General features: G+C 47.5%; 10 protein-coding genes, 1 non-coding gene and 1 pseudogene across 12 annotated transcripts; 9 read left to right on the plus strand and 3 right to left on the minus strand.

Moving 5' to 3' along the window:
* Window positions 1-34,327: 34,327 nt before the first annotated feature.
* On the plus strand, window positions 34,328-54,119 carry YWHAB (tyrosine 3-monooxygenase/tryptophan 5-monooxygenase activation protein beta). The gene is made up of 6 exons (XM_037164465.2): window positions 34,328-34,520; window positions 47,558-47,860; window positions 49,778-49,901; window positions 50,737-50,900; window positions 51,801-51,896; window positions 52,192-54,119. The coding sequence occupies exons 2-6, from the start codon at window positions 47,561-47,563 to the stop codon at window positions 52,246-52,248; spliced, it is 741 nt and encodes a 246-aa protein (XP_037020360.1). The 5' UTR covers window positions 34,328-34,520; window positions 47,558-47,560; the 3' UTR covers window positions 52,249-54,119.
* Window positions 54,120-56,647: 2,528 nt separating this feature from the next.
* PABPC1L (poly(A) binding protein cytoplasmic 1 like) lies at window positions 56,648-68,958 on the plus strand. The gene is made up of 5 exons (XM_053671268.1): window positions 56,648-56,683; window positions 57,677-57,867; window positions 61,644-61,782; window positions 61,945-62,033; window positions 68,535-68,958. Exons 2-5 carry the CDS (start codon window positions 57,694-57,696, stop codon window positions 68,619-68,621), a joined length of 489 nt encoding a protein of 162 aa, XP_053527243.1. The 5' UTR covers window positions 56,648-56,683; window positions 57,677-57,693; the 3' UTR covers window positions 68,622-68,958.
* Window positions 68,959-69,083: 125 nt separating this feature from the next.
* Window positions 69,084-77,434, plus strand: LOC128628307 (polyadenylate-binding protein 1-like). 2 transcript variants are annotated; one of them, XM_053671270.1, is made up of 4 exons: window positions 69,084-69,215; window positions 71,357-71,487; window positions 71,872-71,945; window positions 76,280-77,434. In XM_053671270.1, exons 1-4 carry the CDS (start codon window positions 69,149-69,151, stop codon window positions 76,323-76,325), a joined length of 318 nt encoding a protein of 105 aa, XP_053527245.1. In that variant the 5' UTR covers window positions 69,084-69,148; the 3' UTR covers window positions 76,326-77,434. The 2 variants fall into 2 exon arrangements, with proteins under 2 accessions (XP_053527245.1, XP_053527244.1); XM_053671269.1 differs by lacking the exon at window positions 76,280-77,434 and adding an exon at window positions 72,332-72,461.
* Window positions 73,784-89,040, minus strand: TOMM34 (translocase of outer mitochondrial membrane 34). Its single transcript, XM_037164504.2, has 7 exons — window positions 88,739-89,040; window positions 84,549-84,648; window positions 83,228-83,380; window positions 80,716-80,885; window positions 77,867-78,014; window positions 74,947-75,073; window positions 73,784-74,729 (listed from the first exon to the last, which is right to left on the minus strand). The coding sequence occupies exons 1-7, from the start codon at window positions 88,863-88,865 to the stop codon at window positions 74,625-74,627; spliced, it is 930 nt and encodes a 309-aa protein (XP_037020399.2). The 5' UTR covers window positions 88,866-89,040; the 3' UTR covers window positions 73,784-74,624.
* A 4,239-nt stretch (window positions 89,041-93,279) lies between these two features.
* STK4 (serine/threonine kinase 4) lies at window positions 93,280-182,974 on the plus strand. The gene is made up of 11 exons (XM_037164420.2): window positions 93,280-93,384; window positions 98,519-98,599; window positions 104,355-104,483; window positions 107,326-107,440; window positions 109,979-110,143; window positions 112,784-112,951; window positions 114,480-114,617; window positions 117,641-117,769; window positions 118,348-118,534; window positions 142,946-143,103; window positions 179,230-182,974. Exons 1-11 carry the CDS (start codon window positions 93,350-93,352, stop codon window positions 179,386-179,388), a joined length of 1,464 nt encoding a protein of 487 aa, XP_037020315.2. The 5' UTR covers window positions 93,280-93,349; the 3' UTR covers window positions 179,389-182,974.
* Window positions 111,218-111,320, plus strand: LOC119063379 (uncharacterized; annotated as a pseudogene).
* LOC119063385 (U6 spliceosomal RNA) lies at window positions 149,694-149,798 on the plus strand. The gene has a single exon (XR_005085157.2). It is a non-coding gene; the product is annotated as a U6 spliceosomal RNA (small nuclear RNA).
* A 6,068-nt stretch (window positions 182,975-189,042) lies between the features above and the next one.
* Window positions 189,043-192,879, minus strand: KCNS1 (potassium voltage-gated channel modifier subfamily S member 1). The gene is made up of 2 exons (XM_037164700.2): window positions 191,839-192,879; window positions 189,043-189,537 (listed from the first exon to the last, which is right to left on the minus strand). The coding sequence occupies exons 1-2, from the start codon at window positions 192,862-192,864 to the stop codon at window positions 189,043-189,045; spliced, it is 1,521 nt and encodes a 506-aa protein (XP_037020595.1). The 5' UTR covers window positions 192,865-192,879.
* Window positions 192,880-195,096: 2,217 nt separating this feature from the next.
* Window positions 195,097-201,961, minus strand: WFDC5 (WAP four-disulfide core domain 5). Its single transcript, XM_037164435.2, has 4 exons — window positions 201,883-201,961; window positions 198,524-198,664; window positions 198,276-198,422; window positions 195,097-195,266 (listed from the first exon to the last, which is right to left on the minus strand). The coding sequence occupies exons 1-4, from the start codon at window positions 201,959-201,961 to the stop codon at window positions 195,097-195,099; spliced, it is 537 nt and encodes a 178-aa protein (XP_037020330.2).
* Window positions 201,962-210,385: 8,424 nt separating this feature from the next.
* Window positions 210,386-211,937, plus strand: PI3 (peptidase inhibitor 3). The gene is made up of 3 exons (XM_037164684.2): window positions 210,386-210,465; window positions 211,315-211,607; window positions 211,795-211,937. Exons 1-2 carry the CDS (start codon window positions 210,387-210,389, stop codon window positions 211,581-211,583), a joined length of 348 nt encoding a protein of 115 aa, XP_037020579.2. The 5' UTR covers window position 210,386; the 3' UTR covers window positions 211,584-211,607; window positions 211,795-211,937.
* A 4,606-nt stretch (window positions 211,938-216,543) lies between these two features.
* Window positions 216,544-217,511, plus strand: WFDC12 (WAP four-disulfide core domain 12). The gene is made up of 3 exons (XM_053671046.1): window positions 216,544-216,631; window positions 216,783-216,931; window positions 217,494-217,511. Exons 1-3 carry the CDS (start codon window positions 216,544-216,546, stop codon window positions 217,509-217,511), a joined length of 255 nt encoding a protein of 84 aa, XP_053527021.1.
* A 3,911-nt stretch (window positions 217,512-221,422) lies between these two features.
* On the plus strand, window positions 221,423-222,830 carry SLPI (secretory leukocyte peptidase inhibitor). The gene is made up of 3 exons (XM_037164377.2): window positions 221,423-221,509; window positions 222,205-222,366; window positions 222,682-222,830. Exons 1-3 carry the CDS (start codon window positions 221,425-221,427, stop codon window positions 222,828-222,830), a joined length of 396 nt encoding a protein of 131 aa, XP_037020272.2. The 5' UTR covers window positions 221,423-221,424.
* The last annotated feature ends 18,501 nt before the right edge of the window (window positions 222,831-241,331 follow it).

Genomic DNA, 241,331 nt, shown 5'->3' on the forward strand with positions numbered 1-241,331 from the left:
CCACTGTGCTATATACCTGAAACGAATATAAATAATATTGACTATCAACTGTAATAGAAAAAGATTAAATTTTTAAATGAACATGATTAACCGTCACTTGGCAAAGGCCTAGTGAAGATGAGATGTCACTTAATAGGTACATTCACAGAATAAAAGTTTCGAGTACTGCCCTCTACTGGTCATTGTAGCCAGCACTATGAACACAGAGACCAATAAAACAGGCTTGGTCTTTGGCTTCACGGGCTCCGCAGTCTAGCAAAATTAAATAAAGAACTGTGCCAGTAATCGATGGCAACCTTGTATAATAGCTTCATTATAATAATAATTTTAATTATAATTGTGTTAACTGTCATGAAAGATTTATATCTGTGTACTTCATAATGCATGTGTGTGCACCTGCAAGTAACCCGCCCCCATGTAACCCAGCCTGAGGGGATCTAGCAAGGTTTCCCTGGAGAGGTGCCATTTAAGGAGAACACGGCACCCACAGTGTGCCTGGTGCTGTTCTTGGCCCCGAAGATCTCTTGGCACACACACAATAACGTCACTCCCTCCGCACGTGCGTTTTGAAATGATTGTCAGGGCTGTTCTGGGAGGAAGGCATCGGAGTGAATTCAGAGCTTGCCTTCCCTCTTCTCTCCAGCGAGTCCTGATTTGAACCAGGAAGCCACTGCTGGTTTTTGAAATGGAACAGGCAGCGGAGGCTGAGAAAGAATTCCCTGGGGAAAGGTGACGTGGAGGAGGTGGGGGACCGTGGGTCCCAAGGCCAGATGGAAGACGGTGGGTCTTGGGTGGGAGGTGACAAGCACCAAGGCTGAGGGGAAAGCAGGACGGGCTGAGCCCGGGAAAGTTCCCGAGCTGAGGTGAGCAGGATTAAGAGACAGAATGGGCAAGTGAGGATCAGGAAGGAAAAGAGGGGGACAGAGGCCCTGCCCAGCTGCGGCACTTTCAGAGAAAACAGCACAACTCGGGGAGACCCTTCCTCTTCAGCATCTCCCCTCTAAGATGAAGAAGCACTGAGGGAAGTGGCCCCTAAATGTTGCACATTTAGCAAGACCCAGGCAAGTGCATTTCCAGAGAAAGTGGGGCGTGGCTAGAATGTAGCTAAAGCTTCACAGGGCCCAGTTTGCTGCTGTGTTAAAGAGAGAAAGGTGGGCCCTTCCTTGTCTGTGTTCTGCCCGCTGGGGTAGGGGTGCGTGTGTGTGTGAATGTGTCCATGTCTCTGAACAGATGGGCATTCCTGAATATCAGTATCCTTGTCTGTGAACGACCTTGTCTCTAAGCATGTCCTTGCAAAGTATGTGTTCTTGTGTTAAATGAGCCCAGTCTGGCTTTAAATGCAGCATGCAGCCTGGACTTTGTATGTACTGGGGGTGTGAGAGAGAGAGAAGGGTGGGGGGACAGAGAGACGGAGACACAAAGAGTGTTGTCCCTTTTCTGTGCGCGTGACCCATGCATCCCAATCTCTGCGTGGGTCTGTATCCGCCTGAGTGGGTGCGCACTGGTGTCTTCTATTCATAGTGTGTTCTTCTCCACGTCTGCTTTACCTGTGAGTGTATTAGTGTCTGTGTGAGAGAGAGAGAGACTGAAATAGACTGGGTTGTGTTGGTTATATCTGTGTATCAATGTAAGCTTTCTGTTTTTAACCACCCTAGCCATTAATTCATTCTTCTGTCCATCCATTCATTCACCCACTCGCCCACTTATCTCAGATACACTGACATTTACTAGCTTGTAGTCATCTACCTTAGACAAATTGCCAAATCTCTCTGTGTCTCTGTTTTCTCATCTATGAAATGAAGATAGTGAGGTATCTATCTTATAGGGCAAGGAGTGGGCTAGAAGAGAATTAAGTGAGATATTGCATATAAAGCACTTAGCATGTTGCATAGCACATAGTAAGTACATACTATATTACCTATCATCATCATCACTGTGGTGGCCAGTATATTTCAGCAAATTCTCATCAACAACTTTACTTCCCGCCCCTGAGCTGGCAGCTGGGAAGGCTACAGCAGAGGCCACTAAGCGTTTCTGCTGCCACCTTCCTGTGTGACCTTGGATAAAGCCCCTGCCCTCTCTATACCCAGGAATGGATAGAGCACCCTTGCCCCACCTCCCCCATGGAGATCCTGAGTGCACCGGTACTTCAAAAACTGCATTTTGTAGCAGTTATGTGCATAGGTGCGTAGCAGGCCAGGGGACATCCCAAAGCTTCAGAATGGCAGGGTCTTGTCCTGTGTCAGCTGGACGGTCAGGCAGAGCTGAGACAAAGCCCTAACCCAGAGCTTAGTCCACTGCTTCCTGCCGCTTCCCTCCTATGACTTTCAGTCTCTGTTCTTCCTCTGGAAAAGCAACCAATGCACTCTCGTGGTGGGAGAAAGTGTGCGGAGGGGTCAGGAAGCAAAGAGGGCAGGAACACAGCTTCTCCACGAAGAGCATCTTCACTTACTGTTGGAGCAGCTCCTGGTGAAGGAAGGAGGGAAGGAAGGGAGGGAGGAAGGAAGGAAGGAAGAAAGAAAGAAAGAAAGAAAGAAAGAAAGAAAGAAAGAAAGAAAGAAAGAAAGAAAGAAAGAAAGAAAGAAAGAAAGAAAGAAAGAAAGAAAGAAAGAAGGAAAGAAAGAAAGAAAGAAGGAAAGGAAAAAAAGAACAGTATAGGGCCTGTGATTTCTGCCCCCCAAAACCACCACTTTGGACAAGAGACAGAGAAAGAAGGAAACGGATGTTAGAAAGAGACAGAGATCGGAACAGAAGCAGGTGACAGAGAGACATGAGACAGAAAACAGAGACAGAGATCGGAACAGAAGCAGGTGACAGAGAGACATGAGACAGAAAACAAGAGGCAGAGGCAGAAACGGGGGGGGGGGGCAGGTAACTGGAGACAGGAAGACAGAGGAAAGGAAGTCAGGCTTTATTGCAGACCTGGTTTGGGCTGCTCCCGTGAAAGGGTTTGCCTGTAGCAGCCCCTGCATCGAGGGCTGCCATTCTTCTTGGTCATCTTTGACACACGCGCACAAACACACAAACACACAGACCCAAACTGGACTGTGATGTAAGCAAGAAATAAAATGTTACTGTTCGAAGTCACTGAGATTTCCAACATGTTTGTTACAGCAACTAGCCTGCCCTGGCTAGCATATTCACTACACGGTGCGTGTGCGTGAACTGGGAGAAGTTAGGGTGGGGCTCAAGGGGCCTTGTCTGGGGCCCGGGCCAAACACGGCAGAGAAAGCCAGACTGTGCAGGAAAGCAGGAGAGTGAAAAGGGGCTCCGTAAAGATGAACAGAGAAAACCAGCCTTGGGGCTTGATATGTCAGCTCTCAGTTCCATTTCTTCTTCTTTTTTCCCCATTTCTTCTTGAAATCATCGGAAGCATACAGGGCAGGTCATCTCCCCAGATCCCTCTTCCAGCCCCTTCCTCTGTTTTTATTTTCGTAAGTCACCCTCCACTACAAAGCTACTCCCTTTGCATGCCTATGACTCAATTCTACCAGCGTGATGGGAGAGAAATTTGGGGGGCAAGCAGCTACCTGGGAAGATTTCCTCACTCTCGGAAAATAAACACTTACAAAGAAACATTAGCTTCTCCATTGCTGGACAGACACTCGTTGCAACCAGGAGCAAAGCTAAATTAGGGCACCGCTGAAACAGTTTGGCAGAGCTGGTGAAAGAACCCAGATCCTTCATGATGTCACTGAGCCACCGAATTAACCAACCTCGGAGCTGCCCTACTTAGTGTCTTAGTGTAACTGTAAGCATACACATTTCATTATTGTTTAATACATATCACTTCGGGCTTTTTTTGGTCACCGAAAGCATCCCAGTGATGCTATTCCCCGCTAAAGACCCCTTTGACATTCACCTGCCTCCTTCAATAACATCCCCCCTTGTTTTGTCTTTGGAAACCAAGTAACCCCACACCCAGCCAGACTCCCTTCAAGATACTTCTAAATGTGGATTTTAACGGCAGGTGTCTTTGTTTCTGATTCAGTGAAGAAAGGGGCAGACAGGAAGGTGAGTGCCCGCCTCCCGTTAATGCTATGGTGCTATGCATTTTATTCTATTGCCCCCTCTTTAAAATTCTCTGTATTTATTTATTATCTTCACCCAAGGACATTTTCTCACTGCCTTTAGAGAGAGAATGGTGGGAGAGAGAGAGAGAATCATCACTATTAAAAAGAAACGTCATTTGGTTTCCTCTTGTAGACTCCCCGACTGGGGAATCGAAAAAACGACCCAGGTGTGTGCCCTGACTGGGAATGGGACCCACAACCACTCAGTCTACGGGACAACCCTCCAACCCATGAGCCTCTCCGGCCGGGGCCTCTAGGCCCCTTTCTGTTCAGCCAGTACTGTTTGAAAGATCTGTGTTAATGTATGTAGCTCTAATATATTCATTTACACTAATGTTTCATTTTTGTCTCTCGTTTTAAAATTCACGTCCAGACCAAGTAACTGGTTGCCATCACTCTGCTATTACAGTGCTGGTGACCGCCTTCAATCCTGTCTCCAGGACTGGTTTCCTAGAGTTTTATGCAGAAGTGGGACTGCTAGGGGTCGGATTACCAGTGTCTTTCAAATTCACGTGACTGTGACCCACAATAGGAAATATATTTCCCATCATAATCCGGTAAGGCCCCCTCCATACACATGAGTAAAACAAAAGTTTCATGAAATAACACTTAACTTTTATTATAAGAAAATCACTCTGATAAGCTTTGCTCTGTTTAATTCGACTTCCTTATTACAACATTGCTCACAAATTACTAAAGCGATTTTATAACGTATGAATGGGGCATGACCCACAATTCAAAAAGTAATGGATTAAAATATATTCCGTTCGACTAAATGTTTTGAAATTTCTCTTGCGAGCAGCTACACTAATTTACAAGGCCAAGGCTCCCGTTTTTTTACATCCTGGCCTGCACTGGACGTTACATTGTTGCTGTCCTTGTTGCTCTGATGGATGCGGAGCAGTAGTCAGTGTTGCTTCCACTGTTCTTTCCCTGGTTAGTAATAAGTTGAGTTTCTCATCACCCGTTTATTCACTACTCGAGCTCCCCTGAGAGTGAGTTTGCCCATTTTTCTGTTAGGTCGCTGAGTTTCTTGTGTAATTTGACTTTTAATCCTTTATTGATCGTCGTGGCAAATATGCTGCAAATGCCTTTTCCCAACCAGTCAATCATTCATTAGTTTTTGTATGAGATCTCATTGAGTGAAGAGAAATCCTTCCATCCTTTTCTTTAGGGCTTGGGCTTTTTGTATCTTATTTAAGAAACAAATATCACAAAGCTAGCCCTAATTCAATATCATGAAGATTTGCCTTTCAATATTTTACAGCTTCTTAAACCACCTGAGGTTTATCTTTATACGGTGTGGATGGAATATACTTTTATTTTTTTATGCAGAGGGGAGCCATCCCCCCAACGCCTTTCAAACAATCCATCCTCTCAACACTGATTTGCATTGCCATGCCAAACAGCCGTATACATGGCTCTGTTTCTGGATTCTTCTCTTCTCTTCCACTGACCCATAGTTCTTACATTAATAGCATGCCATTGAATCAGAGTTTATAGTATGTCTCAGTGCCTATTTGGGTGACCTCCCACCTTTGCTTTTAATTTTGAGAATACTTGTTGTACGTACTTGTGGAAACTTGTTCTTCCATGCAAATTTGGGAATTGGTTTATCCAATTGCTCTCCCACAAATATTTAGTTAAAACTATGTGAATCGACATCATTACGATGCTATGCCTTACCTTCCACAAACACAGGATATTTCTTCCTTTATTCAGGACCCCTATTTATCCAGGAGATTAAAGAAATCCTTTAGTAGGTTTTTTTATGGCATGCCTGATAAATTTCTAGATAACTCATTTTCTATTCTTCTCTCTGTCTCCCTTTTTAAAAATATTCTCTAATTTAATAGGTGGGAATGGTGTCTTCTTCCAGGACAACCAGCTTTTCTACTCATTTCTGTCATGGGTTTTCCTCCTGGGTCACCTCTTTGGCAAAGGAAGCCCCCAAAGATCTGAGAAATCCAGGCAGAATCAGCAAGGCACTTGTCAGAGGAGGCAGTTACCAAGTATGCTAATCTATAGAAGGTGCTAAGCTCCTCTGAGCTCTAATTAACTTTGGAGATAAAATGAGATACAGAGAATTATATTGACCTGAATTCCCTTCAAGGATGTCACTATACTTATTCAAAGATGACACTTTAGAAAACTGTTTGGGGTACTGGGGAGGGGGGCAGATGATTTGGACTGTTAAACAGCCTTCCAAGGAAGACAGGTCTGCTTAACTGCAGGGCTCTGGTTTCATTCAGCCCGTCATGCAAGTTTGGGGCCGGAGCTGAACTGCTTGTTGCCACAGGAGTCCTTCTCAAGTGTACCTTCATGTATCACCCAGTCTCTCTTCTAAACAAATGTTGAACAAACATGCACTTAAAGGGCAAAAGAGACACTAAATTATTACAATCATTGTTCTAGGAACTTACACATCTCAGGCTGGCGAAGGGATGGTCTGATTACAAGAGGTCCTGGCGAGAATGAAGCAGAAGCCCAAACCGAGAGGAACTGGGAAATCAGGTAGACCACCACGCTGGGAACTTGGAAATGGGGCCCATGACCAAAGCCCTCTTGTCAGAACTGCCACCCACACAGGATAGAACAGGGCTTCTTGAACTGGGTACTAGTCCAGTTATTGAAACACCACCATATGTCCCAACAGGAAAAAAATAGCAAAAAACCTGACCAAGTAAATGTCCAAATGAAGAAAAACAAATGGCCAATATAAAAAAAAGAAAATGTTCAGCCTCACTAGGAAGCAAACCAAAAATAAGGGTCATTTTTTTTCTTGTGTGATCAGCAAGGTTTCTTTTTTCTTTTTCCTTCATCGTATTCTCTCTCTCTCCCCCACACCTCTCTGTCTCAATGAGACCCGCAGTTTAGAGAGTGGTGAGGGGGCACCATTGGTTGCTAATGTTTTTCTGGTCCTTTCCTTGCCCACAGCTGCTAGTTCTGGGAGTTGGCACTGCTTCTCCGGAGGACAATTTGGCAGGCTGGGTTCAAAAACCCTAAAGAGAAGCATTCTTTTTGATCCAGCAATTCTCCTTCTAGGAATTTTTTTTCCTAAAGAAATAATTAGAAGTGAACACAGAGATGAATAATGGTGGCTTAACATTTACTGGGTGTTCACTCTGGGCCAGGCCATATGCTAAGTACTTTACACTTATACCTCCCAGCAACACACAATGAGATGAATATTATTGTGTTTATTCTCCGGTGGGGAAACTGAGGCTCCAAGACATGTTATAAGTTGGGCAAGTTCAAGCAACTGGCAAGTGATGGGCTGGGGCTTGAACCCTGGCCTCTTTAACTCCAAACCCATGCTCTGAACCACCCTGCTATACTGTGTGAAAGAGGACACTCCAAATAGTACTGTTTAAAATAGCAAACTTTCAGGGGTCATTAAACAAATCACATAGAGTTCTATGATAAAATACATAGCCGTGAAAAATACCTTTTGAAAGAAAAATGAATGACATGGGGAAATAGTCACGATACATTGATTAGGAAAAAACATGATGTAAAACAGTTATGTCTGTTTAATTTTAAAAATGCAACTATGCCATTTTCATGAAGTTCAAAATTAGGAAAGACCAGACGATGATGATCAAGATTTAGTGGGGGATTCGCCTTGGCTGGGTGTGGCTCAGTGGATTGAGTACCAGCCTATGAACCAAAAGGTCCCTGGTTCGATTCCCAATCAGGGCACATGGCTGGGTTACCGGCCAGGGGGCACATGTGAGAGGTTAACCGATCAATTCTCTCGCATATCTATGACTCTCTCCTCCTTATTCCTCCCTTCTCTCTAAAAATAAATAAAATCTTAAAAAAAGGGACCATTAATGGGGACGCTTGCTGGGATACTAGAAATGTTCCAGATCTCGATCCAGGTTGTGGTCACATCCGTGTGTTCGTACATAATTCATCCACCTGTAATTAAAATCTCTGTGCTTTACTGTAAGTTTGTATAAGTCTATCTCACTAATAACATGCATAAATGTGCATAAAAAGTCCTGGAGGAAAAGATCAGAAGAATTTTAGAGGTGATTATTGCTAAATGTAATTTCCATTTTATTTTTCATAATATTCTGCATATTCTGCATATCTTTTTTTACCATGAGCTCATATTATCTTCGTAATTAGGAAAAATAACACCAAGTTTATTATTGGAGGGGGTGGGAGAGGGGAACGCACACGTGAGAGCTGGTTGGCATCCAGACCTGGAACTCCCACGGTGGGCAGAGCTTTTCAAGGGTCTGCAGCCCTGGGCGCCCACCTGAGTCTGGTCTCGCAGGCAGGACTCTCCAGTTCCTAGAGCAGAGAGAGTGGAGGAGGGAAGCCCATGCCCTGCCCTGTTTGGAAGGAAAAGCTGAGAGGCCCCGAGTTGCCTGGAGTGGACTAGAAGCAACGCCCTTAAGACAAATTCCTTCGACTTAAAAATCCTGCTGGTGGGTGTTACACAAACCCACCCTGGACAACTCACACTTTGGCTGCCAGTCAGGTGCCAGGCCCCCAGGGGGCACATTGGCTGTCAATCAGAAGCCATTTGTGACGGCAGTGAGTCACCGGTGCTGGTGCCAACAGTTTCTTTTAAAGAGACAGCTCCTGCCTGGGCAAGGGAAGCAGGTCTGGGCCACCTTGACTCTTTCCACTTAGAGTCTGATTCCAAGGCAATGGAGAAATTAGGGAGGTGCAAGGCGGGTTTCTGTGGGTGCCTCCTGAGATTCCAGCCTCAGCTCATCCCAACAATGAAATCCTGCAAACCAAGAATTGGATCAAAAGAAAAAAATTAAGTATGATGAAATTGTGGCATGTAAGATTACCTGTATTAAATACATTTAAAAACAAAAAAACTGAGAAATAGCATTTCTTCCTTTCTAAGAAATACCAGTTTTATTGGGGCCATCAAATGTGCCGAGTAATAAATTCCCAATTTCCTAGCCTCTGTTGCAGCCTGAGGTTGCCATAATACAGCTACGGGCAATGAGACACAGAATAAGAATTTCTGGAAAGCTTTTGTTTCTTGATAGAGTAATTCTCTCCATCTTCCTCAGTGGAACAAGAACATGATGGCTGGAGTAGCAGCAGCTGCTTTGCAACCATGAGGAAAACTACCAAAGAACTTCAGAGAACACAGAACTGACATCCTCGAAGTGCTGAGCCAGTGACAGCCATTGCCTAACTCTTGACTATTTGTTTATTTAGGTTACTGTTTGGTTAGGTTTCCTGTAACCCATGACTAAATACAATCTTTAACAAATTCACCCAACAATGTAAAAATATCGATATAACTACTATAAAACAAGAAGTTTGGGGAGATGTGGTCGGGAAAAGTATAACAGTTTTAATGTTTCATTGCAGGTAACCACCAGCTGAAATAGAAATACTGAAGGTCAAGTGTAATTGGAAAAAGGAAGAAGAAAGAGATGACATCTACGACCTCGTGATGTTTTCCAAAGGGACCTTTGAAGAGCTAATATCTCTTTGGTGGAAGGATACTTACCTAACATTCAGAAATTCTTTCATCCTTACTTTCATTTAAAATTTTTGTTGAATCAAAGTCAAACATCTTTCGAAAGGTAAAAAGAGTATTATAACATGAAATAATTAAAGTCATTTCTGATTATCTGTATACGTGCATTAAAGATGTTTGGCACAGTACTTATCTCATTTGAATTCTGTGAATTTCAAGGATTTTTCTGTTTGTTTTTAAACTTTTTTTTGAAAGATTTTATTCATTTACTTTTAGAGAGAGAGAGGAAGGGAAGGAGAAAGAGAGGGTAAGAAACATCAACGTGTGAGAGAAACATCGATTGGTTGCTAATTGTATACTGGCCTGCAATCCAGGCATGGGCCCTGAGCAGGAGTTGAACCAGTGACCTTTCGGTTCACAGACCAGTGCTCAATCCACTGAGCCACAGCAGCCAGGGCTTTTATTTATTTATTTATTTATTTATTTATTTATTTATTTATTTATTTATTTATTTTACTTTCTTACTTGTATTTTTCCACAGCGCTTTAATTCCTATGAGTACATGAAAATAAGGAATCTGGAAGTGCTTCTTAAACCAAAAAACCCCACAAATGTAAGAGTTAATTTTTTTTTATTTGAAAGGATTGATGTCCAAGTTTTGGCTGGAAGAGGGAGAAGATAAGTATAGCCACAACATCAATGTTTAATTGGCCTGGAGGCTGGCCAGGGGGGCAGGCGAAGATAGAGATGACTTTAGGATTTATGTCACTGCCAACAGAGCGAAGAACTAGGGCCTTATCCAGATATTTTTAAAATAATTGATTTCCCTTTACCCTATAGCCTGGGTGAGAGTGGAGGCCGCCTCATGGTCAAGTTGAAGATGGAGGGCTGATTCTACTGGAAAAGTGAGTGGATAGGGGAACTAACGTTGACTAAGCGTCCCCCCATGTCCCGGGTGCTTCCCATTCATTGAACCTCACGTCTCCGCTAAGTGTGCTGATCATTCCCATTTTACAGATGGAAAATTGAGGCTCCGAGAAGTGAGGCAACTTGCCCAAAGCCACACTGTCAGGTAACCATCACATGTGTCATCACGTATCTATTGGGGAGGCACAGGAGAGCCACTGTTTGAGCCTAGATCTCTGTGACATCAACCCTTTACTGTGTCTCTTTCAGTTCGCACCACCTGCTGCTCAGGAGGAGCCACGAGTGGGCACAGAAATTCCAGGCACGGAATTGAACGTGAGCTTTGGCGACGACCCTCCATTCCTGAGGCTCTTCACATTCATCATAATCTCTCTGTCTCCTCAATGACCGCAGAGTCACCCGGCATGACTCCCTGGGTCCATGGACAACTGCCCTCTGGGTGCCTTGGACAGCTGCCCTCCGCGATGAGATGGGGCTGGGGGCCCAGGGCAACTGGGGCAGCTTTCCCCTAACCTCTCCTTGGTGGAATGCCAAGGATGCAGAGAGAAACAGAGACGGAGAGAGTGGGAGATGGAGAGAAGAGGAGAGAGAGAACGAGAATGAGAGTTGCTGGGTGTTGGATTCTTCCAGCCGGTCCCAAGCCCAGCCCATTTTGCCCCACCTAAGGATGGATTTGAGCCAAAGAGGAACTCTTTTTTTTTTTTTTTAATCATTTGGTTCAAACCAGAGTACCCTGATGAGCACACTCTCCTTGGTCTAGTTTCTACTTTCATTGTGCCTGTGATGTTTGCCTGTCTGGGCCCCCAGATGCACTTCTTGAGTGGCTACGACTACAGGCTCTGGGGTCTGAAGGTGTTTTTCCACCAACAAGCAATGTGGCCTTGAGCAAGCACTTCACCTCCTTGAACTTGTTCATCCTGATGAAGGGAGTTAATATTCCTACAACAGGCATTATAAGAATGACACAAGTGCTTAGTATAACACAAATTTCGCTTAGCACCCAATAAATGGTAGCTATGATTATTATCATTATTCAACTCTCCTTGTCAACTGACCACAATTTATCGATTTCCCAATGCCATGAGACATCTGCTGGCCTAAGCCATTTTGTCTCACCAGGCCACATAACTCATGTACCCCTGGCAACTGGCAGATAAGTCTCCCCATGGGTAGGAGTCTATCTCAGACCCTTAAGTTTCAATTTTGGGCTGGAATTTCAACAAAGGTTTGGAATTGCCTGGCGGCCTGTGCCCAGGGATATGCCAGTAAATATTAACTACCAGCACACCAAAACAAACAAACAGCAGCAACAGATGTTTTGCCAATGTCCATGGTGTAAATATTCCCACCATGGCTGATTTCAGTGATGTCACTGAATGCAGAGCTGGGAAGAATGGGTGCGGTGGGCCCTGTACTGACTGTGCAGGTAGAATCTCTCCTAGAAGGAGTACAGCAGGGGATGCATTTCCAGACCTGCCTCCTAGAGCAGCGACTAAAGCGGCAGTAGTCTGTCTTAGGCCAGGTTCTCCAGAAGCAAAGTCTGAAATGGGATTCTTGAGTTCTCCAGGTGAAACCTGGGAAGGGATGAGGGGAGCAGAATAGGACAGAAGGAAAAGCTAGGCCAAAAAAACGTGCATTCCACTGAGGTCCAGCCTCGGCCTGGTCCCACGAGAGCTCTAGAGTGTGACTACTACCACAGACCTCTCCCAGCATGAGTGAGACAACAGATCCGGGGATTTATGCATCCGAGGGGGTCGGTCACTGGGTGCAGGTCGCCTGCAGGGGTGGGACATCCCAGGCATTTCCTGTCAGAGAAGTTCTGTTGGCTGAAGGGAAGTCTCAACAGAAGGGATCAGCTGTGACCTGTCAGTAACCGACTCTCCCAGCAACTAGGGGATGAGTGTACCAGCCTGGCTGGCGAAGGGCACCCCGATGGGGCCCCAGTATCGTTTACTGTGTAGTGATAACAACCCTGAAGGTACTTTTCACTGTGAAGATGATGGCGCTGGAGATGCTAAAAGTGGTAACAGTGGTAGTGGTGGTGGTGGTGGTGTTGATGTTGGTGGTGGTGGTGGTAATGGTGTTGTTGATGGTGGTGGTAATGGTGCTGTTGGTGCTGGTGGTAGTGGTGATGGTTTCTCCATTGGTAGCAACATCAGCTTGGTTGTGTTGGGGGCAGTGTTGATGGCAGTTGGTAACATGGTCGTGACAGTGGTCATAACGTTAGGTGGTGTGACAGTAGTGTGACAAATTGTGGTGGTGATGCTGGTGCTTCTGAGGTTGATGATGACTATGATGAAGATGCTGGTTATAGGGGGACCAAGGATGCCAAAACTCCCTACTTCTCCCAGGTTTGTCTCTTCATTGTGTGCTTTGTGTCTCTACAGTGGCCCAGGGGAATGAAACAACTTAGAATTTCATCTCGTGAGGACCGGTGGATGAAAACGTGGCTGACAGAGTGGGAAGACCTTCCTTTCACCGGTAACATCCTCCCCCCCCCCACACCACGTGTAACTTTTTAAACAATGCACACATTCCCCAGAGCTGTGATTTACTCTCTTTGCCGCCATATGTCACAGTTCACTGCAAAACGTAGGGACATGGTGACTTCAGCCTTCTTCACTCGTCAAACTGATGGGCAGAGTTTAATACCCCAGCATTAAGTGAGGAAGTCCTGGAGATTTCTGGACCAGAGCCATCCTGCACTTAACATGGGCTTCTTGTTCTCGGCTAAATAGCCTCGCCGAGGGGGTGAGGGCAGAGTGACTGATGTAAGTAAGCAGGTCGGCGTGCTGGTGGCGAGTGTCGGGGCAGAGCCTGCGGAGCAGGGCCTCGCCCTCCATCTCAGCGTCTGCCCAGATGTCTCCTGCTCCCACCTGCTCTCTCCCCAGAGTTGGGGGCGGGGGTGAGACAAGTGGGAATGTTCACTTTCTGCTCCAAGCACCTGTTTCATTATCTTTTCAACAGCATGTCCCCCTACCTAAGAAGCATTCTGGGACAAATGTAAGGTTTATCCACTCCTTCAATGAATATGTATTGAGCATTCACTCTGAGCCATGCCCTAGTCTAGGTACTGAGGTTATAATGGGGGGCGGGGGGAGATGAAAATCTCTGTCTTCAAGAGCTTCTGTTCTCCTGCTTTTAAACATGTCTCATGCTCATCACTCGTAGATGAGGAAATTGACTTGACCCGGGACCGATAGTAAAGGGAAGAGCCACAGCTTAAACTAAGGCCAGCCACTTCCCCCAAATCCAAGCCCTGACCAGTTCTACACTATCTGCAGTGAACATCTTTAGTTTGCTTGTTTTCACCACCCAACATCCTCCTACCGTTCTTCTGGCACTGAAACACCGGGGTTCCTTCAGGAAAAGCACTCTTCCCAATGCCATCTAGAAAGACCATCGGTGAAAGCGTCCTGTCCTGCTAACTGTGTAGTGGGCTCGTGACCTGAGCTATGTCATCCTGGTGCTCTGCTCGAGCCAGAGCTCTCGGAACTGTGGTTCCCTTTGTGTCCAAGCTGGTTTCTCGGGCTGGGCCACAATGCTGTGAGCCGTCTCGTATTCTTCCCCCATATTTCTTTCTCCGGTTATAGAGGCCACTTCTGTTACATGCACCCAAATAACAGGACTGACTCCTGGTCACTCCCCCCATTAACTAGGAGACATAACACCCACCTTGCAGGAAGCAGGAGGGAAGGCCGTGCCGAAATCTCTGGTTCCTAAGCACCTTCTCCAGACCCTGTGTCAACTCCCTTCTCCCAGGAGAAGCTTCCCCGTTCTTTCCTGGGGCTGCCAGACATACACATACTGCGCACTCAGCAAAAGCCGTGGAGGAGCCTGAGCTATATTTGAGCTTCCCTGAGAACGCAGGCGCAGCCTCCTGTGCTCTGGCTGCCGAGGAGAGTGTAATTAATGGTCCTCTTCTTCAGAGCATGGACAGAACAGGTGAAGGCTCAGCAAGTTCAGAATCACAGTCATGGCCAATCCCTCCTCCCCCCAGGTCTATTTTTGGATCACCACAGGTGCTTATCAAGGCCTCATGTCAGGGCTATAGGGCAGAGGAGAAACGTGTTTTGGAGAACTTCTCAGTTAGGATTGCGTGGAGAATCACATAACCAAATAAAGCTTTATTTCTCTCATTAAATGGGGAATTTAGGGCCCCACCTGGTGTGGCTCAGTGGGTTGAGCATCAGCCTATGAACTGAAATGTTGCTGGTTCGATTCCCAGTCCAGGCTCAGGCCTGGGTTGTAGGCCAGATCTCCAGTTGGGGGAGTGTGAGAGGCAACTGATCCACGTTTCTCTCACACATTGATGTTTCTCTCCTTCTCGTTCTCCCTCCCTTCCTTTTTCTTTAAATATAAAAAAAAATCTATAAAAAAAAAAAGAGAAGAGAAGTCTAGGAATAAGCCGTCCAGGCTGGTGCAGAGGCTCCAAGAATCATTAAGGAATGAAACTATTTCTATCTTCCTGCTCTGTTATGCTTAGCAGGTGGCTCATACCCTCGTAGTCACAAGACGGCTGCTCCACTTCCAGAAGTCTCACCTACTTCCCAGGCAGCAGTGAGAGCAAAGGCAATGAGATAAGGCATGTTTCTGCTGGGCTCCCCTACCCCTTTATGTGAGGGGACAATAGATTCTCAGGAAGCCCCACCCACATTTCCACTTACATCTCATTGGTCAGAACCAGGTCAGAGGACCACCACTGGCTGCAAGAGATGTGGAGGGGTATTTTTAACCGGGCACATTTTATCCAAACAAAATGGGGGTTTTGTTATTCAGAAGGGGAGAGTAGACACTGGTTAAGCAACTAGTGGTATCTGCTGCCAGAGGTGAGATACGCAACAGAAGCCTCTGAGGGGCTGAGTGAGAGGTTCTCAGAAACACAAGAGATGGACCAGTTTTGCCCTGGCCAGGTGGCTCAACTGATTGGAACATTGTCCCACACACCAAAAGTTTTGTGTTCGATCCCCGGTCCGGGCTGTCCAGGGACAGCCGATCCATGTTTCTCTCTCAGTTGATCTGAGGAGGAGTCTAGAAATCAGTATTTTTAACACTCTTTAAGTGAGGCTAATGTCTCCATGGCTGAAATTCACTGCCTTGAACCTCCTGAAACAACCTCTGGGACAGCAGGTCTCGACCCTGACGGTTTGGGAAAATACTGACGTTTCAGCTGTGCGCCCAGAGATTTTGATGTAATTAGACTGAGGTGAGGCCTTGCCATCAGATTTTTCATTCATTATCTTACTTTTCAGCTGCAGGATTTCTGTTCAGTTCTTTTCATCAGTTATGTCTCTTTCGATGGGATATTGATATTCTCGTTCTGTTCATACATGGTCTTCCTGATTTCTTTTCATTCTTTATCTATGGTACCCTTTGGTTTATTGAGAATATTTAAGAAAGTTGAGTTAAAGTTTTTGGCTAGTTAAGTCCCATGTCGAGTCTTCCTCGGGGACAGTATCGGTCCGTTTATTTTGTTCCTTTGACTGGACTACACTTTCTGTTTCTTTGGATGCCTTGTGATTTTTTTCTGAGAATTGCACTTTTGCATATTGCAAACTCTTCTTCCCCAGGGTTTGCTGATCTTGATTGCTGACAGCTGCGGTCATCCATTCATTTAGTGATTTTTCCAAACTATTTTACGAAGACTGCATTCCCGGTCATATGTGGTCACTGAAGTCCTTGTACCTCCAGCTCATATTCAACTAGTGCTTTGACAGAGCTCTCCTTGAACCCCAGGAACTAAAACCAAAGCAAACAGACAAACAAACACTTCTCCATGTTTGCAGATTAGCTTCAACACTTCAACACAGCCAGGCTTGTTTTTAAACTCTGCCTTAGGCTGCTTGCTCTGGGTTTTTTTAAGTTTGTTGGTTTTTTTTTCTTTTTTTCAGAGCTGAGTGTTCACTTGGTTGCTGTAAACCTTGACAGTTTTCCGTAGTTCTGGTAAAACTGGTTCTGGCAGTTCCTGCTGTCTTTCCCATGTTTCTGTGGAGGAGCTCGGAGCACCTGGCCTTGCCAGTGTTTGGGCTGCTTTATCGTAACGATCACAGACCAGGTGAACGACAGACACTTAGTTCTTACGTTCTGGAGGGTGGAAGTCCCGGATCAGGGTGCCAGCATGGTCAGGGCTGGGAAGAGCCCTCTTCCAGCCTGCAGACCACCATCTTCCTGTTGCATCCTCACCCGGTGGAGAGTGGGAAGACCAAGCAAGCTCTCTGGTGACTCTTACAAGGGAACTGATACTGTTCGTGAGTGTTCCACCCCAAGGACCTCGTCTGATTTTAATTACCCCCCAAACCTCATCCACTGATGTTATCACATGGGGAGGGGGAGCATTTCAACACATGAATTTTGGAAGAACATAGACATTCAGTCCGTAACACACATACTCGGTCATTTTATTTTTTAAAAGCTTCCCTGGTGTTATGAGTATATGTCTGTAACTGAAAGCAGGTCTAGCCACCTGTGTCTTTGAGAGCACTGAAGAGGCAGGGCTGATGTAGAGAAAAGTGGTTTGTTTTCAGGTGCCAGCCACCTGGAAGATGGAGGATTCTTCCTTCATCTCCTGGGAAGATGGGGCACTCCGGTCACAAAGCCCATCTCCGCCTCTCAGTGCAGGCAGAGGTTTTTATAAGGAGGGAGAGGGGGATAGACAAAGACATGAAGGAAGGGAGTTGAAAAGTTCTCTGCACGCAGACAAACACAGTCCATTCTGATTAGACAAGTGATGGTCCGGTGCACATCATTCAGGCTTCGCATCATCTCAGCTTCACATTATCCTGACTCCACGGTTGAAGGTCAGCAAATCTCCCATAGCCTGAAGGTCAGAGTCTGTATCTTTTCAAGTTGGTTCCTAGGATTCCTATACAAACATGCTGTTTATCTAAAAGCTAGCTATCAGTCAGCACTCACAGAAACAACATCAGGTGAATGGTGGGGTGGGATACAGCTTCCCACTGTTATGATTCCCCACTGTTACATGGCCACGGTCGGTACCCACTGCTCCGGGGGTGAAACTTTGGCATCACTGCTTCCACCAAGCTCCTCACATGGTTCTGATGTAGCCAATCCAAGCTTGGGGATCCTGCAGATTAAATGAACACTAGGATTGACCTTAGAAAGTCCACCTTCTCTCATCCGTCTCCAGTTCCTGGGAGCCAGAGATGAAGAGGTCAACGTCTGTGTGAATGGCTCTCCACCCACCCACTGCCGCACCCGGTGCCCATAGAGACACCTGGTGGTTCGTCACCGCGCTTGGAGTTAATGAGAGAAGTTGGCTCAAAGATCCCATTTGCTTCACAAAAGAATCAGAATGGACACAAGGCAACGAGCCAGGGTGGACCAGATTCCCCTCTTTGAGTGTGACATTTAAACTGAAGTTTTTCAGCAGTGAATCTCGGTTAAGACTTGGCACATGGGTCACCTGCCCCCAAGCTACAATCTCCTGAAATTGCTAAGACGTCCAGCTATGCTACAAGGTTATAAGCTTTCAGGTAAACGCAGTGGAAAAGAGGAAGCCTTTTCGGTCCAGCTGAGCTCCAGGATCTGCCCCTCGCCCCCAGAGAAGAGGTCCTTGAAGAGCACGTAAGTCTGGGACGACCAAGGGACTTCCTCCTCCCTCACCAGGCATGACCAGAGACGAGGCTTTAACCATCTCACTTCCTTACCTGTGTGGGGAAAACAATGACCTGCCTCATTCTTACTACAGCTTAGAAAAATAAATGCAGTGTGTTATTTAGTAAAAGAATAAAAAATAACATAATAACAAATGTGTACTTTGATCCTGTTTTGTTAAAAATCACATATCTTCATACATGTAACCATCGTTATGTAAGTTAGTGTGTGTCTGTGCAGACTGACATGTACGCCCACCAGTGCTGTCCAGAACAGCATTCACTGAACGGGTCCTGGAACCCAGGTGATCTTTGCTGTCCTCTCTGTACTTCTCTCACTTGTGTACGAGAGGCGTGTACCACTTTAACAAAAGGAAGCTGAACTTCCCGGTCAAGAGGGCTGGTGAAGCGCATCTGTCTCTTTCCTCCCTCCAAACAGCCCGTGGAAATGACAAAAGGTGAGTTGCCAAGTACTAATGAAAGACGTCAAGATGATAATTCTAATAATACCTACTCTTGGAATTAGGAGGTCTAAAATGCGGGGTGCTTGATGGTCATTCCTTCCAGCTCTCTTCCACGTGCAGCCCTAGTGAGAACATTAACCCTCGGGTTTGGCCGTGGATGCCTTCGCAGTCTGATGGAGTCTAGGGGCCTCTTCTAGTGCAATGCAGGGGTGAGCGAAAGTCGGTTCACAGTCATGAGTATGCAAAATGCAGGCTTTATTCTTGTATTATGATGTATGAATTACTGTATTACTTATGTGTATTAAAACTGTAAACCTATTTTTGCCCACCACTGTAGTTTTAAATGAATGAACTTCCATACATAGTATTTCAAAGGAAATTAGTTTTCTCGAAATGCAGTTATCAAAATATTTTTAAAAACAAATCTGTCACGTAGTAACATATGTGCTTCTATATTAGAAGATTTAGCAGCGTGCTAATAGCTACTCGGAATTCCAAGTCGTGATGAGCGTAAATGATATTTTGAGATCACTTCAACGATGACAGTGCGATGGGAAAATGTCTGGTTTCTATTGGTGACGAAGCCACAGGAGCTGCTCCTGCAACTGTGGTGCGTTGCTAATGTTTGTAAGTGAAGGAAATGCTGCATTTAAGGGGAACTTAGTGAAAATTGAGACCATTTTTCTCCTCCAACTTCATAGCTCTCCAAAGTTAATGAAGTATGTGTTCCCACAGATCTTTGCTTAAGTCTGTTAACCTGTTTGTTTGGACTCTTTCTCATCTCCCTCTTTGCTCAGAGGTTTGATTATCCCGGTCTGTCTGCTCAGAGCGAAGGGCGCGGCCCAGACTGAAGTGCAGGGGAAGCCGAGCGCTTGGGCGGAGCCGTTACTAACTGTGAACTTCGGTGGGACCCTCCATCAGGGAGCATCTTCAGGTTTTTCTTCCTGAGCTGGTCAAATGCTCCAGAGCAGGCTCTTCTGGCTTCTCTTTAGGAGAGTATAACCCTCCCTGCCAGCATCCTGGCATCTAGGCTGAGACAAAAGCCCGAGAGGAGGAGGCTGAGCAGAGCCTCTCGTCCTCCACTGGAAAGCTTTCACGCACCTCTCCGCTTTGAGGGTGATGCCCCATCTCCCACAACGCGTGGGGTCCCCCAGTCTGGACACCCTCCTGTCATTTCCACAGCTGCGTCATCCAGCACAGCAGCCTCTGCCACTTGCATTACTTAAACGCAATTATAATAAAATAAAGTACACTCAATGAATTAAACTCTCAGGTCCTTTGCCGCACTAGCCAAGCATCCCATAGCTGCAGGGAATCGTGGCCAGCTCCAGTGTAGGACAGCATGGACGTTTCCGTACTTACCAAAATTTCCACAGAACAGCACTGCTCAGAGCAGAGGTCGGCATATTGTTCTGTAGGGGGCCGGACAGTAAATATTTTTGGCTTTGCGTGCCATATGGTCACCACGGCACTGACTCAGCTATGTCATTGTCATGTGAGAGCAGCCACAGGCGGCAACACGTGGAGCACACATCAGAACACGTGGCCACGTTCCAAGGAAACTTCCTCCGACACGGAAATCTGAATTTCATGCCATTTTCACATGTCGCAAACACTACTTTTCTTTTGATTTTTTTCCAACCATGGGCACAAGTAAAACTATTCTTAGCTTATGGACCGTCCCTCAATAGGCAATAGGCAGCAGGCTAGACTTGGCCTTGGACTACAGTGCGCCTGCTGCTCTCCCGCTGCTTTGCCTTTTAACAACCCCGTTTGCGCTGTTACTTTCGTAGATTCTAGGGGAAGCAGAGGCTGAGGCGAGCAGTCTTTTTTTTTTTAACCTAGAAGTCTCATTATCATCTCAGGGCCTGTCTTCTCCCTGCCTCCTTAGCACGGGGCCCACGTCTTATTCCCGATTCTCCACCAAGCGCCCAGCTCAATGCCTTGACGTGTAAGAGGCTTTTAGTCAATAGCGCTGGATGATCAAATGCTCACCGAGCCGCCTCCTTTGTATAATTTGACTTTTCACTTAGTCCTTCAGGAGAGAATGCGCCGGTCGTGCTGATGAGAATGCCACAGCCGGCTTAACACTTGCATTTCTCTTTAGCTGTGAGTTCACGGCCGCGACAGTTTTCCACATCAGCCGCAGGAGCGTGGGAAATGTAACTCCAGCCCCGAGAGAGACCATCAGCTGCTAAGCCTGTGTAGAATCCAAAATATCTCAGTTACAGAAGTGTAAGTCCCCACTGCATTCGATAAGAAGGCTTGCAGAGAGAGGGGAAGTGGTCTGGCGGACCTAAGTACTCAGAGAATTTAGATGCTGCTCTGAAATTGCCTTCTCAGCAAGAGAAGGTTACAGAGTGTTCTCATTACCGTGAAAGAAGGAGGACAGTATGCCAAGGGCATTGGCCAATCGCAGGGGGGCAGAAGTCACAGGCTGGGATTGTACATGCCCTAAACCCCTGGCAGGTAACAGGAGAAAACCTCAGGTATGGTGATGACTTTTTAGTTCCAACGCCAAAGGCATGATCCATGAAAGAAATCGTCGGTAAGCTGGACTTCACTAAAATTAAAAATTCCTGGCCCTGGCTATGTAGCTCAGTTGGTCAGTGTTGTCCTGACATGCCAAGGTTGCCCATTCAATCTCCGGTCAGGGCACGCACAAGAAGCAAACAATGAACGCATAAATAAGTGGAACAACACATTGATGTTTCTCTCTCTGTGTCTCTCAAATCAATAAATTTCACAAAATTAAAAACTTCCCTTCTGCAAAAGACAGTGTGAGGAGAACGAGAAGATAAGCTGCAACCTGGAAAGGAAATATTTGCCAAAGACACATCTGATAAAGGACTTCTACTCAAAATACACAAGGACAAAGAACTCTTAAAACTCAACAATAAGAAAACAAATAATATGATTTTTTAAAAAATGGGTCAAAGACCTTAACAGACACCTCACCAAAGAAAATACCTAAATGGCAAATAAGTATGTGAAAAGATATTCCATATCGTATATCATCAGGGAGATGCAAATCCAATGGAATGAGATACCCTTAGAACAGCCGGACTCTGGAAACACAGACACCAAGCGCTGGTGAGGATGTGGAACAACAGGAATTCTCGTTTATTGTTAAATACGGTGATGAAAATGTTCCCCTCGTATTCAGTGGCTTTCCACCTCTGAGTCTCACTGTGGGCTCCCTGATGAATTATGTTGCCAGACGTAAGATAAATACATGGAAGTGATTTAAGATACAGTGAGCTATACATGGTATGACAAACACGTACTAAGCCCACTACAGTCAGGTCCAAGAGACCTGGTCTTATCCACCTATATATAAGGGGTCGGGCTACAGAACCAGGACAGGAACCGGCTCCTGACTTCCAGCCCAGGGCCCTGATGGCCAAACGCACCTCAGAACCGTAACTGCATTTGGCTCTGGACATAGAGGAGAGAGGGAGAGCCATTCGGGAAGAACTGAAACATTTCCTCTGTGTGCAAATTGTTTCTTTTTGTGCTGGCAAGTCCAAGGTGTCCTGACAAAGGTCAGGAGCATTTATTTACTTGACTACTCCAAGGCTAAGAGTGAGACAGAGATGAAGGGGAGTCAGAGTCAGGAGAGGAGAAAGAGAAAGGCTTGTTGCCAACTTTGATAGCTGCACAGGCTTGTTCACCACAGACAATGGTTGTTCGGGAGCAGAGACGGCCTCTGGTTTGCTATGAAAAACAACAAAAATTACAAGGAAAGAACATGAAGAAATCATTGAACAGACAGATGATGTGATAGAGGCCACTGTCCATCTGCCCTGCCCACCTCCCCGGCCCTCCCCACCCCTATGTGACGCTGGAGCTCGGCTGGTCTCTGGGCTCCTGACCCCTGAGCTCCCTGTGCTGTCCCCAGGACTGCCTGCTCCCTGTGTCATGGCCTGCTGAGTCCTCCTGCGGGGATCCGACCAGGTGTCGTCTGCTCCTCAAAGACCCCTCCTGCCCCCACCTCTGTTTCTGTGCACCCATCTTCACATTTCTTAAGCTGGGTCGAAATCTGCCGTGTGCCCATCTGTCTGTCCCACTGGGCTGGAGGCTATCTGCTGAGCAGTCAGGCTCAGGTCTGGCATTCAGACATACAGTAGGCTTTATTTGGGCCTGCACTGTTTGGGCCCATGTGGTATTTCTAAATGTTTTGCATTTATTACCAAAAATAAAAGATCAAGAGATTTCACATAAAAATCCAGATTTCTGGCTTCTCTTGGCAAATTGGAAATTCAACAACATGAGTGTGCTTCTCCATGCTGATGGCAGCAGTCCCCTTTGGAGAGAGCATGATTTCTCCATTTCTCCACAGTCCCCACCATGCCCTATTGTCTCAGCATTAAAAACTCACATCAGAGCCATTCGTCACAGCTTTTGCGATATTGTTTTTTCTTATAGTGGATTAATGAAGAATGTAAAATATTTATTTTAACCCTGTTCCTTCCTTACCCTGGTCTGTTTCCCTCATTTACATCACTAGACCAGACCCTGGGGCTACCCGGGCTTTCACCCTTGCACTAGGCTGGGAGCCCCTTAAAACCAGTCACAGTTGTGTATTCATCTCTGTGGCTCCACCAGCAAGCCCAGGGCCAGACTCAGAGTCAGTCCCCCATCAGTGCCTGTTGGAATCATGGATGTAACTCTTGCTTTCAGAAGAAAACCTCTTTTTAAAGTCTTCCATTCCTTCAGTCATCCATTTAACAAACATTTACTAAGTCATCTGAAATGTGTCAATTTCTCTGAATTGGTGTTCTCTTCATCTCTGAGTCCTGGATCCACTTGTGATCCTCAAACAACCAAAACCTCTTTCTAGATCACCAGCTAAGCTACCTCTTGTAAGACCTTGCTCTTAGCAATTACGTAAGGGAAGCTCATAAAGAACCACTGACCGGTAGTGGTAGTTACCATCTATTGAGAGTTTCCCATGTACCACGAACTCTACATGCAGTTCGTCATTCAAGCTTTTGTAGCAACTCTGTTCCATGTGTCATTGGTCTTCATGTTAGTTGGGACTATCAGTTGCAAGTAGAAAAACAAAGCAAACCAACCGACTCTCAAAATGACTTGAGCCAAAGATTTCATATAACTGAAAACTCAGATCTAACATTCATTAAGCCAAGATGTGGCTGACACAGTTCCAACAATTTTACACAAATGTGTTCATTCCTTGAATCTTCTAAACAACAATTTGAAAAAGGTCCTGATATTATTTCCAGGTCGCACATGGAGAAACTTGGGTACTGAGAGTTCAACAACTTTACTACAGTCATCAAACTAATAAAGCATTAATTTTTTCCCTTCCCAGCATCTGAACCACATGCTTGGGGACCCAGATTTCAGGTCCCACAGAGGAACCAGAAAATGCCAAAGGCTGGCTTCCCAGCATCCTTTGCATCTCAGACATGAGCTGCCCATAGCTTCTGGCCCAAGATAACCCATATTAACAACTGATGAGTATAGTTTCAGACTTTTCTCCACATCCATATAAGCTCTCTCTCTCTCACACACACACACACACACACACACACACACACACACACACACACACACTGCCTATACAGAAATCATGCTCTAAACTCCCCAAATATGCATGTTAAGGTTCAATGCATCCCAAAATGGCGGCATTTTAGTCACTAGAGATTGCTTGCTGAGGGAGAGGGATTTCACCCATGGAGGGAGCCCTTCTTGGCACCCTCAAAATTACACTGCTGAGGTGACCTTCAGGTGAGCTCATTCCGCCGCTGCTCTGGAGTGAGTGTGAGAAGGCTGAGGTGGGCACCCTTGATCCCCCCACAGAAATAGACCTCAGCCAGGCCGAGGCCCGTGGCTCCCAGGAATGCCTGCTGGCCTGCCTGCGGAGTCACTTCTGTCTGGAACTCCTGCATCCAGGCCAGCTCACTGTGCATCCCCCACAAGCCCTTCAACACTTGTTTGATGGATTTTCTTTCACCTACTCTGCAATTTTAATCGGTCCAGGGACCAAGGGCCCTGCCCTCGGATCAATAGCCCCGGGAAGGACTGCAGATGTTCCCTAGGGAAGCTCCTTGACTTTCTTCCTGACTCAGTTTCAGTCAAATTAAGCTTCTTCTGCTTTATGAAAGCAGCCTCCTTCAAGAACACAAGTTGGCACCAACCCAGAACCCGTGGCTAAAACTTATCATCTCATAATCAAGCTTTCAAACAGGGACTTGAAATTTTTCTCTCTCCTTCCCTTCCTCCCTCTTTCCCCACCTTCCTTCCTCTCTCCCTTTTTTGTTTTGTTCCTTAGCCACCATCATGTTTTAGAAGGGATTTAAAGCTGGAGTAAGTGCTCAGCAAGCATCTGTTGAGGAAGGGGTGAAAGAATAAATGATAGAATAGTTAGTGCTTGGTAAACAGTTTGGAGGAGGATCAAATGAAATGATGTGAGTGAAACTGATGTGAAATCTATAGTAAAAAAAAAAGTAACTGAACTAGACAGGGCTGCAGATTTATCCACTGGCGCCATCTGCTGGAAATAAGTTAACTCACCAAAGTCTGCGTTAGTGAGGCGCAAGGACATTGGCTTCTGGAAATGCCTGCAAGGAGCTGAGGAGAAAGGGGTGCTAAAGTGTCTTATGCATTCTTTCTCTTCAATCTCAATGCAACTACTAGAGAAAAATACTGTTATGATAGACCATCTGGACATTAAAACTCAGAAGCTTATTGAAACGTATAATGTCCTCAAACTGTTGGGAAACAGGGTGATAAAATCTGTGCAGCCCTGTAAAATGGGACACTAATGTCTATTAGACATGGCCACAAGCATACTGGATGAGGAAGAGTCTCATGGAGGTTAGAGGACAGGACTCTCCTCCTGGAAAGCAGAGCCAATGCACCTGTCAGATCAGGCTGTCTGTCCAATTCTGGACTTTGAATGGTATATACGGGTCATTTCCCTTGTGTCTAGGCAGATGGTTTCCCAAATCAGTGCTAATTTTCCCAGCCTCCCTTATAGCCAAGCACAGCCATGTAACTGAGTTCTATCCAACAGGATGAAAATCAGGTAAGTATATAGCAGATTCCAAAACATTTTGTTAGATAACTGGGTTGCACCATATACCTCCACCTCCCACCACCCCGCCTTCATGTCTTCTCCCTTCTTTCTGGCCTTGGATGCAGATGTAATGGCAGGAGTTGGAACAGCCACTTTGGATCATGAGGCAAGTTTGGAAGTCGCAGCTATGTAGAAAAAAGCAGCAAGATTAAAGGACCTAAGTCCCAGAAGATTTTATGGCACAAACCTCTAAATAAACTCCAAACATCCTATCTACAACTTTAGCAGAGAGAGGAAATAAAATAACTTTTAATTGGTTAAAGTCATCAATATTTGATATCTCTGTTATTCATAGATGAACTTAACCCTAACTGATATGGCATTCAACTATTGATAGTTCATTTAAGTAGGCGGAAAGAGGGAGATTTTTCTTTTGTTTTCGTTGTTAGTAGAAACCATAACACTCTGAAATTTTATTCTGGAAGTGGTGCTGGAGAAAAGACTTGACTGGAGTTAGAAAACCCAAGTTCTAGACTCAGTACTGTTGCTGATGAACTGTGTGACCCTTGCTATATTTCCCTCACTGGTAAAATGGGGGAGAGGGTTGGAAAAGGAAGCAGAGTCATCAATAAACATTTTTTAAAAACAAGGCTTACCTTTACTAGTAATTAGAGAAATGCAAATTAAAACAAGTGGACAAAATTTCACACCAATCAAATTGGCAGAATCAAAGGGGCAGGTACTGATGTGGATATGGAAGAAACAGAAGTGTTCACACAGTGCTGCTGGGAACGTAACTTGGCACAACCAATGTAAGTTAACCACCGGCAAAGGCTGAAAAGGTGCATATCTTGTGATCCAGCAATTGAACCTCTAAATACATACCCTGGAGACTGTCTCGATAGTGTGTCCCGTGAGATGCGCCAGGATGTTTATTGCAGTGTAGAGCAAACAGCTTATAATCTCCATGTGTGTTACAGAAATAAATTAGATATATTCATTGTGTTATATGCAGACAATGAAGCACAAAAGATCAGCGAAAATGAACCACATTTGTGACTATGAGCATGCTTAGGTCTCAAGAACCTGGTGTTGAGTGATAAAAGCAAAGTACACAGGGACACATACAACAGGGCAGCATGCTTATAAAATTTTTTAACCCACAAAGCAATTCCATGTACTGTTCATTGATATATACATGTGTGGTAAAAATATTAAAATATGGTAGGGAAAGCTATATAACCAATTCATGATGGTGGTTCTCCCTGGGAGAATGAACTAGGGAGGAATATAAAAGGGATTTCGACTTTATTCACAATGTTCTCTTTCTTTACCATTTAAAATTAATAGCAAAAATAGTAAAAGATTTGTTTTCGTATGTTTAAAGTTTTGAATACATAAATAAAAAATGAGAGTTGGACTAGAATAGTATCTAAGGTTTCACTCCACCCTAAATGTATATGTACAAAACATATATGATGCTTGGTATGAGATAAAGAATGGCATTCAAATCTGAGGCCAGTTGGAGTCCTTTCGGTTATGAGTAACCAACCCACACATACACACACACATCACCACCAACAACAAACTGTCTGTTGGCTCATGTCACTAAATAGTCATGTGCAGCTTCAGGTAAGGCTTGATCCAGGACTCAGAATATGCTTCCAGATCCATTTCTTGGCTCTGTCTTTCTCTCCTGGCCCCCAATATGACTACACAATGGCTGAAGCAGTACCTGGCTTTATGTCTTCTCACCACTGTGTCCCTGCATTATCAGCAGAAGTCCTCACTAATAATAAGGGTAATGCAAATTATTAAAATGCACTTACATACTATTTTTCACTTATGATATTGGCAAACAATTAAGTCATTTCTTGGACTGTGGGTGGAAAAGTGGTGTTCCTCCAGATTGGCTCTGTCCTCTCCGCCTCCTCTATGCCCCGGGAGGCAGGCTGCATGGGTCACATCAACAGACTCCTTGGCCCTCTGTCATCTGGTTGAGGTCAGCCCAGTAGGAGAGTGGAGAGAAGAGAGATTTGAGGCACTTATTCCCTTGGCTCCTTGCGGCGGGACCATATTGAGCTGGCTTCCCCCATCCCTTCCCACACAGTTCTTCTTCCCCGTGTCTGCTAACCGCTCTCTCTCCTCTTGCTCCTTCAGGCCCAAGGGGAGTGACAGGCCCCATCTCACCAGCCCTGGGGGACTGCACTGCTCTTTGTAAACAGTCCTGTTATTAAACTTCCTTTGAAATTCTCCTAACTAGTGTGCCACTTAGAATACGGAGAGGAAATTGGCACGATTCGTCTGGAGAGCTATTCATCAGCAATTCCACTTCTCTGTTCCCACCCTAGAGGAACACTTGCTCATATGCACAAGGGGCAAGTAAAGGATATTTGCTACACCCTTGTTTGCGATGATAAAAAATTAGAAGCAATTTAAATGCCTTCGAACAGGAAAATAGCTAAACTCTAGTACACCCATCCATGTTATGGCATGCTATGCAGCTGTTTAGAAAGGGGACGGATTTATTTGTGTAACATGGAAAAACTTCTAAGGCATTTTTTTGCAGGAAAAAAGTAAGGTTCAGTACCATAAGAAATTTTATAAAAACCATAACTATTTCTATAGTTTTATAGACTCTATAAAACTTTGGGAAAATGTTCACTGCCCATCTCTGTAGATGAATTCTAATTCATGTACAGAGACAAATTATACATCCCCACCCCACTAGAGTCAGGGTTGGCCATGATTTGCTTTGACCAAGGAAATGTGTGTAAGTGACATGAGACTTCCAAGGGGAAGCTTTAAGAGTTTCCGCCATTCTTTTCCCTCTGCTGTGAGATTAGTAAATCCCAGCTGCTTCTTTGACTTATGTCCAGAGATAATATCCCTGAAGCTCATGCATGGTGAACAGGCGAGAATCAAGAAATAAGCCTTTGGTGCTGTAAGGAACTGAGATCTGGAGGATGTCTGTTATTGCAGCCTAAGCTAACCCACCATGACTAAAGCATGTGACTACATAACTGATACTTGGTTACTTTCTGGGGAGGAGGAATGGCATTGGGGGAGGTGGTGATCACAGGGGACACTAGCTTTTATTGTTAATATTCTCATTCTCTTAACGATGCAAACGTATTCATGCACCACCCTGTAATACATTAGTTAAAAGGTGTTTTCCTATTTAAAATTGAATGTTAAAAAATATCATTCTTAAAATACACACCCAAACACCCAATAAAGTAATGGTTCTTTTGGCCCAGGGGGCACTCTGAAGAGAGAGACTGGAGGCGGATGGCTCTGTGAACTTTCCAAGGCCAGAGGAAGTCCTGGAGTGTGACATGCCTCGCCACGCTCTCTGCAGGTAGAAATCTGCAAAGCCTAGACATACTGTGCAACTGACTTCTGGTTCAGCCATCATGCGATAGAAATACAGACTGACAATCGTTATTTTTTTTACCTTGATGATGTCTACCTTTCTGGTGACCTCACTGATGTGAAAGCAAAGGTGGTTACATCAGCCAAATTTAATTCAGTGAGTTTGGAGAATTCTGGTCTCCTCGAGACAGCCTACCCTCATCTGGCAAAGTCAGTGAGAGCTTTGGAGGCCATTTCTGATTATAGCTACAGATACAGGTATAACCAGAGTCAGGATTTCAGCCTTTGTTGCATTAAGATGAAAAGCCAAAGTTGGCTGGATGGATATCAAACATCAACAATTGTAAACAACCCTGCAACTTCAACTTCGTATTCAAGCCAAACAACAGCCCTCTTGTCTTTGAACTTTACTCTTGAGCCAACTGTCAGTGGCCAGACTCCCAAGGCAGAGCCCAGGGCCCAGCTGTATGCGATCGGGAAGTTATGACAAGTTGTGATGGCAGTGGCAGGGGGAGCGGCGGCCACTCTCTCAGTCGTTGCTCCAGTGACTCCAAACACAAAGCCCCTTCCTGACTTGGAATGAGAAACGAAAGCTGGGTGAGGAGTATGAAGTTTACTGCACTATTCTGCTTTGGGGTTTGAAAATTGTCATCATAAAAAGTGAAAGAGAGCCTGGCTGGTGTAGCTCAGTGGATTGAGCGCGGGCCTGTGAAGCAAAGGGTAGCCGGTTCGATTCCCAGTCAGGGCACATGACTGGGTTGCAGGCCAGGTGCCCAGTGAGGGACACACGAGAGGCAACCACACACTGATATTTCTCTCCCACTCTTTCTCCTTCCCGTCCCCTCTCTCTAAAAATAAATAAAATATTTTTAAAAATTTTAAAAAGTGAAAGAGAGGAAGAAACAAGGGGGGGAGAAAAAAGAAAAAGGAATAAGGGGAATGAAAGAAAGGGGGAAAAAGAAAGAAGAAAAGGAAGGAAGGAAGGAAGGGAGGAAGGAAGGGGATGCGTTGCATGGCTCAAGGTCATTAATCATTAATTTCAGACTAAGAACAAAAAGAAACTTTTGGAGAGACAAACCAGGTTCTTACATCAAACGTCTATGTAAGATTGACTGAAACAAAACAAAGCAAACCGGTACCGACAGTAGCAAATGCAGGTACTCCTTTTCATTGCTGGAAGAAATGCAAAATGGCACAGCCGCTGCGGAAGACAGTTGGGCAGTTTCTTATAAAGCTAAACATAGTTTTCATGGGCAATCGAGCAACCATGCTCCTGGGTATTTACCCCGATGAGTTGAAAATGTACATCCGCACAAAAAACCTGCACGTAGTTGTTTACGGCAGCTTTATGCATAACTGTCAGAAGCTGACTCAACATATCCCTGAGTAGGTGTGCTGGTTCCCTGGGGTTCCTGTAACAAAGAACCTCAAACCAGATGGCTTCAAACAACCAAAAGTACTCTCTCGAAGTTCTGGAGGCTAGGAGTCTGAAATTAGAGTTTTAGCAGGGCCAGGCCCCTCGGAGACTGGCAGAATCGTTTCTTGCCTCTTCCTAGTTCCCGGTGTGCTGGGCCCTCAGCGTTCCTTGGCTTGTAGCTGCCCCATTTCACTCACCACCTCTTCATTCCATTGGCCTTTTCCCCGTGTCTCCATGTGGCATTGAAACATCAATGTGTGGTTGCCTCTCATGCATCCCCTGCTGGGAACTGGCCCGCAACCCAGGCATGTGCCCTGACTGGGAATCGAACCGCGATCCTCCGGTTCGCAGGCCCTCACTCAATCCACTGAGCTACACCAGCCAGGACCGGTTTCCTCTTTTCATAGGACATCAGTTGTGGTGGATTGGGGGCCACACCCCAGTGGCCTCATTTTACCTTGTTTACATCTGGAAAGGCTCTATTCCAAATAAGGTTACATTCACAGGTACCATGGACTGGGGCAATGGAGAAACTGGAGTGTTCGTACAGTGGAATAATATTCAGTGATAAGAAGCCATGAACTCTTCAGCCATGAAAAGATACAGAAGAATCACATTGCTGAATAAAAGAATTGTCAGCAGCCCTGTTACTGAGAGAGACCTGACTCTTTTTCCCAGTGCCGTAAAGAATTATACAGATCAGCAAATCTATTAGCATGCAAGCAGGGTTTATTGGAGATCTGTTCTTCCGGAAGAAAACGGGCCTAGTTAAGGTTGGAGCAGAGGCTGAAGCCCACAGGTTCAGGGTGAAGCAGGGTAAGGGCGGTGCAAGTAAGGGTGGCCCAAGGCCAGGGTGGCAAGTGCAGGGGTGGTGAGGGCCAGGGTGGCAAGCACACTCATGGCCAGAGGCCAGGTGGTCGGAGGCTGGTTGGCCTGGCCAGGCAGCCAAGAGCCAAGAACGCCAAGCGGGCTGAGCCCTTTGTCCTGAGGACTTACATCATTGGAAGGACAAGGGGTGAGGAGAAGGAAGTGACATATTGATTGATATGTAAGGGTGGTGCCAGCTTTGGGGGAACAGGTGAATACTCAAAGGTGTTAATGGGCTTCTCCCTTTGGGCACTATGGGCTCTTTCTGGCCTTTCAGGCCTTGGGATGAAAGCACAGTTTCAAATGCTTTCTTTCCCAGAGAGTGGAGATGATACCTAGAATTTCGAGGGCTTCCCTCCTTCCCATCTTTATTTCCCCTCTGGCCACTTATTCTACTGTAGCAGCCCTGGGCATTGTTCTGCAAAGTGCAAGGTCGCTGGATTCCTGGTCATTGCACACACCTGGGTTGTGGGTTTGGTCACAGGTCAGGGTGTGTACAGGAGGCGACCAATCCATGTTTCTCTCTCACATCAGTGTTTATCTCCCTCTGTCTAAAAATAAATAAAATCTTTGAAAGAATTGTCAGTAAAGGCTATGATTCCAACCATGGGACATCTGGAAAAGACAAAACTAAAGAGTGGAAGAGAAGTTATTGCCAAGGGTTGGGGTGAGAGGGTGAGGTTTGAACAGTTGAAGCAGAGATTTTTACAATGGTGAATCTGTTCTACATATGATACTGTAATGGTAAATGCCTTTGTCATTTGCCTTTGACAAATGCCTATGCATTTGTCAAAGTCATGGAACTGTACAACAAAAAGAATGAACCCTAATGTAAACTATGGACTTTATGAATAATAATATATCAATATTGATTCATCAACTATAACGACTATACTACATAATGTAAATTTTTAATAATAGGGGAAGCTAAGAATGTGAGAGATTGGGTATATGTACTCTGGTTAATTTTTCTGTAAACCTAAAACTGCTCTAAAAAATAAAGTCTAAATTTTTAAAAACTTCACTATGAAACCTAAGGTTCAAGTATCATTTGGCTCAGAAAGTCTCCTACTTTCCCACCACATTCCCAGGACGGGTTAGGTGCTTTTGTCCCTGGCTTCCTTAATACCCTGGGCATATATTCTGATGGTTGCATCTGCCAGATCGTATGTTCCTATCTCTTTATGTCTCTGTCATTTAAGAGCTATGGTTTGCTGACCCCTGGCCTAGAATGCAGAGATGGTGAAAGCAGCTAATCTATGCAACACGTTAGTGGGCACCCATGGATGCCTGGCAAAGGGCACTTGTGTTCCCTCGGTGCACCAATGGTGTCCTTTCTGGCGTAATCATGAGACCTGTGACCCACTCGGCTATTTTCTGGATGGGGGCATAAGGCATAGTCATCTCACATTAAGACTTAGTTCAACCTGAGCAGTCCCTGGATTACTGATCTTTGATTGGCCAGAGATGGATCCCCATGGAGTTTTTGCACTGAGAAACTTCTCAGGGTTCCAGTCCTGTGGTTTTGATGATATCCATGCTATTTACATTACACAACACTCTTTCAATCTTGCTCAAGTTAAAAGGTGGTATGGCACAGGGGTGACTGGCCACAAATGTCTTCATGACAGATAACATGGATGAGGAGGGTAGGCTCAGTCAGGAGGGGTCCCTGGCACTTTGAAAAGTTCATGCCCAATCTAGAGTGGGCAGCTACTCCGTGGCATCAGCCAACTGTTGCCACACAGAAATGTGGACACAGTGTCACCAGAGAAGGCAGAGATGCAGATTTCTGTGTGAATAGAATTTCACACAGAAATCTCTTAAGTCTTTAAAAAAACTGTTGGCAACGAACACAGATGGTTTAGAAATCCTGGAGCTAGCATGTTGGGAGAAGAAATCATCCAACTGAACTGAGGTTTATGATGGGGGGAGAAATGGCAGGGAAAGGCTACAGGTTAAGGACAGCTTCTGGAGAACCTTGGCACACTCAAGGTGTGCGTCCATTGTCTTCTAGCTCTGAGTAATCACCAAAGGATTTAAGCAAGAAAGGGGCTTGATAAGAATGGCTGAGGGTAAGGCGATCAGTTAGAAGTCTATCATCTAGTGAGTCAGGGTAAAGGAGAGATGACAAAGTCCTATTCACTTTGTTCTTTCTCCTACAGGGGACAGACAGGTGCGAGACAGCAGGCTCTCTTCCGTTTGTGTTCATGCCGTGTCTCCAAAGGGAAGCACAACGCCTGCTGGATACCTACTTGCAGAAAGATTGGATGAAAGGGAGTGGAGGCAAGAGGCTTTTTGAAGAACTGTGTTTAAGGGTCAACTGCCTTCACCTGAAACCTGTATAATTTTATTAACCAATGTCACCCTAATAAACTCAATTTAAAAAAAGAAGAGTCAACTGCGTTGGGAGGAACATAATGTTGACAATGGACAGAGCAGTCATGGGAGTGGGGGACCTGTTTCCTTTCCTTAAGTTTCCCCTGAGATCTTAGACACACTTCTTAAAAAGATCTTCATGGGTTCGATTCCTCAGCACCTCTTCAGACCATAAAAGGAGTACTGAAGCGAGGATTAAACGAAAATTCGGGGATAAGCAATTTCTGTCCTTCCTTAGGTCCAGTATTCCCAAAGGACGGAGCAAAAGGGGACAGACTTCAACCTCCGATCCCTAGGCGATTACGTTTTGGGTGGGGTGGGAACCGGTGACCTCGGAATTTCTCGTCCCGGCCCTGTGAGTTTTAGCTTAAGAAGAGAGGGCCTCAGGCCCGCCCAACATCAAAGCTCGTCCAGTCCTCCTTGTTCGTTCCCACACATCCCAGTTCTGGACCCTCCTCCGCGCCCTCCACTACCCCCTCTCCTCCACCTCCTCTTTCCGCTCTCCCGCCCCCATTTCCGTCCCCCTTCTACACGCTCCAGGACCAGGCCTCCACCCTCCGCCCTCCGCAGCGTGCCGGCCGCTGCTCTGCTTCCTTCTCCCTCCGTCGCGCCCCTCTAGGGCGGCCCAGGCAACCCCGTGCCCCGCTCGTCCAATGAGGAGACGGCGCAGGGGTGGGGGCGGGCCTGGGCCCTGAGCGGAAGTGGTGACCGGAGCGGAAGTGGAGCTGCCGCCACCGCCGCCGCCGATTCCGGAGCCGGGGTAGCTGCCGCGCCGCCACTGCAGCCGCTGTTGCCGCCGCTGCTGCTGCCTGAGGAGTAGGCCTAGGAAGGAAGCGGTCACCGCGCACGGAGCACCGTCCGCGAGCGTCTTTGTCTCCTGCAGACCTCCCACGGTGAGTGCGGCGCGGGGTCCGCCCGGGGCCCCGTGGGGCCAATCCCGGAACTCCCCCGGAGATGGTGGTGAAGGCGGCGACCAGGGCGACCCCCAGGTGGGCGCGAGGGTGGCGGCGCGCGCCCTCGTCGGCCCCGCGCGGGAGCCAGCCGCGCGGGCCCAGCCTCGCCACGGCCCCTCCCTGTTTCCGGGGCCGGCCCCACCGCTCCTGGGGAGGCCCGAGCTGCCCTCGCCGCTTGCGTCTCTGCCCGGCGGGCTGGGTGCGGCTCCGTACCCGGACAGAAGGGATGTCGAGGCGCGCACCCCGGGCCCAGCTTCACTGCCCAGTTTCGATCCCCGTGCGACCCCTCCCTGTGCCTTGGGCGTCGAGATCCGACCATTTCAGCCCTGTCACTCCTGCTGCTTGCTTTCCGGTTTCCAAAAATTAGAATTGAACCAGATGCGGGCGAGTTCTCGAGCCCCAGTGCCCCTGGCTCGCCTCCACTAGGATGGGTAAGGGGTTTAACCTTGGGAGAGAGCCGAGAGAAAACCCCCTCCCACTTTGCAGTAAAGCTATTTCATCATCGTTCGCTGGTTTTGGAGCCTGGCAGGACTCAAGATTCCCTGGGAAGCTCAGGCTTGGGGTTTGAATCAAGAAATTGCATTTATTGGAACCGGTTACTGAGTCAGGCTGGGTCCTCAGGAAAAAAAAGAGAGAGAGAGGCTGAGCACTGAATATTTCCGCACGATATTTATTGTCATTACCACCAGAGTCTTTTGTCCTCGCCCAAAATTTCCCCATACTGTATGTAACCGTGTTTCTAGAACTGAAATTTGCCTGATGGCCTCCCAGGTGGTAGGCAGGGGTGGGAGTGATTTGGGCCCGTTCTCATCATAAGATGAGTGCATCCTTGTCTATTGCAAATGGAGACTCGCATGTAATGGGGGTTTCAAAGGTGGCAGTATCGGTAAAATAATTTGCCAAGCTTTCTGTAGAAATTTATGTCATGGGTCCTTGCCTTCACTGCTTTTCTCTTTGGTAAGGCTAGGGTAGCATCAGGCTCTGATGTTACTCGCCCTGTGTGGGAGACGGAATTTGGCAAGATGTTAGGAACATATAAAATCAGGTGGCCCCGGGAACCCAAACAGAAAGATTAAACTTTTGTAAGAATATAAAAATTACATTTTTCACTTTCTCAATTGTTCATATGAAACCACACACAGGCAGTTTATAGAACAGGACACGTGGCTGCTCAGCTTTTTACATTTCCCTGTTAGAAATTTAAATGTATAAATAGTCCTTGGTTCTTAGTGATTCTTGTTGAACACTTCCAGTGCACGCCATTCCTTATTTAGGAGTATGTGTCTCAGTTGCCCGAGTCCTCGTTTTTCGTGAATCTGTGTCTTTAAGCAGCACATGGGATGATAAGGATATAAAACCTGTCAGTTTTTTAGATCCCAGTTAGAATTGTACATGTGGTCTTCAAAACAGAAGGCTAATAATTTCAGTAGCAACTGCTGAGTTATTTTCCTAGCCCCTCCTTTCAGTGAGATGAAAAACCATTCACCCATCTTACAGATGGAGTCTTTATGAGAAGTGAGGTGATTAGGCCCAGACCACACACCTGGGTTTCAGATTGAATGTCTTCATTCATCAGTAGTAAATATTTATGGACTGTCAGCCCCTGGGGTATGGCTCCTACCCTGTAATCATCTGTGCATTTCCCATCGTGCAGTGCTAATGTTGTGCTGAAGCCATTTTAGAATTGGAGCTCTGTAGATCCGGGAGGCAGCCTCCATAAAACCAGGCTGAGCCCATTCCCATGATGCCAGTTCCCAAGGCAGAGTCTCCAGATTTCCGGGCCACTGCTGAAAGTGTTTTGCCCATTTGGCTATGGATACAGAAGCAGAAAGAGCACTGGACTTGGAGTCAGATCAGTTTGATTCAGGTCTTGCCTGCAGCATTTTCTAACTGATTTTTCAGCGTGCTGAATTCTCTGGTCTTGGTTTCTGTGTCTCCAGAATTGTGAGGCCTTTTCCAAACTGTAGATTGTTAAATATAAGCTTTTGGTTTTGTATTCTAACGAGAGTTCACTGTTAACAGCATTCTGATGAGGCCCAACCTTTTTATACATGCTGCTTTCAAAAGTTGACACAGTATCATAGAACCTTATTTTATGTCTAATGTCGCCAGTTGCCAGTCTTTCGAGCACATTTTCTTGTCTCTATAATGCAAATGGTTACAGCCTTAAAGTGTTACTGTGACAAACTTCAGAATAAGGATCTGGGGTATAGCAGGTATTTAATCAGTTATTTTTCATGTAAATGAACACACATACATTGATTAGACATACGCGGATATGTTTGTATAGCATAGGCACGTAGAGAGTTCATTCATTATTTACTGATGAGGTACCGTCAAACAATGTATAATAATAGCTACCACTTATACTGATTATTTTGTTTTAAGCGCTTTACACATATTCACTAACCTTTATAACAACCAATAATGGGTAAGTACTGTTAGTCTCATTTTACAGATGAGGAAAGTGATGAACAGAGAGCTTAAAATAATTTCCTAGGGATATAAACACACACGCAAAGGTAGGTGTTGTAGCCTGGAATCAAACCCAGGCAGTCTGGCTGTAATGACGATTCTACTTGTAGTAGAGCAATACATATATCTTTCATGTGAACACTGTTTCTCCTTAATTTTTTTGTATAGGTGTTTCACTAAAGTAATTGTGTTTAAACAGGAATTATAGCTATTTTTGAAAATAGGTACAATGTAATTTATTGGGGGGAGGCTTGAGGGTGCTCGTGAAAGACTTTTCCTAGTATTTGCTTCATATGAGAGGGATGTCATCGGTTACTTGGAGTGCACTGATTTATCCAGTCCGGGGTTCTTCCTCTAATTGAATTCCATCAAAGCCACCTTCATGAGCTTTTTTTACATCGTACTAACCTTTTTTGTAGAGTTTTAGATTTTCTGTGTTTTGTTAGGGAGGCGATGAGGAGTGTATCTACATAAGTAGAGAGAAAATTCTAATCTGAATTCTAACATCTGCTATGCCGCCTATTCTTTCAGTGGCATCAGACTAAGCAGTTTTCCTTTAAATGAGGAAGGATACCCTAGAGAATGAACTAAAGTGTACTTATAAAGGAGCTTGAAGTTTCTGGTTTCTTACATTTTTATAGGTGACAATTCATTAGCTGGGGGCAAGACATTAATTGTATAATAGAAACTTTAAGATTTGGAACCATCTTGGTCTCAATACAAATGTGGTCCTATAGTCATCATGATGGAGAAACTAACAAAGTTGGATTCCGTGGGAATTTTTCTAAGAGAACTGCTTAGGAAGGAAATACAGACTGATGTACTTTCTGTTTTGTAATGTGTATGCTAAAATGCAGTCATCTTACTGCTTCTGCTGCTAAAAGAGCTAATGTGAGCATCATTATGTGTTTGTAATACTTATAATGGGCTGAAATTGATCGATGGACTCAAGAAAACAAGCCATTCCCAGCAGACTTTGAGTGAGATGACTTTTAAAAGAATCTGGCCATTCCTCTATTATGTAAGTTTCATTGTTTTCCCTAAGAGACCCAACAATAAAAGTTATTTTTGAATGGCCTTGACAAGGGCAGAGATGGAGGCTACAATAAAGGAGATGTGAGTGCTCAGCGCTGGCCATTGTTGGTGGTGCGCACACCTTGCCCTAAAGCTTGTTTAACAGTCTGGTGAGTTTCTGGCATATGCTGTTTTCAACTGCTTGATTTGATTTGGGGTTTTAAAGCTAGGTAAATTAAGGCCAGTTCTCACACCTCATTGTAATAACTTTTTAAGAATTTTTGAAGAATTGGCTATTCTGTCTTTTCCTTAAGTAGGTGGTGACAGTCATAATTGATCTTTAGAAATAGTGCCGTATAGAGGAAAGAGCAGGTGTCGGGTTTGCCTCTGGGACCCTGGGTGGGTAGCTCTTGGCATCTATAAATGGGACAGTGACACCTACCTCATAAGAGTCTCGGGATTAAATGAGCTGATACAAACCCTTAGTGCTTTGCACATTCCCACAGACCATAATTAATGAAATTTTTGTTTGTTTGTTTTTACTAAACCATTTAGCTGGTATGGCTTTTTTATAGCTAAGTGATTGGACTTTTGAATAGAGGGGATGAACAGAAAGTATTCCAAGGTCTTGTTGAAGCTCAGTTTCAGTCTGTAAATATAACAGTTGGTAGCTAAGAACCATTAAAAAAGTATATTGTCATCTCCTGATCGGAGCTGAAGTGGTTCTATTACAAATAAAAGGCAAGGAACAGACTCACAGACACAGATACCAGTATGGTGGCTACCAGAGAGGAAGGGGTCTGAATACATCGAGACTGAAGGAGGCTGGAGTTTGGGCGGTGAGCAACAATATAATATACGATGGCATAATATTGTATACCTGAAAATTATGTATAATGTTATTAACCAAGGTTACCTCATTTCATTTTTTAAAAGAATAAAAGTAATCCAACGGAGAGTTAGAAATACAGTCTGTATTTTATAGATGAGGTCTGCCTGCCTCTGTCCACATAGCAAATAGAACCTATTCATTTCTTTAAAAATAAAAAAAATGCTTCAATAGATGAAAGTTTTATATTCAGCGTGACAGGCATTGTGCTGTGTGTTGGGTACCCACAGATAAAAACCTGGGTTCCTACCTGAAGCTCAGTCCAGTGTGAGAGCCAACAACATTTACAGTAAAGTGTGATAACTGCTATTTTAGAACTAGGCATGGGTAAGTTGACATGTGCCTTTCTTTCATAAAAGTATTTGAAGAAAGCCACCTGAGTTGCAGAGAGGGGAGGTGTGTAGTAAGGGTCCCTTCGCCAGCTGACCATCTGTGAGATTTTTGTGTGGAGTATACTGTGGCTGACGTTTGAGTGCTTACAAGTGTGCAGAGACCCTGCTACATGGTTTGCATTGGGAACAGGTATACCCCTTAGGAGAACCCAGTTGAGTGGGTTTGCCTTTGTGATGCATGAGGACACAGACTCTCCCAGGTCCAGTGACCTGTGGATGTGGGGTGTGGCTCTGGTGGGTCAGACTAGGTCACTCCCGTTTTATTGGTGGGCCCAGAGCTTTTGAACCCTGTTTGTAAGGTTGACCGATTGAGCTGTCTTTATGGATCAGAATTAGCATATTGTCTTCTTAGATTGATCACTTAAAGCCAGGAGATTGATTTATTGTCCCAGTTGCTGTTGGTTCACATTGTGTGACCTTGGGCATATTGCTGACCCCCTCCATTGTTTCAGGTTCTATTTTGGCTAATTGGACATAATTACCAATGATATTCAGCAACTGATATGAGAGGGAAGGGATTTTCAAATAGAAATGCAGTTTCCCTCCACAATTCTATGTTCTTTGGACATTGCGCTAATGATTTTGTACTTGAGACATGCTGTGTTTCATTTTCTAACAAAGGGCCTGCAAATGTTTGAATGGAATTAAATTTATTACAGGACTGTGGATTTTGTGTGTAGAACAGCACTCAGACATTTTTAGAGTGGGTGTTTTGCAGTGAGTAGTTTTCTGGGGAACACCCACTAACCACCTGGTCCCACTGACTTCCTCAGTCCCTCCCATGGTCGCTTGGCGTCGGTTTTTCCTTCAGCAGAATGACTCCAGAGCTGTGACTGTTTTTGTGGTGTTCTGGGTGTCCTGTCTGCAGTGGCAGGTCTGTGAATCCTACTCAGAATTTATTGTCAATTCCTCTCTTGAGGCTCAATCTTGGAACTTACTGGAACATTCCTGGAGGTTTTCCTCTCTCCAGATTGGTAACTGTTCTCACCTCTGTATCTGTCTTGGCCTTTGATTTCTATGTCATCTAGAAAAACAGAATGTACTTTATTTAGACATGTATGTTTTTGGTCCCTGTGCAGAGTTGCCTTTTTCTCTCCTGTGGGGAACCCCACTCCCACCCACAAAACCAGGTGGGACCCAGTCACCTTTGAACCAGGCTGTCCCCTCTCATTCTAGCTGGTCCTTCTCTAGGAAGCAGCCGTGTAACCCTTAAGCATGTAGTGGCTTCTTGAGCTCCTACCGTGGAACTGCTCTCTCAGTGACTGGTCAAAACAGTTCTTGGAATCACTGGTCGTTTCTTCATTGTACTTGACGGGTTTTTTTGAAGTAGTTCAAGAATGTTTGCCTGTTGAGCCTTTCCTCCGACCAGCACCATCTGGGCATTTTGTGTACATTATCTTGCTTGTTAGCTATTAATGTCTCCTTTTACCATTTGAGGAAACTGAGATTTAGGAAGGTTATTTTTTTAAAATCATCTAGTTTCTGTGAGAAGCTCAGATTTGTTGTATGTAGGGCTTTCCTAACAACAGATCCCACTCACGTATGTTTCATGTTGGGGCTTCGGTAATCCTGACACATGAAAGTCTGTAGAGAATCCGCATTTTAAACTTCTAGCAAATTATTAAACTCAATTAAATTGAGGATATTCTTTGCCTTGGAAACAAAGCATAGGTGAAAGGTAAGACTCCCAAAAGCCACGACTGTCATTTTTAGCTCTTGTTTTTTGTGGTGCTACTTTTTTTTGTAAGAAAATATGAATTAACTATGGATAACCCTTTGTTTATTTATTTATTTACTTCTTATCCTTGAATTCTTGCTTCTGGCCACTGGGAAATAACCTCTCAGTGTTCTGACCTTGGCTAGAAAAATATTCCTTGGGCAGAGAATGGAGCTAGAGAAGCTAGGTTAGTTTGTAGGTGTGCTCTTGTTTCAGCACTTACTGTCCGACTTGGGGTTTCATTTACTTGAAGGAAATCCTGTGATTTCATGGGTAGTTGTAGAATTATTCTTCCTAATGTTTGTTAGGGGATATTTTACAAAGATGAAATATGGCAGTACAGCTTTACCCTCTTCTTTATATCTTTTAAACAGATTTTTATGACATTAAATCCCTTCTTTTGATGGTCATGTAAGCTTGTAACATTTCTCTCTTCTTTAACCACTCCCCTGTTAGAAATTTAGACTGTCCTTTGAAGTGCCCGACTCTAGTGCCTTGATCGGCCCTTGGCCGGCGTCATCCTGTGGCCCTGCTGGTGAACTCCTGCTGAAGCCCTCGGGCCTCTCCTGGTCTGTGCGGCGCGAGGAAGTCTCTTGGCCGCTGCAGGCTTAGACCTCTTTCAGCCTTGCATATGTTTTCTGTTCTGCTGTCTTGCCTCTGCTGTTAGTGGCAGGCCTGATGACAAGCTGCGGTCTTTTAAAGGCATTTTAGGAGGCAAATAAAGGTTACCCTGCCAATGTTGGTCTTGGTCTGGATCCTTCCTTCACAAGCCTCAGAAGAAAAGTAAGTCTTGATAACAAACCATCACCGCCTGACATCTAGGAAATTCAGTTAGGAATTGTTGAATAAAACTGTTACAGTTACCATTTGTGTCCGTTTTGAGAACACTGAAGGGTGGAGTCTTATCTAGGATGTTAACGTTATAACAAATTCACTTCCTATACAGTATTAATCTAGACTTGCTCTTCCTTCCCATGGGTTGTATATTTTTTTAAAAAAATCAGGCTCACCTTTTGTGGCTGAAAGAGTGAGGTAAGAGGGACCCTGGCTGGTGTAGCTCAGTGGATTGAGCGCGGGCCTGCGAACCAAACGACCGTGGTTTGATTCCCAGTCAGGGCACATGCCTGGGTTGCAGGCCAGTTCCCAGCAGAGGACACACGAGAGGCAACCATACATTGATGTTTCTCTCCCTCTCTCCTTCCTTTCCCCTCTAAAGATAAGTAAATGAATGAATGAATGAATGTTAAAAAATGTCTTAAAAAAGAAAGTAATGTAAAGGTGCTACGAGAGGAGTGGTGTGCACTGTGGGTTTTTTAAAAATTGGTTTGGATTTACTGTTCTTTGATTCTCTGCCCTCGTCTTAACAGCACCACACCCTCTGAGGTAGAAGACGATGCCTCCCATTCACAGGTGGGAGAGCTCCTGTGACTGTGTGGTGGCAGGCCCCGCCCACACGCACTGCCCTGTGTGCTGGCGGGCCCCGCCCACACGCTCCGTCCGCTGCCTTCTGCCGTGCCCATGCAGGCAGCCTGTGTTCTTTCTGCTCTCCTGGTAATGATTTGTTGAAAAACTTCACAGGTACTTATTTAGGCATTTGTTTTGTGAGTAGCCTGCTTTCGGCATTAAATGAGGAACAAATGGGAAGCTTTTCTTTGAGGATGTGCACACATGAAACTTACACAGCGTACTGCTCATCGTCTGTACCACAGAACACAGAATGTAGGTATAGAGAAGCCCTAGACTGTGTATTTGGACCCATCCTCGGGGTAGGCCAGTGGGGGTGGGGTAGTCGGGGAAGGCTTTCTGGCCTGAGATGGATGGATGGGGTTTGCATAGGCAGGAAGTGAGCAGCATTCTAGAGGAAAGGAACTGTAGTACTTCCCCTCTGAAACCACAGGTAGTGCCTAACCCTGTATGTGCTGTTTTTTCTGTGCATAACATACCTGTAATGAAGTTTAATTTGTAAATTAGACACAGTAAGAAATTAGCAACAGTAACTACTAATAAAATAGAACAATTACAACAATGTACTGTAATAAAAGTTCAGTGAATGTGGTGAGCCTCATCCCCCACCCCTTCTCTTTCTCATAACCGAGATGGCAACTGAGGAGCGGTTGCACTGTGGATACTCTGGACAAAGGGAGGATTTACGTCCTGGGTGGGCTAGAACCAGACAAGACAAGATTTCATCACAGTACTCATAAAACTTAAGAACTGCTCATTTCTGGAATTCCGAGAATGCATTTGACTGCAGGTAACGAGCTGGAAATGGAAATCACGGGTAAGACTCCTGTGCAGAAGCGATCTTGGACCTGTCTGGGCCTGCCCAAAGCGCAGTGGCATCCACCTGGGAGAACGGCACGCGTTGGAGAGTAGTGGACGAGGAAGTCTGGCAGGTCTGGGGGAGCTGTGTCCTGAAGGCCTTTGACGGCCAGGTAGTGTAGATTCTATGGAGTCGCCAAAAGAGTCATTGGAAGTTACTGAGTAAGGGCGGAGGCATGATGAGCCACATGTAGTTTAAATTTTCCTGGTAGTGACATTTAACAAGTAAAGAGCAACAAGTAAAATTAACTTTAATACTTTAAAAAATTTTTAATTCCATATTCCAAATATTATGATTTAAACATGTGGCACTAGCCACTCATGGCTGGTGGCTGTCATGTTAGACTGCTCAGGCTTGGCAACTTATGAAAAGGCTTCATGGAGGGGACGATATGTGAGCCGTGGCCGGAAAGAATTTTGTGTGCCGGATAGATGGGAAAGGACATTCCAGGTAGAGGAGCGGCTTGGTGAGCTATACACACGTTGTGTGAAAGAAACCCATATTGTGTGGAGGGCATGCTTCGGGGAAAAGGCCAGGGCAGAGAGTTTGGAAAGTGTTTTCTGATGGGAGGAAATCTGACTCTACTATTGGCAGTAGGGGCTTTAAGGAATTTTGGTCAGGAAGTGACTTGATAGGAACAGTTAAGAATGGGTCTGGTAGCAAAGACGTGAAGGGGCCCTACAGGTAATGATTGTTTGAAAGTAGTGGGGCTAGGGAAAGAAAGGTCCTGCATGGGGGGTTTATTGTAGATGTAGAAATAGGAACAATTTAATTTCTCTGTTGTCCGCCGCCTTTCTCCAAACTGCTGGGTGTTGTGTAACCCATTTCCTGTTGAAATTGGTCTAGCTGCCTCAGAATCCATGTTATATAAGTCAGAAGTTACGTTACATAAGCAGCAGGCATCCGGACATGTAGTCATGGCTTTTGCTTGTTGTAAGTTGTTTTTGTGTAATTCAGAATTTTTAAACAGATGCATTCTTTGTTTAAGCATATATATTCAGTCTTACCGTATCGTGATAGGTTCTTAATCTCCAACAGCTTTTGCAGCTATCCCAAAGAAGCTTGAAATAGTTGGCCCCAAACCAGAAAGATCAACATTTCATTTTGAGAAATAGGGCGTGTGCTTTGGGAGGTCCCAGGGAGTAGTCAGGATTGCTCAGAGAGGTATGATTTAACTTTTCATGTTTGAGAAGAGGGAGAGGAGGTGTGCATCTTAAGGGGTGAGGGGGAGCGTGGAACCTAGTAGGGCCAAAGAGTTCCCAGGTCTCCTTTAGCAGAGTTGACCCTTTGTGTGTCTCTCTTATTCGTGGATAACACTGCATGGGATGGCTTGGCTCTGCCTTGGCTTTCGGCCTGTACTTCATCTATTGGAACGTTTTCTAGGAAGCATTGCACAGGTGCTGTTTTATGAGCTTTGGGAGTGGCCCACTGAGTGGCTGCTGACTCTGAATTAGTTTGTAGACTGGGAAGTTTCTAAATTCATTTAAAGGTGTCGTCTTTCTGCTGCTCTCTTTTAGGAACAATGGAGTAGGGCTATTTAGTGATGGAGATGGTGTCCCATCCTCAAATACTTTATGGTCAAGAAAGTTAGACATAGTAGATCATTTTAAGATGATGAATTAAATATATTTTTGATGTGCTCGTATTAGAGAAGATGAAGTTGTTTTGTGGGAACAAACAGTCCCACCATCTCAGTGGTTGAATCCAACAAAAGTTTCTTTCTTTTCACATTGCATGTCCAGTACGGGTGTGCAGGAGTCCCTTCACCTCACAGACACAAGTCACAAAAAACTCCAGTTTTGTGACAGCACCATCCAGAACACATGGCCTTCTAGGTGGCTGCTGTAAGAAGAGAGCCTGGCGGACCACACGTAGGCTTTTCGCCATTTCAGACAGGAAGTAGTATCATTTCTGGTTGTGTTTCATTGGACAGAACTGATCATGTGACCCCTCTGAAGTGCAGAGGTTACTGGGAAATGTAGGAGGGTAAATGGAATATTTCATTAGGATTATTCTCTCTCCTACAGTCTTGCTGTAGTGATGTGGGTGAACTTGTCAAGCGGATCAAGGTGAGACTTTGCCACTGAGTGTGAGCTTAGAGGCAGCGAGCCGCACCTAGGACCTGCTCTGAGTGCAATGTAGGTGACAGGCAGGGGAAGGAGACGCCGTAGTTCTGAACCAGGGAACCAGCTCTTCTGCACTGTCTAGATTTGGGGCGTGTCTTGTCATCATGCTCCGTCTCGTACAGTGTTTCTTCCTGTGGTAGGGCCCTGTCTGTAGAATTTCTCCCTTGAAAATACTTGACTTCTGAGAGACAAAACCATTTTGTGAGTAGGGGCTGTATTTCCTTTGCTATTTTAAAATTACTAACCATTTTCAATCTTCAAATGTGATATGTGTATATGGTAATAAAAGAATTTGATTTAAAAATACTTATACTGGTGGATACTGCTACTATTTAAAGTGGGTGGTTTTGTACTTTAGTATATTAGTGCATTTTACATTGACACAGGTGGATATATTGAAATTTAACCCAACAGCACATAAAACTAATTCATATCGGTTAATAAATAATTTTTTAGCTGTACGTTATCCAAAACTTCCTGTATTCTCTATAAATAATGATGATTATAGTGGGGAATTGACTAAGTTGAGGCGAATAATTTAAGAGGTATTCACTGATTGGTGTATAAAGGGTTTGATAAAATGATAAACTGAAACAACTAAGAGTTTTGTCTATTTCAGAAAAACTTTTATTTATTTATTTTATTTATCTTTAGAGGGGAAGGGAAGGAGAGAGGGAAATATCAATGTGTGGTTGCCTCTTGTGCGTCCCCTGCTGGGAACTGGCCTGCAACCCAGGCATGTGCCCTGACTGGGAATTGAACTGCGATCCTTTGGTTCGCAGTCCCGCACTCAATCCACTGAGCTACACCAGCCAGGGCTCAAAAAAACTTTTAAATGAACTAAATTATTGTTTGAAGTTCTGTTGCTGCGCATATTGTTGAACGCACTTGTGTGTTTTGCGACATGTGCCGTGTACACAGTCAGTGTCTGATGCCGTGTGCAGCTGACGCTGTGGGCTTTTCAGAGCATCTTCCCGTGGGTGTGGCCGTCTGCTCCTGTGGCAGCGCGTGGAGGGCTGGTGGCCTTCTTGCTTGCCTCCGGGAACACTGGAGTGGAGAGGTGATGTGATGTGGCCCCAGTTTTGCCACTCGGGGAGCAGCAGGTCTGGTGCTGGGTGGGCCAGACCCGCCTGCACGTAGTTTACACCGCAGTGTGTGCCTGTGGCCAGTGGAGCAAACTGCAGAAGCTGTGATAGAAATGGCACGTGTTTTTAGGTACCTACTGTTTGATGGGCGTGGCCAAATAAAACATTTAAAGTTAGATCTTTTGCTTTAAGATTGAAAATTAAAGCAACCATCTCACTTAAGATGTTTTTTTCTGCCCTGGCTGGTATAGCTCAGTGGATTGAGTACCGGCCTGCAAGCCGAGGGGTCACCGGTTCAATTCTTGGTCAGGGCACATGCCTGAGATGTGGGTTGAGTCACCAGTTGGGGGTGCACGAGAGGCAGCCACACACTGATTTTTTTCTCTCCCTCTATTGCTTCTCCCTTCCCTCTCTAAAATTAAATAAATAAAATCTTCTTAAAACAATTTTTTTTCCTATGCTATAGGCGCAAACCCAGATTTGGTCAGAACCAGACAAGTCTTGAAAAAAGTAAAGGACTTTTATTTAGCATATGTTTCTAAAGAAATAATTGTGGCACGGTCTTGATGTGTCGAGGGGGCAGTTCAGGAAAGCAGAAGAAAACAAAAGCTCTTCAGACAGAGACTTGAATTTGAGTTCTGGCTTTCTCATCTCCAAGCAGTGTTACCTTCTCCGAACCCTCATTTCTTCACCTCAGAGAGGGGGCGTTGTCGTGAACATATCTGCCCTGTAGGACTGGGGGAAAGTTAACTGCCCAAAGGAATGGAAAGACTGCAGTGTACCGAAGTCTGTACGCACTTCCGGTCAGTGTTGGCAAGGGTATCTGGAGCAGGTGGTTCACTTGTAGGAGTGTTTCTTTCCAGGTGGGTGAGAAGAAGGTGCACACGTGAATTTCCTGAAGCCTGACATTTGTTTTCTCTCTCCCTCTCTCTGTTTCTCTTCTGCTCTTGTTCTAGGGAATGACCATGGATAAGAGTGAGCTGGTACAGAAAGCCAAACTCGCCGAGCAGGCTGAGCGCTACGATGACATGGCCGCAGCCATGAAGGCAGTCACGGAGCAGGGGCATGAACTCTCCAACGAAGAGAGAAACCTGCTGTCCGTCGCCTATAAGAATGTGGTGGGTGCCCGCCGGTCTTCCTGGCGCGTCATCTCCAGCATTGAACAGAAGACAGAGAGGAACGAGAAGAAGCAGCAGATGGGCAAAGAGTACCGTGAGAAGATAGAGGCTGAGCTGCAGGACATCTGCAACGATGTTCTGGTAAGGCCAGGGCTTCTGTTTTAAAGTGCTTTCTGAGTTGTATCGATTCAGTGTACAAGCGCAGACCCTCAGAACAACTCATGAGGCAGACGTGTCCGAATATACTGGAAAGCTGCAGACCATTGGCAACTAACTTTCAAGCATATGATGTGATTTTGCTCACCTCTGATTTGATCAGAGGTTGCTTATCACTTTGGGGGATTTTTCGTCTCCCTTCAAAAAGACCCGAGAAAAACAGGAACATTGCATCAGCATCCCTCCATCTTTTCTTTACTGATTCAGTCCAGATAGGCAGGATTAGAGATAGATGCAGCTACAGATAAGCTACTCCGTATATGAGGAGCAAAAAGCTAAGTTGCCTTTCAGCCTTCCCCCATTCATGCCTGCCCAGTGTAAAGTCCCGTTTTTGTCTGAAAGCTACCACATTGGTCAGGTCAGGCCTGTGTCGCAAAGCCAAATCACAGTGCTTTGGGGGTTCTCCTGTCCCATGTGTTATAGAAGCCTTAGGCAGATGGTTGATTCCTAACTGCTGTTGCTGTGACCACCATCTGGGGGTGGGGGGGTGCGAATCCTAGAGCACGTGGTAATCATACTGTCTTTCCCTCCCATCCTGAGCCCACTGGGAACTCTCTTTCTTCCAGGTGAAATCAGGTAAAAAATGAATGGTGAGGGCTGCTCTGAAGGGAGAAGGAACTCACACTTGTGGATCTACCCCCTCCCCTGTTGGCTGCCTCTCCGAATTACTGCCCATGACACCTCTCTTTTGAAAACCTGTAGAAAGTTTGTCAGCTGTCAAGCAGCTCTCACCCCTAACCCATAGGGAGTTACACCTTGCCTGTCTGCAAAGGATATTAAAATGACTCCTGCCCCTTGCACCTTCTCCCCTGGATTGATCCAGTCCCCTTATAACTAAGTCTGTGTTGAGCTGCTCTTTTTTTCCCACTCACAGCGTAAGACCGTCGTGACTAAATGTGTTGCCTGTCGGTACTGCGGGGGTTGTTAATGGTGCACTGCTTCCTGAATGTTAGGTGCATCTGATACTCAGATGAAGGATGGCATGTATTCCAAGGGCAAGGAAGTGCTATAATTCCTGAAATGTAGACCAGCTTATAAGAGCATCTGAAAGAATGTGAAGAAAGCATGGTACTTACTGCCTCTTAACCAGTTTTTCAGGATGCCACATTCTAAAACAACTCTTCGAAAATATTGCTCTGTTTACGAAGCTTGGACTCCTTCAGAACTGCTTTTGTTGTAAGCATAAATGTTTAAAGGAATTTATTACCAATACTAGTAGTGGCTACTTTTTAAGTGCTGACTCTGTGCCGGGCAGCCTGTGAAGCACTGTTCTGTGCATGAGCTCTTCTCGTAGCTTCCCTGGAAGGTGGCTCTTTGCTTCCCGGTAGAGAGTGGAGGAAACAGGCTCAGGGCAGTTCGGTCATTTGTCCAGGGTCATGCAGGTAGTTCTTGTCCCCTAGAGAACCATTGTTAACATTGAAAAGTATCCCTCCAGACTTTTTCTGTACATATTTCTGTGTGTGTATACACACATATATATTTTAATACTAAGATAGGATTCACGCGGTACTTATAATCTTTTTTCACTCGGACTTTTGAGAACCTTTTCATATTATCACTAGTTCTGCATCGGCATTTTTAAGGCCTACGTAGTGTTCCATTGCACGGCTCTACTTTAATCAGTCTACCCCTACGGATGCTCACAGTGGTTTCTAACAGAAGGACACAGACGTCTGCTGTTAGGGCCTGGGCTCAAAACCGTTTAAAAGCTTTGGATGGAAAATTTTTCTTTAATCTTCAAAAAAATATTTAGAAGTAGCAGTGTGTATCTCAAATCTCATAGTTTTAATATCTGGTGAATAATATTTCCAGATTCTTAACAACCTGTGCATCATTTTTTAGGAGCTGTTGGACAAATACCTTATTCCTAATGCCACACAACCAGAAAGTAAGGTGTTCTACTTGAAAATGAAAGGAGATTATTTTAGATACCTTTCTGAGGTGGCGTCTGGGGACAATAAGCAAAGTAAGTAACTTTTTTAAGAGAAATTTGACCAGTAGTGCAGCTAGTCTTCCTTCGTAGTAATTTTAACAGTTTTTTTCCTTGTTCATTCTCTGTAGACACTGACACTACAATACTCAGAATTCAAAAGACCACAGCTTCAGGTCGACCCGTGATAGACAGGGTCATGGGGGTTGACAGTTGAAAACATATCCGAAGGAAAGATGTGGAGGGCATTAAACGTCTGGCGCAGTAGTGCTTTTAAAGAGCATTTTATCTTGGGTTTACTTGGTAGCTCTTTTTAGAGGTGAAACTTGAAATCAAGTTTGATAACATGAAACTATCATACAGCGATACATTTCTGTTATCACATGTACTACTGTGATGGTGGTAATTATAGATGTGTTTTATTACGTGTCTACTGTGTGCCAAGTATTGTTGAGTTTCATTTATTTCTTATACCCCTGGGAGTTTAGGTGGGAGTCAGTTCATTTTTCTGATAAACCCAAGACTATGCGGATTCTCGCTTCAAGCCATGTACCTAGTGAATAAGAATTGGCGGTTCAAGTTTGGGTCCAAAGTCCTTGACCTTTCCACTGTAGAGCATTTTGTTCTTTGTGTTCTGCCTTGTTAAAGGTTATTTCTGGATTTCTTAACTGCTTTAGTGGGCTTCATCTTAGTTGTCCTTGTTTTCCTTCAAAGCATTTAATATAGTACATCAAATGGTGGAGACACTGATCCCTCATTTGATAGGGCATTTCATCCATCCCGGTTTGGTAAAATAATTTGATAGTGGTCCAGTATATGATGCAGCCTATGAAAGAACCCAAGAGTTTAATATTTTTTATCTTTCTTTTAGCCACTGTGTCAAACTCTCAGCAGGCTTACCAGGAAGCATTTGAAATTAGTAAGAAAGAAATGCAGCCTACACATCCGATTAGACTTGGCCTGGCACTGAATTTCTCGGTCTTCTACTACGAGATTCTGAACTCTCCTGAAAAGGCTTGCAGCCTGGCAAAAACGGTGAGAACGACCCTCTGTGTTTACCCATAATAGTAAAACAGTACTGTGCTTTTTAGTAACTTACTACCTGAACATAACTCATTATCCTGGATTTATTTGAAGACTTTGGTGGGGCGGGGGGTAGGAGTTAATGGAGTAAATTCAAACCTACTTTTTGATTTCTTAACATCTGCTGTTTTTGTTTTACTTTTGTTGTTTGATTACTACTTTAAGGGCGTGGTTGTGGAAAAATCAGGGTGAAGGTAGTTTCTTGCCAAGCTCTGGACTGCTGGGCTCTGGTCTATGTGTTACGTACCCCTGGTACTGAGGTTTGAAGTTACAGCCGTGGAAGTGAAAGAAATAGGGCCGTGGTGTTTCGTGTGTGTGCCTGGCTACCTCCCAATCTCTTGGTTACCCAGCTGCCTTTTCTACGTGTTTTTGTAGTCATTAACCATGCACACTGTTACTTAAATTTTTTTAATTTAGAAAAGGGATATGCAATGAATTCTCTAAGTTTCATTACTGAATCAAATCAGATTTAGTAGTGTGAATTTCTGTTCTCCCTTTTCCAGACCTTTTGAGGTTTTTATTTTTGTTTTTTAAGGATTGCTAGAAATGTCTTTGGTAAATAAGAAATTACATGAATTTGCCTAGAATGAATGCTCCTTTTAACAGTCATACTTGCCGACTTGCTGGGTACAGTAAAGTCCTTATCTAGGAAATTTGGTCCTTATTGGTTCGTGCTTCATAAACATGTATTATGTGTTTGCTGAGACAACTGTCAGTCAAAGTAGCAATGGCCTGGGCTCCCCAGAGTACTGGACAGGAAGAGAAATTGTATTTACTTGTTAGCAGGAAGAAATTGGGCTAAACTTGCTCCAGAGAACCTGTGGCTTCTTTGCTAACGTCTCTTTGTTGTAGGCATTTGATGAAGCAATTGCTGAATTGGACACACTGAATGAGGAGTCATACAAAGACAGCACGCTGATCATGCAGTTGCTTAGGGACAATCTCACTGTGAGTACTGCTGGCTTCAGTGACTGCTTTGGACGGTTGACGGTCTCTATTCACCCACCTCATGATTCACTATTGCCTAAGACTCAAGAGGGGTTTGGTATCTTCTGAGTATAGTTAACATTGTTAAACTGGTTAAATTCACATGTTTAAATGAGTGCCAGTTTTGACCTTTATGTGGCCATCACTGGTGGCAATTTTAAACCGCCCGGGGAGACCGGGGTCTGGGGACCCGCAAGCGGCCCTGAGTGAGTTTTAGTAGACATGCTCTGACCACAGCTCTGTTTTTCTCTTGCAGCTGTGGACGTCGGAAAACCAGGGAGATGAAGGAGATGCTGGGGAGGGAGAGAACTAATGTCTTTCGTGCTTCGTGATCTGTTCAGTGTCACTCTGTACCCTCCACATATATCCCTTTGTGCGATAAAAAAAGAAAAAGGAAAAAAAAGAATCGTACATCGACTTTTCGATTTTTCACAACCTCAGCCTAGCAAAAATGGTCCATGGGATAATTAGCTGGCGTTTGTATCTCAAACTCAGATTGGTCACATAAATGCCACGGCATTCTGAAGTTTCAATTTTTAACATTGACAGGATTACTGTGTGTTTAATTTGTTTTGAAACTGAACACTGTGATTATGGGGTTTTGTAACTAAGCAGAACTCTTACTGGTAGAAAAAAACTAGACCCAAATTCTCTGTAACTTAAGGGAAGTTTCATCTGGTACCAGAACAGTCACTGAAACACAGCCCCATTATAAAGTCGTGCAGAAAGTTACAGAGCTTGTGTCGTGATGCTGGGACTCAGAGTGAGACACCTGTCACTTACATTTGAGTTTGATGGCAGTTCACAGCAACTCTGCCTGCTGTTCAGGGCTCCTAAGACACTTGACCGGTTTGGGCTGCTGCCACTCAAAAGCTTATGGCCACAGATGTCCAGTGTCTTCCTCTGAGGAAGCTCAAAGCTCAGAATTGAAATTGATCGTGGCAGATAACTGGGTTGGAACACCATGAGAAGGTCCAGTGCTCAGAGTAACACACGTGGCTGAAACCCCTGTCCCATAACAGTGCCACTGATGTGTGGCCTGTGCTCCAGTTGTGGAATCTGTTTTCCCTGTAACCATGAGCTAAAGAATGAATGCCGTGTATCTGATGAATGGTCTTGTCTGTCTCCTGGGTGATATCTTTAAGAATACGTTCTGCAGAGATTGCCTTTCTGATGAGTAGTGCTAGGTCTTTGGGTTCTTCGTAGCTCCGGCTTCTAAATTTTCAAATCTAAACATTCTTTCCCACTTCCTGCCTGTTGACTTTCTTTTTCTCTTCCCTCTTTAAATTTCTGTCCTGCTTCTTTACCTGTTTTTCTTTTTGAAGTCTACTTTTGTTTACGGTTTAATTCTGTATGGGCAGGGATAGGGGGCCTGGAGGGGGTAAGACATGAAATTGGAGAGTGCTTCGGTGAGTGGGCCTTGTTTCAGAGTCTCGAAGAGCTTCCAGCACCATAGCTCTGTCTTCCTGTTCTCGGCACAGCTGCTGCTCGTAAGTCACACCAAGATCTGAATCAAAAAAAAAAAAGGATTTTTAAGTGTCCGTGACTTCTTCCTGTATTACAGCCAGCCCTGATAATGCTTGTTAGTGCCTGTCACCAGATCTCCCAACTCATCCAGCCAGGTTCACAGACATGTTTAAACAAGACCCTGTAATGCGGGGAAGTTGCATGAACACTTGCAGTGGGGAGAATCCAGAGTACCCGGCCTACCAGTCTCACAGTATCCCCCCCCTTCTGTCTGTAACATTCCACACAGCTGTAGTATCCATCTGTTTGTCCATCTGCTGAAATGAGAAAAGAAACATTCATGCACTGATGAAAACAAACCAAAAAAGAAAAAAAAAAATCCCTCCTTTCTAGCCGAATAAAAATGTGCAGTTAAATACCTGGCGCTTGAAAATGCAGTAGTGAATGTGGAACGAGCCTGTCTGTATATCTGGTAGCTCTTTCTTGCTTCGTTTTTTCTTACCAGTATTCTGCCTCACGTTTGCTTCTGTGATGGTTATATTGCCTAGCAAGCACACCTGTGGTTGTGAAAATAGTATAGAGCAAAAAAGAAAAATCCCTGGTTATTGATGTACTAGATTTGTGTATGTCTTTTAAACAGTTCTAGTTTCCACCTTACACGGAACAATTGGGAAACGTGTAAAAATTCAAAAGTGAAATAAAAAGTTTTATCAGTTAGTTGCCTGTGAATTGATGTGTGGAACTGTCTATCACTACCAGAATTAGCTAACTTTCTGGTCACCCTTATTTTGGGCTCCTTATAAAGTAGGCAACAGCTATGTCAAGGTGTTGACATACACCTTTGCAACCAGAGGTCAAGGTGTTGGGGGAAAGAAATTACCGTTCATTAACACAGGACCTGTCCACCTTCCCAAAACTGCCCCAGTGTTAGGTCTTCAGGGACTTCGAAGATTGGTGTAGCCAGTGGGTTTTGCATTATGTTCAAGTCTCCACTCTTAATATTTTTTTTAAAATATTCTGTTCTTATTTCTGACTTTTAGGGAGGGGAGGAGAGAAACATTAGTTCGTTGTTCCATGTATTTGTTCGAGTCTTGTGTGTGCCCGGATGGATTGAAGCTGCAGCCGTGGCTTTATCTGGCAACGTTCTGACCCACTGAGCTACCCAGTTAGCTCTGCTATTAAACCCTGAGATGTACCAAGACCATGAGAGGTGCTTGCTTAAGGCCTGGTCGTCTCCAAAGGAATACCAGCCTCTCTGTCATCTTCCCCAACTCTGGTTATGGTAGCTGGCAGCACTGGGTTTCCTCATGGGATTTGCCCCTTTCTAAAAATGTCTACAAGGAGAGAAGAAATAGGATAGAGGGATATTTTTTTAGTCCAAGATTAGAATTCGTGCGTTCTTGGCACTGTAGGCTGGGCAGCCAGACCACCTCCTGTCCTGTCGAAGCCACACCCAGTGAGGGTCAGTGGGAACCTACCCTCTGTGTTGCAGCAGGGAAATCAGGGGAGTACTGGCCCGCAATGGGGTGGAATTCTTCGGAAATGAACCCACGCTACAGGTCGAAGCTGCACAGTCAGATTGACGGGGATCTTCCCGCGCAGCTTGGGACCACCACCCTCATGTTCCATTAGGTCCCCAACTTTCCATAGAGGCCTTGGTGAACCTGCCTGGTGGCATGCACCTGCATGGAATGGAATCTGTGAGAAAGGTGGGCAGGGAATATCCTAGGCATACGAGCCAGCGTCAGGGAAGGCTTTAGTGGTTGGACTCCCACAGGAAGGGAAGGACCCAGAAAGGCAATGACGTTGAGAATTAGAACCCTGGTCTCAGCCCCTCCTAGAAGGCTCAGCTTCACCGCATCTGCGCAGCCGCACCCCAGGTCGAGGGAGAAGGGCTCTCCCCGCCTCTGGAGGCGGAGCCAGAGATGCGACCCACCTGAGGCTTCTAGAACGTTAAGGGGGTTCCAAGTGGGGAGCTAAGAAGGGAGGGGCCCGGAGGAATACCGATTGGCGCACGGGGCGCTGGGGATGGTAAAGGGAGGGGTGGCCAGCTCGGGGGGCGAGAGTCGCACTCCCTGTGCTCCAGCCGGCGCCGAGCCGAGGCTCCTGCCCGAGTGACGTACGCGCGTCGAGCGCCGGACCGCGCCGCCGGCCCTGAACGCCAGCCCCGCGGGTCTCCGGCTCGCCTCCCTCTACGTGGGCGACCTGCATCCAGTCGTGATCGAGGCCATGCTCTAGAAGAAGTTCTCGCCCGCGGGTCCCATCCTGTCCGTCCGCGTGTGTCGCGAGGTAACCACCCGCCGCTTGCTGGGCTATGCCAACGTCAACTTCCAGCAGCCGGCCGACGGCGAGCCCCGGGGGAGGGGGACACCGACAGACAGACGGCATCTCGGCCATCCGCTCTTTCATCTCTTCTGCAGCCAGGTAAATTGAGACCAGAGAGGCCCCTGAAGCAGGAACTAGCAGTTAGTGTGCGCCTACTGTTTGTTTTACTGGTGTTCCATTTTGCAGAAGGGAAGTATTAAGGCTGCTCAAAAACAGGCAAGGATTTGGGGACCAGGCCGACCTGGGACTTGAAAGCCAGCAGCTGTGTGACTTTGAGCAAATTATTTAACCGTTCTGAGCTTCTGTTGCCTGTCTGAAGAAGGGGATGGGACCTGCCTGATAGAGTGGCTGGGAAGAGGAGAAAATTCAAAGCACCTGGTGAGGAAAACGTGGAAGGCGACACAGGTGATGAGTAGGGAAGCCAGGGGAGCTGGGCTTGGGGCTCCACCTCTGCCAGCAGCGTAGCAGGAGGCCTGCACCAAGTGCCTCCCCCTTGGCAAGCCCTGAAAAGCCACCTCCACCTCCACTGTAGGCTTGGCAACCTGTTTCTCAGAGCTGATAGAATTGCCCAGAGCTTTCCAGATGGGTATGTCTACACTTCTGTTGAGAGTGTAAAGATTAAGAGCACCGGTTTTGCTCCAGCTCTACCACTAGGGTGCGAGCTTGAGCAAGAGTTCACACTCCGTACTTCATCTGTGAAATGGGGCTAACTTATTCCCCAGCAGCATGGAAGGAGAGCTGTGTTTATGAAGTATCTCTAGTACATTCGAAGGCCTCGATAAGTGGTAACTTAAGAAAAATAATAGTAACTGTATCGTTCAGGTGGAAGTCTCCAGAAACAACCAAAAGAGGCTTGCCTGGCCAACTCCAAAAGAGAGCGCCCTCAACCGTCTCCTGGGTGGATGGGGAGGCTCCCTGAACTGGGGGTTTGCTGGCGTGGTTCAGCCTGTTTCCCAGTGAGTAAGGGGTGACCGAGCTGGGTTCCAGGGGGACTTCCCCTTTGCTCTGCTTCCCCCACCCACTGCCCTTTCCATCTTCCTCCAAGCCTTGCACCACCTGACCTTTTGGCCAGACTTCCTAGATGGCGAAGCTGAGCTCCATAGAGGAGGGGTTTTGTCCCTGGGTGTTCATTGGCAGGGCTAGATGGAAAAACCAGACTTCTTGAAGTGTGCTCCACTGAGTTCTGCACAGTTCTCTCTGCCTGTGAAAGTGGAGGAATCCTTGAAGGAGAGGACAGCATATTACCTGGGAAGGGGACAGGCTGTCATAGTGGCAGGAGGATAGGCATAGGCTGCTGTTTTCAGATGCCTTGCCATTTGCCAGCCACCTGTTTTGTGCTGGGTGCAAAGGACAAGGCACCTTGCAGACCTCATTTAACTTTCAGCTGCCCAACAGCATGGAGGTAGATGGTATTATCTCCCTTCGTTGAGTTTGAGAGGATGGTTCATATTACCATCATCCCTATTTTACAGGGAGAAACCAGCTGAGAGAGGTGATGTTCTTCTCCCCTGGAACCCTACTACTTGGGATCGAACCTCAACTGCGCTGCTCAGCGCCCCTGAGCTTTAATTTCCTTGGAGTGCACCACCATGTGTCGTAGAGTCCTCCTTTACATCTTTATTTACTGCATGTGCCTTGGCAACCACAGTAGACCTGGCTCTGCCACCGATCTTTCCCCTTTCTGAGCCTCAGTTTTCCCTTCTATAAAGTGGGGGTAGGAATCTGTGCTCACATGGCCACAGTGAGGAGTTTGAACGAGATCCTAAAAAATGGGAGGAATGTCATACCCTTTCATTTTTATCCTTCCTGGGTGTCCAAGCTCTTTCTCCAGTGAGACCCAGAGACTGGCTTTCTTTTTTTCTTTCGGAGGGGGTTCCCAGTTAAGCACCTGAGGACCCAGGGAAAGAAAGTCCCCTTATCTTGCTCCTTTCTCTCCTCCTGTTCAGCAGAGCGGGCACTGGACACAATGAACTTTGAGGTGATCAAAGGCCAGCCCATCCGCATCATGTGGTCCCAGCGAGACCCAGGGCTTCGCAGGTCAGGTGTGGGTAACATCTTCATCAAGAACCTGGAGGAGTCCATTGACAACAAGGCCCTATACGACACCTCCTCCACCTTTGGGAACATCCTCTCTTGCAAGGTGGGTGTGCCTCTTGAGGGGGGATGTCTGCGTCAGGTACCTGTGTGGTAGAGGGGCTCCAATCAGCACCTCCCTTGACAGTATGTGAGGTCTTTTCACTTAAGCACCAGCTTCAGGAAGTCCCTGAATGGTAGGGGCCCTTCCAGTTCCATCTTCATAGGCCTGTCAGAGGCCACCTGTGTTTCGGTCCACTCTGGCTGTGTAACCACCCGAAAGCTAAGTTGCTGTCAACAACCGTTATTTAGCTTATAATTCTGCAGTTGGCGATTTGGGCGGAGTTCGGCTGGGCAGGTCTTTGGCCTTGGCTGAGAGCTCCTTCCTGTGCCCATGGAGAGCGGATTGGCTCTGCTTTGAGGCTGTGGCTGACTGTCGATTGGAGCACCTCAGCTTTCCTCCCTGTGGTCTTTCCTCCCCCAGCAGCCTAGCCCCGGCTGTCCCCACGGCAATGCTGGGGGCTCAGAGGCAGAGTGGAAGCTCACCGGGCCTCTTGAGATCTAAGCTTGGAACTGGCCCACCATCACTTCCGCTGCATTTTATTTGCTGAAGCAAGTCACAACACCAGGCTCAGTTCAGAGCGAGAGGACCGCAGAAACTATAGGACAAAAAGTGTGGTTACAACAAGGCCATTAATGGAGGCCACCATGGCAATCGATGGCCCGGCCTCGTTTTTATGATTTATAAGAGAATGGAAGTTTTATATGAGTAGTGAACCTGTTCTTATTCACCTTTGTGTCCCAGGACCTGGAATAAGATGTGACACATAGTAGATGCTCAATGGGAAATATTTATTCCCATTTCTCCCAATCAGGCAGCTGGGGCTTAGAGGTTAAGAAATGGCTGAAAGCGTTTTTATGGCAACTATTAGCAAGATAAGTATACCATGTGCTTAGCAAGTGCTTGTCCCAAAGCAGGAACCAAGTCAACACGACTGAATCTGAATGGAAAAGCTGGCACTTGAGCTGAAAGTGCAGGAACTCTGTTTGGGACTGGAAAGTGGAGGAGGGTGTGGTGGGCTTGAATTTGGAAGCAAGGCTAGTCCAGGGCCTGCAGTGCCAACCTGATCTAGTTCCGTGGAGGGTAGGAGCTACTGGGGGCGAGGTCCCAAGGGGACACAGTCATAGTTACATTTTAGAAGAAGCATACCAGTGGTCAGCATGGAAGCTGAGCTGGGAGGCAGGGTGGTTGCCTGGGCAGAAAACGCCACTTAGCTGAGCTGGGGCACTGGCTGCAGAGGTGGGTGGAGCCAGGGACACTTGAAATGGGCCTTCGTGGTTTCAGTGCAAGTTCAACCAGAGGGATGGGAACTACGTGACATGAAGACTTGTCCTGGTCGGTCTCAAGCTTTGTCCTTCTAATTTGAGCCAGGAGGCTTGCAAAATGGGGGTAGAACGTTCTCAGGTCTTTTACAAAATTAAAACAGGTTTGTTGTTGAAACAGTACATAAAATGGTAGACTTTAAACAGTGTAGAAAGGAACGAAGTGAAAAGAAGTTCCATCCTTTTCAATCCTAGTTCCCAGAAATAGTCATTGTGAACAGTTTTGTGTGTTTCTGTTTAGAATTTTCCCATGTGTAGACTCCCACTTTATTAACCCAGCAGGGCTTGATTTTTTTCCCCCTGAATGATATACCCTCCAAATCAGTCCGCGTCAGCCACATAACCTACAGGTTCCCTTCAGCCGCACATGTGGTCAGCCAGTATGATATACTGTAACTTAGTTCACCCTCTCCTTGATGGATACTCAGATTAGCTCTAATTTGCTTTTAGGAACAAGGATGTAGGGCCCTGGGCGGCTAGCCCAGTTGGTTAGAGCATCATCCTGATACACCAAGGTTGTGGGTTCGATCTCTGATCAGGGCAAGTAGGAGAAGCAACCAGCAAATGCATGAGTGAATGGAATGACAAATCAATGTTTCTTTCTCTGTGTGCTTCTTTCTTTTCTTCTCGCTCTAAAATAAATGAATAAATACAATTTAAAATATTTTTTAAAAGCAAGAAAAAACAAGGATGCAAGAATAGAGGTTTGAATCTGATCCTCTTGCCCATCACCTTAGCAAGATAATTAAAAGCGTGTCTGTGGTATAAAAGACCTGTGTTCAATTTGAGGACTCTGTTACTCCTTACTGTGTGATCTTAAGCAAGTGGATCAACCTCTCTGAGCTTTCGTTTCCCACGAAAATGGAGCTGTTGTGCACAAAGCAAGCCCTGTGTCATGAGCTGTTACCGTCCTGCTGTTCTTTTCTGCCTGAACCCTCGGTTGGGTGCTCTCCTTGTCCCTTTCCTGTATGGCCCAGGTGATGTGTGATGATCACAGCTTCCAAGGTTTTGGCTTTGTCCATTTCGAGACCTATGAGGCCATGCAGAAGGCCATCAGCAGCATAAATGGGATGCTGCTGAATGACTGTAAAGTGTGAGTGGCGGGCAGGGGGGCGGGCTAAAGCTGGAGGGACGGAATCGTGGCACCACCAGCTGGGGACCCACTGGACCCGCCACCATCTCATGGGCACCAGTCACCGAGCAGCCACCTGTGTTCTTCCTGGCAGTGTGACCTCAGGAGAGTGGCTCAGCCTCGCAGGGCCTCCCTTTCCTCAAAGAAAGGTGGGGCTGCTGATACACTCAGAGGCTTGTTCCGTTCAGTAGGTGAAGAGATGGTCCTGAAGTCCAGCAGGAACAGCTGACGGCCAGATCTTCGGTGGACTCAGCCTTCTCAGCGTGCTTGTGAATGTTTTCCTCAAGCCCTTTTGTGTCATTTCATGGGGGTTTCAGACGGTAGGCATGTGCTTAGCCGGCCTTTGTCACCCATTTCCGTTTGGCATCTTTCCCACTTCACAGATGGGAAAATTGGGATGCCCCTGCTGAAGAGAAGGTGCTCTGGCGGTGCCCCTCCCCCAGCTTTGCTTCAGCCCGTGTGGTGGCTAAGCCCCTGTCCCGTGCTGCGCAGGCTTTGAGCTGGGAGCTGCCGTCAGAGTCTTCTGTCCAGGGTTTCCCCGGGGAGGCTCCGGTCAATGAAACTGAACCACGGCGGGCTTTCCCCAGAAGGACGTTGTCTTTGGCAGCCACAGTCTGTCCAAGGTTACCTGTGCCACTCAGATTTTTCCAGTTTTTAGTGCTAGCTACAATTTGTTTGTGCTACATGTGCTATAGAAACCACGAGATTTTCTTATGCTTTTTTTCTTAATCTATGACACTGCCTTTGTTGTATTGACATGAACTTGGACATTACCATTTTTTAAATTACTGTTGATTTTAAGTGACTCCACTTCCCCCATAGCACCACTGGCGTGAATTGTGTCTCGCTGTCTCACCGCTGATCCCCCAGTGAGCCCAGTACACGGTAAATGAGTGAGCACATCCCTGTGGTGTGAGTTTGATCCCAGTTTTACCGGAATGAACATGGAGGCTCGGAAAGATCCCAGAACTTGCCACAGCTAGGCAACCGCAGAGCGAGAATTCAAATGTGACTTCCAAGTTCATGCTCTTATCTGCTGTGCACTTAGTTGCTTGGGGTATCTGGTAGGAGTTCCGTGGGCAATTGCCACGAGAATTAAGTCTTCTTAACCTTATGCTGGCACATATAATCTTGGCTGCAGAAGGTGGTTGGGCATCGGAAATATTCCATCTAAGAAGTGTTGCCCTGCCCAGTCTTCTGAGGAGGGAATCAGAGGCCTGGTGGCTGGTGGCAATGGACCCCAGTGACCCAGGCTTGCTGGATGGGCTGGGGTTGAGCTGGGGGTGGCTGATGGCTGGCCGTTGGCTACCCTGTCGGTGTGTCCACAGCTTCCTTGGCCACTTCAAGTCCTGACAGGAGCGGGAGGCCAAGCTGGGGGCCCGGCCTCGGAGTTCACCAACACCTACGTGAAGAACCTCCAGGTGGACGTGGACGAGCAGGGCCTGGGGCAGCTCTTCTTCCAGTTTGGTGGGTGTGTTTCCCAAGGGAGTTTGGGGTCACTTTCTGTTCTGCTCCCTGGTCAGACTGGGAGGAGGGACTCTCCTGGGGCTTCCCCAGGACTTGTGGGAGGAAAAGGGGAACACCTCGGACTCCCCAAACTCCCCTTTGAGCCAGATTGGGTCTTCCCAGGGAAGATGCTGAGTGTGAAGGTGATGAGGGATGACAGCGGCCACTCCCCAGACTTTGTCAACTTTGAGAAGCATGAGGAAGCCCAGAAGGTAGGAGCCTGCTTCCCCATGGCCCTGTTTCGTGGAGGAGGTGCTGAGCAGGACTAGGAATAAGGGAGATCAGGAGCAGATCCAGCTGCTTGTGGAAGGAACTGAAGTCCCTCCCCTCTCCCGGCCACTTGAATCAGGGCCCTTCCTGCCTGTGCCAAAGGCAGAAGGCTTAAGCCTCCTTCAGTGGCTTCCAAGGCATGAGGCTGGCTTATTTTCATACATTCTTGCTGGAAGGTGGAAGGGGCCTTCAAGACAGCCACTACCCTCTTCTTGAAATGATGGTGGGACGGAGGCCAGGGAGGGGAAGGGCTATGTTATTTCTTGCTTCCAGGTATTTGCAAATGCTGTTTACTCACATTACTTCCCTTTCCTATTCTTTTTTTAAAAAATGATTTTATTAATTTATTTTTAGGGAGAGAGGAAGGGAGAGAGAAAGGGAGAGAAACATCAATGCATGGTTGCCTCTCGCATGCCCCACACTGGGGAACCTGGCCTGCAACCAAGGCATGTGCCCTGCCTGGGAATCGAACCAGTGACCCTTTCGTTTGCAGTGTGGTGCTCAATCCCCTGAGCCACACCAGCCAGGACCCTTTCCTACTCTTAAAAAAAAAAAAGATTTGTTTATTAATTTTAGTGGTGGGGAGATAGAAACATCAGTTTATTGCTCTACTTATTTATGCATTCATTGTTGCATCTTGTATGTGCCCTGACCAGGCATCAAACCCACAACCTTGGTGCATTAGGACTCTGCTCCAGTCAACTGAGCCACTCGGCCAGGGCATTGCTTTCCCGACTCTTTGGACCAGTGCTTTCCAATAGAACAGTAACACGAGCCACGTGTGCAATTTAAATTTTTCCAATAGATAAAAAAATAAAATAAAAATTTCCAGTAGCCATATGAAAAGGGGTAAAAAAAGAAACTGTGAAGTTCATTTTAATAATACAGTTTATTTGGCATAACATTTAAATTAGATCACTTCAATGAATATTTCATATAAAAATTGAGATTTTTTTTTACATTCCCTTTTATCCTACTTAATTCTTTGAAATCCAGTACCGACAGCACAATTCAGACTACCCATATTTCCAGTGCTCAGTACCCGCAGTGGCTGCCATATTGGACAGCATAGCTTTAGACTGTTTAGCGCCTGCCCTTTGAGTCTCAGCTTATACTTTCCCTCCTTCAGGAGCTGCCTCTTCTGTCTTCCCTGACTTGTGATGCTGTCTGTCTCTCCGTCGTCAGCACAGATTTCCATGTGTAGAACTGCAGGTGGGGCCTAGGGCCCATTTTACTGTTAAGTCTCCAGGATTGTATCTGCCAGGAGAAACCAGACACATCTTTGCTGAACGAATGAACGGCACACGGTCACACAGTAATAATGCCGGAATAACAAATGTTGTGTCTGGCCTCTCACCATAAAGCTCTTTCCGTGTCTGCGGCCCCGGGAAGATCACTGGATGGGGAAGAGCCCAGCTCATGGTGGGTTCTGGCCGGACACCTGGATCCTGGTGCCATCTCGACAGTAGCCCCTTCTCACTGAGCACTGAGATGAGGCCAGGCACTGCGCTAAGGGTCTTACATACAGTTTCATCTCTACCCCCACGAATGTGGGCTCTGTGTTGTTAAGAGGTTCCATGGGTTGGAGCTGGTAAGAGTGATCACTGGGGTTGGAACCAGCTCTTTCCGACTCTGAAGTTTGTTCTTAAGTAAATGGCTCCATTGAAAGATAACTTCTTGTGAGTCCTTGGATGAGTCCTGCCCTCTCGCTAGGTTTTGCTTCCCCAAACTGTAAAATGATTAGAAGGAGTAGATGGAAGAAGCTGCAGGGGTCCATTAACTCCAAGCTCTTAAAGAGACTTTGGTAATGGCCTTTAAGACTGGTGTAGAACTGGCAGTTCATGGGTCCACAATGCATATTTACATATATTTGCATATATTTGTATATTTAGGTGGAAAAGCAAAAGTCATCATTACCTGAAAGTATTTAGTAATGAACCGACTACTTAAAAAGTCAGTTCCTGCCCTGGCTGGTGTGGCTCAGTAGATTGAGTGCCAGCCTGTGAACCGAAAGGTCATGGGTTTGATTCCCAGTCAGGGTACATGCCTGGGTTGGCAGCTGAGTCCCCATTTGAGGGTGAACAAGAGGCAACTACTCGATGTTTCTCTCCTTCTCTTTCTCCCTCCCTTCTCTTCTCTGAAAATAAGTAGATACAATTAAAGAAAAAAAGTCAGTTCGCTTCACCGTTTCTCTTTGCTAACACTGTTATCTGCTCCTGACCATTAAGTCAGGCACACGGGGCTGTGCCTTTCGCTGGTGTGGGGGGATAAGTAAGTCAAATCCAGTTTTGTGTAAGTGGGTAGCAGAGAGAAATTGCACATCTCACCAGAGATGTAGGATTTCATGCAAAGTCACAGACAAGTTAGGGTCTGGCAGGCTCAGGCCAGTTAACTGGAGAAAAGAAAAATCTAACAAGCATGAAGACACACACACGTTTCTGAAACTAAAGTCCTCGTAATTAGCAAAAGGATTCTTTGCGCCATGAAATCCATCATGAAGGAAAGGCTGTTGATTATGCTGTCGTGACATTTTGAAAGAATTATTCGGGCTATTTTGTTAAAGAAAAATCAGTGGGTAGTCAGAAACTAATGGTCAAATACAGGAAGCTTTGCAAATGTCAATTTCCCTTTTTACAATACAGTCAAAAGCAAGTTTTTTTTAAAAAAAAAACGATTGACTGTTCTACTCAGTAGCTCTGTGACCTTGAGCAGACCTTCTGAGCTCTATCTTCCAGATGAGGGAGCTGGGCTCGCTGGTTAGTTCTCAACTCTGACTTCTCACTAAAATCCCCTAGGGAGCGCTTAAGTACAGACACCTGAGTCAGAAATTGAATGTAGATCTCTGAGGGTAAGGACTATGTATTTTATTTTTAAAAGCTCCCCAGATGATTTTAAGATGGCCCCGTGTTCCTTCATTTCATACTTAAGCACCTGCTGTTTTACCAGGCCCTGTGGAAAGCATACAGAATCAAGTCCTTGTCCTTGAGTAGCGTATAGTGTAGTGGGGAAGTCAGAGGCATCACCAACTGAAATCTGTTATAAGGCAAGTATTGGAGGCAGAGCTACGGTAGGTAGCTCAGTGGAACAGGAAGGAGGGCTTCCTGTAAGAAGTGGTGGTGGCAGCAGGATTTGACGTGGCCGTGAGGAGGTAGGGAGCTGCAGATGGGAATGAGGAGCTTTCCAGTGAGATCCGTGTGGATAATGGGCTGGGGCCCGCACTTGTATAGCGATGGCTGTGTTCTCGGGAAGCGATGTAGAAGTTCTTTTGCCTGTTAAATGTCCTTTATGGATCCCAGTATATGGGAAAGAGGTTCTAACAGTTTTTGAGTTAAGGAGCTTTTAAAAAAACAAAACCGTGACAGAAAGCTGTGGGGCATGTAAATTAAGCAACAGGAAATTTGATTTCACACCAGAAGAAGTCATGGGCCCTCTTCTCCAGCAAGTGCACATGTGGTGTAGCATTGTGGTTGAAAGCTGGGCCGTTAAAGTGAATCAGAACTAGGTCTAAATCGCAGTCCTGCCATGAACTAGCTGTAGAACCGCAGGGAAGTGACTGCCTTTTGGACTCTGTTTGCCTGTCTGTAAAATGGGAGCAACATTCTCTGTCTCTAGGGGTTTCCTGAGAGCTTAAGAACCTGCATGCAGAGTGCCTGCCCATGATAAGCAGTGATACCGTGATCTAATTATTTATACACATTGTGTATAATTTCAGGAGATTCACCCACCTCCTTGAGGACTCCTTGAATGAAGGGAATTGTCAAACTCTGGATTTTTAGATTAGAGTTGAGGCACACCTATTTGTTAATTGATTTTATATGTTTATATATTTTTATAGAACTTAATATCATAAAATAGTGATTAGGAAGATTAAATGAGTCAATGTATATAAAGTATTTACATTAAGCATTGCTATTAAGTTCATTAGTAAGCTTTTCATAAGTGTTAGTTGTACTAATTTTCTTCTTCTTATTTTTTTATTATCGGTCCCAGTCCCCCCACCGGGCTCTAATGGATCACATTTAAAAATGATCTCAACTCTATTGCTCATGGTGTGGGTGAGCCAGGCCAGTGTCTTGACCCTAAAAAAGATGAAGAGCCCTAAATAAAATGTGGGTTGGATCCTGGAAGAGAAAAAGAAATACCAGCAGTAAAACGGGTGAAATCCAGAGGAAATGTACAGTTGAGTTAATAGCACTGTGCGCGCACGTTACTGCGGTAGTTTTGACAAATGGACCATATTAACACTGAGAGCTGGGTGGATGGCATCCAGCAACTCTGTGCTCTTTCTGAGAGTTTTCTGCACATCTAAAGTTATTCCAAAATAAAAAGATTATTTTAATGAAAAGTGGAAGCCTTTTCCCCAGACTCCGAAAGACCTGACTCAGGGCCGTGTGGAGGCGATGGGGGTTCATCAGGCTGCGCGTTGGGCTGCAGTCCTGGCTGATTGGTGATCCACTGGCTGGGTGACCCTGGACAGGCCACTCTTTAAAAAACGGTACAAAGAACTTTTATGTCTTTTTTAAAAGATGAAAATATTTTTCATCTATCTATTTATTTTTAGAGAGAGGGAAGGGAGAAAGAGAGGGACAGAAACATCAGTGTGTGGTTGCCTCCTGTGCGCCCTCCACCAGGGACCTGGCCCACAACCCAGGCATGTGCTCTGACTGGGCATTGAACCGGTGACCCTTTGGTTCTCAGGCTGGTGCTCAATCCGCTGAGCCACGCCAGCCAGGGCAGAACTTTTATTTCTAGCAAAAAGAAAATGAACAGATTAAAGCACCAAAAATAGAAATTCAAATTATTTTCTATTACCTACAAATCTAGCTCTTGACTGGCGTCTCCAGGAAAGGTAGCTGTCGGGAGCACCTTTCTTACATTCCTCGTTCCCAGGTGAAGCAGAGGACTGAGAGAGTAGTCTAATAAAACCCAAGAAGTGGTCGGAATGCAGATGGTTTCCATCATGGTGACCTCACCTGAAACAGTTCAGACGGTGGCCCTGGCTGAAGAGCCTGCCCTAGTCGTAGATTTTTAAACCCTACACGACATCTCACTTTGTGAAAGCCCCTCCGTGACAGCGTCCCTTTGCAGCCTGAGAAATCTTTTCAGAAAGAAAATGGAGAGATCAAACCATGTTCTGAAATGCAGCTGTTCCCCCCGACTCCGGGGAGCAGCAGTCTGTGAAACATGAGCAGCTCCCTGGTGGCCAGTGGCCTGGTCTCCGACCTGTCACTCTGGAGCCCCACGTTTCTCCCCTTTGAAGAGGGAGTTTGCAGTAACATGAGGAGTGTATCTGGCATCTGGCATGCGGTGGCCCTCAGTGAATGCGGGGGCGCCAGTACACCCCTGACGGCACATTTCTCCTGGGCCAGCTCCGGGCCAGGCCGGGCCCTAGGAGTCTACCTTCACCTTCCCAGCAGCCCTTGTCCTGCTTTTTAGGTGATGACAGAGGGTAGCCGCAGCAAAGGTTTGGCTTTGTGTGTTTTTCCTCTCCAGAAGAGGCAACAAAGGCCGTGATGGGGATGAACAGGTGCGTCCTTGGCAGCAAGCCGCTGTACGTGGTGCTGGCCCAGCGCAAAGAGGAGCGGGAGGCCGTCTTGACAGACCAGTGCATGCGGCAGCGCCTCTGCACGCGGGCCCTGGCGGCCCCCTTCATGGGCTCCTTCCAGCAGCCCACCAGCTGCCCACCGTGCCCCGGGTGAGGGCCTGCCTGCAACCCCAGGCGGAGTGGGAAGAGAGCTCATGGGCAGACATATGTTCCCAACCTGCCTCTGCCAGAAACAGCAGGTCGTTTTAACTCCATCTCTAACGGGGCTAATAGTGTCGCTGTCAAACAGCGATTCCCAGAAGGCGAGAGGGATTTGTGAATGTTATTCGGAAAAAGATTCTTTGGCCAATTTTAAGTTTGGGAAGTATTACAGTAAAGGAGGCCCAGGTTTCTTCAACACATACGTTGTTCCACTGCCTGTAGACAGTCTGAATTAGCAAAACCAGCAGAGTGGGTCGTAGTCCCCCAGCATAAACAGTCGTCTTTGTGGGGTGCTAACATCGCAGAGGGACGTGGTTTGGGAAAGGAGGTCTTGTGACCTAGAGGAAGTAGAAAGGTGTTAGCCATTAAAGGCTACGAGACTGGGACATTCCGTCTCCTTTCAGCAATTGCCTAAGGGGGCGTAAGTTTCAGTAGGACCTGTCTTCACTTTATCCAAGTTATTGGGTTAGTTGCTCCGATAATAAGGGACAACGGTTGAACCTGAGATCTTACCCTTAAAGGCTGAGGGATAATGGACACCCCGAACTGGGAAGCAGGCCTTCATCCCAGCTTTATGGGTCTTTCCTAACCAGTCCGCAGGGGGCCAGTGGAGTTCCTGCAGAGGTGTCCCCGAGGGGATGCAGTGTCTCACTTCCCCTGCCGCAACCCCCTCACCCTGGGCCATCTTCTCCCACAGCCTCCAGCCCCGGCTGTGTACTGCGGCTCTGGCCCCCGTCCAGCCTGCCCCCAGGTGGATGGCCCAGCCTCCTGGATCCTCCCGTGAGTGACGCCGCCCCTTCCACCCATGAGTGTGGGAGAAACATTGATGTGAGAGAAACATGGATCAGTTGCCTCTCCAATGTGCCCCAGCCAGGGACTGAACCTGCAACCCAGGCATGTGCCCTGACTGGGAATCGAACCTATGACCTTTCATTTTGCAGGACAACACCCAACCAACTGAGCCATGCTGGCCAGGGCCAGATTGGCTCCTCTTTAAAATGGGGATGAGAACAGTTTTCCCGTTTTGTTGTGTGGGTGAATGGGATCACACATGCAGGGACTTAGCGCTGGGTCTGAACTCAGTAGGTTCACAGCGGCAGCTGTGAACAGGGAGAAGACTGAGCCTGTAGGCAAGCACACGTGGCGGGTGTTTGTGCCTCTGTGTGCTGGCCCTGTACTCAGTGCTGGGGATTCTACGTGAATGCTCATCTCTAGGCTTTTACGGCCTCACGTTGGTGCCGGGCCGTAACATCCCTGCTCATTCCTTACAGCCAACATTGGTACCCAGACCACCGGGCCCGGTGAGGCAGGATGCTCTACACCAAGGAGGCCTCTCCTGACACACAGATGTTGCTTGGGAACGCCCAGCACCTATGGGGTGAGGCTGGCCAGCTGCCCTCTTAGTCCAGGGTCCCAGGGGCCTGCCGAGAACCTTAGCTAATGCATTGGCCCTTCCTGGGCCAATTTCTTCCTTTTCTTGGCTTGTAAAGTTTCATTTATTAATGTGTACAGTCAAGAAGAGATCACCCTTACTAACAGGAGGAGAGGGGCCAGGGTCAAATTTTGTTTATTAGTCACAATTTGGATTTTCTCAGTATTTGTGTGTTGAGAAGCAAAACTGTGGTTTATCTGCGGAACAGAACTGAAAATACCTACTCTCATTAAGTTTAAAGGCTGAGTATTTATCTCCCCGCTACCCTGCAAAAGTCTCAACCTCAGCATTTTCATCTCCTGTCTAGAATTTCGGTATGTGTACTTGGAACAATTTCTTACAAAAGGACCAAGAGTAGTCTTTAAACAGCAAAATGCTTTTAAAGTTACCAAGATGCGAAAGGGTCAGAAGTACGTTAGGAATATGGCCATAAACGCTACTTAGTCAAAAGTACTTTGTCTGGCACGAAGTGATTCGTAAGGAGTGTCTTCGCTGGGCAACGTGCATCGGGGGCCTTTAGAGGTTCCCAGTGCTGTGGAAAACACCTGCGTTGAAGTGGGACTCCATTGTCTAGTCCGCCGTGCCCTTGATGGGGACTCTGTCCCCCCCGATTGTCCATACCTTGGCCCCCGCTCCCCTCTTCCAGAGCCTTCCTGGAGGCCTGTGCTCACCTGGCAGGGTTAAGTGCTTCCAGGCTTTGCCTGTGCGTGTGGTGGTGAAGGGCCGTGTCCCCGGCACCATGTGCAGGTCCAGGAGCCTGCTGTGTGCCTTCCCGGACAGGAGCCCCTGACCGCATCCGTGCTGGCCGCAGCACCGATCCACAAACAAAAGCAGGTGATTGGTGAGTGGCTGGTTCTCCTGCTCTGGAGCAGGAGGAGGGGGGCTGGGAGCTCGCTAGCCTGGTGGGAAACACCCTGAGTGGGGGTCAGACGTGAGGACAAGGTCCAGCTTCGCCACTGACCAGCCTCCTGGGTGACCTTGCCCGAGCTACCTCTGTCATCTAGGCCCCATTCTCTCATCTTAAAATACTGGTCAGACCAGGTATGCCCAGTATTTCTTCAGCTCTGCTGTACTTGACTTTGATTAGGCTGGGAGAGACCCCAGCTGTGGGGAGGGTGGGGCCAGGAGGAGTCAGAGTATGAAGGGTGTGGTCTTGGGTTTCTGCTGAGACATGGCGGCGTAAGGTGGGAGCTGCGGCTCCTCACACCTCCCCCAGCTGGGGAGCAGCTCTCACCACATTGCAGCAGCCGCCAAGGAGCCCCCTGCAAGGGGAGGACACAAGTGTGCATTGGGAAGGCAGGCGTTGGTCCTCACTGGACCCCGAGTTCCCATGCAATTACTCCTGTGTCTGGGACCCTGTTCGAGGCGGCCGCGAACTGTTGAACGAACGAACAAGCCTGCTGGTGGTGGGCAGGTTCTTTTCTCCCAGGCCGCCGAGATCCCCTGGCCCTTCTCTGTAGCTCCCCACTGCTACTGCCCCACTGTTTCCTCAGCTCACTGGGGTTCTGCCGCTTCACTACTACACCCCAAAGGAGAAGTCTCAGTGCGCTTAATGGAGGCAGAAGGCTCTGCAAGCCGCGCCTTGAAAACATCTTCACTTTCATCCCGGGGAGAGCTCTCCTACTCAGGGCACCCAGCAGCGCAGCCTGGCTAGACCCTCCACACGTGGCTGAGATGGGCTGGCCAGCAACCCTGGGCCCTTCATTTTAAGTACCTGGTGGTGGAAAGTGCAATTATCTTGTGTATTTGGCTCCCCACCCCCACCCCCATAAAGTCAAGTTCAGCATTACTATATCCTGTCTAGAATCTGTGTGTATACTTGGAACTATTTCCTGCAAAATGAGCAAGCACCCTACGCGATGACTTCACATCTGATATCAGATTTGATCTGCAGACTGACCTCCAGAGGGGGGTTTTCATGCCCATTTCACAGTTGGGGAAGAAGCTTCTGGTCACCAGGTTAAGTGACCCAGCAGTACTGTGACAGCCACCCAGACGCCTCACTGCTCCATTCCACAGTAGCCCCTGGGATGCTGGGTTACCAGCCAGGTGTGTGTTCATAAGCCATCAGAGGCTGTTCCGTACAGGTGAGCGTCTCTACTCCCTTATCTACGATGTCCACACCCAGCTGGCTGGCAAGATCACGGGCGTGCTGCTGGAGATCGACAACTCGGCGCTGCTGCTCATGCTGGAGTCCCCGGAGTCCCTCGGTGCAAAGGTGGGCTGGGGCCAGGGTGGCAGGGAGCCCTGAGGGCAGGAGGGCTCAGGACCCTGGTGTCTCCTAGATGAGCAAGCAGACTGCTGCTTGGATGGATGAGGGTTATTGTCTTGCTAACACCTGCAGAACCCTGGAATGGGATAGGTGGCTCCCTGCAGCTCAGCAGGCAAGGTGTTGGCACAAGGAGCTGTGTCCTGACTCCAAGCTGGGATTTTCCCGGCTGTCCAGCAGTGAACACCTGTCTTATGGTGACCGTGGGTTTGTCAGGGGAGCGGGAGCCAGTCAGATGAGGGCTCTGCGGATGCTGTGGAGGACGGGGGAGGCGTTGGCTCTCCTGGGGCCTGGCTGGGGCAGCAGCACGAAGGCCCTCCCACCGCCCCACAGGTAGAAGAGGCCTTGGCAGTGTTGCAGGCTCACCAGGCAGCGGAGAGGACGAAAGTGAACGTCACTGAAACCAGGTGGGTGGCTGAGTGTGCGGAGGGGTGAGAGAAGTAGCTGAGCCCAGAAGTGGCAAAGAATGGGGCGGGGACTTTCACCAAGTCCCTGAAAGCCAGGTGGTGTCACTGCTTTCTCTGAGGTCCCAGAAACAAACGTGGGGAAACATGTGACTGGAATGGGTGTTAACCATCAAATAAAGCAAAGGCATTCTCTTGCCAGCTGTCCAGCCCCTCTCTTGCCAGCTGTCCAGCCCCTCTCACCCTGGGCAGGGCTTCCCCCGGGCTCTGCCTGCTCCATGCTGCCTGTTTGAAGGCCTGGCTTGGCCCAGTCTCTGTTCCTAGATGAAGACGGGGCATCTGCCATCCTTCAGAAACACCGATTTGACCCTTTTATCCCCGGAAAATAGAACCCGCACTCCCCTGGCTGACAAGAGAATGGTGTTTCCTGCTCCTGGCTCTAAGACCTGTGATCTGTAACGTAACTCCCAGTTGGGCTGTGTCTGTACCTGAGCTCCGTGTGTGGCGTCAAGGCCGGTCCCCCAGCCAGCCGTTAACTTTTTTGCTTTGTGCATTAAAGTGCTGCAAACTGCGGTTCGTCTCCCAGGAGGCCTTGTGTGAGGGAGGTGGGGCGGAGTGAAGGGCAGGCTTGGCTGGGTCGGGGCTTCGGCTGTAGGGAACAGAACCGCCACCACGCTGAGGCCACGGAGGGTGCGGACCAGGGCAGCACCGCCTGTGCGAGCCCCAGAGGAGCAGCTGCCACTCACCAGTGGTGCAGTGAGTGCCTGGACGTTTGTCATCACACCGCACTGAGAAACGAACTCAAGCCGCAGGCGCCCACGCCCGGACGCCTGGCGGGAGCACCTGCAGTGCAGGTGAACATGCGGGAGGTGGCAACTGCTTCTGGGCTCCGGGCCAGGGACTGAGTAACAAAGAACACGCGTGTAGACAGCAACCGCCCTAGGCTGCCTTCCCAGGTCACCGTTTTCCTCCCCTGCAGGGACGGGAAAGCCCCTTCAGGTTATACAGGCCTCAGCTTGGTTTCCTTATTAAATCAAGGTATTTGCTCTCTAGACCTCAGGACAAGACAGTTGTGACTGGATGTCACCATTAAACTGCCTCAAATCAGGTAAAAATCATGCCTTATGAGGGGGCAGTAAGAGGGGACAGCTCCCGCTTTGAGATGGTCGCCTGGTTACGGCGCGTCTGTGGACACAGCTCACAGGTGTGTGATTGCTCAGCAGACTCCTTCCAAGGACGGAAGCAGCGTGCTGGCCAATGTCCCGCACTGGGAGGGATGGGGGCAAAGGGACAGGAAAATACTGCTCCCCCCGACGGAGCCACCAAACCGCTGCTCCAGCGAGAGGCCACAGCCTGGGAACAGCAGGCAGCCCCCAGTCCTGGCCGGACGCTAAAGCCCTCTGCAGCCTTGTCCCGACCACGTTTTGTGAGCGAGGGGCATTTCTGGTCCCTGTGCTCACTCCGTCCTCTCCTCTTCACCAGCTGAACCTCAATTCCAGCTGACTACCCCAGGGGCCCCCTTCCCTCCAGGGGCCCACACCTCCCCAGGTAGGGAAGGAAGGCACTGTATGACGACTCCTTTAAAACAAATTGGTGGCAGTAGTGCACTTGTTCCGGAGACCATCTGACTAAGTTCCCACTGTCCCACGAACTGTCAGCCCCCTGGGAGCAGGGACGGTGCCTCTATCCACTGCGGTTCCCCAGCACTACACATGCGTGGTCCAAGCAGACATTGCAGTGAATTTGTACAACGAACAGATGAATGTTCAAAAGGCGGTTGCTTTTGTTATTGCAGAATTCCAGGCACTAAGCTGAAAAAGCATGAATGAAAGTACGCCACATTTATGTAGAAGAAAGACGTTTAATGTCATCACTTAAACACACAGTTCAACAAAAGCAGAGTCAGGCAGTTCAACTTAACTTCGGGGAACAAAGAACTACGAAACCTGGAGGGAGCCACAGTTGGGATCAAAAGGCAGGTCCCTGCCCAGAACAGAAGGACACTGACCTCAAGGAGGCCTGTCTTCCCACCCCACCACCTTCAAAAGAGGTCACACGGCTGGACTCCTGCAGCAGCGCAGATGCCTCCACGCAGGAGGCAGCCCGGAGCCCGTCAGAGCCACCCGAGGGTCAGAGCTCTGCGTCCCCACCAGAGCGAGGCCTGGCCCGAAGGGGCTGGAGCTCAGAGCCCAGGGTGCTACGCCAAGGACAGGGCAGGATGGCAGCCCTGGAGAACCAGCTCAACAGGCTGCTTGAGGTGTGGGTAGGACAGGGTTTTCTAGTCCTGTGGGCACCCCCACCCACTCAGGCTGCACAGATGAACCACAACGAGGTGAGGCTGGTGAGGTGAGTGAAAGGCAGCACTCAGCCTGAGGCATGCTTGGGGCGGGGACAGGGCCCCGTGCTTTGCCAAGGACCTGTCTTCTGATCTGCTAGCTACCCAAGGCAGGGGGAATGGCGAACAGGGCTTCAGCACAACGGGGGGACCTTTCCAAGAAAACAACATCAGGTTTTGACTACACTGACCTTCATTTGAACAAAACATCTTAAGGGGTGGGAGGCCATTACCTCTTTGAGGGGGAGAGGATGGTGCTTCAGAGTGCACTCTGGGGCATGCTGGGGCCCAGGAGCAGGCACAGAGGAAGGTGATCTGGCAGAGGTTCCTGCTGCCCCTTTGGGTTTTTAGTTTAAGCTCTGGTTGACTTCCTGCTGCAGCTTCTGGGCAGGGCCATTCCTGGGCTCAATTTTCAGGAGGCTGTTGATGTCTGCGAAGCTGGACTTATAGTCCTAATGGGGGAAAGAAGGGTGTGGGCACAGTGCCGCAACCGAGGTGAGACCCGCTGGGGGGTGGGGCAGCTGCTGCGATGGCAGAGGCTTTTCAAGCCCCAGCTGCGGGCCGCCCTGAGCTGCCCCAGGCCCTGGATGAGGCCCTTGACTACACTGTGGGAGTACCACTGCAGGCACACGTGTCTCCAGTTGGTACCTCTGGTCGGGGTCCTCTTACCTTGAGAGCCTTGTAGGCTTGAGCCCGTCTGTAAAAGGCTTTCACGTTCTTCCCATCCAGCCTGAGGGCTTCGGTGCAGTCCTTCACTGCCTCCTTGTACTGCTTCAGGACCAGGTGGCAGAGCGCCCTGCAGGGGAAAGGCCGACCCAGAGGTTTCGGTCACTTCTGAGGGGCCACCCAGAGCGTGGGGTAGTTTGAGAGTGATCTTGATTTCCTGAACACCTACTCTGTGCAGCTTACTTTATACCTTCATCAGTCTGCACAAGAACCCTAGCCCTTTTTACAGGTGAAAGTCAGCCTGGTGTGGGGGCAGTGGGGGGCAGCAACTTGCTCACGGTGCACCCACTGCTGAAGGGCAGGGCCTGACCTCACTGATCACAGAGTCCAGCACTCTGTCCGCCTCCCACCCCCACACTGCAATCTTTCAAGCAATGGAATGGCCTTCTGAGACCTTCCCCTTGACAGACTAAAAAGTCACCTGCCTTAAAAATCTAGCGAATATATAAATACTGGACTTAAATTCGTGACATGCGTGCTGATGTGTTAGGGACCAGGTGAAGGTGTCTGCCACTGAAACTCATCACAGATGAGATGAGTCAACAGACAGCTAAATGGTAATAAAGCAAAAACATGACAGAATGTTAAGGATGAAGTTAAATGGAAGGTATGTCCATGTTCAGTGAAAAATCTGTCAGCTTTTATTTTGAAAATTTTCAAAATGCTCGAAAAAAATTTCGGAAGTAAATGTTGGCAAAAGCAAGTCACGCGCACCCACAGAGCAGACCACGCTGTGTCTGTGGGGGGTGAGTCTACATGAGTCTTCCTCGCCAGTTCCCGCCCTCCCCCCAGAGATGGTCACGGAGACAGCCAGGCGTCCTGGGACTCAGCATGCAGGTCCAACCACTCCACCTCACCGCTTTGGGTTTTGCTTTTAAAGATTTTATTCTTACTCAGGGAGGGGGGGTACGGGGGGAGAAAGGGAGAGAAACATCAATGTGTGGGTGCCTCTCAAGTCCCCCTACTACTGGAGACCTGGCCTGCAACCCAGGCAGGCATGTGCCCTGACTGGGAATCGAACCGGTGACCCTTTGGTTCATAGGCCGGTACTTAATCCACTGAGCCACACCAGCCAGGGCCACCTCACTGTTTTGAATAGGGGCAGAGCAGTCACTTGGCTGGATGCACCTGATTGACTTTCCATTACAAAGCAGCCTGGGAGACAACAGGAGTGAGCGAAGAGGCACTGGAGCTTTGGAGTCACGAAGACCTGGCCGCAGTCACGGCTCTACCAGGTAGGGGTTAACTCTTCCTCACCTGCACCTGTTTCCCACAGGCAAACGGGACCACGACCGAACCTGAAGAGCTGCTGTGAGGACTGAATGAGTCTCTGGAGGTCCCCTGAGGGCATGGCATGCTGTAGGTGCGGGGGACCTGAGTGGTGGTGTCAGAACCGAGGTGAGCCAGGGACGGCGCACGGGCACACGCAGATGCACACGCACGTGAGGCGGGGCACCAAAATAGCATCCAGGATGCGGGAGACTTTTGGCCTCCATGTTTTGTGTAGTTACCAGTGCTCCAAGTTAAGTTTATAATTCAGTGTGATCACGACCAAAAGCCCAACAACATACTTCTTGAAATTTGTCAAAATGACCCTAAGGTTTAGCTGGAAGAGCTAATCTGGGAAAACAGCCAGAGATGCTCACTGAGCATGAGGAAAAGACCAGCCCTGTGAGATATTACACAGACGAGTAATGCCCTGGCTGGAGTGGCTCAGTGGGTTCAAACCACAGGGACCCCGGTTCCATTCCCAGTCAGCATAAGCCGAGGTTGCGGGCCGAGAGGTAACCCATCCATGCTTCTCTACCTCTCTCTCCCTTCCACTCTCTCTAAAGTAAATAAAATCTTTTAAAAAAGGAATGCAAACTGAAAAGCGGTTTTTAAATCGTCATCTCAAAGTGTGGTAACTATTCAGGAAAACGGGTTAACGGAGGTCTCCAGAAAGCGGGGCTGGCGAGGCCAGAGAGCCCAGCGACGGGGGTGTTAGAAGCCGGCGCTGCACTCACACGGAGCCAGTGGGCCACGGACTCTTAACCAAGTCAGCCCGGCGGACGGAGGCACCCCGGTCACTCAGCCAGTAAAGCCAGAGGTCCGGTACTTAAAACTGAGAGTTCTCTCTTTCACTCGGGCAGTACAGCCTGACCTGAACTGGCACGAGGCCGATCTCTTTCCATGCCACCCACGGGAAAGTGTCAGTTCCTTTTGCATCACCGCGGAAACGCTCCCAACCGACTTCACGAGCCGCCAGACCCTGAACGTCACGCGATTCAGGGTACGGACCGCGTTTCCCCACTGGACGGAAACACGGGTTTGGCTACAGCACGGTGAGCCTGTAACAGAGACCAGGTTTCTGAACTGAAGGTGCAGGTGCAGGCCCTGGTGCGGCGCCAGGAGCCTGGCCCCTCAGGCGAGACGGCACCTGTCCCTCGCTCCCAGGCTGGGCGATAAGTACCCCACACCCTGGCTTCTGCCCCGTGTTCTCAGAGCCAAACCTTCTAACAGGAAGATCTCGGAGCAGCCGTGGGGTGGGAGCAGGGAAGGTGGGGAGCCTACGAGACTTGCGATGGGGTGCTGTCTGTGTAGTAAGACATCTAATGTGGTGGTTAAAGAGAATTCTGGGAGGGGGGCTAACAAAGCCCAGACTTCCCTTTGGCACCCCTCAGTTTCTATCCCTTTAATAGAGTGGACGGCACTGGCAATGCCTGCCTCACCGTGACCAAAATGGGTGTGACTGCGTGTTCTGAGCTGTAACGTAGTGACTAAATGCTAGGGGAGAAGAGCCCACCACAGTCCACGAGAAGGCTGCGGAACGGGACAGCCGATGTCCTGAAACAGCCCTGGCCAGCAGCTGCGGGGAAGGTACCTGTTGCTGTATGTGGCAGATTCCAGGTTACAGAATGACAGGCTTTCGCTGTACTTCTCGATAGCTTTCTTGTGGTTTCCCTTCTTCACCAGCTCATTGCCTTCTTCCTTCAGAACTCTGGCTCTCTCCACATCCCCAGAGGAAGGCACTAGACACAAATCCAGAAGAGGAAAAAGTCACGGAGCAGATGCCTGGCTGAGATCAGTGAGCTATCTTCAGCATCGTCTCTTCCAGGTCACCCGCAACCCTCGCCCCAGGGTTTCCTACGCTGTTGTAAAGCATCCTCCCTTCCTGGTCAAGGATGACCTCGATCAATGGCTTGTGGGAAATACACACAGTTCTTTGTCCGGAAGAGGGTGGGGACTCCTGATGTAAACACACACACACGGAATAACATACAAATGATAGAAAGCAACCCCGGTCTCAGCCCTGGCACTGCCGCGGGGAGCTGGAAGATCCTGTGTGACCTACTGCTCTGCCGGACCTCAGTTCCCTCACCAATGGGGTGGAAGGTCGAGACTACCCACGGAAGTGCAAAACCCCTCTGAACTTAAAGCAGGAGAATAACTATTTAAATAAATAAGCATCTGGTAAAGAGAGGGCCATGCCCACCCCCGGGGCTTTCAGAAAAGGGGGATGAGTACTATTCCTCGCTGCTTTGGTCTGGGCCCACCCCCCTCGCCCCACGCACCTGCCCCTGCTTTCAAGGGGAAATGGGAGGAAGACGGTGAAATCCGAGCTGCTCAGCCTGGCCTTCAGGCCTAAGTTAACCGTTCCAGCCCCAGCTCCCATGTCACCTGCTTTTTTAATTTTTAAAAACTATAAAATACTAAATATTTATGAGAAGGGTAAGGTTTTACGAGTAAAGTAACACCCTCACGCTCATCCCTCACCTTCAGGAACAGGACATTTACCGGCACCTTCGCAGCCCTGGGGGCCCTTCCCCAAAATCAATCCACCCCTGCAGGAAATCAGTATCCTCAGTCCTAGGCATCCCCTCCCCTCTTTTTTTGGTTTTGGTAGTTTATTATACAGTAGTCTCAATAAAGCATTTGCTTTTGAACTTCATGGAAAGGAACCAGTAATTCTGTGCATTCTTTCAAGACCTTGTTTTCGCTCTCCCCTCAAAGCTCCGTTCCTGAGCCTGCCCTGTGCTGATGCCTTCAGTGGTTTGTCCATCCTCACTGCTGCAGTGCAGTCGGTATGGAGATGCGTCATTTCCAGTTTCGTTTCTTGCTACTATGAACATTTTGCTGTGAACACTCCTGTACGCATCCCTTTACGCACATGTGCATGAGTTTCTCTAAAAGCAGAGCCAGCAGGATGCAACGTACACGCAGCTTCGGCTTCCCCCACCCTGCAACGCACCCCGCAACGCACCATGCTTGCCGTCACGCCTACTCCTGCTGTCTGTCAGCAACACCCCAACATTCGCTGGCTCTCCACTGTCCCTGCCAGGGACTCCCGTCCCTCCTCCCTTTCCCACCTGATGAGATCACCCCGTAAGGCCCGGCTCAACCTACCATCTCCACTGTCACCTCCTCCGAGAGCCTTTTCCTGACTCCCCCCACACACGTCGATTCTGATTTTGAACTCCCCAAATACTAGACTCTTGAGCACTTGCTCTTATTCCCGCATCTTAAACTGCTGTGTGTGTGTCTCAGTCTCTCATCAGACTGAGAGATTCCAAGGGCCAAGACCACCCGTCCTGTCTCGGCACTGCAGTGCTCAGCGCGGGGCCTGCCTGGGGCACCCAGGGCTCAGTGTCTGACTGAGACAAAGAGGTAAGTGGTAGAGGCACCGAAGCCATATAGCTCATTAGCACCCCCGCTTTCATTCCAGGGGAGAGTGGGGAACAGTTACCAGGCTCCCACAAACCAGAGTGAATGAGACCTATGGCCAAGCAGGTTTCCTCCTGGGAAGGGGAGTAACCCCTGCCGTCCACGCCAGACTCCAGCCCCGACCCTTGTGCACTGCCCAGCCTCGATGCCTAGCTTCCAAGCTGGTGGTTCCCCTGCCCAAGGGGGCACAGGCGATCGAGGTGGACAGTCTCCTGTGCAGGGCTACCCGCCTTTGACCTCCCTCCTCTCATTCTTCCTGCCCAGGGCCTCACACAGGGCTCAGGTTCCTGGGGAAGCGCCGCCCCCTGGCCGTGGAGGTCAGGGCTAAGCAAACCACAAAATCGTAGGCCTTGGCCACAGGGGACTAGTTTGGGGGATGGCCTGTGACCAAACAGACAGAATCAACTGAGAAAATAAGTGAGTTAGGGATTTGGGGAAAAGAACTCTCAGAAAAAAAGTTTTTCCCTTCTCCTAGATCATGAGGCATGGTGTACAGATGTGGGCCCGGAACCCCAATAGCTCTTTTACGCTAAGAGGGGAGCCTGCCCTCAGAGACTGCCCTGACCACCCCAGAGAAGGGAGCTGAGCCTGAACCTGGAGGGGGCTGACGGGCAGACCCTGCCCAACCCTGAACTCTAGACTTCCCAATTATATGAGCCAATAAACCTTTATTATTTTCACCAGGGTGAGTTTTCTAATCTTGTAACCAGGGAGTCCAGTATCATACACCCCCAAGTGCTGCTGGGAAAGACAGGAACTGACACCAGACAGCTCTGTGCCGGGCTGGGGGTTCAACACGCCTCACACCACTTAACCCCTACAGTGGATGGGGGGTGGTTCCCTCACAGTCCTCACTGTGGAGCTGAGACAGTCCCTAAGAGGTAAAGACTCTTTCAGTTTTAATATTATTTTGGTAACTCGGATTAAACGAGGCCAATTTTTACAAGATTGCTCAAAACGAAGTGGCTATGGGGAAACTGTAAAACCGAGCAGGGAGACACAGCTTACCTCTGCCCTTGCCAACTGTGATCTGTTTGTATTTGCTTTTAGACGTCTCCTTGTGATTTTCCGAAGACGAGGGATTCCACTTCTTCTGGGCTGAAGCAGGCACCAAGGGCACAGAAGGCAGCTTCAGGCGCCACTCGGGCCCCAGTGAGTCCATGAGAGCTTTGGTCATTCTGCAAACAAAGGCAGGATTACAGGGAGGTCTCCAGCTGGGTCCTGATGTTTCTCCCCTCCTAACCCCAAGGGGAGTGTGTGAGAGACAGGTGAGCACCCTCCCCTGGTTTGAACCACCGCTTTAAATCTGCCTGACATGCAGCAGGAAGGGACCGGGGCTCTGCCACCCATAAAAGTCTTCTCCGTTCAGCCACGGGACGCTCCCTCCCTGCCTGGCCCTCATTTGGTCAGGCTATGTCAACTTCAAGGTGAAGAGCTACTGCTTGTTATGAGTACTTCAACCTTACCACCTTTACCCCAAAGGACCACACAGTCCCTCGGAAAGGACTATGTGTTTCATATTTTTATATTGGTTTTTAGAAAGAAAGGAAGGAAGAAAGAGAAACGTTGATTTGTTGTTTCATTTACTTATACATTATTGGTTGATTCGTGTATGTACCAGCCTGACTGGGACCAAACCTACAACCTTGATGTGTAGGGATGATGCCCCTACCCAACTGCCCTACCTGCCAGGGCCTGTGTGGTATTTCTTAACGGATCTATTGGGAAGCCATGCAAGCACCTGACATGTGATTAATGCTCAGATTTTTTTTTAAAGCAGATCTTTCACATCATTCTCACATTTTAAAACCCATCAGCGACTCCAATTCCCTAGGGCATGAGACGCGGTCCCCTCCCACCCGTCCATCTTTATCAGGTGCTGCTTTCCCTCTTGGTCCTTCGGTTCAAGTCTGCACACTGTTGCTCTCCTCCTGGGGAAATCTCCTCCTCTTCCCAGTCCCCCCTCCCACCTCCTCAGCCCAGCTAACTTGCTGGAAACCGTGTTCAATTGTCAACTGAACTCTTATCACCTGGCATATCATCACCTGGCGCCCACCAAGACCCAATACGTATGTGTAAAATGACTCGGTAAAACCAAGCGAACGCTTTCCCTGCTTCTGCACGCACATTCCTGCGATGCCAGACCAAAGACGCCACAACGACACCACTACAAATTCTTGGTCTCTGATTAAGCCCCCAAAGTTGGTTTTCTCATCGGCCCGGCCATTTCGAACCTCCACTCCCTCAACTCTGCCCCATCCGCCTTCCCCCAAATACAGACGTACCTGCACGGGCAGCCAACCCTTCCTATTTCTCGTCGCAGAACAGCTGGCAAGGCCAATCCCTCACCTAGGCTTTGGACCCCACCTCCTCCTGCCTCTCCCAAGGACCACCCTCAGCCAGCATCTCCCCCTCCCACCCTGCCGTATCATCATCATTCTCTCTGCCGACCCCAACTATCGGCATCAAACCCTCCTGGAAACCATCGCAGCCACACTGCTCTGCCTCCTCGCAGCCAACCACTGCCACCTGGCCTCTGACCCCGTTCAAACCACCCTCCCTCCCCCCCCCTCAGCATGACCAGTGACGTCACTCCTGAACCCTTTGTCTACTTAAGCTCATTGCAACTCGTGACCCCAGTGCCGGCTCCATCCTCCCGGAAACACTCCTCCCCTTGGAGACTAAAGGCTTCAAGTTTCCTCCGACTGTTCAGGCTGCCGTTCTTCTCTAAGTCCCTGAGGTACAAGAATTTCTGAGCTCCTCCTCCTCCCCCCCCCCTACACACTTGTGTGTGTTCTTTCCTCCCACGGCCTCGACCAGCTGTGCTGACAACCTTCAAACCTGTGTGACTGGCCTGTACTTCCCTCCTTTGCTACAAACCCACATAAACACAGGGACCTCGTGGAGGGGGTGTGACGCAACACGGAACCACACCCACAAACAACACCCCCGTGGCCGCCTTACTTTCCCCACCCCAGTTAACTCTTTGGGGCAAGTGGGGTCTGTGTCTCTTTTTGCTTGGGCGTCCCCACCGAACCCAGCACAACACCTTCAACAAATTCCCACTGTGCGAATGATTGTGAGCACCTAGGCAGAAACAAACAAAACAACTCAGTAACCCTGACCCCTTAAACGCCTACCAAATATGATAGCAAATTCTCTTTCCACACTTTCCCCACAAAGTTATTAGGAATTTTTAAAAAGATTTTATTTATTTATTTTTAGAGAGGGGAAGGGAAGGAGAGAGGGAAACATTAATATGTGGTTGCCTCTCGTGAGCCCCCTACTGGGACCCGGCCCACAACCCAAGCACATGTCCTGACTGGGAATCAAACTGGCAACTCTTTAGTTCACAGGCGGGCACTCAATCCACTGAGCTACACCAGCCAGGGCAAGGTCATCAGAAATTTCTAAGCTGATCCCAAAGGGATCCTGCCAGAAGATCTCAAAGTGACAATTCCAAGCCAATGCAGGAGGGCAAGGAGTTCCAGAGGGAATGACTGCCGAGACTCAGGCTCACCTGTTGACACCCTCCAAGGCCGACAGCACACTGCCATCAATCTGCAGCACAGTCTTGTAGTCCACATAGGCCAGGGAATACTTCTCCAGAGCCTCGTAGGCGGATGCTCGCCGCAACAAGGGCTTTATGCTGAAGGGCATTAACGACAGGGCTCTAGAATAGGAAGCAGAGATGTCATCTGGCTGCTAAGTCACCAGGGCTCTCCCCGACCCCCATCCCCAGAGTTCCGTCCAGGCAGGCTCATCTGCAGCACCCCATGTGTGGCGGGGTCGGGGCCAGAGACGCTACTAAAAATGTCAAAACTTAGAAGAGGGACTTCTCAACTCAAACTGAAGTGGAGAAAGGAACGAGGGCAGAGCCACTAACACTGTAAAATCTGTGCACATGTGCAACAATTTTCACAGCTGCAATCCCCCCCACCAAATCAAGAGCAAGTGCCTTGTAACTTTCATGCTTCTGCTGCCTCCAGAGTTGGGGCCCAGTGGGAGGACCATCGAGGCTGGGGACGCAGATGGAGCGATGTCTGAATTCCACCTGCACCAATGACCATGTGATCCCAGGCAAGTCACTGCACCACCTCGGTCCCCTGCAGCCCAGTTCCAGCCTGGGAAGGATGGTCAACTTAGCCCACAGAGGGGCCACGAGCACTCTACAGACACCTAGCACTGGACGTGGTACTAATCGACTTAGCTCAGACCGCAAGAGCATGCCCACCTCTCTGCCATCTACCACCAGGGCATGAGTCTAGGGCAACGTCACCGGATAGCAGGTCTAAGAGTACCTTAGGTACGCATGGTAGTTTAGCAACGGTGAAAGAAGGCAGTATCTGACTTGTTTGAAGAAGGAAGTATGGAAAGTTGTCTAATGCCTTTTGTACCTGGGCATCGATGTGCACCATCTCCTCCCAATTTCTTGCTTCTTTCCCAGTGATTAATCTCTCTCTTTCTCTCCCCACCTCCCTTCCTCTCTCACCCACATCCAGCCCAGAAAAAGCCTGGGCCAGCCACTCCCTGGCCTGCAACCCTACCCCATCCCCAGGTCCCTACTCTCACAAAGACTTTAAGGCCATCCTTGAAGTGCCCTCCCTCCTCCTTTCACAGCAGTAGAGCTAAGTCTCCAAAGACACAAGACAGGGGCCACAAAGGCCAAGTAGAGCCTCCTATTCTCAGTGACCTGGTGACACTCAGCAACACTTCCTAGTATTCGTCACAGACCTAACTGGTGGGATTGTTCCAAAGAGGGAAGAGGGGGAGGAGGCCAGGTGAACCCAGCTTTCTCGCCCGAGCCCCGCAGGCGCCCCGAGGTCCCCTTGACCACTTACGCAGTGCAGTCTTTGATGCAGTCCCTGCAGTTCCCATCCTTCAAGTGGCACGCTGCTCGGTTGGAGTAGAGAACACTCTCTTCCTTAGGGTCCGATGCACCTGCCCAGGTGGAAGCAGAGAGTGTGAGGCTGGCGGGTTGGGAAATGGATCCTGGGGATATGAATGAAGTGCACTGCACACTCTGAGCTCCCTGGGGTTCGGCAAAGGGAGCAGAGATGACTGTGACTTGATCAGGCCTGACTGGATTGACAGGCTGGCATCTGCCGTTAGTACACGGGAGTGAGAACACCAAGCATCTTACTCACTCACGCTGGCACTGAACTCAGTCCCAGGCAAAAGACAAACGTGAAATAGGTGGCTTCTACCACAAAGAAACCCATGCTGTAACTGCTTGGGAGGAAGAATGGAGGAGTTAATTTTATTACAAAAAGCATTTAAGCCAAATAAACAACAACAACAAAAAAGAAAAGGTAAGAGACTAATTCTAGTGGTCCAATCAGACAGGACTTTGCCAGGGAAAGACCCCCTGGGCCTGGCAGGACTACAGAGAACTTACTCGGAGGGAGGGAGGACTCAAGCTCCCCCACGGGGAGAACCATCAGGCACTTCTCTAAAAGCAGCCCTCCCCCTCAGGAATCTCAGGAGCTCATGCCCTCTGTTATGGCCACAATAATGTTCATTTTTTGTTTTTCTCCCTCTAAATTTTCAGAGGACATTTTTTCATTGCTTTTAGAGAGGGAGGGAAAGAAACACTGATGCAAGAGATACACATCCATCAGCTGCCTCCTCTAGGTACTGAACCAAGAATCGAACGTGCAACCCTTCCGTTATGAGCCACTCCGGCCAGGGCAATGCTTTTCACTTCTAAAAATAATTTTTCGACTACTGCATACCCACTAGCATGGGCCATAGTTTTTAAAAATAGAAAAGGAAAACTACTATGTGTTAAGCCAGTAATTCCACTCCTAGGTATATACCCCAAATAACTGAAAAGCAGTTCTCTTTTGAAAAATGTGCAACTTACAGAAGATGGCGTAACAGACACTCAGCATACATTGTGTCTGCTTCCAGCCTCTCATTTTCCACGTGGCTAAAGCTGCGCTCATGCCCGTCCTTCCCTCTCTGCTCAGTCCCCAGAGCCCTATGTCAGCACGATCCTGAAGTCGGGGTGTAACGTTCTCACACGTTTGTCTATCTTTATTATACATGTAACCACGGGTAAGATTCCACTTTATACCTTTGAAAGCTTTTCCTAGGTGGCACCCTATTGTCTGTCCTTCTGCAACTTGCTTTTTTCACTAAGCATCATGTTACCACATGGATGCGTATCTTTCACTCAATACCAATAACAAATAAAATGTAAATTTTTCTTATTTTGCCAGGCCCTGAATGAGACAGTGGTGTACAGACACGAGTAAAATATAGCCTTGCCTTAGGAACAAGTACAAGCACTCAAAACTTGTAACCCATCCCAAATCCCCAGAGAACAGGGGCTGGGAAACAGCAGTGTCCTGGTGGCAGGACATCAGAACCCTCCGGCCTGTGCCGCCACACGAGTCGCTCAGTCCCCCTGCCCCTGTGTGCTCACACATACACCCCTTCACGGAATGGCTGCAAGGGTTCATGTGTCAGGCTGCTCCCTGTTCTCCTTGCAAAGAGAGCTGATCAGAGAAATCAAGGGATCTGCCCACATATTATTTAGAAAAGGACGAGAACCAATCTCTAGTCCCCTCCTAACTCTTCTCTAAACCAGGCCAGCTCTTCTAGGGGCCCGGGATAAATCCATACAAAAGCACACACTTTTCCTTCCATGCAGGCTGGGGGCAGGACAAGAGAAAAAAACAGAAGTATCAGTATCTTAGATTCTTCAGTAACTTCAAGCGAGACTGAGGGGAACAGGGAGGGGGCGGAATGTTCTAGAAAAAAAGAAGGGAGCAAGATGGCTGAAACTACAAAACTTCAACAAAAAAAAGACTGCAATTTGGAGAAGATGTGGGGAGAAGTCTAGCAAAATGATTAAAAACTCGGACTTGAGAGTCAGACAGACCCATATTCGAATCCAGCCTATGACATGCCTTCGTTGTATAACCGTGGGACAGGCAATTTAGTCACGGGTTAGTATCAAGCCGTAAAGGGGTAATATTTAACGTCTAGCACACGGTAAAGCACTCTACAAATGCTACTCAAAAAAATGAGAAAGAGAAGGAAGGCAAAGGGAAATCGGTACACTACAAAAAAAGGTCCCAATGAGAGCTCCTTGGTAAAAGTCTATGGAGAAGAAGGTTTGGGCAAAGGGCTGTGGTTGGGCAAAATGAACCAGAGCCTGGGAGAACGAATAAAAATGTGCTTCTCCTGTTTAGAACTCTCCAGTAGCTTCCCATTGGGAAATAGAACCTAAACTCCTTGCCGTGGCCTAACATGTAAACCGTCTACACAATAAGGTTCTGCCTGTCTAACTGACCTCATCTTTCTTCTCCCTCCCCTGGCTCAAGATGCTTTGGCTCTTGGGACGTAGCAAGCTTATTCCATCTGGGTGCCTTTGTACAGGCACACCTCAGAGATTGTGGGTTCGGTCCCAGAGCCCTGCCATAAAGCAAGTAGTAATCTTTTTGCTGGGGTAGGATCTTGTCTTCCATTTGTACAAAGCACAGTATCTGTGAAGCGCAACAAAGAGAAGCACAATAAAACAACGTATGCCTCTACTTACAAGTCCTTCCATCTGAAATGCTCAGCACCCAAAACTGGGTGCACCTGGCTTCTTCACATCATTCAGACGTCACCTCAAATGTCACCTCTGCAAAGAAGTGGTCCTTGACCTCCCCATTCTAATGGAGCTCCCTAGTGAACTCTCCATTACGTCATCCTTTGTGTCTCCTACTGCCCCTAATCATTATCTTACAGATCTTGTTTACCAGCTTAAGATCCATCCCCTCCTTCCAAAACAACAACGTATATGATCATTGAGAGAAGGGACCTTCTCTGCCTGGTTAGATACTCAGGACATACAGGTACTCGACAAATACTAATTTGAGTAAATGGCTGAGGAGAAGGCTGAGCTATATATATCCTCAGGGATCAGACCGAGGCCAGAATAACACGAGGGGGCCAACAGCTAGGAAGCAGGCAGCTCATACCTATCAGGATGGCCACTATCAAAGGAACAGAAAACAACACCGGTCTGTGCTGGTGAGGATGCTAAGTAGTGGAACCATTGTGCATTGTGGGTGGGAATGTAAAATGGCGCAGCAACTACGGAAAATAGCATGGAGGTTCCCCCGAAGTTAAAAAATGAACTACCATACGATCCAGTACTCCCACTTCTGGGTATTTATCCAGACGGTTCAAAGCAGGATTTCAGAGATATCTGCACACCCCTATCCTCACAGCGTTAGCTAAGAGGTGGACACAATCCCAATGGCCATCAATGGATAAATGGATGAAAAACAACAGTATATCCATGTGATAAAACATACTGGTGCCTTAAAAAGAAGGAAATCCTGTCACATGCTACAACATGGATTATAACGTTCTCGAGAACACTATGCTAAAGGAAATAAGACAATCACAAAAGACAAAAACTGTATGATCTCACTCATTTCAAATATCTAAATTAATCAAAATCATACATACAAAAGGTAGAAAGGTGGACACTAAGGGCTGGAGGGAGGGGAGAATTAGTGTCAATGGCTACTGAGTTTCAGCGTTGCAGGAAGAGAAAGTTCCAGAAATCCGCTGCACAATATGAATAGCATGAATTTGCCACTGCACTTAAAAATGATTTAAGATAGTAAATTTAATGTTTTTTTACCACAACCAAAAAGAGATAAAAGATCTATTAACACGGAAATGTTTCTGACATGCCATTAAGTGAAAAAGAACCAGTAATAAAACCATACTGGTTTTTTTTTTAAGGCGGGAAGAAAGGGGCATGGAAGTTTCTCGTAGGATAACCACCGCGGGGAATGGACGGGAAGGTTAGTGGGAGCGCCCGGGGTGATGGGGGTTGTGGGGGGAGTGCCGGGGGGTTTCCGGGGGGGGCGGTTGTGGGGGGAGACAGTCGGCTCGCAGGGCAAGGAGGGCCCCCAAAACTGGGACAGGGTAGTTGGGGCGGGGGGGGGCGGGGGGAGACGGGGGAGAGAAGCAGCTCTGGCGGAGGAAACGGAGGCGGGTGGCGGGGGTAGGGTCGTACCTCGCTCCAGCATCATCCGCAGCGCGAGGCTGTAGTACGTGGCGGCCTCGCAGAACTGGCCGTTGCGAAAGCTCAGGTTGCCAGCGGTGCGGAGCTCCTCCACAGAGTTTGGGAGTTTGGGGGCCATCCTGGGGGTCCGGCCGGCAAATGGCGGCCGCCTCCGTTCCCGCCGAGTCTTACGGATCAGAGCCCGGGGATAAAGCCCAGGCGGAGAGGACGCTGCCGGACTGCTGAGCTGGCCAGGAGGGGGAGGGACACTGCGGGCCGGGGGTGGGGCCTGCCTGCCTCGGGGGTCTGCCGTGCCTGGCTCCCTGCGCACGGCGCATGCCCAGTTTGGAGCTGACGTCGCCAAACCAGCTGTCTGGAGCTACGAGGGCCTCCTACAGTTGCTGAAACGTTATGGATGAAACAGGGAAAGATTGCAGGTCCCAGCTCACATCGCGCTTACATTTAGTGAGAGCTGACAAGCAAGGACCCATGATCACATGAAAAGGATAATCTCATGTTATTAGTGCCGGAAGAAAAACAAAACACTAATGCACTAGAAAGGGACCACGTGTAAACTATTTTAGATAAGGTGTTGGGGAAGGCATCTCTGAGGGACTAATAATTGAGCTGAGACCCGAGAAGATGTAGGCAGAGGTATAGCAAGAGCAAAGGCACTGCCCTGAGGGGTGTGGCTGAGTTGCTTGGACCTGGTTCTGCCAAGCAAGAGGTTGCTGGTCGGGTGCCCAGTCAGGGCATGTGCCTGCGCTGCAGGTTTGGTCCCCAGTTGAAACCCATAGGAGGGGCAATCAATGGATGTTTCTCTCTCACGTGGAGTTTCTCTTCCCCTCTTTCTCCCTCCCTTCCCCTCTCTCTAAAAATAAATAAATGAAATCTTTAAAAAATAAAGAGCAAAAATGCTGAGGCTGTAAACTAGCACCTTGTGCTTTATAGATATTATATATACATGATAGCTGAATGTACTGACAAGCTGAGGGAAATCAACTTATCTTCAACCTCATCTGACTTTAATATTCCACTTAATACCCCATTTTTAAAAACTGCCTTTTGCTACTTACATACATTATGCTGTTTCTCTTGCTTCCTAACCTTTGCCTTTGCCTTTTCTCCCCTCTCCTGGAATTTTTTCCCAAATATGTTTTCTCTTGCCTTATCCAGACTCAACGTATAATCAACTTAAATATCATCTCCTATGAAAGCTCTGCCTATGAATGAATATCCTCCTGCCTCTGCTCCTATTGCTCCTCTGGTTTATCCCTAATTTAGCATTTATCACTCTGTGATTGTCAGTTTACAGTTTTTCTCAAAGACTTTGAGGGCTTTAAAGGCAGGAAGTGGGTCTATATCTATTCCTGCCCAAGACCTAATGGACCTGGCACCCAATAGGTACTTAGGAAATTTGCTGACAAAGACCTGGTCTCTGCCTTCAGGAATCTAATTAAAATTATTTGTTTAAACTCTTAGCCCACTAGACTATAAACTTTCTGAGGGCTAGGTGACCATTCTATCTGAAGCCTGTCAGCCCAGCTCAGGCCTCATAGAAGAGGAAAGAATGAACACTTCATGTGGCAGGAGAACCAGATGAGACTCGCTGCCAATCTAACACCAATATGGGGCACGGTAAAGGGGGGAACTTTGTTCACTGTCTAAAGCTCAACTGTGAAACAGTTCGGTGGTTAAGCAAACTGGACATGCCAGACGTGAAATACGTTCCCACCAAAGGAAACCAAAAAGTGAGCCCCAAGTAGACACAGAGGAACCTGGACTTATATTAAGAAGAGTGCCCGCCCCCTGCTACTGATTGGCCCATTTCTATGCAAATAAGGACTCCAAATCCTCAGACTATGATTGGTTTAAATAGCGCTACTAATCGGTCAAAATGGAGTCACTTTGATTGTTTGATAAAGATGAAAATGAGGATAGAGATGTGCAGTTCCAATGGCCATGGAAAAATCTCAATCCCATTGGTACAATTTAATCCCAGAAACTCTTTTTTTTTTTAAATAAAGGTTGGCTCAGCAGCCAGGAACACAGTACAATATGCTGTAGTTCAATGTGGCTTTTCTGTGAAGCATGGCATGAATGAGACACCCATGTTTAGCACCAGCTGCTAGGCTGTTTATAAATTTGAGCCCAGTTAGTCACCAGGAGCCCCTCTTAGCAGGTACATTCATTTCCGTGGTGGTGGGGGGGTTGACAGGTACCAACAATAATCTTACTCTCTTTTGCCAGTGATTGGTCAAGAGGTTAGAATGTAATCTGATCTGACCAAAGAGGTAAGATGTCTGCTAGGGGCTCATAGGAAAGTTTTTCTTCCCCGTAAGGAGGTACAGGACTTCAAAATAGCCTCTTTTGCTCTTTTTGATCTTTTAGCATTGGATTAAGGGCATGATACCTTGAGGTGTGGTACATTTTGTAAACAATAAATACACAATCATGAGAAGCCAACACGTTGAGTAGGAGAGAGCAGGATGCAATTGACATTGTTAAGCCAGTGAGTCAACCTCAAATTAATAAACAAGTGCCTCAGTGCCTTAGGTCACCATTTAGATGTTTGGTGTGTTGGATTTTTTTCCCCCCAGTTGCTTGCAACTGGATACATTCTAAGTGGTACACCACCCAAGTACACTTGTGGCAAACTGTATTTTCCAAAAATGGCCAAAACAATATTCCCACTCCCCCATCAAGAGATAGGATCTGTGTCTGCTCTCCTTGAAACTGGGTGGGCCTTCGGGGCCCCTCCTCCACCAGTGGAAAAAGCATTATGCACCTTCCAAAGCTAATGTCTATTTTCTAGAAAAATCCTGGGAAGGACACAAAGAAGGGACAATACCACTGTGTATTGATAAACTGACATTTATTTTTAAATGTTTATTGAGTACCTACTCATCTACAGGGATGAGCATGTGGGCACAATAGGAGGTCAGATCCTTCCAGGAGGAAAAAATTCAGTGGGCAGCAGGGCTTGAACATATGGAAAAAGTAAGGTCACGTAGGAAAAGTGCTTGGGATTTCAGAGGACAGAAAATTGACTTCTTGCAGGAGGGACCTGTGATGGCTTCCTGAACTTTGTAGAAACTCTCCTTGATCTTTAACTTCCTCAGGGCTCCCACTGCCATCTGTACAGATTCTTAATAGAGCAAAGTGGCAAATAAAACATGGGTTTTTGTGGAATTAGGAGAGTCTTGGGTTAAAACCTTTGCTCTCACTAGCCCTGCATAAGTGAGTCTTAGCTTCCTTACCTGTAAACTGGGGATAATTCTTACTTCATAGTGTTGTTTTAAAGATTAAGTGACAACATAGGGTTGTAACTGGTACACACTAGATCCTTAGTAAATATTTTCTTCCTGTGTCAGGGTCATGGCTCCACGATCGCATTTTTAGAATATGGGGTACCATCCACCAGGGTGGACCTCAGAGGTAGTTGCTCAGGTGTTAAATTTCATAGATGGCATAACTTTGGGAAAAGCAGGACAATTAAAAACAGTGAAAGTTGCTATGGGTAAGTCTTCCTCTGTAACTGTCTCCATGGTAAATTGAGTGGCATCTGCCTTTTTCCTAACACTCCCTGATGGCATTGGCAACTGAGGATTTACCAACGGCAGTAGTTGAAACCAGAGCTCTGAGAGGAAAGGAAGCTCTCTGACTCTCACGTCCAATTGGAGGGGACACATCAGTGATTGTACAGTCTGGTGGCACAGGCTCTTAAATCAGACTAACTTGACTTTAAACCCCTAAACCTATACTATGAGTTTGTGATCTTCACTTTTGTGGCCTTATGAGAGTAATAATCAGACTTACGTTATGAAGTTGATCGGAGCATTAAGTAAGTTCATACTACTAAAGCACTGAGGGCATAGTAAGACTGTGTATCAAATAATACGTAAAACTGGGAGTAACGTTACAGGCTTGATACAATGATTAAGTGAGATAATATGTAAAAGCAACTACATGGCAAGAGCTAAAAAAAATGTTAGCTATTTTTATGTCTGCAAAGTGACTCAAAGGTGAGGCAGTTAAGCAATAGGGTGGGGCAATCTGCAGGCCGATGCTCTGTGACATGCAAGGCTAGAGTATGCAGGGTCCAGCCTCCATCTGGAAGAATTCCACTGGGTAAGAAAGCCAGAAAACCACCAATACCTCCAGGAATCCCTGGAGCCGAGGTTCCCAGGAATCGCGTACAACTTGGCTTGTTAAGAATCCACTGCTCTTATCAAGCCAGCGCTTCGCACGTTGCCTCAGTATCTCCTCCTGAGAAATGAGAGCCCGGGACCGAGGCAGAGAAGGGTTCCGGGCCGGGGGGAAGACCAACAGTTTTCGGCAAACAGCGGCGCAACCAGACAACTCCAGACGACGTCCGGAGCCTGGCTGTGGACACTCTGGGCAGGAGACTTCCTGCCGCCACAGTTCCGGGTCCACCGCCCCACCCCCCCCCGCGCACCACGTGACCCGGGCCGCGTCCAAACGGCCGCGCCCAGCTCCCAGCGCGCTCCGCTTCCGGTATGGGCGGAAAGCGGAAGTGTGGGAGGGTCTGCGGGGCGGGCTCTGGGAGGTCCAAGGGGAGGATGGAGCAGTGAGCGGGTCTAGGCGGCTGCCGGCAGCGCCATGGAGACGGTGCAGCTGAGGAATCCGCCGCGCCGGTGAGGGGCCACTGGCTAAAACGAAGGGGATGAGGGGAGGAAAGGCGGGGGCTGGTGGAGGAGAGACATGCGTGTGCAAGCCCGCAGAGAGAAGGCACCTGCGGGGCGTGGCGACCCGGCTTGTAGGGCACCTGCTGAATGGGGACCTCTGGCGAGTGGGCGTCCTATAGAGAGGTGCACATGAAGAGGGGGGATAAATGTAGGGCTTGTTGGGGAGAGTACTTGCTGTGGGGTCATTCCAGGGCGCAGGAGGGCACCGCTAAAGGCAGTAGCAGCCGGGGAACGTGGGGACAAGTTTGGGAGAGCACCTGCTAAGGGTGCGGGGGGGGGGGTGGATACTGGGGGAGGGCGATCCTGGAAGGGATTCATTGAGATCGGGAGGGATACTGAAGCAAGATGAGATCCTGTAAGAGGTCTAAAGGATGGATCCGGACTAGCAGAGAGGAAGGCCGGGTGGATTTGGTAAGGGAGGGAGTCCCACCTGAGGGGTGCAGAGGCGGGGAGGATCTGATGAGGGTGAAAGCTTTGGTCCTAAAGCTGTAGGTGTACCAAGAAAGGGTAAAGGTCTAGCTAGGGAGGGCTTCGTGGAGCATCGCATTTAGGAAGATGATCTTGTCCTCACTCTAGAATAGTGATGGCATCTTTCATTCCTGATACCCACTGTCTTATTTCCCTCAACATCCTCCATGAACCTTAAAAACTCAATGCTGGGAGGTAGATAAGGAAATACGAGAATGCTTCCAAGGTGGGCAAATTGAGGCCTGGGAGAGTTGAAACACAGTCCTGTGAGTTTCCTTCTTTGCTCTGGGTCATTGCCTTTTTCAGGCCTCTATTGTTTTGCGAGTATCGGCCCCAGATCCTAGGCTACCTGGAATTGTTTTAAGTCAAGCTGAGCCTGCAAAGTCCGAACTCCTGGGTTGGTTGCGGTTGTATCATTGCTTTGCTCTGTGGACACCAGGGTCTTATGTCACTCGGCCACATCTGGAGAAAGTAGACAGTAGAGATTGGAGGAGTCATGCTTCTCTGGGGTGCAGAGTAGTTAGCTTCTGTTTCACGGAGACCTCTGACTTCCTGCAGCAGAATGAGCACCAAAGTAGGAAGTGTTCGGTGTGTGGGAGTGCGGGGCAATAAAGGGGTGAAGGGAAGGGATTGGCAGCCTGGGATGCGCACTCGGGGTTGGTTTGAAGTACACAAACTCTGCAGAGGGCAAATAGCTGGTTGGGACAGATACCCTCCTGGGGTGAGCTAAGACTGAAATAATAATGATTGTTACCCTCATACAGCACTTACCGAGTGCCAGACACTGTGCTCAGTGCTTTCCAGGTCTCTTGTTGAACCAAATGAAATTGCTGATATTTGACCATTTTTGACCTATAAAATCATAATGTCATATGATTCAACTTCTTTAAAAAAGGATTTTATTCATTTATTTTTAGAGAGAGGGGGAGGGAGGAAGAGAAACATCAATGTGTGGTTGCTTCTTGCATCCCCCCAACTGGTGACACTGCCCACAACCCAGGCATGTACCCTGGCTGGGAATCGAACCGATGACCCTTTGATTTGCAGGCCGACACTCAATCCACTGAGCCACACCTAGGGCTGATTCAACTTCTTATTGACTCATTTGGTCTCCACAACAATACTCTGAGGTGGTTATTTCTGTGTCTCTATCTTACAGGTGGTAAAACTGAGAGGCACGGAGAAGTTAGTGATTTGCTGGGGGTCCCATAGTTACTAAGTGGCAGAGCTGGGATTTTAATCCAGGCAGTGTGGTCCAAAGTCCGTGCTCTTAACAGCTTGACTCTGATACCTCTCTGGAAGTATCCTTATTTCCCAGGTGCTTTTGTATGTCAACAAAATTTGCTAAAGCACCATAGTGATCCAGTTATAAATGTACACTGGTTATATAGCTTTCTGAAACATGTTCATTCTTTTTCCGAGGCTTAGCTTTCACTGAAAAGAGGATCAGGCATCTGAATTTTGTTTCTACCTTTGCTTTGTGTTGTGTAATCTTGGGAAAAAGAGTAAATTTTTCCAGTTTTTTTGACACTCATTCCTTTGCCTTTTGGGTTTTAAAAGTGAATTCGATGTGCAAGAGAAGAGCATCGCAGGTGGAATTTTCGAGTGATTCACCCTTTCTTGCTCACATAACTAAGGGACCGCCTAGTTTGCAGCAGATTAATTTATTATCATTTGTACTGGTTGTTAGGACTGCAATTTGGTTTTGCAGACTGAGTGAGTTAAATAATAGAAATGTATTTTCTCACAGTTCTGGAGGCCGGAAGTCTGAGAATACAGTGTCTGCAGGATTGTTTCTTCTCAGGCCTCTCTCCTTGGCCCGTAGATGGCTGTCTCCTTTTTATGTCTTCATACCTCTTCCCTGTGTACCCGTCTGTGTCCTCATGTCCTCATGTCCTCCCTTAAGGACACCAGTCATATTGTATTCGGGCCCACACCATGTGGCCTAATTTTACCGTAATTAACTCTGTAAAGGCCCTGCCTCCAAATAGTCACATGCAGAGTTACTTCAGCCTATGAATTGAGGAGGTGGGAACACATTGCTTTTATTTTCATTAGAAAAGGCTTCATCAGTTTCCCTTCTGTTCTGTGTTGTAACCTACCTGTGTCAAATACTCTGTGGAAAGCCGGCTGCAGATGCAGACGTGAAATGAACCTCACCAGAGCCCTAAGATGGGAGAAGGAAGTTTGAGATTTAGCCAGACCCGTAACTACTTCACAACCAGCCTTATTTGTGTTTGGAAAGGTACATGTATCTTTTCAGGGATCTGGACAGTGTATGTGTTTCCAGCAAGGGACAGCAGTCCCAGTGCAGGAAATGCTCCTTGTGTTCACGAGTTTGACATTTGCGTGTGACTCAGTGAGTGATGCTAGATTAACGTCCATGGTCACGTAGGAGGTTGATTTTTTTAGTGGGTTGTTGTTAGGTAACAGTGTGGCGGAAGGGGTAGAGTGCATTTCTGGGATGCGAGCCATCCGTGTGGCCACCTGACTTAGCAGAAGAGTATCCGTTGGTGTCTGGTCCATGGAGGATGTGTCGGCCAGGCCTGTTCGCTTGTGAGCGAGCAGTGAAACTGTGTAGGCCCTGGGGAAGTCCTGGCCGAGAGAGCTGAATTGTCAGCTGGCTGTTACGTTCCAGCGCTTCTTTCGCAAAGAGTCACAGTATAAAATATCATCGCATCACTTATCAAACCATTTCCCATAGAAATCCTGTTTGGCGACAACCCCCTGGTACATCTTAGGGTGAAATTCCATTTTATTTTGAAAACTCACAAAGATTGCTGAGAAAAGTTTATGATTCCCCTCATTATATTCATTAACCCATTTAACAAATATTTGTGGACCACCTCCGGGTTATCAGGCACCAGTGATACAGAGCTCTCTTAAGACCAACCTAAAACAAACAAAAAAGCACTTAGATTGTGTTTAAAAAGTATCTGAGCAGTCCCATCAAATTTGACGTGCAAATATTATCAGAGGCTCACAGCTGTCTCTCTCTGGGCAGCGGCGGTTTCCTTGGTTGTGCCGCCATGGTCGCCGGGTAGTCCAAATCATGAGTTTTGCTGTCTGTAAGCCACAGAGTCAGCACTTCAGAAGAGCACATTTGATCTCCCTTTACGTAAACTGTTTATAAAACTTTTAATTATACTTGAGGAATAAGGTATTGTCTGTTGTTTATATAGTTATAAATACAGGGCTTCAAGAAAGCCCCTGATTTATGAGATGTCATTCTAACCTCGGAGTTCATCGAAATCTCACTGCTGAAGTTTGAGGAGGAGTTTCACTTCAGCCCTTTACATTGGGCAGCTGGGAGTTTTTTATGATGTCACTGGAATTTAATTTTTAGGACCTGTTGATTTTTCAAAGGTCAGTGTGGTCAATTTTTTTGCATTAATTTTTCAAGTTATGGCAGTTACTGACTTGGAACAAAACTGCATTTCTCGAGTACACAGTCTTTGGTGTTTAGAAAGTTCCATAAGATTGTCCTGTGTAGATCAGTATTTGTTGACACTGTTTAGAGTGTTGTTGTTTTCTTCTGATTTTGTTATTTTCTCTAGGAAGTTATACATTTGTGTGTGTGTTTTAAATTTCAGGGTTGTTTTTTTTTTTGTAAAAATTGGTATTGTTCAGCTAGTTCAAACCTTTTTCTGTACAAAGAAATCGCCAGTGTGACTACTTCATATTTCACCACTTCCTGAGCTCTCTTTTCTTTGTGGCCCTTTGTAGGTTCAGGAAGTCTCTGTGGGAAGATACACACTCACACAAATATTCCTTAGCAAGCTCCTTCAATAAGCCCACTGATAATTTTCAGAGGTCTCAGAGTTCCAAAAATATTGTTAATGTATAACCCCCAGTGTTTATTACCATTGTCTGGGGTAGTCAGAAAAATCTGGATTATCCAGAAGTTGTAGTAACCACCTGTATTTGATTTGGGGGCTAGTCAGAGGTGCAGGGCTACTCAGCGGGGAGTTCTCGTGATACGAACTGAAACTCTCAGCTGCCTGGCTGTCTTTCACTTTTGGTCACATCCAAGCATATATCTTCCATTACCTGCCCCAGTGATACCTGTAGAATCTCTGTTTCAAAAAGATTATCAACAACTTGCTAAGGGAGAGCCAGGGTCTTCTTTTCCAAAGAGAGAGTTAGACCGTTTTCATTCACGGAGTATTAAGATTTACATGAATTCTGAAGGTGGCATCTAATGCTTGAATCCACTCTACTAGCATTTCAGTCACATGACAATTTCTTTTCTGTTTCAAGTCTCCAGTGATGAGGACCTAGGGGCTCCTTAAGGCCCTCTGAACCACTTTAGAACCACCTGCATTGTTAAAAAAAAAAAACAAAAAAAAACAAAACTCTTAAACTTGTTGGACACTGAAGTTAGCTTCTCAGTAGCTCTCCACCATCCGGTCCTGATTTTGCTCATCAGAATGACCCATGGTATAACCGCCCTTCACTGTCCCTTAAAATTCTCTTAGTTAACCTTAGTTGTTGTTCACTCATGAAGACTCCGTAGAGAAATTCCTAAGACACTGCTTTTAAAATAAGCACTGTATTCATGTTCTACTTGCCAGCACATAAAATTTAATTTGTGTTCCTATCTCTTCATTCACAGGCAGCTGAAGAAGTTGGATGAAGATAGTCTCACCAAACAACCAGAAGAAGTGTTTGACGTCTTAGAGAAACTCGGAGAAGGGTGAGTGTACAGAGATAGGGGCAGCGATAGGCACCTTCCTTTTCTTCCCCCAACACCAGATCCCTTCCCGTGGCAAAGCTGCTGCAAAGCCAAGGAGGAGGAAGGGGAGTGATGCATCCTGGCCCTGCTCTGGGTGGGGTGGGAGGTGGATCTACAGCGTGGAGTGCTCTTCCCTCTTCTCCCAGTCACTGCTGTAGACGGGTGTAGTGATTCCTGGGGTTTTCAACACCAAGGACGTCTTTTTCTTTCTTTCTTAGTCTCGTAGAATTTATGATTTGCATGATTTTTATTTATTTAACAGGTGGCACTAATTAGTTGATACTTCCTTAAAAATTTTTATTAGACTTTTTTTTGTAGTTCATAGCTTCCGATTGATATGCAATAGTTTGTCTCCGTAAGACATGTAATTCAGCATTTTAGCTAGTGCAACATCGTGAAATATAGTAAATAAATCAAGGACTACCGCTAGTTTTTAGCTTCCTAAGAGATCCAGAACCCCAGGTTGGGAACTAGCAGACTTCTTGAAACACAGATTGGGGAATGAGTTTGTAGTATAACAGTAAAGCAATACTTAGTAATAGCCAGTGGCCATTATTGACTTTCATACTACATAAAGGTTACATCACAATTTTTTGTACATTTTCATTCTTGTGTGTTTATTCTCCTATGATTACTGGGACATTTAAAATATTAGGGATACCCTGTCTTAAGTGTTCGTTGTTAGTTCTTGAATAGGTAGTTCATATTCAAAGTTGGAACAGCATAAAAGTATGTACGGTGAAAAAGTCTGCCCCTTCTATCTCAGCCACCCAGATGCAACCAGTATCACAGTGTTTTATGAACCCTTCAGAAATAGTTTGTATAGATGAGCAGATAAGTGTGTGTGTGTGTGTGTGTGTGTCTGTGTGTGTCTTTAGGGAGGACTGTTTCATGGGAAGACCTGAAATATTAACTTTAAAAAATGTCTATTTACTGTATGTTCAGATTTCAAATGTCTGTTGTCTAATTGCTGTACGCTCATTAAAATCAGATCTTACACGTGTCATTAAATTATTTGGGGGGGTTAGTGTCATTTATGCCTAATACAGATCAATAATAATATTAAGCCTCCTCCTGGCTGATATGGAATAGGGGTTTTTTTCATGATTATCTCCCTGTGAAAAAATTAGTCGTCATCTTTTCGTAAGTTGAGAAAATAGTCTCTGGAGTCACACGAGAAATCCAGCCGAGGAGGGAAGTGAAAGAAGACACCATCTGTGCTGCCCAGAGACAAGTGCGAGATGAATCTGAAGCCTGCAGTGGACTCGGCAGCCTTTAAAGGTACGGGGAAGCCACTGTCCTCACCGCCCCACCTCCTGCCTGGCACTCTCAGCTTTAGCTTGGCGTCCTTGTCATTTCCTCAAAGAAGTGAGTCTGAGGCCCTTCCTCTAACAATGCTCACAGGTTTGAATAAGATGAGTTCAGGCATAACTGACCATGTAACTGACTTGTTTCTTTTACTTTTAAATAAAAGTGTGTGACAGTAGTAAGGGCATAGACTCTGAAGTTAGGTGGCCCTATGTTAAAACCCTTGTTCTACTGTTTATTGGTCACAATAAATGAGTGAGCCTGAGCAAACTGTTTGGGATCTTGAAGCTTTACAACCTCAGCTGTAAAATGGGGACATTAGTATCTCCCTCATAGGGCCATGTGTCAAGTATTAATTACCTAGTCCAGCGCTTGTCACATAGTAAGTGCTCAGTAAGTGGCAACTGTTCCTTTATTTTTAACTGTATCAGCTGCAGCATTTTTCAGGCCTTCTCATGTCAAATGAAGTTAACTCTCAAGTCTTCAAGCATATTTAGGTGTTGTTGAAGGGAGCTCTGTTTGCCTCCATTGGGTTTGGGGAATGTCAAAAGAAAACTGCAGACAGAACATACCAGGGATATACTGTAAGGAAAAATTGAGCTAATTATGATTTTTTAAAATTTTGTTTTAGATCTATGGATACCCTCATCAATGGAAACTTCCCTATGAAAATATTACCAGGGAGAAAACAAATAATGCTTCAAGTCTTTCTTTCCACGATGTTTTTTTTAAAAGACTCCACAAATACTTGGATTTCTGTCGTCATGGCCGAGTGGACCCCATCAAGCCTTATTTTACCAGCAAAACCCTGAAGGAAGATCTTAACCGCACTTACTTTCTCGACACAAACTGCCACGCCCTCCTTACACTGTTCCGGAAAATGAGTGGATTATGAGCTCTCACTGCCTTGTCCTTGTGGAACGAGCCGAAGGACCGTGTTGGGTTCAGAAGGCTGCAGTCAGTCTGCTCTTGGAGGAAGTTGCGTGGGTCCGTGGAACAGCGGAGCCAGAGCTCTGGACCAGAATGCCCGGGCAGCTCGTGGGAAGTGTGTTCAGTTAGAGCCTGGTGCCTTTTGCCTTCTGTTTTATGCAACAGTCTACACATTGACCCTTTTAGGTTGTTATCACAGGATGATAACGTCGTGCCTGTGGTTTCATAGCCAGTGAGTGGAATGTTAAGATTTGTATCTGGTTAATTTGCCCTCAAATATTTCTGTTTTTCTACATTGATTCTTGCCTTGTAGGGCTTATGGGAAACACCTACTTCCCGACCTTCTTTGCCAGTTAAAATGCAGTGAGCCACTTAGTTTTCGTTGCAGAGAATCGGGTCTTAAGAGACTTGCCTGTAAGTGAACATGATCGCTAAAGCCTGCTAAGTCCTCTTTGGGTTCCTGTAAATGCAGTGTGCAGAGTTTTGAATCTTAAATGCCCAAGTGAGCTATCAGAGTCTTCTTTGCTACCAACACAGCATCTGGAAGCATGGGGCTGTTCCGGACAGCATTGCTGAGTGGGTGTATGCCGAGACCCTTCCTTTCCATTTCAAATATATAAGAATGAGTGAAAATTATTTTTTAAATATTAGGACACACAGCCAGCTGTGTGGCAGTGATAGAAAAGATATCTGTAATAGTAAGATGGGGGCGAAAGCATGTCTGTCCTCGTCAGGAGATTGCAGGTGGGCTTCCTATGTGAAGCTGTGGGCAGGGCCACGGCTCTGCATCTGTGAACTAAAGGTTAAATAAATGTGTCTGATCGCCACTAGAAAGTACAGTACCATGTGCCTGTGGCCTGGGGAACCAGGAGAGGCACTGGTTTCACAATAGGAACTGGGCCTGACTGCATTCAGGTCTGATCTCTTGGCGGGGTAAAAGCCCCGAACTCCTAATACAAGATCTGGTGTGAATTGGACAGCCTGGAAGATTGGGCTGAGGGAACTCGGAAACCTTCGTGATGTCCTGGAGTACTCATGATGGTGAGCACTGAGTAGGGGAAAATCATTCAAGGTAAAAGGAGATGGATACAAGGAAGGTAATCCGCTGCCCTGAGATAATCGCCAGTCCTGACAAAGAGGTAGAAGCAGTGGAGCAATCTGGAATGGGATTCAACATGTTTGTTGATGATTTTCAAAAAGATAAAAGGAGGAAATAACATCTGTAACAGAACACAAGACCATGAACATGAACAGCCCCATGAATAATTGAAATTTTGGAATCTTGACAATGAAAACCACAATGATTGAAATTCTAGAGGCCTAATAAATTGGATAAATAGCAAACTAGAGAAGATAAAAAGAGAATGTGTGAATTGAAAGATAGAAGTGAGACCGATCACAAAATGTAGCACAGAGAAATACAGAGTTAGAAACCAGGAAGAAACATGGATTGAGGAGGTGCAATGCAGGTCCAAGAGGAATTCTAGACGGACCTGTTGGAAGAGAGAAGGAGGAAAGAGATGATGCGGAGGGTTCTCCAGACTTGCAGAAAGGCTTGTGCCTTCAGGTCAAAGAAGTTTCTGCAGTGCCAAATAAATCAACTCCCAGTTAAATTATAGTAAAATCGGAGAATGTTAAGGATGAAGAAGAAATCTTTAAAGCTACAGAAAGAAAACTCACCTACGAAATGTGAGATGATAGCTGGAAAACCGCAGTGAAAATGCTGAGGCAAAGCTATTGTCAGAGAAGAATTCTATATCCGGCAGAACTCATCCAGCATGGAAGTGAAATAAAGGCATTTTCACACATACGGGAGTTACAGTATCAAGCATAACTTTGGATGAGAGTGACAGAATACCCAGCTAACAGTGGCTAACCAATAAGGACATTTAACAACTGAATAATAATAAATCTGAGGGTGAAGGGTTCCAGAATGCTTAATTGGCTTGGTAATCGTTCAGTATTTGTGTCATTCTTGTAGTCTCGAGATGACCACAGCAGTTTCAAGCCTCAGGCCTCTCATCACAGAAACCGAAACTGGGAAAGAAGCGACAAGGAAAAAGGGGCCTTTTTGTGTGCTTCTCTCTTACCTGGGAAGAAAGTCTTTCCCAGAAACCCTTCAGCAGAATTCCCCTGACATTTCCTTGGCCAGAGCTGGGTCACTTGCTGATGGAAATAGGATTACTGTGGCTGCCTTGGACCACCTTGCTTAATCCCCTGGGACCAGGGTCTGCCACCCTGACAAATCAGAGGATTATCTTAGCAAGGAAGTAGGGTCTTCTCCGCATGGTCAGTGGCTGCTTTACTCTTGCAACAGAAAAAAGTTTTATGTAACATTTAAGGACCATTACACTAGTTTTCCAATGTATGGGATTTTGACAGAGTGGAAGTTTTTTATGTGCGTATAGGTTTTTAAAAACACCTTGAAACGATTCATGGGTACCATTTTGGCAGCTTAGAGCACTCAGCTACTTTGATATGTTAGGTTGCACTGTTACTCTGATTTTTGCTCACCAAGACAATAGGAAGAAACAGGTGTATTTGGGAACCATGAAAGCCAGTTTACTCGTTATTTCACTGACAGCCATCAGGATTTCAACGAAGATGCAGTCTGTTTCAGATGATGATGGCATGTCACTTGACCATCACAGTTGTCTCGTAGTTTGTGTTGTCATTTTAGATGAGAAAGTTGAGGCACAATAGGGTTCATACTACGTCTGTAAATGTAGTGGTGGGACTAAAACCCTGGGACTTCAGATTCTAAATCTGATACTCTTGTAGCCTCTAAATTGAATGGATACATATGCTTTTTATTTATTGGGTAATAAACTCTTTAAGGTAGAGTAGAAGGCAAAAAAATATGTATGTGCTCTGGTCACCTGATACTAGCCTTTGAAGAGGCTTAGATATTTAATTTGTTTCCATAGTGTTTTAAATTTTGTTGCAAGTAAGAGGCGCAAGGCATGCAAGACCTTTCTCAGTGTTGGAGTGAATGCAAGTAAACACAGGCATCTACTTTTATGACTCAGGATAGGGATCCAAATTCCGGACTGACCACTTACTTATCAATTAGGTGACCTTGGTCAAGTCATGTGATCCCTGAGCCTTTTCAAATGTACCTGTGAAATAGGGATCATAACCCTTTCTTCATTGTTTTTTGTAAGGATGAACTGAGATGGTGCACAGTTTCTGGCAGACATCAGGCATGCAGTAGTGGCTACTATAACAATTATTTCATACTAATACATTTAGTACAATTTAAATGTCAAGTTTTTAAAGATGCCACTTTGTGGTAGTTCTCTTAATGCCAATGCTTTCCCCCTAAGTGCTTTAGCTATCTCAGTTTTGCAAATGTAGCTAAGTATGTATGTATTAGCACTTAGGCATATGAATTAGAGCTGTAAGTTGCTTGTGTTTTACCACCTTTATCTCTTGGCTTGCTCCGACTTTATAAATGTTCTCCTTCCCCCAATTGCAGGTCCTATGGCAGCGTATACAAAGCTATTCATAAGGAGACCGGTCAGATTGTGGCTATTAAGCAAGTGCCTGTGGAGTCAGACCTGCAGGAGATCATCAAAGAAATCTCTATAATGCAGCAGTGTGACAGGTAAAGGCATGTGGTATGACTTCAGCGAGAACATGATCTTGAACTTGCTGTGATTATTGAAATAGAGTTCGATGCCTAGGGTTGTGTTTACTTAGTTGTTTTGCAGAAGGGAAAGTTTAATGGAATCACTATGCATGTTTTTTTTTGTTTGTTTTTCAGAAAAATGTGAGAAACCTTGTGTGTTTTAGTAGTTTATCTTTTATAGTTTCTATTTCTGCGTAGGTTTTTGTTTTGTTTTTTTCAGTAAGCCCTTTTTAAAACCAGGAAGAAGAGGCAAAGAGAGAGAAGATGTTGCTAGTTTTTTTTTTTTAATGATCTCTTACTTCCTATTGAGAAATCATTTCTACAGCAACAACTAAGAAGAGATCATTCTAATGCTTTAAGCTTTAGGAACCTTAGACTATACAGATAGGTCTGTAAAAAGAGAAGACTTATTTTTGTATTACTGTTAGTATTTCTGTATTACTGTTAATTTTTAAGAAATTATTCAAGCCAGGAGTAGCTAAATATTTTATCTTTGAGGAACTAAGATTTGCCAGAAGCCGTAGCAGGAAGTCAGGCCAACAGGCGACCGCAGAAAAGCACGTGGTCTCTGCCCTGAACTTCCGTGACAACATGCGTGGTCACAGTGATGGAGCGGACTTCCTCAGTACTGTTGAGACTGGAGAGAAGCACACACTTAGGGCAACACCAGCTCTGGGGAGTTGACAGGAGAGTGAGACAGGCCTGCCCTTGAGGTTGCATTAATTCTTCTGCAGCTTTTTTAGTTCGCAGGTGAACTTGGTACCTCCTATTTCGGGGTTTTTTCTGTACATAACCCTTCAACATTAGGGCAGGTGGCGATGTGCCAAGGAGCCCTTACGTCTCACAGACTCATGAATACAGTCATCTCTCTTCTCCCTCCCTCTCTCTTATGCTCTACACTTTGGTGGTTACTCAGTATGAGATTTTTAAAAACCTCGTATTTCTCCATTCGCTTGACCAGAGTAAGTTAGCAGTGTTGATTTTTCCACCCCCGTAAGATATAGTACAGGAGCTTTGTCCAGTTGGCTGATTGGGACTTCGCCCTTTTTTTAAAAAATAGCTTATTTTTATTGTTTTTTTTTTTCTATTAAGGGACTTTGCCACTTTTGAGCAACTATGCAAGAACTGTGTTGCAGACAGGGTGTACCAATGTCTGTCATTCTTTAAGAAGAGATATTCTGAAGATCCTACTCTGTGCTAAGTGCTATAAGAAACATCAAGAGAGACAGGGCTGAGTTCTCATTCTTGGGGAGTAGGCTGATTGGACGGGCCAGGCATCTGAATGCACAGGAAAGACCAGCTGAAATGCAAGACGGACTGGGCACGTTCCAACAGGAAGTACCTGACAGTGTTGCCTCGTAAAAGCCGTAGTACCACAGGGATTTAGGAGAGAGCAAGGGTGGTGATAATGTACCTTAAGAGATGTATTCATCCATTTCTTTGTTAATAGCCACTTAATGCGGTTTTATTCCTGCTGCCCTTGTCATTGGCATGTTTCCCAAAGACACAGGGACTTGAAATTCTGAGAGTTGATGAAGCTGAGTGGATTTTAACATCTTCAGTTACTATGCAGTGTTGTTTAGCCCTGGTGATGATGTAGCTGATTAGAGCTGGTTGCTCTCAAATGGCAAAGTATTTCCTTTTAATGGCATGTCTGACTTTTCTTTTTTTAAAGATTTTATTTGTTTATCTTTAGAGGGGAAGGTAAGGAGAGAGGGAGAGAAACATCAATGTATGGTTGCCTTCGTGCAATCCCTGCTGGGAACTGTCCTGCAGGGAACTGGCCTGCAACCCAGGCATGTGCCCTGACTGGGAATTGAACCGCGATTGTCTGGTTCGCAGGCCTGCGCTCAATCCACTGAGCTATACCAGCCAGGGCCTAACTTTCCTTTGAATTTCCTTATTTGGCATCTCTCTTCAGGCCTGAAACCCCTAATTTTTTCTTTATAGTACATCGTAGTGGATTTTCCCCCAAAGTACATGTGACTTTTGGAAAAATGCAAATAAAAAGAAGAAAATAAAATCACTTTTCCCTTTGGAGAAATAGTCATTGTTAAATGCTTCTTGGTGTCTGTATGCCTCCATATTTCTTTTTGGAGTTCCACTGTTACGTAACCTCCATTCTGTGTGTGTGTGTGTATGAATAGGGTATCTTCTCCTGTTATCAGTATTCTGTGACATTTTCCATGGATTCATGGCTATTTCATTTTATGGATAGCTCATTATTTTTTAACTAAACTTCCTAATGTCAGACACTTAAATATTTATTTACTTTTTTAGAGAGAGGGGAAGTGAGGGAGGAAGAGAGGGAGAGAAATGTCCATTGGTTGCCTCTCGCACACCCCCAACTGGGGACCTGGCCTGCAACCCAGGCATGTGCCCTGACAGGGAATCAAACCAGCGACCGGCCACCTTTTTCAGCTTTCAGGATGATGCTCAATCCACTGAGCCACTATAGCCAGGGCCCTAATGTTGGACATTTAGATGGCATCCTAAATTTTCATTTTTATGAACACTACTATAATAGCGATCATTTGTTTTCATTGAATAGCTATACTTTTTTTAGAATGAATTCTACACTTAAGAATGCTAGGTTAAAGCACCCATACATTTTTTCCCACTTTTGTTATATACTGTCCCCCAGAAAAATTATACTAGTTTACATTCTTATCAGGAGGGTGTCCATTTCAGCCATAAATATGACTACTTGATCTTTTGAGCAGAGACATTTTCAGGTATTTAACAGCACAAATTAATGGAGATGTGTGAAGGCTTTCCCACTAATTTGCATTGTCTCTCTCTCTCTCTCTCTCTCTAGCCCACATGTAGTCAAATACTATGGCAGCTATTTTAAGAACACAGACTTGTGGATTGTGATGGAGTACTGTGGGGCCGGTTCTGTGTCTGATATCATTCGATTACGAAATAAGACAGTAAGTTTGCCTTCTAGAATAATGCCACCGAGCCGGTCTCTTATGCTATCCTCTTTCCTCTGCCTTCTCCCATGTATCTCTCTTCATCGAATGTTCTCCTACCATCGAATGTTCCCCGTTCCATGGTCCGCCCCCTTCCATGTGCCCTTGGATGGCTCTTAAATGTGGCAGTTTTGACAACCCGTTACATGCTGTACTTACGTTGTATTGGGGAAGAAATGACTGTCCAGTCCTGGCTAAACAGTACATTTAAATGTTTGAGTTTGGATTTAGCTCTCTTCTCCTACCCACAGTGTTCACAGATTCACTTTATAGCCTGGCAGTCAGAGAACCCTTTCCGTGAAAGAGTGTTTGCTACACGGGGATTGCATGACAGTCTCCAGCCACATATGATTATTGGGGACTTGAAATATGGCTTGTCTGAATTGAGATATGCCGTAAGTTTAAAACACCAGATGGTGAAGAATTATTCCCCAAAAATGAATGTAAAAAATATTAAGTAATTTTACATTGAACTTATTTTGGAATGATAATATTTTGGATAAATATGGTTAAGTAAAATATATTATCAAAGTTAATTTTGCTTGTTATTTTTTTCTTTTTCAAGTGTGGGTACTACAAAATTGAAAGCTGTTACTTGTGGCTCCAGTAGATTTCTTTGGGGCTCCACTACTGTGACGATTAGCCCAGCTGTTTAGAATAAGGAGCCAGGAAGCCAGTGGTGAGCTCTGGCCTCTTTGGTCACAGAGGGTACCCCACACTTTTGTTCGATACCCTGCCGCTAGCGTCTGCCGGGACTTAGTGAAGGCGCTACCATTTATTAGCTCTGTAACCTTTGGCACAGATTACTTAATTTGGGCTTCAGCTTTGTCCTCTGTAAAATGGTGATGATAATTATATATATGTACCCCATTTGATTATTAAAGGAGTAAAGGAGATTATAAAAATAGTACCTAGTATAGATTAAAGGCCTAGTAATTGTTAGCTATTTTTAAGCATAGTACCCGGTTCATAATACATGCTTCTTAAATATGTGTTGATTGGTTGATAGTGTAGTAGTTCTTAAACTGTATATATTCTCTTATGCTTTGTATCATTTCATTTGCATGACACTCTTGAAGACAGGTGATATTTTTATTCTGTAGTTTGAGAAACTGAGACTAAGAGAAGTTGGATAACTGGGTTAAGTCACCCAGCTAGAAAGTAGAGCCCAGAGTGAAAGCTGGGTCTTTCTGTTTCCAAAGGGCATATATTTGGCACCACAGTGCACTCCCTTCTGAATGTGAGTTGTCTGTCATGAGGGCAGCTGGGCGGAAACCTGTGGATTGAGCGTGTTCAGGACTGGGACTGATCGGGTTTCTGTGTCTGTCTCCGGTGTGCTTTTGTGTGTTCATCATCACTCAACAGGGGTTTTTTCAGGACCCTGCTCCGTGTCAGCTGGCTTTCTTGGAGCTAGGGATTCAGTAGTAAGCAGATCAAAGACATTTTTTAAATGCAGCGTATGTTTCCAATAGGCAAGACATCCCATCAATAGGTACACAAATAATGTGTGATATGTCAAATGGTGGTGATGCTGCTTTGACCGATCAGATAGGATAAGGGGTAGAGAATGATGTCGGAGTGGAGGGAGCCAGGGAGGGCCACTGCTTTTCTGATGAGGTGACATTTGGACAGAAACAGTGAAGTGAGGGAGCAAGTCATACAGAAATCTGGATGAAGAGCACCACAGGCAGAGAGAACAGCAGGTGGAAGGGCGCAGACGCGGACGTGAACTTAGAGCGTTCGAGGAGCACGGAGGAAGCCTGCAGAGCTGGGACGAAGGAGCAAGGTGGGAATTGGTAGAAGGTGCAGGTAGCGGGGGCCAGGTCGTGTGAGCCCTTGGTCAGGACTGCCTTTTAACTTGGGGTGACTTAGGAAGCCTGTGGGGTTTTGAGCAGATCTGGCTTACATTTTAAAAGGGTTTTTATGGCTTCTGTGAGGAAAGTACATTGTAGAAGGTCAAGGGCAGAAGCAAAGAGACCAGTTAGGAAATTATTAGACTAGTTCAGGCAGGACATGATGGTAGCTTGGACCAGGGTGATTGCAGAGGATATATTTAGATATATTTTGAAGACGGAGAACAACCAAGAATGACCTCAAGATTTTTGGAGCAGCTGAAACAATGAAATTGCCTTTTACTGAGAGAGAGGATACGGAGAATAGCTTCGGGTGGGTGGGTGGTAAGAAGAAGGGTGGGGTGGTGGCAGAAATAAAGAATTTGAGTCGGACATGTTGTGCTTTTGACACTTGTTAGGTATTCGTTGGAGATGTTGTGTAGGCAGATACATGAATGTCGTGTTTGGGGAGCGATCTCGGCCGGGACACAACTTTGGGAGTGGTCCGCGCAGCAATGATATTACAAGTTGTCAAATGCTGCTTACACGTTGAATGAGATCTTGTGTTTATATTCTGGGAAAGGGGTTGGATCAATTTCTTTTTCCCTCTTTCAGTATACTGATGTGCACTGATAGAATTTTGATTTCTCGTGCTATTTTTCAGTTAACAGAAGATGAAATAGCTACGATATTACAATCAACACTTAAGGGACTGGAATACCTTCATTTTATGAGAAAAATACACCGAGATATCAAGGCTGGAAATATCTTGCTAAATACAGAAGGACATGCAAAACTTGCAGATTTCGGGGTAGCAGGGCAACTTACAGTGAGTATGGGTGTTGCCTTGTCCTGGTAGCTTTCCGCTGTGCCCTGAGAAGGAATTCGTTTTATTTATTTGTTTTTAAGATATAATATTTGATGCAATTTTATTAGTGGAGAAAAATCATAAAGGTACCAATAGCTTACCAAAGAGCTAATAGGTTATTTTCGATTCTTTCCTAGAGTTCAGGTCCCATAGTTTAAGTTTGGTTAACTTTGATAAAAAATAAACTCTAAAACAAGAAATGACAGAGTGTTAGTTTAAACTATATTGGGTGCCATCATTGTATTTATAAAAGGAAGGAAAATTAAATCCAGACTGCTTTCCTTGAGCAAGACATAGTGTCTTCTCACTGAACGTGCAGGCAGCAGTTGGCAGTTACTAAAAACACTGTCCTCACTCGGTGCCAGGATGCAGCCTCTCGATGCGCCTTCTGCCTCACCAGTGCGTAGCAACGAAAAGTTTTCAAAACAGGAAGTCTAGCATTAATTATCTGATTCTGTAAAACATGTAAGTGTGTATGAAATACATGTAGAAAAAATAAAAACAGTCTGGAGAGGTAGGTAGTAACAGTTGCAACGAAGTTATATCTCCAACACTTTTCTTAGGTGGTAGATTATATAGATATATTTTGTCTGTTTGCTGTTTTAGAGCTGGTATTATTTTTTTTAATTTGAAATCTACCTGGAACATGTTAGTCTGTTTCTGGACTTTAATATTTTCCATTGATCTAGTTGGTTTAGTATCTACTCATCACTTTTAATTTTCAAAGAATTTCTAGTTATTCAAATGCCCATTTCTAGTTATAATCCTTGAAAAACAACTTTGACTGCCACCGTTTGAAAATGCCCCTGCAGATTTCGAGTTTCAGAGCAAAGGAAATGACTAAGCAGCAAGGTAGTTCCTGTGTTAATTTTTTTACACAGGCCCACCACACTGAGATCGATTTAACACTGTTACCTGTCCTTTGCTCCTGACTGACATAACCTACCTTAAGCCAGAGGCACTGCAGAAGGAAGATGGGTGAAGATGACGGGAAGTTCTTTTGCATATTTAGTGGTTTAAAATCCTTCTTTTCCCATCGCGTCTAGGCCTTTTGGCTAAGGTCAAGGGTAGTATCTGTTCTTATCAGTTTAAAATCCTTCTTTTCCTAAAATACAGGAATTCTAGGAAGGCTCTCTTTCATTAGGGCATGCCACCCTGGGGAAGCCTGCAGGTGGTCATTTGCCTGTGTGTACTGTACGCATTTATTCCTCTTTAACCCCCAAACTAAGACTTTATATAGTCTTAGTTTGTATAATATGCATGCACACATTTGCCTGTGTGCACGCATATTATACAGAAATATATGTACATACTATATAAAATATACTATTAAATTATACATGTACGTATATGCATCTGCACATGCATATATAATTTTCTTTAATTTCCCATTTGTACATGTAATGCATGCTCATGTAAGCCATAGAGTGTTACAGAAAGATATGGGATGGAAAGAAGTCTTTAGTGATTTTAACTTCTGCCTACAATTGTTAATAGTTTAATCTATTTTTTTAAAGATTTTATTTATTATTTTTAGACAGGGGAAGGGTGGTAGAGAGGGAGAGAATCATCAGTGTGTGGTTACCTCTCACACACTCCCTACTGGGGACCTGGCCCACAACCAGGCCTGTGCCCTGACTGGGAATCAACTGGAGACCCTTTGGTTCGCAGGCTGGCGCTCAGTCCACTGAGCCACACCAGCCAGGGCAGTAGTTTGGTGTATGTTATTTGAGCTTTCTGGTTTTGTTTCTTTTTTTTGCTATCCATATAACAACAATATTTATTATTATTGGTTGTTGCTCCATTATTTTTCTTTTACAAAAACAGGTTATATTATATATAATTTCATGACCTATTTTTTTGCTTCACAATGTACCTTGTACATATTTTTTCCATGCCAGAAAAATGTATTTATCTTTTTTTTTACAATGTGGTATTTCATTGTATGGGTATTTATTGTTTTTAACTTCAGATGGTCATTTGGGTTATTTCCTTTCTCTTCCCTCTCCCTACCCATTACAACTATTTCTACAAAACTTGCACATACGGAACAAGGCCAGAGCTGGTGTGCAGTTGTCCATAGAAACGGTTATCTAACAGTAAACAATACTACAGGAATGAACTCTGGGTTTCACATATGCCCAACTGTGAACACCCTTTTGTCCCCTCTGTATATCTTGGGGTACCCACACATAAGATACAGGTCTAGAAATAAATTTGGACCGAAGGATATGGACATTAAGTTTAATAAATAGTGCCAAATCACCTACTAAAAGTTGTACCAGTTTATACTTGAATAACAGTGTAATATTGTTATAACAATATTGTAATAACAGTGGTACATTGTCAACACTAGTTATCAGTAATCTTTTTAATTTTTGTCTGTCTTATTTTAGTGTTTGGTGGATTGATTGTTATTTTTTTATGTGAGAATGTTTTATGTCTCTAGGTCATTTGAATTTCTTTTGTGACTTCCTCGGTCATGCCTGGGGTATGATTTCTGTATGTATGTCAAGTAGAAGACATTTCTTATTGTGGGAAAAGCCTCTTTCTCTTAACAGTTTTAATGCTTCGTGTTCACCTGTCTCCCTTCTGTGTCAGGATACCATGGCCAAGCGGAACACGGTCATAGGGACACCGTTCTGGATGGCTCCCGAAGTGATTCAGGAAATTGGGTACAACTGCGTGGCAGACATCTGGTCACTGGGCATCACTGCTATAGAAATGGCTGAAGGGAAGCCCCCGTACGCCGACATCCATCCGATGAGGGTGAGACACGGACGGGAAACCGTGGGCTGCTTAGTCACTGTCATCGTTAGAAAGTTAGTTAAATGACGTACTTGGTTAGGTGCCAAAGGTAAATGAATTGATTGTGTGTCACTGGTAAGTGTCAGTCTAGACTCCAGATGATACACCTCTGCTGCCTGTCGTCTCTAATTAATTCAAGGAAGATTTACCCCCCTTCATTCTGGAAGCTGTGTGTCTCTAGCTCCAGGCAGGCCACGGGCCCCAGAATGCTTGGTGGGACCTGTGCGGTGTCTGTTTTTTCAGTTTAGGTGCTCACATTTTAACATAACAATATTAACTGGAGCCGAGTAGCGGCCTCCTCCTTTATACAGGGCAGGGGGCTTCCTACTTGACCGGTCTCCACAATTCCATTGGCCAAGTGTCAGTTGTCACCTACTGCGGTGTTTTCTCCAACGTTTGTCTTACAGTAAGTAGTATTAAGAGGAGAGCAAACTATTCTTTTGAACTCATGCGGCTAACGCCCAGGCTGGTTCATGTGTTGTCTTTTTCCTGCCTGGCTCTCACACGTATTTAAATATCCAAGTTCTGGTTGGTAGCTCCCCAGACTCTCTTCAGCCGGAGGCTCTGTGCCCTCCCACCTGCGTCTCCTCCTAGAGTGTTCGGGGCCTGGAGATTTGCTCTCCACCGAAACACCATGAGGGGTTTGCAGGCTTTGAGCCCGCCCCCAGGACCCCTCACCACTGACCCCTCCTCAGGGGCTTTGTAGTTTTCCTACCTCCCAACCCAGCACCTTCTCTTCGCTGGTTAATTCGTTGTCATATTGAAAGACTTAATGGTTATATTTTAAAAAGTATTCATGGACCTAAAGGTAAACTTCTGTCTTTGTGGGGGGACAGAAGTGGGGAAGGTGGGATGCTTTGTGGTTATATTTTTAGATCTAAAGACCGTAATTTAAGCTGATTATTGCAAATAGGTTTTTTTAAACTGTGGCTCTTTTATTGAAAACTCAATAAGTAATAGTTTTATTTATTTTTTTTAACTAATTGCTGTGTTGTAGGCCATTTTTATTTTTTCGAGTACGTTGAACTGGCTTGCTTGGAAATTGATGAATCACTTACAGTTCAGGGACTCCTGGGCTGATGGTCTCCTTGGAGTCACTGCTTACATCCACGGGTGGCGGTGTCCTCTGGGGGAGGGGACTGTGACAGCTCTGGGGCTGAGGTTTTGTCTTCAGGATGCGGGTGCTCTCAGGTCTTGTCTTTTCACTTTGAAAGGCAATGTCCTGCGGTTAAGAAAAATCGAAAAGAGGTTGGTGGGTGTTGTGAGGTTTGGGCGACAGGAACACACATGTGGGAGGAGGAGAGGGCGGGGAAAGGCGAGTCGTACGTCTTACTTTGAAGACTCTGACTTTTGTTGGAATTTGGGTGGCCTCTTCAGTGGGTAAGAGAAAAACTTTATCATCAAATGTCAAATGTATTTCTAGTTCCATTTTTATTGGAGTGTCACTTTTATTTCACTAAACCTTTTTTTGTTTGTTTTATAAAACCAGGCAATCTTCATGATTCCTACCAACCCGCCTCCCACGTTCCGAAAGCCAGAGCTGTGGTCCGACGGCTTCATGGACTTCGTGAAGCAGTGTCTTGTAAAGAGCCCTGAGCAGCGGGCCACGGCCACGCAGCTGCTGCAGGTGAGTATTTGCTAACCCACCTCCGGGCACAGCAAAGGGGTACGGAACTTACCGCCTCTCGGGGGTTGGAGCTCAGCAGGAAAGACGTAGAAAAGAGTGTTAAATCATGGAAGAAGACGCTATGACGAGGAAAGAAGGGGCTCTCTGGGGTTGGAGAATAAGAGCTGACTGTGTGTGAGCACCTGCTGGGTGCTGGGTGCTTTTCATGTGCTCAGTCATTAAATGATGACACAGACCCTGGGAGGGGTGGGATCCTTCATTTTCATAGATGGGAAGTGGAAGCTTACACAGGTTAACTCTTCTGTGGACACTCAGCAGGCCAACAGCAGCGCAGAGATTCAAACCTAGGTCTTCTTGATTCCAAGGCAGGAGTGCTGTCAAATCGACCCCGTTCTGGCAAGAACGGAGAAGGGTGGTAGGTGGTACCGTAGCTTAGGGTGGAAGAGGGTGCTTTGGATTGGAGATTCTCGGAGCACTTTCCTGCCGGAGGTGGCCATTGTGCCTGGACCTGGAGGATGGGTGGCGTTTGGCAGGCAGCATGCTTAGTGCTTAGGAGCTTGGATTCTGGAGTTCGGACTGCCCAGGTTCAAATCCTGGCTCTCTATTTAGTAGCTTCATGACCTTAGGCAAGTAATATAATTTCTGCGTTACGTTAGTTCTTTTATTTATAAAGTGGAGATAAAGTATCTGTCTCACAGGTTATGAATATTAAGTGATGTATAACTTTGAATAATAATTTACACGTATTAAAGGTAGTATGATACGGATTTGACAAATATTCCCTGTTATTATTGAGCTGAGCCAATGGTTTTCAATCAGATCGGACCCCATATGTATGAGGTCTGTCCAGAAGGTATCCAGCCACGTAATATGAAAAATAGAGATGTTTATTGAAGAGGATACAAGGTACAAGAAGCCTTGTACACAGGACAGTGATGCCTCAGTCCCCTTCAAAGTAGGCACCTTGGGACCTCACGTAGTTCTCCCAGTCGCCATCAGCTGCCCCGTCATATTTTCCTGAATCTCATCGACAGTCTGAAATCTCTTCCTTTTCAAAGGTGATTTTAGTTTTTGGAACAGCCAGAAATTGCAGGGCACCAAATCTGGGCTGTAGGGGGGCTGAGTGACTTGGTGATTTGATGTTTCACAAAAACTCTGCACGAGACATGATGCATGAGCAGACGTGTTGTCGTGATGAAGCTGCCAGTCACCCGTTGCCCACAGCTGCGGCCTCTGAATCATATGTATAGATTTCGCAGAGGAATGTTCAAGTTTAACACAAAATATGATGCAGATTCATTGTTCTACTTGCTCAGTCATTCTCAGTTCGATGGCCACACAGTACACGTGCTCACTTTACAGTGTCTACTGCCCCCCACTGACTAGCACAGTGAAGTCATCAGTGCTCATGCATGCGCATCCCAGTCCACTCTCCTTGGCTGCCGGGTTACGTCAATGTCGTGCAAACCGTTCTCGTAATATTAACAACAGCTGGACTTTTTTCAGACAGACTTCGTCATATATATGCACGTATTTTTTAACACTCATTACTCTTCTGGAATGAAACTCACAGATGATAAATCTATTAGTGCCCATAAACTTCAAAGAATCAGTATAACATCTGTGGTACAACAGAGACATGTACAGATAATTTATAGTGAAATAATGTATTTGTCAGTACAGGAATGCTCCAGCTTTACTCAACTTGAGACACAATGAAGTAGAGGCCTGTGCCTCATCAGGAAGGAATTTAGATTTAAGAGCAGTAAAGAGAACAGAAAGCATTCCATGTACGAAATACGGGAATAGGAAGGGTGGGCACTTGCGTAAAACTCATATTAAATAATGGCAGACCAGACTTTTCGTATACGATAGGAGGAGGGAAATGATTGTGTAGGCTTTCCAAGTAGAACAGGAAATAGGATTTTCTTGCAAACAATTGGGTCTTATTTCCAAGTGCAGTGGCAAATTCCTTTCCTGCCTGGCTGGGGTATTGATAAAGTCTTACGGAAAAGAGATCGCCTGCATTGTGATCCCACCACCTGGTGAGGTGCGCTTTCGGTCCGTAGAGCATTTACCAAGAACCTGGAGACCGTGTCCTCGAATAGGTCGTGGGGAACAGAATGGAGTACAGAGAGAAACAGTGGGGACGGTATCAGAACAAGTTTGGAAAGCAACAAGCAACTGCCTCCCAACCCCGCCTGTGAGGAATTTCTATATGTAACTTTCACAGCGTAGATTTCTTATAGTTGTGCTACAAACAGCAAAAATGTAAGATGGTGTCAGTATTTAAAAACTTCACTTTTATAAATGAAACCCAGTAATATTTCTATGCTTCAAGTGTCTCTGCTGATTGAATATGTGAGCCCACATCTGTTACAGTGTTCATGGTACTTCTGCAGTAACTTCACTTTTACACTGAATACATATTTACCTAAATATGTAGTTGGAAATGCTGTAGCACATTGAATAGAAAGGATAAGCAGGGTGAGTAAGTTATTCATTGATTTCTAAACAATGTCTTTATTCCCTTTAAGCCCCCTGCTCCAAACTCACCTCCCAAATTCCTAGACAGCTTGCTTATCAGCATCATTTATCAAAGGGTGCGTGTCCTCTGAGACATTAAAAGGTGTGCGGAATCCGCTGCCCCTTGTTGCTGTGCCCGAGTGTGGTGTCCCTGCCTCTCCTCTCGTGCTGCTCCTGTTCTTCCAACATCGTAACTACAAGCTCCCAACACTACAGAGCTTCCTCCTGGGGTGATTCCATCCTGTTGAGAATCTCTAGATTTGGCAGAGAGAAAGGGGGGAGACAGTGCCAGCCAGGCCAGACAGGGTGGGCAAAGCCCGATTGTGCATCTGCTCACTTACAAAGTGAGTGTGGTTAGCTGTTGTCCAACGACAAACGAGAAAGATGAACTTCGCTGGCTGACTCGACAGTGGTTATCAAGTAGCTGCAGTGTGCCAGGCACCGTTAGGCACCGTCGCCCACGCACTGTCCCGGCATTTTTCCCTTTCTTGTTTAAGCACCCGTTTGTCAAGAGCGCCAAAGGAGTGTCGATCCTGCGGGACTTGATTAACGAAGCCATGGATGTGAAACTGAAACGCCAGGAAGCCCAGCAGCGGGAGGTGGACCAGGAGGATGAAGAAAACTCGGTGAGTGGCACACCTGGCTGTGGGCCTTGGGCATGAATGTCTCTTATTTCAGGATCACCAAGCCGGGCCAGACACATGGATATGGGGTCAGCCTGGAGCTGGAGACTCGTCTTGCATGACTGTCCTGTCCTCGCTTGCTCTTCTCATAACGCTTCCTGAGACACTTCCAATTTTTATTTTTTATTCAATGTAACTTGTTATTCGGGAAAGAGAATGCTGAGGCCTGAGACTTGGTTTTTCTGTGTCCTTTAGGGGAATCTAGGACTCCTAAGTGTGTACATCTGACACTGCCAGACTCCTTCACAACCCTGAGATTCAAGGGCATTGCATCTCAGCTCCTAAGATCTGTCTGTTGAGAAGGGGAGAGGGAGAAGGTCCTTTAGGGTTAGATACACTGCTCTCACGTGGGTAAATGTATGTTCTTTGGATAAATAAGAGTGCTCTCAGCTCTACCAAGTGGGTTTAGAACCTCAGTAAGCATCAAATCCAGAAATACTTGCCCCAAGATGAGTAATAGTGATTCAGAAAACTCGCTTCTGGTCAAGCCAGCCCCAATTTGAGATTTCGTCCTTTTACAGGAGGAGGATGAACTGGATTCTGGCACGATGGTCCGAGCAGCGGGTGACGAGATGGGCACTGTCCGAGTAGCCAGCACCATGAGCGACGGGGCCAATACCATGATTGAGCACGATGACACACTGGCGTCACAGCTGGGCACCATGGTGATCAACGCCGAGGATGAGGAAGAGGAAGGGACGATGAAAAGTAAGGCTCTGATTGAGTACACTGGCTTCTCAGGCGGACTGCGCACGTTCCGGAGAAGACAGGTCCACGCGGTCCACGCAGGCTTGATCTCCAGGCCTGCTCGATCTTCCACTGCTGCAGGCAAAGCAGTCAGAACACCGGAGGGAGGTGGGGAGGCTGCGGCTTTGGGGCGGGGTGGGCTGACCTGGAGTCAGAGGCAGGAAGCCTCCGCAATTAGAAGGGACTTGCTTTTGAACCCGGATGGCCGTTCTCTCGTTGCAGGATGTCATTTTCACCTCCTTGTCCTGGATCCATGCGGGCAGGCACATAGGTTGTTGGGACGCATAATTCTGAGCTATTGAAGTTCTGAGCTGTTGACTCTGCGTACCTCCAACCTGTTTTCATAATATACTGTGTGTCTCTCCCAGGTTTACCAATACTTAGTCTATTCAAAATGATTGTACAGATTTAAAAGTCCCATCAAATTCCTTCGTGTTTCAGCCCATCCCCACTCCTTATCCTGCGGGTCCTTTTTGGCCTGTGACTGAGGCCCGACACCCGTGTCCGGCTCTCGTCACGGTGCCACCCTGTCCTGCCTCCTTCAGTTGTTTCGCACAGCGGACCAGGTCACAGACTAAAGGGATTCGAGAGTACGAAGGGATAGTAGTTGAGTTGTATTAGTACAGCCTAAACTTCGCACAGGTTTAAACGTTTAAGTCTCTTATAGTCTTTTCATCATTATCTTTTTTTTCTCCCCTTTTTTAAAATGTAAAGTTTCTTCCTCTAAACCAGGCATTGGCAAACTATGATCCACATCCCAAATCTGGCCTGCCACCTGGCTTAGACAATAAAGTGTCATTGGAACATGGCCATGTCCATTCATTTACATATCGCCTATAGCTACTTCTGTGCTACAAAGCAGAGTTGAGTATTTGTGACTGAGACCACGTGGCTTCCAGAGCCAGGAGTTTTTGCTGTCTGGTCCTCTACAGACAGAAAAGTTCTCTCACCCCTGCCCTAGACACTCTGCTTTGTGAATGATAATTCAGTGAAGAAATTTTTCATCAGTGCGGATTGTATCACAGGAACTTGGGTAGGTGCTGAGAGTACTGCAGGGAATGAGGACACAGTTCTGGTCCTGGAGGAAGTCAGTGTCTAGTGTGAGGGACAGACCATTGATTATATTTGAAAGTATGAAATGAGCTTTAAAACAGAGGTAGTGCGGGGTGCTGTTGAAGCAGAGTGGAAGACTGTTTCACTTAGACTGGGGGTTGCTGCAAAAGCCCCGAAGGAAAAAGGCAGGCAGGTCGGCGAGCGAGTGGCGGGTTGGAGACGTTCCAGGGAACTGTGTTTCCTTACGTTCCCGGGGGTGAGAAAGGCTGGCGAGTTTGGGGAGCCGCTGCCGGTCTGCTGGGGCTGGGACAGGCAGCGTCCTCTCCTTTTTACCTCTCATGTTCATATTTGTGACCAGCCCTTTGTTTCTGAAGGGGGAAGGTTTTACTCTTGTTTTGTTTGGGGTCCAGGGCTCCTCATCGGTGGTTGGCCCCTGATCTTCTGATCCGGTCGGAGCCACAAAGATGGGGAAAGAGCAGTGATACTGTTGATGGAGATATAAATTGTGTAACTTTTCTGGAATGTAGTGTTGATTAGGAGTTTAAGGAGTTCAGACCTTTGACCCAGTAAATTCCACTTCTAGGAATCTGGCCCAAGAAAATAATTGAAGATATAAGCAAATTATATTCAAGAAGTTTTTCAAACATGTTACTTAAAATTGTAAAAAAAAAAACAAACCAAACAAACCTGGATTAAGTTCAGTGTTTAGTAGAGATGTTTGGTCAAATAAATTATGATCCGACCATAGGACCGACCATATGACCATAATACTACATTATGTAAAAATCCTGTTTGGAAAAAAATACTTAGGATACGTTGTTGAGTGAAAAAAGGGGGAGTCAAAATTTAGCAAGGGAAAAAATAAATTAACATATTTTAATATGTATATAGAAAAAAGACTGTCCTGGCTGGTGTGGCTCAGTGGATTGAGCACTGGCCTGCAAACCAGAGGGTCGCAGGTTTGATTCCCAGTCAGGGCACAGGCCTGGGTTGCAGGCCAGGCCCCCAGTACGGGACACGTGAGAGGCAACTACACATTGATGTTCTCTCCCACTCTTTATCCCTCCCTTCCCCTTGCTCTAAAAAATAAATAAATAAATAAATAAATAATAAAAGGACAGCAACAAAAGAGCTAGAGAGAAATAAACCAAATATCAGAAGTAGACTTCCGCCAAGATGGAGGCACAGGTGGATTTGCCGTACTTTCTCGCACAACCAAGTTTAGAAACAACTAAATATTAGCAACAGAAAACACAGCCAGAACACAGAAAATTGAACTTTTTGGAAGTCCGTTAACAACAAATTCTTCAGCCTGACCGGTAAGGGGCGAAACCAGCAGCTGGTGAAGCGGGGTTGCACGGGAGGACTCAGTCAGACGGACTCAGGCGCACGGAATCCAGGCGCGGGGTTGGACCTAGTGAGCGACCGAGCGAGCGACCAGGCGAGAGGCAGCGGGACAGCAGGGCTGCGTGTTGACTGTGGTCCCGCATTTGTGCGCGGTGGACAGGCAAGAGAGTGGGCGGTGGGACCGGGCCCAGCGGCTTAGCGGCAGTGAAGGGCGCCGCCATTTCCCTGCTCTGACCCCACCTCCACATACAGCGTCATAACCCAGCGACTCTGAGTGGCCCGGCCCAGGTGAACCACCTAAGCCTCTGCTCCTCATCCAGCAGTACGAAACAGCAGAGGGGGTCGCCATTTCCCCGCTCTGACCACGCCCCCACATATAGCGTCACAACCCAGCGACCTGAGAGTCCAAGGCGCCGCTTCTCACACTTAAAGGGCGCAAACAGACCAAAAATGGCTCAAGAAGATCTCAAAGCCCCAGAGCCTATAGATCTAAGCGATGAAGAAATAGCAAAACTCTTAGACGCACAGTTTAAAACATTGGTGATCAGGATCCTCACAGAACTGGTTGATTATAGCCACAAATTAGACAAATATATGAAGGTGAAACTAATTGAAATGAATGGAATTGCTCAGGACACCAATAGCGATGAAAAGGAAACTGGGACTCAAATCAATGGAGTGGACCAGAAGAAAGCAAATAATGGCCAAACAGAAAAGAGTGAAGAAGCAAGAATTCAAAGAAATGAGGAGAGTCTTAGGAACCTCCAGGACATCTTTAAATGCTCCAACATCCGAATTATAGGGGTACCAGAAGGGGGGAAAGGAACAGCCACCAGTGGAAAACTTATTTGAACAAATAATAAAGGAGAATTTCCCCAATCTGGCAAAGGAAATAGACTTCCAGGAAATCCAGGAAGCTCAGAGAGTCCCAAAGAAGTTGGACCCGAGAAGGAACACACCAAGGCACATCATAATTATATTAGCCAAAATTAAAATGAAGGAGAGAATCCTAGAAGCAGCAAGAGCTAAGGGGACAGTCTCCTACAAAGGAGTCCCCATCAGACTGTCAGCAGATTTCTCAAAAGAGACCTTACAGGCAAGAAGGGGCTGGAAAGAGGTATTCCAAGTCATGAAATCCAAAGACCAACAACCAAGATTGCTCTATCCAGCAAAACTTTCATTTAAAATGGAAGGACAGATAAAGTGCTTCTCAGATAAGATCAAATTCAAGGAGTTCATCATCACCAAGCCCTTATTGTATGAAACGTTAAAGGGACTTACCTAAGAAAAAGAAGTTAAAGAAACATGAACAGTGAAAGGACAACAAACTCACAGTTATTAACAACCACACCTAAAACAAAAGCAAACTAAAAGGACAGCTAGATCAGGAGTGGAAACCTAGAAATGAAGATCTCAAGGAGGGTTAGCAACAGGGGAGTGGGAGGAGGAGAAGGGGGGAGAAGGTATAGAAAATAAGTAGCATAGACAGTAGATAGAAAATAGATGGGGGGGAGGGTAAGAATAGTATGGGAAATATAGAATCTAAAGGACTTGAGACACATGGTCATAAACTAAAGGGGGAATAATGGTGGGGATGGGGGGGTAGGGTGGAGGGGAATGAAAGGGGGAATAGAACAACCGTAACAGCATAATCAATAAAAAAAATTAAATAAATAAATAAATAAATAGGAAAAAAAACAAATATCAGAAGTAGCTCTAATGGCTGACAGCATTATAGATATTTAAATTTATTTTCTAGCATTTATCAGAAAACAAAAATCCCACCAAAAACACTGCTGGTGTTATGGGGCATCCTGTAAATTAGGACTTTAAACTATGTGTTGCCTTAAGAATCCTTTTTTTCTTTCCTTCTCTCACTGCTTTTTGTGGCCTAAAAATGGATATTTACAAAGCGACATTTGTCACTCCCTGCTAGTCTCTTTAAGTTCATGTCTCACTGCGCTGTTTAGGACATGTTCCATCCCCTAAACTCAGGGCTGAAGCACCCTAGGTAAACTGTGCCTGGGGCTCTATAAACTACCAAGTGAATGCTTTGAACTAAATTTAGTTCTCTTGTTTTTTAAGTAGTTCATGTAATTTGTTAGGAAGGTTTGTTTTGCAGTAATTCTTTTCTTTTTTTTTTTAAGTCACCCATGTGATTTATTAGGAAGGTTTGTTATTCAGTAACAAGCTGCTGACCTCTAGTCTTTTGCTTCTGAGTGCCATATCTTTGTTTGAATGAATTATGCAGATGATTATAATCACCGTGCAATATATCGAGGCTGATCCATAAACGTGTGCCTCCACATGTCATGGAAAATCTGCCTTTTTTATTTAAAGAATTAATTTTGCTCCAAATGTAATTGTCGTATTTTAAGTGCTAATTAATTCAGTGGGTTGTTTGTTCAGCTTCTGAGCTTGGCTACTTTTAGCATACCTAATGAGAAACATGCATCCTTTATTATAGTCATGATGAAGAAACATTTAAAAACCTAACCAAGCCCTGGCTGGTGTAGCTCAGTGGATTGAGGGCAGGCTGTGAACCAAAGGGTTGCCGTTCAATTCCCAGTCGGGGCACATGCCTGGGTTGCAGGCCGGGTCCCTAGTGGGGGCCATGTGAGAGGCAACCACACATTGATGTTTCTCTCCCTCTCTTTCTCCTTCTCTTCCCCTCTAAAAATAAAAATAAGAAAAAAAAAAAAAAAAAAACAACCTCACCAGTCACAGCTGAGTGGTATTCAGTACATTCAGTTCACAAACAGTCTGCCTCAGGTCTCACAGTGTGCTTTTGGGGTCACAGGTTTGATAGGTTCACCACTCACTCGGAGACCTTCACCCCTTAGTGTTTTCAGGTTATTTAAACTTCTCACTGTGGAAAACTACAGCATGAACGTGTGCACAGAATAGAATCACGACTCCTGTGGACCTGTCTCCCAGTTCCAAAAATGGTGAACTCACTGCCCATCGTATTTCAGTTCCCCCTCTCCCTCCAAGGAAAGAAACAAGCTGAAACAACTTAGGGCAAACCTCAGGCATCGTATCCTTGCCTCAGAATTAATTTTTAAACATTTAAAGGAGACTCTTAGACTTAAGTCTGACTCAGATGCTATCTGTGTTGCATTGGATAATTCCCTTTCCTTGTAGGGCCTCTGTGCCCTAATCAGTAAAATTAAAGAATTATTTTTATTTAAAAAAATTTTTATGACTGCCGGGGACTTCCGCCAAGATGGAGGCATAGGTGGATAAGCCGTGCCTTCTCACACAACCAAGTTTAGAGACAACTAAATATTAGCAACAGAAAACACAGCCAGAACACAGAAAATTGAACTTTTCGGAAGTCCGTTAACAACAAATTCTTCAGCCTGACCGGTAAGGGGCAAAACCAGCAGCTGGTGAAGCGGGGTTGCACCGGAGGACTCGGTCAGACGGACTCAGGCGTGCAAAATCCAGACCCGCAGAATCCAGGTGCAGGGTTGGACCTAGGGAGCAACCGAGCAAGTGACCAAGCGAGCCACCAGGCGAGCCACCGCGGGGGAAACAGCGAGGGAGCAGTGCTGCGGGTTGGGGTTGACTGTGGTCACGCATTTGTGCGCGGTGGACAGGCGAGGGAGTGGGCAATTGCACCGGGACCCAGCGGGTCCCGCGGCAAGTGGCAGGGAGGGCGCCGCCATTTCCCTGCTCTGACCCCACCTCCACATACAGCGTCATAACCCAGCGACTCTGAGTGGCCTGGCCCAGGTGAACCACCTAAGGCACTGATCCTCACCCAGCTGTGAGAAACAGCAGAGGGGGCCGACATTTCCCCACTCTGACCACGCCCCCACATATAGCGTCACAACCAGCGACCTGGGAGTGCAAGGCTCCACTCCTCGCAGTTAAAGAGCGCCGAACAGACCAAAAATGGCTCAAGAAGATCTCAAAGCCCCAGAGCCTATAAATCTAAGCGATGAAGAAATAGCAAAACTCTCAGACGCACAGTTTAAAACATTGGTGATCAGGATCCTCACAGAACTGGTTGATTATAGCCACAAATTAGAGAAACATATGAAGGTGAAACTAATTGAAATGAATAGAATTGCACAGGAAACCAATAGTGATGAAAAGGAAACTGGGATTCAAATCAATGGAGTGGACCAGAAGAAAGCAAATAATGGCCAAACAGAAAAGAGTGAAGAAGCAAGAATTCAAAGAAATGAGGAGAGTCTTAGAAACTTCCAGGACATCTTTAAACGCTCCAACATCCAAATTATAGGGGTACCGGAAGGGGGAAAGGAACAGCCACCAGTGGAAAACTTATTTGAACAAATAATAAAGGAGAATTTCCCCAGTTTGGCAAAGGAAATAGACTTCCAGGAAATCCAGGAAGCTCAGAGAGTCCCAAAGAAGTTGGACCCGAGAAGGAACACACCAAGGCACATCATAATTACATTAGCCAAGATTAAAATAAAGGAGAGAATCCTAGAAGCAGCAAGAGCTAAGGGGACAGTCACCTACAAAGGAGTTCCCATCAGACTGTCAGCAGATTTCTCAAAAGAGACCTTACAGGCAAGAAGGGGCTGGAAAGAGGTATTCCAAGTCATGAAATCCAAAGACCTACAACCGAGATTACTCTATCCAGCAAAACTTTCATTTAGAATGGAAGGACAGATAAAGTGCTTCTCAGATAAGATCAAATTCAAGGAGTTCATCATCACCAAGCCCTTATTGTATGAAATGTTAAATGACTTATCTAAGAAAAAGAAGTTAAAGAAACATGAACAGTGAAAGGACAACAAACTCACAGTTATTAACAACCACACCTAAAACAAAAGCAAACTAAAAGGAAAGCTAGATCAGGAGTGGAAACCTAGAAATGAAGATCTCAAGGAGGGTTAGCAACAGGGGAGTGGGAGGAGGAGAAGGGGGGAGAAGGTACAGAAAATAAGTAGCATAGACAGTAGATAGAAAATAGATGGGGGGGGCAAGAATAGTATGGGAAATATAGAATCTAAAGGACTTGAGACACGTGGTCATAAACTAAAGGGGGGGTAATGGTGGGGATGGGGGGTAGGGTGGAGGGGAATGAAGGGGGGGAATAGAACAACTGTAATGGCATAATCAATAAAAAATAAATAAATTTAAAAAAAAGAATTTTCCTTGTCCCTTATAGCTGTAATAGTCCAAACATTTATAAAAAACCATATAACTCAAGACTAATACTATCCATGAAATTATTCAAATACTTCTGGAAATTTTTCCAGGGAATGCAAAAAGAAGGAACACTTTATATGTAGATGGTTCTTGCAGAGGTATTTATAATAGTGGAAAATTAGGAACAACCAAAATGCCCAGCAATGGATAAATGATTAAAAGACACTGTTAAGTGCGCTAAATATTAAAAAGGACTATACAACAACATGAAAAATGCATATGCTTATAGGTGTAAAATAGTCAGAAAACAGTATCTAGACATATTACTACAGTAGAGGAGCTATACAGACATAAAGTCAAGAATAGGAGTTCTTCATTGAAGTAAGGGAGAACTACTTTCTTTTTTTAACAGTACATTAATATTGGTATGATATTGTTGACATAATAATTTTTAATACAAGTGAGGGTAGAGGTAAATGAAATATCTTTAAATATTTATTTAAAGCTTTTATTTATTTATTTTTAGATAGAGTAGAAAGAAGAAAGAGAAATATCAGTGTATGGTTGCCTCTCACGTGCCCCCCACTGGGGACCTGGCCCTCAACCCAGGCATGTGCCCTGACTGGGAACTGAACCAGCAACCGTTTGGTTTGCAGGCTGGCACTCAGTCCACTGAACCACACCAGCCAGGGCAACAAATAAACTTTTTAAAAAATCTATAAAATATAGTCAGTTGTCAACATGTATCCAAAAATTCAGAGAAGTTCCTAAACAGAAATTACTAATGCAAGAATCTTTTTGTTTTCATGTTAAAGTTTCTTTAAAATTATAAACTAAAATTGCATTCTATGAAACCAATGCAAATGGCTGTCATGGTATGTGTGTCTTAAGTTTTATAAAGGATAGCAGTTATAATTTTAATTTTCAAGTATTAAACATTTCACAGAAGTTCAAAAAAGACACTAGTTGAAAGCTATTTTCACACATTTTAACTGATCAAAACTTCAGGTCTCTACAGGGTGGGGGAAAAGTAGGTTTACAACTGTGAGTGCATAAAATACAGAATTTATTCTTGTGTTATTATCTATGAATTATTGTATTACTTTTCATACGAACAACGGTAAATCTACTTCTGCTGAGCCCTGCATTGTACTGCCCCTCAGCCGAGCCCCCGTATTAAGTCGCTGAGGGACGGGACCGGGGCTGGTGTTGCAGGTCCCATGCGGGCGAGCCTCGGCCCACCTGAACACAGCTGTCCTTGCTGGTCATTTGAATAACTAGCTGCCGTACATGTTTCCCCAGGATTTCCAGAAGCCAAGGGTGGATGATTTCCAGAGGGGGCCTGCCTCTGTTGATAGGTCAGTGAAGTTGTTACATGAGGGAGCGTGTTTCTGTTGTGTGTATCTGGGTCTACAGTAGAGAATCATCAGATTGCAGTTGGAGGGAGGAGATTAGAGGAGGTGAGATTCCATTGCTTTGTGAGACACCTCCAGGACACTTGTAAGAACCGTAGAGTTAAATTGTGGTCCGCACCACTTGGAAAACACATGTCTGGGTAAAATATCAGTTCGGAAATGTTGAAAGGCTTCTGCTTTTTGTTTATGTAAGTGGGTTTTTTTGATACCAGCTGTAGAAGAACTTTCTTTAACCCCCAAGAACAGAAGGACTTATTCCTAAGGTGACAAGGAGAGGTTCTGTCAGTGTTACGATTGTTGTATTTCCTTTGGCCAGCAGAGGGAGCTCTGTCATAGGTTATGAGTTAACATTGTGTTCCCTAATCTCCCTTCTATGGTAGAATTGATTCAAGATTAAGACCATTATTTATTTTTAAATCTATTTTAAGTAAGCACAGCAACACTAAGGCAATATCTTTATTTTATTTAGGCAGGAGTTTTGATACCTCATACTTGGCCAAGTTCAAATAAAACTGAAGTCAGCCAAAACCTGTCAAATAAAATTTCCCAGATTTCTCAGAATTCTTAACCAGAATTGATATGCTCTTTCTACATTGTGGTACCATGCATATAGTTTTGAAACTATCATCAGCTAAAATGACCCTAACCACGTAATTAAATAAATTTTAAAAATGAAACTTTAGATTCTTGTGCAGAACTGACTTGGGGCAAGTTATTTTATATATCAAAATAAATATTAATAAAAACAGCTTATAGCTTTTGTTGCCTAGCCTCTTTGGTTTCCATCTGATTCTCCACATTTGCCTACACAAGAGTCTAATGTTTTCTTTGGAAATAGCCTCCCCCCGCTTTTTTTTTTTTACCAGTTTGTGGAAGTTCTTTATTTTTGTCAGTTATATGCATTATAAATATTTCCTCTCAGCTTGTGACTTGTACTTTTAATTTTGCAAGGTCTTTTCTCAGTAACTTTCATTTTCATGAAGTCACACTTGTGTCAATTTTCTTTTACAGTTTGCTTTCTGTGCCTTCTCTAAGAAATTCTTTGCTACCCAGATGTTTGAAAAAGTCTCAGATGTTTTTTCTATTAAGTTGTAAAGTTTTACTTTTGTCATTAAGACTTTATTTAATTAATATGTCAGAAACGTGTTTTTGTGCACGGTAGGAGCTGTAGTTACTTACTTTTATTCTCTCCATCTGAAACACTTTTCGCCCTCCATGTAGGCTCTTGGTCCTGCTGTCTCCTCAGGCCTCCTCCCACCTTCTGTCTAAAACAGATTTCCTTTCCCACGGTTCACTACTTGAAATTTAGATCATTATTCTTCCCCATAATTTTTAGCAACAGTGTATCAAATTTCATAAAATAGCACTGGGATTTTTGACTGAATTGCATTGACTACATAGATTAATTAGGTAGATTTGCTGTCTTTGTGATGTTAATCCTTTCTGCTCTTGAACATAGTTTATCTTTTCATCTGTTTGGCTTATTTCTTCTATCCTTAGAAAGCTTTGTGATTTTATCCACACAAACGTTTTAGCTTTGTTAAATTGATTTATTTTGGATTGTTTTATTCAGGGTTTTCTGGAGGTATTTTTTTAAGACAGTCTTACTGTGTGCGAATTATAATCTGAGATTTTCCTTTTCATCTTTGTACTCACACATTTTTCAGTGTTACCAAGACTTCCCACTGTGGTTTTAAATAGTAAAGGTGATGGTGGGAGTTCCTCACCTAAAAGAAAATTCTCCCAGTATTTTTACCATTAAGCCTGACTTTGCAGCAGGATTTGGTATAGATACCCACCCATGATCAGGTAAAGAAGCTCTTACTTATTTCTAGTTTAAGAGATTTCATTTTTCAATCAAAATTGATGTTAAATTTTATTGTTTTTTGAGTTGAACCCTTACCTGTTTAATTTCCCTTCTTACTAATGCACTCAGTTCCTCTAAGTTCTGTGTTAGCCGCACCCCGTAAGTTTTGTACATGGTACATTATAAATCTTTTTCCCAACTTACGGGGCTTTGTGCTTTTTTACATATTTACATTTCTTCTTTAACCCATGAATTATTCAGAAGTGCTTTTTAAAAACCACTTATTTTTGCATTTCAGTTTCAGAGAATTGCGGTTAGAGAATGTGGTCTGTGTGGCATCATTTCCCTGGTGTTTTGTTGGGACACTTGTGTCCCAACATGTCACTAGGACTGTTTCTGGTACTGGCATTACACATTATCAAGACACCGTGTGATGATGAACAGATGGGTTTTACAAGTTGGCTAGCCAATGTGTTGGAGGGACATTTTTAGAAATCTGTCTCAATTTGGGATAGTGTACAAATTGAAAGAGTTGCACTTAAGAGTTTCCTAATAAAATGATATTTTGAGGTGGTTGTTTTTACTAACTGATTCAGGTATTATTTCTTTCATTAATATTGATAGAAGTATGTGCTTCAAAAAATCAAGCATGTTTAGAAATGTGTTAGTATCTCTATATGTCATTCAGAGTATTATATTGGGTACAGAATACTATTAGTGCTGTAAAAAATAAGGAAATTTTATAGATATCATCTCCTGTGTGTTTTATGTTAAATTATATATGGGTTTTGTTGGCATGTCTTAATATGCAGAAAAATAGTTTTAAAAGAATTTCTCCTATGTTTTATTGATCATTATCAAACAGGTCATTGATATTTAGGAGCTAAAATGACAGCTTCTAGTTCTGGATCAGAAGGTATAGAAGGAATCCAGGCTTGAAGCATATCTTTTAGTTAAAGAGCATATGCTTTAATAATACTGTATGTATAAAGTATATCGGAAAGCCAAAAAAAAGATTTTTGTAGAGGCAGCAATAACAAAAAAGTCTTGAAGCATCTGGATAGCTCGATGCACGTAGATTTCTAGTTTAGCAGTTAAATGCCGTGGCCTCTGATGAGGAGATGTCAGGCCACAGGATGGCCGCTTAAAATCATGTGTACCCCGTCCACTAAAGATTGGACACATAGTTCTCCCTCCCAGGGCTCGTTGGCTATGTGATTACCTTCTTGTCCTTACCGCATTCCCAAGAGAGCGGTGCCTCGCAGTTAGTCTCCCTCCTGGCTCCGGGCCATGAGGCCAAGGGGTGACTGAATTAAAAGGTGGTTTCCAGGGACTCACAGCCTTTCAGTGAACTAAGGGGAGTGAATAGATGGTTTCCTTTAAAACTTGCACTTCGTCCATACATTTCTAGTTCTTATTCCAGAGCCATTGCTGCATGAATCTCTTTGAAATAGTATCTGAAAGCGTCGTGGTGTAATTAGGTTATCGCAGCTCGGAGCCTGTTTTAGGTGGGTCACTGGAAGGTGTTGTGCGGTAAAAACGCCCTACGTCGGCGGTCCCCCAGAAAGGCCCGGGCCCACAAAGACGCCTGTTGTTGCTGTGAGTTTCCTCGTGTGAAACCATAGTCCAGGCTGTGGTGGGAGCGCTTGCACTTCACCATTGTCCATCACACACTAGTGTCGGGGCTGCAGGGGATGGGGATTCTTGACTCCCGGCCTAGCTTCTTTCCGCCTGCAGTCGTCTGGAGGGGCCATCGGAACACTGCCTCCCGTGTGTGCTATCTGTCTCATTCTCTGAGCCTCAGACAATAGCATTTGCAAGGACCGTAAGTAGAACATAAAGGACTGCAGGTATCTTAACACCGCTTTTACCACAATAGTCCTACTGTCCGGGGTCTGACCCCCATGACCTTTAAAACTGTCATCAGAGAATATTAAGTGGTCGTATATCCTTGCCACTCACAGTCAGCAGCATCTGAGAGTTCCAGATAGTGCAGTTATGCCTACCAAAGCTAAAACTTAAAATTCCAGTTTTGTTAGAATCCCATCTCTGGGTAAGAGCAAGAGAAAGAAAAAAGAGGGACTGGAAAGAACAGTCATTTGTGGAATCAGTAATTTGATTTGAAACTTGGCTCAGAGTCTCAGGGGCTGAGTCAGATGCGGCCAGCTTCCTTTCTTTGAGTCCCAAGTTTTCTACCCTGAAAAAATGGGACATAAAAGACCCTCCTTTTCAGGATTGTGAGGACAGTATAAAATAGTCCATGGAAAATACTGAGTTAGCGGCGGCGTTTTCATTGGACCTAAAATCTCCTCGCACCAGGGCTGCTGCTTTCCAGCAGCCTGACTCCCTTTCCCGCACTAGTGAGCTGGTAGCTTTTACTCCTGGTGTCGGGGGCGTTCTGTCGGGCCCAGCTCTGCATCTGAGCACCGCCATGAGAGTGGTCCATCTAACGGCAGGTCACTCGTCGGCTTTAGTGATGTGTTTAAAGCAGAAACTGTGCTGAGGAGAGAGGGAAAGAGAGATTGTGTGTGCGTGTTTCACATTCCTCGTCAGTGAGATGGTAGACGTCCTAAGGATCTGTTAAACAGCTCAAAATACAAGATGGCGGACTTTAAAGACAGCTAGAGTTGGATCTTCAAGAGCCTGCCTTTGTAGTTTCAAACTCTTATCTTGATGCTGTGGAATGTGTGACCGCCCGGAATTTTTCCCATTCCTGAGAGATAGTCTCTGCGGCTCCCTGGGCACGTGCCAAAGCTCCCTCCTGGGTGAGACCGACAATGGAAGAGCAGGTCTCGTGGTTCTCAGACTTTTCTCACAGTCGCACAAATAGTTCAAGGCCGCCGTGCCAGAGTGCAGACTAGATCCTCATTTGTGCCCAGTTTTTCTAATTGTGTCCAGATGCAGAGCCCACTTTTATCTTTGGAAACCATTAACATTCTTGATTCTTTTGGGATGAGCCAAAAAGCGCAGACTCTTGGTGCCTGAAAATTCATTCAGAATGCCCTGCCAGACCACATGTTAGGGTATGGAAGTTCCAGATCTCGGTGCAACTGGAGTGAAAGGCCCCAGACCTGTATTCGGGGGGCAGTAATGGGCCCCGAGTCATTTAAAGGCGAGCCAAGAGAGGACAGTATATGATAGTAACGAAGGGCAAAGGAAAACGAGGCCCAAAAGATATGCTTGGGTCCTTATGCCTAAGAGGCAGGTAAATCTATTTCAGTCGGTCAGGGAAATGTACTTGTCTGTTGCTCCCAGGGGTGTCCAAGCCACAGCCCGCGGGCCACATGTGGCCCAGGATGGCTGTGAATGCGACCCAACACAAAATCGTAAATTTACTTAAAACCCTTTTTTTGCTCATCAGTTTCCGTTAGTGTTTGTGTATGTAGTATGTGGCCCAGAGACGCCACAAGGTCGGACACCCCTGTGAGCTGTTTTGACCTGCTTACTCCTCTTGTTCAGCTGGAAGTGGAGGTGCATTTTGATAAACTTAAATGTATGTATAAACAGAAAGTAGTTGATTATCTAAAGTGTTCTAAAAAATATTGCTTGACCCAGTATTTGTTAATAATAATAATGTCATACCAACCAAGAAGTACTTATTAGGTGGTCACCGTGTGCGGCTTCTAGGTGGTCATGAACGTGCTGGCTCACCAGGCTTAGAGAACGGGAGCACCGCTGCCTGGAAGTCAGGTCAGTTTACAGAGAGGCACGGACCCAAACTGGTTAACTGGTCATTTCAGTTGGGCTCCAGGGGTTTTATAACTTACAATTCCAGTCATTCTTAGTGGCTCCAAAGGAACAGTATAGCCACACACTGAAGCTCGAAGAATAACTTGGGTAATTAAGCGAGTTAATACGTGCAGGTTCCCAGTAACAACACCAAAACCAAAACCCACAGGCACATCATAAATGTTCTATGGAAAAACTAAAGAAAAGCAAGCTTACGATAAGGCATATTATCCCAAGGAAGAAGAAAGGTTTTGAGGGATTACTCAAGTTCTTCTCTGGCAGATATTCTTGTGTGGAACTGAGGAGGAAATGAAGGCTCTGGGCAGTGTTCTAGTTTAAACAGAATTAATTACTAGTAAGGCAGAAAAAGAGTTACTTTTGGAGCAGTTAAGGAGAGAGTGGGTTGGCCATTGCAGTTCACTTAGTGACAGTCCTAAAAATGAATGTTTGAAGGGGAAGGGCATAGAGTTCAATGCCTAAGAGATGGTCATTCGAAGGAAGAGATGGGCTTCAGACTTCGGCCAAGCCCCTTCCCAGTTATGGTGGCCTTGGCCTTATGTTACAGCTCGTATAAATCCAGAAATTAAAGAAATAGAAAAGAAATAAGGTCCTGCTATTTGTAAGTGAGTTATTGACATATAATTTGCATACCATAGAATTCACTCATTTTTGAGTGTGCAATTCTGTGATTTAGCACTCCAGAAGTTGTTACCGAGGACTGTTTTTACAGAACTGCCATTGTTTCTAACTTAGGATTTCGTCTAACATGAAGAGAATGTACTTCCACTCATTTCCCCCACTGTGCCAACAGGAAGTCTTAAGTAAACATACATCTTCACCATCATGAGGTTGCTGAAGTGGTGTCCAGAATTTTCTGTTAGGTCAGTGCATATATGGAGATACACGGCATTAAGAGGGTTTTAAATGGTTACTCGGTGAATTGCATGCAGAATGACTGCACCCAATCTTGACATCATGATATGGGCAAATAGGCACTGTAAAATAAACCAAAAACCACAGTCTATCTTATACTTTTGTAAACAGCGTTTCGTAGGTAACTTTTTAGTTTTCCCAAAAGGCTGATATGGTGCAATATTTTGATTTCACCCATGTTAATTTTGAGTTGGCAGAGGTAACCTAACCAACTACCATTATATTTGGTACTAAGGGATAGACACTTCAATAAACTTACTGAAATGCAAAAAAAACGCCCAAAAGTTAAAAAAATAAATACAATTCAGTGGTTTTTTAGTGTATTTATAGAGTTGCACAACCATCGCCATAATCCAGTTTTTAGAATTTTACTATTTTAAAATTGAGACACCATCCACACATCATGAAACTCCCCATGTTAAGTTACAGTTCTGTGGATTCCAGCATATTAACAGGGCTGCGCAACTCCAACCGCCGCCGAATGCCAGACATTCTAATCGCCCCCCGAAGAAACCACAGCCCCCGCGGCAGTCACCTCTGACTCCCCGCTGCCCTCTTTCCGAACAGCCGGTAATCGGCTTCCTGCCCCCCTGGGCTGGCCTGTTCTGAGCGTTTTATATAAAAGGGGTCGTGCAAAGCATGGCCTTTGTGTCTGGCTTCTTTCATCAGTTTAACGTTTTCCAGGTTTACCTGTTTTGTAGCGTACATACATCAGCGCATTGTTGCTTTTTGTGACCGAATAATATTCCACTGTCTGGATATAGCCTGTTTTGTTTGCAGTCTAATTTTTGGACATTTTGATCACTCCCCAAAGAAACCACATCCTATAGCAGTCACTCGCCATCCTGCCTACTCACCCAACCCTGTAGCCCCAGGCAACCACTAACCTGTCTCTACAGACCTGCTTATCTGAACGTTTCATAGAAATAGTTGTAGAAAACCGTTGGTGGTCTGTTGTGACTGGCTTCTTTCATTTAACACAATGTTTTTGAGGTTTGTCCATGCTGTACCATGAATTGGTATTTCATTCCATTTCATTGCTGAATGATACTCCACATACACTGTGTTTTATTTATTTATTCATCAGTTGATGGACACCTGGGTCCTTCTGCTCTTACCTAGCATTTTTTCAAAGGAAAGTAAATATAAGGTACAGTTGCTTATGAATTCACCCCATTGTCCGTGGACCGAGACAGATCGTCCATTTAGCCAGCCAGCCAGATGCTGTTTACAAAGAGAAAGGGGCCAGTCCTAGTACAGGAATTCATGCATTTCCTCTATCAGATAAAAGAATCAGAGCAAGACACTGCTGTTCTCAAAGTTTGACTTTTCTGCTCTGCCTATGGCTTCAGGTTTCTGGCATTGTCATTCAACTGAACGTCTTCATTTCTTGAGATACACCTGAAAAAAAAGGCCCCAGCTCACATTGGAACAAAAAGCCCATCAGGCCGCAGAAGCCCTGGGGAGCGCGTTGCCTTTAATCCACCTGGAATGATTCTCCTAGGCTTTCATCACCGACAGGCTGTGGTCCAGCACCCTGGAGCATCGAGCTCCAAAGTGCCGAAAGAACACTTCGGAGATGGGGTTACTGGGAAAATTCCATTCCCTGCTCTCTCTGCACTCAACTTAATGGCCGCTCTGACATGTGAAGAATTTTCATTCTGTTTTTAGAGAGTCTGCAATATGAGATGCAGCGAACCAGACTTAGCCTAATAGTCAGGGTTTGCGTTCCCTCCTTCATGGTAACTAGCCCTGAAATCTTTGGCAAATTTCTCACCTATAAGGTGCAAATAATAATATGGGGCCTCAAAGACTCAAGCATTTAATGAAATAGCCCCTTGTCTGGCACTTGGTAAGTGCACATGTTCTTCCCTCGTACTTATTTACATGGTGGTCGTGAAATTGGGATAAGAACGTCATGTGAAAGTACCTAGTAAAAAGCTGGAAACTTAGAAGGCATGCATTACACGTAAGTCGAATATGAACTTGGGTTCCCAAAGAATGGAACCCTTTTTGTGCACAGAGCCGTGTGTGTGAATGAGGGAAAGGTAGACCCTGTGAGTTAGTTTTTGCTGCATCACCTCAAAACCTAGAGGTCAGCTGGTGCATAGCAGCTGGTGCTGGCCGACCCAGGAAGACCTCCGCTGAGACATCTGTTGACCAAGGCTTCTTCTCCCCACATGGTATTTCAGCATCTGCCAGCCCCCCCCCCCGTTTATTTGCCTGGTAGTAGGACACAGCACTTTTCACATAGTTGCCATCTCAGTGGCCAAAGCAAGTCACCTTGGCCAGGCCCTGAGTCGTTGTGGGAGGGCACTACAAAGGGCAGAGACACCAGGAGGAAAGGATTGTGTCCACTTTTGCAAACAACATACCTTAGTACTGATTGTGACAGTAATGCGGATCTGTTTCCTGAGAATTATTATCAGTCTGTCAGAGTCAGACTGAAGCAGGTGGCACAATCTGACGGCGTTTTTAAAGATCTGTTAGTCACAGCGGGAGTAATCTCTCCTCCGTGGAAATTTAACCTATCAGTGAAGCACTCAGCTGAAAAAGACTGAGAATGGTTGGTGATCTAACTGCAAAAATATTGGAAGTCTCTAACTGAGTTGGGAAGGGCTGTTGTCCTTAAACAAGAGAACTCAGATGGGAAGGGGGCAAATGCCCTCATTTCCTCATGTAAACAGTGATAGAAATGAGACAAAAGGTTATACTTTGGCTTAACAGACATTCCTTTGCTTTTTATGCTGTTTTAGAATTAGACCACAGAAAAGGCACTTTTAGTGTTTCACCCCTGTTTTAGAGACTGGGTTTCTCAAACCCACCAGTTTTACGTCCTAAGGGAATGAATGAAGCACCATGGAAGTACATGGCACTAATTATACAGTTTGCATTGTTAGATATTGTGCTTTCTTAAAAAAAATGCCTATGGTTTTTGTAACATTTCCATAGGGAAACATATTTTAAATTGCCTATAATTTCTCTCCAGAAGTTGTCATTTTTATGGATGAACTCATAGCAGTCATTATTCTGTGCACATAGAAGGATGGGTGGATGAACAGACACGAGATGACAGAAGTCATGAGGAGAGGTTGGTGGATGATACACGCAACTTACTCTCCAACATTAAGTGCGTGTTTTCTAAGAAAGGAGACATTCTGTTTGTGTGTTTTCTAAGAAAGAAGATACTCTCTCTTGCTGCCATTGTACAGTTGTCAAGTAGTGATTCTTCTAAAGAAGAACTTTTCCCCTTCTCTCCCCGATGTTCTTTCAAATTATTTCTCTGAGCTCTTGGATTCTTTTTATGCAGAGTCCTGTTTTTGATGCTCAGTGTCCCAGAATGTACCAGTGGAGTCCCTCAAGGTGGCTCCTCTATCCTGTTGATAAGTCCCCATTAGGTTTTGAGTATTTGCTTGCCTTTTTTTTTTTTTCAATGTATGGTTGCCTTCTGTGCGTCCCCTGCTGGGAACTGGCCTGCAGGGAACCGGCCTGCAACCCAGGCATGTGCCCTGACTGGGAATCGAACCGCGATTGTGTGGTTCGCAGGCCCGGGCTCAATCCACTGAGCTACACCAGCCAAGGCCTGCTTGCCTTTTTTTTTTTTTTGCCATAAAAAGATGCGCAGGCCCACTTTGTACTTTTCGTGCCCTTGACCTGGAATTAGCTCTTTCTCTTAAGAAGCCTCAGTTCCTTTGATTGGGGAACAGTATTTAGAGACCCAGATCTGAGCCTTTGGTGTGCTCCTTGGTGACGGGGTGTTATTCCTTTAAAGCCTTTAATGAAAACAGCTCAGAATATATTTCTCCAGTACATTATGTACATGATAGTTCCTGTGAATCCTTACCTTTCGGTAGAACACAGAGTCTTCTGTACCTTCCCCTGTTCCATGTTTTGGTGTTTAGATATCGCCAGGACCTCCTCGGTAGCGCTCCTGCTCTCCCCCTGCCGCAGGGTGGGGCAGCGCATGTCCCCACACCCCAGCCAACAAACAGAGCGGTCAAGCTTTCGAATTTTTGCCCATCTGAAATGTAAACACTTGCATCTCTTAAGTAGTTTTGTTTCTTTGGTTACCTGTGAACCTAAGCTTTTTTTTTTCAGGTTTAAGGGCTAATTGGGTATCTGTGTACATACTGTCTTTTCATGTCTTCAGCCCTTTTTCTCTTCTCTTGGTCTTCTCTTCCTTGATTTTCAGGATTCTTTATGTATTTTAGGAGCTTATCTGCCTCATATATATAAAGAACTCCTAAATTTTCTTAAAAATAAAATTTTTAAAAATTACGGTATTTGCGGTAAATGTTTTCTTCCAGTTCACTATTTATCTTGGCTTATTGTGCGTGTGTGCTTATTAATTTTAAAAATGTGTGTTTTCTTCACACAAAAGGTTTTCATCCATCCCTTTTTTATTGCATCTGGGTCTTTGCCATAGTTTGAAAGCCTTTTCCACACCCAGGTCTTAAATGGATTCACACATGCTTTCTTCCAGTACTTATGGTTTTCATTTTGACAACGAGAGCTCCCTCCTTCTGGAGTTCTCCTAGTGTAAGGTATGAGGCGTGGCTCCAGTTTAATCTTTTTCCGAACAGCTCTCCAGTTGTTTGGGTGCCCATCCGGGCCTTCTCTATTGTTTCCAGACTTCCTGTTCTGTTCAGCTGATCGAGGCATCTAGTGTCTTGTGTCAAAGACACTGCATTCCTCACATGTCAGCAGTTGCTGGGCTCAGGGAGGCTCTCTAAACACACTCCCCGTCCCTGGGTCGGACCACGTGTAGGCCTGCTGCAGGGTCAGTGGGCCCGGGGAAGGGCGCCGATCGGAAGGACTCAGCTTCCTGGTTTGTTAGCAAGTCCCAAACACCCCCATTTTCCCAAGTTTTATTTTGCTGTGGTTCCTTCAGAACTATGCGATGAAATAATACCTTAAATTTAGCTTACACATTAAACCGTAAGCTCTGAAAGACAAAATGCCCATTCAATACAGTTGTCAACTGGTCTTAGCAACTCTTGTGTGTAATTCCTGATAATGGAGTAGGCAACCAACAGTGAAGTGAGCCACTGGCCACAGCTGGAAGTGGGCAAATCTGGGGTTGGCTGCTGTTAAATTTAGCAACGGAGATAGTACAATGACAAATGTCTGCGTGGCAGCTGGGCTGCTGGCGTGAAACTGGACAAGGCCGGGTCAGGAGATTAGATTGCAGGGATCGGGTGCCAGGGGACAGACCCTTGCTGTTCCTTATCTCCTAGTCCCTTCCCCATCTCCTGCCCCTTCTTTTTTATGTAAATGTGAATTTATTGAAATGCTATTTGGATATCACAGAACCATGCTCAGAAATAGGATGAAACCAAAGTAATCTTTTTTTTTAATTTCCTTTTTCAATTACAGTTTACATTCAGTATTATTTTGTATTAGTTTGAGGTTTACAGCATAGTGTTTAGTCATTTATATAACCGAAGAAGTTCTCTCCCCAAATATTTCTAGTACCCCCTGGCACCATGCGTAGCCCACCCATTTCTTAAGCCTCTGAACCGTCTGTCTTTTTCTCTGGTTTCTGGAAGAAGGGCCATACGGACCTACAGGGTCATGGAAAGCACCAAAAAAAGCTATACTTTCCAGTATTAGACCCCTGAGCACAAGCCAAAGCCACTTCAACCTGTGAAATAGGTCCGATGAGCTGGTTTTTCGGTCATGCCAGGTGAAATTACTCTTTTTGCTATATCGCTGCTAGTCGTAACTAGTAGCTGCCATCTCCTGCTCTCGTATGGTAACTGCTCGTTACCTACCCGCCCTGCTGCGTGACTGCTGATGCTTTTCTGGGGGACGGTTCGAGGTCCGGCCTGAGAGTGTCCTTCTGAGCTCTCCAGCTCAAAGAATTCTCCCATCTTCTGGGCCCACGCAACTTGTGTGATCACTGCTGTCTATTCCTACTTAACCTGTACTGTCTTTTTTTAAGAAATGTTTAAAAGACCTACGTACGGTGTCAGGTGGGCGCTAGATTTATCGAGGTACCACTTCGTATATTAAACAAATGTCTAATCACTGGGCGTGTACCTGAAACTAGTATAATATTTTATGTAACCTGTAATTGAAGAATTAAAAAGTTATTTAAAGTAAAAAGAAAAATGTTTAAAAGAAGCAATAAAATCACCTATGATCCTACTATCAGAGACAAATCCTATTAACATTTTTGTATATTTTTTCAGTCATTTTATTTTTTCTATGTATATTATTTTATAGAATTTATATCATACTGTGTATATAACATATTACATTTCCCCCCTTAACTTTATCCTAATGTCATTTGTAAATGGTATTTTATTTTTTTAATTGTATTTTATTGATTATGCTATCACAGTTGTCCACTTTTCCCCCCACGGCTCCCCTCCACCCACCACCCCACACTCCCTCAGCCAACCCCTGCACCATTGTTCACGTCCATGGGCCGTGTGTACAAGTTCTTTGCCTACTCCATTTCCTATACTGTACTTTACATCCAGGTGGCTGTTCTATAACTACCTGTTTGTACTTCTCAATCCCCTCACCTCTTCACCCATTCCTTCACATCCCCCTCCCATCTGACAACCATTAAAATGCTCTCCATATCCATGATTCTGTCTCTGTTGTTTGCTTAGTTTGTTTTCATAGATTCAGTTGTTGATAGATAAGTATTTATTACCATTTTATTGTTCATAGTTTTGATCTTTTTCTTAAGTCTCTAACGTGTAATAATGTAATAATGGTTTGGTGATGATGAGCTCCTTTAGTTTTTTCTTGTCTGAGAAGCTCTTTATCTGCCCTTTGGTTCTAAGTGATATCTTTGCTGGGTGATAATCTTGGCTATAGGTCCCTGCTTTTCATGATTTTTTAATATTTCTTGCTAATCCCTTCTTGCCTGCAAAGTTTCTTTTGAGGAATCAGCTGACAGTGCTATGGGAACTCCCCTGTAGGTAACTAACTGCTTTTTTCTTGCTGCTTTTAAGATTCTGTCTTTGTCTTTAACCTTTGGCATTTTAATTATGATGTGTCTTGGAATGGGCCTCTTTGCGACTGTCTTATTTGGAACTCTCTGAGCTATGTGGGCTTGGATGTCTATTTCCTTCACCAAATTAGGGAAGTTTTCTTTCATTATTTTTTCAAATAGATTTCTAACTTCTTGCTCTTTCTATTCTCCTTCTGACACCCCTATGATTCGAATGTTGGACCTCTTGAAGTTGTCCCAGAGTCTGCTTACACTATCCTGGCTTTTTTGGATTCTTTTTTTTTCCTTGTTGCTCTAATTGGTTGTTTTTTCCTTCAAATGTTCCAAATTATTGATTTGATTCTTGGCTTCATTCATTCTACTGTTGTTTCCCTATAAATTGTTCCTTATTTTAATTAGTGTATCCTTCATTTCTGACTGGATTTTTTTATGCTGTTGAGGTCCTCACTAAGTTCCTTGTGCATTCTTACAACTTGTGTTTTGAACTCTGTATCTGATAGATTGCTTATCTCCATTTTGTTCTTTTTCTGGAGTTTTGTTCTGTTCTATCATTTGGGCCATGTGTCTTTGTCTGCTCGTTTTGGCAGCCTCCCTGTGTTTGTTTCTATGTATTGGGTAGAGCTGCTGTGACTCCCTGTCCTGGTAGCATAGCCTAATGTAGTAGGTGTCCTATAGAGTCCAGTGGCACAGCCTCCCCTATCAACCAAGCTGGGTACTCGAGGTATACCCTTCATGTGGGCTAAGTACACCCTCCTCTTGTACTTGAGCCTTGGTTGCTATTAGCAGGTCAATGGGAGGGACTTACCCAGACCAGTCAGCTTCAAGGATTGGTTGTGATGTAAATGGTATTTTAAAATCGTATTACATTTCAGCCACTGTGGAAAGCAGTATGGAGATACCTCAAAAAATTCAAAATGGGTCTGCCTTTTGAACCAGCAATCCCACTTCTGGGAATATATCCAAAGAAACCCATAACACTAATTCAGAAGAACATAAGCAGCCCTACATTTATTGCAGTGTTACTTAAAATTGCCAAGATATGAAAGCAGCCCAAGTGTCCATCAGGAATTGAGTGGATAAAACAACTATGGGACATTTAAACAATGGAATACTACTCAGTTATAAAAAAGAAGAAAGTTTTACTCTTTGTGACATTGTGGATGGACCTGGAGAACACTATGCTAAGTGAAATAAGCCAGTCAGAGAATGACAAATACCATATGGTTGCATTCGTATGTGGAATCTAATGAACCAACTGAACCAACAAGGAAAATGGGGACAGACTCATAGATGGAGAACAGGATGACAGCTAGTGGCGGGGGAAGGGGAAGGGAGGGATTGAGCAAAAAGGGAAGAGAACTCATGGACATGGACAACAGTGTGGTAATTGCTTCGGTGAGGGGGTGTAAGGGGCTAAGTGGTAATGGAGTAAAATTCAATAAAGGTTAAAATTATATACTGTCTCATAGAGTAGATTTGATTTACTCATTTTATGCATATTTTCCCATTAATCCAGCTGAGATTATCGAGAGAAGTCACTCTACTGAATCATACTAAACACCCCTTCCCTACTGCAGTGACTGTAGAGAATATTGTGTATGTAAATGATTAGTAAATATTTTGTTTGCTCTTCTATTTGCAGTCTAATATTACAGGACCTGTTTGCTGTAGGAGATCCAAAAAGTACTCTTTGCCCCTTACTGGGAGTCACTGTATCACCCTAGTCTTTCCCCTTAGAGAAGGCTCCCTGAGGAAACCTTTGCATGTATTTTAGGTGGGCTGTGAATCCTCTGAAATTGTATGAGATGTATTTTCAGAGAGTATTTGTACCCTTTTTTATAGTTTTCATTAGATTTTTGAAGAAGTCCTCATCCAACAAAAGGCCACAGATCCAGAGGCTGTCCCCCACCTGGATGGAGATAGATCTATTTATTACACTTATCTGAAATCTAAGATGTATTTCACCTTTTATTTTTTCTGATTTTCAGGAAGGGATGAGACCATGCAGCCTGCAAAACCATCTTTCCTTGAATACTTTGAACAAAAAGAGAAGGAGAATCAGATCAACAGCTTTGGCAAGAGTGCCCCGGGCCCACTGAAGAACTCTTCAGACTGGAAAGTGCCCCAGGACGGAGACTATGAGTTTGTAAGTAGTGCCGCAACTAAATGGCCGTGTCTGCTGAGAAAGCTACTTGAAACATCCCACCTCCAGTCCTGTCCTCTCACAGAGAGTGCCTGGGTGTTTCCCGTGTGGTCCAGGTCTCCTTGAACCCCGCCCAGAAGCCGCTCCTGGGCCAAGGGCCTCATGGATTTGACACAGCATTTCGACTGACGCTTGAGCAGTTCTGGTTCTCCCAATGAATGGCATCTTTTTCACTTTAAAAATCCTTTATTCACTTGCCATTTTCCTTGTGTTGAGTTTGACGTGGTTAATGGAAAAAGAAATATTTGGTCATCAGCTGCAAACACACTGTAAGAGTTTGTTGGAGACTGTGAGTTTGCCCTTCAGAATTAGGCTGGAGGGTGTTGAAAGCTGTTCTGCAGTGTCGTTGTTGTTTTGCTCAGCATTATCCTAATTGCAGGGTCTCCGAGAGGGTCATTCTGAATTCTGGCGAGGATGAATATTCAGTTGTTCCACAGTTTCTAATGAAAAACTGGGCGTGTCGTTTCCTCTCTGCTGTGGAACATTCTCTCTCTGGGCCACAGACACTTGTTAGTGTTCACAGAGATTTAATGAGCAGAGGCAATAAAACATTTGGAAAGAAAAAGTAAGCTAAGGAATGTGCATTCCTTTTCTGAATAATTTTAGAGAAGGAGCTTCTGTTTAGGAGTATTTAATTTTTATATTCTTTTAAAAAATGTACATTCTTAAATTCTATTATAATTTTTTATTGATTATAACGCCTTAGTTCAGGCGTTATATTTGGATTCTGAGAGAGAGGCCTTTCCAGTTCTGGTTTTCCACTATCCTACTGACTGGCTTAGAGGAAGTGATGTCATTCTTCCATAACATAATTTCTGCTTTGTAGAGCGGGGCAATGTCATCGTTATACAGCTAATGATAGAGATCTTTTGAGGACCAGAAATAGCTCCCTTGGGGCTATTTAACTGGTTAGTCACTGAACCCATGTTAGAATTCAAGTTTAATTTGTTTTAGCATCTATTTGTTCATTCATTCGTTTATTCATCATCATCAGTTACTACTATCCATTTGTTCACTCATTTATTTATTAGTTTTCTGAGTGCCTGTGTGAGCTGGACACTTTTCTGGGAATTTAGTAATGACTAGAACAGCTGAAAATTCATCTCTCATGGAGGTTTCATTCGAGAAGAGGGACAATAAGGAATAAAATATTTACTGGGTCAGATAGTGGTAGAAACTATAAAACAGGAAAGGGAGAGTGGTCGGGTAGGGGCATAAGGAGAAAGAGAGAGAGAGAGAGAGAGGTGGGGAGGAAGCAGGTGTGGGGGAGAGAGAACGGAATAGCAACTTAAAATAACGAGTTAAGGAGTTTGTAGGGCCTCACCCCCAGCACAGTGGGTCGGAATCTCTGGACACAGATAGTGCTCAGTAATCTTTTCTAACCTGCTTATAATGATTCTAACCCACCACAGTCATGTAGGTTTCTTCTTTTCAATTAGGTGCTGTAGAAATCCAGAGATAAGGATGTATTTATGGTATATTAATGTTTGCATGATTTTAAAAGTTTCTTTTTACTCCCCCCTTGAGTCTCCTATACTCCTGTTGGAGGTATCAGATAAGGAGAATGCACATTTGTAAATGACATCTGGCAAAGCAAGAGCCAGTCCACTGAGTGAGGAAAGTACTCTGAGTGATCTCAGGAAGTATAAAGAAGGGTGTGCATCAGACCAGCCGACACGTTCCCCTTGGCGGTCTCTCACAGAGACTTCCTGCCTTCCCGATAGGCAGCATTTAATTACGGAAAAGATGTTCTCTTTCTTCCTGTGAAGGCAGTTGCTATTTTGAAATAGACTTTTTGCCCAAAATGGCAAATAGAGAGTAATTTAATCAGGAGTGCAGGATGTAATGCTAACAGAAATCTTTATATTTTCACATGAAACTCAATACTTGTTGCATTTCTAAAACAGAATTGCCTCACTTGCCAAGTTGAAAATGCAACATAGATTTCCTTTAATGTTTGGTATTTATAGTGATTAAAGGTAAATAAGAGGTGCTTGAGAACACAGTATTTTCTAAAACCAGTATTTTATATTCTATCAACAGATTGCATTCTTGGAAATGAGTGCTACTTTTGTGAGAATTTGGACCCTCCCATTTTGCCATTTCCAAAGCCACAAAAAGCTGTAAATTTGAATGTACTTTGACTCTTGTATGTTCCAAAAACACACTGTACGGTTTTAGCCTGCGGTGGTGGGGGGGCTGAGAGCGATAAGGCAGACAAACAAGCTTTGTGCTCTACGGAGCTGAAGCGTGGGGAGCGAAGCAGGCTTTGAGTCAGGTCACGTATCAGTTCGGGTAATAGTAACTTAAAGAAAAAAAGCACAGTGGAGAGAGAGCGTGAGAGAAGGCCTTGCAGAGGAATGAGAGTTTGGCTAAGACCTGAACGAAGAGGGAGCAAAGGCGCGGGAGGAAGGTGGAGGGACCAGCAAGCACAGCAAAGACTCTGAAGCCGGGCGTGTGGGTGCAGGTGAGGGACGTCCCTGTGGCCGCAGCAGAGCAGCGCACAGGGTAGCAGTTCACACGCAGACGCGTCGGCAATCACCGTCCATGTGAGTGCGTTAAAATCTCCTGGTGAAAGGCAGAGACTCTGGATGAAAATAGCTGTCAAAATCCAGCTAAATACTGTTCATAAGAGGAATAAAATACCACTGAATACTTACAACAGAGGAATGGGGAAGATACACTACGCAAATACTAAAAAAAGTAGGTGAAACAATCTTAATGTAAAATGAAATAGAATCCAGGAAAAACAAATATTGTGTTGGAAGAGAGGTATATATTGCTAAAAGGCATATTTGACCCAGTTTTTATCCAAAAACTGATGGAAATATGAAGAAATAGTAATGAGAAAACTGTCATAGTTGAAGACTTAAATATTCTTCTCAAAAAGTGAACTTTCAGTTAGACAAAAACAAGACTAATAGAATTAACAAGGTTGAACACTTTTCAAACATTCATGAATATTTTAAAATATGTGTCTTAAGGTTCTTAAGCAATCTCAACACAGAAATCATACAAACCACATTCACTGACAGTTATACAATAAAATTAGAAATTAGCAGTAATACAAAGTAGCCAGAGTTGCTTTATCCATCTAAATATCTCTAAGTATATCTCTAAATAATTCTTGCTTTAAAGATAAAATCAAAGTAGAAATTTTAAATCTATTTAGAAGTGAATTATAAAACTAAAATTCTGATCCCAATAATTCTGACCTGTGGGATGCAGCAAAAATGGTATTCAGAGGAAGATTTGTAGCCTTAAATGTACTCTATTTTTAGAATACAACAAAAGTCGTAATTAAGATAAAAGAGGATAGGGCCCTGGCTGGTGTAGCTCAGCGGATTGAGCTCGCGCCTGTGAACCAGAGGATTGTGGTTCGATTCCCAGTCAGGTCACATGCCTGGGTTGCAGGCCAGTTCCCAGCAGGGGACTCATGAGAGGCAACCATACATTGATATTTCTCTCCCTCTCTCCTTTCCTTCCCCTCTAAAGATAAATAAATAAAATCTTTTAAAAAAAGATAAAAGCAGAATTTAGTGAAATAGAAAACAAAAAATTAATCAATGGAACCAAAAGTTTGTTCTTTGAAAGGACTTGCCTGACATTTAGCAGATTTGATCACCTTCATAAAGGAAGGTACCAATAAACTCTCCTAGAGGAAAGAGGGAGAGAGTGTCCATTATAGACAGAAGAATGTTCAAATGAAAAAAAAATGTTATTATTTATAATTTTGTATCATCACATTTGTAAGCCTAGGTACATATATATGTAAACATTATGCCCTAATTTCTTCCTATATGGAAGTGTAAATGCTTAAAAATACCCAAGATATTTTTGAACAAGAAGAACAATGAGGTCGGGCTAATTTCCAGATGTCGAAACTCACAAAACTGCCTGGCCGGTGTGGCTCAGGTGGTTGGAGCACTGCCTGGTGAGCTGGTAGGTCCTGGTTCTCCATCCGGGGTCAAACCGGGTTACAGATTAGGTCCCTGGTTGGGGTGTGTGTGGGAGGCAGCCAATCAGTGTTTCTTTCACATCGATGTTTCTTTCTCTCTCTGGCATCCATGTATACGTGAAATTTAAAAACCTACAAAACCACAGTAGTGCAGGCATGGTGGTATTGGCACAAAAATACAACGCAGACCAACGGTACAAAAAATAGAGTCGAGAACAATATCCGTGTGCGTATAAGAATTTATTATATAATAGTGATAAAATAGTGCAGACAGTGTGATATCCTTTGTGTAAATTTTTAAAAAGCCACAAACCATGCTACACATTTCTGTGTGTAGCCACACATGTAACTGCATGGATTAAAAAAAGGATGTACAATAACTTAAGAGTCATTACCTTTGAGGACAGGAACTTTAGTTTTAGCTGTTTTTACAGTGAGAATGTATGACTATATTAATATATTACTTGCTTAAGTTTAAAAAAAAAACAGTTTTATAAAATACTCCTTAGATTGCCCTGGTTTCAGCCTAGGGTTAGCCAGAGCGTCTGCAGATCTAAGATGAAGCACCATACTTTTCAATGTTTCTAACTTCCCAAGTGTTGTTGGTTATTAGCTCTTGGTATCCTTAGGTTTTAGAGTAAGTTTCCTATTTATTCAGACGAAGCTGTTTCCAGATTTCTTATGACTCACTCTATAAAGAGAGTCGAGAGTAGCCGGCCCCCACATGCTAATTCAGTCTGTTCATCGAAGTCCTCGGTGTGCACTTTGTGTGAGCAGGGGGCCGGCAAGGTCCTTCACCGCTGGGACTTCCTGTCTCATGCTTGTGTCCCTGACACCTGGCAATTGCCCAACTTAAAGTTAGTACACTATTTTTCAGCTATACTCATAGTCTCTGAATTAATTCAACAAAGGCAGTCACTACCCAGAGAGAGTTCATAGCATAGCGGAAAAGACGATCAAATAATTTTGATGCATTGTGCTAATAATAATAGCTTACATTTATTGAGAATATACTGTGTGCTAGGCATTGGTCTAAGTCCTTTATGTATATTAGCTCAGTCCTCACAGTCATCCCACAAAGTAGGTAATGTTATTATTGCCATTTTATGGATGAGGAAACTGAGGGTTAAAGGGGCTAAATAATCGATTCAGATTATACAGAAAATAAGCGGCACAGCACGGATTTGAACCAAAGCAGTTGGCTCCAGCGCCCATCCTCTTAACCACCTACACTGCTACAGCCTCTCTCTAGGCTAGTTTGGTAAACTGTTTGTAAACTGCATGTAAAAAGCCCTGTAGAAGCCCAGGAGAGGGAGCAAGAACTTCAGGAAGAACCCCAGGGAAGGAGGCACCCAGAAGTCTCATTTGAAGGGTGTTTTGAAAGATGAAGAGGAATTCTCGAGCTAGAGAAGGAGGCAAAGGGCACGCTGGGCTGAGAGGGAAGTGTGTCCGTGGAGGTGCTGAGGAATGTGGGGCGCAGGGGGCTGCCGAGACGTGTGCTTGGAGCGTGGGTTTGGGTGGGTGGGTTTGGGTGGGCGCGTGAGGAAGGGGCAGCGGGCGGAAGGCGAGCCCTTCCTGCGAAGCCAGTGGGTGCCAGTGTGCCCTTGTTTTTCCTGGAAACATGCAGTGTTCTTTGGAGATTTTTCCTTTGCAAATCAGAGAAATGACTAATAGAATTCTAATGTAGCCCAAAGAGCTAATAACCTAATATCTCTCTGAAGTTGTGTTATAATGGGCCCATCAGGATATAATACCATTAGACTATTAATTTCAGAATTAAGTTGATACAAGTACATAACCTCAACAAGACTGATTGATTGGATTCCCTGGGTACTTACAGAATTATCAGCCATTCATAGCTTTGAGTGGTAAGGAAGGATAAATTTTAGCCCCAAGTTTTCCCCAGGAGGGTGATAGCCTCTGGTTTTATGTAACTTTGTCTTAATCATTCTTTCCTAGCTCAGGGCCCCAGATATGACTGCAAAGTCGAGATATCAGTGGGTTTTCGTGGAAAAGCTTTACTGAAATATTAGGACATAATCAGCTACTCATTTTTTCTTAGGTTGCCCCTTTTGCTTTTGGTTCTACACTTTAGAAATTAGACATTTGCTAGGAGATGAGAATTATTATTACCTTATTTATAATTTAGTATCGTTGTTGCTATGATAGCAGAGATGCTTTGTTTACACGTGTTTAACTTAATGCTCTCAAGGATTCAGCGTGATGTTTTGTGGGAACCTTGGTATCAACAGCCCGAAACTTGACCTGCCATCTTATAAAAACAAGAGAAATACCGTACCCCCAGAACGTTCTGTCTCTGAGTTTGTGGCCCTTTAGTTTCAAAACGAAATTTTAAAAATCAGTGTATGTTCTTTAGTATCCCAGCCCCCATTGGTTAAGATAGAATCTGAAAAAGTTTCCGTTGTTCAACTCGGACAACCAGCAACTCATAACCAGCCTCCCACTTCTGATGTTTCCACCACTCGATTATTCTGGAAAAAAATTCCCGGGCATGTTTTGTTTCTAAATATTTTCATTTGTACCTATAAAGATCCCTTTTAAAAACATAACCACAGTGCTCGCTTCGGCAGCACATGTACTAACACTGGAACGATACGGAGAAGAAGCATGGCCCCCATGCACGAACGACACGCAAATCCGTGAAGCGTCAACAAACCAAACAAACCACAGTGTCTTTATCATACCTTTACAAATTAATAATGATTCTTTAATGCCATAAAATGCCTGCCATGTCAGTGTTCAATTTTTCCCATCATCTCATACTTCATGGGTTATTTTGTGTTTGTTTGTTTACAGTTTGTTTGGATCAGCGCCGCACACTCTAACCAACTGAGCTAACAGGCCAGCCTACTTTGTTTGAATTAGGGTCCAAAGAAAATTCATACACCAGAGTTGTTTGATAGATCTCTTGAATTGCTTTTAATCTGTAGGTCCCCCCTTAATGCCCTGCACCCACACCTGATTTTTTTTATATTATTGAAGAAATCAATTATTGTCCCGTACAGTTTCCCACATTCTATTACTAATTGCATCTAAGTGATCTGTTTAATATGTGTTTTGAATTTCCTGTAGATTGGCAGTTTGATCTAGAATAGGAGATCTCAGACCCCTTCAGATTTTTAAATGTTATTGGGGACCTAGCAACTTTGGTATGGCAGGAGGGTTATAGCTGTTGATATTTACTGAATTTGAAATTGAAACAGAAAATTTTTTAATTTTATCAATTCACTTAAAAATAATAAACCCATTACACATTAATATAAGTAACATATTTTTAAGAAAAATAACCATATTTTGCCACACAAAAAAAAAGTGAGTGAGAAGACTGGCATTAATTACATTTTCTTCAAATTTGTAGTGTTTAACGTGTGATCATACCTGCTTCTGTCACCCAGGCCGTTGTAACACATTTTGGTTGAAGATAGGAGAAAGTCCGAGCTAAGAAATGTAGTTGGGTAAGAGAGAAGTGTTTTAACAGCCTGTTCAGATAACCGTTCTTCCTTGAGGCTGCACTGAAACCTGCTGGTTTCCTTAAAGTGTAGAGTTGGTATACAATATTGTATCAGTTGTATTATTTTCATGTGTACAATACAGCGATTTGACATTTTGATGCCTTAAAGTGTGGTCCCCTCACTAATTCTGGTGGTCATCTGCCCCCCTGCAGCAGCACCACAGTAAGATGAACTGCATCCCCTTCACCGTTTTCCCCACCCCCACTCCCTCCCTCCTGGTACCCAGCCCTTTGATCTCTGTTTCTGAGTCTTTGTTTTGTTTTGTTTTCATTTTCTCACATATAAGTGAAACAGTGTAATATTTGTCTTTCTCTGCCCAACTTCACTTAGTATAATACCCTCTAGATCCATCTGTGTTGTTGCAAATGGCAAGATTTTATTCTTTTTTGTTGCCGTGTAATGTTTCATTGTGTGTGTGTGTTATGTATATACACACACTACATCTTTGTCCATTCATCTATCAAGTTTGCTTCTGCATATCGGCTACTGTAAATAGTGCTGCAGTGAACACAGGGTGCATGTATCTTTTTGAACTTGTGTTTTCATTTTCTTCAGATAAGTACCCAGAAGTGGAATTGCTGTGTCCTATGGTATATCCGTTTTTGCTTTGCTGAGGGATCTCCGTACTGCTTGCTGTGGTGGTCCCACCAACAGTGCACAAGGGGTCCCTGCTCTTCGCCTCCTCACCGACATTTGTTACTTGTCTACTTTTCTGATAATAGCCCACCAGCCTAGTGTGAAGTAGTATCTCGCGGTGGTTTGGATTTGCGAGTCTTGCACTTTGAGTGAACTTTCACTCACACATGACTTTGGTCTTTTGGACAACATTGGTTCCCCGAGTTACATATGAGAGCGTAGATCTTCCAAATGTTGGCGTATTTCATTCTATGATATTAAAAACAATCACATTCCTTGAAGTTACCACCAGTCTCATCAGAAATATTTCTGAGCAAGGCTGTCCAGCTCACAGTGGTAGAATTCCAAAGTTCTCGTTTTTGTTTGAAAGTTTGAATCTCATCACTGGCAAATACTCTGTTGTTTTTCTTGAAGTGACAACCTCAACTCATTTTTGTGCAAATGCCTGCCAGGATTCAGGTCTGAATAACCGCAGTTTGTTAGTCCCTCTTTTAAGTAAAAATGGTGTTCCATGCAAACAGCAGCTAGGTTAGCGGGCAGCTCATTTGCACGAGTGCTTCTGCTGCAGGGCAGCCGCCGGACTTGGGTCTGCAGCAGAAGCACTTGGTGCCGTCACCGTTTATCACAGATGCTCTTGAAAAGATGTACATTCTGAAGGTCGAACTTGAATATAACTAATACTTTTTACTACTTCATCAAGGACATTCCTGAAGGAATTTTTGTTACTTTTTTTTTTTTCATGGAGTCCGTGCTCATGAAGAATGCAGTAGCTGCTAGTACCACTGCTAGTATATCTGGTGCCTCTTCTTGATTCATGCTAAGAGACTGGCAGTTTCGTGGGGGCTTTTTCTTCTTGTTTTTTCCCCAAGGGGCTAGCAGTTTTACCCACCATTGCTTTTGTGCTATTAGTACAAATGTAAGCACCATAGAAAAGGCAAATGATGTCTTAGTATTAATAGGAAAATGGTTGGGTCTCACAGGTTCTGTGAGAAGGAGGCAAGGATTTCCCCGGGGATTGCAGGTCCGAGCTAAGAAATGTAGTTGGGTAAGAGAGAAGTGTTTTAACAGCCCGTTCAGATAACTGTTCTTCCTTGAGGCTGCACTGAAACATGCTGGTTTCCTTAAAGTGTAGAGTTGGTATACAATATTGTATCAGTTGTATTATTTTCATATGTACAATACAGTGAATTGTACATATACAGTGAATTGTACATACACTCGGAGAATTGCCGCTTTGGAAGTTTGATCAGACTCCGCTTCACGTCTTTTTGGCAGGGATAGTTCATAGGTGGGATGTGTACTTTCACCAGTGGTTGTAAAATGTCTGCATACACGCTCATCTCTCTCTTTCTGTTACCGGCCCTGGGGGTCATTGCCTGGCTGGACGCATTATTTCGTCAGAGGTTGCAGACTGGTGAGGTTGGAATCATTCCTTCTCCACCTGCCAATCGAAATGCCTCTAGAGCGAAGCACGACATTAGTTATGTAGCTATCATGTAAAATTTATATAGGAAAAACAGAGTATATACTTAATTTCTCCCCCTTATGTACCAGTTTCCAAAATAATGAGTTGGTTCTCTAGCATCCTCCAAAGATAAGCACTGATTTTGTTTCTGTCATTATGAATTAATGGCTTTTAAAATACCTGATGCACTTCTATTCTTTTTGTTTTAAATTCTCACCCGAGGACATGCTTATTGATTTTAGAGGGAGGGGAAAGGAGGGAGAGAGAGGAGGAGAGAAACATCGATCGGTTGCCTCTCACATGCATCCCAACTGGGGACCGAAGCCACCACCTAGGCACGTGTGCTGACAGGGAATTGAACCCTCGACCATCAGTTTGATGCTCCAACTAACTGAGCCACACTGGCCAGGGCTGCATTTTGATTCTTGCAGTTATTACATGTTTACGTTCAAATTCTCCCCCGTCTTGAGAGGACCCCAGTAGTTTTGTCTTTGTTTTCCAGTCTGGTTTATTGAGGTACATGCCCTCCAGTATTTTTGGTAGTTTCCGTGCTTCCGAGTATGAGGAGATGCCCCGGGCTCACCGGGAGCATTTCCTTGGGGACAGCCGGGGGGGGGGGGGGCAGAGTAGCTTTAATGAGACAGAATTGACATATAACACATGTAAGTTTAAGGTGTGCAACGTGATGATTTGATATATGTATATGAGGTCTGTCCAGAAGGTGTCCAGCCATGTAATATGAAAAATAGAGATGTTTATTGAAGAGGATACAAGGTACAAGAAACCTTGTACACAGGACAGTGATGCCTCAGTCCCCTTCAAAGTAGGCACCTTGGGACCTCACGTAGTTCTCCCAGTCGCCATCAGCTGCCCCATCATATTTTCCTGAATCTCATCGACAGTCTGAAATCTCTTCCTTTTCAAAGGTGATTTTAGTTTTGGGAAGAGCCAGAAATTGCAGGGCACCAAATCTGGGCTGTAGGGGGGCTGAGTGACTTGGTGATTTGATGTTTCACAAAAACTCTGCACGAGACGTGATGCATGAGCAGACGTGTTGTCGTGATGAAGCTGCCAGTCACCCGTTGCCCACAGCTGCGGCCTTTTGGATCTTCTGACTAGTCTCCATGGAGGAACGTTCAAGCTTCACACAAAATTTGATGCAGATCCATTGCTCCACTTGCTCAGTCATTTTGAATGTGGTGACCACACAGTGCACGTGCTCACTCTAGGGCATCTACCGCCCCCACTGACTAGCACAGTGAAGTCGTCATTGTTCACACATGTGCACTCCAGCCTACTCTCCTTGGCTGCCGGGTTACATCGATGTCATGCAAACCGTTCTCATTATACTAACAATGGCTGGGCTTACTATAGTAAGGTTAGTTACCTCTTTCCCGTCACATGAATCACCTTTTTGTGAGTGTGTGGTGACAACTTTGAAGATCTGTTCTCAACAACTTTGAAATATTTCGTACGGTGCTGTTTGCTGCATTCGGTCCCCAGAACTTACTTTTCTCATAGCTGGAAGGGTGCGCCCTCTGTCCAACGCCTCTCCGCTTTTCCCAGCCTGGTCTGGCAACCACCATTTCTGCTCTCCATTGCTCTGAGTTTGTAGAAACAGCCATAATGTGAAGGAACTTGGGTTCTTTCAGTGGGAAATGGCATTTAGAGACCATAGTCTGGGTACAAGTTGTCCTCACAGCCGTCAGGTCATTTTCTTCTAGGCCTTTTCAGTGCATGTCTATTACAGAACGTATGTTTATTACAAACTGGTGAATTCCCCTGCTATTTGCAGTGCAGGTTGAACATCACAGGGCTTTTTACTGAACCCCATTGATCCTGCGTCCATAACTCCTCTCCCTCAAACAGCTCACTTCCCAGGAACACCAGTGCAATTACTCATTGGCCTTATATGTCACAATAAATATGTCAGCCCCAGAACACCAGCATCCCACCAACAGGAATTACTAAAAACAGTTAAGATTTGTATTGCAGTTCTCTTTGTCCTTAATATGCCAGCTGAGATGTACATTCCACTTTTACTGTTAAAGTCACGTGGAATAATTTCTGTGTGTGTGGTTATACCACAGATGTAATATGCAGACAGATTTTTTTGTTTCATTTACTTCATGGTTTTAGACATCACTTCTTCATTGTCTCACTTTGTAATTACACAAACTGCCCCGTTCCCAAGGCAGATGGTCACAGCAGAGTTACGCCGACTGAGCTTCTGTCCCCACCCCTCCTACTCGTTTCTCCTCCCTCTTTTTTTGTTATGTTTTGGTTTTATTCGCCTGCACACAAACACGTGTGTCTTCGTACTCCCATTTTAAATAAGCAACAGTGTGCTGTACACACTTCACTCCACAATTTTGATTTCCCTTAACCCTGTGTGTAAGAGGTCCCTCTGTAGCCGTTCCTAGAGCTGGTCCTCGTTCCATGTGTGGTCGTTGATGCAGCCATCCTCTGATGATGGGCAGGTTGTTTGTAGCGGTTCTAAAGCTGATCCATCATAAACTTAGACATATAAATAGAGAATGAAACTTTTTAGGATTACCTTTGTTTTTTAAAGTTCATGCTTTAGCCTTTTGGTTTCGGGAAGCAAGGCACATACTTGAAGCCTGTAGAACTTTCCTTTTTTTGTAGTGAAGGCCGGTGATGGTGATGATGGGGAACAGAGTAGATTTATTCAGAGGTGTGTCTCTGCCACAATCTGCTGCTGTTTGCATAAACTAAGGAGGCTGGTTTAGTCACAACACCTGTGCCACGGGGCTGTGAGTAATCGCTCTCCCTGTGTGTGGATGCCCCAGGTGTGAGGACGTTGCCAGGATAGTGAGGAATGAAGGAGTTCCCTGCAGGGCAGAATTCCTAATTGCTATAAGTAGAACCTGATTACGTAAGTTTGAATCGCGTTTCACCCAAGGTGAAATTTAGTCCAGTTGCTTTAATTTTGCTGAATTTGAAGTCCAGAAAATGACTTTAGGTTTTATATTATTTACTCTCTATCGACCAGATGGTCCTGAAGGCTAAACGATATTGTTAATGTAAATTAGTTGTTAACGTAAAGAGCAGTTTTAGCTTTTCAGCTGAGGTGAAAGGAAACTATGTTTCTCATTGCCGAATCCACAGCCATGACTTTGAGCTGTGACCCTGTTTACCTAGACATGTCTTTTCGCTCTTCTTCCTTTTCAGTGTCAAATGTTCTCCCTTCTCAGCTTCACCTCCCATTTTCCCCTCACACGGGCTCTTGACAGCTCAGTATTCCTGCAACGTGAAATGTTGAGAACACAGGAAAAAGATTTATGCCAGTTTTTTCCCCACCCCCAAAGAAAGAATCTTGATCCCATTTCTTAAAGTAGTAGCCTTTGCTTGTAGCCTCACGCCTTTGCAGCTTTTCTCTTTACCTGAGAGACATTCCTGCTGTCATTGCCCCCAAATCCTGATGCCTCACCACTGAAATGACATTCAGCAGAGTGAGCGTCTTATGTCCCCGACAGCAGTCGCTCCAAGCACCAGTTTTTCTGAGTGGGAGGCAGGTCTCTTGTCCTTCCTTCATGTCACTGCTGGGCTTTACTGAGGCCTGGAGCTGGCAGTGGAGGGTGTGAGGTGTCTGAAGACTCAGACGGGAGAAAGCTGATTGACGGTGGTTTGTTGTGTTGCTACCACTGATCGTGACTTGCTGTGAACAGCTCGGGGTGCGTTTGTTTTTGGACAAGAACGTGTTGGATTTCACATGCGTTGAGAAGCCCTTACAGAGTTGCAGCTGGGTCAGCTGGCGAGGGAGTGCGTCCTGCCTGGTTGTGCAGCCAAGTGGCTGCTCTCCCGGCTGAGGCAGAGCATGCCTGCGGTTAAGGTCACCGCAGTTGGGCTTTTAGGGTCCCGTCCCGAGTAGACGTGAGCCGATTTGTCCTCCTCTCTGTGCTTCAGCGTCCTCATCTGTAAAACGAAGGGAGTGCTGACAGCTCCAGGGTGGAGCGCGTGTGCGTGTGCGTGGCGGTGCGTGCACAGTGCCCTCAGCTCACCACGGGGCCTGTGGCCCGGGCCCTTCACAAGGCTCACCTCCTCCGCTTGCCCGCCGCCCTCCCTTGTCTTTCCTCAGACGTTGTTCTTTCGGAAGTTGCAGTAACCCAAACCGCTTTCCCCAGTGATTGCCACTCACTCCCATTATGAATGGGAGAGATCCGCTCCCAAAGAACACCTGCCCCCAGACACTGCTTTAAATAAAACTGTTCTTAAAAAAAAAAAGAATTATGGCTATTGCTAGCTGGGAATTGATCACCCAGAGTGCCCGTGGGTATCATTTTTAGACTTCCCAACGTTTGCCTGCTTTCCCTTACATCTCTGTTCCATAGAGCGTGTTCTTTCTACCCACCTCCAGTGTCATAAGCTTCATGTTCCTGGTATTTTTCAAAGGGAGGCTCACACACTCCCATTGCAGTGCACACTTTCTGCCAATAGATGTCACCCTCTCCCTTCTTTTGAGCAGTCTCCTGTGTGGACTTGCCCTCTGGTTAAGTAGGGTCACCTGCGTAAACTGAGTGATAAAATTCATCAGCCCGGAAGATGGACATCACGTGAAGTGAGTTTTCTTGACAATAGGAGTAACTCGTGACACTGAATTGTGTCAGAAGCAGGGTGAGTGGCTTTGCGTGAGCCACTGTCCTCTGAGTTTAGAACTATGGCAGAATTCTACTAGCCGGGAATTACAAGACTGCTTCTGTTTTTTTGATGTGGTTCCTGTGTATTAAGTATTATTACTTATTTTGTATTATTACTTATTATTTCACTCTTAATTTCACCTTTGTAAAAAAAATGATTAGTTAGACCTTTGAACAGTAACAAATAATCCAGAGGCAGGAGAAGGCCCAGGGGCAGTTCGGCCCCGAGGCCTGCTGTGCTCCTGTTACCGTCGTGCTGAGGGAGCGTGTGAGGCTGCTGAAGGCACACTCGTGTTTTGCTCCTTTACTCGACGATGCTTACAGTGTTCCTGTGAAGGAGGCAAAGTGAGACTTCTTATCCTCTTCATAGTTTGAGGATCTGAAATCCAGAGACATTAAAGGGCAACTTTTCTACCTTGGGCTAGAGTCAGGTCTGGAAGCCAAACAAAACGAACTGATGGTGAGCTCCAGGCACGTACTGGGTTAATTAATGTTACAAAGCAGCTAAAACAAGCATCTTTCATATAATGCTCATGGGGGCTCTAGGGCCAGGAAGAGTGGTTCCAGGTGTGTCGCCTTAATGGGGATTTTGTAATATTAAAGGAGTATTTATTATTAACTTGAATGATTTTTTTATACTTGGAACGTAAGGCACATTGTCGGGCTTTGCCTTTCATTAATTATTTACATGAATTGTTCTTTGGTTGGAACAATTGAATTTACACGTTGTTTTGATGTTCTTTGTTATTTACTTTGTAACCGAGGGTTTTACAGTTGCTGCGCTGTTGTTCAGGAAATGCCGTGCTAAATAACCAAAAGGCATTACTATCTCACCGGCTCTAACTTGTGTGGAAACTAAGGTGCCCATTGCAGAGGAGCCTTAAGGACATTCGACCCACCCGCAGGTGACGCCTCTGTCCCAGCGCGCCTGTCAGTCCCATCCAGGTGCTTATTCCCGAATTTTCCCCTTTCATACCCTGTTACCTATTCAACAGTAGCTTGTCTTTAAATGTACTTTCTTACCATTGTAACAGATATTGGATGCTTTTAGTAATCTTCATATTGGTTACTCCTCATCTCGTCTTCGCCCCATCTTTAGTTTTACTTACTTATTTATCTGATTAAAATGCCTAACATCGGGTCTGCCCTCTTGGCAGACTTTCGAGCACACGCTACAGGAAGGTTGCCTGTGGGCACCGCGCCACACAGCAGACCTCTGTCACTTGTCCCTCTCGTGCGCCTGGGACCTCGCACCCTTCCACCCACAGCACCCTGCTTCCCCTTTATCAAGTCTTAGTTTAGATCTTATTGGCAGGGACGCTTGCTCTCTTAAGGCTGCAGAATTTGAGAAGAAAATGGTGAACATAGATAGCAGTTACGGAAATGTGCTGTTTCATTACTTCGTTCGAACCCATTGTGCGTTCTTTGAAAACCTTTCCAAATGTTTTTGTTATTTTCTGGATTAGAGATTTTATTTATTTTCAGAGAGAAGAGAAGGGAGGGAGAAAAAGAGGAAGAGAAACATGGATTAGTTGCCTCTCCAGTGCCCCTAACTGAGGACCTGGCCCACAACTCAGGCACGTGCCCTGACTGGGAACCGAACTGGTGACCTTTCCGTTCATAGGCCAGCACTCAACTGACTGAGCCACACTAGCCAGGGGCTGTATTTCCCTTTTGTAATATCCATTCATCTGAGTGTTTGGGAGCATTTTCATTAGCTTACACATTTGGTAGATACAAAGTTTAAGTCTTCTTCCCCTTCTCGGGTAAAATGTTAGTATAACAGAAAACAGTGATTGGACCTGCAGTGGGGGGAGTCCCCTAGATCAAAGTGGGGTGCAGCGTGTAAAGCATTCGGCAAAGTGCCCGGCAGTCCTCCTCTGGTATGAATGGAGCAGTTCCTTTCAAAGTGACAGTTACAGAGAGTTAGGGAGCAGTGGACTGGGAAGTGGATCTCAGCTCTGACAGTGACGAGCTTTGTTGTCCTTGGGCCACTTAATCCTTCTGGGACTCTTGTTCCTTCATCTGCTAAGTAAACGTGAGATTAAAAAGTCTTCAAGAGCCCTCAGACTCGGTCTCTGTTTGCTAAACTTTAAAGTGGAGATAATACATCCCTGTCGTAGGGGCTCTTTGAGCCTGAAAGAGAAAGCTGGGCAAAGCATGTAAAAGAGGCTCAGTGTGTGTCAGGGTTTCCCCCTGCTCTTTTAAAAAGCAGGGAGATGCTCGGACACCCTGGACACCAACAGGGGCACAGGAGGCAGTGCAGCAGGCTGGCTCAGAGCCCGGTTGACCTGGCCTCGCCGTTCGTCAGATCTGAGACTGGACAAGCCACTTAACCTAGTGCCGCTGAGACTGTCGTTTTGAGCCAGGACCCATTGAAACCAGTGTCTGGTGTGAATTTGGGTCGATAAAATACCGCGTGCCCTGTGTCCCGTCGTCCGAGGCAGCTCTGCTCTGTGCGCCTTGATGAGTGAGGACAACAGCTGCTAGAAGTTTAATGTGTGCTCAGGAATGTGTTCGACACTGGAACTATGAATTCAGCACTTTGTGTGAGAATGTTAAGAAACTGTGCTTGAGCCCTGGCTGGTGTGGCTCAGTGGATTGAGTGCCGGCTTGCAAATTAAAGGGTCACCAGTTTGATTCCCAGTCAGGGCATGTACCTGGGTTGTGGGTCAGGTCTCCCCAGTGGGGGGCCTGTGAGAGAAGCAACCACACATGATGTTTTTCTCCCTCCTTTCCCCTCTCTCTAAAAATAAATAAATTTAAAAAAAAAGAAATGGTGTTTGAGCTCCTGATATGTAGTCAGTATGTGCAGTTTATGTACAATTATACAAAAGGTACATGATATGAAGGAGTTCTCCTTTTTTAAAAATCATACCATCTACCCTCCTATCTCAGCTTTGTTAGTGGGGAAAATGAAAAGCCCACAGGAAGCCTGCTTGTTCCCTGACCACTGGCCTTTGGCAGCATCCCTTTCCCTGCAGGTCCCCTCCCCCTCTCGGTGTTCTGTACCTGGGCCCAGAAAACAAGGCTGAATGACTGTAGCTGCAAGGGAAGCTCGGCGTGTTGGACTCAATGATGTCGACGGTTCTGTCCAATCCTGAGTCAGCGATGCTGCATCAGTGAACTCTGGTAGCTACTCACATGTGATAGATGAGCCTTCAGCAGTCACAGGAGGGGGGTGGTCTCAGGCTGGTCTCAGAGAGGCCGGGCAGCGGTACTTATTTCTTGGCTGTGGATTGTTCGTCTGACCCCCGAGAGGTGGGTAGGGAGGGAAGAGTCCGTTTGGCTGTGGCATGTACAATTTTTATAATTTGAATTACTGAAATGGTTGTTAGACATTGTTTTAATGACTATCTTTGCATGATCTGTATTAGAATTAATTTCTACAATAAGAATGCTTGGGTCAAACTTTACAGATTTGAAATTGTGATGGGTGTTATCACATTTCCCTATTGTTTTGGCATTTGACTTTCCAGTTTGTGTGATTTATCTAAAGCAAGGGAATTCTTATTTTCCTTACTGATTTCAAAGAGTTCTTTATATATCAAGTAAGGTTGCGACTGTGGCACCATGTATGGTAAATTTTCCCAGTTTCTTAAAACTTTATATATGGTGTCTAACTGTTCAGATATTTGAAATTTTTACATACTTCGATTTAGCAGCTTTTTCTTTGTGGTTTATGGAAATGTATGCCATGTTTAGAAGATTTTCCCATCCCAGAATTATAATAATATTAACCCTTTGTTTTAGGGTTTTTTTTGTATTCTGCCTATAATTTATCTTGGTTTAAAGAGTAAGGTTGTGATCCAGCTTCATATTTTTCTAAACAGCTAGCCAGTTTTCCTAGAAACCAACAATTTCTAGTGTACATGGTGGATTTGGAATTACCAAGTCTTGATGGCGTCTAGTGTCTACAAGCGGCTTGTTTTTATAGAAAGTTTCCACTTCGAATTCTGAGTTTCAGTGTTTTTCTGCTTTGAAAACCTCTAGAAAGGAGCTGTGAACAGGACACCAGATTGGTTTTGGCATTAACTGTAATGCATCTCAAGTAGGCTGATTCTACAGAATTTGATCCAAAGTACTTCTATGTCTGAATGCCTTTTTGCCAAGCAAAATTGATCATTTCTAACCAAAAGGCCTGCAGTGCTAGACTGAAAAAAGAGTCAGGGGTCCTCCTAGGCTGCCGGCCGTTTGTGTAATTTGGCATCAGGTACGATGCTTCCTGCTTCTCTTTTCAGTTCCTTTCCGTTCTCGAGCCTTCAGGGGTCAGTGCCTCTCATTGTTGCGTCGGGGGTCAGGGGACACATTCGGATCCTTTCTGCCCCAGTCCTAGCCTTGTAGCTTTAAAATGCTTTTATTTTTTCCTCGGCAGTGTAATGAATAGCTATTGGAAGGCTTTCTTTCACTGTTATTTCTAGCCTTCTCTGTACTGTAGAATTGAGCTGTATTATTGAACTTGTTGTGCTGGTATATTTTTACCTGTAGTGACATGTGATGATCACAGAGATTCTAACTTTTAGTGAAGGTGCTTTTAGTTCTTCTAGTTTGAAAAATTTACCTGACTACCCTAGTACCTTGGCAGATTCCACTTGTCATCATCTCCTAAATTATTATAGTATTTTTTTAAAGGTAGATTTTATGATCGATGCTTTTTTAAGTCAGTTTTGTGGATAGGAAGGCACACTCTGCCATTGTGTTTCAGAGGCCGTGTGCACGGTGGTTAAAAGCACCGGAGTCTTTCTGCTCACAGTCCTAACCCGCCTTCTCCACCCACTCTGTCGCCTGGCTAGCCCTCCATGTCCTTACGCAGGGCGACTGACAGGGGTGACGGTCCCACCCCCTCTCGGGGCTGCCGTAGATCCCGAGTGAGAGGATGCGTGTGCATCGACTACGTGCTGTTTTCCGTCCTCTCCTTTGGTGTTGGTTTGCTCTCCCAGGATGTTGCGGTGCCATTGTTTCCCTCTCAGTTGTAAAAAGAAGACGTGTCCCTCCTGGAAGGTTCCGAAGTGGAAGAAGAGCTTCGCAAAGAGCATTTCTCCTGCAGTTCCACCTCCCCAGCTGTAACCACAGTTCACGTTTTAACATGTTTCTTCCAGCTTTTTATACTTCTATATTAACACACATGTATATATCGTAATATATATTACCATGTGAGATCATTCTCTGTGTGTAACATGGTATCTTGATTTTTTTTACTTTAAACATTTTCTCATATTAAAAACATTTATACAGTCATCACTTTTGATGGTTACATAATAGTCTATCACATTATATTATTTTGATTGACTTAGTCCTCCTTTTTTTGGCATTTAGTAGCATTTGGAACCTTTTTCGTTGGAGTTAGGTTACTTTAAAATCATTCTAACTCATTAGAACAGGCGTCTTTTCTAGTCAACAGCAGGCTTGAAAGTTGAGGCTTGTGTTTGCTTTAGAGGTCGTTGTGTGTTTTGGTTGTGTGTGTGTGTGTGTGTCTGCTGAGTGTGTGAGTTGAGCTAGGATTTTAAACGGCAGACCCTCTATTCCTAGACTTTGGCCTTCTCCTCGGGCTGTCCCCATGCTTGTCTGCTCTTCAGTCTCTCTTTGATGAGCTTCTTTTCATAACCCGGCGCTGGAAGAAAGGCGAATGGAGACCATGATTAGTATTTCAGTCTCTGACCCCGCAGCGCCTGTGAACGCCCAGGAACCGACCCAAATAAACTCCAGATGCGTGTTGACGGGTCCTTGCTGAGGGGACCGTGCCGAGGAGTTTGTGGTGAGAAGACCGTCCTAAATTGTTCTTGACAAGGAATGCTGTTTTTGTTTCAAATTTCTTGTTTTCCCTGTAAAGCTGGGTTTAAAGTATGTTAAAGCTGAATTCATTTGTACTTGGGAATATAATGAGATCTTGTACTTTTTACTTGGAGAAAACCAGCCAAGAACAGCAGTCCGAAAAAGAAATACGTGTCCGGGATTGCCAGGGAGACCTGCCGTTTAGATGTGCTTTCTGAGAAACCACATGGCACATGAATGTCTTCTTTGTCTCAAGTCACAGTAGTCGCCTGGCTCTGCTGGCGAATCGCGCTCGCTGGTTTGAGCCTGGTTTTTAACTCAGTTACTGCAGTGGCACCATGAGCAAGACTGAAACGCCAGGGGCTTGTGAACCGGGAGGTCACTTAAAGTGGCACCGGTCTGTGTGAGCCCGACCCTGGTTTTCATTCCCTCTGTTTGGTTCTGGAACTGCTTGGCAGCTTTCTTCTTCCAAGTTCACTCCTCAGGGCCGCTTACTCCCTGCTGTCAGAATACGGGAGGGCTTTTATCTTAACCACTTGGTGAGCCAAAGAGCTGAGTCCAGATCTTGCATTTTCTAAATTTGGGTAGAGAGAATATGAATAGTGATAAGAAATCCTTTAGATCTAGATGGCTTAGAACCAAAGGTCAGGAAATGGATCCTAAGACCCGAAAAAAGTGCCTTGGCCCCTTGGGCCCTAGGAAGTGCTGTCCTGGGGTCATCGCCACGTGGCTCCACCGGAAGCACAGGTGCCAAGTGGCGTACATCTTCAATTCCTAGAAGCCCTCGTCTTGCTCAGTAAGCTGTTCCAACACTGTACCATTCAGAGAAACGTGGACTTACGAGAAGAAGGGGGATTCCACAGGTTGGGAAGTAACTCATATCATTGCTAAAAGCTCTGCCTGAAGATACTATGTGTTTTGATTTCAGCCCACATTGGTCCCCAGGGTACTTCTACCCCTATGTTTGGTTCTCTCTGACTGAAACCCTGCAGAAGGTTGGCTTTATCTGGCTTTTTCATTTTATAGATGGAGAGAGCCCATCTCTGGCCTTTAGCCGGTACCTGGTATTGTGGTGACTTGACTTGAGTAAACCTTGTCAGCCTTACGCTAAATAATACTCTTTGTCACTGAGGTGAGCGACTAAATCCTGGGTGCTCTCCTTAGTCAGACTCCTTGGTGGAGACGTGCTTCATTCTCTCTGTAGCTAAGCTAGTAAGTGTGAAAGCACCTGACCGGCAGCAGGTGTTGGGTGATGTTTCAGACTGAGCCAGGTTCCGCTTTGACCTCTGGGGACATGCCACCTCGGGCAGATTAATTCTGCAGACTTCAAACTTTCCATCTATAGAATCAGACTAATAATAATTATAGCTGTAAGAGTTATTGAGGATCCAATGAGATAATACATGACAGTGCTTAACACAGTGACCAACTAGTAATAGTTAATGCGTTTTTAAATGCCGGCTAATTGTTCTTGGTACTGTAATTATTTTACAGTGAGTCTGGAAATCCCGCCCTCACCACGGCAGCGCTGCTCACACTTCCGCCCTACCTTTCTGTGTGTCTTCCTGCGCTTCGGGCATAAGAAAGTTAGTATTACATAGAAACAACGTTTCAGGCTCCTGGAGATTCCCCCTCTTTCACTGGAGGAAGTTTCGGACGCTACATAATCTGTCTGTTGCTGGAGCTGGTAACCGGGAGTTAACTGGTCCTTTCCCTCCTGCTTACAGGAGAAGCACATCGGCTTGGTAATACCCTGCTTGTCTGTGTTCTCAAAGATCACTCGGTCCTCTGTGGCTCTGAGACTTAAGTGCATGTTTGTGATCATCCAGCGAATCCTGCTTTGTCCTTGTGTCCAGAATCCATAGTCCATGGTCTTTATGGTTTTATTCCAGGTAAATCTAGGGGGGTCACCCCCCTAGAAATCTTGATTTTACCTTAAGTGTTACTTTTTTTGGCATAAAATTTTGGATTTTTAAATTTGCAGCTTGCTTTTCATCCCTAATATTTTTTTCTTGATCAAATATATGAGTTTTCTCCTTTCTCCTCCCCACCCCCAGTCATTTGAAAGAACCAGCTTTTTGTTTTGTTGGTCCTTGCTTTTGCATTCATGAATTTATGTTCTACCTTTATCTGCTTTTTGTGAGTTTATTCTGGTTTTTTTCCTCCAACTGAACGATTAAACTTAATTGATTTTCAGCCATCTCTTTTCTAATATATGCACATAAAGCTGTTCCCTTTAAGTCTTACTTTACCATCTATAACTTTTGATGTGTACTTTTGGCTTTGTAAAGTCAGATATACTGAGGTTGGATTCATATATCATAAAATGTATTTTTAAGTGTATGGTTTGAGTTTTTTTAACTTTTTAAAATTTATTTTTAGAGGGGAAGGGAGGGAGAGAAACATCAGTGTGTGGTTGCTTCTTACACACCCCCTACTGGGAACTGGCCTGCAACCCAGGCATGCGCCCTGGCTGGGAATCAAACCAGCAACCCTTTGGTTCACAGGCTGGCGCTCAATCCACTGAGCCTCACCAGCCAGGGCCAGTTTGATAAGTTTTGACAAGTGTATACAGTTGTATAAATAACCACCGTAAACAAGATGTTGAACGTTCCCACCACCCCCAAGGGTTCCCCCATACCTTGTTTTTGTCCCTGTGATTTAGTGTCTCCCGTGATGCCGTGGGAGTGGAGTCAGGCAGCTTGCAGTCCTTTGTGTCTGGCTTCTTTCGTGTGCTGAGATGCCTCCATATTGTTCATTATCTGGAGCTGTTCCTTTCGTTTGCTGAGTAGTTTCAACTTTATGGATATACCACTACTTATTTATCTGTTCATCATTAATATAGTTGTCAGTGGGGTCCAAGGGAAGCATTTTCATTCTGCACTTGGGCTGCAAGTAAAGATACCAGCGTATCCCAGATTTGAAATCATTTGGGCATTTCTTATATTTAAGTGTTATCTGGGGTTTGGCATTTTGGAAGGTGTTCGGATCGTGGACAGTTGTGCCCCTGTGTCCTCACTGTGTCCCTCCTCCCTGTAGTCGTCTGGGTCCCATCAGGAGGCAGAAACCACACAATGGGTCAGACAGAAGTTTAATACAAGGAGTTACTACCTGTGACAAAGTGTCACTAAGATGGAGGGAACTGTGGTTCCCGAGGACTGGGGAAGCACACCCAGTGAAGGACGAACTGCCAGGGAGGGGTTCCAACTCAGTGGAGAAGGGGGCCCCTGACATCACAAAGGAGTCTGACCGGACCAGGGATGGCCCAGAGTCTCGGGGCGAGCCACAGGTTGCCCTCAGGGTGCAGGCAAGAAGCAGGCGATCAGCAGCCAGAGGTGTGGGTGTGCACTGGGGGGTCCAGGCACCAGAGAGGTCAGGAAGCCTCCAGAGACTGCAAGCTCTGGGGTCCGTGCTGACAGGGCTTGCCAGAGGTTGTGGCCACACCAGGGTTGCAGAAAGACCACATTCTGAGCCCTGCTGGGACAGTTCCACCAACTGTCCTCACACCCACACTGCCACCCCCATGCCGGACACTTGGGAGAGCCTCCCCCTCCCTGCCCTGTGCCTCGGCCCCTCTGCTGAGATAGATGTTAGCTTAACACCATGCCCACTTTAAAGACGTGCTTAAAGGGGTTCTGTGGTTTATTATAGACCACATATAGGAGGCTGCCTTTGGAGCAAAGAGACAGTGAATTGATAACTGATATACTCTCCTGGGTTTTTTTTCCAAAGAAATACCATGAACTCAAAAGCACCAGTAAGAGTATGCTTGTGCTATTAATCAGACAGTTCAAGAGAGGAAAAGAGTTTAAGAAAATGAGAACTTGCAAGGAATATGTTTATTGACAAATACAAACATCATATTAATGACGAAAGATACCTTCCCATTGTATTTGTCATATACGTGGTGATATTATCACTGTCCGCCTCTCTGCCCATCATTATAGATTCCACACTGTATGTCAGACTCCAAGTTGGAGACAATTTCTTTCTTCATGATGCCAGATCCTTACAGAAAATATTTAGGATACAAATTTTAAGAAGTTTTATACCAGAGAAGCTAAGTGTTTTTAACCCTGAGCTTAAATGATGAGCTTATTGCAAGTAATATGGTAGTCCTCCTTTCAGAACCAAAAAACTTGGAGTGTGGTCTCTGCAGAGAATTTTTTCTGCTGTGAACTTAGACTCATTTGAAAAGTATTACCATGCCCTATATTAAGTCACGTTTGTTGTTCATACCAATTAAACATTTGTTGAGAAGAATAAAGGACTGTCCCCAAGTATATGGGACATATACATATTAATACTTTTGCAGAATAGGAGTACTATTATTAGACTATCTTAAATCAGAAAAATTTTAAAGATTATAAAATTCCTTCTTGGGCAGTAGTGTGTTTTTGGCAGAATTGAACATCAGTCTGGCTTTCTCTCTGTCTCATACACACACACACACACACCCCTAATCTATACCCAATTTATGTTTTCGACAAGACTTGATAGCCATTGCAGAAAAATCCTGACATGCCTTGCGGATAGAACTTGTCTGCTTTTGTTTCAGAATTGTTTTTTCTCAAAGGCGATTGAGGGGATTTGGGGAGAGGGGAGTTCAGGTGGTAAGTCCCTGGCCCGTCATTATGTAGGTGGTCCCAGCAGTGGGACTGACTTACAGAGGTTTTTATATACATTCTAGAGATTGAATGCGATTCACTTACAAGTTTTCCTAGTTAAAAAAAAAAAGCCCAAATTGTAAAAATTCAGGCCTGCAAAATAGCTTACTCAGAGAACTGTATTTGCATTCTTAACTAGTTTTCAGTGCACATTTTGTTCTTTTCGTATATTTAAATTGGATCCTGTGTAGTCAAAGTATGCCTTTTAAGACCCCTTCTACTAAGTAAAGTGGGATCGGTTTGCATTTTAGCTTTCAGATTTGCTTGGGATTCTTTGGGCTTCTTCTGTTTGGCAGGGTGAGAGGGGAAAGCCTGGCCTTCTTGTTATCTCGGAAATTTCCAGCCCGGGGAAGTGTGCAGAGGCCAACTTTCGGGGATGCTCTGCGATCAGCCAGCTCCTCTCCTGAATTATTAAGCCACGCTGAGACAGCAGCGTGGTACAGCGGTGTTTAGGCGCAGCTATCTTCTGAAAGATTAATGTTGCTGCAGGAGTGGCAATAGTTTTGACATCACCCTTCAGTGCTTTCAGGTGTCGGGAACATTACATTCTGTTCCTGCGTTCTGCCTTCTTTACACACTCAGTCATTCTAGGGCGTTGACTTACTCTAAGCTGTGTGTTTGCTCACTCTCCGAAAGTTCTCCTCTCAGAGTTTGGCTTCCCAAAGTGTGAAATTTATAAACCAGTGTAGAGCGATCCTTAAAATAGAATTTTTCTTCAAAAGCAATCATGAGCAACCATGACTAGAGAGGATTTTATGTCCCTTTTTCCTTGTGACTTGACTGCGACCATGGGCCTGGAGGAGTGTTCGTTCTGACTTTGGCACGCACGGGTCAGTTTGGGCTAATTGACGTAGCCTTATTTAATGAACTTATAGTACACTCTTAGGCTTATTTATCGATTAGAGATTTCCAGAGCTTCTCAAAAGCCCATTGTCTTGCTAATAACTGAGGTAACCCAGTAAAAGGTCATTTTCAAGTAAGGATGTAAAGCTTAAGGATATATTTCTTTATTAAATATTTATTGAGGACTCTTTTCTGTTGGCCTGACTCTGAAAATATATTAGATGTCGTTCCCACTCTTAAATAGCTCCCACTTTATGAAAGGAAAAGATAGGGGGAAAGAGGAGCTGGAACTTGAGTTGGGCTCACAGGTGTGGTAGCCATTCCCTAAGCCAAAGACAGAGAGAGAGCATTCTGTTCACAGAAGCTTGGATATGTGGGCACTGTAGCAGGAACTGAAGGCATCTTGAGTAGCTTATTAACCTTGGCAAATGAACTCATACGTCCCTTCACTTACAGGGTGGGGTAAAAGTAGGTTTATAGTTGTTCATGTGGAAATCAATACAGTCGTTAATTAATAATAATAAAACAAGAATATATTCTGTGTTTTGCATACTCACACCTGTAAACCTACTTTTGCCCCACGCTGTATCTAACCAAATTTTGTTAGTTTCCTGTAGCTCAAGTATAATAATTATTTGGAATAAATTTGTGTTTCATTTTTTTTTAATTCCGTAATTCAGACATTTCTTCCCAGGTTAGAGTGAGCGTCCATTCTTTGCACTATAAATGTATAGACAGGCCCTGGCCGGGTGGCCCAGCCGGTTGGAGCATCGTCCTGTGCTCCAAAAGACTGCAGCTCTGATCGCCCCCCACCCCCACCCCGGGCACCTGCCAGGCTGCAGGTTCGATCCCCTGTCAAGGGCATGTACGGGGAGGCAACTGATGGATGCTTCTCTTTCTTTCTCTCATCCCCCCTCCCATCCCTCTCTGTCTAAAATCAATAACATATCCTTGGGTGAAGATTCTTTTTAAACATACAAAAAAAGAGACCAACCACAGAGGCGCTTCCTTCTCTCGGCTCCCGCAGCACACGCTGGCCTGGTACGGCATCAGCTCGGGCTTCGCAGCCGGACACACTAAGGGCTCACATCTAGCTCAGCCGCCCACACTTACTGGCTGCAGGACCAGCAGCAGATGTCTGCACCCCTAAGCCTCGGTTCCCACCTCCGTGAGATGGGGTGAGACTCCTCATTTTATACACTGTCCTGAGGACCACGCGAGATAATGCGTGCAAAGTGCTGAGTGCAGTGCCTCACGCTGGCGAGCCACGAGAATTTTCAAAGCACGGGACACCTGACTGGTCACGAGCACCGGCCTCTCTTCCCTTTGGGGGAAAGGAAGGGAAAAGAGGCCGGTGCTTGTGACCCTCTTTTCCCTTGTCAGAGAAAAGGACAGCGGCCAACGCAATTGTGGCCATTCCGTGTGAATGCGTCAAAACTGTACCTGCTTTTGGCAGATTGCCAAAAAATACTTTTTTTTGCAGTGCCACAGAATCGTAGTAATTAGTTTGTATGTGCCGTGGGACGAGAAAGGGTGGACGTCGCTGGCCCAGCACACAGTTAAAGGCAGCCGTCAGGACCGTTCGCAGTCGGTAATGCCGGGTTGCGGCTCATTCCCATGACTTACCTGCCTCGTTTATCTCCACTTCAGTGTGAAGGGATCCTGCCATAGACGTCTCTCCCGCACACACCTCCCTTAACTACACCCCTGTCATCCCGCCTCCTGCCCCGTCCGGCCGAGCACACGTGTCTGACACAGAAAAGCTACTCCCTTCGTCTTTGTAATTAAATACTCAGTGCTGGATAGTACCGATGCAGTGCCTTGTGGGAACCATCAGTCTCTCTGGTTTGGGTGTGAGTTCCTTGTGGGTTCTGGCTGTGCAGAGTCAGTCACGAGGGTAGGAAAAACCTGGGCTTGGTCAGAACCTGATTGCTTTTGGCCAAAGGCTCTAATAAAACTCGCAGAACAGAAACAGAACAATAACAAAAAGCAGGTGCACCCCGATGTTCCAGGTTGTGAAAGTTCGTGCCAGAGCAGAGGCGGAGCGAATTCTAAGCATGCAGAAGCGCTAGTTCAGAAATGAATTTTGTCCATGTACACTTGAGAATTATTTTCAATAAATCATAAATAAGTAACAGGATGTAAGCAATATACTTTTGATTATAGTAAAACCTCTGTGTTTAAAGAAGAAACCTTTTGCTTGTTATCTTTTTGTTTATGCCATTTCTCAAATCATGTTCTTTGCACACGCCCACACACACTCTGTATACGGAGCCCGTGCTGGGCGGAGGGTGTCTGGATTCCGCCTTCAGGGTGGTGGAGGCCAGTCAGCTGCCCCCGCCAGAGCCCTGGGCATGGTGTCACCAGGCCTGCCTGGAGACGCATTTCCTTGTTTCACCCAGGCTTGAGGTCCGAGTCTCATTCCTGGCTTCCTGGTACATGTTTTATGTACATGCAGTCATGTTTTCTCTGTTTGGAATTTTGGTAAACAATTCTGTGTATTGGTTAGAAGTCATCGTAAACTCAAAATGAAATGGAAGTCGTCTTTAATGGATATAGTTTTACAACTTTACTTCCTTATGGGGAAGCATTAGGAAGATTTTATAAGGGCCTGATAGAAGCAAAATTTGCATGACCCTAGTTTGAATCAGAGGAAATCACTCATTAAAAGTCTCACAAGGTTCATTTAAGGAGCAACATCTTTTGAAACTGAAGGGTCTGGTGCTTACTTAACCTACACGAGTCGTGATTTGTCAGCTTCCTTGTTTCTCTGCTTGATTATATCCCCACTCATCTGCTGCGAGATGACTGCATCTCCTGGGAATCTTAGCCTACTCAGTCACCTCTCCCCCGTCTAGAATCCACTCCTAGACAGAGAAGAGACGGCAAAGGGTAAGTGTCTCTGCTGAAACCGAATCAGTGCCCGAAATGCCGTTAGACCGACCTTTGTGCATTTTCTCTGTTGCACTTTTGCGAACTTTTAGGGCTGGTGTTGAAAGGATGAAATGGCATGTTGATGGCTTCATTCAGCTGTTTAGCTTCTATCAAGCTTCCTTGTCATCTTGCTAAATTCCAAAGGTGTGTTCTTTCCTAATTCTTGGCCTCAATAAAATATCACCTGTGACAGGGCATCAGCCTGACTCGCCTGTCCAGAAGGGATGATGTGTTTGAGAAACCCCGTCTGTGACATTGGATGCAGAATTGTCGGGGCTCGAGTACAGCCCCCATAGAACTGAAGCTTGTCCTTAAAGCCTTGGCAAGTCTCTCTTTGATGGCTTTTATAGGGCATCTCATGACACCGTTTGCGCCGTAGACTTCAAAGGTGAGAGCACCTGGTGTGAGGACCAGCCTGTTGGTTCCCAGGAGCCTGTGGCCGAGGCCGGTGATGTGCTGCTGTGCATCCCTTTGTGTTTTGTTCAGCTTGACTCCGCTGATTCATGATGGGCTAATGTCAGTGTAACTTCTATGAATTATCGCTTGTGATGAAATACAGCTGGATCTTCTCACTTGTTCCCTGGGCCAGTTGAGCAACCAGCAGTGTACCAACACTGGTACGGTGTAATTCAGAATTTCGCAGTTGCAAAGCTGCATGAGAAGAAATCAGTTCCCATCAGCCTTCCGTACTCACGGTAATGTGGGAATCTGAGCATCTCGCCGGGGCCTGGCCCCGAGGAAACAAGCCAGACTCATCTGACCAGGGTTTCCCACACGGTTCACTGGAGACCCCTCCGAGTATATGTCCTGCGTCCTGCACGGTGGAGCTCACCAGGCTCAGTTCGCACAGCAACAGCACTACTGCTTCTACTACTCACGAGTGTCCTCCATTTTCCAGAAAAGGCAAATTCTCCATTTAAGGAGGCAGCTCTCAGCACCACTGTCATTCTGGTGAGCACCAGGCACTGTGTGGTATACTTTCCCCGTGCCTCCAGGCCTCACAGCTTCCCTTGTGGGATAAATGCTGTTGTCCTGCACCGGAACATGGGGAAAGCGAGGCACAGAGTGGGTGTCTTGCCCAAGGGCTTCCAGCCACCAAGGGCAGAGCTCTCAAGGAACCCAGGTCTATCTGCCTCAAAGGCACTGCCCTTGCCCCTGACCCTGCCTGCCTCTCCAGCAGATGCTGCCTTCTGTTTTCACCTTTCCCAACAGTGTTCCCGGCCCCGTGGAGCTGCCGGCCAAGTCGGTGGATTAGATTGAACCACGTTGGTTAACTCTGAGCAGAGTCACCGCGCCTGAGCCCCGCGCTGTGCACTCGCTCGGCGCTGGTATTCTCACCGGAGGAAACGCAGTGAGGTGGGCAGCCCCGCTCATCCCTGTTTCACAGACCAGGAGACCCAGCCCCAGGGGCGCCACACAGTTTTCCTGAAGTCAGCCTCATTGCCAAGTGGTGGCATTTTTGAATGCGAGGGCCATCAAATGTCATTTGTGTCAGCTAAATTCTTTATCTTTCCAGTTTCCCCACGTTCATCACTGACGGGCCTGTTTCCAGAAACACTCCCAGTGGCAATTACAGTCTCTTCCTATTCTTCACTGTTGCCCTTTGGGGGAACTACTGGCCCGCTCTTACCCTCACTGCCCTCATCTGTAGAAGGAGAACAGTAACGGTACCTCCCTTACAGACGGGTTAAATGAAACCGTGCAGACAAAATGCATAGCTCCACGCTGAACACACGGCATGTGCTCGCGTGGTAACATACTTCTGCCACGGCGACGTGTAGAATAGGCAGTGAGACAGCATGGTATCCTGCTGAAACTGAGGGAGGCTGACTCTCAGATTGAGGAAATGCCTCCTTCAGATGGAGCACCTTTCCAGAGACCGCACCGTGTAAGAGAAGCCTCGCCTGCCCACACGCCGCTGCCCGCACTGGCTCAGACTCCCGGCAGACGTCCTCCGACAGGGTCAAAGGCAGTGGGGAGTGGGGCCTGGGTGTTCACCAGACGGCGGCAGCGAGTGAATGCGACCTCACAACATCGGCGCCTTTGGCCGCACTCGGAGCCCACCCCTCTCCATTTTCCAGGTGCCCCGGGGAATTCTGAATAACCGAGGGTGAGCCTTATTTTCCCTTCTCCATCTTTCTGTGGCTCTCCTGCGAAGAGTGCCAGAAGTCCCTGCGCTCTGTGTGCAGTCTTCAGCTCAGCCCCCGTCCCCCAGCAGTGAGCCTGCGGCTGGGGCTTGGCTTTCATTTCATCTTGTCCAGGAGGGTCATGTCTTGTCCCTTCGATTCTCTCATTCCTTCCAAAGTGTGTGTCTCGTAGAAGTTCTTTTTGGTCAGGAAAAGTAAAATAAAATGCTCTTGGATGTGCCCTTTTTTGCTGACTAAGCCCAGATTGGAGACCTGCTTCTTACCGCTCAGCATCAAACATTTTAATGAAGGAGCAGAGATTGCTTTCGACTTCAAAAGAAGGCTGAGGGGAAGACAAGCTCCTTGGGGGCAGAACTCCCTTCCTGTTCCTCGGCGAGTCCTCTCAGTCCCTCACCCAGAGCCCAGTCACATGCGGTGATGCTCAGGGGAAGCTGCGGCCGTGATGTCGGTGGCCGCCTTCACCGCAGGCTGGGAACGAGGGGCACTTTTCTGCTCCGTCACCAGGGTTACGCTCAGCATCGTGAACAAGACAAAGTCACTGCCTCCATGGGGCTTTTGTCCTGGGAAGAGAGACGAGTAAAGGAAAAATAAATGAGGGTGATGACAAGGTGTGTGACTGGTATGAAGGACATTAACTAGGGGCTGAGAGAGAGGGTGGTGGAGAGGAGGCGGCCTTTCCGGATCGGACGGCTGGAGAACCGGACACCTGGGGGACAAGGAAGAATGGCGATGGCCCTCGAGGAGAAGGATCACTTCCCCCCAGGCCGGAAAAGGCGTGGCCTGCTTGAGGATCTAAACTAAACTGTGGCGAGAGGGTCAGAGCGAAGGGCAGGAGGTCGGACATGATGAAGTTGGGCGGCCGGGGGGCCGAGGTGTGGGCCTTCGAAGCCCTCGTGAGCTACTGGGTTTCATTCTAAGTGTAGTAGGAAACAAGGGTGAAGTGATTAATTCATGTCTATATTTTTAACTATGTTCATTTGTGGAGGCGACTTTTCCCACAAGGCCCCCCCCTCCACCACGGGTGAAAGTAAACACTACCAAGACACGATCTGCTTGGGGAGGAGAGGTGGCCAGTTTCTCAGAGGAAAAAGGCCTGGAGCCCCGTCCTCCAGGGGCTTTTATTGGGTTGTAATAGGCAGGAATACAGGGCAGCAAGGATCAAACAGTACGGAACATTTCAGAGAAATCTGAGGGCTTAGTCTGAGTCAGAGTCTGTCAGGAAGGGAGTTTGCAGAAACTTTAGAGTTTCCTGCTCAGACCCTTAACGTATGAATGAAAGCACTGTTAGCAGAGCAGGTTTCACAGATTTTTTAAGAATTCTTTGTGATGCCAGATTTTTCCCCTGGGATCCGCTCCAGCCAGGCAAGGAGCTGCACCCCTCCCCATGAGGTATTCAGGCTTAAGTGGACTAGAGCCAGGAAGTGCTTTTCCCGGGGGACATGGGGACTTGGGCCATGTCACCACAGGAGGGCAAGGGTCCATTGCTCACTCTTTGTTGCAGCCCCCTGCCCCGGAGTCCTTCCATGAAGGCCTCCCAAGTGATGAGTCTGGCTTCGGTTGCCCCTCTCCGAGGGGTCTTACCTGTTATTGACTTCCAACCGTGCTTTGGGGGCAGGGAGGACACTGAGACAGCATTTGCTACCAGAGGCAAGCTTTGTCTCCTGTGGCTCACATTCCGGAGGTCACTTGCTCATCCTCAGCCATGGCAGGTAGTTACGACTCCTGAAGCCAGGCAGAGCGTCCACAACATTTGTTGCTATGAGAGAGTGGGGGCCTGAACGGAGGGGTTGGAGGTGGAGAGGAACTGGAGTCGTTGGATGTGGGTTACACTTGTATTTCAGAGATCCGATTGAAGGTGGACTTGGACAGGTGGGGCGTGAGGGCAGGGGAAGACCCAGGGATGACCTGGGCACCCTGAGGTGGGAAGACTGGGGTCTAAGGGAAGAGGCCGGGGGTGAGGAAGGGGCGGGACTCCAGAGCTTCACTCTAGCAGTGTTGAGTGGCAGACTAGCATCAGATTGGTGGACTGGCTGTCGGGGACTGAGCCATCCAGTGGGATCTGGTCCGGACGTGTGAGCCGAGCTCGGAGAATTCTGGTCTAGAGACATAACTGGGAGTCACAGCACAGGGGGGATGTTTAAATCCTAGGGGACGACGTACTAAATGGCGGCATTTCCTTTAACTTGTGACGACGTTCAAGCTGCCTACGTGGCTAGTCTGAGAATTTGCTCCTCCGGGGTGCTGGCTGTAGCAAAGCGGTAGAACCACAGTCATTTTACTGCAGACAGCCCCTGGGCACTTATTTATGCCTCCCACGGCCAGGAAGGTGAAATGCTATACTTGGCGCCAAAGAACCTTTCTCTGAGCTTGTTTTCAGAAAAATCCATATCTGGACGTTGTGACCGAGTCATTAGCAGTGACCGGCTGGCTGTTTCTAATAGGTCAGGTGTAACTTAAGCTGCAAAGGGCTTTGGGCAAGTCTGCTCTGAAGGCAGCTGAGATAGAGCAAGGGAGCTCGTTGTGGTCCCGTATTCGCATCAAGGGCAAAAAAGCCACGTAGAAATTGGAAACCTAGAAGAAGCGTTCCACCAGAGACAGGCCAGTTACTTTGTGAGAATTTTGCTACCAGGAAAACGGGGGAAGATGCAGAATCGTGCATACCAAGCCTGGATGGCTTCCTTAGCACACAAAGTGCTGAACCCCCACTGTGCCTCACCCCCTTTGGGGTGGGGGGAGTCTGATCAGTAGCTCTGGGTCGGGGGCTCGGGAGCCTGTCTTCTCACCAAGTGACTGGTGCAGGTGACCCATGATGACACTTTGAGGGACATCAAGTTTAACAAGACCTTTGGGGGTGGTCTAGGCAGCCCTCTCTTAAATGGGGAGACGGGCATACGGAGCAGGGGCCTGCCGTTGAGTCACAGAATGAGCCGGAAAGCCAGCGCAGTTCTGCTAACTCGCATTTCTTGGTTTTGCAGTCAACTCCGCGTGCTAACGATGGGTGAAGCAAGTGTCCCCCGAATTCCCAGCTCCTCCTTCACTGTGTTGTTTCTTACTTTGTCAAAGCACCTGTCACCTTCTGATGTACAGGAACTGACTGTGCGGCGGTCTGTCTGTCTGTCTTGCCTCACCGAAACGTTCGCTTCGCAAGGACACTGGTTTTCGTGTTTGTTGTTTTCACTGAAAAAACCACTCTCCCTTCCTTTAGAGGGTGCGAGTGAGCGTGTAGGGCTACAGTGACCTCCCCGGAAAGGGGTCAGGGGCCTGTCACCACAGGAATGTCCCTCCAGGTACCCTGTGTGCCTTGGACAGTGCCTGGCCCATAGGAGGTGTTCAGGGAATATTTGATAAACAGACAGGTGGGTGAAAAATACTTTGTTGAACTGTTAGTTAGTGGGCCGTGTGGGAAAGTGCCAACCCTTAGCATAGAATATTGCAGCCTAAAATAATGGAGGGTATTTTCTTTTTCCTTTGATTCTGGCTGAGATCAGAGGTTATGGCCACAGCTTGTTTGTGGGCGATGAAGAGAGACTTTTTAATAACATAATACTCACAATACTATTAATAATAGCAGCGGTAACAGCTATTAGTAACAGCACTGAGAACTGCTGCCATTTCCGGAATCCTTACCGCCGGCCACGCAGGTGCTCTGCGAAGCGCTGAGCTTAAGAGCATCACACCCTGAACTCATCCAGTCCACACGCAGCCCCAGGATGGAGGAACTGGTATCATCCATTCTCTGGGGGGGAAACTGAGGCTCGAAGGGGGCGGTCCATGGTGACCCAGCCACTAGCGGTTCAGGATGTGCGATCCGGAGGGTGAAGTCCCTCACATCACATGCAGTATGAGGTTCAGGGTGGTCTCTGGAGGAGTTGAAAAAGCTGAAGACTAGGCGAGCATCACTTTTCAGGGTGTCCCGGGCCAAGAACACCAGCCGCCTAGATGGTATAAAACTGCGGCTGGAAAGGAAGGTGCCTGTTCCAGCCCGACTTCCCAGCATGTCCCCACGCTCCCGAGTCTTTCCACCCTCACATCACAAAGAGCCTTTGGTCTTAAACCGTTAGGCTTTTCCTCACTGCCCAGGCTGCCTGCCTGGAGTGGGCCAAGGGACATTCCTGTGGTGACAGGTCACCGAACTGTTTCTGGGGAGGCCACCGTAGCCCTCCACACTCACTCACACCCACTCTCTGCAGGAGGGGGGACAGAAAGAGGCTCCTTCACCCACCTACCTGCACCACCTCCCTGCCGGGGCCCTGGCAAGGGGTAAGGGAAGTGACGATTCTGTAAATCTCTGCTAAGACTGAGTGAGCCTTTTGAGTTCCTGAAACCGGGACCTATTAAAGGGTTGTGAGCTCACAGAATGGATTGCCACCTGCCACAGATAGTACCGCTTTCATTCCCACTCTGCCAGCCCGGCCTGGCCTTGCTGGATTCAGTGAAGACTCCACGTGCATGGAAGCCACAGGCACAGGTCGATCGCGGTGGGCGCCTGGGCTGCGGCGGAGGGAGAGGGTCGCCACACGCAGCGCCATCTGTAAGCGCAGAGCCCCAGGCCCTGTGCTGACAACCCCACAGGCCAGCTCTCACTGAGTTCTGGGGACACAGCTGCGGAGACACTGCCACCCACTTCCGTAGATGGGGAAGGCCGGGGGGTCGGCCACCTGCCCGAGGGTGGGGCACTTGCAGGGGGCGGAGCCGTGTGTTCTGTGGGGCTGAGTTGGCTGTAAAGCCTGCGCTTTGGGTGAACAGCTCCTTCTGCGATGCTGGTTAAGGGTGTGGACTCTGGGTTTGAATCCACTCTGCCCCTGACCAGCCCTGAGACATGGGCAAGTTGCTCGCCTACTCTCTTTGTGCCCACTCTCTCCATGGGCTTTGTCATCTGTAACAGGGGAAATGACACACTTAAGTCATTTCTCCAACCCCACCCCCAGCTGTGTCTGTATTCCTACAACACTGTGTAGATAATCCATAGAAAGTGTTCGGAGTCAGGCCTGCCGTCTGAGTGTCCCCAGTGAACATCGCGGTGACGAGTATGGCAGAGGTGGGGAGAGCATCGGATCCTTGGGCTGCATCTGGCCTCGCTGGTGTGGTCACCATCCACATGCCCCTCTGCTGGGCAGACAGGCACTAGGAGGCAGCCATTGTTTTGCTCACATCAAGTCACGGCTCCTTTAATGCCTGCCAGTGAGCTAGAAGGGAGGGAAGCTGAAAGTGTGAGGCATTAAGTTCCTGGTGGAGGCCCTATCCGGCAGAGATCGGAACTCCGCCCCCTTACAGAGATCGATTGTCTCAGAAAAGCTTGGTGCCATCACTTTCTGACCATTGCCACCCCAAACTCGCTGTGACCAGGTGTCCCCCTCCTGTCTCCCTCCCCTGGGGCACCTGTGAAGGCTGGCTTCCCTGCCGTTCGGCCACTGATCCAGGCTCTTCTGTGACCACACTTTCCACTTCTCTTCTAGCTTAAGAGCTGGACGGTGGAGGACCTTCGGAAGAGGCTCTTGGCCCTCGACCCCATGATGGAGCAGGAGATCGAAGAGATCCGGCAGAAGTACCAGTCGAAGCGGCAGCCCATCCTGGACGCCATTGAGGCCAAGAAGCGGCGGCAGCAGAACTTCTGAGCAGGGCCAGGCCAGGAGGGCCCAGGCCACATGTTCTCTGGTGAGCACAGGACGGTCGCCACTAGAGCTCGCTGGCCACCACTTCCGCGCCCTTGTCTCCCCACAGCACCTTTGTGAACTCAGGAACATGCGCCAGAGGGAAGGGCTGCCTGGGGCGTGGGTCTTACTTGGTCAGGTGAACCAACACAAAGGACTCCCGCTGGCGCTTTTACGCTCCGAGTTTTAAACCCCAGGAACAGAGGCTCCTGGTCGAGTGACAGCTGGAACAGTTTTACATGGTCTGTTGTGCGTCTTCTCCCAATAGCTTTCAATTGTTCTTTCTGGAAGACTTTTTAGAAAACTATAAATATGCCTTTGTATAAATTATCGCTAGATTCCCCACTCAGCGTGGTGGCATCTCTGTACAGGTACAATTTTCAACAGTTTGCCTCTTTTCTGTAAGATTACGGTACTGTGGGACCCGAGGGCGGGGCCACCAGGCGCCCTCAGGGTCGCTTGCCTCCCGGGAACCAGCCTCACCCTCTGGCAGGGCTGCATTTAAAAATGAGGTTCAGGCCAGTTTTCCCCACGGTTTCAGCCTCGTGCAAGCCACCCCCGGCTTTGGGAGCTGGAGGGGACGTCCCAGGGAACGCCTCGGGGGTCACGGTGATGTTTTGAGTCCCAGGAGAAGCCTGGCGCCCTCACTGAAAATTGGCCTTTGCGGTTTCAGCGCCTTTTGTCCACCTTCACTCTCCCAACTGCCCAGAGCCGCAGCGCAGATACTGCCCAGTGCCTTACAGGGGACGAGACCCCCCCAGCAAGGGGACAGGCCTTCAGGGAACCCTCAGCAAACACGGGGCCGGGTTCAGTCCGCAAAAGGGAGGGGGCTTTCCAGGTTCGCGCTGTTCCTGGGAAGGTCACACACATGGCGTTTTGTGCCACATTCCTTACAGGGTAGAGGGCATTGACCGTGTGATCTACATTCAAATGTGTGACTTTTTTTCTTTTAATTTCTATAGCTAAGGGGTCTGGAAAAGATAGCGAATGTCAGACTAAGATTTGTTCTGGAGGAGCCTCAACCCAGACATGTGGAATGCCAGAGCTGGAAGGGACCCTAGATGTCATTTGATGGAGGCTAGAGGTTGGGGGGGTGGCAGGGCCAAAGTCACAAAGCAAGGTGACACAGGAGCTAGGACTCACCTTGGGCTCCTCACCTGGTTCGCTGCCCACGCAGCCCCTTCTCCGAGGGAAGAATCCTGTGTCCATTTAGGTTCAGTTGTTCGGGGAAGCCTACCAATGGGAACGGGCTCTTGCTCTGTCACTTCAGTGGGCGAGACTATGAGGAGGTCCCGGGGGAGCCAGATGGTCCCGGGTGAGCCATTCCGTGGCCTCTGGACCGTCTGCTGGGTGGCAGCCAGGTCTCGTGCAGGCAGATTTAGGGCCAAAAGCAGAGCAGAGGCTCGCAAAAGACAGCACTGAGCCCTTCTGCAGCGTCGGCTCAGGCCGCCTGTCATTTAGTCACACAGCAAAGAGGAGACCCTTGGGAAAGGCAAATGTATGTTTATTTTCAAATACCTCTTCCTTTCAGGTAGGGGCTAGGCCTGGGCTGCACCTAAGGTTACTGCAGTTGGGCTCCATAATTACTTCTGCTCCCCAAATCTGGGAATCAATGGAAAGTCAGGGAATGTTCTTACGCGGCCAGATTGTATTCTCTGCAATTAAAGCAAGTTTTAAAAAATGCAAGAGGCAGCTGTCGGTCTGCAGGGCGTGGCCAGTAAAGCAGCTCCAAGGCAGACACAGAGAAGAGAGGACCATGGGAGGTGCCCACTGGAGTGGCGAGTGGCCGCCTACGGTTTGCCGGGCGCAGGGCACAGGCGGCTCCTGCCGTCCGCCCCCAGTCCCACGTCCTCTGTGCAAGTCGAGTGCTTCGTCTCCATTTCTTAGATGAAGAAGCAGGTTCGGAGAGGGGCAGTGTTCTTGCCCAAGCAGCGCGGCTAATAAGTGGTAGGATGAGGGTGTGTAGGGACCCTCTGTGGGACCAGTATTTACAGGAAAGTCTGTTTAAAATGAAGTACCCTCCCCTTCTCACACAGGCTAAATAACTCGTCCCGGGCATTTTTCAGTAGGGAGACAGCTGAATTAGTAGTCAAGTGTGGCAGCCAAGCGAGTTTGAAAAACTAGATCATGGAGCAGGCTCCCCCGACCCTGGAACACACACGCACGCACACACACACACACACACACACACACACACACACCACCTGCTGTGCTAAGGAACAGTCCTGCCTGGGTCTCTTTCCTTTTGAAAAAGGACTTCACACTTGGCCCAACAGGAAGGCATTTTCTCCCGTCCTAAACTAGATTAAGTGAAAGAAGTTTTCCATTTTTCCCCATAAATATTCCGGGATTTCGATCTGGGGATGATTTTGTTCCAGGCGTGGGCATACCGGACACGCTGACCCAGCGGGGTACGTGGCTCTCCGGTCTGGCCGGACAGGGTCCTCTGCCAGAAACCAAGTTCTTTGTGATCAGTTCCACTTCCTGAAAAGGCGTGTTTGTTTCCTACTGACAGGGTAAATTTTTATTCTTCTTTTTCCATTGTCCCTTTTCCCAACCATGGGTTTGGTGGATGAATGTTTGGCTGGCCAGGTAGACAGGCAGGCCGACTCTGCTCTGAAGCAACTTAAGAAATACAGCCTTCGCTTCTTGAGACTATACACTCCGATCCAGGTAACATTTATTTAGCACCTAGCATTTAAAACTCAATAGCTCTTACCAATATCAGGAATGAGAGAGGTCCTGATAGATCCTATAGATATTAAAAGGCTCGTATCATGAACAACTTTATGCTAATCAATTCAACAGGGTAGATGAAATGGACAAAGTAATTGAAAGACACAAAGTACTACACTCAAGAAGAAACAGATCCTCTGAGTTGCCCTGTATCTTAGAACTTAATAGCTCTGGGAGATGGGGTGTCCTTGTCCCCTTTTACAGAAGAGGAAACAGGCTCGGGGAGCCGTTGCTCAAGGTGGTGACGGACCTGGAATACGGCAGAGTGAGGACCCAGAGTCAGTTCTGCCTCCGACTGCAGCGCCCCGCCCCCCAGCCAACCACGTGGCCTCTAAAGATCGCAGCTCCTCCTCCAGCGGGAAGTCCCCCTGCTGCCCGCAGCTGCCCACCGCAGCCTTCCTCGGCCGCCACGTCCGTGTTTGTCATCTTTGGGACTCGTGTTCTTAACTTGTGTTTGGGGAAAAATAATTTCTTCCACCAGCTTGCACTGAGACCAACTTGGGGAAAAAAAATGCTGTTGCAGGTGTACAACTTCAAAATGTGAATTTTGTAGCTTTACCTTTTTGTAACAAAAACTAATATAACACTGGCTTAAGTGCTGACTTGAAATGCTGTTTTATAGGGTTTGGATGTACATAATCGCGAAGTCAGCAGTTTGTATATGGACAAGACATCGCTTCCTTCATTGCCCCCCCCCGTTTTGTTTTCTTTTTTTATTTGAGATGCTTCCTAGGTGCCTTTGTGTTGGAATTGTTTCTCTCCTTCCTTCTTCTTATGCCTTGTCACCTTTGTTTTAAATAAACTGTCTTTCAGACCACAGACTATTTTTTTAAAAAATGAGACCCTCCATCTGTAACCTAAATAATGGTGTCAGGACCTTCATCATGACAGTGACTTCGTGTCGAGTTTACTCTGGAATCCAAAGCCAGGGGAAAGGTAGCAGGATGGGGAGGAAACTTCTGCTGGGCACCCGCCGTGTGCCAGGTACCGAGTTAGTTGGCACGGGTGTAAAGACGAACAAGGCGCAGCCCTTGCAGACTAGCCGGGTAGTCCGTCAGACACACACGGACCACACTGGAGACACTGACGCGATGGGAGGAAGTGCGCAGCCTGGGGACACAGGAGGGGGTGGCGGTCGGTTCTGCTGGGGCGTCCGAGGAGCTTCTCTGGAGCTTCTGTCACAGTCCAGTTTTAAGGAGCTGAGGCTGTGGGACAGAGCGCTTCACTTCTGACGGCACAGGATAACGTCAAGGGAAAGGCGACAAGGCCAGCCCAAGACAACTCGGGTGCAGGATGCAACAGAGGGCCCTTCCGTGACTGAGGGGAAGGACTCGAGTGACTCGGCGGCAGTGGGGCTGAGAGCCCCGAGCCACAGCTGGCGGTCGGTGGTGCAGGGGCCTGAGTCCACAGCCCTGAGGCACTTTGGTGAAGTCAGGCGTTGACAGCAGGAGCATTTATTTGGGAGGAGAGCAGGCGGACTGGCTCTGTGAGAACACGTGGGGGGACTCCCAGGTGATCCAAACCACACAGTGGGAGCAGCTCCACCCTTCCTTACTGGGGAAAGCTCCCAAGAGCCAGCCTGCCTGCCCCACCCCTCGGGGCTGCCCAGCTGGAAGGCGGGCATCAGTTGGGGCCTAGAGGGTGAAGCATAGACTCCAGGTGAGCAGGAAAGACTCCTGGAGCCATACAAAAGTGCAGAAACTTGTTCACTGGTACCAGGAGAAATGTGCGGAGTATTCATGGGAGCGGGTTTTCGTGGCGAAGAAGGAAGGGGGACATGTAACGTTGGGCCCTGCATACATGCCAGGACCAGGGGTTCTGCAATCCCCCTGCTCGCGCCAGGAGCTGGCTGGCCTCTCACTACTGATGGTCTGGCCAGTGCAAACTTGGACCAAAGGCTGGCCCACGTGAAGTGGAATTTAAAGGCCCCAAATCCCTTGGCATCACAGGAGAAAGGACCCAAAGGTTTCTGCAGACAGGGACGCTGGACTGGATCGGTCTGGTGTCTCCTTCCTGCAAATACCTCTACCTGTGGCCTCAGTGAACTCAGAACACTTGACCCTGGCTTTGAGGGAAGTCTAGACCAAGAGTGCTGGGGGGAGGGGCTCCCTGATATCTGAGGAGGGGAAGGAGGCAGAGGTGTTGGTTGGCATCTGACCCTCAGAACTTGAGTGGGAACGGCCATATTCAGCGGGCTCTGTGTGAGGCAAGACCTCAGGCCAGAGGACCCTAAAAAGTTTAGTTGGAAGTAACCACGCAAGTCTTACATGATTTGTATAACCAACAAAACAAAGCAAAACAAAAACCAAAAGCATTCTCTAAAGCAAACAGACAAACTAACCAAAGTCCTGACCTAAGCCACCATGGCAGGTGCAGAGCATCACTGAACACCTGGCCTTGAGTTTGGTCATTGAGCTCAAGCCCTTTGGGTGAAACACACGCCGCTTGCCCTTGAGGAAGGACGGCTGTACGGCTGCTACACGCAGGTAATGTGAGTGTTTCCACCTTCTCCAAGAGGACCTGTGACCACGGACCAGGGCAACTGGGTGCTAAAGTAAACACTCCAGTCTCAGGGAACCTGGGATGTACCCTTGGAGCCAATACCAGTTTCCTGTGTCCGAAAGGACCCTATAGGTCCACCGATCGTATGAAAAAGTGTTTTGACCTCTTCCCGTGTCACTGGGGGTCTATGAGGTCCCAGAGCTGTCCTCTCTCTGCAGTTAACGAGCGAGAATTTGAAAAGATGCCCACGTGGCTCCTCGACCCATGGGGGCCATTATGATATAAAAGGCCAATAGAATCCAGTTGAGCAACTGTTCCAGGACAAAACAGAACAGCAGTACCATGTCTTTAGAAAGGCTACAGACACCTGCGCCTCCACTGGACCCCACAGAGGGACGGCTCCCGTGAAAGCGCCATTAGCCCCCCGTTTGGCTGGTGCCAGATGGGATGGGTCTTGGCAGGAGGTTATTTCAATCAAGGGGCAGTTCCAGCAGTAGCTGCTGCATTAGCTATGCACGTCTCACTACAGCCCCTGGAGCTGAGAGGCATCTACTGGTCTCACTGTCTATTCCAAGAAACAAACCACAGGAAGCATTCTGCTGGAAAGGAGTTTTCCTTTACTGTCCACTCAGGGAAACCTCGGTGCCCTTCCCGCTCTGTGTCACAAAGACTCCGGCTCCCTGACACACCACAGACAGCAGACTGACCTACTGCACTGGTGAGGTCACACGATCATCTCCTCACGCTGGGAACACTTACAAAGCTGTGTGTGCAGCAGGAAGGTGTGCCGGGCAGCCGAGAGCTGGAATGTAGTGGAAATGTCCTATCTTTGCCTGTTGACCTCTCTCCCCTTTGTTTTGGTGACGTCACGTGGCCTTTTCTTTGGGTGACGACCTTTCTTCCATCCCACGTGATCTGTTGTAGATGTTAATCCAGGGACTCTGTCCCCAGTCCCCACCAAGGGACAGGATATGATGCAAGCTGGGCAAACCAACCCGTGTCCTGGGATCGGGACTGGGAGCAGAATGACCCAGGGAAGGAAGCGATCGGAGGAGGGTCATCTGGACGGCAGTGTCCTGCACTGAGAGTCCCCGGGTCCTGCACTGTGGCCCGTAGGCGCTCTCATCCCCGTATCCCCTGGGGCCTGGCCGGCTGGCCGGCTTTGCCTCTGTCTGGGTGAACCTCAACACTCTTCTGTAGCGGGCTGACTGGTGGTCCCCAAGACACATCCATGTCCTCATTTCTGGAACCCGTGCATGTTACCTTATTTGGGAGAAAGGTCTTTGGGCAGATGTGGTTAAGGATCTGGAGATGAGACCATCTTGGCTTATCCGAGTGGGCCTTAAATACCGTCACAGGTCCCCTTGTGAGAGAGGGGGCACTGGGAGATGGGACACCCAGAGGACACAGTGCTGGGATGGCAGAGGCAGCGTCAGGAGTGACGCAGCCACAAGCCAAGCCACGCTGGCAACCACTGGAAGCTTGAAGAGGCCAGAAGAACGTTCTCCCCGAGAGCCTCCAGAGAGAGTGCACCCTGGGGACACCTTGATTTTGAATTTCTGGCCTCCAAAATGATTAGAATAATTCTGTTGTTTGAAGCCATCAAATTGGTGGTCATTTGTTACGGCAACCACAGGAAATACTATGCCTACTGATACTAATACGCTTTCCGATAAATCCATTTTTTTCTTAAGGTTTCTATTGCTTGGGGCCAAAGAACCCTAGTTATAACTATTGTCACCTCAGTGATTGAGGCTAATGAATTACCCTTTTTGACCAACTCAGCTCCAGCTGGATTCCTGTCACTTGCAGCCTGTGCCAAACCTAAGATTGCAGACAATGGGGATCGAGAGTCACCCCGCCCTCCCCAGTCACCCAGAAAACACACCAGGCAGCCAGCTCCGCACACACAGAAAGAAACAGGTCCCTGGGCCCAGCCTCTTTATTTGCAGGACGGTTTTCACTGACACACAGGGAAAGGAGAGAGTTGCTGCTTTTCTGCCGGGAGGACCACACACCCTCATGATAGGCTCGGCCCAGACCATTCTCCCCTGAGCTTCCCACTCCAGCCTTAGGGACTCGTCCGTGGGGTCAGGAAGCCTGGAAGCTCACTGGCTCCTTGGTGTGTTCAGCAAGACCCCTAGGGTGGCGCATGCAGCCCTCCTGGTCTCGGGGCCCCGCCCTGGACAGAGCTGGGCTTAGGTGTTAGGTGAGCATGCAGGAAGGTCAGGGCGTGTGTGGTCATTCACCAGTGGCTCCTTGGCTTCGCCCCAGGCTCTGCTCTGACCTGGAGATGGGACTCCTTCTAGGTCCCAGGCCCCGTGCATGACGGGTGAACTTCGCATGTGCCATTCACTCTGGAACGCAGTGCTTTCTGGGAGCTGCCACTGGCCATCACTGTTTATCATACGACAGCAGGTTAATCAGCCCTTGCTCAGTGGTCTTCTCTGAGCTTCTCGGTCAGCGGTCCCTGCTGCACCCCACACCCTTGGACTTCTTGAATTTAGTAGAGCTTACTACTACATACTTAGTGCTCGGTGGACTAAAACCTACTCCCTGCCCAGTCTGTCAGCTTCAAGACAGGGATATATATTTTGCTTGGCATTCCATCTCTTGAATCCAGTAAGATGTCAATAAATCACAGGCCAGGTGGGTAAAGAAAACCTCAGCGGCGGGGCTCACACAGGAGTGACTGTGTGTCGCGGTGGTGCGGGGGGAGGGCGCTCGGTGGGGAACCGGAGAGTACACGCCTCACCTGAAGGCATTCACATTTTTTAAATATACTAAAAATACTGTTTGGCTCAATAAAACCTGTCTGCAGGCCACAGGTGAAGCCCCTTTTCCTGTGGCTACTTGCTGAATGAGTGAGTGAAAAATCTACAAGGAAATCATTGTAAAAGCCTCAAAAGAGCAAGGAGGAAGGGGGGCAGGACTGAAAGGAGCCCCCTTTTCGTCGGGTCTGCATCCTCCTCTGGGCAAGGTCCCCCTCTGGCTCCTTCCTTCCTCTTCCTCCCCAGTGCTTGGCACACAGTAGTCGTGCGAATTGCTCGATCCACTCAGCATTCACTAACTGCCTACTCCACTCCGAGTCCGGGCTCCACCAGACACAGTCCTCTGTCTCGAAGCTCAGTGCGGTGGGGCAGACAGAGCTAGGCAATGAGAGTACCGTGATGGCTGTTCTGGCAACAGTGTGAAAGGGCTAAGGGAACCCTCTGCCTCCCAATGTTTTCTGCAAGTGGAGAGGATTCAGTAGGTGAGGATATGAGACACGCCCCCAGCAAGGTCGAGGGGGCTGGAGCTTGCCAAAAGGAACAGGAGCCCCAAGCATCTGCCTGGGTGGTAACTCGAGGTACGGCCGGAGGTCTGCAGGTAGGGCATACAGGGACTGCCACGGTTGGAGTGTGGGGATGGGTGTCCACGCCTGGCAGCGCCTTGCCACCAACACTTCGGAGCCAAGCTGGCTTGGAATCAGTGCCTCCCCTGTCCCATTGGGTTTCCACCTCCCTCTGGGCCCAGACCGTGACCATGGAACGGGTGGGCTGAAACCCGGACATGGGGCAAAGACTTGCCTGCCTCACACATCAGGTTCTAGCATAGCTGGCTCTGCCCTTCAGGCTCAGGCCAGCCCGGGAAGGAAGCTTCAGCTAGTGGTGCGTACATCTTGCACGTCAGCCAAGGAGGCGGCTCCCTCTTCCTCCCAGCCCTCATCTCAGAGAGCTGACTCCTTGTGGAAGCTCCTGGAAAGGGCTGCAGCTGAGGTCCAGGGCTCCTGCATCTGAGTCCTGTCGGGTCCCTTTCCTAGCTCTGACAGAGGGCTCTAACTCTATGGATCAGCTCTGGGGATCCATGAACCCACTAAAATTCCATGCAAACTGCCTGAGGGCGGAAGACAGAGGGTGGCAGAAACACTGTTTCAGCAGACAAAAGCGTGGTTTCTGAACTTGACTCCACTACTAGCTGTGTAACATTTGGGCCACTCCTTGCACCTCCCTGAGCCTCGGTTTCCTCATCTGTGAAATGGGGATGATTTTCATCCTCCAATACAGGGCCAAATGTGACCTGGCTGATAGACAGCAGGTGTTCGGGAATGTTAGCACCCTCCTGGCTTTCTCCCTATGGCTTGTGCTGCTTCCCGGATGGCTTGCAGGTTTGTTTATGGTCTTTGGGTCACTCTCCAGGATCACAGAATCTAGGGTAACGCTGTCCTGCCCTGAGCCTTTGGGGGACGGAACCCAGCCTCTGGGTGTCACTTCTCAGGCCAGGGTGACTGACCCTGAGCGGGCGTGCTACCACGAAGAACTTCAGCAGGGGACAGCTCTCTGCTCTGTTGTAACTACCTGCAGAGGTGTGGGAAGGTGGGGGGGTTGTGAAGCCCTGGTTTTAATAAATTTGAGAGTTTGGAGGCCCACTGGGGGCCTGGGCCTCCAGGTCTGTAGACCTTCCCTCCTGGGAGGTCTCACGGGAGGTCTCATGGGAGGTCTCGCGGGACGTCTCCAGAGACCCCTCCGACACCCCATCAATACTGCTCAGCAAGTCTTCAAACTCCTGGTGGCCGCTGTTGCGCACGGCGGCTTCCAGAGCCTTTTGGCGCCGGTAGAAGTGAGAGAACTTGTTGAAGATGATGGTGATGGGGAGCGCTACCACCAGGATGCCCCCCAGGATGCAGCCCGAGGCTGCCAGCTTGCCAGCCACCGTCACCGGCACGACGTCCCCGTAGCCCACAGTGGTCATGCTCACTGTGCCCCACCACCAGCAGGCAGGGATGGTGTCAAAACCTGAGTCCTCCTCCTTCTCGGCGGTGTAGGCCACGCCAGAGAACACAGACACCCCCACGCCCAGATACAGCAGTAAGATGCCCACCTCGCGGTAGCTGTGCTGGAAGAGAATGGAGGAAGCTGAGTCAGAGCTGGCATTGGGCATGTGGGAAACTGAGGCCTGGAGAGTAGAAAGGACAGGTGTGAAGTCACAGAGCAAAGGAGAGCTGGTGCCAGCACCCAGCTCCGCGGACTCCGAACTAAGGTCTTTTTGACTACAAGAAGAAACTCTCTGGGACTGAACACAGGCCTGGTCTCCAGGGGCCCAGGCACCTGCTAAGCCACATTTGCTTCTTCTAATGTGGGTGGCCAGTAGCACCAGCCAGTTAATGAAAAGCTTGTAATTTCTGCACGGCTGCAGAATCAGGAGAGCCATAGTTTATATTCTACAATGCAAAGCTTGGTTTCGTGCTCTTTCGATTGGTTCCTCACATTTCTGATAAGGACAAAAATATTTTCGGCCCCCCAAGGAAGCTGGGCGGATATGTGAGTTCCCTAGACCTCTCCCTGAATGCACTTGCCTCTGGGTGTGTATATTTGCTCTGCCCCTGAGGCCAGGCCCTAGGGCAGTCTTCTCAACCAGGGCAATTCTGTCCCCTCCTCCCACAAGGGGTCATTTGGCAGTATCAGCTGGGAGAGGTGTGCTGCCAGCATCCAGTGGGTAGAGGCCAAGGATGCTGTGAAGTTTCCTGCAATGCACAGGCCAATCCCCAAAACAAAGCCCCAAATGTGGCCCCAAATGTTAACAGAGGCTGAGAACTCCTCTTCCAGAGCCAAGACTCCCAAAGTAATCCGCAGAGGATTCCTGCAGAGATCTTGTTTAAAAGGCAAAACTCAATTGAGGAGCTCTGGCATAGGGCCAGGGATTCTGCAATCCTAGCAAGCTTCCAGCTACCGAGAAAGCTGCTAGTGGTCAGGGGCTTCTGACTGCTACTTTAAGTAGCATGGCTCTCATCTGGAGTCTTACACCTGTGTCTTGGACCCAGGAAACCTCCACCAATACTCTTCTCCCTCCTCACAGAAAGAGCTGGCAGCTCTGGGCCCTGGCTCCCTGCACAGTGGAGGCAAGGCCGAGTTCCAGGACGGAGGGATCAGCCCTGGAGAGGCACTGAGTTCAGGGTGTATGGCCAATGGAATTCTCTGTACCTGCCTGAAGCCCTGCATTCTGCCCAGGTCGCCCTGCCTGCACCCAGCATCCTGGCTGCCCTGCTGTGAGGGTATGCACAGGGTTTTACATGCCTTACGGGTGGAAGAAATCTATCAGCACCTTCTCGGGACCCCTAGCACTGTTACACGGGGCTTAAGGAGAAAGAGCATGAGATGCCGGAGTCAGACACAGCTGGGTCCTTCTTCTAGGCTCTGCACCTGACTCATAGAGGAACCTCTGACACGTCCTGTCACCTCTTGGGGCCTCAGTTTCCACCTCTGCAAAGTTGTGATAATAACACTTGCCCCTGCTTAAACCCCATTTCCCTTGGGATGAAGTCCAAAACCCTGGGCCAAGAGTTCATGGCCCTGCCATACCCTGTCCCACTCACCTCTTCAACCTCATCAACCGACACCCCCTTTGTCCATGCCCCCTCCCATCATTTATTCTGTTCCCTCTTCCAACCTTTGTCCAACATGTTCACATGCCCTCCACCCCAAAGCAGGCTAATTTCACCCACTGGAGGGTGAGCGATTCCCCAGGGCAGTGATTCAACCCCCGCCCGGTGCAGGGCCTGGCTCAGGGAGGGCACTCAGTAAATTGCAACCAGGCTTTAAAAAGCCAGCCTCAGGTTCTTCATCTACAGAAATGGAATAAGTAACCGCATCCTCCTCAAGAAGTTATCCTGAGGATGAAATCGATAATGGATGTGGAAATGGCACCAAATTAGCACTCCGTAAGTATCAGCTCCGGGGCTATTACTAGACCTGGCCTATTACGTGTGACCCATGATGCCGGTGCCCCTGATAACGTCAGCAGAAAGGCTTAGTGGGAAAGCCAGGTAGCGTCCTGCTTTGCATATTTTGGTGCTATGTATTATTTGATATTTGATAGATAGATTAAAGATGACCTTTTTCTTTTTCTTTTTCTTTTTCTTTTCTTTCTTTTTTTGAAAGGAAGACCAGCAAAGTTTTGTCTCTGGGTTCTCCCCCGGGACACAGAGATGACCGGAAGCTCTTCCTTACTGGGCTGTTGGGAAGGTCAAACTGGCCGGGAAACATACACCTGTTACCTAGCCTTGCATCTAGTACAAAGGATGCCATTTCAGTTTCACTGAGCGTCTGGACGCAGCAGGCTTGTGAGTTCACCTGCAAACCTGCCCCATGGTTATACCTGCCTCCCCCTAGACTCCCAGCCCGGCCTCAGAGGCCCTACCTTGAGCGTGGCGCCCAGCGAGCGCAGCCCCGTGGAGTGGCGCGCCAACTTGAGCACTCGGAAGATGCGCATGAGGCGGAACACCTGCACCACCTTGCCCAGGTCGCCGAGGTCCTCGCCGCCCGCACCTCCCTGGTGGCCGAGCGCGGCACCAGCCACCAGCGTGAGATAGAAGGGCAGCACGGACACAATGTCGATGAGGTTAAGTGGGTGGCAGAAGAAGTTACGCGTGCTGGGCGCCAGCAGGAGGCGCGACGACACCTCGAAGCTGAACCAGGCGATGCAGAAGTACTCGAGGCGCCTCAGCACCGGGTCGTCGCGAACCTCTTCTGGGTTGCGACCCGCAGCCACCGCAGCCACGGCGGCTGCCGCCTCGCGGGCCTGATACTCGGGCAGGCTGTGGATGCACATGGCGGCGATAGAGGCTAGCACCACGCCGATGGAGACGCAGCTGAACAGCTTGCTGGGCAGCGAGTAGCCCGGATTCTCCATGGTGAGCCAGAGACGGCGGCGCAGGCGGCCGCAACGTGCGGCGCCATAGCGCGCCAGCTCGCGCTGCACGTCGGAGATCTCGCCAGGGTTCGGGTCCACGCTGCTCGGCGCGTCGCTATCTTCGTCCCAGGCGCGCGGCCGCGCCACGCGCCGCTCCAGGTAGCGCGCGCGGCAGCACGTGGCCAGCGCGCTCTCCCCTAGGCCCCAGTAGTCGGCCTCTTGGCCAAAGGCGAAGACACACAGCTCGTCGAGCACGTGCAGGTGGCCGGTACGGTAGAAGTGCAGCAGCCCCAGGAAAAAGCCCGGGTGCCGGTCGAAGTAGAACTCCCGCGCCGCCGCGTCGTAGTCATCGCACAGGCGCCGCGCCTGCTCCTCCGACGCTGCGGCCTGTAGGCGGCCCAGCCGCGTGCCCGGGAAGCGCGCCAGGGCGCGCGCGCTCAGCCGCCGTCGCACGCCGCCCACGTTCACGCGCAGAGCCTCGTCGCTTCGCCGCCAGGGGACCCTGGCTCCGCGCCCTGGGGACTCGCTCACCATGGTTGCCGAGTGCCGGCCTAAGGACACAGGAGGAGCCCTCTGAAGGGGGTCCCAGGACCTCTCTTCTGACAAGATCAAATCCCCTGCCCCATTCACCAGGCAGAGGTGTGAGATGCTCAGTGTGAAGCGACTGGTGTGCAGCGGAGGCTTAGTGGGTGGTCGGTCAGGTGCCCCCGTGACTGAAGAGCCAGGTTTGGATTTGACCAGCCCTTACTACGCGACTGGGCTTTGGTCAGACCACTGAACTTTCCAACCCTCGTTTCATTGGCCTAAACAAAGCGAGCTCTAGCGCTCTACCCTAGGGAACTATGAAAGCCGCTGAATGGCAGGATGTCGTGGCACCTGACTGAGGGGAGGAAGGGGCGCTCGGCTAGGGAGTCGCTCATGTGTCCCTTTCCCAGACAAACCTGGATTTTTGAAGCCCGGAGGTCTACTGCGGCGTCTTGCACGCGAGCACTCTGAACCTCAGTTTCTTCCTCAGTGACATGGGGGTAGGGAATGCCGACCCCCTAGGGCTATGCTGTTCTCCAAGGGCGTTCCCTGCGCCAGCAGCATCAGCATCACCTGGAAATCACCTGGAAGTTTGTCGAAACGCAAATTCTCAGCCCGCTCTAGACTTGCTGAGTCAGAATCTCTGGGGATGGGGACTAGCAGCTGTCTATTAACAAGCTCGGAGGGTGATTCTGACTCACAGTTCAGCGTGACAGCCATTGGCTTCCACTATTTAAAGGGTCTGTGGGTTTGAACTTGGGCTTTCTTGGGTGACCGGAGGCAAGTCACGTCACCTCCCTAAGCTTCTGTCAAGTGGAGATAAAAATACCCACCTCCCACTGTGAGGAAAAAGGCGAGATGAACCAGTGTCTTTACGGGACCTGGCACCAGAAGATGGTTTGGTCAATGGTCCACCTGTTTCACTGTCTCCTGGGGTCAGGCAAGCCTTTGCTTGTCTCCCCGTAGGTGTGCCTGGTGCCTTGAGGAAGATGCTTTTCTCCACGTTAGTTCCTTGCACAATGCAGACTACAGCACCTGCTCCCAGGAAGGCGGGAGGGTAAAGGAGTGCTCGGCCTTTGTGGATGCCAAGGAGAGCTTAGACCCTGCTGCTGCCTCCATCTCTAAGCTGTGCTGGAACCGAGGGCCAGGACCCACCTCCTTACCTTAGAACGTCATCAGCGCTGTGGGTTCGGTGATGCCTGCTTTCCGGGGTGGACAGGGATCGAGTGTGCATCAGGCAGCTGGCCCAGTGCCTGGCCGGGAGCAGGCGGGGTGTCCTTCACTTGCCCTGGGCTTGGCTTTAAGCGAGTTGGGGTTTTGTCCTTAGTTCTGCTCCTTGTGTGACCGAAGGCCAGTCTCCTCCTGCTCTGGACTTTAGCTCGCTTACCTGTAGAATGGGGATAATAACACTGCAGTGGAAGGGTTGTTGTGAGGATGCGTGCACAACCCCTGAAACACAGGAGGTGCGGGGTAAATGTTAGTCCCTGGCACGTCTCTCTTGTCAGAGCTGGTTTCCAGTTCTGAGCCTGCCTCTTACTGCTGACCTTGAGCAGACCCTTCTCTGAGAGTCAGTCCCCCCATCTGCAAAGTGGGGGACACTGTCCTTCCCCTGAGCGCTGTGAGGATTGCACCAGGCAGGGTGTTTATCAGCAGCACAGTCCCTGGCACCCGAGCTGCGCTGGATAAGGACCTGCACGCTGCAGCCGCATCCCGCCCTCTGCCTGGACTTGATGTCAGAAGATGAAGTCTCTCATCCAGATCCGTCACCCACGAGCTGCCCCTCTGGGGGCAGACCCCTTTCTCTTCCTGGATCTCACCTTCCTGCTCCGTGAAATAGGACAATTAATTCAACAAACCTTCCCCGACAAGAATCTGAATGCCGGTAAGAAAGACTAAGTGATGTCTTCAAAATTACCAAGCTCGTCCAGGGCGCAGGCAAAGCGGGAAACTGGGTTTTGTGCGTCTCCACACTCTTTCCACGCTCGTTTTGATCGCCCGCTGTGCGCTGTGCGCCGGTCTCTTCCCCGGGCTCCGCGCACTACCCCAGCCCCGCGGGGAGGTGTTCTAATCCCATTTGACAGATGAACGAACAGAACCGGCCCCAAGTACGGCCATCCCGCCCTGCTCCCTCCTTGGGGGTCTCGAGGAGAGAGCGCGAGCACGAGGAAGCAGGCAGCCCCGCCTCCGCGGCGCCCGGCCCCCGCCCTCCCCCGGACCACGCCCCTCCCCGAGGGGGACCCCTTACCTGTGGCCCAGCGCGTCTGTCCCCGAGGCTGGGGAGCCACCGGCCGCCCGGGGCTGCTCCGTGCCCCGGCGGCCCCGCGGAGCCTCGCCGCTGCGGAGGCCCTGCTGCCTCCTCCTCCTTCTCAGTCTTCCTCTGTCCCCCGCGGCTGAGGCCGCATCGATCGCTGCTGCCGGGGGAGGGAGGGAGACCGCGGGCGGCCGGAGGCGGTGGTTTCTATTCCTGACTCGGTCGGGGTATGTGCGGGTGTCTGGGGACCGGGCCCTACAGCCAGGACAGGCTCTCGACCCAGGGACCAGCGGGAGGAGGGGTCCGTAGGGGAATATACCCCGTGAAGAGGCATTGCAGCCCCGGCTCCTCTGACAAAGGAACGGCAGTAATGATAGCTTCCCAGATGGGTCCCTTTCAGTCCCTCTAGTTCAGGTGGCTCATCTAGGTTATGGTGGACACCGACTTGATAGGGACACGGGCGTAGGGTCCCCCTTTTCCAAAGGAGGCCCGGTCATCTTCCCAGGGCACTTAGGAGCTGAGAGAGAAACTCACGCCCTTTAAGGCTGCCCCCCCCCCCCGAACTGCACTGGGGAGAAAGTGGCCTCACCCGACTGTGAGCCGCAGGCCCTGCCCAGCCTCCCCCGGACCTGGCTCTTTCCTGCTGGCTGTGAAGCCTGGAGCAGAACTCGGCGCACACAGGGAAGTGCTCGGCCACTTTAAATGTTGCTGATTGTGTCAATATCTAATGGCCCACACAGGATGGTTTAATCCTGGCCGGTGCACCTCTTAGCTGGGAGTCTCGGCAAGTCACTTCTTTCAAAGCCCCTGTTTCTTCATTGTCAAACGGGAATCACGGGGCCCAGCTTTCTCAGGGTTATAGGATGGATGAAGGAAATGACGGTTAGAAGTGCGCAGATTTACTACAGGATAGGAATCATCACTTGAATTGGACAAGCTCTGACTACAGTCAGTTTGTTATCACAGATAATCCCCAAATCTCACTGGCTTCCTGTCACGAATGTTCGTTCCCCTCCTGTGAGTTTGAGCACTGACTGAGACATCTCAGCCTGTCCACCTCGCCCCCTCCCCACCCTGCGTCTTTCATCCCGAGACCAGTGGCTTCTGGACAAGTTCGTCTCAGGGCAGAGGGTGGAAGCTGCAGGCAGGAAGGCCGGTGCCCTGCCCTGAAACTGTCACACTGTCATTGCGCCCACATTGCATTAGCCAACACAAGTCCAGGGCCAAAGCCCTCCCTTATCATGGGGCCAGGGTGTGTACACTTGCCCGGTGTGCACATAAGGGTGGGGGGGCAAGGGGCGCGTGTGCCCAAACTATACAGTGTGCCCTATTATCTATGTGAAGCGCCTGAGTTTACAGATGGGGAAACTGAGGCCAGGGAAGAGGACAGGAACCCCAGGCTCACAGCATCAGCGGCCCCCACAGTGCTCTTCCCATCTCCCAGGCGTGTCCCTATAACCAGCATTTGCTGCTTTTGAGTCAACAGCTGAGGCACTGGAATCCCACGGGCAGGACTCTGGCAGTGAGGAAGTAGTGTTCTTTCCCTCTTCCTGCAGGGCAGACAGGAGGGCAGGGTGGTGACCCCCCTGTGACTGCAGTGCATCATCAGGGGAACCAGGAAAGAGAACCCGGGATTCCCAACTCTGCCCCCACAGCTGACCGTCAGCCCCAGGTTCTATCAGCGCCCACAAGCAGACCCGGCATGAAAAGCAGGGGGAGCCTGCCCACCCCCACCTTCTCCCCCAATCAAGTCCTGGGCAGAAGGGACAGCCAGGAATCCAGCTCTCGGGTCCAGGAACGTCCCTTGGGTTGGCTGGCATCCCCCCCTTTCAGGGCCCTGACTACAGACTGAGCCCCTGAAGAAATGGGGGTGAATCAGGTATTATCCAATGGTGGACCCAGACCATCCCCAAAGTAATGGCATCTCAACTGCCCAAGAGACATTTCCCCAAGTGCAGAGCAATCTGAAATGACCTTGGGGTGTACGTGGGTGCAACGTTATACAACCCTGGCTCTCGGAGAGTAGGAGTCACCAGGGAAACAGTCTCGGGTTAGAGACCTGTGTCCTGCAGCCCGGTAACCCTTGCTGACCATCCCTGATCGCAACAGAGAGCAGGCTTCAGGCTCGCAGCCCTGGCAGGTGGCAGTGTGTAGCTAGAATTTAAGAACATTATTAAATATTGTCGAGTCAGACATGACTTTAATGGAACTTCACTGTTTTCATTGCATTTGCTTTTGCATTTACATTCTGTTTGTGGCCAGTGCTCCTGCGCATCCTGTTTGCAGTAGTGACATCAAGGTTTTCTTCTGAGAACGTTTATAGACAAAAAGTTCGTCTAAGAAAGAGCGTTGGAGAAGCAGGAGCAGAGGCAGTGCGCGCGTTGCAGGCAAGGTGAAATCGCAAAAGAGCCATGTGAACAGACACGTTCAGGAAACTGGCGAAATGTGCACTCGGGGGGGTCGGGCCCCCACAGAGAGGGGCCTACCTGAATCGGGGATTTTAGGGGGAGAAACACATACAAAGAGATGTGAAGGTGGGTGTCAGGAAGAACGAGCAGCTCAGGGGGCAGGGGGACCAGGGAGTCCTCTGAGGTCTGGCCATGGACTGTGATTCCCAGGAGGAAAAGCCAAGGGTGGGCGGGCGGCAGGGAACGTCAGGACAGGTAAGTGTTTGTCAGAAGGTTGGGACTGCAGCTGGCAGAGGTGGTGCTGCCGGGTGGCAGGTCCCAGGGCCAGCATCATCACCTCTTCGGGCTGGGGACCCCGTCCTGAGGTTCGGAGCCACCGGGCCTGAACCAGAATCAGCCTGAGGAGAGAGAAGGAAAGGGTTAACCACCTCCCGTAACAGGGCTCTGACTCCTGGGCTTGGTCCCCACCCGGACCCCATCTGCCCAGCCCTGGCGGCCACTAAGGCAGGACTCCCAGCCAAGGCAGGACTGCCCCAAGGGCAGACGGGAGCTCCCTTGTGGTCCAGGACACAGCAAGTTCACCAAGGGAACTGAGGATTCCCAGTTCCTGCGTCATCCTAACAGGACCCCTCACACCCCTGGGCCACTTCCCCAGTGACGGCCACCGGGGGGCGCCGGCTGCTGGAGAGGCATCCTGTTAGACTCGTGGCACTGGGGCGGTACCCTGTGTGCAGGACTGAGAGAGGCGCGCAGAGCCCTACCTTTGAGTTTGATGGGGTTCCGGCACTCCCGGCCACAGGCGCTGAGGCAGCACCGACTGCGGCCCCGGCAGTCGGAGTCCCGGTGGCACAGGTGCTGGATGGGGCTGAGGCACTTCAGCCGGTCCTCGGGGCAGGTGCCCTGCTTTACTGCAACACAGGGACCCGGGTGGCAGCCCTGCCTGAGCCCCTGAGCTGGGGCTCTGGGCTCGGGCGGTCAGTCGGTCAGCCAAGTGCAGATGGACACTTACCTGCGACCATCCGGACACACTGGCGGAAGCAATTTCTGTGGCAGCACTTCATCAGCGAGGGGCACTGTCTGTCCCCCAGGCACTGGTCAGGCACCGATTGGAGGCAGGGCCCATCGTCCGGTGGACATCCCCCAGCTTTCTCTGTAGGAGAGCCCCCGGATATTGCAGCTGGAACCACCAGCTCTGAATTCTCCTTCCAGTTCTTGCCTGTCCTTGGGCAAGGTAGTATTTGTATTTGGGGATGAACTTGATTTTATTTATTTACTTTCTATTTAGTCCTTTTATTGAGGTATAGTCCACCGATAACATTATGTTAGTTTGGGAGATACAACATAAGGATTCAGCATTTGTTACATATTTCAAAAGGGCCACCACAGTGTCTAGTTAACATCTGCCCTCGTACACTGTTAAACACTTTTCTTTCTAGGTGGAAAACCTTTAAGATCTCCTCTCTGAGCAACTTTCAGACGTGCGCTGTGGCGTTACCATGGTAGCCATGCTGCGCATCACGTCGGTGACTTGTTTACTTTGTAACTGGAAGTTTGTGCTTTCTGAGCCCATCCGCCCCTCCACCTCTGGCCACCACCACCTGTTCTCCGCATCAATGGGCTTGGTGCTTTGAGGTTTTGTTTGATCTTTAGATTCCACGTGTAAGTGAGGTCACACAGTATTTGTCTTTCTCTGACTTATGCCACTGAGGTCCCCCCACATCGCAAATGGCTGGCAAGTTTTGGGTTGTTTTTTACTCCAAGCCTCAGTTTTTTGTCTGTGAAATGGGAAGCTGGACCCACCCCCCGACCTCCTTCTGGGCAGGCTCAAGACTCAGATGACATACGGACAGGAAAAAAGGAAGTTCAAAATCTCCATCTGCACCAATAAGGCCATACCTGGTCTGGCCCCTGCCCGTCTCTCTGGCCTCAGCCCCTTCACTCCTAGTGGCCCCTGCCCCACCCCAAACCCCTTCTCTCTGCTTTGGCCTTGCCCTTCGCCTGAGGCTGCCTCCTATACCCTGTTCGTTGGGTCTCAGCTGAAACACCACACCCAGGAGACCCTGCTTCTCTGACCCCAGATGAACCAGCTCATCCCGCAGCACCCCACACACTCCCAAAGGATCTTCCCCCGGCATTGGTGACCCTGCCTCTCTCACTTGGCCAGCAGCTGTGACAATAGACCCCCTGCCCGCTCTGCTGGCCGTTTGGCGGAAGCACAGCCCTAGACACCAACAGCAGGGGCTCAGGGACTGTTTGAGGGAAAGGGTTTGAAGGGAGGGCCAGCACCACAGGTGTGTCAGCGGTTGGCAGCCCAGTGTGCCGTCACACAGCCACCGTCGGCCACCGCTGAACTGGGCTCGTCACTGCTACAAGTGGCATTGTTCCAGGGATTGGTATTAACTTGGTCTCTCAGGCTGTCCTCTGAATGGCTCTAGAACGTTCCGTCCCGGAGCTCACCTGGCCACTCTTCTTGTTAGGATTTGGGCCATTTCCAGATTTCATGCAAAAACCTCGAATCCGTATCTTCCTCTGTTTAGAGGGAGGAATCGAGGCCCAAAAGGGGCGGTGGTTGCCCAAACCCACGTGGATTCGGAGTCTGCATCTCCGGGGGCAGCGCCCACTGGGGCCTGCCCGCCCCTCTGCTCCGGTTGGCACCGAGCCCTGGGCACGGGGCTGGCTTCCGGCCTTCACTTCGGTCTAGCATCTGAGAAAAGGGTTACCAGGGGCAGGGGATCCAGTGCCGCGACTTTACCTTGAGTCTGCCTTCCCCCTCCAGCCCCTGACTGGGTGCTGGCTGCTCACATAGTGGGCACCTTGCTCACACAGTAAGTGCTCCAAGTCAACTTGGGTTGTGTGATTGGGCGGGCTTAAAGTTTAAGGGTGTCCAACCCATGGCCCGTGGGCCAGGTGTGGCCCAGGATGGCTATGAATGCGGCCCAACACGGGTCTCTTTACAATACAAGGTGGCCACTGAAAACACTCCTTAGACACTTTCTCCCAGGGCCTGTGCCGCCACCTCTCACTGTCAGAGACACCCAGACGTGTTGGAGGGGGTGCGTCTTATACACCTAAGTGACTGTGCTGTCACAGGAATAAACGGAGACGTCCCTTCCCTCACTCCACTGCTGCCCTCCCCTGTCAGGACTTCTGCAGAGCCAAGCAGTGATCTCGAGAAACATCGGGAAGGGTGGAAATTCGAGGCGTTTGGGGAGACCAGCATGCATCACTCCTTAGGACACCATCTCCTTGTACAGGGAGGCCTCACTGTGCAGGGAGTAGGTCTGGGAGGCGGGTCTTCCTGATTCCACAGACCTCCCTCAACTGCCACCTTTGACCCTGACTCAGAGTCAGTCTTTGGCCCTGGGCAAGTTGGTTCTTACGGAGCCTCAGTTTCCTCATCTGCAAAGTGGGGATAAAAATAGCTGTGACTTCATAGCCTTGCTGTGAGGAGGAATGTGGTGATGGCGTGAGTCACAGCGGCATGGGGTCCGGCCTTGGAACTTGCCAGCACCCTTCCCTCCGCAGCCTGGGGTTCCAAGTGTTCTTCCTCCCCAAACCATGTCGTCCCCAGGGCTAGACTGGAGGGGGCACAGAGGACGCTGGGAGCTGCTCCCGGGAGCCCTGTGGAGGAGCGGACCTGTCCCTGTGCCTGTCCCCTTCCCCCAAGGCAGGGCCGGGGTGACACAGGTGTATGTAGGTCAGAGGGTTCCGGCCCCAGAAGGGCATGGAAGTGGAGGCCTCGCCCAGGTGGGGAGGCACCTGTCTAACCGCCCCAGCAGCCCAGGCCTCCCGCACCTGGCGACAGGTCAGCCCCAGCCTTCTGGGAGGAGGTGGGGGGAAGAGAAGAAGGGCCACAGTGTCCTCCCAGCAGATCTGGGACCCCAGAAACCACGCCCCTACTCAACCTCCATGTCGCTTCCACAGACTGGGCTAGGGGCCGGAGACGGCCTGAGACAGACAGACAGAAACAAGGTGGGCCCTGCAGGCCACAGAGGATGACAGCCCCACATACCTCCGTGGGGACAACCAGAGCAGAAGTGGCACAGACGGGTTTGTCCCCACAACACGCAGGGGCTCAAAGACACACATGCACAACACAGAGACTGGCGTTCGTGCACCCCGAACCCCGAACTCAGCTGTGAAGACAGGCCCGGACGAGGGCTGAGACGCTGGCCAGACGGCGTCTGCAGGCACAGCCGTGGGCAGGCCGGCGGGCTCAGAGCAGCACAAACAAAACGCAGGCACTGAGAAGCAGACGTCCACAGCACACACACAGACACGCACCGAGTTCCCTGCCTCTCCCGAACCCTCACGCTCCCCAGAGGGGTAGGGACCACTTAGTACCTGGAGGAACCGACCCCGACTCACCTCTATTCCTCCTGCCCAAGGCAGCAGGCAGCTGGCTCCCCAGGAGGGCCACCAGGAGGAGGAGGCTCTGGGGACTCATGTTTCTGCTTCAGCACGTAATAAGGTCAGGGACCAAGGGGCTCCCAAATTAACACCTGTGGCCCCAAGGAGGCTAGAGCAACTGCGTGAGGGAAGGAAGGAGAAGGGGTGGATGGAGTGGCAGGTGTCTGCCTCATCCTGGCCCCACCCTCTGCCCAAGAGCCTCAACCCCAGGGCACTTGTGTAAGAATTGATGATGGTTGGGGGCGGGGCCTGGGAGTTGGGGGTTAAGTCCAGCCCTACCTGTATTGCTGAATTGGTCTGTAATCCTGGGCCAGTCTTATCCCTCAGTGGGCCTCGGTTTTTCTAATCTGTATAATGGGTGAAGGCTGTTGAGTCAAATACTCCCTTTCCTGGCTCGCTATGATCTTGAAGCCCTAGCAGTGGCTTAGGCGGGGGTAGAAGTCAGCTTTGGTTGGCAAGGACATGCAGAGTTCTGGGTATCTAGGAAGCGTCAGGGTTAGGGCCCGAGCTCCGGGCAGGAGGAGGCTGACCCAGGCTGGCACTGTGAGTCGGGCCGGCCCTGCCTTCTCCTCCTGGGCTTCCACGGGAGGCAGAGGGACTGTGCTCCCTGCTTTTGATGAGTTCAGCTTCAGTGGCATCTGGTAGAACTGCCCCGTGCCTGGGCCTGGCTCACCTGTCAGGAGTGGGCGAAGCACAGTTTTGGGTTTGCCTTAGGTTGCTAGTCACGGCAGTTCTAGGTGGCTTCTGGGACCCCTAGCACTAAGGGATCCTGAGCCCAGACTCGTCTCAGCCAAGGATTCCACCTTCGATTTCACATCATTTGGTGGAAGAGAGGCAGCTGGGGCTCAGGGCCCCCAGGGTCCCCGAACAGAAACCCCGAATGGGACCTTTCCAGACCTGGAGGAGATCGGGACCAGCACCCCCACCCCCTCCTGTTGGGAAGATGAGGGAACTGTAGGCCGAGCACACGCAGTTAATTTCCAACTAAGCTGGGACTTCGGTTACTGCCTCCCAACGTGTTCCCGGGCCTCCGCGGGACAGAGAAGAGGCTGTTCCGGTCAGCACTGCTCTCAAAGCAGGCTTTGCCTGGGGTCGAAGCCAGGATGCTGGCTCCTGCAACCCCAGGAAACAGGGGCCTTCTGGTCCAGGATCTGATGTTACTTCTGGGACTCCAGCATACCCCGGGGGCTTTATTTAGGAGCAGTGTGTCATGAGGCTATTTTTCCCCTGACTTCAAGCTACATGTGTGTATTAAAGAAACGCTTTTTCAATTAAGATTCTTTTCTAGACCTTTTGTGGGCAGTGCTGTGTCCTCCGACATCGTCAGTTCTAACAGTAACGTGGGGTTTTGTAAGGCTGCTGTGCCGAAACACGCACAGTCAGTTCCCTTTGATGACACATCTCGGTTTCCATTTTTCACTCCCATAAGTAAAGCTGTGACCACGATCTCTGTGTATACATTCTGAGTCACGTCCCTGACTATTTCTCAGGGTAAATTTGTCAAGTTAGACATGTGAGGTCAGTCAAAAAATTCTTTTGATGCCAATGTCAGATAATAATTCACTATATAATTCTCTTGTGATTTTTTAAAAGGTTTTATTTGTTTATCTTTAGAGGGGAAGGGAAGGAGAGAGGGAGAGAAACATCAATGTATGGTTACCTCTCGTGCACACCCCCTGCTGGGAACTGGCCTGCAACCCAGGCATGTGCCCTGACTGGGAATCAAACCATGATTCTTTGGTTCATAGGCCTGCGCTCAATCCACTGAGCTATACCAGCCAGGGCTTGTGATCTTTTTAAAAATATATATGTTAATTCTTTTTTTATATTAAATTTTATTTAGTTACTTTTCAAGTACATTTTTTTTAAATCTATTTCTCCCATCTCACCCCATCCCCCCCTAAAAATATATATGTTAATTCTTTAATCCAGCTGAAACGTATTTGGGCAAAAGGTGTGAGGTAGGGCAGTGCCTTTTTTCTATGGTTGTCCTAGTACCATTTAGCGAATCATTCCAACTTTGGCCATTGGTTGGGAAGCAGCACTTCACCAAAAGCTCAAGTCTTGTACAGAACTAGCTGAGTCTGGGTTTTCTGTTCTCTTCCTGGGACCCTCAGTTCTCCGGCCAGAACTGCTTTTGCAACTCTGGCGGCTTCACAGTCCAGTTTAGTGATGGCGGGGTCCCGTTACCCTTCATCGTTCTGCATTTTCAGTGATCCATGTCCCAAGTATTTCATCCTTCCCTGTCGACCTCATCATCATGTGTTAAGTTCCAAACATAAATCCAGTGGTTTTTTTTAATCCTTATAAAAAGGTTCAACAATACACAAAAGAACTGTCAGTACTTGTATGAAGCCGCCTGTGCCCCTCCCCCAGATTCAACAACGCATGTTTTCCCCAGCCTCACCGAGCTATCACGGACACACAGCATTGTGTAAGTTCAAGGTGTGTGGCACGGCGGTCAGACGCACGTTAAGTATTGTGAGATGCTTCACAGGACCAGTTGGGTAACACGGCCCTCACCTCCTACAGCTACTGTTTTGTTGGGACAGGTGCTCAGTTCCAAACTTCATTTCCTCTTCTGAATATCACAAGCTGCCCTGTGAACAATCCCTTGCACCAGATGCCATTTTTAGAATGCTCTTGTTTTTAGGTAACCCATTTGGTTGATAACAGTTAAGCTACAGAAATAAGGATGGAGGAAATGAGATGGGGGCGGGGGGGGACAATTACTGTCCCCTTGTTGTCGAGGACAGAGAAGCGCTACTCCGAGCAGCTTTGAAGTAGACAAGACAGTACCGACGGCTGCATCTCCATGCTGGACGCTAGCTCCCCAGAAATGGTTCATCTTGTAACTGAAAATCTCAGCCATTAACACTTGACACCACTTCCTTACTGTATAGTCCCACCCCTTCCTGGCTGAAGGATTTTAAAGGAAATCCCATGCATGTCACGTTTTACCCTTAAGCACTTCAGCGTGCATCCTGAAGAAATACAGGCATTTTCTCACACAATCGCCATGTCATTGTCATTCCCGACAAAATTAGCATTGATGTCTTAACATCATCTAATAGTCTATCTCATTGTCTCCAAATGACATACTGCCACTGGTGCATTCAAGTCGGAATCTCAACAAGGCGTATACCTCGCGTTGGGCGCAGCGTCTCGGACATTTATTTTAACCTAGAACATGGCCTCCAACTCTGGCTTCCCTTCCTTCCCTTCCTCCTCCTCCTCCTGCATGCTATTTATTTGTTGAAGAAAGAAGGTGAATTGTTCTCTAGAATGTTCCGTGTTACATCCCTGTGATTTCTTTCAACTTCCTTCTCTACCCTTTGAACGTTAGCTCTGGAGGCTCGCTGAGGTTCAAGTTCAGCCATCTCGGCATGTACACGTTACAGGCACGCCTTCTTTGGCGTCACCTCAGGAGGCACACGGGTCTCGCCTACCCACATTTAGCGTTGTGAACGGACAGATGAATTTGTTTCAGGAGGGGTGGCCTGATGCCCCCCTTGTAAAGTCGGGCTTTTCCACTACAAACCACCGACAAACAGAGGGGTGAGTTGCAGGTGCCCTGTACCTGCTCGGGCTCAGTCAGGCTTTTCTCCTAGTGACTTTTGAGGCCAAGACGACCATGGCCCGAATCAGTGATTCACTGGGGAACACAAACCCCACCAGGGGCTGGTTATGGTTATATTTAAGGTGTCAACTCTGTTGGCCAGGATGAACAACTTTACCATGTGGAAGTTTCCTGTTTCGGGAAGAATGCATCTTTTAAAAACTTTTTTTCCTATAGAAACTAAAACTTGAAACTATTACAGATAGAAAGCCATCGGGGGGCTGATTCTTTTATCCACCCGCTCTCCCCTTGTCCCAGCTGATTGAAGTCTTATTGTCTCCGCATTCTTATGCTCCACATTTGCTTTGGAGTTAGTTCTGTGATCAGAATGTTCCATGCTCAGCAGTAGCTACTTGGCTAATTCCTCCACACATTTCTCTCTTTCTGCTTTTTAAAGGAGTCTTTACTTCTAAATGATTATCAATCAGTACACGCGGTAGTAACATGTAAAAAGTTCTTGAACTCTATCATCTAGTAACTTTGATTAAGAGATACTGAAAGCAGCCCCAACAATAATATTTTTCATCTAACCCTTAGCCAGAGGGGGCTATTTTAAAGCGACCTTGGCTTTACACAGATTACAAGTAACTACTACTTTTCCATAGATAAAGACCCTGACCTTCAAGAAAGCTTTAGGGGAAAAATACTTTTTTTTAAAAATTATTTATTTATCTTTAGAAGGGAAGGGAAGGGAAGAGGGAGAGAAACATCAATGTGTGGTTGCTTCTCCTGCGTCCCCTGCTGGGAACTGGCCTGCAACCCAGGCATGTGCCCTGACGGGGAATCAAACTGTGATGTTTTGGTTCGCAGGCCCATGCTCAATCCACTGAGCTACACCAGCCAGGCTGAAAAAGACTTTTTAAAATCTCTTTCTTTAAAAATGATGAGGTTTTTTTCCTTCATCTAAGAAAAAAGTCAGTAGACATATCTTGAGCTAAAAGGCTAGGAAAAGTGTATACCCATTAAATCTCTAAGAAATATGAGGTAAAAAGATGAAATCTTTGCATAAGCTCTAAGTTTGTACGAGGAAACGAGAGTTGCTGTTCTGCAAAAGTAAAAGGACCTGCTATGTAACAGACAGAAATAACTTAGTGCCTTTTCATGAGAATGTAACTCAAGCTTTGCAAGAGCTTCCTATTCTCGGGAAGCATCTGAAATGCCAAGCCCCAGAACAGGCGCTTCCTTCTTCTTCCCCTGTCCATTTAGGCGGTGGTTTTCATCGATTTCTGGCCAGATGTCACCGGCGATGGCCAAGAGGTGAGCCAGGACATCATCCCTGTATGGTGGGAAGTAGGTCTGGAGGAGGGCCACCTTCTCCTGGGTGTCCTTCACCTCACTGTTGCAACTGCCATGGGGATTCCGGAGCCTCAGGTTCCCTGGCCTTGAACTCCTTCTCCCTCTACAGGTGGCACTGTGTAAGTTCAGCCCGAGCCTCTTTGGTCAGCTGAAGCCTCAGGCTATTTTGCTTGGGGGGCGGGGAGGAAGAGGGGGCTGCACGGGCCGGTGGGGAGGGCGCTTCTGGACCTGCAGCATCTGCTGAGTATCCTGCAACAGGCTGGCCACGGCGGTGGTGACTGCTTGCACATGGGCTTCTCGGTTGGAAAACCTGGTCCATGATCAGCGTAGTGTGGACTCATTCATACCTTTGCTCTTTTCTGTACATAAATACAGGCGTACATGGGAGTGTTGTGTTTGGACTGACACATTAGCAAAACACAGCTATTCCTCTCCAACTTGTTTCTCTCTGCTGGTACATTTGCACAGACATTTCTAGAATCAGTAAGCAGAGAGCCAGTGATATTTGTTCTTTTTCTAAGATACTTATAAATGTAATAAGATCACATGAGACAACTGAGTTTTTAAATGAAGTAATATTTATCTACTTTTTTTTTGGCTTCTCCCTCCTTTTCTATCTCCTTACCATTGTCCAGTCAGCCACTCGGGACACTGTGCTGTTGTTAAGTCATGCAACCCTCATAGTATAACTATAGCTACATGTATGTAAAACAACCATGTTAAAAACACACTCTCGCTACATGTAAGCCTCTCGTTTGAGGCCCTCTGCCATGTTTCATTTGCAATTTACCTTTCATTGTTCTAATCTCACTTTATCTTAATTACTACTGCTTTAAAATAAACCTCGATAGCTGCCACATTAAAGTCCTATTAAATCGTTCTTACATAAGTGTCTTGGCTCTCTGGCCTTTTGCTCTTTTCAGTATGTATTTTAGAATCATGCCGCCAACACCTGTTTGGCTTATTTTACAAAACCCTTTCTGGGGGGCTCGTTGGCATGGCATCGAATCTCAAAGTCAGTCTGAAGGGAGTTGGCATCCTCACCGCACCGAGTCTTCCGATCATTAGCACACAGGCCTTTCTAACTGGGAGTGCCAAAAATGCCTCTTACAGAGGTTGTATAGTTTTCTCTGTAGTGGTTCTACCCAGAATTCGTTAAATTCATTTATAAGCCCCTCATAATTTTTAGATGATTATAAATATCATTAAAATTGTATGTATTGACTTGTGTTGTTAATGTATGAAGTATAATTTTCTTTGTGGGCATCTGTCATGATGGATAGTTTCCTCATTTTTATTTACCCTTTTTCAGTTTGTACTACATATATAAGTGTGCCTAGGCAATTTATTACTTAGTTTTCCTTAGTTCTGAGCCTTACATGACAACATGTAATTCTAAATATTTTGGGGGGGACTTGCATTGTTCATTCCACATTATTTTAATTGGAGTCACTTTGTTGCTATGTATCTATTTACAAATTATATTACACTTATAAATAGATATAACTATCAAATAGCCATATACTTTCTATACTTATAAGATATTTCATTGTATTAATGTGCCACAATATGTATAGCTGCTATTTTTTGTTGCTTATATGGACAGTTTCTAGTATTTTGTTACTAGAAAGAGCACTTTTGTGAACATTCTTGTGCGTGTCTCCTGGTGAACACGTGAAAATATTTATCTCAAGTATATACTTAGGAGTGTAATTGCTGAGTCAGATTTTGAGCATGTTCGATTTTAATTGCTGATGTCCAGTTAATTTTCAAATAGGTCGCACCAATATAGATTCTTACTAGTAATGCATGAGAATTTCTTTTCTTCACAAATCAATGAGAAAAAAGAGATAGACAACCCATTAACAATGGTCAAGATACTTGAATAGGCTAATTAACAGAAGGCCCAGGAAAGTGGTCATCTCTGGGAAGGGGAAGGAAGGAGGCAGCCGGGGCCATGGGACAAGAGGGTAGGACAGTAGTGTTCGCATCCAGGACGAATTCTCCTCCTGTACCTGGCAGCAAGGACAGACTGCCCATTTTAACACTAGTCTTTAAAGAATGTAGTTTGTTCTACACACTTTTTATTTGCATGGTTTATTCTGCATTAAGCTGCTGTTTTAATTTAAGTCTCCAACAGTTGGACTCCCATGTTCTGACTTTTGCTTATGCGCCCTTGACATGTGGGCACTGGTGGGCATGCATTCTGAGGGCACCGTGACGAAGGGTGGGGGGGTTGGCCAACCGGTTTCCTACCCAGTAATTAGTCTGCTTTCTTCTCCATCTCATCCGAACCCAGCTCCGCCACTTCCACATTTCAGGTTCCCTCCCTGGTAACACCCAACTCCTGGGCATTCGTTTCTATTCCTCCCAACTTCGGTAGCTATGACGAAACACCAAGTCAGACTCGCTTAGGCAGAAAGCTGGGTTACTGGGTCATAGCCCAACTTCGAGAAGAGTGTGGGACAAGCTGCTCTTAGGGGAACAGGGAGTGAAGTGTGGGCTGGTGCCTCCCGAACCCTCTGTCACCACTTTTTCCTCTGTTCCCATCAGTGTATTTGCCTCTGGGTTCTTTTCTTCCCCCCTCACACAGTTGAACTCCTCCCAGACCAGAACCATCGCTTCTGGAACTCCCAGGCTCATCTGTAGTATGTTCACCAAGAGAAGGGCCGTCCCTCTTCCCCTTAATGTCCATTCGATAAAGGGCGTCAGTCGACCCACAGGCCCTGCTTTCACGATCGATGAGCAGTCCCCATTAAACTCTTCGGTTGGTGCTACAAAAGCCCAGGAGTCCCTCAGAAGCAACGGGGGGCTCTGCTAAGAAGGAGGAAGGCGCTGTGGATGCCCACCACACGGATGATTTCTGTTTCCTTCCCCTTACTCTTCCGAGGGATCTCTTTTTTCTTCCTGTGACTCCACGGACGTCACCCCCTCCCATCCAGAACTAAACTCCCCTCTTCCTTTTCTGCTCCCTCTCAGAGACGGACTGTGAAATGGCACTGGGCAGGGATTAGTTAGTCGTGACACTTTCGAGGCAAATTTGCCTTCGAGAGTTTTCTTTGGGAAGGGGAGCCCAGCTTGATGCTGAGAGGGACAAACTGTGAGGGCAGCTCGCGGGGGGGGGGGGGGCTTGTGAGGTCAGGAGTAATGGGGGAACGCCACCCCGATTCTGAGATCAGAACAGATGACCTTGGGAGATGTGTGCCTTTCCCCTGGGCTTCGTATTATTTCTAAATATAAAGACCATGGCCGTGATGGCGTCCAGGGGCCAGCAGCCCGGCAGCCCCGTGAGAAAGTAGGACAGCCCTTGGCACCGTCAGAGGGGAGGTGACTCGGTCGGTGATGACCGTTTCTCTCCGTGAACAATGACCTGTGGGGAAAGCCCCAGGTTCCCTCCCAGGATGGGGGTGGAGAGTTCCTGGCAGAACCTCAAAATTGTAGGCCCTGTGCCTTGTAACACCACGGACCCGCCCTTGGCGCCGGGCCAAGCTGCGGCAACATAAAACAGGCTTGGCCTCAGCTCTCGGCCACACACCCTCCCGACAACATGAGGCTCGGCGGTTACTTGGTGCTGGTGGTTTTGGTCCTCCTCGGGGCGCTGGCAGTGCACGCAGCTGTCGTCGGAGGTGAGTGGACAGGTGCCCCGCTGGGGCTGGGTTGGCTTGAGGAGAGGCTGCCAGGGGCAACCCGGGTCCTGACGGGGAGCATTTCTGGAGCCCCAGGGAGTGTCAGGCCTCCAGGTCGGCCTGTGGTCACTTCCATTATATCCAGAAAAAGCAGGCAGTTGCCCAGCAGACCCCACATGCTCGTCACCCCAGGACTGAAGACTTTGTGGAAGAAGGTGTGGCAGTGGCCTCAGGTGCCACAGTGTCTGAGATACGCAGAATAAAGTGAGGAAGCACAGGAATCTGGGCCCTGGGTGTGGGGCCTGTCACCTGCCCGACTGCCCCGTAAAAGCACCTGAGAGTGATCCGTCCTCTAGAAGGAGGTTAGGAACCAACAGGGCCCCAGGACTCGTGTGATTTGAACACTGCTGTTTCACTTAGGAGGGCGCCAGGACCCCGAGAGGGGGCAGAGACCACCAAGGCCGTCTCCAGGACCAGGTGGAACTCAGGTCTCCTGGCACTAGTCTCAGGGCTCTTCTCCCCTCCTCCACCGGGTGTCCTTGGAAGTGACGAGGTGTCTTTCTCACCTGGGAGTCACTCCAGTCTGGCACCTCCTCCTGAGAGAGCCCCTGGACGTGGAAGGAGGGGTGGCCAGGAGAAGGATGCCGGAGGCAGCGTTGGTCTCGGGGGCCCTTTCTGCAAAGTTCAGGGAATCGCCTTCCAAGAGCAAAGCCCCGGGTCAGCCTTGGTGACCGTCCCCATCTCAGGTCACCGTTTGGGGGACACTGGAGTTAAACAGTGGCTGGATTGGGAAGATATTTGAAGCAGGGACTCAGGGTCTAGATGTGGATACGTTTCTTCTTTTGGCAGTTCCTTATAAAGGTCAAGAAGCAGACAAAGGCCATGGTCTGGTCAAAGAACAAGCTGTATTCGGAGGTCAACATCCAGCCAAAGGGAAGGGTCCGGCCAAACCCCAGGGGCCACACAAAATCGGCACCAAGCCGGGCACCTGCCCCAAGACCCTGATCAAGTGCGCCATGATGAACCCCCCAAACGCCTGCCTGCGGGACTCCGAGTGCCGGGGCCACAAGAAGTGCTGCGAGGGCTCCTGCGGGAAGACGTGTATGACTCCCCACTGACCTGAGAACCGAGCGGAGGAAGAGGTAACTCCTGAGGGTGCAGAGAAGGCTGGGCGGTGGGGGATGGTCCTTGGTGGGTAAGAGGGAAGGTACTGGCAGGTGAGGGGGAGTCTGAGGGGTCCTGAGAGGGGTGATGCGTGGACTTCACGTCAAAGCCTCTAAGTACTTTGACCTGCTGAATCACCTCCCTGATTCTCTTCTCTCCTACCAGGTGGAGCCTGTCCTCGCTGCACCTGCCGAGTCCCCAGGGCTGCCGCCCTTGGTCCCCACAGCACACGCCTTTCCCACACTGCTCACTCTTCCTCTGGTTGAGCACGCCCAAGCCTGGGGCTGCTTCTCCCAGTGACTTTCTAATAAAAGACTGCTTTCCGCACCATTTGTTTGGTTCCTGTGACTTCTGAGCTCCTGGCAGCTCCTGGAGGTGGGTGTGGAGCTGGGACTCCGGCTCTCCAGCGAGGGTGGGGCGACCGGGCTCCACGGGAGCTGGTGGGGGGGTGAAGGACAGACAGCACAAGGCAGGAGCAACAGGCACAGTCTCAGGGTTCGTATCAGGAATCCAACAGCCAAGCCAAGAATTACAGTCTCCATATCACCTGGAAATGGAAATCTGGATATTTTGCTTGTTTGTGCATGAGATGCCTCGATTAACAACACGTAATTCCTTTGGGTTAAGCAATATCCTCTCCCACACTCTATTTTAAGGTGTGACTGAGGAGACAATACACACCAAGTCCTCGATCCTTTAATAGGGACATCGCGTAGTGTTCTCTGGAGACCTGAAGTCGGGGGCAGGGCAGACCTGAGGAGTAACAAGAGAGGAGGGTCTCTGTTGGGCCCTTATTTTAATCACAAGTTACATGCACAGCTTTTGCACCCCACGTTGTCCCTTTCTGCAGCTTGGTATTTTCATAGAGGCACCAATGTATCCGTAATACCTGTCCCGTCACCTTTTACTCCTGAGTCACAGCAGCGCACACCACCACTGCCTCTGGGTGAGCAATGTCACATCCTGTGCAGCCACCATTGCCACAGCCATGGACATCACTTCCGCTCCTCTCCCTAGCAGGGAGATGCTGTGGCCCTTGGCTGCTGGAATACATTCTGTGTCCTTCCTCCATGTCTGCTACTTACTGTCACTTGTCCTCACATCAGGGACAGAGCCTTTACCTGTGTCCTCTGAACCAGTACCCGGGCGTGTGGGGTGGCTGCAGGGAAGGCAAGGAAAGCAGGCATGGGGACCTTCCAGTTTCCGTGGGGAACACGGGCTCAGCCTCCCACTCCCAAGGCTGAGCGGTGGATACGTTCTAATTGTAGGAACGGTGTTTTCATGCACAGCAGCCAAGAAATGAGAGTTGTCTAAACCATTCTCATGCCCACTGTGAGCACCAGGGCAGCTGCTAGGCACTCTCCCCCCATTTTGTGTTCAAGCCCAGCTTCTGGCCTAAAGTTTAACCAACTATAAAAAGGAAGGAGATCGGAACTAGTCAGGCTTCCAAGGCCTCTGGGCTCTGCTATGCACTAAACAACCTATCGACTCATAAAAGGCATTTTCAACTCTGCATGAAGGGGAAGGGAGATGCTCTGGGGCAGCATGAGATTCGGGAAATGACCCAGAGACGCTGGCTGAAGTGCCCGGATGAGCGCTGCTGTCTCTAAGCACAGGGCTCATTGGGAACAGCATGGTCCCCTGTAGGCTCCGCCAGAGACAGAGCGTTCTCCGGCAGAGGAGTTTTCTCAAGCTGTGACTCCGACGTTCTAACTGCAGGCTCAGTTCCACGTGCACCGGAAGGCTGAGCAGCCAGGGTCACTGATCATTGCTGGACATTCTTTGACCACTTCTGAGGCTCTCTGTGACCAGAAACTCTTCATACCAGGAGACTCTGTTCTAGCCAGCCACGTGTGTCCTCCCCCAGGTGTCCGGGGTGACAGGGGTCATGCAGACACCACGTGCTTCTCAGCTTGTCGCAGAGGCCCTGCACCACCATCTTCCACTGGATTTGGACTCCAAAGTCCTATTTGGCAGAATCCAGACAAACACCTTCATCTTGCAGATGGGGAAATCGAAGTCTAGGGTGCCATTCAAGTTCACGCTAGGAGTCAAGGGCACACCTGAGGAAGAGAACTACTTGTCCTGATGTGTTTTTCCTCTTCTGTAGGATGCTGACTAAGGAGGAATCAACCTAAAAAATAAATAAATATAAAAAATTAAAGAAGACTTGTTGGTTTATTTGTTTTACCTGAACCAGAAATCGAGTTTGCAGCAGGAATTTCAGGATCATAGAATGACTAGAACCAAAGCAGAGAATCAAAGCTAATGCAAATTTGAGGAGAAGATAGGAGCAATTCAGCTATAAGCGGACACTCCACAAAAGGCCTAATGTTCTGCATTTTTTTTGGCGTCTTGTTAATGATCTTTCAGCTCTTCTCTTGCCAATTGACTCCTCACCGGGCTGAGAACTTTATTTAGAATCTTGGAGTCTTCCTCACCCACAATGGGTGTCAGGAGGCCAGGCAGCTGGCTCACCCCACAGTGCCCAGGGCCCATACACAGCACCGGGCTCGGGCACAACCCCACACGTGTGCAGCCTTCTGAACCCCCAAGAGCAAGAAAGAAAATTTCAAACCCCCCCAGACATCACACTCCCCACTTTTTCTTTCTCTATCTCTTTGGCCAGCTTCTTATCAGCGCCAATGGGTCTCACTGTCTGAATAGCTATGATGTTAAAAAATTGACCCAAGGATGGCATTGACCCCCCAAAAGCCAGCTCTGAGTTAGGTGAAATAAACACACACCCTGAGAATGGAACTCTTTATGAAGCTCCCAGACAGGTCAAAGAGCAACAGTTTTCTGGAGACGGCGCTTTAGAGAAGCATCAACTCTGTTCTCCCCTTCAAAGATGGCTGGGCTGCTGGTTCTCACAGGCTGCGGGCTGCTTCCCACAGGCTGCAGCACAGGTCTGCGGCTGGCAAAGGCTGCCACACAGCTGGGAAGGAAGGCGGGGGTGGGGTGGGGGGTAGGGGCATAGGGTGGGTCAAGCTCTCTCTTCTTGCTGAGATTCACCTGTTTTTCTTGAGCAAACCCTCCATGGACTGTTGTGAGTCTTTGGTTAAATTCTAGAGTTCTGAGAAGACCGATGCTTGACAATTTGTGTTTCTGTCTAGAAGTCTCTGAAAGTCCTTCCCCCTGCGGCAGGCTTTTTGTAGGGGCCTACTATCCAATTAAAGGGAACGTCTAATCCTGTACCATTATATTCTTCTATCATTAATAGATTGATTATTAGTTGATTAAGTGATTTTCACATATTTTACTACTGATAGGGAAACAATCATATGATTTTTTCCCCTGTAACTATACATAGGGAATATTCCATTGACCTGCTTTTGAATGTTAAACCAGCTATACCTGGTTGAAATAATGCCCCACTTGTTCATGATGCATCACCATTTTTATATATGACAAAATTCATTGGCTAATATTTTGTTTAGGGTCTTTGCCTTATTTTCCTAGCAAGATAAGCATAATGTTTCCCTTGCATGTAATATGCTTGTCATGGTTTGGTATCAAAGTTGCAACACCAAAGCTCTTTGAAAACAGGAAGGCCACAGGTGGGTTGTAGAGCCGAAAATAAATGCCTTGAGATTAGAAATGCAGACACTTTAAGTTATTGGCCTGTTAAACAAATGGGGAAGGATTTTTTTTTTCTAAATGTCGACTGAAATGCACAGAGGACTGGCCAAGCTACAGCTAGAAGACAGCAGGTTAATGCCCAGTAGAAAAACACCAGGAGGAGGAGGAGGCTGTGAGATTGCTCTAGAAAGAAAGGACAGAAACCTCACACTGGCCAGAACGGCTGTTACCAGCAAACCAGCAAACGGCAAGGGTTGGCCGAGGTGTGGAGAAAAGGGAACCCTTGTAGCCTGTCGGTGGGATTGCAAATTTGTGCAGCCACTGTGGAAAACAGTAGGAAGTTTCCTCAAAAAATGTAAAAGTGGAATTGCCAAATGATTTAGCAATGCTACTTCTGAGTATTTATCCGAAGAAAACAAAATTCAAGGAGATGTACGTGTCCCTGTGTTCACTGCAGCATTACTTACAACAGGTAAGATATAGAAGTCACCTAGGGGTCCACGGACAGATGAAAGGGTAAAAATGTGGTACTACGTATACAATGGAACATTATTCAGCCATGAAAAAGGACAAAATCTTGTTATTTGCGACAACATGAATGGGCTAGAGGGTACTATGCTAAATGAAGTAAGTCAAATAGAGAAAGAAAATACCATGTAATTTCACTGATATGTGAAATCTAAAAGAAGCAAAACAGAACAGACTCGTAGAGACAAAGGACAAATTAATGGTGACCGGAGGGTGGGGGATGGGTGGAAAGGGTGAAAGGGAATAAGAGGTACTTCCAGTTATAAAGCAAATAAGTCTTATGATGCAATGTACAGCATAGGGAATATAATATTGTAATAACTTTGTGTGGTGACAGGTGTTTGCTAGATTTGTCGCGGTGATCCCTTCATACGGTGTATTAATATCAAATCACTGCTATTCACCTGACACTAATAGAATAATGTATGTCAACTATACTTTAATTAGGAAGGAAGGAAGGAAGGAAGGAAGGGAGGGAGGGAGGGAGGGAGGGAGGGAGGGAAGGAAGGCAGGCCCTGGGAAGGACATTGCCTCGAACTCCACTGCATAAAGCAAGAATTATGAAGGTCCAGCCAGGACGCTCCTTGAAAAAGAGGAAGCGCCCTTGGGATCTCGGAGTTATGCCCAGAGGTTATTACAGAGCCTCTGGGGGCGGTGAAAGAAACAGCTGAAATGAAAGGTCAAATCAAGTCTCTTCTAACCTCGGGCGGTGGGATCTACAGCTCCCCCTGCCGGCGGGCCCCTGCATAGCAGATATAAACAGATTGAGCCTCAACGTTCATTCTCACAGATCTTCTCTGCAAGATGAAGCGGAGCAGCCTCTCTGTACTCAGCTTGACCTTCCTCCTCCTCCTTTTCCGCCTCCACGTGGCGCAGCCTGGGAGGATAAAAGGTGCGTGTAGGGCAAGGCGGTCCTCTGTTTGGGTGTGTGGTTGGTTGGGGTGGGGAACGTTTCCTCCCAGGAGTCCATGGGACCCGCTGGCACTGATGCCCAGCCACGATACACGGCTGCCCCCAACTTACCCTGTGGCCTTGTTCCTCAGCTGTGAGCAAACCTGGATACTGCCCGGAGTTCACACTTTCCTGCCCTTTCATGATGTTACCTCTGTGCCAGCGCGACAAAGGTTGCAAGAAGTCCAAGAAGTGTTGTTTCTACAACTGCCGTTACCAGTGTATGGACCCGTTGTTTGAAGTAAGAGGCCTCCCATCTGCCTTTCTTGACTTTGCCCCAGAAACGTCCCCGGAGAACCAGGTGTCCCAGAGGGACCTGAAAACTGCCAGTGCCCTTGGAAACTATCGGGATCAGCGCTTTTCAATCGGGATCTGCCCTGAAAATCTGCCTGAAGGGTGTGCAGAGACCTCTTGGCTCACAAAATGCACAGTTCACTTTCATGTAATGGGCATCGCTGTTCTCCTGTGAAAGATGGGGACATTTGGATGAGATTATCTCGAAACGCCTCAGCGGTTACTGAGTTTTTTATTATGGCTGTTTTCAATTGCCCTTGTTTTTCCTTCCTGCTTATAATAATGAATCACTCTCCTCTTTACATTTAAATTGGGAGTAAAGGATTATAACATTGTATCATTCCTTAGGATGGTTTACCTAGAATTGCTGATCCCCAGGCCCCGATTCTCAGGGCTCCTGGGAGGAGAGTACCCAGCAGGAGTCAGACCACAAGGGTCTTGGTACCCGGTCCAGGTCCCTTACACGGTTTGCACCAACTTACAGCTCTGGTTCTGTCTTCTCTTCTCAGGTAGAAACCCCTTCTTAACCAGGCCTGAGAAGACACTGGTGACCCAGGCTCAGACCCGGATAACTGGTCTTCAGTTCTCCCACATTCTCCTCATCCCCAAGACTTCCTTTTGTCAGAGTTCAGTGCTTATTCATATAATAACAACACAAAGAAATAAAGGGTTACATATTTAAAACTTCTGTCCTTGAAAATCTGTGACTGCAGGATCTCTCTCTCTCTCCCCCTCCCTCCCTCCCCACCCCCCCCCCTCTCTTACACCCCTTTCTCTGTCTTCAGCCTTTCGGGAAGATCATTTCATTTAGGGTTTGTTCTTTAAAAATGAGGGCACTGTTTCCCATATAGCTTTGATCAGTTCCTGCACTTGTTTTTCTGATGTGTTCCTTCCTTTCGGTGCCTTCTCACACTCGGATCCTCTGCTGGTCAGATTCCAAAACCTGACCTTGGGCCGCAGGGCATTTTGAGTCCTGTTTTCCTGTTTGGATCCCATGAAAGGGATGAAAGGTGCGCACGTCATTCTGAGATGGAGGAGCGAGGCTTTTGGCTACGTTTTCTCTGTCGCTGCTGCTGGTGGCCTTTCTGCCTGTTGGAGTAGCGTGACCTAGGACTAGACTTGGGACTTTGGCTGGAAATGGAGAAGGACAATCCTTTAGTTCTGGGCTACATTTAGGGTCTAAAGTTTAGGCCAGTAGAAATCAGGAAAAGTAAGATTTATTTGTTGCCCAGCCTAACTACCTTGACTCTCAGTCTGGGGGGTTAACCCCTAACCTATCCAATAATGAAATGTTATTTAGCCTTGTATTTTCTCACTTTCTGCTGTGGGGGTCTGTCTTGAGTAGGGTCCACACAGGGATTTTAGGTCGTGGAGCACAATCTTCAAAAAAATCAATTTTGTGGACTCATATATCTTAAACAATTAAAAAAAAAAAACTGCATAGTCCCTAGAAGGTTTCAAGTTGACGTATGATATTTCCAGCATAGTTAACATAGTTGCAAGTCACAAAAATTTTAGGTCTATGAGAAATATTCTCATTTAAATAAAATGGAGACCTCACTCTTTTTAATGTTTTTAGTGGGATCTAGTTACCATCTTCCTTTTATAGTAATTGCTATTAGAGAAAACGAGTGTTTTTTCTTTTCCTAACCTTCTTCTGCCCCCCCCCCACTTCCTTCCCTTCATTGCCTGAACAAGTCGAAGAAAAACTAAGGGTGATCGGGTGCATTTGGGGCTCTGAAAAGCAGAGGTCAAGACCAGAGCAGATAATGAAGAGCCGACTGGGGGAGGTGCCTGGGAGGGGTCAATGGGAGGTAAGCACAGGAGGAGAGACAGCCCCTCAGACCACAGTGCAGGGCTCACTCCCACCGAGGAGGAGGGGGAGGGGAGGAGGGGAGGAGGGAGGGCTGTGGAGCAGGAGTTCCAGAACATACTACAGTATTAGGAGAGTGTCAGGTAGACTGACAGGGCTTGAACCGAAGTCACCTCTTGGAATGGCTCAGAGAGGAAGGGATCGTGGCCACCTGGTGGGTGATGGCCTCTGCTTTTCTCATGGCCAGCACTCAGGCCCTTGTACTGGGCAACCCGGGCAAGGGAACCCCAGAGAACAGAGGCCAAGTTCTTTGTCAGGACTTCGTCTGGGAGTGTGCCTGGACCACCCGCAATGATCCTTTGGCTGAAGAGCTGTCTGCCACCGGCACTCTCTCCACGCTCTGCTTTGCCTCACACTCTGCTCTGTTCCGACATTTCCTTTGTTCTTTTATTCTTCGTCTCATTCTCTCTCTTTAAAAAAAAACTTATGGTTCATTTAAATTTTTATTGCAGTTCTCTCTCTCTGCCAGTACTTTCGTCTCTAACTGTGAATTTTTGTGATGTTTTCACACGCTGGTCTTTTTTTCTCCTCTCTCTCTTTCCATCATTCTCAGTTCTTCATCTTTCCCTGGGCCAGGAACATCTGAATGTGAGCCCTACACATTCCATCTCCAGCCAGGGACCCTCATTGCCCACTTCCTGTCCCCTCGCCTATCTCTGGGCTGTCCCTGCTCTCCCACAACCCTGGCCTCTGGGGACTCCTCTCACTTCCTGGGAAGGTGGTCTCTTGAGCCCTTGTAAAATCCACCTCCCTCCTGCTCATGGTGTCTGTCTTTAGAGGAAGACAAAGCCGGAGTCTGCCCTCCTGTCGCCCCTCAGCAGTGCCAAGGGTATCAGCCCTCGCTGTGCCAGAGTGACTGGCGCTGCTCAGAGAGAAAATGCTGCCCCACTGCGCACAGTGTGAAGTGCACGGAGCCTGCGAATGTGCTGAGCCTGGTGACAGGATCCTACCTGCAAGGAAGGGGCAAAGATGGAGACTAAGGACTTTAAGTCTTGGGGTACAGGTGGGATCCCTCTGAATCTGGCTGGGGACAAGAACCAGCTAGGACTGGTCTTCTGTCACTGCCAACTTTGTAAATCTTATTTTATTGGTCACTTGATCAGTTAGTAAAATCGACAATAGTCCTCTTGCCTATAGGTTGGCCAGCAGTCGGTCTGCCTGTGGCACACTGGATTAACAGAACCAGGCCTTCTTTCATCGGGTTGCTTAGGCCTCAGTTTGGGGACTGGGGGCAGGGGAGAGGGGTTGGCTTCTATGCAACAGGTCAAGATTGGACTGTGGTCCCACACGGCAGAGGGTCTCAAGCTCTGGACCTGCTCGGTCCAGTTCAGGTGAAGCCCGGGAAGTGTTCAGTGGCGAAAAACACTGGTAAGGTGCTCGACCCCCCCGCAAACAATTGCAGCAATGATGCTCAGCGCGGACGCAGCCTGAAGAGCTACGAGTGCAGGGCAGGAGGTGGTGCATTGTCCCCAAGGAAAGTAAGAAGGAAGGTTAGGTTCAGATCTATGACCCACCTGCCATCACCCTCCCACTGGACGGCCCAGATCCATCGAGTTCTGCCTTCACTGGCAAGGGTTCTGCTCACATGTGAGCCCCAGCAGGGCCCTCATCCCTTCAACACCATCAGCCACAGTCCTTGGGGCGCAAGACCTTGGAGGACGGCCTGTGGTGGCCTGGCCTCTCTGACAAGAGGCTCCCTGGGCTCTGGGAGGGAGATGACCTTACAGTGATTCAAGGGCAGTGGGGCCCGTCTGGGGCAGGGGAGGAGGTTTAGGGCAAGTTCAACTGTGCCCCGCCCCCATCCGGCTGCTCACCTGATTGCTGAGAAGAATCCTCTCAGCTGATCTCAGAAAAAGTGGCTCAGGTGCCATTTCCTCCACATGGATTTCAAGGAGGAAGGAGTGCGCTCACTCTCCTCAATGTCCTTCCGCCTTGGCATCTCCGATCCTGCTCGGGCACCAGGTCAGTTTTTGTTACCCCCACTTCACAGCTGCTAAGACTGAGGCCCGAAGAGGTGTTTATTGCTGTGCCTGCTTCACCTGTTAGGTACCAAGGATTCTTTGAGAAACACCCCCTGTGACTGGCGGAGTCCCTGGAACTACAAGTATGATGTGGGAACGAGTCAGGGGAGAGCCAAGGAGGGCGCCACTCCAAGTCTGGGTGAGGGAGTGGCCCCGGGCAGTCCCCAGGAGTCTGGAGTGTGAGACAGACAGGTTTCTAAGAAGCTCCTTCACAATGCCCTTCTGTTCTGCTCTTTCCTCTCCCCTTTCCCCCTCCCCTACCCACCCTAAAGCGTCCCCTAAGATGTTCCAGAATGGCCTCCTGACCAACCCCCTGACACCTCCCCCTCCAAGTCCTACATTCTCCTTCCCAAGCCTCACGCTCTTGTCTGGTGTGGAAAAGAACTGCCGACCCTCCGGGCGGTTGGCAAGGTCACCTTCCCTGTCTGAATTGTCTGCTTATGGAACCGTAGCAGGGAGGGCAGGGGCGGTTCTGGTGGGACCACACCCATGGGCTGGTATAAGGGACAAAGCTGACGTTGGCCAGCAGCCCCGCCTGCCCTCACCATGAAGCTTACCAGCCTCGTGGCCTTCGTGGTGCTCCTGGCCCTTGGAACCCCAGTGTCCTGGGCTGTGGAAGGTGCTAGCAAAGGTGAGGCAGAGCCTCTGGGCCCATCCAGGTTCCTGCAGGCTGACCTGGAAGCCGTCTTTCCCATGGTCCGGCCCCTGGCCCCCAATTTGCTACAGTTTGGTCTCTTTTCTCTGTCACATCACTTTGGTCTCCTTCTGTTTAACTTTCTAAATGCGTGTCTTAGAGCTTTTTGACGGTCCCGTTCTCTTCTGCTATTTATCTGTTCATCTGTTCTCTTTCTTCCAGTCTCCAATGAGCTGTCCCTCCCACTATTGCTGTCCCTTCGCTGCTTCCCTCCCAGCCAGGATGGGTGGGCCAGGATCACCTAATGAGCTTTATGCAGCCGTGTCCTGGAGAAGGCTCATACTGGCCCGCAGTGGCCAATCGGCACATTTTCAAGACTTGTATGAACTAGGTGACATCACATTGGTAGCTGGAAATCAATCACGGTGGGAGTATTTACACCATGGAAATTGGCAAATGCTACCAAGTCTGCTTCTTACGACATTTATCAGCACACCACCCTCTGTACCTTCTTTCTGGGCCTTTGACCCCCCTCTTGGCTGAGTGCTTGGCTGAGCTGCTCCCTCCATTCTTTCGGGGTCAGCCGCCTGGGGTAAGTTTTCTTCCCCTTCCTGGGAAGCTGATTCCTTGGCCAGGATGGTGGCCATGACTCAGAATCAGCTCCTGCTCCCTCCTCTGTTCTTACCCTTCAGAAAGAGCTAAACAGGGAGACTGCCCCTTCTCACGCCCAGTGAAGTGTCTCCTATACGAACGCCCTGAATGCCGCAGTGACTGGCATTGTCCACGGAAACAGAAATGCTGTCCTCACCTTTGTGGTATCAGATGCTTGGATCCTGTGGACCCGTCACAGCCAGGTGAGGCAGTAGAGTCTAGGAAAGGGGACCAGGGAGATTGGAGCTTGAGGACACGCATCTTGGAGAAGTGGAGGGTGGTCCTCTGACCCGGGCTGGGTGGTGGGGCAGAGCCAGGCTCGTCCCTGCCCAGCTTGGCACTCTCAGGTGGTCAGGGCTCCCTCAGTGGGAAGGGGTCTCCTTCGGGGTGTGCACGGGGTCTGTCTGGTTACCATGGTGGGAGAGGACCTGATTTCCCTGCATGGGGTAGAGACGGGGCCGGGAGCTGGGCGGTGTCCCGGGCATCGAGCCTCTGAGCTGGGGCTTTCTCCTCACCAGTTAAGGTCAATCCTGGGAAGTGCCCAGTGGTCGCCGGCCAGTGTGAGATGCTCAACCCAAAAGACGACTGCCTGAATGACGGCCACTGCCTGCGTGGTCTCAAGTGCTGCAGAGGGACATGCGGGAACTCGTGCGTGAAGCCAGTGTGAGGTAAGGAGGAGATGCGAGAAGACCCACGTCTCACACGTCCTAATGCAGCCTCAACCTGCTGGTGCCCTTCCACGTAAAGGAGGTTGCTTGGCATCCCCGTCACCCCCCACCACCAAGCAGACCCTCTGCCTTTCAACACCACTTACCACCAATTCTCCAAACAGGAAGTCCCCAAGGCCACCTGTGAGTGGCAGTGCTGGGTCCTGGGAAGGAAGGACTCTTGGAATGAGGCAGGAGGAAGGAGCCATAAAAAGGGACACGAGTTCTATCTTTTAATGTCATCTCTGCCCCTGACTGACTGGGTGTCTATGAGCAACTGATTGTATCTTTCAGAGCCTCTGTTTTCCCATCTGGAAAATGGATGCAATTGTAGCCACTGAAATACTATAAGAAACGTGAAAGTGCTTTTTAAGATCGGAAAGGCTCTGGACCGGCCCCCTTCACCTCTCCCAGCACCATGAGCTCTCTCTCTCTTTGTCCCGAGGAACTTAAGGCCTGGGCCAGGAGGCCCCTCTTGGTGGGGAGGATGTTAAGGGTCGCTTGGATGTTCCTGTGCTGAGGCCCTGTTTTCTTTTCTTTCCACAGATTTATTCTTGTCAACTCAGTAAGATGAGGACTTCCAGGTATGTCCCAAGCCTGGAGAAAAATGAGAGTACCTTGATGAAGATGTGGCCAACACCTCCGTGGCGGCTAAATTTGGCCTCTTTCATCTCTGCACCCCCAGCATCCAACAGGAGGCTTGGCCCAAGCAGGAAATGCCTGTTGATTGGTGAATAAACACACGTAAGCTTTCTCTGTGTCTCTGTCTTCCTTAACCCACTGAGTCTGACCTAGAACGTGGTGGGCGAGAGGAGGAATAATGAAAGGCCTGTGTGTGCCGGGGGATTTCTCCCACTGCCTGTGACGTAGAAAGAAGGGGGCATTTGGAGTCCAGCAGAGATGGGTTTAACTCCTGTGTCTGCAGATGACCGGCTCTGTAATTTGGGGCCAGTGACTTTGTCCCGCTGAGCCTCGGTTTTGTTGTCTATGACATGGGGATGCTGACAGCGGTGCTGATCCCCGTACAGCTATGAGGATGAAGGGCCGTAATGTGTAAAATGAATAGTCCAGTGACGGCCACTTAGCAGGTTCTCAATAAATGCGAGACTTACCTCAAACATGTACAAACGACCCACGGATATGGACAGGATGTGACAACAGTGTGGGGATCGACTGTGGGAGTGGGAGGTGGGCTAGACAGAGAAGGGCAAAGGGGGGAAATTAGGACAAGTGTAACAGAACAACAATAAAATATTTAATAAAAAATGCTATCCTTGCCCTGGCTGGTGTAGCTCAGTGAATTGAGCACAGGCCTGCAAACCAAAGGATTGCAGTTCGATTCCCAGTCAGGGCACATGCCTGGGTTGCAGGCCAGTTCCCAGCAGGGAATGCACGAGAGGCAACCACGCATTGATATTTCTCTCCTTCTCTCCTTCCCTTCCCCTCTAAAGATAAATAAATAAAATATTTTTAAATGCTCTCCTTATCTCAGAATAAAAAGGCTTTCTTAAGCAAGGCCCAAAGAAGGAGGAAAATAACTGATACATTTGACCACATAGACACAAAAATCATAAACACAAAAGAGTTAAAAAGTATATGATAGCTTTGAAGTAAACATTTGGGATCATGATAACAGATGTAGACATAGAATGGAAAACGCCTGAAGGGTTTCTACAGGTCAATAAGAAAATCAACTGAGCTCTTACAAAAAAGGACTCTGACTAGAGGGACAGCCAGCAAAGGGGTGTCATTGTGACAGAGAGGGCCAGGTGAACACCGAGAACCTCCGCCTCCCTGGTTGTCAGAAACACGCCGCTTAAAACAACCGAGACGCCATTTTTCACCCATCGGAATGGCAAGAGTTAAAAGTCCACCATACACACCCTCAGAGACTCTAACAGTTTGCCGATGGAGGTGTGAGTGGTACAGCCACTCAGAAGAGTGATGGGTTACACCTAAGAAAACCAAAAACACACATAAGCTATCATTTAGCAATTTCTCTTCCAGATACACTGGCAAGTCAAGACGTTGCCCCAAAACATCAGACATGGAAACCACCCTAAAGGGCTCTCATTTGTGAAATAGTTAAATTTTCATGCCTTGATAAGCTATAGAAAAGTTTAAACAAATTTGCGTGAATCCACATGGAGACAATTCATCCCCAAAAAAAGTTTACTTGGGAAGTCAGATTGCTGATATCATGTAATAGGAAATATTCATATATATTTTTAAAAATCTCATAAAATAGCAAGCTATTGATGCTACACACCAAAGGGTACCCACCAAATACAAGGCAGCAGAGGAGACTCAGAAATGGGACTGGTAGTGTTGGCCAAGGAGACCGATGGTTTATCTTCAAGATTTATTACCTGAAAACAAAACAAATATATAATACCTTCCCTAGGTACTTCCAGTATCAAATGCCAGGGTAAAACAAAGCTTTCTGGTGGTTTTCCAAAAGCCAACACAGAGAGCAAGAGGCAGAAACTCAAAACCCGTCTTGATGAAACTAGAAATCCTCTGTACCCACTGGCTACAGTGTAGAACTGGAAGCCGAATTTTCAAATTGGAGAAATGTTAAAGCTAACGGTTCGCAGCGGGAGATAGTTGAAATGTTCAAGAAACGACTGGGGACCAGGGACGTGACTAAGGAAGCAGAAATCTGGCCAGCATAGAAAAGAACAGGGCGGGTCTGAAGCAGAGGGGAGCGACCCTACAGCAAGAGAGAGATGGACCCTCAGATAACCAACTTTAGTGACCCCCAGTATCCACGGTCCCCGCTTTCCCCTGGGCACACAGCTAGATCGAATTTCCCGTCTTCCTTTCCAGTTGAACGTAGCTGCACGACCGGGTTCTGTGGGAGTGATGTGATCCAGCTCCGGGCCTGGCCCGTCACACTCCTCTCAGCACCCGCCTGTGCACGGAGACCACTCCGAGGACCAGGAGGAAGGAGGAGAAGGCAGGAACCTGGGATCCCGAGTTCCTGTGTGCATCGCAGCTTCTCTTCCCCACTTGCTTGGGACTGGGACATGAGCCGGAAATAAACTCACTGCGTTGAGCCACTGAGATCTGGACTCTGTTTATTACGTAAATACTACAGTTCTGATCACTGTTTGGAACGCACTGGGTGACCCCACTTGATTTCCTGCCCTTGAGTTCCATGTGATGCCTCGTTTCATCATGGATCCCACAGGTGAGGGTTTGTCTCTAGTCCATCTTTGGGTGGGGTTGGGGGTGGGGAATGAAGGCAGAGGAATCAGAAACCTCACCACAGGCATACCATGTATAAATATATTATCATCACTGTCCTGGTCCCTCAAATACAGTTGGGTGGGGGTGAGCTTGACTTTCAGTGTCTGTGATTGGGGGGGGGGGTGGCGTGGAGGGGGCCAGGACAGGGGAGGGAGGAAACCACCAATCTTGGCTGCAGTAAGAGGAAATGTTGCTGTCTTCCACGCTGGCTTGAGCGTACTCTCAACTAGCTCATCTAAAATCAAATATTTGAACTACAAAGTTATTCTTCCCTGAAAGCCTTCCAAAGTCTATATAAAGGAATCTGATCTTATCACATGGTTCCCTTAATTCTAACCTTATTGTCCAATAGTCTGAATATATTTTATTTTTATTATATATTATTTATCTTTTTGTCCTCACCTAAAGACACGCTTATTGGTTTTAGAGAGGGGGAGGGAAGAAGAGAGAGAGGGAGGTAAACATCAATGCGAGAGAGAAACATTGTTCTGTTGCCTCTCACGTGGCCCCCATGGGGGACCTAAACCTGCAACCCAAGCATGTGCCCTGACCAGGAATCGCACTCAGGAACTTCTGATTTATGGGATTGAGGCTCTGACCCACTGAGCCACACCAGCCAGGGTTGGATACATGTTAAACCCGTCCTAGGCTGACTGCCCAATTCTGTGCTGAAATAGCTTTTTTATGGAGAGAATGAGGGACCTATTCTTTCATTCTCTTTTCAAATAGGCCTCCCACCACAGAAGTTCGCCAACCCAAACAAACCTTGCTTCGGTCTCTCAAGGTACAGGCAACGTGGGGATATTGAGAAATTGTTTGGCCACGTTTCAAGAACTGAGGTTGATTCCTAAGTCTGCTTTTGACTCCATCTGTGACATTGGACGTGTTTCTCGATTCCTCATTTGTATGACACACACAAGGGAAGATTCGGGTCCCGCTTGGTTCTGCTATTTTACAAACTAATGATTCACAGAAACACCTCGAGGAGAAGTCCCGGTAGGATGGGTCACAAATCCCCGTGACTACAGCTTCCCCTTAATCCTTCGGCCCCACCTCAGCCCCACCTTCTCTGGTTGCTGTGGCTGCTTCCAGGGCCCAAGACCTGAACAGACACCTCCCCAGAGAAGACGTATGTACGGGGGGTAAATCAGCCCGTGAAAAGATACTCCACATCACATGTCATCAGGGAAATGCAAATGAAAACAGTGAGATACCCCTGCACACCTACTAGCGAGGCCTGAATCCAGAACGCTGACATCCAATGCTGGCTAGGAGGGGGAGCCGCATCGCCAGTGGGGATGTCAACGATGCGGCCACTTGGAGGACAATATGACGGCTCCTCACAAAGCTAAGCATCCTCTTCCCCTGCAATCCAGCAATCGTCCTCGTCGGTATTCACCCAAGGGAGCTGAACACTATGTCCACACAAAACCCTGCACAGCAGCTGTGTTCATAACTGGCAAAACTGGAAAGCAACCAAGATGTCCTCAGTAGGTAGATGAGTAAGAAACGATGGTCCACCCAGACCATGGGACGTTCAGCACTGAGAACAAGTGAGCGATCCAGCCCTGAGAAGACATGGAGGAGAATCCGAAATGCAAGTTATTACCTGAAAGAAGCCGGTCTGAAAAGTCTGGGCATTGCATGATTTCAGCGATGTGGCATTCTGGGAAAGGCAAGCCTGTGCAGCCAGTAAAATGTCCAGCGGGTTCCAGGGACTGGGGGAGGAGGGATGAACAGGTCACAGCACAGCGCACTTTTAGGGCCGTGGGACTGCCCTGCGCGGGTCTGTGATGATGGACGTGTGTCATGCAGTTGTCCAAACCCATACAATGCGCAACACCGGAGTGAACGCTAATGTCAGCCATGTGCTTTGGCGATGAGGGTTTGCCCACTGATTACAAGTGATGAATTGTGGGGGATGTCGGTGACAGAAGAGGCTATGGCTATGGGGGGAGAAGGAGGGGGTGTGGGAAATCTCTGCACTTGCCTCTTAACTGTGCTGTGAACCCGAACTGCCCTAAAAGTTGTCCTTAAAAATGAGTCCAATGTAATTTTTGGACTCTAAATAGTTTTTTAATTCATCAGTAAGAACTTCGCTTTTTACACTTGATCTTAGCCAAAAGGCCGCGAAGCGATGGAGAGCTTGACTTTTTAAAAGTGAGCGTTGTCAAAAAAATTAGAGAAGAAAAGTAGAAAGGAAGAAAATCTTAGCAGCACATTTTTAGCCGGTGCCGGGTATCATTCAAAAGTGTATCTCCTTTCAGGAAGGAGGGCTTGGCCTCCGTCCCCTGCACGGTGACGCGTGGGCACACCCCTCCAGGTGTCTTCCCCTGAGCCCGGGGTCCTCACTCTGGAATAACCTTTACTGAAGGTGAGGGAAGGGTGCAGCCGGATGGCCCCGGTGAGGTCTTCGGCATTCTGCGTTTCCCGACATAACCCGGAGTGGGCATTGACGTAGCTGTTTGGGCCTGTGAACTGCAGACATTTGTCTGTTTCTCTGAGTGTCCAGTGAGTGTGGGTCGGATCACAGGACGGGCAGGCAGATTCATGACACACGGCCCCCGAAGGATAAACAATCCGACAGAGTGGACAGTCTCAATCTACACAGAGAAAGAGAAACATTTTCCTAAACTGCCCACGATCTGCAAAGCCATCCTCCCCACCAAAGAGCACGGATGTCATTTCACAAAGCGTCTCTTTTGTTCCTTTCAAATTGCAACTCTTGCAATCTGTGGGGAATAAGCAACAGTTTATACGGGAGAAAAGGCCAGGCTTTAATAGGATTAGAGGAAAAGCAGGTCGCTTGCCTCCTCCGCCCCTCCCATTCCGGAGGGGAGGTGTGGTTGTTCTTTCTGATCCACGTGCATCCCCCCCCCACTGCCACCCCCGACAGTGATGATGCTGTACATATAATTTCATATCCTTTAATCCAGTACCTATTACAGCGCAATACCCTGATGTTATACAAACTTCATAAACATCTTGATCAGAGAGAAGGTACCGTGTCATCGGGCTCGTCCCTCGCCCGCACGGCGTGAACTTGGCAACGAGACAGCACACAGGAAGCGCTATTTAGCTGAACTCACCTAATAACCATATTGCTGCTCACTTCCAAGCTATGTCATCATTTCTGTAATTCAGAAATAACCCAGACAAGCCAGTCATTACCAGTTCTCAGTTTCTATTGTCTGTTCTGTGTGTATGTAAGTCCTGTGGGTGAATCACTTTTTATTTCCGATTTTACTGCTAGGACAGATGCCAGAAGTGAAATGCACTGGGTCAAAGGGTTTGGGTATTGTTCCGGCTTCCAATGCAAATCAGCCCCACTCACTGCTTTCCCCAAGGCCTTTATGAAAATCATGTGAGGCAGAGGATATAAATGTTGTGTTAACTTTCCAGGGAGCCTAACAGACAGTCAACCCTCAGAAAATGCTCACCTCTTTGAGCAAGAGACACATCACACTTAATGTACAGAGACACGTACACATGTGTCTTTAAAGACCCAGATCTGGAGTGCAGATACGCCAGGCTTGTCAAACCTCGCTGTGCACAAGAACCACGAGATGCAGCCATGGCCGGATGGCTCGCTTGGTTGGAGTGTTGTTCTGTGCACCGAAAGGTTGGGGGTTCGGTTCCTGGTCAGGATGCATGGGGGGGTGGGCAAGAGATCAATATTTCTCTCTCAAATCAATAAACATAACCTTGGGTGAAGATTTTATATATATATATATACACACACACACATAAAATTTGTCCCAGTGCCATTTGTTTTTGTTTTTTTTTTTTAAAGATTTTATTTCTTTTTAGGAAGGTAAGGAGAAAGAGAGGGAGAGAAACGTCAATGTGTGGTTGCCTCTCGTGTGCCCCCTACTGGAGACCTGGCATGTACCCTGACTGGGAATCAAAATGGTGACCCTTTTCTTTGCAGGCTGGCGCTCAGTCCACTGAGCCACACCAGCCAGGGCTCGCTGTCATTTGTTGAAAAGACTCTTGATTCTCTTTTCCCTGCTGCTTTGCAAAACAACATGTGGCACAAATCAAATTCCTGTACATGCAGGGGACAGTTTGGGGCTCTTTATTCTATCGTGTTTGTGTGAGTTTTCAGGTTAGTTCCTCTCGGCTCCAAATCCGTCCTTCATCGCTGGCATGTACTGTGGGAACATTCCCCCTTGCCAGCCGGCACAATGTTAATCTCACTCACTGGTAGGTGTGGGATGGGCCTTGGAGTCCTGGTTTTGGTGAGCTTCCCTTTTCTCTCTGCCACACTGGCGTGTGGCCCCACCAATGGGGTGCGCTCCACAGGAGCCACCCCCCCACAGGCAGCTCCCAGAAGAGCTGCCAGGACAACCTGGCAGGCTTCCTATAAGCATGGGTCCTGCAGGCGCCCCCACTGTGAGATGTTGACTTTCTGTTGACTTCCTGGCTCCGGCATCCTGGTTAGTTTCGCAATACCGGTGGTAAGCAGCTTCCCCGGAAGATTTCTGCAGCACCCCAGCTGGCCTCTGCCTACAGACTGTGGCCCAGCTCAGGTGTTGGACAACCCTGGTGACCTCTCTGCCAACCAATGGACTGCCACCCCACCCTCTGCAGTGACTCTGAGTCTCACCTTTCACAGGGAACACTCTTTCCCACAGGTGCCCCTGCCGCACTTTAAGTCATAGGAGCCCTGGATGTCTCACAGTAATTGGGGGCAGGGGAAGTGGTTGAGCACCAGACGTTGCTCATAGACCACCGGGCACTTCCCAAGTTTCTCATCTGGTGAGAGTAGAGTCACAGATCAAAGGCCAGGGACCTCCCACACCACACCCCTGCTCCTGGACCAGCCCCTGCCCCAGCCCAAACAGGTAGAATCATCTCCCCCCACCTCCATGACCACCACCCCCTTCCCGAGGCCCAGGTATCCCCTGGACGTAGGAGCTGGCTCCCCTCTAACATCAGGCCCTCAGTCAGTGGAGGTGACCAGTTGTCTAGGTGCTGCCTGGTTACCTGAATGATCAATGACTGTTACCTGAAAAGCTGACCTCCTGACAGATTGGCTGCTTCTCTAACCAGGTGGGTAACTTCCCGTTTGAGGGGGTATGACTCCCTGACCAGCTGGCAAACTTGGTTCTTGGGAAGAAGGAGACCTGGCAGGACCCTGTCGCACGGTCCCGCCCCCTGGACGCTGTGTCCTCAGCCTCCCTCCTCTCCATCAGCTGGGCTGGAAGTGTTAAGGGGGTCCAGACATTTGAATCCACAAGCATCAGGGTAGCATTTCTTCTTCTTTGGACCCTGCCCATCACTCCCACACTCAGGTTCCTCTTATCTAAAGCACTGAGCAGGGTTTCTAGGTGGGCAGGCCCTAGCTGTCAAAGCTTTTGAAGAAAAGATAGAGCCCTGGCTGGTGTGGCTCAGTGGATTGAGTGGTGGCCTGCAAACCAAAGGTTCACTGGTTCAATTCCCAGTCAGGGCACATGCCTGTCTGTAGGCCAGGTCTCCAACTGGGAGTGCACAAGAAGCAACCACACATTGATGTTTCCCTCTCATTTACCCTCCCTTCCCCTCTCTCTAAAAATAAATAACATCTTTGGAAAATGTCGAGTTCAAGAGGGGGTTGGGTGCTGAGGAGTCATGATGACTCCCGAATGAATACAAAGCACCGCTGTCCGGGACGGACCCTCACCCAGGTGACTGCCCACAGAGGGAAACACCTGTGTGACCTCCGAGAGGGGAGACGGGCTTGATTAAACCGCACGCGTGGGCAAGAGACGTCACAGACCCCGGGAAGAGGCGGAGCGCCCCCAGCCAAGGGGTCCTGCCCCAGGGAGAAACCAGCCTGTGCACCGCAGAGAGGCCGGCTGGGGGCAATGGAGATGGGAAGGGAGAAGCAAACGTAAATACAACTGACCAGATAGGCTGAGAGCTGGAGGCAGGGAAAGTGGGACTAAAGACAGAAACAGAGACAAAGCAGAACCGAGAGAGAAAAAGAGAGAGAGAGAGACTGATGGTTGGAGAGTCACAAATAGGCTAAGAGAGGGGAAGAGATGAGGGCAGAGAATGAGAGAGAAACAGGGTTAAGAACAGAGCAAAGCAAAGTGCTCCCAGCCCTGGCTGGTGTGGCTCAGTGGACTGAGCACTGGCCTGAGAACTGAAGGGTCACGGGTTCGATTCCCAGTCAGAGCACATACCTAGGTCCCCAATAGGGGGCGGGCAAGAGGCAACAGATCGATGTATCTCTCACATGGAGACGATTCCCTCTCTATTTCTTTCTCCCTTCCCCTCTCTCTAAAAATAAGAACCGTATTTTTCTGACTATAATAAGATGCACCTAGGTTTTAGAGGAGGGAAATAGGAAAAAAAATTTTTGAAGCAAAAAATGTGGTAAAATATTTAATAACATAAATAACATAGTATTTCTTTCACCAATGTAAATGTAGACAGAACTCAAAAGTTTTGCACAACCTGTGCGGCTCTGCAGCTGTTGCCATATCACAGCTCCCAGCATCCCAATCTGTCCAAGCAAGACGGGAGTTGTAACTCGGCAACAGCTGCGGACCCGGAGTGGAATTTGCCTGTTAATGTCAATGGCGGACACACCGGTCACGTGATAGAGGCACCTCTGGGCGCCGCAGGCTTTCTCCTCCTAACGGGCCTGCACCGCCCGTGCCCTCCTCCCCAGCACTGCAGTATTGCCACCGCGGCGGGGACTCCGCTCCTGCCTCCCTTGCTTCCCACGGCGGGGACGCCGCCTCCTCCCGGCCAGGGCCCGCAGCATCGCCACTAGCTTCCTGCCCAGGTGACCCTGCTCATGCCTCCTGTGACCCCGCTCCACCAATGCACCCCACCCCCGCACAGCGAGCCAGGTAAGCTACATTCGGACTATAGGATACACCCCCTTTCTTCCCAAATTTGGGGGCATGTGTCTTATAGTCTGAAAAATACAGTAAATAAAATTGTGTGTATACACATTCTTCCAGATTCTCAGAAGCCCTTGCAGAGACCTGGGAGCCCAGGTGGATGTGAGCCCACCCTGAGGGAGAGCTCCTGAAACTAAGCTGAGCCTAGAGCAGGGGACACCCCCATACCACCAGGAACCTCCACCTTTGACCCTGTACCCAAGATCGTACCAGGGCGACTGGAATTCACCATCCGTACCACCACCTACAGCCCGAGGTGCCAGGGTTCCCAGGGCAAGAAGCATGAGGAGCAAGAGGCTATTGGATTTCATGGTGAAGGCAGGGGCGGCTCTGACGGCCAATGACGAACGTCACTGTTCACACACTCACTAGTGGGGTGTGTACACTGGAACCTCCTCAGCCGCTCTCAGCGGAGATCGCACAGGCGGAAAGCTCAGTGAGAGACCAGCAGTCCTGGCGCCAATGAGACAGGGGCTCTTTTCAGTCCCGGACAAGACCGTGAGACCAACCACCAAGGAGAAACCTAGGAGTGGCAGATGCCACCAGGCAGGTCAGGAGGCTGTCTCTTGTGTTGTAAACCCTGACCATCGTGGAGGCCCCGGGCCCAGCAGCTTTACAGGTGGAAGAGGACAGAAGGGGTTGAGTGCAGCCGCTGTTCAGATCTGGAGCAGAAAAGGTGTGGACCCTTAGCCGAGACCTTGGGCCGTGCGCCCCGATTCCCGTGTTCCTGGGCTCTCGGGAAACTCCGCTGATTGCTCCATGCAGTTTCCTTCTCAAAAGTTCCAGTGACGTATCGCTCAACCAACAGATTTGTATTTTCCCCAAATATTTGCACCATCCTATCCCCCGTGTCTCCTCCACGCATGGGAGAAGGACAGTTCTCACTAGAGGGACGAAGCCGCCACCGGTCACTGTAATGGACGCTTAGTGTAGGCGTGTAATTCGTGACATTGGAGGAACAGTTCCTACCCCGATGACCCCCACAGACCTCGTGTGATGACAAAATGTGGCACCATGGGTGCTACCTCGTCTGCGTGGATTATGTCCCATTATCAGGAGTGGTCGTTATCCCTGACTGCTAAGCCCCAGCTCTTGCCTCAGTACCATGTGACTTCTTGATGTTTGAAATTTCCCCCATTCGTGCCTCAAAGGGAAGGTTTGTGGAAATTTATTTATTTATTTATTTTTAAAGATTTAATTTTTTTACTTTTAGAGAGGGACAGAGGGAAGGAGAAAGGAGAGAGAGAGAAACATCAGTGTGTGGTTGCCTCTCTCACGCCCCCCACTGGGGACCTGGCCTGCAACCCAGGCATGTGCCCTGACTGGGAATCAAACCTGTGACCCTTTTTTTCGCAGCCCGAGCTCTAGGAGAAAAAAGTTACACCAGCCAGGGCAGTTTGTGGAAATTTAAATAGACATGAAAGAGTCTGGCCTCATCAGGCAATGACGGATTCCCACGAGGTCATTTTTAAAGTACGAGGCTGTCTGGGAAAAGTACAAAAGTCATTGTTCATACAACAAGGATGGTCGGAGCAGCATGCATGTAACCTGGCAGCCGAGGAGGGTGGACAGGGATGCACACGCGTGAACGACGACCTCACTGTAGTGGTCAGTGGGACGGTAGGCGCCATTGAATGAGCACGTGCACTGTGTGGCCATTGGATTCAAAATGACTCAGCAAGTAGAGCAAGGAATCTGCATCCGATTTTGCATTAAGCTTGAATGTTCCTCAGTGGAAACTGTTGGGATGATTCAGAGGCTGCAGTGTGGGCAACGGGTGACTGGCAGCTTCATCGTGTCAATGTGCCCACTCGTGCACCCCATCTCCTGCAGAATTTTTTGGCAAAACGTCAAATCACCCAGGTGACTCAGCTCCCCTATAACCCAGAGTTGGTGCCCTGTGACTTTTGGCTTCTCCCAAAACTTAAATCACCTTTGAAAGGGAAAAGATTTCAGACTATTGATGAGATTCAGGAAAATACGATGGGACAGTTGACGACGACTGGGAGAACTGTGTGAGGCCCCAGGGTACCTACTTTGAAGGGGACTGAGGCGTCATTGTCCTATGTACAGTGTTTCCTGTCTCATGTCTCTTCTTCGGTAAAGGTCTCTTTTCCATACTACATGGCCGAATACTTTCTGGACAGACCTCGCATCCTCCAGCTAGGCGGTCAACTGTCTGCAGATCCCTCTATGCAGAAGTCACCTAACGGTTTCTGTTTTGGTGGGAAAAGAAAACTGGCAGGCACTGAGCAGCTTCCGTGAGCCAGGTGCTTTTACTCCCAGCTGGCAAGGAAGGCAGGTAAGAGAGAGAGGGAGGGTCTGACTTCTGCTGATGGTAACAGCGCTTCTGTCTTCCTCGATGCCACACCCAAGAGGCCATCTGGAGCTTTCCAAGTATTTGCTTCTTAAAGAGTAAAAGGGAGAACGCCACAGCTAGAGCTAGAGGTCTCCATCTGTGCTTGATTGATTGATAAAAGCCAACTCGTTTCTCATCAGAAACAGAGCCCTGTGATCGATTAGCAAGGTCTGCCCCAGGCACCATAGAAAAGTCTAATGGCATTGTGTGGTCATTTCTGTCCTGCACACCAGTGCACTTGAAATCTTTAAGTCCTAGACTGTTAGGATTTAAAGGATGTCAGAGGTCATCTAGACCAAGGGACAGAAAACAACAGCCCCTGGGCCAAATCCAGCTGCCTGTTTTATGAAAGTGAAGTTTTCTGGGAACGAACCAGACAGACATTCATTTGTGTGTTGTCTGTGGCTACTCTCCAGGCGGAGTTGAGTAATTGTGGCCGAGTCGGTATCTAGACCAAAACTCCGGTTTGCAGCCAGAGACGGCAGCCCTCAGGAGAAGGTACGAGCCCCAAGTTGCACAATGAGTTAATTACACAGCACCAGACGGAACTTTTCTAAAACCGGCCACTCCCCTGCTGATCCCCAGAACCTGTTTGAAGGCGGGCACTCCCCTGCCTCACCGGATCCCCACCCAGGATTGTCACGAGGCCTGCTTCACACACCCTCTGCTGCCTTCTGCTGAAAACCACAGATTCCTTTGTTCATTCAGCTCATCCACACAAAAATTACTCAATGAATTCTCACCACGTGCCAGGTATTGTGGTGGGTCCCAGGGCTCCGAGGAAAAAGACACATGGAGTCAGTGCCATGTGGTCATTAGGAACCCAAACTCAGAGGATCAGGGGGTCAACTACATGGTGACAAAGGAGACTAGACTCCGGGCGGTGAGCACACCGTGCGCTGTAGAGATGAGGTGTTCTAGAATTCTGCACTTGAAAATGTGTATAATGTACCGATGCACCCCCATAAACTGAGTTTGAAAAAGAAAAGAACCTAAACTCAGAGTCAGAATGGCTTAGTTTGGTTCAAAAGCACTGGTACGGAGCCTGGGCCACTCAGCCCGGGAGACACTGTTCTGGTCACAGTCCGGTGCACCGTGCCTTTGGCACAAGGGGGCCAGGCTCCAGCTGCAGCTCCAGTCCCTGGGCCTGGCCCCCCTGCTCCACCCCATCAAATGCCCAGAGCTGCCCCTGGGGAGTGTGGGGTCCTGGCAAATATGTTTTACAGGGCCTCTGTCCACAGAAACACCTTGATTGAAAAATATATTACGAAGCTCACAGGCCCCTGTGAGGTGCGGTGATTCCATCCGGGAAGATCTGCAATGATGGCAGAGAAGAGGTGCCAACGAGTTTGCTTACTGTCCCTCCAGGTTGCCTGTGAAGACTCTCCTTAGTATCCCTGCAGCACCTCTCCCTGGGTGGCCCTGACGCCTGACCGTCATGTTCTCCGGTGATACGTGTGACTGGTTTCAGGTCTCCCGGCACACACACACCAGAGATGGCATTCCTGTTCTTACTCGGAGCGCCGCGGCCCATAGTGCTTGTGTTAAAACAACGTAGCCCTTTGTGAGGGTCAGTTCCACGTGCCAACCCGGCTCCAGTGTCCTGTTGTTTGGCCAAACACCAGTCTGGATGTCGCTGTGAAGGTATTCTGTAGATGGGATTAAACTTCTTAAAAGATTTTATTTATTTATCTTTAGAGGGGAAGGGAAGGAGAGAGGGAGAGAAATAGCAGTGTATGGTTGCCTCTTGTGCGTCCCCCACTGGGAACTGGCCTGCAACTCAGGCATGTGCCCTGACTGAGAATCAATCCACTGAGCTACACCAGCCAGGGCAGGGTTAAATTTTTAAATCAGTAGACTTGGAGTCAAGAAGATAACCTTTCATAATGTAAGTGGGTCTCATCTAACAGTTGAAGACTTTAAGAGCAAAGACAGAGGCCTCCCACTCCATCCAGTGTGGCTCAGTTGGTTGGAGCAACATCCCGTAACCAAGAGGCTGGGGGTTTGATTCCCAGTCAGAGCATGTGCCTGGTTGCGGGTTAGAACCCTGGTCTGGGCAGGTACGATCCCCCGTCTGGGTGCATATAGGAGGCAACCAATTGATGCTTCTCTCTCGCATCATTATTTCTCTCTCTCCCTTCCTCTCTTTCTAAAAGCAATTAAAAAAAAATGTCCTTGGGTCAGGATAAAAAAAATTTAAAAGACAGAGGCCTCCGGAAGAAGAAGAAATGTCCCTTGAGACAGAAACCTATAAACCCTGCCCGACCCTCTAGCCTGCCATTCTGCAGAATCCGGGCGCAAGGCCAACGCTGGCTCCTCACCCGAATGTCCAGCCTGCCCTGTGGATTTCGTACCCGCCAAGCCCAGGACTGCATAAGCCAATTAGCCAGTTCCTTACACTAAATGTCTGTCTGTCTATCCATCTATCGGTTCTGTTTCTCTGGAGAAACCTGAGCAATACAACCTCCTTTCCTTGGTGGTCCCCAGTACCACGTGTTCAGTGCCAGCTGCGTCAGCACCGCGGAGGCTGCATTGTTCCGACTACTGTTTCCACGGCCCTTCCTCCCTGCTGCCCACCAGTGCAGCAGGTGGGGATCAGGGCCCGGCCGCAGGTGGGTCCTGCCCGCGGACCTGCCGAGAACGCAGAGTAGTGGGAGAGGCCCCGGGGCACCTCGCAGGGTCTGCCCCGTCCCTCCCCTGTGAGTATCCCGGTGCCTGAGGGGCAGCAATGTCAGATGACAAATAAAAAACGTCATGAGAGATTACAGAGGAAAGGAAAATGCGGGGCAGGGTTGTCTGATTTTTTCGTTTTGTTTTAGTGCCTCCAATAGCACTCTGTTTTGTTTTGTTTTTGAACAAAGAACCTCACACTGTCCCCTTGCCCCGGGCCCACACATTATGTAGCCAGACCTGGAGGGGCTGAAAGCACAGGGCGCAGGCGGGACCCCCAGCCGGCCAGGTCTCAGGGATGTTTCAGCTTTCCCCGCACTGATGGCAGACGCATCTCTGCCCTCAGCTCAATACACTATGTTTCTGAGTCACAAAAACAAACAAATGTTCCCTCCAGAATCCAGAAGTCAGGAGACTGGTCTCTCATGGCTCATTCCTGTATGAAGGAGCCAGCCACCGCCTTGCTCTGTGCCTCAGTTTCTCCATCTGTCCCAAGATGATAACCATACTGTGAGAAACAAGGTCACCCCGGGAGCCTCAGCCCACGTTCTGAGCCCACCTGTTCGCTGCTGCCTTTATAATTCAACTTGAAATATTTCCTTGAACCAAACCCGTGAAATATTCAGTGATGACACAAAGGGGATGGGGGTTCAGAAGCCCACAGGCCTGGGCAGGGCGTCAGGGAAGGGCCCCCAGGAGTGAGGACAGGAAAACAGACTGGGACAGGGAGGAAAACAAGGCGGTCCAGCCATTCCGATCACCTCTGGAGGTGCACGGGTGACAGAGGTGGCAGCCAGACAGATCTCCCCACACCTGAGAGAGAAACAGCCTAACCACTTCCTTCCCAGCTTTTCCCGGTTTCCTGAGCACCCAACACAGTCTGCATTTTACAAGGCCCTGTGCTGGGTACATGGGGGACACAGAAGAATCAAACCAAAGTTACCTTCAGAGGATGTGCTCATACCAGGGACAGCTCACCCCTTTTCCATCCCAGGGAAGAGAAAGAGAATCTTGGGACAGCAGGGCTGCACACCATTCATTCATCCATCCATCCATTCATTCAATATATGTAAAACCTACCATGTGCCAGGCACTTTCTAGATGGGGGGATTCAGACTCAAAGCCTCTGTTCTCAGGATTCTTATATAAAAGTAGGAGCCCTAGCCAGGTAGCTCAGTCCATGGGAACATCACCCCACAATGGGTGATGGGTTACGGGTTTGGTCTCTGCTCAGGGCACATAAAGAGCCAACCAATGAATGCATGGATGGGCAGAACAGCAGGTAAATGTTTCTCTCCCTCTCTCTTTCTCTCTCTCAAATCAATACATTTTTTTAAAAAATGAATTTAATACTAGGAGATTATATTCTCCTGAGAGCAGCCTACATCCAGTGAGGGAGTTTCTGTCCTCTCCATTTGGAGGCGGGAGGGAACAGGGTATGGGCAGGAAATCGGACCCATGCTCAGCACCGGGGACCAGTGAGTTTTCTTCCCGACCTCAAGGTTCTCTGGGACGGACGGGAGCTCACCATGGGAAGAGCATCAGCTTGGGTTGAAGAGAGGCAGGATCTAGTCTTCGCTCCAACTGACTCCCTGCATCAGCTCCCTTCCCTGGGCCTCAGCCTCTCCACTCACGGAGTGTGAGTCCCCTTGGTGGTCTCCCTGGCAGTGGAAAGCCCCACGGAAAACTTAGAAAGGTGGTGTTGGGCTTTGAAATGATGGCAGAGGCCTACTGGTATCTAGAGGGCAAGGCCAAGGATGTCAGCACAACCTTCACACCTAACAACAGCCAACACCCTGCACGACTCGGAACGTGCCAGTGATGTGTATCGTGCTGCGACGGACATTCGTGTGCAAGGATTTGCTCGGATACCAGTTTTCAGTTCTTCCGGGTCTACACCTAGGAGTAGAATTGCTGAGTCACACAGTAGTTCTTTGTTTAACTTTCTGAAGAAGCGCTGGACTGTTTTCCACGGTGGTGACCTGTCCGCACAATGGAGTATCACCAAGCCATAAAAAGGAACGAAGCGCCGATGCGTGCTACCTCTGAAACATCACGCTAAGTGAAAGAATCCAGACATGAAACGTCCTCTACTGTGTGAATCATGTATGTGAAGCACCCAGAGAAGGTGAATCCCTACAGGCGAAAGGCAGATGGGGCGCTCCCAGGAGCTTCAGGGAAAGGGGAATGTGGGTGATTCTTTTTCTAAGATTTTATTTATTTATCTTTAGAGGGGAAGGGAAAGAGAGAGGGAGAGAAATATTAATGTATGGTTGCCTCTCCTGGGTCCCCTGCTGGGAACTGGCCTGCAACCCAGGCATGTGCCCTGACTGGGAATCGAACTGTAATCCTCTGGTTCGAAGGCCCACACTCAATCCACTGAGCTACACCAGCCAGGGCAAATGTGGGTGATTCTTAAAGGGAAAAAGCACCATTTGTGGGGATGAAAATGTCTTGACACGGGACAGAGGTGGTCATTGCACGGCACTGTGGACGCACTACATGCCGCTGAGCTGCACACTTCAAGGTAGTTAATAGCTACATGTCTCTTCTGTGGATCGCACTTCCACTTTTAGGATTTGTCCCTGATGAACTGAAGGATAGATAATAGGCGTGCCTGGGATCAGGGACACCTGGGTTCACATCCGGGCTTGGAAGCTCTGTGGCCATGGGCAACTGGCCACTTAGAAACTTGGTTTTCCCTCCCACAGGCAGAGGGTTTAAGCAGGACAGTGCGGGTGAGGGGCAGAGCGCAGTCCCTGGCCCCCCGGAGGGGCCCTGTAAGGGATGGTTTGCTTCTCTCCCTTCCCCACTATCTTGAGCCCAAAGAAGCAGAAGAGTCAATAGCCCTTGGGGTCGGTCAGCAGCTGTGCCAGCTGGAGCAACCGAGAAGGGCTGTGAGCTAGAACAGGATAGAAAGGCCAAAACTCAGGGGAAAATGGAAGGCCAGAGAAGACGGAGAGAGCCGCAATTCAGAAAGTCAGGGTGACTGGCTAAGGTCACAGGCCCCTCCTGCCCTTGGTTTGCCCGTCGGGGGCCACGTCTAGCGCATGTTCCCAGTGAAGAAACAGTTCTGTGAGTGATATCTCTGCTGAATGCTGTGGAAGATACTGGCTTTTAAATATTGAAACTCCAGGGAACCAAGAGGGCCGGGGGCTCTCCTTCCTTCTAGGAGACCTGGACTCAAGAGTCCCCAAAAGGTAAGTGCTCTGTGCCCAGTGTTATCAGCTTCTGGCCGCCAGGAGGCCCAGGCCCAGTGTCTGCTACACTCTGTGCCTTCT

The sequence above is a fragment of the Artibeus jamaicensis genome, unplaced genomic scaffold (genome assembly GCF_021234435.1).
Source record: "Artibeus jamaicensis isolate MK-2021 breed Jamaican fruit bat unplaced genomic scaffold, CSHL_Jam_final contig_685, whole genome shotgun sequence".
NCBI lineage: Eukaryota > Metazoa > Chordata > Mammalia > Chiroptera > Phyllostomidae > Artibeus > Artibeus jamaicensis.

Bases quoted from the DNA above. Each gene is read 5' to 3' on its own strand.
- PI3 (XM_037164684.2), top strand. From the start codon at position 210,387: ATGAGGCTCGGCGGTTACTTGGTGCTGGTGGTTTTGGTCCTCCTCGGG. The intron at 210,466-211,314 runs GTGAGTGGACAG...TTCTTTTGGCAG, and splicing joins GCACGCAGCTGTCGTCGGAG to TTCCTTATAAAGGTCAAGAA.
- WFDC12 (XM_053671046.1), top strand. From the start codon at position 216,544: ATGAAGCGGAGCAGCCTCTCTGTACTCAGCTTGACCTTCCTCCTCCTC. The intron at 216,632-216,782 runs GTGCGTGTAGGG...CTTGTTCCTCAG, and splicing joins GCAGCCTGGGAGGATAAAAG to CTGTGAGCAAACCTGGATAC.
- PABPC1L (XM_053671268.1), top strand. From the start codon at position 57,694: ATGAACTTTGAGGTGATCAAAGGCCAGCCCATCCGCATCATGTGGTCC. The intron at 61,783-61,944 runs GTGGGTGTGTTT...GGGTCTTCCCAG, and splicing joins GCAGCTCTTCTTCCAGTTTG to GGAAGATGCTGAGTGTGAAG. The intron at 62,034-68,534 runs GTAGGAGCCTGC...CTTCTCCCACAG, and splicing joins AGCATGAGGAAGCCCAGAAG to CCTCCAGCCCCGGCTGTGTA.
- TOMM34 (XM_037164504.2), bottom strand. From the start codon at position 88,865: ATGGCCCCCAAACTCCCAAACTCTGTGGAGGAGCTCCGCACCGCTGGC. The intron at 80,886-83,227 runs GTGAGCCTGAGT...CTTTGTTTGCAG, and splicing joins GCCTTGGAGGGTGTCAACAG to AATGACCAAAGCTCTCATGG. The intron at 78,015-80,715 runs GTAAGCTGTGTC...ATTTGTGTCTAG, and splicing joins CACAGTTGGCAAGGGCAGAG to TGCCTTCCTCTGGGGATGTG.
- WFDC5 (XM_037164435.2), bottom strand. From the start codon at position 201,961: ATGAGTCCCCAGAGCCTCCTCCTCCTGGTGGCCCTCCTGGGGAGCCAG. The intron at 198,665-201,882 runs GTGAGTCGGGGT...GCTCTCCTACAG, and splicing joins CTTGGGCAGGAGGAATAGAG to AGAAAGCTGGGGGATGTCCA. The intron at 198,423-198,523 runs GTAAGTGTCCAT...CCTGTGTTGCAG, and splicing joins GTGTGTCCGGATGGTCGCAG to TAAAGCAGGGCACCTGCCCC.
- STK4 (XM_037164420.2), top strand. From the start codon at position 93,350: ATGGAGACGGTGCAGCTGAGGAATCCGCCGCGCCG. The intron at 93,385-98,518 runs GTGAGGGGCCAC...CTTCATTCACAG, and splicing joins CTGAGGAATCCGCCGCGCCG to GCAGCTGAAGAAGTTGGATG. The intron at 117,770-118,347 runs GTGAGTGGCACA...GTCCTTTTACAG, and splicing joins AGGAGGATGAAGAAAACTCG to GAGGAGGATGAACTGGATTC.
- YWHAB (XM_037164465.2), top strand. From the start codon at position 47,561: ATGACCATGGATAAGAGTGAGCTGGTACAGAAAGCCAAACTCGCCGAG. The intron at 47,861-49,777 runs GTAAGGCCAGGG...ATCATTTTTTAG, and splicing joins ACATCTGCAACGATGTTCTG to GAGCTGTTGGACAAATACCT. The intron at 49,902-50,736 runs GTAAGTAACTTT...TCTTTCTTTTAG, and splicing joins GTCTGGGGACAATAAGCAAA to CCACTGTGTCAAACTCTCAG.
- SLPI (XM_037164377.2), top strand. From the start codon at position 221,425: ATGAAGCTTACCAGCCTCGTGGCCTTCGTGGTGCTCCTGGCCCTTGGA. The intron at 221,510-222,204 runs GTGAGGCAGAGC...CTTACCCTTCAG, and splicing joins TGTGGAAGGTGCTAGCAAAG to AAAGAGCTAAACAGGGAGAC. The intron at 222,367-222,681 runs GTGAGGCAGTAG...TCTCCTCACCAG, and splicing joins TGTGGACCCGTCACAGCCAG to TTAAGGTCAATCCTGGGAAG.
- LOC128628307 (XM_053671269.1), top strand. From the start codon at position 69,149: ATGCTCTACACCAAGGAGGCCTCTCCTGACACACAGATGTTGCTTGGG. The intron at 71,488-71,871 runs GTGGGCTGGGGC...ACCGCCCCACAG, and splicing joins CGGAGTCCCTCGGTGCAAAG to GTAGAAGAGGCCTTGGCAGT. The intron at 71,946-72,331 runs GTGGGTGGCTGA...CCCGGAAAATAG, and splicing joins GTGAACGTCACTGAAACCAG to AACCCGCACTCCCCTGGCTG.
- KCNS1 (XM_037164700.2), bottom strand. From the start codon at position 192,864: ATGGTGAGCGAGTCCCCAGGGCGCGGAGCCAGGGTCCCCTGGCGGCGA. The intron at 189,538-191,838 runs GTAGGGCCTCTG...ATTCTCTTCCAG, and splicing joins CGCTGGGCGCCACGCTCAAG to CACAGCTACCGCGAGGTGGG.